A 208,238-nucleotide genomic window follows, 5' to 3' on the forward strand; every position below is an offset into this window, starting at 1 on the left:
GCAAGGAAGCGTCATCAGCCATGCACCATTAATATTCATAAACCTTCCCAATAGTAGGATTTGTATTTTGACATGTTAATTTTTACGCATATGCTTCTATACTTTATAACGAGACAGCGCTTCAAACGATAAATGAGTGTGTCAACACAGTCATTTTTTAATATAGAATACATCTGGTTGGACAAGTTTAATTTATAGTTTTCTCTAGATGGGACTGGTGATGCAGCTCCTCTCTGCTGCTGAGAGTGAGGCAGAATGCTAAACTGCTGACCTCAGTGTTGTAAGAGAAACAGTGTTTCGCGATGACACGGGACTTTTCTCTAATACCTCACAGCATCACTCACTACTACACAGAAGAGAATCTCTTTTGCACTATTATGCAGATTCATTTGATCAGTTACATTTACCTAACATCTTCAGAAAAAAACAACTCTGAAAATAAAGAAGTAATGGAACCTAATCATCCCAGCTGTGCAGTTCCATTGTTTTCAATTTAACAAAGCCAACTTAATCCAGTTCACTATTGGCGCAGTGACTCCAGTTGACCTTCTTTTTACTTCATTGGAATTCCATAAGAACAGCATGGGGTGGCTCCAAGGGCTTCTTTGTCTTGTATTATGTCACAAAACCCCTTTTAAAGACAAAGTTTGCAAAACAAGACAATATAGTACTTCAGCCATTGCACAATAGGGCTTTTACGCATTATGCAAATTGTTGAACAGTGATAAGAATAGTTAAATGTTCATAACATTAATACAGAATGGTATTCAGTCTTTGTGCTCCAAGCTGCAATTTTTCAATGGCTCTAGTTAGGGATGCACACTTGGTGATTGAAAGATCCTAATCGATGCATTTTTTTTTTTTTTTTTTTTTCATATTACTGTCCATCAGACAAATCTCTTTCTTATTTAAAAAAAAAATACAGTTTTAGGTGAAAACATTTTGGTAGCCTACAGAATCAAATTTCTAGTAGCTACTTTGGAAAAATACACATTCCATCAGTGAATAAAGCATTACTGCTCTATGTTTCTCTTTCCCCTGTAATAATATGATTTGAAGGATTGGTGAATAGTGTTTTTCATACAAAGGTCTATATATATATAGACATTGCAGGGGTAAAGCAATATCCATTCAAACATTTGGGTTTAAAAAAAAAAAAAAAGTCTCACCTAGGCTGCATTCATCTGATCAAAAATACAGTAAAACAGTAATATTGTGAAATATTATTACAATTTAAAATAACTGTTTTCTATTTTAACATTTCAAAAATTAAAATTCAGTTGAATCAAATAAAATATTTCTTTCTGAAGCTACTTTTTATAATGTCTATTTGATGCTTTACACAATAATGACTTCAAATGATCTTTTGGGGATAATTTCTTTAATTAATCGCCACATCATTGAAGGCGGTGGATTCTGGAAACAACTGCCGCTTCAATATATATATTTTAAGTTCTTAATCAACATTTATCTTTCTGTTAAATTATTTGAATGACTTCTTCAACATATGTTAAAGCATTTATTTTCCTTTTCAAACACTAGAAAATAATTTTGAATATTGTCTGTACCACTCACTGAGAGAAAAGAACATGTTATCAGTATGTTTTGGGAAAGTTTCCTGCTCAGAGCTGAGCTCAGATCAACTTCAACCTTGACGAAGTTACGAATCACGTGTATCTGTGTATGTGCGCTAAGTGTTCTGTGCAGGTCCTTTGTACTGGTGGACAACTGGCACTCTGCTTAAGACCAGCAGACGCCATATCATGACCCCAAAAGGACATCCAGTACATAAATCCAGGGTCTCCTCGTCAGCATCCTGACGAATGGAGATACGGACTCTGACTATCTGTCCATGTGTGGAAGATTACCAAATTTGTCTATTTTTCTTAGCCAGTCAGAATCATTTTTACCTTGGTAATGACACAGTTAGTTGACTCTGTTAGAGTATAATTGCTGTGAAAATGTGAATGTACGCAGAGTGGCCTACAAACACCTTGTGAGACTTGAAGCTGGCTTCTGCTGATGAAACTGCAAACTATTCTTCAGTAAAATTTTCTTCAATTTATTGACTCCGGATCTTTATTAATCATATCTGGTCTTTTGGGTCTTTAACTGTAGAATTCCCCTACATCAGTCTTTACTGTCATTTTTGATCAATTTAATTCATCCTTGCCGATTAAAGTATTAATTTCTTTAAAAAAATCTTACTGACCCCAAACGTTTGAATGGTAGTGTAGGCTACTTTTATATTCAAAGCACTGTGCATTGTAAAAAATGTGTCATAAGATGCTTAATTTATATGTGTTGCAAGTTTAAAAATGTTAATACTTCTTGTTCATGACATGATTTCACGCTCAGTTTCTCCTGTTCTTTTTTCTATTCTCATGTGGACATACAGGTTCATCTAGATAAGGAGTGTCCAACCTTGTTCATGGTGATCTAGTTTGCATTTTAGATCTAGCTCTAGTCAAACACCTGTCTGAACCAGCCAATCAAGGACAGAGTTCACTCAAATTACACACAGGTGTTTTAGAGCAGGTTGGTCATTGCTGCAGTTTGGAATCCTGATCAAGTTCTTTGCTCCTGCTAGACCAAGTCTAAAAATGTTACTTGGTGCTTTATAAAAGGAGTACTTAACTTTCTGTAATGCTAAAATTGATTTATACTTCGCAGTGTCGATGTTGAACAAAGTACACTTTGTTCAACAAAGTGCATACTTATAGTTGTACTGACAATTAACATTATACTGTAATTTACAGTAACATCAGTCATGGAAATACATTTGCAAATAGAATATCTAAATAATCAATAATGCTCAGAACTAAATGAAAGGATTAGTTCAATTAAAACTGAAAATTACCCAAGATTTACTCATCCTCGAACCATAGGTGTATATGACTTTCTTCTTTCTGATGAACACAATCGGAGTTATATTAATAAATATCCTGACGCATCCAAGCTTTATAATAGCAGTGAACGTGACCAACAAGTATGAAGCTCAAGAAAGTGCATCCATCCATCATAAATGTACTCCACACAGCTCTGGGGGGTTAATAAAGGCCTTCTGAAATCATGTCGTTCATAGCGATGCATTTGTGTGAGAAAAATATCCATATTTAACAAGTTATAAAGTAAAATATATAGCTTCTGCCAGACAGCCTTCCGTATTCAACTTACGAAGAAAGTGTAATGCCTCTTGTAGTTCAAAATGCTTACACTATATGTTCTACGCCTTCTGTATTCAACTTACGGAAAAAGTTGTCATAATTTGATTGACTTTTTTTCTTGAAATTTAACGACTTTTTTTTCTCATAATTTAATGAGTTTTTTCTCAACATTTTATCTCAACTTTTTTCTCGAAATTTAACAAGTTTATTCTCAACATTTTATCTTGACTTTTTTTCTTGAAATTTAACGACTTTTTCTCGTAATTTAATGACTTTATTCTCAACATTTTATCTCGACTTTTTTTCTTGAAATTTAACGACTTTTTTTTCTCATAATTTAACAAGTTTATTCTCAACATTTTATCTTGACTTTTTTTCTTGAAATTTAACAACTTTTTCTCGTAATTTAATGACTTTATTCTCAACATTTTATCTCAACTTTTTTTCTTGAAATTTAATGAATTTTTCTCGTAATTTTATGACTTTATTCTCAACATTTTATCCCGACTTTTTTCTTGAACTTTAACAAGTTTTTTTTCTCGTAATTTAACAAGTTTATTCTCAAAATTTTATCTCGACTTTTTTCGTGAAATTTAATTATTTTTTTCTCATAATTTAACGAGTTTATTCTCAACATTTTATCTCAACTTTTTTCTTGAAATTTAACAAGTTTTTTTTCTCGTAATTTAACGAGTTTATTCTCAACATTTTATCTCAACTTTTTTTTTCTTGAAATTTAACAAGTTTTTTTCTCGTAATTTAACGACTTTATTCTCAACATTTTATCTCGACTTTTTTTCTGGAAATTTAACGACATTTTTCTCATAATTTAGTTTATTCTCAACATTTTATATCAACATTTTTTCTTGAAATTTAACTTTTTCTCGTAATTTAATGACTTTATTCTCAACATTTTATCTCAATTTTTTTTCTTGAAATTTAACGACTTTTTCTCGTAATTTAATGACTTTATTCTCAACATTTTATCTCGACTTTTTTTGTGAAATTTAAAGAGTTTTTTCTCGTAATTTAATGAGTTTATTCTCAACATTTTATCTCGACCTTTTTCTCAAAATTTAACAACTTTAATCTCGAGATAGTTTTATTTTTTTATTATTGCTTGGCCCTAATCCTCTTCTGTACTTGAGAGTGAGTAAATCTTGGGGTAATTTTCATTTTAAAGTGAACTAATCCTTTAAAATTTTACAGCTCTCTCAACGCTGAGGGTCCAGTGTTTTTTATTTCCACAATAAATCTGACGGTTTGTTATCCCTTACCAGTAAAAGCTGAAGAACTGTGTTTCTTTTACTTGCTATGATTTATATTTCTTTCTCAACAGAGTGAGTGCTGTGCTGGTTTAACACTGGAGTCAAACTCAGCTTTTTCTTCGAATGATCAATAAGCCTTAGGCAGCATTGAAATCCTGCTGTAGCAGCTAACACAGCAGCCGCTCAACCAAAATAATCAGTTGGGTCTTAAGATAACCTGGTTAAGCTTCAAAAGAACATCAGATGACAGTGGAGCTCATCATTATTGAGCTATATCAATATTTAAGTGAAATGGAAATGTCTCTGCGCAGCAATAGTGAATGATCCACTAATCTGCTTAAACTGAAGCAAGTTAAGCATAATGGACACCATCTGATGACTCAAATGTGGCACAATTATGAGGGTATGACATATTAAAAATCAAGGATTTTAACTGTTCTGCATTCATCAGATCACCAGAAAGCACATCTTATGACTAAACCCCTTCAGAATGTAAACGATTCACTCATTATTGTGTTCTCTCATTGTGTTAGTTGACAGCAGGAGGCAGGTACAGCCTGAGGAATCACCAGAGTGCAGAAACTGTGGTTTCTGGAGCGAAGAAAATGATTAAAACTATGGAGAACACTTCCATTTGGACTGGCCAGAGGGCTCCTCGAGAAGAATGAGGTTGAAGGAAAATGACAGACTAATTACTGCTTTAGAGCTTTACATCAACATGACTTGTAACTTCACAATTTGAAGTGGCGGATGCACACTACTGTTTAAAATTTGGTGTCGCTAAATCTCTTATGCTCACAAACGCTGCATTTATTTGATCAAAAATACAAAATACAGTGAAATATTACAACTTTAAATAACTGTTTTCAATATTCATATATTTTAAATGTAATTTATTCTTGCGACGGCAATGCATTATTTTCAGCAGCCATTACTCCCGTCTTCAGTGTCATTCTAATATGCTGATAATAATGCTTTTCAATAAACATTATTATCAACATTATATTCTCTTTTTATCATCAACAAGAGTTGTGCAGCTTAATATTGTTGTGGAAACCGGGAGTAGAAAGTTCAAATAAAACAGGATTTATTTGAAATCTTTAGTAACATTATAAATAGCATTACTGTCACTTTTGATCAATTTAATCAGTACTTAGTGAATAAAAGTCTTTAAAAATATTTTAATATAACCTCTGGAGAACCAATTTTTTTATTGAATTTAGTTTTTTGTCAATACATTGTTTCAAGCATAAGAAACAAATTGATTTTTTTTTTTTTTTGTTGAAAAAAGTTATTTATATTTTATGCTTAGTAGAGAACACCAGGACTAAGTTATAGAGAAAATGTAAAGACATGTATAAGCAAAAACTGTTTTTTTGGGTTTTTTTTTTTTTTTCATTTACCAATCAATTTTAGGTTTCAGGCTAATTTTTAACCAAACTTTGTATAAAGATGATTTTCAACTATGTTATGAAATATATAAAGATTTCATACACTATTTTACTTTATACAATATGTGTAAACATTGCCATAAATTGTACACGTTGTATTTAATTTGCATAATGTGTTCTCAGGGGGAATGTGTAATAAAAAAAGAAGTGTAATAACTTGGCTCATATTTCCTAGGAATATTGATATACAATTTCTTTCCCTATTCACTTGTTGTCTCCCCAAAAAACATACTGTGAGTCTGATATCTTGAGAGGTCATGTATGAAATCACTGTTTCATAAGAAAAAAAATCATATTCTCATTTAAAATCCCATAACGTTTAAAGTTTATGACAATTTGAAAATTAGTCTGATTCAAGTGATAATTACAAAAAGAGTGCTAAATTTGATAATTCAGTCAATGTCAGTCATTTTTTTAAAGGAGAAGGAGTTACGGTGAAACCTCCAAACATTTGGTATCTCTGAAAAGCCCTGAAAGTGCAGGGCATCCAGGCTTAAAACTGTCACATGTATGGTCTCAGAGAAATTTGCTAAAATATGTCCTCTACAGAGGACAAAATCTGTGCCTGCTTCTGAGGAGATATCTGCATTTTTTGTAATTAATACTAAGAGCCCAGTTTATTTGACTGACTTGGATACACATATGCTTTTATGCCAAAACATGTGTTATTTTTCTTGTGCTAAAACACTCACTACATCTCAAGCACATAAAAATCCATTCTCACTTTATTACAGGCCATTTTTATGGTCTTTTGAAAACATAAGAAAGGGTTTGGTGCTAAGAAGTGACAGAAAATGGATGAGGAAAAAAAAAAAAAAAAAAGAACATTAAAGGTTTGACATCTTTTCACACACACTCTGAAGACAGATGGAAAACCATTTCAGTTGCACACAAACACTTTCTTTTCTAACTCAAGCATGGCTATTCTAACATTAACAAAGAAGTGAAAACAACTAAAAGCAAGAGGAAGAGAGACCAAAAAGAACAGAAAAAGGCGGCAAAAAAAGTCCGGCCAGACAAACAGATCCTCAGAACAATCATGATTTGTCAGATTAGAGTTCTTAAGTCTTTATTTATTTGCATAAGCATATCAGTAAGAAAGTATGATAATGTTTCAGTACGTGGAAAGCATCAGAATGTGCTCCACATCTTAACACAAACTACTATGTACAGTCAAAAAACGGAGGTTCCTTTATGTACAGAAACACTGCTTCACGGCCCATAAAACCTACTCTACACATGCTCTCATCATGTATGAGTCCAAGTGCAGCTGCAGCAGAAACACTATGGCTGGGTAGAGAGACACAGTGATATATATCAGTCCCAAAAATAGACCAATCTGCACTTCTGCAATCAGCCAGCAAGGATATTTTGGCACACCGCACTAAAATCCAATCGGCTGATCCTCAACAGAGGAAAACAGAATCTGGCACTTCTAATTACCGCTGAAGAACTAGGGTAATTTGTGGCAGTAGATTTGAGATGCTTTTGAAGATTGTCACCTTTGCACTGATGTCCTAGAGCCAAAAGACAGTTTTGCTCGGCTGGCTGACTTGACATAGTCCCCAGCTGGACCTCTCTGGTTTTGCCCCCTCCCTCCCTTCCGGCACTTCCCTTTAACTTCGGACTCAGAGTCACTGAGCTCTGCGTCTGGGCAGTAGCCATCGCTCTCCTGGCATGCTCTGCTGCCCCCTAGAGGCTGGTCGTTGGAAACCGGTTTGGAGAATGCTGAAGTCTTGCGTGCGTTCTTCTCAAAGGCCCGAAGGTCCTCAGTTCGTACTAAACTAACAGTGGCCTCCTTAAGAGATCGACTGAAGTGCTCAAGAGAGGTTTTGTGGAATCCACCTGACTGACCTTTCCCTGAAATCTTGTTACATGTGTCCTTCTCAGTGGGCGTCTGGCAGGAAGTGTCTCTTTGGAGTACGGGCTTGTCCATAATGCCGTTGGATTTCAATGGGCGGGTTTTCTCTGGTTCAATCTTGCTCTTCCCATTGGATGATTGACCGTGGAGGGCAGCATGTAGCGCTAGGGGTTTGCCCGATTGCTTTATGGCCAATGGGGGAGTCCCACCATCTCGCCGTATGTAGATGGAGGCGGGCAAGAGACCGTTGGCGCGCTCCTCTATCCGTGCCCGTCCGAGATGGAGTTGCGGTTTGCCCTGTCCGATGCCTCCCTCACTAGTGTCATATACGTTTCCGCTGTTATCCGGGCACAGGGGTCCATTACCAGATTTGGAACTGGTTTTGCCATTGCCAAGCGACACTTTGGGCATTTTGAGTTTTAGGGTTATCCTGGGAGGAGGGTGGAACAATAGGTTCTCTAAAGAAGAGGACACTGGAAGCCCTGTCAATAAAAGTAGGAGTCAGTAAGTCAGTGGTGCTGGACAGTCAAAAGACAGGTTACGCAAGATTACGGTTATCTTTACAGGGTTAGTTCACCCAAAAATGAATTTCTGTCATTAAGTACTCACCCTCATGTAATTTCACACCTGTAAGACCTTCATTCATCTTTGGAACACAAATTAAGATATTTTGATGAAATCCGAGAGGTTTTTTAATTCTCCATTGAAAGCTACAGTGGTCCAACTGTTATGAAGTGACGAGAATACATTTTGTGTGCAAAAACAAAAAAATAATTACATTATTCAACAAATTCGTCTCTCCCCTGTCATATGCTGTTTATGTTTCAGCACTTCCAGGTTAAATGTCAGAACGCCAGCTTAGTATTGGCCACTAAAGAGCTGGAGCTCTGCAGCGTAAATAGCGTAGCAGAATGACACGTAGTTATTTTTGTTTTGGCACTGCACATAAAAAGTATTCTTGTCGCTTCATAACATTAAGGTTGAACCACTGTAGTCACATTGACTTTTTTAACCATGTTTTTACTACTTTTCTGGACCTTAAATATGGTAATTTTGTTGCTTTCAATGAAAAAAAAGAAAAAAAAAACCTCTCAGATTTCATCAAAATATCTTAATTTGTGTTCCGAGGATGAACAATTTTCATTTTTGGGTGAACTAACCCTTTAATTCACTGGATCTTTATGGCTGCATGAATTTAAATCTAGAATCTAAGGATAAACATGTAAACAAATTATTTAACCATTTAAGCGCTGCTTCTTCCGGTCAAGTGTATGAGGTAACACAGCGCTGTTTATCATATTAGATACATTTGAGTGTGTTGAAAATGATGTTGTAACATTACTCTGTGTTCACTCTGTGGCTGCTGCGAGACACTTGTTGCACACTGCAGTAAGCTAGATTGATTTTAGAATATCATAATAAATGGTGGGTGGCTAGTGTTGATAAATGGCATGCAATTAATTTTAAAATGTATTGTATGATGAAGAAAATGCTGTATTACTTAGCTACTTGACAAGTTTTTCTCTGAGGCATGGTAAAAGAATTGTACTCTTGGAAAATAAAGAACTAGATTTAAACAATAAAACTAAACGTGTTGAGCTATATAACAAGTTTTCTGTCTATAAATGTAACCAAACAGTTGTTCCACTGTCTAATAAAACATGTAATATATTAAAGCGTCTTTGGTGTTTTCATGGTTTCTACAAAATAAAACCTGAAACTGAGGGTAACGGGGGTATGACGCCATTGATAGGCAACTCCCAGACATGTCCCAGATCCTTGGTTAAAAATCGCGATTTTCTCACGATTTACAAATAGTTTCAAACATTTGGGATAGTACTCAACTGAACAAAATATATAACACTTGCCTAGTGGTTTTTGGATATTTTACTGCAAAACTGTTACATATTGTGCCTTTAACTAAAAAAAACAACAACAACAACAAAAACAATTAAAATTACCTGCAGTTAGCTCTTGGTTAATGAGCTTGACATGTAGATTGAAAATCTGCTCCTGTGCTTTACTCTGGGACAGCTTCAGCTTCTCTCTTCGACTCACCATGTAGCACAAGTTTCTCACCTGACAAAATGACACACAAACACATATATGCATATAAGAATCATAAAATCAAAAATTCACAACATGATACTGATGATTTAAGCATGCATTTGCACTACCATTCAAAAGTTTATGATCAGTAATACTTTTTTTCTGAAAGAACGCATTAAATTAATCAAATGTAAACAGTAAATACATTTAAAATCTTAAAAAAGATTTTTATTTCAAATAAATGCGTTTTTTTAACTTTCTATTTATCAAAGAATCTTGAATTTTTTTTTTTTTTTTTTTTTTTTTTTTTAAAGTACTCAACATTGATTTAAATTTATATTCAAATACAAAGAAAAAGATTTTTTTCAGCCTTGGAAAGAGACTTAAAAAATCATATTGACCCTAAACTTTTGAATGGTAGTGTACATAAACCAACTGAACTGTGCATTTATTAATTCAAGAATCAAATAAAATAAGATATGGATTGTCTTTAAAACTACTTGATTTTGAGGAAGCCCAATCAGACACCAATCAAAAGCAATTCATTAACACTAAATTCAAACCGAAACTAAAAGGTCTTCACAAAAAGAAAAGAAAGAAAGAAAGAAACATGGATAATAATGGGAAAATTGCTCACAGCAAGAAAAAGACTACCAAGTTGTTGCAGATCCACACCTATGCCTAAAAAAAAAAAAAAAAAAAGTACATCTCATCCATTATGGCATGAGTACCCACCCTCTCCAGGTCTTGCCGCAGGTGCATGAACATGCGCATTCGTGTGTGGATGCTGTCCTCTTGTGGCTGCTGCAGCAGGTTCTCTTCATCTTCTTTAGGTGGCAGCAGGGCCTTATTAAAGTTGCTTTTCCTCTTTATTTTCCAGTACTGAAAGATGAAATCCAGCAGGTGGCTTGGCAGTCCAAGGTCTTGGGCCACTTCCTCAGGATGAACGAGTGTGTAGAACTCCTCCTCCAACTCCTGAAGCTTCTGCGCCCTCAAGCCCAGTTTCTCAGTCTCAGTCGGAGGTTTATGACGGGCCGGACTCAAACCCGCTTCGCCTGCTTTAGGTTTGCTGTGCTTCAGGCAGTAGGATTTGAACTTGACCTCGTCACCTTCATCCAGGATGGTCTTCATCTCCAGGTTGTGCTCAAAAGCACAAGTGACATGGAAAGGGATGGTGCAGTTCTTAACCGAACACTAGAAGACAAGAGACAGTGTTAAAAAACATGGACAGCCTGGAAGACAAAACTAGAACCATTATTTTAATAATTAATAATTATCATAATAATATCATAATTTAATAATCAATAATTGTGAGAAAAAAAAATCTTGCTCAATGTTCTTAAAAACAATATGCAAATTGAAGGCTATTAAAAAAAAAAACCTAAATGAAAGATTTTATGCTACACATTGCGTATATTTAAAAAATATATTAATGGTACAATATAAACAGATTTTAATACATTACTGTTCTCATAAAATTATCATTACTTGCTGAATAATTTAAATTAAATACAATTAAAATTAGACTACCATTTTGCATCCATGATTTCATCCTATTGCACTCGATTTGTAAAAATGACATCACTGAAGGACGTTTTCTGTGCTTAATTTCACATATCCAACTAAGCAATAATTCACTAACTATAATTTATTACTTCTTTGCCCTATACAGCATTACCTGTATGCAGGCTCCAGTCTTGAGTTTACAGAGACTGCAGATGAGCGACCAGCGACTGGGGGGAATATGAGACACTTTGGTGATGGGTTCCATCCTCTCCGGGCATGCAATGCTCACCTAAAACAAACAAATTCTTAATACTTATTTTCTTTAAAGATGATCAAAAGTGGAGTTTTGTGTCTGTTAACTCCGAGACTATCTATATAATATACTTAAGTAAACTAACAAATAGCAAATATGCTGACAGGAGCGAAAGCTCAATTTCATAATATTATTATTTATGAAACAACATTAAGATCATACAAGCATGATGATAAAGAAGGTGTAATTCCATTTTTGTGACACAAAACTTACCTCCGGTATCCAGAGGGCACAGCTTACATGAGCCCATTTAGTGCCCGCCCTGGTAGCCTTCATTGCACCCCCTCTTTTAGGACACAGAAGGCACTGAGGGTTGATACCAAGCACACAAGTTCTGCACAGCCAGTTTCCATCTGGCACTTTCACAATGCCATAGCAGGCCTGCAACAAAATACAAGCATGAGTTTTGCTATAAACTTATCTACTTCTAGTTCACAACACTTAATAAAATCATATACTATAGAAATATTACAAACATGTATTTATTTTTTTCTTATATTAATCAGCATCAAAGGCTATATTCATGGCAAAAAAATACAATATACAATTAAACTTTACAACATTACAACCAAAACTACACTTTTTCAAACGTTTGGGGTCAGTCAGATTTTTTTTTTTTGTTCATTAAGGCTATACAGTAAAACTATAATATTGTGAAATATTATTACTGCTTTCTAATGCCTTTTTAAAATATTTTAAAATGTAATTTTTTATTCCTGTTTTGGTAAAGCTGAATTTTCAGCATCATTACTCTAGTCTTCAGTGTCACATGATCCTTCAGAAATAATTCTAATTTGGTGTTAAAGAAACATTTATTATAATGTTATTATAAACTTGTGCTCAAATTTTTGATGAATAAGTATTAAAAAAAAACAACAACAGTAAGATTGATCTCAAGATGAAAATCAACTTTACAATTTCATTCATCAACAACAACAACAAAAATCTTACTGACCTCAAACTTTTTGACAGTAGTTTATATATCTGCAATATTACAAAAATGTAAATACATTTAAAAAAAAAAAATAATGACAGGATAGTTAAAATTAAGACTTTTTTTTGTCTTTCTTGACAAAATATCCTGCAGATTCTTAGCAATTTACTGATAATATCAAATGTCTCACCTGGTGCACACAAATGTTGCACTTATCGCAAAAGACCATGTCATTCCCTTCCTCGCTGTCAGGTGAGCGACATACATCACAGATGACGTCCTCATCGTACTCTATTCCCAACCCTTCCTCCGTCTCGATGGCGTGGTTCATGTTGTCGTGGCATTGCCTCTCCAGTGCCTCCATCACCCGCTCCATCGTCAGCTCATCCACCGGCCCGTCACCTACATGTAACATACAAATCGTACTTTATTCTTTGAAGCAAGTCATGACACCAAATCTTACAGGGAAAACACCAGACCAGGCCTAGCTTTTACAGGCATCCTCTCTCTTACCCATCGTCCCAAGCTCTGCATTAAGCTTCTGGAGCCAGTATAGATCCATATCATCTAGGTCATATCTGCACATAGCCTCTGCCAGCTCCTTGATATTGACATAACCCGTCTCCGTAGAGTCCTGACTCCAGCACTGAATATATTTCCTCGGTTTTGTGAAGAGGACCTCCTTTGGCTTCTCTGCTATTATCCTACACATACACACAAAAACATAGCCACCATGAATTTTTTTTTTTAAATGGAATATTGCCGTTTTTATAATAAATGATTTATTATAAAAGACCTGTACTACCAGTACCAGTCGGTAGTAAAACAAAAAAGCAAAAAAAGTTGACAGTATCAGCATTTCTGCAGTACCAGTAGTAGAGTAGAGTAGGGTGTATTCAGTACTCGCTGATAGACGCTGCTTTCAAATGCTCTTGTTCATGTTTGAGTGTCATAGGCTCCTTTTTACAGTGTGTTTTTACAGCTGTTGAGCATTGTAGCCAATCACAATCATATCTCTTGAGCTTGTGAATGCAATGGCCTATCAGAGGTGCTAGTTTTAATTAAGTTGAAAACGCACAAGGTTTTGTTTTGTTCAACGAATCCTTTTTATTATAACCAACAAAGTGTAAACATGATGTAAATAAGAGATTCATTGTATAGTTAAGACACCTTTTTATTATAACAGAAAAATTAAGTAACAGTAATTTTTATTATCTATTCACAATCTGAATACAAGTTTAGTTTTTCATGCTGCTAAGAACAACCATATCTAAATGCATGATTGAATAGGAAACTGCGATAACTGACAGCGATGACCAAGTACTTAATTTAACTGTTTTTGCTCTGCTACCCAAAATTTATTTTACTAGAATTTTTTTCTTCTGCTAAACACAAAACAAGATATTTTGAAGAATAAGGGTAACCAAGCAATTGATGGGCCCCATTGACTTCCATAGTATGAAAAAAAAATAATAATATGCTATACATTGAGGTCCATACACTGTTTGGTTACCGACATTCTTCAAAATATATTTTTTGGGGTTCAGCAGAATTAAGAAATTCATAAAGGTTTTAAACAACTTCAGGGTGAGTTAATGATGACAGAATTTTCCTTTTTGGGTGAACTATCCCTTTAAGTCACATGCAAGATGGTACATGTCCAAAAACCTTTTTTTTACTGGCTTTTATTCAAAGTGGCATACCTCACAGAGGGCTGAGGGATAGTGTCTGGACTGGCCAGTACTTGGACGCCTTTTTCCCATTCCTGCTTCCATGTGTCCGCCAACAGGTAATAATCCTCTGGAGAAATATGGTGAGAGTCCGGCAGCTTCATGGCACTGATCAAGTCTTTTCTGAACACCTACAAGGGAGAAATAAGACCAAATATCAACCTGAATGAGTGATATGCCTAGTTTTACTTTAAAAATTAATTCATAAGTCTGCTGAAAAAAAAAAAAAAAAAATCAAGGTTCTTAAAACAGGTTAAGGTAATATTCTTCTGTTTTTACCTCTGCTGGTTTCTTCTGAGCAGAGGCGGGGGTGCCCGGTTTGCTTCCATACTTGTTAGAGGAAAAGGACGTCGAGGGACCTTTATGATACAACAACGGAGTGTGTCAAGAATAAATATATATTTTTGTTCTCTATAAAACTTACACATAGACTCCGAATTCTGTAAAGCTCATTTTGACTCACTCTCATTGTCTGAACTGTCACTGCTGCTTGAAGTCCTGAGTCGTTTCATCCTGACGTATCCTGCAATGAAAGAGAAGTCCAGCTCAAACATCTTCAATTCAACCATATTCCACTAAACAATTTAGGCACAGTGATTTCACTTAGTACTCGTTTTACAAGTACTGGTATTTTTGTTATTTTTTATTTCTGTGATGGCAAAGTAGAATTTTCAGCAGCCATTACTCCAGTCTTTAGGGTCACATGATCCTTCAGAAATAATTCTAATATGCTGATTATTATTATTATTTGATAGTTGTTGAAATTAATTACTTGATTATTAATTTTGAGGGGGGATTTTTACATTTACCATTGTATAGGTTTCCTACACATTTTCTATTTCAAAATTCCATACTTTTCCAGACTCAAATTTCCAAACCTTTTCGGTTGTTTTTAGATCATATTTAACAAATGGTTAATACATCATTATTTTCCGCATTATATTTGGTATACAGTAGTCATCTGCAAATATTTTTGCACTTACATGATACAAATTTAATAAACCTAAACTGTTTTATTCTTTTTTCCATACTGATCCAGACCTTGAAATTACTCAAATCAAATTACATACTTTTCAAACTGCGTAGGAACCCTGATGGTAATACCATAGTATTCTTTTAAGTGCCAAATATATGTAAATAAATGACACATGCACATGTTAATAATTCAGTATCATAGTATATTTGTCCCATCAAATGATATAACCATAGAGGGCATCTTTAATGGTTTTCCTTTCCTTGAGCTGTTTTTTACTTACCATAAATTCAAAGAGCATGCTACTGTTTTCCTCTGCTGTGCTTCCGCCTCTCGCTCATGCCTGAAAAAGAGAATAAGACATGAGGCGAGAACACAAACTACAGTCTAAATGAAAATGTGGAGTAGTAAAATAGGCACTGGAGGGTAACAGGACTGATAGACACTCAGCAAAGCACAGCCTGTACTGTGATTTATTAGTCTCCAATACCTGACTGAGGGGCCTCCTTAAATAAATATTAACCTGGTTCACTAGGAGCAATTGCAGCCAAACCACACGTATGAAACTATGTACAGACACACCTTGAAAGGACAGCTTATATTAAGCAAGGCAAATTATTTAAAGAACTGACTCTTCTGATTAGATTAATATACTTTTTTTCCCCCTAACATATTGTTTTGATATTTTTCAAAAAGCTTTAGCTGTCACTTAGCATAATAAACATCTGGGAGAAGTTGCATTTTAAAAACTGCTATAGTCATAAAAATGTAGACGGACGTCTCTGACCATTGTGTAGCGACTTTTGAAAACATTGTGCTATCGTTTGAGTTGGTTATTTCTGTGGTTGGTGAGGCAGTTGCCTGGCAGAGCGGACACTATAAATACCACAGACAGGATGAGAAGAGTCGAGAAGGAATCTGCATATTTAGCAGCATATTGTGAATTAAAGCCTTGGAGCTCCCTGATGCCTGCTACAGACTGTGCGATTTCGGCAATCCTGTAAAATCATTCACTGCACAAACAAAACAACAGGAATTTACAAGATTTCAAGTCATTTCACCATCATACCAACCCGAAAACCTCCAAGAGAGGGAATTTGTGTGACTGTGTTATGTAACAGTTTAGCATACAGGATAGTACTAGTGCTGTCTGCCCAGACCCCCTACAGTCTAGAAACTTCAGATAGAGCAACAGAGTGTAATGACCTGCTTGAACAGGTACACCCAATGACTTACATTCTCAATATTATAACATTATAAAATATAAAATAAGTTGTAACTATGGTGTGTGTGACCAAAACTACTGTTGTCCTGTTTGTTCTGACATGGTAGTCTATAGGAAAAATATTCACTGTCACCCAGTTAAAGGTAGGTTAGGAAATGTTTTTCATAAACACTTTTTGTTAAAAATTCTCTTTACATCCTGATAGCAATCAATAATAGAAGTTGTTTAAAAGTATTTAAAAAAATGTATCTGAAAAATGTATATAGAGCTCTTTATATCATTAATGTTCAATATTATTGGAATGTTATGTGTTTTAAGACATGAGGTAATTTAACAGCATCTCTCGTGACGCTTTGCAGAATTTGATCTGGCTGTGTGCGTTCATGTGTTTTGGAGGAGGGCGTGGCTTTGGAGATGCTCTGAAGGGAGGATGAGATTATGCTTTAAAAAATAGCTTGTTATTGCTAGCCTCTCCAAAATAAACTCTGCAATATATTGCATACTCATTATACATTGAATTTGCAGACCACAAAATTTTGCAAAATAGTATATTTGCTGCTTATATAAACAAACAATAAACTTGATGTGTGTAATTACTATAAAGAGACAACTACTAGACAACTTCTGACTTAACCAATGGCTTGCATGAGGAGAGGTTGCATAGCGCTATGAATCAGCGTGTCGAATCATGAATCACGTGACTTTGGCGCTCCGAACCGCAGATTCGACATGCTGATTCATAACGCTCCAAAGCTTCATGAAGCATTGTTTTGAAATCGACAATCACTATATAAAAGTCGTTATTTTGTTTTTTTTTTGGCGCACCAAAAATATTCTCATTGCTTTATAATATTAATATTGAACCACTGTACTCACATGAACTGATTTAAATATGTTTTTAGTACATTAATGGATCTTGAGAGAGGAAATGTCATTGCTGGCTATGAAGGCCTGACGGAGCCATCGGATTTCAACAAAAATATCTTAATTTGCATTCCGGAGATTAACGAAGATCTTACGGGTGTGGAATGTCACGAGGGCGAGTAATAAATGACATTATTTTCATTTCTTGGTGAACTAACCCTTTAACAAAATTCTAGCATGATCCTTATTAATATCATTATCAAGCTAGTATGGATTGCTACTACTGTACTAAACAAGCATTTATTAATTAGATCAAATGTATAAGATGTTAGACTGCACTCATATATTGCAATGTCTCTAGACTAATTAAATGGAAAAAGCACTCTGTGCACCTCTTCACTGCTCCATGAAGGACTTGATGTCGATCTAAAGCCACATTTGTGACAGTAACAGACCAGCTTTCAAGCGCAGAGAAGAACATCTGCTTCTGACGCACACACTCCCCCATTCGCACAGTGCAAATGTTTTAAAAAGGAAACACTAATGAGACTGAATGGGTGAAGAACTGTGGCTCTGCATTTAAGAAGGAATGAGAGAGGTAAACTGAAACAGTCTATGATGAAAAGCAGAAACAATGGCTGTGACTAGCTCACCACATTGATAATTAGGAATTGGATCATATCTATCGGCTCTATTTGAAACCTAGTCTTAAATCCACCTATAATAAATCAGTTTTCTGCGGTTGTGTAAATAAGACCAATTCAATCGAGACCAATTAGGAGGGTTGTCGATGTCAATCAAGACCAATTTGGAAAGGTAAATTGACATTATTTCTCAAATTTGCAAGGTTTTAAGGCAAACATGAATTTGTTGCAAGGGGAGGCTATCTAATCTGGGTGGCCTTGCATTGTAGTTCAGAATGGCAAGACAAAATGACAGAGTCCTAAAACCAACCCCCACTCCTACTGCACCATAAAGCACAATGCTCTGCCCGGACAGACCACCCCACACCCCAACACTAACAGATCAGAGGCTGCTGAGTTACTTCACCCCCACACCCACCACATCGACACACACACTAAGTGTTTTTAAATGCAAACTTAAGGAATACCTCCTCACATTAGCATTTAATGGGGTATAGGAATTTATTTTGCTGTTATTTTATTTGTGGTTTTATTGTTGTGTTTTATGGTTGTGATTGTCTTTGCATATTTGTACAGCATTTGGGTCAGTTGTGTAAAAGTGCTTAATAAATAAAATAAACGAAAGGAAACCTCAGACTGACCTAGTCTGCCAACAAACTGTCCCATTTACTGGCTCTTTTAGAAATGCACTTTAAAAATGATAACTGAAATTTAAATCTCTCTCCTATGCATCTTTTTAAATTTGCCGTTGATTTTTTGTGTTGAACTGACCCTTAAGAAGAACTATATTTAAGTAATGGTGTTTTGCTAGTAAACAAAATGTTTTGCACAAATCCTTTAGAATGTTCTTGTTTACTTCCATGCACTGACTATTTTTACTCCAATTCCTGCTTTCGAAGATAGTAGACCAAAAGTATTTAAGTGGAGCCGGAGCAATATTTGGTGGACCTGTTGAAAGCATACACCTCTTCACTGAACGAACAACGAGTATGAACGACACTGGAAGTAGCGTTAAATGAAAAATTAATGAAATTAAGAAGGACAGGGGTTTTCAATCTGGGGTCCAGGGAACCACAGGAGGCCACAAGGGAGTGCTAGTGTGTCTGTGGAAAAGTTTAGAGGAAAATGTGTAAAAACAAATAAATAAATAAAGGAGAAAAAAAACATTTTCTTAAAAAAAGAAGAATGTATTAAAATAAAATATACATTTAATTTAAATAAATAATTACTTGAACAGTACAGTGCTATAGTGAGTAGATTTTTTCAATGATGTAACAATGGTAACAATCTTTTCACATTTATTTTACATATATTTAAATATATTTAATTTTTCACTGTATAAATTTGGTCTTTATACATGAATTTTGGGTTCCCCAAAAAACTTTTAGCAATCAGCTCTTAAAAGAACCTTTTTTTTTTTTTTTTTGGTGTTTAGTTACAAGCGAAATTTTGTGGGTAAAAGGGTCCCTTGTCTATTAGTGATTTATGAAGCACACAGAAAACACTGCAAATCCAGTTGGCCAACTTGAATCTGTTGTTAAATCTGTGTGGGGAGCAGTGTTACCAAGTCTGCGGTCTTCCCGTAGAATTGGGCTACTTTTACACTGGGTTGTTTTTCATGTCAGCGGGTTGAATCGACCCAAATAACGTGATATTTAGTCGCTGGAATGCAAATTTTACCAGGGGAGCCCCACCAAAAGTGAGAATTTTACCCCCCGGAACACGATTTTTACCGTGGGACTCCCCTGAAATGCCTTTGGTCTAGTTTTGAGGAGCAATTGGGCGGGTTTTGTTGTGAAAACCTGGCAACCATGGTGGGGAGTTCTTCCACCATCACACGAAATTCCAGAACACATTCTTAAAAATTGTTGATTCCTATTGAAATGATTGGATTTCAAAAACTGGCCGAACAACAGTAAATGTGACTGCACCTTTAAGTGTTTGGAGAACATTTTAATAATCTAAAGACAATTTATGAAGAACATTTTGTGCAATGGAAAAGTTCCATGGATGTTAAAGTTTCTTCATGGAATCATAGATGTCAATATGGAATCATAGATGTCAATATAGAACCTTTGGTTTTAAGAGCGAATGTTACTTAAACTCAATTTATTTTGGCTTTAATTTTTGTTATATTTTTCTATAACTTGATAAAAGTCAAACTCAAAAGTTGACAATATGGAGAGAAAAAACCTTTGCTGTCATTTGTAAGGGGTTTCAGCATAAAGACAGCGTTAGATGCCCCCTACAAATGACAACAAATCTCTATTGAACAAATATTTTAGTGAAATGATTCAGAAGATTCGACTCACTAAAAGTAAATTCCCTCCACCTAGTGCCCGGACTACTTCACCTCAACACGTACCTCACACAAGACTAGTAACTTACACCAACAAACGTTCGTTTACGGACTATCAGAAGTACTATAAAACTGACCTTACTCACATAACTTACTTTCAGCAAAAATATAAATAAGCATTTTAAATGCATATAGTTCATTATGTAATGCTGAATTAACACTCGACGAGAAGCATAGGATTTCGCGGGAAGCAGTGGGGGGAAACGGAAGCTCGAGGAGGGTATTCCCGCATTCCAACAACGATACTTCCGCTCCAAACTTTGTTGCACCGCTTCAGAATTAAAACTTAATTTTGATTTCATGTCATTTTTTGAATTAAAATGTACAGGGTGCACGTAATTTCTATACAATTATTCGTTTTATCGGTTTAATAATTCATTGCGCTGATGATTTGGAATTTTCAAGAGTGTTCTGCACCGAACGAGAAAAAAAAAAAAAACATTTCAAAATAAAAACAAAAGTTGTCTGATTACACTATTTATATGCAGAACACGAAAAGTGGGCGACAAAATTCCAGCGAAAATTATAGTAGAGTAATTATGCAAAAACCTACTGTGCATTCACACAATGCACGAGACTTAAATCAACTCAAACACCTCTTTGTAAATCTCCAGCATGATGCAACGAGGAGAAATACATTTAGCGAACCCTTGTGTTGTTATGACTATTTGTCACTAATATTCAGCTATGTCCATGCTGGGAGTATGTCCATGTAAGTTCGCACTGCTAAATAAACAATGGGAAGGTAAACACAGAAATGCTTTACTGTAAAGTCCCACTAAACAGTGTCTGTGTGGGAGCATTATGTGCTGCCGTCCACCATTGCTGTACCCGCGAGGGTTTCTGGCGGCCTTGGCGCCAAACTCGAGCCGCCCTACATGACGAACCCTCTCCAGTCACTACAGTCCCTTCTACTGCCATAATAACACTTCCTGTATGTGTTTAACATCATTCAAAGCGTGGTCGCAAACTTTAACGGAAGCATAATGGTATCGCTGCTATCAACACTGTCCCGGTTGTCTAATGTGGACGTAAAACCATGCTCGTGAAGGATTTGTAGGAAGCAGCAGGCCCCGCTGCCTGGATAACTGGCACACTGAACCCTGTGTGAAGACACGAGCAGTATTGTTCATGCTGCACCCTTACCTCACATCCAAAAATCCAGTGTTTCGGGACGATCGCACACGGCGATAGACTCCACAAAGCTGTATTCAAGTCAGCAATCCAGAGGTGCGGCAAATACTCGTATTTTCCTTATTTTTTTCTTTCTTGTCCCACTGTCAATATCCCAAAAGCAGAAATCACCCTCTCACCACGACACAACAGCTCTATTGTACTACCCGACCGCTGGGTCCTAAACTCCGCCCAATTCATGGCCCTACTGACTGAGAGCGCCAGTGCAAAATGCAAAATTCCTTTTTCAGGGGTAGTTAAATGTCCCATAGTAGCCATTATGCAGGGCTGTGAGGTAGTTAATGTTAGGATACAAAATAAAGTAGCAATAATAATTTAGCTACTTATAAGCAGTTATCATAGTATATATCTGTAGTCTGCATGCATGAACAATTTGCTTGAACTTTATAACCTTTCTTACTATTATCACAGTTGAAAACAGTTGCTAATATTTTATACAATTAATATTTTGTGTAAAACATTTTTGTGGTTACATTTCTTTCTTGAATTTTTGATGAATAGGTCAACATTTTTGTATAAATGTCTTTAATGTCACTTTTGATCAACATTATGCATCCTTGCTGAATAAAAGTATTAGTTTCCAGACTTTTTAACAGTAGTATTATATATGTATATGTGTTATATATATATATATATATATATGTGTGTGTGTGTGTTTTGAGCTTGACAATTCAGATAACCTTTGTAATTTTTATTTAGCAACTTAATTATGTTGTAGAACATAACAAAGTCTCTTCAAGTAATGTGCACCACATAACCTTCCAGGTTGGCCTACAAATTGTTGTTGTGACATTACGCAACAATACTGAATCAGACTTTTAGAGTAAACCTGACAAAACTATTTACACCAACTGACATTTGTATTAATATATTCAAGGCTAGTTTAGCTTTGTGTCTGTTTGTAGATGAAAAGAGATGAGATACAACTTTAGACCAAAATGAATGTATTGACAAATCACAGCTTATATTCAGCTCTACAAAACTGTCTCATACAAATAAGAACCTTTTGAAAATAATAATTTAAAAAAATGGTACACTGTGATTCTATCTTGTACAATTGTTTTTTTTGGTCACAGGAAAGTTGTGCTCTCTAAAACGTTCCTACAAAAATAGAGCAGTGTGAAGGAGAAAACTCCTTTTAGTAGTACATTCAAAGTATCAGTTTGAATTTTTACATTCTTTTCAGAACAGTGTTACCTTAAAAACTTTCATGGAGGACGAATGTCATTTGTTTACAATAAAATAAAATAAAAAATACTGAACCCCCAGAAAATATAATTTGGAGGCAAATGAAAAGTCATGCTAAATGGAAAAGAAATAAAATACATGGTATATATCTGTTGTATAAAAAAACCTGATTCAACACAATTCATGTTTTCTGGCAATCGACATATTTTAACAGTAATTTTTTACAGCTATCCAGTATACACAAATTAAGTGACTATACAATATGTAATGGAAATATGTATCCAAGCAAAAGAGAATAAAACACGATTCCCAGCTATACATTTATGGAAAAAAATTAAATAAATATCTATATAATCAGATTCATTATTTTCAGCATATACGTGATATAATTGTCCACAGCAATGTTTGATTAGACTAAAGTTCCAGTTCTCTTTGATTTTTTTCTCTATCTAAAGGCACTTGCCTTCCTGATTGGATCCAAATAACCTGACTGTCTAATCTGACTATTTGTCTGTTTTATAGGCATGAAAATGTAAAATTGTCAGATCACAGAGCAAAATGGTCTAGTAAGAATAAATAGTGGTTATAAACCCCTCAAAATGTTGAGATATCAGTGGCTTCACAATAAGTAATTTCAATTCACTAATATGACAAAATTGACAAAATCAAACAAATATAAACCCACATTAAGGAAAGGTGCCGCTCTGTGCCAGTTTCACAGTCCCATCTGCATGTCGGCAAAGTTGAAAAAGTTGTCGACATCACGTGAGGACGTTTGTTTGCTCTCAGAAACAAACACCTGCAAGAAAAGTAGCAGATAGCATGAAAAATGTTAGATGATCAGAGCACATACTCGATAAATGGACATAAGAAGTAGTGTAGGGGAAAGTTACTATTAAAAGTAATGTGTTGCATATTTGTGTTACTCCCTAAAAGTAACTAATTGCGGTACTTAGTTACTTTTTAAGGTAAGCAATGTGTTTTATTTACAACAACAAAATAAAAGTTCAATTTTTGGCAAATGTAAAGTCCTTTTCACCCCAAAAGTGAAATGATCCTTCGACGATACAGTGCACACAACGCCTCTGCACTTTACTCCCAATTATGGGGAGGTGTCAGTCAGTAAATTGGAAAACAAAGTAACTTGCATTTCCTATTAGAAACAGTAGCTCAAATATTTTGTTGTAAGCTTAAATGTAATGCGTTACTTTACTTTAAAGTAATCTGATTACTAACTTACTACGTAACTTAAGTGTTACTTGTAATGCGTTACCCCCAACACTGATGAGAAGTAACAGCTTATTTACCTTAGTCCCATTAAACACTTCATTGGCAATGGATTGACACGCCTCCACCACGCCATCTCCGTTCAGCTCAAGGGCTACCACTGGACCTGCAGGAACACAGATGATTGTGCTATAACACTTATATTTGCAAACAAACAATTTTTTTCCTGTGCATGTTCCTTTGTGGTATAACACAATACGTTATGGCACCTTTAGTGACCCACTCAGTGAGGCTCTCTGCATTATTCTGGAACACTCGGTTCACATCCTCAGGGCGCATGGAAACTTCTTTGGTCTGAATGAGGACAAAGCCTTTGGTGGTCACCTGCATTTATGTGAATACAGGGAAAAATTATGTTAGAAAATTAAAGGTTTTTGCAAATTAGCTTGATTATTCATTTGTGGACATGCTGGGATTTGTTTTTTTTGTATTGAGAATCATAAAAATAAATCTAAATGATCACTACTATAAAGTGGTAGATTTCTAAATGAAGCCAGTGACAAAAAGGTCACATGATGGCAAATATTTAGTCTATTTCTGTCTCTTCCTCATATAATCGCTTTAGTACAGCTAGATGTTATCTAAAAGTTTGCTGCTAATTCTGAGAATTTCTTTTCAGCTTGATTAAATAATACAAATCCTTTTAATGCAGAGTGCAAGGTTAGTTTTAGTGAAAACTACATTAACTTGCGATATTGCTCTAGTTGATATCTGCATAAAATCAACCCAATTTAATTCTTAATGTGAATGACTAACTTTTAATAATGGGTTGATAAATTATGATGTCAAAAACAAATGTGTTGTTCTTTTAAGTGCATTATAATTGTGATAATTTAACTGCTTGATTCATGGCATGAAGCTAACTATGAAGCAAAACGTACCCTTCCTGTTTAGCCCATTCTGTATTTCGTAAAAAAATACTAGATCAGACATTACAGGTGCAGACAACCAAAGATATTTTCAGACAGTCAGTCATTTCCTTTACGCAATTATTAAACTAAAAAGCACACTAGAACTGATATGGAGCCTGTTAAATTGTACACACTTTTACAAGCAACATCTTCAGCAGACAAAGATGGATAAAAGTTACAAATATAAGTGAAGTGGGAATAGTATACATCCCCTTTTCAAGATATAGGTGGGGTGACTGAAGAAAGCTGATTTAATTTCCCCATTAACATGAAAAACTTGCTATGAACTCACTATTTTTCAACTAGACGTTAAACTGAGGGCATAAACACAAAGCTTTTCTATAGAAATGCCACATTAGGAAATTTTGATTCATTCTGATTAACTTCCAGCTTGAATTTAATTCAAAGATCAAATATGCTGCACATGATGTCAGTTTGTAGACCGCCCACTGTCGCAACCATAAATGAAAATCAAAAGCATCAAACTAGTTCTAACCTCATCAATAAGCTTGCGGGCATTAGCAGTTGTGTAGTCCCCGGAAAAGAAGACAAACAGGCAGGACTCTTCACTTTCTGTACGCCGGCCTCCTTTGGTCAGGGGCACGATGCTCCGACTTGCTTCAGAAGAGATTCTCACTGACTTGAATTCTGACTCAGGATCTGGTAGAGGCACATGCTCCAGGACAACAGTATCCTCCGTTAGGAGACTCCAGTTGGTCTCTCCAGAAACAGGTGTGAAGTCATGAATATTGCTCCAGTTGTTGTTAAAGATGCTGAGGCCCGCATCTTTAAAGTGGAAAGCCAGCTCAGGGTAGTAATACTGGTAGCAGCCAAACTTCATGCCCGTAGAAGACTCAATGATTGGCTGGGTGGCGCAGCACAAAAAGACGTCCATTTTCTTGCAGTCTCTGGTGCGGAACTGCTGGCAGGCCACCACACACTTGATATCTTTGCAGTCTCTGAAGAACACACTGCCTTTGACCGGACCTAAAATAATGCGGCAGTTCACACAATCGTCAATGGTAATAGTCGCTGAATGGTCGAATACGTAGATGTTACAGTTCTCACAGTCCTGAATGACAAACTGCTGGCCATTGAGTTTGCCTGGCAACCGACCCACAGTCTCATTCTTGAGGCCTGTCAGCATGAAGTCTTTTGGATCAACCTGAAACAAAAGTGCAAACATGTCAAGGTCAATAGAAGGAGAACTTTAAAAAAAGGTGATGAAACCATTATCACTTCTTTGCTTTCTGGTTCCCTTCACAACAGGATGTAACAGGACATGTGTTTATAAGTTAGACACGTTTTTTCTTTGAATTGCATTATATGTTTTGCCCCCAAAGTTAAAACTATAGAGCTTTCCTAAAACTAAGCATTGAAATGCAGTACTAAGATTATTGGGAGATATAGAGTGACAACTGATATTTATACAGTATGTATTTTTTGTAGGTAGTCTGTGTTATTTATATTACAAGCGATCAGAACTTCAGCTAACATTTTGCTATATAAATAAATAACAACATCTGCACCCAATTGCATATTTTTGCTAAGTTTGAAGCTCTGAATGAAACTTATTTTTTTTCCTCCTCAAGTGTGAGCTCCATATTCTCACTATATCATACTATATAGGCCATAAAAGCCTGATGTATCAAATATGATAGCTACAAAAATAATGTTTAGATTTTCCTTTTATAATTCGTTTCATTAAAAACAAAATGTTTTTTTCATACGTCAGGCTTTACAGGGTTGAAATTCAACTAATTCTGCATTGTTTGTGACACAAATGACACCTCAGATCATGCATTTTTTTTGAGGTAGTGTGCAAACCAGTTTTACACTGGTGGATGATAAAATAGAAAATAGATAAAAACATAGATTTAAACTGAAGGATCTTTGCCGTATCTAGGGGACCAGAACACCATAGAAACTTTAAGAGCTCTTTTGACTTGGGCCAGTAAGTAACCACCTAGCAACCACTCAGAACACCCTAACAATCACATAGCAACACCCTTGCTAAATAGTACTCTTGAGTTCATAGACTGTCCCTGCCAACCAGGGATCAAACCTGAGCTATTTGGGTTATTAGGCCAGATATTTACTTAAAACATTTACTTAACATGTTGCTAACCCATTGATATATAAGGACTACAGGTCAGATTCATTGAGTATTTAAACTTGTATCTTTTTGGTAGATTTAATCCTTAATTAGCAACATACTACCAGTTTATGTATTTAAAAAAAACTTGTATGACAGTGAATGATTTATGTTGTGAAAGTCTCTCCAAGTAATGTTCAAGTCATGATGGAGCAAAATATATTTTCTACCATACTGTGACATATATCCGAGTGTAAAAGATTATAAAAAAATAAAAAATATAAAGTCGGGGCTTAGTTCTATGCATCGGTTGTTGGTTGGATTTTGAGATGTTGTCGTTGGACTCAAAAATGAATGAGATCTTGCAGCTGATTGTGGGTGTGGGGTTTAAGTTGATTCGATGAGTCTTGCAAACATCACTACTAGAGTATGACATTTTAATTAAAAATTGCAATGGAAGAAAGAACATAGTACATGAATCATTCACAATGAGATGCATTTACACAATAGATAGGGTGAATTTTCATTCAATGCTGATTTTAACCACAGACATTACTCATAATTCTAAAATAGCCAAGCTAAAAATTCATAGGAAACTCCAATAGGATTGAAATTGTTAGTTCCCATCCAGATTTAGGACTATAAAATGAAAAGTGCTATATTATATATTTATATATATACTTTACATTAATACATCTTGTGGGGCCCCTTGGAAGTTTGCTGAGGCCCTCTAGTGGGCCTTGACCCCATATGTGAATTACTGGTCTAATCCATAAGATCAGACACTGCCATTGACGGACCATATGAGAAAACTAACAAACTTTTGGACTTGTCTCTTGTATTTATTGCCTTTCAATCTACACTTGAGTGCATCGACCAGGGCAATATTAAAACATAGCAGAATCATACTTCAAAAGCTCTCAAAGCTTTGTATGATTTTGTAGTGGAAGGCGCAGACCAGGTCAGACGGACACTCCCACCCTCCCTCTGATATAGTGTCATGCATGTTGATGGCGACACCACTTATGTGCTAATCCCTAACACAACGCTATCTGGGCAAGCGCCAGGCAAACAAGTTACGTGCCCTGACTTTAAGCCGATAATAAGCTCTGTCTATAATTTACCATAGCACGTGAAAACATATAACCGCCGAGAGACTCTCGTATTGATGGTTAATCGAAAGCAACAGTGGCAGTCACAAACACTGAACAAGAGGGGCCAAACCCTTCGCTAGCGTTATTACGCATATAGTGAACGGCGTAAAATGGGCTTTAAAAAGAAGAATTGAGCTAACGCATATGATAATAGCTATTTCCGACGGACCTTAATTCCATTCTGTATGATTCCTAAAGAAATTATGCAACATATAATACCCTGTCTGCGTATAGTCTAGACTCTAGTGAACAAAAAACAGATTATGATAACGCAGCGTCGTACCTTTTCTCGTTTGTCCCAGCTGTATTGCTTTGGAGCCTCCTGGTTGCTGTTGCTGCCCAGCGCAGTGTTGTTGGTTTCGGGGAGGTCATTGCCCGTAGCGCTCTCGTCTCCAGTGGGCAAATCAGAGTCTTTTTTAGGAGATTTTCTCCTAGATTTTTTGGAGAAGAAGCACCCCATTTATGGACTATCAATCGTGCGATATGTCAGTGCGCCCCTCCTGTTGTAAATGCCACGCGTTTCTGAAATACTCTCGATCAGTCGCAGTAGGGCTCCGTCTCACTCTCCCTCCCCAGAAAGTAGTCAAGAACACGCAACCTGTGCGCTTCCCGTTTCCTTGACCCTCGAATGAGCCAATCACTACAGCGGAACGCGTTACTAGGTAACAGCGAATCAAAGCTGAGCCGTATCTGCGAAAGGGGGGAGGGGTTAGGTGGGGGGTTATAACGATATTTGACCACTGCCTTATTTATGCACAAAAGGGAACTTTTTGTTCGTGCGTTGTGTAAACTCATCTTTGCACAGTAATTAATGTCAATCATACTGGTGCATATGGATTTCATTTTTGGTTGTCTGGTTTGTTTTATATATATATATATTTGAAGACTTAAAGGTGATGATACACGGGGCAACTTTTTAAGCAATGTTGCCGGGCAATTTGATGCCTGGGCACTTTCCCATTGAGAATAGGCAACAATTTTCTATCTGGATACTTTAGATCAAAATTTGTTGCCAATTCTCAATGGGGAAGTGCCCAAGCAACATTACTCGGCAAAATTGCCCGGCAACATTGCTCAAAAAGTTGCCCCGTGTATCATCACCTTAAGATGAAAAAAGCCTCTAAGTGCCATCTGAAATTTTCTTCTAAAATTAGTGTTTTTTTTTGTTTGTTTTTTTATCAAGCTCTTATGTTTAGGTTCAGTTATTTCACTTTAATGGCAATGAATAGGACCTATTAATTGCCATTCTAGTGAAATTACTGAACCTAAACATGAGCTTGATAAAAATGCTAATTTTAGAAGAAAATTTCAAGAAACAAGAAAACAAAAAAGATGTCAGTTTTTTACTTTTATGTGAACTCATAAGGATTTCAGTCAATTAACAATTACCCTCACATACCCGCAGGTAATAGATAGGTGCGTAGGAGAAAAGACCAAAAAAAAATCAACATTTTAAAAAAAGTCCCACACACTATCAGTAGCCTACTTGCAAAAAAAAAGAGAAGCTTTTTTCGGCACAACGTTTCGTTTTCACGAACTTCATATGCTTGATGAAAGCTATTTTGATACTTTTTTGCAAGTGTCACGCCCCATCTAGGGGAAAGAGTGCAACATGAAAGACTCTGAAAAATGCAGTGAATTATAATATACATATATATATATATATATATATATATATATATATATATATATATATATATATATATATATATATATATATATATATATATATATATATATATACATATATATATATATATATATATATATATATATATATATATATATATATATATATATATATATATATATATGGGGGGGTGAAACCCTTTTTGGGGGGGTGAAAATATTGACGTGTCTAAGACTTTTGCACAGTACTATATATATACACATATAGTACTGTAATATATAGTACTGTGCAAAAGTCTTAGGCACATCAGTATCTCCCCCCCACAAAAAAAAAGGTTTTAAGCCAGTTATTCATATCTTTTGCTGTAGTGTGTCAATAGGAAATATCCGTTCACATTTCCAAATATTCATTTTGCCATTAATTGTAATAATCCAGTGAAATTTTTGAATACACAATAAGACTGATAACAGCCGGTGCTCCACATGGAGATCAGAGCTCACCTTCATCAAATCCATCTGTGATTACATGAAGAAACATATGAAACTGAGACAAACCAAATCCAAAAGAACTGTGGCCGTGTCTCCAAGAGATTTTAAGAAACCTGCCTCCAAAGCTACTTGAAAAATGATGTCCAAGTGTACCTGGACAAGAGCTGTTTTAAATGCAAAGGGTGGTCACACAAAATATTGTTTTGATTTAGTTAATATAAGTTAATTGATAAATAAAATCTATTTATATTTTTTAAAAACATCCTCACTTTACAGCATTTTTACACAAGTGCCTAAAACTCTTCACAGTACTGTATCTTTGCAGGCAGGTTTCTTCAAGCATCTTAGAGACACGGCCACGTTCTCCTGGATTTGGTTTGTCTCAGTTTCATCTGTTTCTTCATGTAATCACATGTATAATACACTTAACACTTTCAAACTCTCCTAACACACAAAAACTCTGCACTATACAATCAAAAACTCTCTCTGCTCAAAATAAAAGATTTCTCAGTAGAGGAAGTGATTATGTGTTTTTTTTTAAGTAATGTGCACCAATCAGGACATGGCATCAGAAAAGAAAGTATATTTTTAAACACAAAGTGATTTTTTTTTCTTTGTATATGACGCATCACTCACATTTGAATTAAATATATAACATACAGGAAACACAAGTATTGCACTTGGCTCTTCAGCTGCTCAGCAACTTACATAAAATGTTCTCCGGTAAATTACATGCACTCATCTGTGTGATCAAAAACACTAACTAATAAAAATAAAATACAGACTAGTCTTTACCAATAATACATTTTTCAGGAACCACAGAAAGTTGTTTTCAGACCTGACTGGCAAAATGTTGATGTCTACAGCATTGTAACCAAATTCTGGCAACTTTTTCTGAGCTGACCTATAGGTGTGAAGTCAATTGTGGACTCTGCATAAGTGTAAACTAAATATGAATCATTTTTGGGTTATACAAAACTCTCAAAAACAGTTTAGTCATTACTATACTACAAAGTTAGTTTTAAACAGAGTACTCAGAACAAGAAAATGATGACTTTGCATTTTTCATATAGCAAAGGAAATGTGATAGTACACAGAAGAGAAAAAAGGAAATCTAAAATTCCTGTTGTTTCAATCATTGTGACAGCTATAGTCCTCAGAGGACAGGAGGTCATATTAAGAGTTTTACATTCTTCAAAACCACTCAATTTTCAGTGATTTAGAAAGAAGTACTTTGCTTCAAATGTTTGTATCTTCCACTGAAACTTAAAACAATATTTGCATCACCTCTTAAAATTGCCTGTTCTCAATCACCAAGCCCAAACTTCAACCCTAGTTACCCAAGTTTTTGTAAAGATTTTTAAATTAAATATTTTTCTTTAATTGAAGCATATCATTAACTACAAACCAGATTATAGCCCATATACTAAGTGACATAATGTCACATTATTTGCTTAAGTTTACAGCTAGACAGCTGTGAAACCACAACAAATCTGTGTTTTAAACGGTATTTAGACAGGACTGCAAACAATTCAAAGCTTTTATAAAATACATAGAAACTAAACAGCTTATAAAGCCTATCATATTAAAGGGTTAGTTCACCCCAAAATGAAAATGTATTAATTAATTACTCACTCTCATGTCGTTCCACACCCGTAAGACCTTTGTTCATCTTTGGAACACAAATTAAGATATTTTTGATGAAATCCATAAGCTTTCTGACCTCTGACAGACTGCAACATTATTACCACTTCCAAGGACCAGAAATGTAGTAAAGATATTGTTTATGGTGGTTCAACCTTAAAGGGTTAGTTCACCCAAAAATGAAAATTCTGTCATTTATTACTCACACTCATGCCGTTCCACACCCGTAAGACCTCCGTTAATCTTCGGAACACAAATTAAGATATTTTTGTTAAAATCCAATGGCTCCGTGAGGCCTGCATAGCCAGCAATGACATTTCCTCTCTCAAGATCCATAAAGGTAATAAAAACATATTTAAATCGGTTCATGTGAGTACAGTGGTTCAATATTAATATTATAAAGTGACGACAATATTTTTGCTGTGCCAAAACAGCAAAATAACGATTTATATAGTGATGGCCGATTGCGCCAAAGTCACCTGATTTCAGCAATTTGGTGGTTTGACATGCGATCCGAATCATGATTCGACACGCTGATACATTGTGCTCTGAACCTTCCTGAAGCGCTGTTTTGAAATCGGCCATCACTAAATAAGTCATTATTTAGTTTTTTTGGCACACCAAAAATATTCTTGTCGCTTTATAATATTAATATTGAACCACTGTACTAACATGAACTGATTTAAATATGTTTTTAGTACATTAATGGATCTTGAGAGAGGAAATGTCATTGCTGGCTATGCAGGCCTCACTGAGCCATCAGATTTCAACAAAAATATCTTAATTTGTGTTCTGAAGATGGACAGGGTGAGTAATTAATGACAGAATTTTTATTTTTGGGTGAACTAACTCTTTAAATAAGGCCTATCATATTTAATTTGACCTCTTTTGTTGACAAATGACAGTCAACATCTTCTGAAGATTAAGAACAATCTTTTCTGATCATCTGTTGAAAAATTAAAAAACAAAATATTTTATTTAAGAGTTTCAAGCCCAATTTTGTATAATGTTCGCGCTAAGTACAGAAAGAGAGTAGGAGTAGAGTAGCTGTGTGCGTGTGTCTTTAAGAGCTTGAGCTGCGGTCTGCTCTGATATACATCATTATTGCCTTTGACTCTACCTGACGCAGCTGAGGCAGTGAGTGAGGGAACCCGCCACAAGCATCCTGCACCATGGAGGCGGTCACAGCACCAAAGCCATGGACATTATATGCTTTAGGACACAGATCACGGTTTCCTATTTTAATGTTAATTTTAAGCCAATGTTATTATCGGATAAGAGCAGATGACGGCGGCATGGAGGAACTTGCCACGGAGAAAGAGGCAGAGGAAAGTCACAGGCAGGACAGCGTGAATTTACTTACATTTATTTTGCTTTTGACACTCACTATCCTCACAATATGGCTCTTCAAACACAGAAGAGTGCGCTTCCTGCACGAAACCGGACTGGCTATGATATACGGTGAGAATGAGTCTTTTTTTACATTGCGAAAGGCGTTAGACATCGTCTGCGTCTCAAAACCGAATGAGCCGCCGAGCTAGACAGCATTTTTGGCCGTTATTGTACCGAGTCATCATGGCTGAATCATTTTAGTTCGTGTGTTTTTGCGCATTTTTTGTCAAGATAGGCAGCTCGCTAGGTTTTGAAACACAGCCATCGTGTAAAACCCTTAGCTAAGCCTCAAATGAATGAGCCCGTGTAGCCTGCTAGCCTCTGGGAGTGCTAATACAACAAACCGTGTGGATCTAATGTCATGTCATTTCAGTGTGGTGTTGAAGTATTATGTTCTCCTGTTGGTTTCGTTAATGTTGTTGAATGTACCATAATAGCTGACACATGTGTTTGCCTTTATGCAACCCACAGTTTTGATATTGCATAATATTTTATGTGTATAGCCCGCTTTTCATGGTCTCTGACGCTGTTGTTTCGTTTCTTATTTTGCTTGTCATAACTCCTGTTGAGTTCCTCATACTAGCTTTGAATGGTGTGACAGCTATTGTATTTCAGGTTGTATTGCATTTATTTCATGTTGCTTCAAACCTTTTTTTTCTGCTGTGAGGAGAATTTTTGAAGAATTGTGATGGTTGCTTTTCCATGAATTTGCAATAAATGGCAACTGAAGCTTTAAAAAGTAAAAAAAAACCGATGCGAATCGTTCACTATTTTCTAGGCCTTTTGAAGCCATATCACAGTTTGATATGGGGTAAATGTCAAAATTTAAGTCATTATTCACTGGAAAACCTTTCATTCTGCCCTAGTATTCATGAGAAAAGGAGTGATGTCTGATATGTCCATAAATTGCTCTTTGGAGTTGAATCTTTAATCAGATTATCCAGTACACAAACCCAGTTGCAGTGTTTAAAAGCTAGTTATAGGGAATAGATTAGGAATGCACAAAGTCTATTTATCACTCAAGACAATTTTTGTGAGACTTATATGATATTTTTGTGGTGCTGCTTATACATTGAAGCTTGTATGTCTTTCTCTCTCCTTTCATTGTAATTGCATGGACAAAATTAGCAGGACAATCTCCTTTTGTGTTCCTAGAAGAAAGAACATCATATGGGTTTGGAATGATACAAGGGCGATTAAATGATGACACAGTGTTAATTTATTTATTTTTTTTTGGGGGGGGGGGGGGGGGGGGCGTTTAAAAATGCCTTAGGCAAGGTCGGCAAACACCTGTCTTCACATGTGTCTTGTCTTCAGTGAACACGAGATCTCTCATCAGTCTGAAGTACAAAAGAGTTGCTTGGGCATGAGAGAAAGGCTGGGTTAAATATCATTTACCTAATGGCTTATGGTTGTTGTTTTTGCTGGTTAGACTTATGCCACACTTATTTGGTGTGCTTAGTTTGTCTGATTTGGTTAAACCAAGGTGCTTTAGACAGTAGTGTTCTGACTAAGTTTACCATAGACAGTAAAAAATGGAGGATAATTTTCAGACCTATGTAATGATTTTAATATTTTAGTCAGATGCCACTTGAAGTCACCATGAAATCAAAATCAACAATTTTTATTTCTTACAGAATGTTGCAGTTTTTATTATAAATGATTTTTCTGTGCACATTATTTTTTTTAAATATGCCCTTTCTCATGACGTCACGCAACTTCTGTTTTGCCTCGAAGTGGCATATTCTTCTTCCGTAAGCATGGTGGAATACAAATGCCGCTTGAATGAAATAAACCAAATGTTTGTGTATGTGCCACAAATATGGGGGAGTAGTTAAAAATGGAGTACTGAAGTCATACACTTTCTGCCTCCCATAGTGACTCTTACACAGTGTTTTTGCTGTTTTTATTGCAGATGCATTTGTCAAATAAATTCCTTGCAATATTCGAAATAAAGCTTAGCTTTATTCTTGAGCTGGATAATATTGGGTTTTCTTTCAGACCACTTGCATCAATGGGTGTGAAATTTGACAATAGGGAAGAAAAGACTACCGCAACTTCTGTTTCATGCTGACTTAAAAGGGATAATTCACCCCAAAATAAATTTCTGTCATTAATTACTCAAGTTTTTTTTATCCCCCAATAGAAAACAGCATAATTATCATCATTCATGGTCCAGAAAAGTTGACGCAGTGCAGCGCTTCCATCTTTACGTTAGAACGGCGGTTCATTATTGGCCAACTCCTGTGTCAGCATCACACACATGCATTGTGGCGCTCACCTGAACAGCGTCGGCCAATACTGAGCCGGCGTTCGGACGCACACACGGAAGCGCTGCACTGCGTCAACTGTGTACGAGACTGACAGGATTGAGAAGAAATTTTTGAATAAAGTCATTATTTTTGTTTTGTTTTTGCGCACAAATAGTATTCTTGTCACTTCATAACATGAAGGTTGAACCACTGTATTCACGTTGACTATTTTAATGATGTCTTTACTACATTTCTGGACTTTGAATGATGGTAATTACATTGCTTTCTATTGGGGGATAAAACCTTGGATTTCATCGAAAATATCTTAATTTGTGTTCCGAAGATGAACAAAGGTTTTACGGGTTTGGAACAACACAAGGGTGTGTACTTAATGACAGAAATTTTTTGGGTGAACTAACCCTTTAAGGGACATTTTATCCTCTTGAACCAGTTGTAAGCAAGATTCTCTTGTTTTGCTTTGGCCATCTGTTATTCCGTTTGGTTTCATTAAAGTCAAACCTTTGCTGTAAATATTGTTTAGATAAATTTGACAAATGTTCATGCATCTGAATTGTGTAAATGGTGACCGGAGAGTCTACTTGCATGTCTAATGTACTGAAAAACAGGTATAGTATCATGTCTTATCTGCTTACAATGGGATCTTGGGGAAGAACCGCATTCAGCAAATTTACTTTTGCTATTAAATAACAGCAGTTACAGCAGTCCAGAAAGTCTTGGGGACTTCCAGTTCACTTTGCAGTACATTTGAAACTCATCATAGGTGATTTTATGCTAATTAAGGCATTTTATGTGACTGAAAGATATATATATATATATATATTTTTTTTTTTAAGAAATTAATACTTTTATTCAGCATAAATACATTATATTGATCAAAACATTACAGGCTTTTGTTACAAATCTAGACAAATCAGAATCTATGTCAAATAAATGCCGCTCTTTTGAACTTTGTTCATTAAAGAATGCTGAAAAAAAGTATCATGGTTTCCACAAAAATATTAAGCAGCACAGCTCTTTTCAGCATTGATAATAATGTTTCTTGATCACCTCAACTAATCATATGATGGTATCAAATTTTCATGTTTCAATAATTGCTGAAGCTTCACTCTTAAAAATAAAGGTTCTTTATTAGCATTGATGGTTCCATGAAAAACCTGTAACATTCATGGAATCTTTCCATTCCACAAAAGGTTCTTTAGATTTTTAAAATGTTATTTTACACTAAGAAAAATTGGTTCTTTTAAGAACTCTTCACTGAAAACTTTTTTGGGGAACTAAAAATGGTTCTTCTATGAAAAAACCCTTTTCCAATCTTTATTTTTAAGACTGTAGAAACATTTTTGTTTCCCCAAAGAAACTTTCGATGGAAAATTCTTAAAAGAACCATTTTTTTCTTCTTGTGAAAAATATTTAAATCCATATATCCTTTTCCACTATGAAGAACCTTTTATGCAATGGAAAGGTTCATGGAATTTTAACCGGTTGATGGAAAAGTATTAAGTGCTGAAAATCGGAATAATTCATAATAATTTCACTGTATTTTGAAATGCCCACAATAACAATACCATGAATGTTCATTATTGTGATATATCCTATTACCATATATTGGCACATGTCTAACCTCAGCATATTAAAATGATTTTTGATGGCTTATGTGAAGACTGGAGTATTGGCTGCTGGAAATTCAGCATTGCCATTACAAAAATAAATAACATTCCCAATGAAAAAGCATTATTGATCAAATAAATGCAGTCTTGGTGAGCATCAAACAGCATTCCCTGAATTCAAACACTACATAGGCCTATACGTCATTGCAGTTCTATTCATATAGAAAATGCCTCCTTGATTCTAGATCTGGCTATTTTTAATTTCCCATTCCCTGTATAACTTGTATTTTAAACTGCTCTGTCTCTTTCCTCACCCTCAAATAGGATCTTTCATATTCCTATCCATCAAATGCTCCATCAGAGCTTTCTCTAGTGTGTAATTAGCTTTCATATTATGCTCTTCCTCCTTATTAATCTGCCCCATTCTACTCATTGCACGTCTTTTTAAGATGAATTGCCTGCAAATACAAAGCAGGTTTAACTTCAGCTGTTGCAGTGAACCTGTTCGGCTCAGGTAGTTTTTTTTATTCCCATGTGGAATCAAGGTTGCAATACTATGGCTCACACAATGGAGACACCTGCTCACGGCTAGACAGATGGTAATGTTACAGTTGTGTCTACTTGGGTGTGTTGTATTTTCTTTCTATTTGTATTTTCTCCTGTATATATCACATCACTTGGACTGGGCTGTCAGGGACTTTCTGCTCTACCACCCCTTCTGTCCCTGAAGAACAAGAGATTCTGCCAGTAAAGTGTTGTAATTGTGTTTTGTTTTGGTGTACTGTGTCTGACATATTCAACGGTGCAGGGGAAGACAAACACTAAGCTGCATTACCTGGATTCTGATTGGATGGGGGTTATCCGAGGTCACTCATTGTCGTTGCTCGGTTGTAATTGTAATGCTAACACAATTACTAATGCCTCACACATGCTCATTTAAGCCTTGCTGCACACAGCATGTGTGTGTGTCTTTTTTGTCCTTCAACTCTAAACTAGCTTCCGTATGTTGATTTCAGTGCTGGAAGTCGTATCCTGGCCTGTCTACATGCCAATGATCACTGTAGTTCTCGGGATTTGTGTGTTGTTACACGTACACACGTACATGTGTACACACACACACACACAAACACAAACACACAAACACAGGCTTGCTGCTATACTGAAATGGGAGATGCTTTAAGAAAACATGTTTAATGTAACATCTTGCACAATTTTTGATTTCTTCTTACAATCACCTTAGCTGTGAATAGCATGTGATGTATGACTCTCAAACCACAGAAATATTATGTCATGATGCAGACAGCACCGCAAGAACCAAATACACGGCTGCCTTTGTGAGGTTATTATAACTAAACATTTTTTAAATACTTCTGATAAAATTCTAAGAATAAGGACAACTGATATTTGATAGACAGCATAGCTTTCTTAGTACAGAAGTTGTCATGGTTTCCACAATTTAGCACTGGACATGTGAACTCTTCCTCTCATAAGCACACACAACTAGGGATGCACCGATTTTGGCCGATACCGATAACTGATAATTCTTTATATTTGATAGCTGATAACCGATATATTGGTTGTAAATCTACATCAAAATTCTTATATAATTTTTGAGAGATTACAAAAACAAAATCTGAAGTGTCTCAGCTGAAGGAAATAATCCATTAATTATCAGCTTTAATATATCGGCCAAATTTTCTTTTTTGGGTTGATAACGATAACATTAAAAATGAACATATATCAGCCGATACCGATATGGTGGCAGATATCGTGCATCCCTACACACAAGCAAATAAACCAAATTCCAAAAGGTTAGTGTGAAAAATTCTGTTGTTTCATGTAAAAATGTTAAGAAACAATGTAGCTTTATTAACTGATTAGCAGCATTTAATAACATCACTCTGGACCAATTAAAAAGGATTTTTCCCCTGTTCCCTATAATGTGTTTGTTTTTGTTTCCTTGAACTATTTGTGGTGTAGTTCTGGTATTTACCAGCCCCGGATCCTGCTCTGGATTGTTAATGTGTTTACATGCAGATTGTATTTTCGAAAAATTCCAGATTACGCAATTGGACACAGAATTAATTTTGCATATCACTACTTGTGTTAATTTATTACATTTTGGCCAATTTGATTATGCTTTTGGGGACCATGCACTGTCAGAAAACACTAAAAAATGAGATCTGTTGGGGTACAACAGATTGTCACTGGGGCAGTGCCCTTAAAGAGACATCTTTGTATTTTATCTACCTTTAAAGGTGCCATAGAATTGAAAATTGAATTTACCTTGGCATAGTTGAATAACAAGAGTTCAGTACATGGAAATGACATACAGTGAGTCTCAAACACCATTGTTTCCTCCTCCTTTATCTCATTTGTTTAAACGACCACCGAAGAGGCGAATCTCAACACCGACTATGACGCAACAGTCGGGATCATTAATATGTACGCCCCAATATTTGCATATGCCAGCCCATATTCAAGCCAAGGCATTAGACAAGGGCAGGCAGTAACATCTGGATCTGTGCACAGCTGAATCATCAGACTAGCAAGGACAACAGTGAAAAATGGCAGATGGAGCAATAATAACTGACCTGATCCATGATGTCATAATTAATTTTTAGTGATATTTGTAAATTGTCTTTCTAAATGTTTCGTTAGCATGTTGCTAATGTACTGTTAAATGGGGTTAAATTACCATTGTTTCTTACTGTATTCTTGGAGACGAGCCGTCGCTATTTTCATTTTTAAATACTTAAAGTCTGTATAATTCATAAACACAACTTCATTCTTTATAAATCTCTCCAACAGTGTGTAATGTTAGCTTTAGCCACTGAGCACTATCAAACTCATTCAGAATCAAATGTAAACATCCAAATTAATACCATACTTACATGATCTGAGGCTGCATGACGAACACTTTGTAAAGATCCATTTTGATGGTTATATTAGCTGTGTGAACTTTATTTATGCAATGTATTATAGAGTCGCAAGCTCAGGGGCGGGGAGCACAAACATTTAAAGGGAAGCACGCTGAATCGGCGCATTTATAATGATGCCCCAAAATTGGCAGTTAAAAAAATTTATAAAAAATAAATCTGTGGGGTATTTTGAGCTGAAACTTCTCAGACACATTCAGGGGACACCTTAGACTTGTATTAAATCTTGTAAAAAAGCATTCTATGGCACCTTTAAAGGTACACATCAGTTCCTTAGAGTAGTAATATCTAACCTAAGGTACTACATACTGAACTACCTTTTAGGAGTAGTTAAGGTATGAAGTAGTCTCTTTAAGGGTACTGCCCCAGTGACGGTCAATTGTACCCTTAAAAGTAAAGTTTTTGCATTTATTCTGAGAGTGAGGTAGACTGCAGTGCATTTAACACATTTCATTGTATTCAAATTAATTCAACAGCAATCAGCAGAGTTTCCCACCAAATCACTTCTGTCTAGACCTAGCTTTTATTTAATGTAGTGTATTTTTCATGCTTTTTGCAGGGGGTTTTGCTATATTGTGTTTTTTGCCTCTCTTGTTCTTGTTTCTGTAGTCCATGCTGTGTGTGCTGTTGACTTCCTCTGACGCTTCATTAGTATGGAAATACCCTCCAACAGATTTAACACAGCAGGCTCTCATCTCTACTCCCTGTCATCACACAGAAACAAATCTGCTCACACTGAGCTTTTAAGGAGAAGAGTGTAATTTCAGTGCCACTGCAAAAATTTGTTGTTTCCAAACAAGTTTCCCTTTCAGAATGCCTTCATCACCCCCCCCCCCCCCCCCCCCCCACAGTGTATGAATTAAATGTGTATGTGAGTGATTTATCTTCTGTGTGTTGGACAGGTCTGTTGGTGGGAGTTATTTTGCGGTATGGCATTCCCTCCACCAGCTACCATAATAAAACTCCTCCGAGTTGCACCCTGAAGGAAGGTCCCGTCAGCACGGTGCTCCTCAACGTTAGCGGAAAGTTCTTTGAGTACACTCTCAAGGGGGAGATCAACCTTAGAGAAATCCACAGCGTGGAGCAGAACGACATGTTGCGCAAGGTACAACAGCAATACTATACATACGTATAAAATCTCCTCTGAAAAATCTGCAGCAGAGGTTTGTCAGAGGATGAAATTTCATTTGGAAGTTTAATTTCTGTCTCCTGTTCAGCACTATTATTGAAAACTAAAGCTATCAAAGTAGAAATAATAAAATATAAATATTAGATGAAACTCTTAAAAAAGGTAAAGGAAAATTAGAAAAATTGCTTTGGTAACTAGCTGAAATAAAATAAGTTGAGTTGAAGTACTGAAATTACTGAAACTGAAATAAAAATAAATGAAAGCTAAATAGAAATATTAAAAAGTCAAATGACAAAAGCACATTACAAAATGACTAAAACTTAAACTAAAATTGAAATAAACTGAATGTAACGATAAATGCTGAATCAAAATATTAATAATAGTAAATAATACTAACACTGCTGTGTAGAAGTTAAGACTTTAGTTAAGGCAATAGGAAGGTCCAGCCATTCTTCAAGACCGAGTCATATATGCTAGTATATTCTAAGTTAATAAAATTTATTTAAATTATAAATACCTCCTGCTATTGATCTGATAGGACAACAGCCAACAAACAGCAGCTCATAAATAAAAATGGTAAATTAATCATTTCAAAACCTACCATTATGACACACCAGCATCCTCCTGATGATGAATTAAGCAAGGGCATGTCCCAACAATGTCTCATCTCAACTTCCTGTTTTAATAGAAAATACATAAACACAGGATTGGCAATTGCAATGTCAAGTTATTCATGAGGTCTTTAACAAGATTAATAATAACATTTATTGTAAAAGTGTTTATAATAAATATTTGTTTAACAAATTAACTATTAAATATTTTTTATTGCAGGTGACCTTTGACCCAGAGGTGTTCTTCAACATTCTGTTACCTCCCATCATATTCCATGCCGGATATAGCCTCAAAAAGGTATGAGTGATGTTGTGAGCAGGGAATTTATGTTTTATTGTTTTAGCTTTTATTTTGCTTGTTTAGTAAAGCATTCATCGGTTAAGGTGCTTCTTTACCTCTTTACATTATGAAATTTTGAAATATGATCTATTCTAAGGCATCCTGATCTCTGTTCTTTTTCCGTTTTGCCTCGGACTAGATGAGAGCTGGTCTCTTTAATCACACTGGCACCTTTTAAATTGTGTGGTCACACTTTATATTAAATGTCCTTATCTACTATGTACTTAAATAAAAAATAAGTACAATGTACTTATTGTCTTCATATTGTATTGCAAAACACTTCTGCTGCTATTGAGGTGGGATACAGGTAAGATTAGCGACTGGTTTGGTGGTATGGGTAGGTTTATGGGTGGGTTAAAAGGTAAGGGAAGGGTCAACCATGTAATTGTAGATGTAATTACAGTTAAAGACACCTAATATAAAGTGGGACTTACTGATTTATGCTTTAATTTATATTTAACATGGAAAGTCAGATTGTGACCTTTGTATAATTTGTGAAGCCAGGTTGGGTTTTAGTGTTTAACGTTATTATTCCCCATGACCTATTATTCAGTGGCTTACAGTGTTAATTTGGCTTATTTATAGAAGTATTACAGAGCTTTTTGGCAGTAAACAATACTGGCACAAATACCAACACACAGACATAGTGTACAGAGGCATTGCTTATTATTCTGCTTATTGTTTTTTTTTTCACTTTCATGAAATACTTTAAAGGCATAGTTCATCCAAAAAAGTTTTGTTGTAAATAAAATACAAATAAACTAGTGCCTGTTTTGACTTTCCATGTGATAAGGGCTCTTAGTCAAAGACATTTGTAAAGCACTCTCTACTAGGGCTGATGATAATCGATTATTTTTACTCCGAAATGATAATTGTGATTATTAATCACGATTGCTCTCATTTGAGAAATTGCTTATTACATTTCATAAGAATTATTGCGCTTTCACGTAAGCACAAATAAAGAGGACGTCAACTCATACGCAGGGTTTTTTACCTCATTGAGTTTCCTGATTTATTGTATTTATCATATACATTTACATTATAAAAAAGTTATAAACTGTTAAAACCTTAAGAAGCTTCTCTCAAATGCTAAAACAGCGAAATTCCTAATATTAATTCCAATCATTTCAAATTGTTAACTTTTTACTTTGTGCTGTAGCACAGAGTTGCGTAAGTGCATTTATTCAGCAACCACAATTACAAATGAAATTAATCGAGATTCATGTTTAGATTCATTATTAGTCACTGAGAGGGTTTGCTCACAGATTTAATAGCAGCAAAAAGCACAAGCGGCTCGTGAAGCAGCACAGGCTAACTGTATATGACACTTTAATATGAGCAGAATATCACAATGGAGATCGCTGAACTGTCCCAACATACATGTTTGTCTGTGTTTTCAGATCATATATCACCAATATTGCAACGATTATATTTAATGAATCAGGATCACGATTAAAATATGATTAATCATGTAGCCCCACTCTGTAACAGACTGCATTGCGTAATTTTACCAGTTGCACAGAACAAAATGTAATGAAACCGGATGTATATACAGTATCGGTTCATGTATTTTACTGCAGTGTTTATCAGATGGATATCATGTTTTTGACTTCTGGATTCCAGATTTTAATGTGATGGTTTAGATTGTGCTGAGTGAGCAGGGAGGCCCTGAGGAAATGAGAGGAACTGGCTTCTGCCAGCTGTGTGTGTTTGAGACAGAAGCACAAGGCATTGTTTCCTCTCTTTGTAACACATTTGACTTTTTTGATGATCCTTACAGAATGGAGGAAAAATGAGGAGCTCAGAGATTGTATGACCTTTGGCTATAATTGAAATTAAGATGTTTAGCACCTCAAATTTTCACACTTGGTATGAACAGTCCATAAAGGGATTCTTTATCCAAAAAAAAAAAAAAAAGAAAAAAAGTCATAGTGTTCCAAACCTGTCACTTTCTTTCTTCTGTGGAACATAAAAGAAGATATTCAGAGAAATGTCTGTTTGGTTACCAACCTTCTTCAAAATATCTTCTTTTGTGTTTCGCAAGAGAATGAAAGTCATACAGACTTGTAAATGATGTGAGGGTGCGTAAATGATGACAAATACAATTTTTTGCTGATCTATCCCTTTGAAGCCACCACAAAATCTGCTCCTGCAGAAAACTCCCCTTATTTTCAATGTCTACGGTATAGAAGTAACTGATGGGCTTGTGTTAGATTTAAGACCATTTACTCTGAGACACTCCTGTAAAAATGTTTGCTCTCTGATCCTCTTCTTTACCTTTCTAAGTTTCATTCAGCTCACCGACTTACTCTCTCGCTATGAAAAGGTTTCATTTCCTGTGAAGAACTGCTGCTTTCAAGAACGATTTTATATTTGCTCTCGGAAGCTGTTTGTTTTAATTAGTTTAGCAGGCTGAAATTTAGTTTGTGTGGTTACATGGTTTCAATTTAAACTTCAATTTAGACTATATTTTCTGTATTTGTGTCTCCATGATTACTATTAGTTGCCATCTGCTCACTGCACCTTGATCAGAAAGAGCAGTGCAGGAGCTGCAACAGAGGCTCTTTTGACAGTGAAAGAGAAAGGTTTAACATCAAATTATTTTGTAGTTGCTGTGCTTTGTAGCAACCGAGTGACTCAGCATCTTGTGACTGATACTCACACAGGAAATTTCTGCCCTGTAAACAAGCAAGGATCGAAAAATAAAAGATAAGATGTATCTATCTATCTGTCCATCTGTCTATATTTCGGTCTGTCTGTCAGCAAAGACATATTGTATTGATAAGAAGTGACAGTAAACATTTATGCAAAAGATTTCTATTTCATATAAATGCTGTTTTTTTTTTGAAGGTTCTATTAATCAAAGAATCCTGAAAAAAAAAAAAAAAAAAAATGTATTACAGATTCCACAAAAATATTAAGCAGCGCAACTGTTTTCAACATTGATAGGAAATGTTTCTTGAGCGCCAAATCAGTATCATGTGACAATGAAGTCTGGAGTATTGGCTGCTGAAAATTCAGCTTTGCCATCAGGAATGAAATGCATTTTAAAAAAATATTACAATGGAAAACAGGTATTTTAAACTGTAAAAATAATTATTACTATACTAAACTGTAAAAATAATTATTACTATACTATTACTATTACTACTATACTGTATTATAAAACAATATTACTGGTTTATTGTATTTGCGATCAAATAAATACAGCCTTTATGATTATATAATATAGTATTTATTTTATAAATAATACATATAACAGGTTGAACCGTTTTCTCAGGGCAAGGATATTTTTCATACCATTTTTCTCTTCCTTTTTTCTCTAGAGACACTTCTTCAGAAACCTAGGATCCATTATAACCTATGCTTTCCTGGGCACTGCCATTTCCTGTTTTGTCATTGGGTAAGTCACTAAAGTTCATAGCCTGTGTCTCAATGTGCATACTATCCATCCTAAATAGTATGTGACATTAGTAACATTCAGCGCTATTTAGGGCGGATGTATGCACATTGAAACACAGGGACTGTATTCCCACTGACCATGAAATTGTATTTACCGACAGACAGTGGGAGCAGCCTTGACATGCCTCAGAAACTCATTTTATAGATGTAACAGAACTATGCTAAGGAGTGAACTGTTGTCTACTTTTGATTTCTTGTCACAGACTGGGATGATTTAAGCAAACTTAACAAAAGCAGAAGGTGATAATGGCCAGTTTATAGCATGTAATTATAACGCTTTCTTGTATAGATTCACATAAATTTCAACCTAAACTCTTAAAATAGTATTATTTGTGTGCTAACCAATGACATAATGCAAGAGCCAGGTTCAGGCATGTAATGGAATTTGTGGCAGCAGTACTCAGTCATCGTCAGATGCATTTTGTCATTTGCTGCCGATTGAGCTCCATCTTTGTGCTTAATACCTTGAGCATTTTGCCCTGCCATTCTGAGAGAAAAATGTTTCTCAGTGTTAAAAATCAATGTGTCAAAAGATGTTTAAAATAGAATTTAATATGTAGTTGGATATGTGTATTTCATGCATATAGAACATTTCCATTATGTTGCAATAGTTTGATTAGTACACAAAAAATGCTGGGTTAAAAACAACACAAGTTTGGTTGAAGACGGACAAATCCAGTGATTGGTTTGCTTTTACCCAGCGGTTAGGCTAAATGTTTGCCCAGTTTTATTTAACTCAAATATTGTTTAAAATGAAATGAATGCAAAACTTAAAATGAACCAAAAATATGTCAGAAATGAACATTTATTAATGTTTAATAAATTTACATTTAATAATACATTTAATGAATAATGATTAAACCGTAAACATTTATTAATAAATGTTCACCTTTTGATGATTATTGTTGCCTCTAGTAATTATGTGTCTGATTTTTGATTTCCAACCTATTTTAGGTTCATTTTAAGCCAGCCATATAGTATTTTTTTTAAGCAATAGTTGGGTTAAATAAAACTGCCCAGCATGTTAGGCAAACATTTAACCCAACTACTGGGTTAAAACAACCCAGTCACTAGGTTTGTTGATTTTCAATGCATCTTTGGTTGTTTTTAATCCAGCACTTTTTTAGAGTGTATTGTAAGATGCTATTCTAAACATACCTTTTTTATTTATTTGAAAGAAACCTCATGTATGGGGTGGTGAAACTGATGCATGTTTTCGGTCAACTCACTGACAAGTTCTACTACACAGACTGCCTCTTTTTCGGTGCCATCATATCTGCCACAGATCCAGGTATGTCATCTCTCTCTTTGTCCATTTTAATTTCGCTGTCGCTTTGTTCTCTTTTCTAATAGTATAAACATGCTGTTGTTGTTAAATGTTAAAATTTACCATCAGTTATATGCACTGCTAAAATTTTTTTTTTAACTGACCAGCAAGTGGAGCAACAACATGTCAGGATTTTAATACATAATCTCTTTGCTGATTTATGTGTGTATTTTTAGTCACAGTGCTTGCGATCTTTAATGAGCTCCATGCTGATGGTGATCTCTATGCACTGCTGTTCGGAGAGAGTGTCATGAACGACGCAGTCTCCATAGTGCTTTCATCGTAAGTCCCCCTTCAAACAGTATCAGTTTCTTGTTCCCTTTCTGTTGCTACAAAAAAAATGAGGGTAAAATCACGTTTTGTCTGTGGAATTTGGCGGGATTTCCCAGGCTGGCAGCACAGAAGGTGTGCTAGGGACATTTTTCACTGTAGTGTTCAATAGTAAAAACTAATGATGCTGTAACTCCAATTGGTATTTCAGGATGGCGCTCTGGCTCCCCCTTTTGGACACAATGAGCTAGAGCTTACTGTTTCTCATTTCTTGCTTCAGCACCTTTTACACAATTTGTCCCTGTAGTCAGAAAATCACAGCAATACAGTGTTGCATTTAGCTGGAAAAAATAACATGCATATAAAATAAAAATAATTTAAAAATGAAATGGCATTGGGTTCACATTATGCTTCAGGTCAGGTCAAAGAATTATTTAAAAATGTTATCTTAAATATGTTGTTTTCATTGGCTGCATTGGTCATAGATAAGCACAGTCAGTTAATTTGGATTGTTTTGTCTTTGGTATGAAGGTCAATTGTGGCGTATCAGCCTGCAGGAGCCAACACACACACATTTGATGCCTCTGCCTTCTTCAAATCAGTGGGCGTCTTCTTGGGCATCTTCAGTGGCTCTTTCGCCATGGGAGCAGTCACTGGAGTAGTCACTGCCCTCATATCCTTTTGCATAGTGTCGTGAAATTATATTTCTAAATATATCTAGGTTTATCTGAATGTGTTACATTCATGCCCTTTGAATGCATTGTGATGTTTATTCTTTTATTAATTTGCAAACTTAGTAGCACTGTAGCAGTATCCTCCTAAAGAGCATTAGATTTCTTTCAAGAGTACCTATTAAATACAGTTTGTACACATCGTTCAAAATTTTGGGGTCAGTAAGATTATTTATTTTTTAAGAAATTAAGAAATTAATACTTTTTATTCACCTTGGATGCATTAAATTGATCAAAAGTGACAGTAAAGATATTTAAAATGTTTCTCCAAATAAATGCTGTTCTTTATAACTTTATTTATCCAGAAGTTGTATCACGGTTTCCATAAAAATGTTAAGCAGTTGAACATTGATGATGATAAGAAATGTTTCTTGAGCACCAAATCAGCATATTAGAATGATTTCTGAAGGATCATGTGACACTGAAGACTACAGTAATGTTCCTAAAAATATAGCTTTGCCATCACAGGAATAAATTACATTTCAAAATATATTAAATTAGAATAAAATTTTATTTTAAATTGTAAAAATACTTCTCACTATTATTTTTACTTTGTTTTTGATCAAATAAATGCAGCCTTGATGAGCATAAGATACTTATTTTCAAAAACATTAAAACCCCCAAACTTTTTAATGGTAGTGTATATTTTAATGCACTGATTATTTTTATGCAATCTTTTTTTGCACTGATTAGCTAATCAGTGGGTGGTTTAAATTCTTAACTTTATCCACGTGACAAAATTCACAAAGCTGCACTGTTTCCCTCTACTGGAGACGGCTCTGTTCTTCCTCATGTCTTGGAGTACTTTTCTACTGGCTGAAGCATGTGGATTCACAGGTGGGTGTTTATGTGGGTAGATAATGAAAGCATAGTGGTTAATCAGCTAGGTTACCCAGAGATCAACCTATAGTATATATGCAACCCCTCTAGGAACAGCACAACATTTACTGTTGTTAAGTATCAACTGGAAAAATAGTGTCATAATCTGAAGTTTAAAAGATAATCTGTTCAATTTTAATGTGCTTTATTAGCATGAAAAATATTTAATGTTCATGGTTCAGAGCCGATAGCCTCGTGGGCAGCACTCCAACGTGTGGCGCAGTTGTGCTTCAGATTACCCGAGTTCGAGTCCCGGCTTGTGGTCCTTTCCTGATCTTATCTCCTCTCACTTCACTTTCTGTCTTCTCTCCAGCTGTACTGTCTAAATGCAAAAATAGCAAAAATAAATCTTGAAAACAAAAAAACAACACAATTCTTTGCGTGAAATAAAATCCAAAAACTTAAAACTCTGTGTTGCTGTACCTGGGAGGGTCAAGTGGTTGAATGTTGACATCCTTGATGTGTAAATGTGTGCAGTTATTTGCCCTTGTCATTTGATTGTTTTATTGGTCACCTCCAGCTGGGAGGTTGAAATTTCATCCCATCCTCCACTTGGAAAAAAAAGCCATATATAATGCTGATTTCCTTTACTATTCCAGGTGTTGTCGCTGTGCTGTTTTGTGGAATCACACAGGCTCATTATACCTACAACAATCTCTCGGAGGAGTCGACCAAACGTACTAAACAGGTAAAATATTTGGGCTGTTTTCAGGGGAAAATACATGAACATTGGATTCTGGTTTTCTGCTGTTAGAGCAGCTGGTATAAAACCAGAGTGATATGAACTGTGTCAAAGTTGAAAAAGTAAGGTATGTAGGAAAGAAGAAAGGGGTGATGGGAGCCCTGCGTATTCTACTTCAAAAGATGCTTTGATACAAGGGGGCAGCAAGTCGAGGGATAGTGCTAAATGAATTCCCAGCACCCCTGTTGTGTTGTCAGAGCAGTGCAATGTGATGAAGCAAGGTGGGGTGCATGCAGTAATTACGACACCCCTGTGGCACTGGATTTCTCTCCAGGGGCCAGACTCACTATTATCAAAGCTCCAGTTTGTGGAGAAGTTATAGCCTGGAGTAACAAAAATTGAAGATATCGGCCTCAGCTTTATATCTAACATATGTTATAAAAGCCAGTGTTGAGTGTAGAGAAGAGGAGCAGGAAGAGTTTGAGCCTGATTTTGCTAATTTTTTTTTTTTTTGTTGTTGTGTGTGTTAATGTTGTTTCAGCTGTTTTGTTGAACAACTGTGTGATTGTAAGGTGCAGACCGCTTCATGTGTGGTATGTTTCTTTGCTGTTGCAGTTGTTTGAAGTGCTGCACTTCCTGGCAGAGAATTTCATCTTCTCGTACATGGGCCTGGCACTCTTCACCTTCCAGAATCACGTCTTCAGCCCCATTTTCATTGTTGGAGCCTTTGTATCCTTGGGTCTGCTTACAACTGGTCACGTCATGCCTTTTTTACTGATCGGATAGCTGTCAGATTTGTTAAAACTGTTCCATTTACACTTGGCCACATAAATGTGTCTCAACAAAACGAATATAAATCCATTTACTATATGCAAATTTGGAGTTCAAGTCAGCAGAAGAGATCGTGCATTGAGCCTCAGGGTGCGATGCCAAATACAGTTTGGACATCTGCTTGATGAAGAGATGTTCAGCTATTCATCGGCGGTGGACCGTGTCTGTGGCAGTGTGTGTTGCAGTAGTGCTATCATATTTCTCTGGGAGCTGGTTTAACACTCTCTCATGTTTGTTTTTTTTACCATTTTGGAAGTAAAATTTAAATATGTGGCTTCAACAACCACATGCATTAAAATTGTCCGATTTCATTCGGAATATGCCTCAAACCACTTCCTAAAGTGGTTTAAGTGATCAAGTTTAAATATTAAACCCAAAACGTTTCGGAGGGCATTTACACCTGGTCTTTTTACGATTGGATAGCTATCCAATCAGAGAAATTGCATGAAGTGACCCTTGTCTTTCAGTTGAAATTAAAGTTTCACATAATTTTTTTCACATGAGTAGGTGGTAATATATATGAAATGAAGCTTGTTAACTCCTAGAATTTAACTTCAGTTAACAATTTTGAGAGTTTGACAGTATGTTACAGATATTTACCTGTGAACTAAACAATTTTAAAGACTCAAGAACATCTGGGTAAATTCAAGGCTGTTTTATCACCTCTTTTATTTATGTGATTTATGACCACTAGGAGGCATTGTGTACAGGTTTGAAAGATACAGCTAGTTACTTTACTTTTGTTTTAGAAATCTCTGTAATAATGTCACCATGTTTGTCAAGCTCCAAAAAGGACAAAAAGCATCATAGAAGTGGTTCGTAAGATTCCATATGGTTCTTATGTGTGCTATAAGGATTGAATACAATACAGTACTTGTTTTTAAATCTGATCTTGAATCTGGACAATATGCCAGTTTACATAATTGATCTTCAGCATTATCTTTGTTTTTATACTTTTAACTATCAATTTAAATTATATAATCTATAATACAGTTAAAAAGTTTGAGGTTGGTAATTTTTTTTAATGCCTCTTATGCTCACCAGTGCTGCATTGTTTTTTTGATTTTTGACTAAAATGGAGCAAACAAACTTTTTTTTTTAAGGATTCTTTGATTTAATAGATAAAGTTCAAAAGAATAGCATTTATGTTTAATGCATCCTTGCTGAATAAAAGTATTAATTTCTTACTTTTGGATGGTAGTATATGTCTTGATTTCCTTTAAAATTTAATTCATTTTGTGTGAGAAGAAATTTCCTTAACTTTTGGACTACCAGATAGCCATCTTTATCGGCCGGGCCTTGAACATCTACCCCTTGTCTTTCCTGATTAACCTTGGCCGAAGACACAAAATCAGTGGAAACTTTCAGCACATGATGATGTTTGCAGGTATGGTGACCACACCTGGCTTACTTCCACTTCTCTCATGCTTTCATGACATTAAATATGTGGAACTATTTAATAAAAACAACAAAGTGGAATATAAATCAATGGAATCAGTTTTCTAGTGTCCTTTAGTGTCAGACTCTTTGATATGAACTCTCAATAGATTTCAGCACCCTGCTGAAGGTTATCGAGATCTAAATTAAGAGTGAAATGAGGCATCAGAATCAGAACATCTCTAATAACGGCTCTTGATGTGGAGCAGCTCCCTCTAGATCAGCAACATCACCCTGCTAAAAGGGCAGCAAAGTGCAGTACCCTTAAAACATCTGATCGAGTGTGATGGCTCTGTTTGCCTGTTTAAGTTTACTGGCATTCTATTAGTAGCAGCGCTGTCATCCTTACTAAAATCTGTTGTGACTGCTGTGTGTGTGTTTGTGCTCTACAGGGCTGCGAGGGGCAATGGCATTCGCTCTGGCGATCCGCGACACTGCCACATACGCGCGGCAGATGATGTTCACCACGACCCTGCTCATTGTGTTCTTCACAGTTTGGGTGTTTGGAGGAGGCACCACGCCAATGCTGTCCTGGCTACATATCAGGTCAGAATTCAGGAGACCTTGATCAGTGCCTTATTTGACCCTTTTTTTTTTTTTTTTTAGAGTGAGATGGATTCAGGAGCATTTTTCATGCATAAGAAGCTTTTTAAATTGTTTGTAGGAACATTTTAGGATTTTTTTTTAATGGTTTACAAATGTAAAGACCTAGAACATCATACAGACTTTGGGTGGGCTCTTTTGACCTGGACCAGTAAGCTACCACATAGAAATGTACCAACAACTAATCAGAATACCTTAGCAACAGCATGGCAACACCCTGGAAATCACAATGAACAGCGAGGTGTCCATATTTAAATGAACAAGCAACACGTATACAATGTAAAATCGAGTTTTTCAAATAGTACAGTGGATCGACTCAGAGAACATTGAGAAAAACTCACACAGACTGTCCAGCAGGTGGCAGAAAAGCTCACCATAAGCATGTTTATTCATTTTATTAATCAAGCAGATTTTAACTAATGAAGTGTCATGTGATTTTCCTTCGTCTCATGACCATTTTGCGGTGTGATATATAGGGTATAACAAGCTTCAAGTTGAGAGACTGTGGCTAGTTTCACAATGTGCTTGTCAACTGCACCCTCTTCCATTTTGGTTTGGTAAAATTTGCGCAGAAAAATGAACCAGAGTTCTGCACTCAAGCAGATGGGGAAAAAGCTGGAGTTGTTTATGTCGCTGAGAGCTGGTGTTTGTCTGGCTGTCCTCAGCAGGGGCTTGCTGGTACGGTGCCATTAAGTGCTGCTAGTTTGTCAGAATAAAGAGGATTATTGAGGACCAGTGCTGATGGCAGCTGATGTAGAATGGGATTGAGAAGCTCACATTATTATCTGCAAAACTGCTGTGCACTCATTGAGTCGCAGATATGTGCAAGATGGCCACGGCGAGGTGAATCTAAGCTACGTTAACAACAGTATTTCTGTAAACAAATTGCTTTTGTCCTTTAATGCCAACAAATCAGGGGGATATGGGTTTAAATTCTTTTCAAACACCAACTAAATATCTTTGTGTAACTGAGAGCTAATGCACTGGCCTTATTTCGGCTGACTGGAATTAAGACCAGACAGGAGTAAGAACAGACAGACAGCGTTCATAACTGTAATTGTCTTGAGTCTCCTGCTGCTACATAATACTCTTAATGGAGGCTTTTGTTTAGCTTGCACTGCATCCCATGGATCATGATCACAATGCACTGATGCTTCTTCAGAGATTTTTGCATGTCCAGTGACTATTTAGCAAACATGACAATAACAGATGTCAGCTGCATGACGAAGTATTCATAAAAGGATTAAATGGGATATTTCAGCCCAATATTTAGATATCTTTATTGTTTACTCACCCTCATGTTGCTTGAACATTGAATGGTTGTTTTCTTGCACTCGAACCACTGTTGGTATTGTTAAAGGATTAGTTCACTTTCAAATGAAAATTGCCCCAAGCTTTACTCACCCTCAAGCCATCCTAGGTGTATATGACTTTCTTCTTTCTGATGAACACAATCAGAGAAATATCAATAAATATCTTGAGGCATCCAAGCTTTATGATGGCAGTGAGCGGTCATGGCTTCAGGGGGTTAATAAAGGCCTTCTGAAGATAAGCAATGCATTTGTGTAAAAGAAAATCCATATTTACAAGTTATGTGAAGTTTACTTAATTATATGTTTATTACGTAAGGTGAGCACATTAATTGACTTAATTTACCTTATTAAATTAACTATTTGCTCTACAAAATGCACTCCAAACCCCAGTACAGTGGGTACGGAAAGTATTCAGACCCCCTTAAGTTTTTCACTCTTTGTTATATTGCTGCCATTTGCTAAAATCATTTAAGTTAATTTTTTTTTCCTCAATGTACACACAGCACCCCATATTGACAGAAAAACACAGAATTGTTGACATTTTTGCAGATTTATTAAAAAAGAAAAATATCACATGGTCCTAAGTATTCAGACCCTTTGCTGTGACACTCATATATTTAACTCAGGTGCTGTCCATTTCTTCTGATCATCCTTGAGATGGTTCTATACCTTCATTTGAGTCCAGCTGTGTTTGATTATACTGATTGGACTTGATTAGGAAAGCCACACACCAGTCTATATAAGACCTTACAGCTCACAGTGCATGTCAGAGCAAATGAGAATCATGAGGTCAAAGGAACTGCCTGAAGAGCTCAGAGACAGAATTGTGGCAAGGCACAGATCTGGCCAAGGTTATAAAAAAAATTCTGCTGCACTTAAGGTTCCTAAGAGCACAGTGGCCTCCATAATCCTTAAATGGAAGATGTTTGGGATGACCAGAACCCTTCCTAGAGCTGGCCGTCCAGCCAAACTGAGCTATCGGGGGAGAAGAGCCTTGGTGAGAGAGGTAAAGAAGAACCCAAAGATCACTGTGGCTGAGTTCCAGAGATGCAGTCGGGAGATGGGAGAAAGTTGTAGAAAGTCAACCATCACTGCAGCCCTCCACCAGTCGGGGCTTTATGGCAGAGTGGCCCGACGGAAGCCTCTCCTCAGTGCAAGACACATGAAAGCCCGCATGGAGTTTGCCAAGATGGTGAGAATAAGATTCTCTGGTCTGATGAGACCAAGATAGAACTTTTTGGCCTTAATTCTAAGTGGTATGTGTGGAGAAAACCAGGCACTGCTCATCACCTGTCCAATACAGTCCCAACAGTGAAGCATGGGAACCTTTTCCAGAGTGCTCAGGACCACAGACTGGGCCGAAGGTTTACAACAAGACATTGACCCTAAGCACACAGCTAAAATAACTGTTGCATGCTGACTTAAACCCATTTGAGCATCTCTGGAGAAACCTAAAAATGGCTGTCCACCAACGTTTACCATCCAACATGACAGAACTGGAGAGGATCTGTAAGGAGGAATGGCAGAGGATCCCCAAATCCAGGTGTGAAAAACTTGTTGCATCTTTCCCAAAAAGACTCATGGCTGTATTAGATCAAAAGGGTGCTTCTACTAAATACTGAGCAAAGGGTCTGAATACTTAGGACCATGTGATATTTCAGTTTTTCTTTTTTAATAAATCTGCAAAAATGTCAATTCTGTGTTTTTCTGTCAATATGGAGTGCTGTGTGTACATTGAGGAAAAAAAATGAACTTAAATGATTTTAGCAAATGTCTGCAATATAACAAAGAGTGAAAAATTTAAGGGGGTCTGAATACTTTCCGTACCCACTGTATGTGTCCGTTCAGGCACAAATAGACGCGGAAGAGAACGGCATTCGGTGTCACGTGGATCTGCGCGGCTCTGTGCGTGCGTATGTGCACACATAAAACAGCTGCACATTCAGAATTGAGTTCTCTTTAGCGGCTTCGTGCACTCAAATGGTTTAAAATCACTTGAATGTTTAAACTGACAGGATCTAAAACATGTTCAAATGACAAACTTTAATTTTATGATTGTCAAACTTTGCAATTAATCAGAGAATCACCTGCGTATTGAACCGTGGTGTCTGGTCCGTACGGATTAACGATTCCTATACTAGACATCGCACACCCTGCGATGTGACTATCGCGGATGCGCACATTGCGATTTCGAGACTAAAACGATATATCATGCAGCCCTACTTTAATCCCTAAATTTACTCTCCTAAAGCAGTCCCTTGCAAAGCATGCTGGGAACTACGGATCCTGCCCAATTAGTTGTGACAACATTAATTTGTGCGTTTCACTCAGCAATGTTAAGTTGACTGAACAAACACTTAAGTAGATCTGACAATACTTATTTTTAGTAGAAACAACTCAGTTAACTTAAGTTCATGTAGTTACGTGAGTTCAAGTAATGTGAACAAGGATGGTTTGAGTGAAACTAACAACAGTGAAAGTTCATTTTTTTGAGTGTGAGCGGTTTCTACAATTTGCTATTGCAATTGATTTAGGTAAGGAATTTGAATAAACCCTAACTTTTCACATAACTTGCAATTCTACTTAGGAGTTTCACCTTGAAGATGATAAAATGGGTGAAAAAATTCCAGATTCTTACAGTGAAGAAAGGACTTGTGCCAGTAAGCAGTCATATAATAAGTAACACCTCATTATGCTAAAAATCAGTAACTGCATAGAACACCCTGAGTGTGAAAATGAGTTTTGAGTTTTAATGGTAAAAAAAAAAAACACTTAATCATTACTCATCAATGTGACGCATTTTTTTGTAAGTACCACAGCATGCAAGTGCAAATGTACTGTATGCAAAGCAGAGAAGAGGGAAAATATAATGAATGCTGATATTGATAATTTCCTGTTTCTTTCTGAGGGGCCTTTAATTTCCCTTTTGTATGCAGAAACCCTCTAAATATAGATTCATATATTTATTTAGTGTAACAGCACTTTTCTGTGTGGACTTGAGTTTGCACGTTCTCCCGTGTCTGCGTGGGTTTCCTGCAGGTGCTCAATTTCCTCTACACAGTTCAAAGACATGCCAGTTAGGTGGATTGGATAAGTCAAATTGGCTGTGTGTGAGTGTGAGTGCACTCTCAGTGATGGGCTGCGTCAGGAAGTGCATCCAGCGTAAAACCTGTGCCAAATCCAATATTTATGTGTGTGTGTGTGTGGATAATTCCGACCCTGCAGATGAGTGGAACTAATGCTAGGAAAATATATATAATTGTCAGAGAACAATAATCAGACAATACACCGGCAGATCAAAGAGACATTTAGTGTTTCTCTTATTTTAAATTCTGCACAGTAAGAGTAACAGTCCTCTGATCTCACAGTGCATTAATGTATTAACAGTAGTGATTTTTCTGCCAGCTGTGTTTCCTGATTATTTAGGGATTCCACTGCTGGCTTTTTGTTGTTCTACTTTTCAACTTAATTTGATGGATGTAATGCTCTTTCATTCTCCAAAGGGTTTCCATTTCCACAAAAGCACTACAATTGACCCCTGGACTAGCTCACACTACATTTTCCATGTTGAGTGAGGGCTACTCTCCAATACTCACACATACAGACTATTCTTAACTCGACTGTGGTTGTCTCCTGCTTTGGGCAACTGCAGGCTAATCAATGTGCAATTAAAATAAGCAATCAGTCATTCGTTGAAAACATTTTGCAAAGCTACTGTACTTAAGTGGGGATGAGAGAAGAGAGTCATGTCTAGCTCAGATAAACGGATGGAATGCCACTGCTATTTATTTTTTATTTTTTTGCCACTGCTGACCAGGCCACCTGAGATTCAAGAGAGGCTTTTGCATAGCTCCCTGTTGAAACTGGAATCGATGGCGTATTTTTAGGCATTTGTCAATGTAATGTCTGAATGCTGGGGGAAAAAGACATTAGAATGCAAAGCATGACTTTCACATTTATATTAAGTGCTGTTTTCCATAAAGGTATTCATGTGTCAATTGTATTTACTATTTTTATTTTTATTTTAATCTAACATTTATTATTTATAAAAAAAAAATTTCAAGAAAAGCCTATATACAGTATTGACACTTTTGAAATGGCCTGACAGTGGTTGAAGGCTGTCTGTTGCTCAAGATCTAAGCCATATGACTGTCTTCTACATTGGTTTAGATTTTCTTCCTCTGTGTTGGCTAGTTCTCCCTTTTCTAGAACAGTCCCGGGAGGTTCCACTTACTCTATAAACATTGAGCTCAGAGCACAGAGAGCCAATTCAGAGCAGGAATGTGAAGCCCCAAACACTTTTTATGTATCGGATAGGAAATGTCTGTTTTGCAGAGGAGTTTAAATGTATTTCGAACTACATGATTTGGTTTCTTCTGTCTCAGTGTGCCAAAAAAAGGCCATTTAACTATTGTATCCCTTTTTGGGAATGTTATTTTCCTCAACATTTTAATTTTGTTACATTTTTCATGTGACACGAATAGCAATACAAAGACACAAAGACCAACATTTGGAGTCTAAGAAACACCGGAGTGTGAAGTTTTTCTCACTTTTCTGAGTAGAAGCTGTTAGGATGTTTGTTTGCAGGGCTGGTCTCAAGAGTTGTGTGTTGTGCTCAGGGTTGGAGAGTCTTCTGCTGCCGAGAAGGAGAGGCTGCGTAGACTGAGGAATTACATCAGGTGATGATGGACTTTGCAATCTTGTACAGGTGGCGGTGACCTTTTGACCTCACTTTGTACAATGCACAATAAAAGCAGTCTTTTGTGTGGGTGCTTGATACTGTAATGTCTGGGCTTCTGCTTTAATCAAGCACTTATGTCTTTTTTGCTTAAGACTCTATTGCACAGTGTTCCTGCTAAATCTGCTCTACGCCTGTTTTGTTTTATAGTGATGCACTGAAATGAAGAATCCTGTCTGAAACATCCATTTAGGACACACTGGGCTGAAAATACCTATACAAATAGCTGTTAAAAAATAACATCAAGAATTTGTTAGATGACATTAATACCATGACATTTTAACAAACATTTAATAAAATATTATGCACAATAACCTTTTATCTAATTTAAACATATTTACCATATAAAGTGCTTAAAGTGCCTGAAAAATTATGCTTTTTCAGATATTACCTTTCATGTATGTCATGTATGTAAATAGTTTTGTCGATGTAAAAGTTCACTATAAATGGAGAAATAACCAAACCTAAAAGAAATAACCAATTCTGAACTGCCTGTAATAAGTCGTCAGTATTTCCAGTGTAACTTCCTGCACTAACCTACGCAAGTTGGTTATAAATTTGCATAATGGTCTTCATTTGCTGCCTGCAAACGGCATCTACTTTGCCCTTAAACACTGTAGTTGTACCTGAGGCCTGGAAGAGTGTGGTTGCTGCGAAAGCTGAGGAGGCTTCCGAAGCTGAAATTCAGATAAGGTAATAGCCATTATTTTACCAAAAAGTACTGTAAGCAGTAGACCAATCACAACAGACTTGGCCATCTGACTAGTCAGAGATTAGGCGCTCAGAAAGAAGTCGTTTAGAGAGAGCGAATCCTTTATCAAACTTCAGACTTCAGACACTGTGAGAAGTAAGGTGATGCTGCAGTGTATATTATGAGAAAATTAAAGTGTTTTTTGAACTTGGATGCATGTAAATAGATTGTAGGAGAACATTTAAAATAGCATAATAGGGCACGTTAAGAATACACAACTAAGGGCAAATGAAAACCATTCATTTGTTGCTCTTTTGTCCGGATTTCTTTACAAGAATCTCTCAGTTGCTGTTTACATTAAATGTAATTACCAAGAAAAACCAAGATATTTTTTCACTTGAATGTTGCTTTGTCAGTGTTTCTCTGTCTAGTATCAGTTCTATTCTGTTGTATTATCTGTAAAAATCTTCTTCTTCTTCTCTGCTCAGTATAGCACCCCTTTATATGCATTTAACTTCCTCAGCACACTCAAATGTTTGTTCTTAGTGGTTAGTCTCCATATTGTGCCAGTGCATTTCTTCCAGGGCTGTTTTTAAAACTGGTGGGAGTCACTTTGAAAGAATGTGTGTGTGCTGTCGCTCCTGTTTTCACATTGATGTGCTAAAGGAAATCTGTACACAAAGCTCACTGGCAAAGACTCGACACTGGCTTAAGACTGCAGATGAGTAATACCAAGGCATCAAAAGAAACCAGATTAGGCATTCAAAATTAATATGCTTCCACTTATACCTGCATTAAAATCCAACAATCTGCTGTCCTTGGCCTCAGTACATCTGCAACCGCACACAGACAGCTCGGCTGACAACGAGAGCTGCTCTGACCGTCTTACAGGAAGGATATGTTCAGCATCCACCATGTTGATATTCTTTCTGCAGCCGTGTGCAGACTGTGTAGAATGTGGTTAGGGGAGGCACGTGATACTCTCCCTTGATCTTTACTTTCCCCTTTTGTTATAACTGGCCCCTCTGACCTCCTTGTGACCCATTAATGTAGCCCATCCTCCATCTGCAGACGTAGTCATTACAGTAGTCTGTTTATATTGTTTTTACTTTCATTGATTTCCTTGTATTCCATTTCCTGATTTGTTTTGTCTCTTACTCTTTTCCTCCATTTTTTCAAGTCTTTAGCGTCCTGATTTTCCTTCTATAAAGTTCGAGCTTCCCCTTCCCCAATGTAACTTGCATATGAGCAAATCAACTCCTGTTTGGACAACTCTCTAAACCATTGGGGAGGGAAACTCTATTTTGTTTTACAGACAGTTCTCTTCCAGACGTGGTTGAAAAAAAACAGCAGCTTGTTAAGAGTTTGTCGCAGATATGTGTCACTGGCTTTGGCAGAAGCATGTTAACTCTTTTTTTCACTTCTCTATTTTAATTAAATTCGCCCACATTTTGGGAAACAAATCTTCCTTGCTGATTGTGATAAGAGATAAGACATTCAGTAAAGGCAAACTTTAACTACTTGTGAGAGCAAAGACAGATAAGTCAGCTCTTTGTTTTCACTGGCACTTGTCCACATGGGTGGAGAATGTCTGAGTATCTGCTAACCCACAAGCTCTGCCTAACATCACAATGAAGTCTCTGTTGATCCTTGGGGGTCAAAAGCCAGTAGCTACATCATAGCCACAGCTTTAATTGAGAGGGAGAATGAATTATAAGACATAGAATCAAAGATCAGTGAATGTGCTTGAAGGCCAAAGGGAAAGTTCACCTATTGTGTCACTTATCTCAGCAGAATCTCACCCTCTGAGCTCTTAAGGTCTGCTGGGTTCTCCTCGTGTTTCAACCAGTCAAGTAAATGGCAGAGCATGTGTGGCTGTTCACACAAGTTTGGCCTCCACTACAGACAGAAGTCTGGTGCACTTTGCAGCTTATTCTGTTCAAGAACCATCCTCATAAACAGGAAAAGACTGTCTGACCGACATAGACAGGACCACAGATGTTTTAGGGATGATTATCTGGCTGATAACGATAAGCCAATAATTATTGTCATGTTATGGCCAATAACCAATGAGTTATTTATGTACTCTTATAGCATTTATTAATATTTTGAAGCTTTTATTTTTATATCTTCAATTTTAATTTAAAAGTTTTTGTCATTAAAAAAAAATTATATTTAGATTTTATTTCAGTTTTAATAATTTTAGTACTTTGACTTAAATGAAAAGTAGAAATGTTTTTTCATCTAATATTCATTTTATTTTATTTTATTTCAGCTTTATTTCAATTAACAAAAATAATTTTAAACTAGTTAACAACACTAACCAATAAATGGTCCATATGGTTGATATTAAAATTTTATAGTTTTAAAAATGTAAAATAAAACATTAAAAAACTATAATAAATCATAAAGTGTATTTAGGTATCACAATGTTTTATGTACAGTATGAAAAAAATATTTTCGGATTATATTTAAGTGTTATTAAATTAGTATTTAGATTCAGTGAAAGTTAGATGATGGCAAAGTAATCTAAATGTAAAAATAGGTGAAATGAGCATGTACAGTTTTATATATTGAATATGAATTGATACTGATAAATAAAAATATCTGACAATGAACTATGGCAGGGCCGTAACCCCCATAGACACTGAGGGGCTGAGGGCTGTTCACAGAAGATGAGTGTGAATTCCAATGCGATGCTTTTCGTTTTAGCAGTGAAAGAGTTTGTGGCGAGTAAGTAGCTAAACATTTAATATTTTACAACTTATAATTGAAATATTCAGCAAACAACTCAATTATTATTATTATTTTTTTTTTATTTCACCATTTTGAATTGAAAACATGCTATTATTTGATTAATATGATTAATGTAATTCATAATTAATTGTGATGACAAGAAACATTTAGTGTTTTTGACATATTAGACATACAAATAAGAGTGAATATATATTTTTATAAAAAGCTTAAATTAATGACTTAACTACAATAGACCTTGAACTTTTACTATTCCTACTTCTTTTTCATTATTTCCTTAATTAATCTTTTTTATTATTTAATTCCTTTTAATTAAAAAAAATTACCCCAGTACCCCCATGGCACTGATATTTTTTTAAAACTTTGTTTTAACTAGATGTTTAGGCCTGTGACCAACCAAAGAAAACAAATGAGTGGAATTGTCTGTAGACCTTATAGTTAATTTCTCTAACTACTTCCCAGTGGAAACCTTGCCTTGCTGCAGTAGGTGTGTTGTGTGAAATAAGATCATAACATGATCAATATCTCTCTGCTTGAATCCACTGCACCTTTTATCTTTTCACCGTTCTGCTGCTGGTTGTTGGCTTTGCTAAAAAAGGTCGCGGCACATATGTGGCTGCATTTTGCACTGTGCTTTAAATGTCACATATGCACACTCACAGACTGACGTTCAGTTTCTGTCTCTTTCAGAGTTGGAGTGGACCCTGATCAGGATCTTCAGCCATGTGGGGACAGCTTCCAGGTCCTTCAGGGAGTAAGTCTCAATATGTTTTTGTCCTCCTGCCAATGAAGCTTTTACCTTCAATATATTTCAGGTATTAAACTATTGCTATGGACATAAGTGATGCTTTAAATTGTGCAAGAAAGGAGACATGTGCTAGCACTTTTTAAACTAACATAATGTTCCATAGACTGAAGGAAGAACTTAGCAACACCACCCAGAACACCCTAGTTTTATGGATTTGCACTCTTGCATTTATTTTGTACAATGTGCAACTCTCATTCTGAATTGCCGCCACCGACATCATACTGTTCCTTTTGCACTTTAATGTGAAACCTCATATATAGGTACTCCAAAACCACACGTAATTTCATTCTTCCGGTTTCCTGCCTCTAAAAAAGCATGCAGCGTTTTTTAAGATAAAGAATTGTGGACCCCTTCAAAAGTGGCCATGCAAACAACCTTGATGCCTCTTAGCTGTTGGCAATGTGTGTCAGCACTGCTTTCCGTGTCGTGTTTAAAACCCGTGGGTGTTTTTGAAGAAGTGCAAATTCATGCACCAATGTAGACACACAAGTTGCTTTTTATATCATGAATTGTTACTCAAATTAGAATGGCAAAGCTAATTAGGAGTGGACACCTTGGAAACTAATGACATTTCTCCTCTGTTCATCCTGGTTTAAACTGGTGCCATTATAGGGCAATCGCAGAAATCAGATCAGTTGAAGCCAGTCATTTTCTGCAAAAGCAGAAGCACACTCTCATTTAGAAGAAAATGCAGTTAACAGTAGAAGATAATGAATTATAAGTAGTCAAAGAGTTGACATGCTCTTTGAAGAGTGCTTGTGCTTGCGACTGACCATAAGAGGTCAAACGCACTTATTGATAAACATAGTGGGATGATAAATGTAAACAGTTAGAACTAACAATCTGGGCTAAATTCATGAAAACCTTTTTTAAAGGAATACTTCACCCAGAAATGAATTTCGGTCATGTGTTCTAAACCTGTATGACTTACTTTCTTCTGTGGAACATAAAAGATGAGGTTGAATTAAATGATGACAGAAATTTCATTTTTGGGTGAACTATAATTTAAGACGTTTGTATGTTCTCTACAGTTCTTAAGAAATGCTTTAAATAATAAAATAAACTTTTTGTTTTGCACTGTAAATTATTTCTCTACATTACTGTTAGATAGTAAACAGTTAAACAGACATAAGTGAGTTTCTTGGAAGTCTATATATTGCCTAAGCAGGACATGGTCAGAGGGTGAGAGGAACTGCTTGGTCTTAGAGCCCTTTATTTCCCTCTGTCTCACTTTGACAACCCTTAGTATTTCAGTCTGGAACACAAACATTTGATACAAGTATGTTGAGTTACAATTATGGAAGAGTAATAAAATATAATAGAAGTAATACATTTTTTATGTAACTAGTATTGTAATGTTGTAATGCTTATTATTTGAAATGGCTCATTAAATTATTTCATAATTTTACTCCATACCCTCTAGTAAATATAAAATTTATAGAAAAAAATAAAATAATAAAGATTTTATTCTTAAGAACGTGTCAAACCCAGCCCCTGGTTTGTGTCAAAATCAAGGTTTGTGCATGGAGTGTTAATAAAAATTAGATAATAATATTAATCAAACAACAGTATTGAAAAGAGGAACTTACTGCTCTTAATTTAAGAGTTTATTTCTACATGCATGCCATTATTTTATTTGGTTAATATTAATGTTAATATTAAACTTTTTTTTTAAATAAAGTATTTTGTTTGGGAGCTTAATAGTTATTTTTTTGCTTTGGTATTGTACAGGTTTACTTATACTAGGATGAACTATTGAATTTTTAGTTTTATGACAACCCTGATGAGCATGCGTACAGATTTACTTTTGTTGATGAACACTTTCTGTATTTGTCACACATCTTATCTTATTAACAGTGGTCTTCACTATAGTATTAACACTAAAGGAATATGGTAAGCTTAAGGTAGGTTGCAGTATAGTGTTACTTTGAGCTTGTTTGTGATCGTGTTAATCTGTAATCTCTTTAACTGCGATGAAGTTGAAGCTGAACTTGTGAGATTAGGTGAATTTGGATAAACGTACTGGCAATTGAAAGAACAGCGAGACTTAATATTTCACTACATATACAGAGTCAACTGATAAATATGGATATATATTGTGTGTTAACTGTAGGTCAGGATTACTGGTTAAGTATCAGATTTCATTCCACTCATTCGAAAGTCTGCTGAATTTTTCTGTATGGCCTGGTATTATGTTGCCAGTAGTCATATAATTAAATGACAGACTTTACATTTTAAATATAACAGTTTAATGACAGGAAATTAGATTTATATGCAGTCAGTTTTTAAAGGTGCCCTAGAATTAAAAATTTAATTTATATTGGCATAGTTAAATGACAAGAGTTCAGTACATGGAAATGACATACAGTGAGTTTCAAACTCCATTGTTTCCTCCTTATATAAATCTCATTTGTTTAAAAGACCTCCGAAGAACAGGCGAATCTCAACATAATACCGACTGTTACGTAACAGTCAGGGTGTACGCCCCCAATATTTGCATATGCCAGCCCATGTTCCCAACATTATGAAAGGCATTAGACAAGGGCAGTATTTAACGTCTGGATGTGCACAGCCGAATCATCAGACTGGGTAAGCAAGCAATAACAACAGCGAAAAATGGCAGATGGAGCAATAATAACTGACATGATCCATGATCACATGATATTTTTAGTGATATTTGTAATTGTCTTTCTAAATGTTTCGTTAGCATGTTGCTAATGTACTGTTAAATGTGGTTAAAGTTACCATCGTTTATTACTGTATTCACGGAGACAAGAGCCGTCGCTATTTTCATTTTTAAACACTTGCAGTCTGTATAATTCATAAACACAACTTCATTCCTTATAAATCTCTCCAACAGTGTAGCATTAGCCGTTAGCCACGGAGCATAGCCTCAAACGCATTCAGAATCAAATGTAAACATCCAAATAAATACTATACTCACATGACCCGAAGCATGCATGCAGCATACATGACGAACATCTTGTAAAGATCCATTTGAGGGTTATATTAGCTGTGTGAACTTTGTAAATGCACTGTATTATAGAGTCGCGAGCTCGATGGGCAGGGAGCATGAGATTTAAAGGGCCAGCAGCCCTGAATCGGTGCATATTTAAAATGCCTCAAAATAGGCAGTTAAAAAAATGTATTTAAAAAAATCTATGGGGTATTTTGAGCTGACACTTCACAGACACATTCAGGGGACACCTTAGACTTATATTACATCTTGTAAAAAAACATTCGATGGCACTTTTAATTTGTAATGTTAGACAAGTGGCTTGTAAGTAGATGGAAAATATATTTTCACTTCAATTATTTTTTTTGGTACAGAAAATACACACTGCATTTTTAAGCCTTTATTACTTAAAAGGCAGACTTGAGCTAACATTTAAAGTGTCCGCATTCTAAACCTTTGATTTACTACTTCTAAATATCTTCATTAGGGCCTTTTGCACCTAATGAAGTCCTGGTGCAAATGCCACAGGAACATGGCTGGGGGGAGAAATTAGTTCTCTGGGAACTATCCTAGGGGCTAGTTCCTAGAACTGAGTTCATAGAACTATTCGGTGCGAAAGCCACTAATATGCAGATAGGCCAATCACAGGCTTGATTGAATAGATGTTACAAAAACTGACTTTAGAAGTCAATATTATGGTTTTATTTCCATGATTTTCTTGTCTGCCTCAATAATGAATTGTACTGTGAGGTTATTTTAATTTAGGGCTTTTCTATATTTCAATATTTACTTAAGGTATAGTATATTATAATATATGTGAAAAGGTTTTCCTAGGTTGTACAAATGAGAATTGCTTCCTCTTTCTCCTCAGGATGGAACCCAGTCAGAAGGGCAGAGCAAGACCAAGCAGGAGAGCGCCTGGCTCTTTAGACTTTGGTATACTTTTGACCACAAGTATCCTTTCAGCATGCTATTCACAACAACACACACTTACACGCTTTTGTGGTCCTGTCATTAAGAACTCAAGCACGGCTGAGCATTACTTCTTGCATTCACCGTTCTATTCTCTGCTCTTCAGTGAGCATTGCCAGTGAGATTACTTTGGCTCCATGCAACTGACTAGCAAAAAACATCTGCTCCCACACCACAACAAACAATAGATACACATATTGATGAAACTCACTAAAGCAGATCTGGATGAATATAAATGCGGAGTGAGAGTTTGCAAGATTTCTTAGGATAGCTGTTTTGATCAATGATGTACTTCCTCTGAGGCCTTAACTGAGCCTCTAAAGCCCCAAACCGGCAGGCCTCAACCTTCTTGCGTAACTCCCCCTCCAAAAAAAACTCCAGTCTGAGCTCTGCACCTCAATGCGAGCTGCTGGAAATGTCATTGCGTACATTTTTTTGTGTGTGTGTGTGTGTGTGTGTGTGTGTGTGTGTGTATGGAAAATCAAATGACTGCAGTCCAGTTTCACAAAGTCTTTAAGTCCTGAATGAAGCAATCAGTGATTCTTGAGCTCTCAGCAGGGCCCATCCACTGCAATTATTTTGTGCTGAGTGGTGTACTGTCGCCGTACCTTTTCAGTGAGATGATTGTGTGTGGTGAAAGGAGTAAAATGGCAAAAGAAAGGGTTTTATTTAGCTCACAGTTGCTAGAAATAATGCTTAAAGGTGAACACACACACACATTTTCTCACATACTTCTCAATCCGCTTCCTGCACAGCTGTGGCTAGGAGCTCCACATGTGGTGACTCACAGGTCCTCAGAGCTTATGTCAGATGTTTATTAGGAGACTTAGTTTGCAATTTTCTGTGCGCCCACAGCCAAGCATTTGAGCTTACATGCGTATTGTCTTTTTGTCACAACAACCTACCTAATAACATTCGGTTCCTTTTTCACAAGCCCTCGGGAGTGAAGTAAAGTGTGTTTGTGTGCTTTCCAAAAGGCCACTGCAATTGAAATGTTCCAGCAGCCTATTTTATTTCTCTTTGGGTACCAGACCATGCTGTTGGACATCCTACAGAGATATTTTCCAGAGTCTTTACCTGGCAACCTCTCTCTAGCTCTGCAGGGGACATTCAGCTCCCCCCTCAAAGATATTATACACTTCCAATCCATCACAGAGTGTTCTTGGTTTCAAGCCATCAACACTTTACCACCGCCTTCTCTATTTTTATCCTCGTCTGTCAAAAATAAGAAACCCAGAATTGCTGCCAACCGCGTACTGGCTGTCCTGCTTAGATCTGTGTGTGCTAGACTCTGAGTGAACTATTTAAGGGGATGATGATCTGTTACTCTGCGATTTATGATGCTGGAACACGGACATATCTGTTCTGAGATGAGTACTTGCTGCTGCCATGCTGAATTTGGAAGCTTCCATTGTAAGCAGTGCTATTTTTGAATTGGTTGATTGTTTTGTTGGACAAATGTTGGAAGTAAAAGTCTTGTGGTTGATTCATGGCATGTATGAATTAACTAGTTCACCCAAAAAACATTTTTTCATTATTTATTCGTCCTCGTCTCTACGGATCACAAAAAGCTACTCTTTTGCGTACGAAATTCCTCAAACTTGCGTGTACATTTTGAGGTAATCATTCCTCATAGTCACACAACTCGTTTTATTAAGTTAGGTGCTATAAATACTATTAAAGTGTGAGATTTTAACCTGTGCTAGCTCACAGATCTGACAATCCATTCGTGCAACCAAAGGTGCACGCTTCTGTGACAATCCCACATGGTTGCCGACCACTGGTCTACATCCACCAGAGTCTTGTAGCCACATGTGACAGAACAGATCCCTGGTTCACATCTGCTTGACATTGACACTTCAGCAGATTTATTCCCCTTAACCAGATTACAGTTACCTGAAGCCTATCCTGACCCATAGCGGCCCCCCTCTGACCTCCACCCTGCCAGCCTGCTGCGGTCCGCTGGCTCGATGTCTGACCAGCCCCCAGGCCTATGAGGTAAGACCACATACACACACTCATGTATTAAAATCATTCAATTTGGTAGATGTATTAATTAAAATATTAGATTTTTTGGGGGGGGAATTAACCCAATGCCAATATTTTCAAAACTGCCCATTATCTGCCAGTTTATTGGTCATTACTTCACACTGCACTTTGCCTTGTTTCTAGAGAAGTAGCTTTTTCTGAGTTCCTCAACAGCATGCTTTGGTTTCCATAGCTTGCTTTCCAGTGTTGTTGCTGCTCTGTGAAACCCTTTTTGAAAAGAAAAGAGAGAAAGACAGACAGATGCACAAAAGCACTGGGGCTTTTAGACTGGACACAGACCCGAAGGAAGACGCATTCAGTGTGCGCCCGGTCACAAAAGAGCCTTTCATGATGCCACTCTGATGATGGTGAGCCCGAGAGGCTTTCCAATATCTCAAGCATGGAGAACACAGTTATTCACAGCGGTCACAGCCTCATTCACTCCCTCAAATTCCCCTATTCATCACAATGCTCATACTGTGGCTCGGGCTGCTTAGCTTAGCTCACAAACGTCTTATATTCTTACTTTGTGCTGTTGGGTCACAATGAGCTAAATGTCCTGCAGAACTGCTTGATCGCCCACCTCTCTCCCATGTAACATAATTATGCCCCTCATATCTGCAGTGGATGGAATGATGTGAATACTGGCAAAGAGTTATCTGTTTTCAGACCTATAATGACAATGGTTCTTCCCTTATTGCATGAGTCATAATGATTGTGTCATGTAGTTCCTTTGGCTCAGGCCATCTAAATGCTCCAGTTTGTCTGTCTATATATATTTCTATTCCTCTTTTCTTGTTTCGATTGTTCTATCTAGACCCTCCTAAAGCCTGTCATTTATTTAAGGGGTTAGAAAGAGACTGTCATTCATCTTCGGAACAAAAATGAAGATATTTTCATGAAATATGAGTTCTGTTCCTCCATTAACCGCTACACAACTACCACTTTGACACTTCAAAAAGTTCATAAAGAGATGGTAAAACTAATCCATATGAATTGAGGGGTTTTAGTTCAAATTTCTGAAGAGGCATGGTCGCTTTATATGAACAGATTGAATTTAAGCTTTTATTCACATATAATAAAAGATTCACCAACACACACATCATTTATGGTAAAAGGAAGCTTGAGGATGTCTGCTTTTGAGCTTCTGCAAGAACCAATGAGGTTTGTTCTCACGCATCATGCAGGTTCGGTTGAGCTTCTGTTTATGTTCACTGATTAATGTTAATATGTGAATAAACTCTTAAATTCAAACTGTTCATCATTTAAAGCGAGAAAATTTGAGCTAAACCCCTCAATTCATATGGATTAGTTTAACAAACTTTTTGAAAGTGGTTGTTGTGTAGCTGTCAATGGAAGGACAGAAATCTCTCATATTTAATTAAAATATCTTCATTTGTGTTCTGAAAATGAATGAAAGTCTTTGGAATGAAATGAGTGTGAGTACTAAATGACAGAATTTTCTTTGTTGGGTGAACTAAGGTTCATGGCCTCTTTCACTATTTAGTTGAATTGTATTTTCTTGCTTTGCATGTTCATCCTCTCATTTCATTCTGACTCTCCCTCTCTGTTTGGCTGTCTGGGTTAAAAGCAAAACTTTTATTTCCATTTTTACTTCTTCCATCTGTGTTTATTAGTTGCTTGCTCATTAATTCTGAGAAAAAAGGAAACATTTCTCCTAATGTATTCCTCTTTTTTTTTATTGATGCCAATGTTTTTATATACTTTTTTAGTTCCTCTAGTTAAATTGTTTTGTAGTGTTTCAAAATTGAAGAACAGGCTTTTTCATTCTTGAAATGAATTCTTTGTTTATAGATCTTTCATATTGAAAGTGTTTTTTGTTTCTATATCACTAAAGGGCACTCAGACAGAACAGTTCTCTTAATGAGAAGCGTTCATTTATGCAGGTAATGTACAGTCAGCCAGTCATTGTAGTAAAATATGCAACACCTCTATTTTGATTGGACATGCACTGTTTCCAATAGTGATTTTTATGGTTTTGATTTGTCTTCTAATGGAACAGTGGCAAAGCAAAAATAAACTCACCATATTGTGTCAAATATGTACATTATAAGCTGTGGGTTAAATATTAAGAGAGGATTATTATTATTTTGCTATAATGACTGATTTAACTGTACAGTATTCCTCTTATTACATGGCTACTTTGCAAATAAATAAATAAACAACATATCATATTACATGAAAAAAGATACCACCGAGCCACTTTCTTTTTCACTCCATTCTTGCCTGATTAATTATTCAGTTGAGTGGTCATTATACAATATTTGTTTGCAGAATGCCACAATTGAAATCTAAAACATAATCATCCTTAAGAGCCATGTAATAGGAGATAAGAAGGACTTTCCTCAACTCTGCTGATACACTGAGCTCAGGTCTAGTTCCCAGTCTTTGAGAGCTTTAACAGACTAAATCACACCACCCCAAACCATTAACATGGAACAGGCATTATTTAGATCCTTCTCAAAGGATTTAACAGCAGCTATATGTGAAGCTAACTGTTACATAACAGTGTTTAGTTTGTTTGATCTGTTGGCACACAGTGTAATCCCCTGGTATAATTGTGCTTCTGTGACAACCCCCTTCAATAGAACACAGTGACTGCGTGAAGTACCATTAAACACAGTGATCTGTGAATGGCAAGTCTTTAAACTGTGGGAGATTGTTCTATTGCAGAATGTTTATTACATGTACATAATGTGAAGGAAGTTGTGTAAATTTGCTGCTTTGCCATCAATGTTTATGCTGCCTTCAAGTCCAGCTGGGAAGCTCCTACATTCGAGTTTTTTGTTGTTGCGAAGGCACATGATCAAACGGGAAACAAAATATGAAAGTAGTGTAAATGAAACACACAATGAATGATAATACAGTGGATACTGTGGATAAACATAAATGAATACGTCTGTGTCAATTTTACACAACCTATATAATCATTTTATGCGTTGTCTTATAAATAACTAATGACTGTGACGTATTTAAACTAAACTGTGATATGAAATTTATAAGCTGTATTTCACACAGGTAGGTCTGTGATTTTTCTCTTGCATAAGGACATCTAAGTGTATTTCTCTTTTTATCCTGTCTTCTTGTGACTCCACAGTGTCCCTCATGAACCTTTGTGTTGCGCTTGAATAGTGTGTGTGAGTGTGTGTGCACCGTCCTCCTCCCTTCATGTCCGACTTGTCACTGTGCTCCACAGAACCACGAGCCGCTGCGAGACAGTGACTCAGACCTCATCCTGAACGAAGGAGACCTGACGCTGACCTACGGTGACACAGCCATCACAGCCAACGGAGCCTCGTCCTCCTCCGGCCCCGAAGGATCGGCCGGGAGCTGGGGATTGAACGGCAAACGCAGCGACAGCACATCGGAAGACGCTCTGGAACGAGAACTGGATACACGTGAACATGAGCTCTTGAGCCGTGGCACACGTTTAGTTTTCCCCATCGAGGACCACGCTTGACCCAGTCCCCAAACTTCAAACCACACCTCCCTGTGCTTCATACCTTAACTTTTCTTGCACATAACTCCATCTGACCATTCATGACCCCTCCAAAGATTTCATGCAGTGGGTCTGAAAAATCAAGGAAACAGAAAGATGGAGAGCAGGAGGGTTTGTGCTCGGGATGTATTTACCAGAATGGAGGTGGCGTAATTGATGGTATGGCAGACTTTGTGATTCAGTGTCTCCTCATGAAAATGTGACTTGTAGGAGGAAAAAAAATAAAATAAAACTGCTGTTGAGAATGCATTTTGAATAGCTTTGGACACTAAATGTCCTTATTGCTGTTTTCTATGATAATGGACTGACGCAGAACGGTCTCTGCCGCCCTTAACATTCACTTTCATACGATCACCACCTGCCACATATTAACATTTTAGGTCATTAATTCTTTGTTTTCTGTTAGCAATGCTGCCATAAGTTTTTCTTGATGGGAAGTCAGTTTTTACATATAAACAGCCAGTATTACATTAGATGATGTTGTTTTGCATTAAAATGCTCACCCCTACCTTCATGCAAATGAGTGAGAAGATCATAATGTTTGTAAATACTGCAGGCCATACTTTGTTTTACATGAGTGCATGTTTATCTCATGACTGCATACAGGAACCTTGTAATACTCAACTTTAGTCAGTTGGAGTTTACATTTTCTGCAATATCTTGGTTGTATGAAAGCCAGGTTTACATACTGGTTGTTGTTAATATGAATGTTGTTCTGCACAGACGTGGGACTTTTTTTAATTTTTAACAGCTGGATGCAACCAGAGTGTATGAGCCATGCACTTTAGCTGCAGCTGAGCTGCAGTCCTTGCATGTATTGCTGTATTATATTAGAATATTAACCACTTGCACACTCTCAGCCAGAATTTATGTGATGCGGGATGATGTAATCATGAAGGAGACTTCATATCAGAATCAAACAGGTTTGCGTGTGTGGCGTTCATTTTGCGCCTCCTCGAGTTAGAATGTTCTTGTAGGTGGATCTTTACATTATGTATGGGTTGCTGCTATATGGCAGTCAGCGATTCTGAAATTAGGAATCTGGAATGTTCGGCATTATGTTGACCCAGCTGTTTGACTGTTCATACAGCATATGGATGGCCCCATGCTATCAACCACCAACGTGCATTCCTTCTGTCCTCCGTGTCTAGAAATGAATTCTTGATAATGAATACAAGTCTGAAGTCCAAGTGTTTAGTTAATAACTAACTTGCAGATATTTGAAATACGTTAACATTCATTCCAATTTATATTGAACTTCATAATAAACTAACCTTGCACTCTTTCCATGAAATAACCTTTACAGCTGCCTCAATTGTCTGCACTTGAGTCTGTCCGTCGTTTGCTTTTAACAAGGCTGTTTGAGCTGTGCGAGGAAATGCATCTCCAGACAACTTCAACAGAATCCATTTCAGAACCTAAATGTGAATTAAGGAGAACTGCACTATGTATGTGGAGTTTTGGCTAGAAAATGAGCCTCATGGGCTTCGTGGCAATCTTAGTGTTGAGGTGCAGAACCTTAAAGCGGCTGTAGCAAAAGACTGAATTCACATGTAATCCTGCAACATGTGGGCTATGAAATCACTCCTCTGCTGAATGACTCTTACAACGTGTTTGATAGCTTTTTTCCTGACTGTAATATTGGTGGATTTGTATGTACCTTCAGGATATGTAACTCCCTCCTGTAGCATTCATCTTTTACTTGCTGTTCTGCATGTCAATATATGCTATAAACAAAAAAAATAAACATAAGCTGCCATTTTTATGTCTGTGATATGTGCTATTTTTGTTCCCCATTTAAATTCCCAATATTATTATTATACATAAAGATGCCTGTCAAATAATTTGACAAAACTGTGGTATGCATTTAAGTTGAACAATTGTACGTTTATGAAAATAACCAATATATCAAAGTGAGATACAGTAGCAATACCTAAATAAGGTATTTGATTTATTTTATATGTCTCTTAATAATAATAAAAAACAAAACAAAACTAGTGGTTTACTACAAAATGTATGTACAAGTTTTATTTATAAATAACGGATTTGTTCATTTAGTAAGTCTGATGGTTCACATAGCTTTAGAGTAAATGTTGTTTAAAGGTGACAAAACAACGTTAACAAAATGATAATACCGTCAAATTTTTTTTTGACCAGTAAAAGGATTTCTATTAGAGCACAATAACACACGTGTCCTCAAAATATGATTGTGTGTTTTAGTTTGATTAGAAGTTCCGCCCATTTAACTATTCAAATTGCAATCCTATCATCTTTATACATTGACTATGCAGACTGTTGTGTTCATCTAACAGCCTGATGCAGACTTCACACAAAAAGAACAAACTGGTGATGTCCAGGGGGAATTGGGAAACTTCACACCAGTGGGAGTGTTGTGAGTTGTTGTAGAGAAGTCAGAATTTTCTTTGGGAAAATTCTTTCTACACCCTTTTCTATAGCTCTTTAGTTTATTGCACTTTGTGCTTCAGTTTTTTGGGTGGTACCACAGATATTGGCGTGTTAGTGATGCATAATCCCTTTTAACATTTGTGGTTGACGAATACAATACGAATGCCAAGGAATGTTTTCATTATGATATCCACCCAACGGGATATCTGTCTCCAGGCCTAGTGCATGTGCAATGACCCAAGCGTCTGTCTCGTGTGGCTGATTATGGGCTGCTGGGGATTGGGCAGGGATTATTGCGGATGAAATCTGGCTGTCAGGACACAGCCGGGACTGAGCCTTTGGTAGCCGTTTCATTTTGAACTGGATTCCTCTTTGTTATTGTTAGTCTTTTTCTTACAGGATTCTTGTCAGTATCATTTGAGGTCGGTGGGTTTATAAGTGTCTCTCTTATCAAGCTCTTCTGTCGTCTACCCCATGACGGCTCTGTGAAGGAGATCCTGAGGTGTTGCTCCTCAGCTCCGTCAGTACCTCCTGGTTTAGCTTTATATCAGGCTGTTCCCCTTCTGTCCTCCTGTTCCAACAGCACATCAGGCTCCTACAGCAAAGAGAGAAACATCATAACTTGAGCTGTGTTACTGTGGACAGGGGATATTGGGACATTTACTAAAAACACTGATTTTGTGTAGAATGTCAACAAAGTTTGTCATACAGTGCGTAATTTGACACTGCTAGAATTTGTCACAGATATTCAGCGTGAAACAATGTATTCCTATAGGCCTATTCTTAATGGAAATTACTAATAGAATAAGATACTATTAATAGAAAATTATATTTTATTATTATTACTACATTTAAATCTAATATTAAGATTAATTATCTAATATATTAATAGTTTTTGTTGTTTCTTTTGGCATTTTTATTAACCACCCTCCAAGACAGATCATTATCAGGCTTCCTATTCCTTCTGGGGTTCCTCTTTTTCATAAATCATTTTCCAGGAAATTTTCAGTTTCACTACGGCAGAAATAAAAGACAAGGATCATGCCCTAAAGTAATATATTCCTCTCTCCAAGTCTTTAAAATATGTGCAGTTTATGGCCATGAATTAACTATAAATTGTTTTTTTTTTTTTTTTTTTTTAATATGAGCTCTTAATTATACATTATGACAACTGGTTCTTGGTTCCAATTTCCATACCATAGCAAAAAATATTGGAACTATTTAAATACTTTGTTTAAATATTTCAAAATATTAAAGCTGCAGTCCGTAACTTTTGGCTCTCTTTAGCGTTTAATAAAACTGCATGCGCATTAAATAAAGTCAATTAATTATTAATGCTAATAATAATTTTAAGTAAATACATTAAAACAACATGTAGCCTTTAAATATTTTTAAATTAAGTAAACAGATCAAGTGAACGGAAACGCATTACATGTAATAGTGGCAGCTCTGTTAGTCTGCATTTACGCTTAATACAAAGATTTATTTTGACATATCAGACTTTTTTGTCCTATATGTTGTCCTATTGGTTACCACTGTGTCAGTCAACACAATTTTGGATTCAAAAATGGTTTATGAACAGATAAACAAATAGCACCTTTATAATCAATGAACCGGTCAATCACTTCAGATTAGTGCTAGATCACAGACTTCTGCGCTCTTGTGAAAACTCCCATTATAATCAATGACGCTGACTACTCTGTACAATAAATCTCGTTTACATTGTGTTTACACTGTTCGTTATAAGGAAAGCATTCACGAGCATGTAGAACTCTGGTGCACTGAACAAATGTTTTGAGCGGATTCTGACTAATTTAAACATCTCTGATTGGCCATTGCATTCATGTGCTCAACATTAACTACAATGCTCAATGCAGTAAAAAGCAGCCCCCTATCAGTGGGTACCAGATTGACCCGTTGCTATGGACTACTGGTACAGCAAAAAAGCAGGCAGCGTTACTTTTTTTAAATATTTCAGTAACAACTTAGTACCAAAGAATGGGTATTTTTGCCAACAGCCAGAACTAAAATAAAACAGGGTGTATGACAGTTGCTGCAAATACTTGAGCAGTTCATAACATTCGCTAAATGTGTCGAAATAACATTCTCATGTGACGAAAATCGGCGTCCCTGTACATAGCACTCTCTGCTACTAAACGTTAATTGTTTCAGAGAGTGAAACAATTAAAGCCTAAAGGAAAAAGCAAACATTTTAAAAATAATTTCCCAGGACATTTTTCATTTACCTGGACTGGAAAAATAGTAATCGGTTTTCCAGGAAGCGTGGGAACCCTGAATTATTGTTGTTATTAGTAATATATATTTTTGTTACAATAATAATGATAATAATAATGTTAAAATATTATGTAATTACTCTATTATTTGTATAGTTAGATTAATAATACAATTAATATATTACTTTTTTTCTTTAGTTTTTTTAACCATCCAAGATAGGCATGCCCAAACAGTAAACCTAAAAGAAATCCAAAACATCTCAAAAATATGTTATACAAGCCCGTAATGAACTCTGGTACCAAGAGACAGTTAGAGGTCTGTACTGGTCAGGGATGTATGCCTGGTGCCAGCATGTCTAAGTTAGTCATGGCAGAGTCCTCACAGATTGAGCTGGTGACAGGCTCAGCTCAGGGAGCACTGGTCCCTCCAGGGACTAACCAGCACAAAGCAGTCCCTATATTTCAGCCTGTTCCAACCACGTGTGGTCAGTCTGTTAGGTCATACCAGCCCCCATCACATGCCTCTGATAGCGATAACAAAGAAGCCTGTATCATGATCCATCGGTCTGTTATAGAGCACCATTTACATGCTTCGCCATGAAATTAGACTCGAGCATAATGGATAATTGATTTGACATACCTCTGTTGGATATTTGTACCGGTCACAATGCTGAGAAGATATTTATGGTAAATTTGTTTTCCCCATTATATTGAATAAAAATGGTCATTTTGCTGATCCAGGGCTGTTCTGGAAGTGACAAAAATTACACCACCATAGAACATCGCAGAGTTCAAGAGGATCGTATTAACCCCATGACTCCACTGGCACCATGTGCTGTCGGTTTCAGACTGGATCAATGACCTCGGTTAAACTCTGCTCTTCTTTTGTCTCTTTTTAAAAGGTTTGGTTCACCCAAAAGTGACATTTCTGTCATTAATTACTCAAAAAAATTACACCATAATGCACTCACAGAAACATATTAAAATATGCCATCAAGTGCCAAACATGCTAGACATGTTAAATCATGCAACACTTGGCTAAGTGCTAAAGTATGCAATTAACGCAACGAAACAGGAATTTGTTGTAACTCAGACATACAATGTCCAATCTGCCCCAAACTTCACATTTAACAACAGTCCTGACCTAAAGACATCCACATGGCAATATTCAGTTATAGTCAAAGCGCCACCTGCTGACAGCAGGAAGTGTGGCACATCAAAATGACTTTGCTATTTTTCTCCTATATTTACCCGCTTAAATGCATGTCGCCCACTATTCACTGTTTTCCTAAGACCACCAGGTGCGAGGGCCCTTTCAACACTCCTTGTAGCTTTAATTATTTTTGTAATAATGTTTATGTGCTATGAAGACATGAGGTAATTTAACGCCATTTAGTGACGCTTTGCAGACTCTGCTCTGGAGAAGGCGTGGCTTTGGAGAGCACTCTGAAGGGAGGGTGGGATCTTACGCTTTCAAAGCTAGCTTGCTATTGCTAGCCTCTCCAAAGATGCCTACCCTTCCTTTAAAGGGATAGTTCACCCAAAAATAAAAATTCTGTCATCATTGACTAACCCTCAGGTTGTTCCAAACCTATATATACATTTCTTTGTTCATTTTTCTATTTTCATTTTTGGGTGAACTATCCCTTTAAGTTACTTTCAAAAGGTGATTTACAGTGATCTTTTAACGATTAATCATGCAGCTCTAATTTTAATACAAGGTTCTGTATGTTAGCATTAGTTTGTGAAATAGCTAACATAAAATAACAATAAACAATACTTTTACAGCATTTATGCATTTTCAACATTAATATATAAGTTCACAAACATTAACAATAAACAAATCTTTAAAAAAAACTTAATAAAGCATCATGTTTCGTCTCCCCAAGGGGTTGCTAAGCATTATAAAATCAAATTGAGTGCTCTAAAAGACAGAACTCATTATCTATAGATCAGAACTGACACCGGAAGTGTGCTTAAACCCTTGCTATAAGGCTGTCTGTCCCTTAGCGTATGTGCATGGCATACAGATATGCTGCATAACAGCAGACTGCCAATAAAATCAATTTACATCTTTACAACTACACTGGTTACAGTGTTGCGTAATCAATCCGGGACTGACACTCTTGTCATGTAACGGATGGAAGCATCAATGTGTATAGTTGTGCTAGATGAATTTAACCAACCCATTTAACCACTATAAACTCTGTGCTAATCTAAAGCAGTAGAAAACATGCCCCTTCTTACCATGGATGCCACATTTTGCATCTAGTTATAGAACATCATGCAGTGACACCATTACACATATTATATGTAAATATAATTCAATTACAATAGTAATAATATTAAATAAAGGGCATTTTGCTTACAAAAATATACTATGGATGTGCGAGATATTACTATAATATTGTCCCAAAATCTATACTACTTTTTTTTGTATTTATAATCAGATTTAAAAAATAAATACATGTACCTGCTTGAATATTAATTCTCTACTTATTGTAATACCACTGCATTTCCCTTTAATAAAATGCTAGTACCATGATACAGTGATGGTATCAGATGTAATAGCATGGTACTTTAATATATATGATGGTTTGTTTATATGGTATTCCAAGAATACTGTGATACCGAATGGTACTAATTCAGTTAGTTTCCATATGCTTGTAAAAATGTACAGTGACCAACTGTACCATGGTAAATTTTAAAAGTTTGAAGTTGGTAAGATCTTTTTTTTTGGTGCTGTTATCTCGGTATTGAAATTCATGAAGCATGTCATTTAAGTTGCTTTCAGGAACATAATGGTACTACCATGGTGCATGTCCAAAAAACAAACAAACATGCTTTTACCATGGTATCTTTGCCAAAAATTGTAGAACTCTGTACAATACTGTAAAATGCACACTAATGCAAAGATAATCATTTTTGTTGAGTCTCAAAAACTAGTGTTTCGTAATAGTGCCCAAATAATGCTGTCAGCTCACCACATACCCTGACCTTTTAGACATGTAACATACCATATACTCATGTTTTGGTGGTTTTAGGTATTGTCCATGTTCCTCTTACGATAATCCAGCCGTCTCATGACCTCACTGCAGTAGGCTTCAACCTGGTTCACCTGCTCCACGTTCAGCCTTTCCCTCCAGGCGTAAATTGCCTCTTTGGCGTCTCTGGATGATATGAGGAAGGGTTTATCTGAAGAGTAGCCCTGTCCGTGGGTCATGTTCATGACAAACTTCTCCATGTTCTTAGAAAGGGTGAGGTTGGCGAAACGATAGAGCCTCTGGAGCTCGTCCACAGGTCTGAGCACCAGGTCTTCGTATTTCAAATGCATGTAGTTCCTCCTCACCCACGGCGGAGCGTTCATAACGAGCAACATGTCGCTGAGCCAGTTGTCGCATATTAACTCCATGGCGCTCGAGACGTAGTTATCGGCTCGGTGGACCCTATTGCTAGGCACCAGAAGGCGCTTGTATTTGTCGCTCTGCTTCTTGCTCCTCAGCACCTGTATGCTCTCCTTCACCAGAGCCAGCTTGGACTTCAGTCGAGAGTTGTGCACAGCCCTGGGGTCGCGAAACAACTGTATTATCTGGAGGTTGATGGCGGGATCTCGCATGAGAGGCACCAACACCGCCAAGTCTAAAACCCGCACGTCTTTGATGACCATCACCGGGTACTTTTTGCACTCTTTCTCCAGCTCTTTGATATCTCTGGGCTGGCATTTGCTACAGACGTCTCCTTGGACTAACCCAATTTCGTGTTTTTTATACGCTTTGCAGAGAGGCTCAGAGCAAATGACCTTGTTTGTTTTCCAGCCGAAAATAAAAGAGGTACTTATGTTGGACGAGCCTGCGTAGAGTTTTAACACTGAGAAATCGCACCTAAACAGAGAGTTCATCATGTCTCTCACTGCTCCTTGTAAGCTGCCCGCGTCTCCTGGATAAAGCGCCTGCCACATATTCCACATGGGCTCGTATAAATAAAACACATCAGGGTGCTGATTAAATAATTCCCCTAAGAATGAGGAACCTGTCCTCCAGGTTGCGTGGAGGTATATGTGCGTTCTGGACTGACTCCTGTTGCCATAGTCCTCCACCTCTGTTGAATTGCCCGTCCTGGTGCTACTCCACAGGGCGATGGTGCTCTCCAGATCGGGACACTTTTGTTGCTGATATCCATCCTTAATGTGGGACGATTTGCTCCGGTAATCTAGTACGTAGGGAATTAAAAGCAGCGCCACGGAGTATCCTAGAATCAAGATGATGTATTTTTTCTGAAGCCTTCTCTTCATGGCCTCAGCGGATCTCGGCGAACTGCTCGACCCCTACCTGTGTGAATACTGTTAGATTACAGCAGTAAAGTTAGAGGGTGGAATCTTTTTTCTTACCCGTAATGTGACAAGTCCCGCCCCCTACGCCAGGATTGGCTAGTGGGAGCTGCGCATAAGAAGATTGTTATTGGATAGTTAAGATGTCACTCATAAAGCCGAGCGAATCGTATCGACTACCTACCAAAACACGAGCATTTAAATATTTGTATTTAATATAAATTGACCTATACGAGGAATAATTAAATAAATTAACATCCCCATGCAATATATATTTATAACTTTATAATATAAATATTTTCCATGATTGAGAACAATCGTAAGTTATGTAAAAGGTAACATACAGAAATATCAAAACCATTGTTTTGGCCAGCACTAGGTCGGAAAAGTACGGTACAGTTTAGATGCGTAACACATCGATTATTAACAAACTGTCCATTACTTTGTCTCTTCAGAACTCTAACAAAATAATAAAATACTGTATGATTGAAATTCAGATACAAATGTGCACGAAATATTTTTGTATACTGAATGGATTCTTTCTTTCTTTCTTTCTTTCTTTCTTTCTTTCTTTCTTTCTTTCTTTCTTTCTTTCTTTCTTTCTTTCTTTCTTTCTTTCTTTCTTTCTTTCGATGTTTTTGTCTGGCGTTGTTTTGTTGTGTCTCGCCCATAGACTGTAAAAAAAAAAAAAAAAGGGTCTCGCCTTTTTACTGTCTATGGTCTCGCCATGTTCTCTCCTGGTCGATAGGTGGCAGTAAAGCTCCGCTCAGTGTTATTATTGTTCACACAGAATCACAGAAGAAGCGCCTGAAGTCATGGAGGCGGCAACGGAGGAAACATGTAATATGATAATAAAATAAATAGAATTAAACTCAGCCCTCGGTTCGACTTTCGCTATTGGATTATAATCGGGAGAGAGAAGGCATATTTTCCCTTTATCTGTGACATGTAGCGAATATTCTTGTTATGGGTTTCATGTTTTGCTAGCCGCAGCTGTTGATAACGGCTCGTCTCAGTCAGCATCACAACCAAAAAGCAGGTATCTATCTATCTATCTATCTATATATCTATCTATCTATCTATCTATCTATCTATCTATCTATCTATCTATCTATCTATCTATCTATCTATCTATCTATCTATCTATCTATCTGTCTATCTGTCTGTCTGTCTGTCTGTCTGTCTGTCTGTCTGTCTATCTGTCTGTCTGTCTGTCTGTATGTATCTTTATGTATCTTTATGTATCTTGTGTTTCAGTTGATCATTGAATCATAAGAATGGCTCACTGGAGCAGGTTTGAGAAGGAGCTGGAGCTGGAGACCCGGAGACTCATCTCACATTTTACTGCCATCCAGGATGAGGAAGATCAAAACTTTCAAATGGCTCTGAAGTTTACTTGGTCTAATTTCAAGTAAGTACTTGGTGCATTTATCTTTCCATTTGTTAATTACTGTAATAGCTTGAATGTATTTAGGGAAAGGAAACTAAGGAAGAAATGGACAAAACTACCAAACAAACCAAAACCAATAATTGTTTCCATTTGCACTTAACATTTCATTTCTTTTTGTACATAAATCAATATGAAGCTCTTATCATGCCCCCCCCCCCCCCCCTTTTTTTTTTGTTGATAGGTTTCACCATTTCCTTGATGTCAACAGACATAATGTGCAGAGATCCATTAATGGGTATGAAGTCTGAAATCTTGCACATTTATGTGTACTTTATTTTTTGTTATGCTTATATTTTGATTATTAAAATTAATTGAGTTTTCTTTTTCTCCCAGGATTCATGAGAAACTCATGGTCCACTCTGACTTAAGTAAAGCAGAGAGCTGGATACGGCTAACTGAAGAATTTCTCAGTTCTCCTCTTCCTAATACTGAAGGAACCAAGGTGGGATAACACTGACATCATTCAGAGAGTGCTTGGAACAATAGATATGCTGAATATCTCTATTACTGTCTTCAGACTGATGCCCACTACAGTATGCTGGCTTTATTACTCCATCTGTCTGACTCTCCATCCAACACAAACTACTGCGAAAGACCCAGACTGAAAGAAACAGGTTCGATTTTTATGTTCTTTTGTGTCAACACATGCATACTGTTGGACAACACTACACCTAATATTGCTACAAAATAATGTTTATTTCTACAGAGAAAGAAGACAAGTTTGATTGGGCAAAATACCTCATGGAAGGAGAAGATATTGATACTGGGCCCTTTCCAGACACTCCAGTGAGTGAACTCTATTAGTTTATTAGATCACTACTTGTCTAGTATCCTATACTAAAAGGCTGGTCAATATGTCTTATAAATGATTTGTCAGCTTATTAATATTAATATTTATGAATTTGCTCTAAAAAGAAAGATTTAAAAGATTTTGAAGAAATTTAAAAATAGATTTAAAATATTAAAAGCATTGACCCCTCAGTGCTATTGTATACTAAACTGACTAGCAGTAGCAGAGCACAACAGATCATTTGATCTTTTGGCAGGACTGGTCTGAGGAAGAGAGTGAAGAAGAAGATAGCCAGCAGCCCCTGAGCAGAGAGGATTCTGGTATACAGGTAGACAGAACGCCACAGGAGGACCACGAGCAGAATGACAAGACCGTTCAAGTCACCTGGACTGGTAGGGGACAGTATTATCATATTTTCTCAAAGTAATCTTTAGTTCATGAAGATTGTTATCAGGACTCCTAGTTGCTACGGTCTTGTTTTTGTAGTGGGTGAGCCGGACTCCAGGGCATGGTTGGAGCAGCATATTGTCACTTCATATTGGGTTCCCAACTCTCCCCGCTTTCCACACAGCCTCCACCTGCACTCCAACCTTTACAATGTCTGGTAAGGCATTTTTTGTGATATCTTATTCGCTTTCAGCATCACATGGCCATTAAGTTTGACTTTCTGCCATGATTTAATAAGGTTTTTGAAGCAAATGCTCTTCAAGCTTTAAATTGCATTTATTTAAGATTTCATGTTGTCATTTTGCATACTTTATCTCCAGGGATCAGCACCTGTATAACACTGGGCCTCTGTACCTGCCTGAGGAGAAGTCTTTTGTTACAGAGACACAAGTGATTCGGGAAACTCTTTGGTATGATATCTGTAAGATTGCCATGATTGCATTTAACAAACTGGCTAGACTTGCGCTTACCAAAGGAAATTTGTGGAGATTGCATATGTGGATAAGTATTAGGATACAAGTTTAAACCTGCAGGGAATGAGCAGTTCTGGAATGAAGTTCTTCTTCTCTTTTTTTTTTTAAGATTACATTGCATCGATTGCTGACACTTGAATGTTTACTTACCTGGAGGATGACTCATTGCTCATATCACATTTTTTTTTCACAGGAATGATCATGTGTTCTTTTCTACCTCTCCTCAGGCTCTTCTCTGGTGTAAAAAAACTTTTCATTTTCCAGCACAATGATGGCAAGGTGACTGTAAGGAATGATGTGGTGGTCACTCATCTAACTAATGTGAGTGGAGACAGTTTTTCACCATTCCCCATTCCCTGTCAAGTTTTTGGGATTTGTTGGAAGTTGACCATGCTCATGTGAAGTAGGGAAGGTGCCAGTCAGATTGTATTTAATTAAATTTATTTATTGATTGGGATAAACCTCTTGAGATCTACCATTTCATTTTTAGAGGGTCCCAACATATAGCATATCACAATTCACATTGAAGGAGATCACCTAATAATTTCATATAGATTTACAGTAGAAACAATAAATTATATTTTATTATACAATATAATATCATTTTTAAATATGATTGTTTCATTATAAATATGGTAATTATCTCTAAGGTGGATACCCAACTTAATATGATATTTACCATCTGAATATAACCTTGTCAAGTCAATAAATGGAAATGTCAGCCAGCTATTTATTATCATGTTAAATAATTTGCCTTGTGCCCTAACAGCAGTGGCACCTTTTACCCCAAATTCCACACTTTTACATATTTTTCTGTTAGTGAAAATCTGTTACTTTAATTACCTTAAAGAAAACTGAAAATCATTTAGAAGACCTTTTGTCTCGAAATATATTCCATAATTTTAGCAATTCTCCTTTGCTACTTAAATCTACAACATTTAAAAAAAATATCTAATATCAGATCAAATTAGCACAGAATCAACTTTGCACTGCCTGCCCATGATTGCGTCAAGGATCAGTAAAATTTGCACATGCAACTTGAAAAGCGGATGTTTTGGAATGAGTTTTGGTGCCATCTAGTGGTTTAGAGGAAAATAAAATCAAAGGTGCCTTTTACCCCAGAACACTTTAGCCCCTTTACCTACTTAAATGTATAATTACACTGTAAGAAATGTATAGTTACATTGTAACTAAAGAACTTCTGTACTTTCTGTAATTGTGTAAGATAGAACAATATGATTTAATGGTTCAAAGTGCGTTCCTTCATGTATTCCTATTTATGTGTTCAGAACTGTCTTCACTCTGTACTGGAGCACATAGCGGCCTATGGGCAGGCTGTTTCCCGTCTGCAAAAGTTTATTGATGAAGTGACAGGCCACAGCGCAGAGCCCTGTCCTCCAGGTCTTAACTCTTCCTCCTCATCCTCCAAGAAGAGCTCTGAGCCTCCCTTCCGGACCTATCAAGCATTCGTGTGGGCCCTGTATAAATACTTCACCAGCTTTAAAGAAGAGCTCAATGCTATCGAAAAAGACATTATTGCCAAAGGTTGTTTTTTCTGTGTCTGTAAATGTCTTCACAGTTATTTTTGTTTAATTATTGTATTAATTCTATAGTGATTCTTCATAGATGAGACAGTGACTCTGTCATCTGTGCTGGAACGGTTAAGTCCTCATCTGGCTCAGATCACGATGCTGCACAGGGTTTTCTGCACAGGAGTGGCTGAAGTGCCGGCCGAAACGCCCAACGTTTTGCGAGCCTCACACTTACTCAACACCCTTTACAAGGCCATCATAGAATATGACAGCGTGGGCGAGGCCTCTGAGCAGTCTGTAAGTGTGCCTGTTTTTTCAAGCATAAATACTTGAATTTGTCCATTTATCTCATGTTTTTTGCTTATAAAAAGTTTAACATCACAATTCCCCCCCCCCTTCCTATCAGGTGGCACTTCTTTTCTCTCTCTGGGTAGAAACGGTCCGGCCATACCTTGAGATTGTAGATGAATGGATCGTTCATGGTCACTTATTTGACCCCGCCAAAGAGTTTATAATTCAGAGGTATAAAAAAACTTGTTTGTTTATGTACACTACCCTTCAAAAGTTTGTAAAAAAAATTATTACGATTTTTTTTTTAAAGATATTTTTTTAATTCAGCAAGAACGCATTAAATGATCAAATGTGACAGTAAAGACTTTTATGTTGTTACAAAAGATTTCTTTTTCAAATAAACTTTTTTTTTTTTTTTTTACTTTTTATTCATCAAATATCCTGAAAAACATCTCAATTTCCACAAAAAAAAGTATTTGACCTATGTGAATTATGACGTTTTCTAATATAATTTTTTTTTCATCCACGGATTGCTTCTGATAGCACTGCGCAAGCTTGCGGCGCCATCTGCAGGACACCCTTAGCATGTTATCTAGGGTTCTGGCAGTAAAATATGGCGTATTTTCGACCAAATAAATGTAGCCTTGGTGAACAAAAGAGACTTCTTTCAAAAATCTTAATGTCCTCAAACTTTTGAACTGTACTCTATGTAAGGAATTACATATGGTCAGCCAGTCATTATCCATTCAGGCCAGGGTGACACAAGTCCCCTCAGTGTCATGTTGGGGTGCTGATCACTCTTTTGGGGTTCATTTGCACTAATCACATTATGCTACTTAATACAAAATTGCCTGCCAAATAAAGAAATATATGGACATGTTTACTAGGAACAAGGATGTACCAGTAAACCACAGGGACTTCTGGTATGCCACTTACACGCTGTATAGCGTCTCTGAGACAGTGGAGAGCGAGGAGAGGCTCAGCGACGCTGCCAGTGGAAGCTCTGGTGGGGAGCAGGCGTCCAGCAGTAGACAGCACACCATGGTGTCCTTCCTCAAGCCTGTACTCAAGCAGATCATCATGGCTGGCAAATCCATGCAGCTGCTGAAAAACCTGGACTGCAAGGAGACCGAACAGCCAGATGGCTCCTCCAGAGGTCAGTGTCTCCAGAGTTTTGTATTTCTGCGCTTTTTCTGTTTCAATTTAGTTTATTATCTATATTTGAATGTTTATTTTTTTTTATTTCATTTCAGTATATTTCAGTGCCCGTCCCATATGATATAATACATTTGTTCCCCCTGTCTATGACACACGCAAAATAATACAAATTTGTCAAATATAACAATACAACTCTGCAGCATTTACTGACAATGACGTGCTATAAATGGGTCATTGATGCTACATTTAGCAGTAACTTGGCATCGATGAACACTTGTGATTCATCATAATTCGACTGCATCTACGTAGATCTAGCATCAGCCGGAGATTGCATCTGAGAACAACTAGTCACCGGTTTGTTTAGATATAAATTCAAGGCTTTTGTTTGTGGGTGTTTGTGTCAATTAAGTCAATGGTTAACCAGGGGACTGGGACCAGCTAGGGGCCCTCAGCACGCTTTTATAAAGTCTGATGGTCTAAAAGGTTTTAAAGTAAGACAAAACAAGCTTTTAAATAAGCTAAAACAGCTAAATATCAAGATGAAAAGTATCTGACATTATATTACATATTTTAATTTGTTTCCTTAACAAATGTCATTTTTTATTTAAGAACCATTCCAACAGACTTGTGACTCCGGAAATATGTGGACATTTTAAATAGGGCTGCACGATTAATCGCATGCTATTCTCACGCGCATCAGGGAACCGGCTTTACTGACGAAATGCGCGTGAGAATAGCATGCGATTAATCGTGCAGCCCTAATTTTAAACGTAAGATTTCTGGACCTGGTAAAATTATGGAAATTAAAACAAAAATCTTTAAGTAATGGACATTTCTAAAATGAATATACATTATTAGCAAACTCTGAAATGTATTTTGAGTAAAAATTGCTGAGAAAACGACATTTGAGTTCAAAATATTTTAGAAAACATTTGTGTTTTTGTGATATTCTCATAATCAAGTCAAGTCACCTTTATTTATATAGCACTTTTTACAATGCAGATTGTGTCAAAGCAGCAAATCACAAACAAGTGGGAAAGTCACATATATTTGTGATTGAATCCTGAAGAACAAAATAGTTCTTGAATCTACTGAAATTACAGAATGTAACTATTTTAATTTGAATATATTTGTTGTATATTATGTGCTTAATTTCTGTAAATCGAAAAGTTAAAACACAATCAGATTTGTAATTACAGCAGAAGTATAAGAAGTATCTTAGCTTACATGGGGGATTTGAATTTTGTCTTGGACAAAGGGAGTCAAAAAGGTTGAACCACTGGATTAAATGAAAAGCGAATTTAATTTGGAATGTCTTATGTTTTATGCTGTTATTTGCATGACCTACTACTTTGCCGCATGCTGGTTTATTAATGCAGTGTCACTGATGTCAGTTATACTCATTACATGAATATGTCACATGTTACAGGTAATTTTCTCTGTAATTCTGTTTATTTATCTGTATTGTTTTATAGTTTCAACTTGCAGTTTTCATTTTGTTGCACACTCACATTTTTATATTTCTCTATATATCTCACATGTCTCGGCAGATGCCGAAAGAAAGAGTCTGTACACGCTTTTCTTGGAGTCAGTGCAGACACGTCTTCGGTATGGAGAAGAATCACCTACGAATATGGTTACCGAGCAACAGGCCACTAAGAAGAGCCTGATCAAGATGCAGTCCATTGTGGCACGTCATCTGGAGCTGGATGACATCCATGACCCCCTGCTGGCCATTAATTTTGCAAGGTAACAGCAGAATATAGAATAAATTATCTGACTGAAGAACACACAAAAGAGCACAAAAATGTGGTCCCCATTTATATAGTGTCTTTAAATACTACATAATAAATTAATCATTTGATATAATACACTGATTGTGTACAAAAATATTTTTACATTGTACATACAGTATATATAAAAAATACCTGCTTGTAATTACAGCTGTAGTTAATTTCTGTAATAATTACATTTATAATTACACTGTTGACCCTTTCCTTAAACCTTAACCCACCCTTTAATCTAACTTAACAATTTCTTTGATGGAAGTACATAGAAGCTAAAGACACAACACCTAATATAAAGTGTGACCAAGGACGTTAAATATAGAGTTTGTTCTCAAAGATTCAAACTTCTGTCTTAATACAACTTAGAGCGGCACATTTAATCGTTGAAAGATCGTGAAATTGATTCAAACACCTACATGATCTTATTCTTTAATGACAATGGTTTGCCTATGTGTATTAAACCTTTGACAAGTACGATCACAGTGAACATTCCATTGACCCAGATAGATCAGTTACCATGTATGAATCAGCTTCACAAACAGTCTTTTCAACCACACAGTATCATTATTTCTGTTACAAACATTCAAATTATCACAGAATTACCGGAATAAAAGTTTATAGGTTGCATATAAACACTGATGTCTATGGTAGTGATCAAAATAACGGTATATTAGTGATCAAAATAAGAGTATATCAAAAAAAGAGTAACTTTATGTCAAGTAACTTGACAAAGTTTGTATCAATTACATTGTTACATGTATGAATCAGCTTCACAAACAGTGAAGTTACTGATAAAAATGTATTTGTCATTGAATGAGTCATTTAAGAGATTTGTTCAAAAACGCTGATTCATTCAGTAATGAAACAAGTCTTTGAGTCATTGAATTGTTCAATTAAACCTATTTAAAAAAAATAAAAATAATTCAAATTAAGTAAATTTTTTTTTTTAAATGGACTGTAGCAATTAACATTTTTCAGAACCTCTAGTTAATTACATGTTATTTTGTTTAGTTGTCTATTCTGAATTTTGTGAGAATCGTGATATCTTTTTTAAAACAAAAAAATTGTGATTCTTTGTTTATTCAGAATCGTGTAGCTCCAATATAACTATATAAAGACACTATGTTTGGTCCTTCACTATTTCATTAGCTTGTTTTCCATTGAGGTAATGCGTGTTATCTTTTGCAGGCTTTATTTAGAGCAGAATGACTTCCATGAGAAATTCTCGGGCGGCAGTGTAATTCTGGACCGCTCCTCTGAGTCTGTGACATGTCAGACGTTTGAGCTTACGCTCCGTTCCTGTCTGTATCCACATATCGAGAGGAGATACATCGAATGCTGTGGGAACCTCATGAGAACCCTGAAGAAAGACTACAGGTGAGATCCTGCAGGAAAATCCTTTGTGCATAAACCTCACAATATAGTTTTGTAGAACATTTATGCCTAAATCTCTCTCTTTTTTTAATCTTAGGCTTCTGGGGTACTTGCAGGCCATGAGAAACTACTTCCTGTTGGAAGCTGGGGATACTATGTATGATTTCTACACAGCCATCTTTGACAAAGTTCTGGAGAAGGAGAGCTGGCAGCAGCTGGCATTCCTCAATGTGCAGCTGCAAGAGGCTGTTGGACAGCGCCACCCAGAGGACAGCAGCCGGTACTGCACATGGAGCTGTAGAGATCCTGTGGTTTACCATTCAAGACTATCTGTCACCACTCAGTATCCTGTGGTTCACTTATGTTTCTCTCACATCTTTCTCATGATTCTAGGTTGTCCATATTTCTTGAAACTATTGATCCTGCGAGAAAAAAACAGCCAGTGAATAACCTTGATGGTCTTACTCTGAGTTATAAGGTTAGAAACTAACTTTAATTTCGGCTTTGAAAAATTCTAATTTAGCTTTTTTGCTTTGAATATTGTATTAACATGTTTATAATAAATTAAAATAATTTATTTTTAATGTAATAATAATGATAATTCATATTTTTATAAATTTTGCATTTTGTTTTTTTAAATTGTGCATAATTTCTCTCACCAGGTTCCATGGCCTGTAGATATTGTTATTAGTTCAGAGTGTCAGAAAATCTACAATCAAGTCTTTCTACTGCTGCTTCAGATCAAATGGGCCAAATATAGTCTGGACACATTACGATTCAGTGGTGAGATATGATTTCATTTCTAAAGTTTTCATTACTTCTGTTTATATGTAATGAAACAAGAGGGAAGTAAAGCTAGTTCATGTTTTTATAAAAAGGATACACGATTAAAAGCACATGCCAGTAAGAGATCTACATGCTTCATATTTATGTAACTTCATAGTTCCACGATCGCAGGTCTTTTGTCCCTGTGAAATAAGAACTATCTTAATTCACAGTATTCTCAGATCAGGATGGTTTCAGTTTACTTGCTGTTATTGGAACTTAAAATAGAGTCTTCCTACAGATTTGACAGTTGCCGCTAAGAGGCAAGAAGGAGGTCAATCGGAGGAAAGCACAGCCAAAGAGCCCATAAACCAGCAGATTCACAGGATGTTTCTCCTGAGGGTCAAACTCATGCACTTTGTCAACAGCCTGCACAACTACATTATGACTAGGGTAAGTTTGACATATGGAAAATATGCTTTATTTATTTGCAGTAGAGTTTTGAAAATGTTGATTTTAACTTTTTTTTTTTTTTTATCATCATTTGGACATTTACCATGCATGCATTCATTCACAGATCCTACATAGTACAGGACTAGAATTTCAGCACCAAGTACAGGAGGCAAAGGACCTGGACCAACTCATTAAAATCCACTACAGATACTTGTCCACCATTCATGACCGATGTCTGCTCAGAGAGAAAGTAAGCTAAAATTATACAGGCCAAATAATGTGTCTGTCAGGAAACACATAGTACATTTTGGCTCATACTTGCATGTCACATTTGCAGTTTTTCTTATTAATTCAGTAAGCTGTCTTCCCCATGGAGGTTGACCTAATTTTTACTTTTAAACCGTTATAGACATTTCATCAATTTGGGTTACTGTGTCTTTGCAGGTCAGTTTTGTCAAGGAGGCCATCATGAAAGTGCTGAATTTAGTTCTCATCTTCTCAGACAGATGGCAGGCTGGTTTTGGGGCCTGGAAGTAAGTTCAAAACTCTGAGATCTTTTTAGAAGTTTCAGTCTAGCCACATGCTCTCGTCTTGCAGCTTTCACTTCAGCTTGATGAGGATGAGGTTTTACTTCCCTTTAGCTATTTCTACATGGCTTTTAACATTCTTCAAATGTTTCATTTCTTCCTCAGAATCGAGTCGATTGACAAAATGGAGTCTGATTTTAAAAACTGTCACATGTTTCTTGTGACCATTTTGAACAAGGCTGTGTGCAGAGGCTCGTTTCCTCATTGTAAGTCCTCCACTGCTCCTGATTATGATTCAGAAATATTTTGTTTTACGCAACATATGTTTTTCCGTTTTCTTTTACAGTGGAGTCCTTGGCGCTGTCGCTAATGGCTGGATTTGAACAGTGTTAACAGATTGAACATGGTTCCAATCCAGAGCATTGGATGAACACAAGACTGCTGTGCTATTGTACTGCTGCATGACGGCTGCTGTACTGTACCAGGATATCTGACATCATAGCACATGAGACAGACAAAATCACAATAGCACTTCATTGGTACAGAAGTAGCACTTTGTGTCTGTAAACAGTGAAACTTGTGTTAAATTGTCTACTTTGTCTGCAGCAAATTTGCTGCATCAAGATACATAATGTAATGTTTTGTGGACATTCTGGCTGTTTGTTTTTCAGCGTTGTTGGCCATATGTCAGATGTAAAACTTAATTGTTCTCTACATGCAGTGGATATGTGAATTGCTCATGCCAAAAGCTATTTAATTTACAGCTAAAGTTCTGTACATAGTATAAACTAACAATGAAAATTGTAGAGTACCTTTGTATGCAGTTTAAGCCTAAATTTGTATGTTTTGTGGTTGCTTAAAGCTGTTTTTAATTGTGCTGAATGGATTGCATATATTAAAATAATTGCCCTGGCTTTGAGATACAGTATAATGTTGCATTATACTTTTTTTCATATACACTGCCATTCAAAAGTTTTGGATTTGTTTAAGAAGGAAATTATGTTTATTCTTTAAAAGACTTTAGTTACACTTTTACAATGTTTTTTTCTTTGGAACTTTCTATTTATCAAAAAATCCTGATAAAATTTTTCCACAGAAATATTAAGTAGCACATCTGTTTTCAACATTGATAACATGAAACGTTTCTTGAGCAACAGGTCAGCATATTAAAATGTTTTCTAAAGGATTATGTGACACTTAGGACTGGAGTAATGGCTGCAAAAAATAATATTATTCATAATATTGCATAAAATTCACAATATTAATGTCACAGTCACTATTGATCAAATTAATGTAGCCTTCTGACTTTTTTTCAGTAACCTTAAAAAATTGTTTTGCCCCCTAACTTTTGAACTGTAGTGTATACGCATCTCACACTTCAGGTAACTCTACCTTTAGAGTTTGTCTCAGTAATAACAACAACAAAAGCTTCAATGGCTCGATATTATTATATTTAGCACTGAAATACACAATACAGGAAAATAAGATGTGGTAAACAAATATATGAAATGGAGGAATATAAGAAAATAAAAGCAAAGTAAGAATATGTAATAAAACAAAATTGAATAGGATGGGGATGAATATACATATAAGTATTAGCATCTCTTAAATTTTAATATTTATTTTAAATATTTACTTTTCACATTTTCTTAATCCTACTGCACTCACGGACTTAAATTCCTGAACGCCCCCTGCTGGCAGTGCGCTTGTACTGCGGCGCTGGAGTTTCCTGTTGAATGTCCATGTTAGAGCGCAACAGGAACTTCCAGCCTGAGCTGCGCTTTCGACAACACACCGCGAGCAGGATTTCTCCGCAAACTCCCTCAACCACACCAAACCAAACCACCGCAGATCAACCACCGAAAACTTCATCCTCTCAGCCACCTTAGAACTGGAAATCACAACGGAAAATGCATGAATGAATGGTCGAAGCACAGCGGATAGTTTGTCCTGGAAATCTCACGTAAGGGTGGGTAGAGCGGAGCTTTGCCTTACTTTCATTCTGGGTGTTGTCTTTTTTTCCAAACACTTTATATGTAGTTAATTAGGCAGTCAAATAGTTGGCGTTCGCGTAGTTTTGTTCTAATATATGTTCATGTTTCAGCATGTGTAAGGCAGAATGGAAAGGTATTGTCGGGTTGAATTCCTTTGAGTTGTTTGAAGTTTTACGTCGTGGATAAAGTGGGCCTGTTCACGAGACTGCGAAGAGCTACAGTCGACGCGACGCGACCTTACAGTCTATGGACGCGACTAATAGAACTCTCATTAAAATAAACGAAGTTGAAAACGCAAGAGAGCGCTTCGTAGTTTATAATGAATGCGTTGTAGTTTGTCGCGTAATTTGGGTGAACAGCTTTCTGTACAACTTTACTGAAATGAATAGTAGTGTTTCTGTATGTTAAGTAATGGAACAGTAAGTAATGTAGTTTTTTTTTTTCTTTTTTCGTATGTTAGTAGATAAATTTCCATGCTTCCCTGTCAGATACACCCACTGATAAGATTATCTATCTATCTATCTATCTATCTATCTATCTATCTATCTATCTATCTATCTATCTATCTATCTATCTATCTATCTATCTATCTATCTATCTATCTATCTATCTATCATATATATATACAGCTCTGGAAAAAATTAAGAGACCACTTAACATTGATTTCTGAACTTGGAGTGATCTCTTAATTTTTTTCCAGAGCTATATATATATAAGAACTCCAAGGGGACAAAAATATTGTCCCTTTATAAAAAAAAAATAATAAAAAAAAATCAACTAATTTCCTCCACTGTTCTACATGTATAATATATTCATTATATATGTTTAATGTTGTTTTTCTACTTGACATTCTAAGATTAAGGTTTACAGAAACTGAAAGTTAATGAGAGATTTGTATTGGTTTTCTTGCTTTTTGAGCAACCTCCAATCAGCGGTCTACTTGAGTTGAATAATAGCACTGTAAACTTTTATTTTGTCTCCTAAAACCTTGTCAATTTGTTTTCTGGATACAGATTAAGACTAGACATGGATTAAACTGCTCTGTCAGGGGTGATTCTCTTTGAAAATCCCTTTAGTCGAGAACTAGGCTTAGTCTATCTCTGTAAACCAATTCTGTGGTGTCAGTCCCCCTCTCCTTATCTTTAATCCAGTTCTTTTCTGGATTGAAAATGACTTAAAGACAGAAAAGGAAGGGAAATATCTTTATTGGCTGGAGGTCAGCAGGGCTGTTGAAAGTTCAGGCATGTGGTTCTTCGGCCCACACCCTTGTTGAGATGCTGATAATGATGCTTTAGGAAGTTATTTGTTCCACTGTGGCAGCCTGAGTGGGTTTTATGATTCAGCAGATTATTTAGAACAAATTAATCCACCATTTCACCATCTTTGACAAACAACAGATCGGATGTCTTTCATTTCTAATGGAGAGATCTGTGCTGAGTATCGACCATATGTGTATGTGAAAATTTTGATTCGTTTTGAGCTTTGCGAAATATTCAAACTTTTGCGTCTGTGCGACCGCCTGGCAAGATGTGATGTGTTTTAATCAAAACTGTGAGTGTAAAATAAGAATTACCAATATTTTTGCAGTAAAATGTTAATCTTTAAACACCGTTTCTGTAAAATGGGTGAGTAATTGTGTTCGAAAAATAATAATGTTGATTAGCCCTAGAAAACCTACTATGATTTTCTTTCAGATGGTATTGGTATTCATTTGATTTGTGTGAATATGTATTCTTACATTCATTATTCATTCATTTTACCATGGCGAATAAGTGAAGGGCTGCATCACAACCCGTTTGAAAGTTCTGTGCAACTGCCTCTAAGAGGGACAATCATACGTCAGAATGTCGGAGATAGTGGAAAGGCATCTTTGGGCTTAAAAGATCCAACCAAACACAGTTGGTGGCAGGTAATCACAAGTTTACTTTAATGTATACATATGCTTTTTTGTGTAATGCAGCAAGACATGATGATCTTTAATATGACATTCAAAGTTAGTGTGATATAAAGCGTGAAAAAAGGCAGTATGTGTCAAAGCGTACTTTCACTTCGAACGTGCACACCAGTGCGTTCTGCACTGAAGTTATTGGTCGTGTGCCACCTCCTCTGCTGCCACGAGAGGAAAATGTGTGTGTGTGAAGATGTGAACATTTCAGAGAGGAAGGCACCGTGTGCAGTAGGTGTTGAATATGCACAGCACCCGTGGTGCAAAAAAGGCCTTTTTCATGCTGCGTGCAGCTGGAGTTGAGGTCATGTTTTGGCACGGTCAGCTGATATCCATCAACACAGGTGGAAATCTTCTCAGTGTGTTGGAGAGCTGCTGTACTTTGTTTAATACTTACTTAGTGGATTTCCAGGAGTAAAAGAGCTCAGGGCACACGGCCAGAGTGAGGCATATGGGATGTCGCACGACTCGCACTGAAGATGGCAGTGTCAGCCTCAGGGAATATTTGGTCTGGACTGTTTATTGCGGTTTTGATATTTTTAGATATTCCTACTAGAGTTTTCATAGGTTTGTCTGACTTTAGAGAGTAGTTTAAGTGTTTTTTATTGCATTTGAGATTGTGATTTATGTACATGCTCAGAATCAGTGACTTATCTCCACCCTGGCTGTAGGACTGGAGACAGTCCAACGTCAAGTGACGTCCAAGTTCAACGCCCAATATAGTTATTCTTGAATAGGCTTAGCAGTCTCCAGTCTTGTGTATTGGCAATTAGCATGAAGTCAGGTTCTCTTTACAGCTTATTGTGATCAAGAAGCTCCCACTTCAAGGCTCCAGACTGTGACCAGATGGTTGCATTTTGTCACCTCTTTTTCTTGCCGGTGTGACTACATTTAGTTAGAGGTTGCACTGGTGTGACCTCCACATTGCCCAACTGATAAGCACTGCCATTTCCGTTGCATATGAAAAACAACAAACGGCAAACAAAACAGTTTATCTGCTCGGACCAATGTTAGACAGCGCAGAGCGAGCTCAGAACAGATTTACTTGCGGGCCAATCTCGATGACGCGACACCTTGGGAGATCCAGTGAGAAAGTGTTTGGATTTGCAGCATTATTAATAACATCACTGTGATATCTAGTGAGAAGCATTCAAATGTTGTGCAGAATTCTCTTGTTATTATAAACTATAGATATCAGATGAAATAGCGCTGACAGGGAAACCAGGAGAAACATTTTACCATGAACAAACAAATTATTGAAGGCTTTACAGTCCATAAATCACCAACATCCACCATGGATTTAATGTAGTAACGCTAACTGTAACCATGGTATTGTGGCAGAAATAGTCAAATTGTTTTACATTATTCACTTCAGGGTTTGTACAACCTTTTGAGAGTGAAATTCAAGCACTTTTCATATGCTTTACAGCAAAGCCCAATTTAAATGTTATTTTTAATGTGATGACCAAAAATATTTAACTTTTCCCCTATAAAAGGTTAGGTTTTTACATGTTACTGAACATGTTAAAGGGTTAGTTCACCCAAAAATGAAAGTTATGCCATTTATCGTTCCACACCCGTAAGACCTTCTTTCATCTTTGGAACACAAATAAAGATATTTTTGATGAAATATGATGGCTCAGTGAGGCCTCTATTGCCAGCAGTGTCACCAAACCTCTCAAGATCCAGAAAGATACTCAAAATATATTTAAAACAGTTCATGTGAGTACAGTGGTTCTTCCTTTATATTATAAAATGACGAGAATACTTTTTGTGCGCCAAAAAAAAACATAACTTTTCAACAATATTTAGTGATGGCCGATTTCAAAACACTGTTTCAAATCTTTACGAATCTTTTTTTCAAATCAGTTGTTCGGAGTGCCAAAGTCACGTGATTTCAGCAGTTTGTCAGTTTGAGAAGCGATGCGAACAACAGATTCGAAACAAAAGATTTGTAAAGCTTCAAAGCAGTGTTTATGATTTAAATGATTCATTTTCCAGGAGCTCATTACTTCTACCTTCAGTTAAACTGCTAACAGTGATTGTAATTACCTAAAGTATATTATTTGCTAACTACATTCTTTAAATTGTAATGTTGACATCCATTTTCTGTAAAGCTGCTTTGAAATATGTATCGTGAAAAGCGCTATACAAATAAATTTGAATTGAATTGAATTGAAATGACCTTTATGATTAACCCCCCCCATCACCACCTCCAGTGCTACCAAATCAGGTGCTGGTCCTTCTTAAAAAAATTTTCTTAAAGTTTGGTCGGCTTAAAGGATATGTTTGCCAATTTTCAGCCAGTGTGCACGTTTGTATTCCTGCCCACGGACAGTCAGCTCCACAGAGAGTGGTGCCAAAATCAGAAGTGCATTATGGTAAAGAGAATACCAGAGCCATTTTTCACATTTCATTTCACGTTTCTATGGCATAGGCAGCTAAGTTATTAAATTCCCATCTTGTTCCCTCTAAGGTTCCCCTTTTAAAGTTCTATAAACTTGCATCAGTATCATTACTGACTGATTAGAATTTGTAATCTAAATCTGGGCATCCAAAATTCCCTTTTATCTGACTGTGCTTGATCATGACCTGCCCCGTGGAGAAATATTCAGGCGTGTAGAACTTCAGGGACATGATAAGGCTTGTAAAGCCTGTGGAATGATTGTGGTCTCTCTAAACAACATTGCACTGCTTTTAACTGCAGTGGTATGATGGACCAAAATGCATCGTTCTCTATGATGGGGCCACTTTGGGTTAATGATCTGGTTTACTGCCAGTGAGTAATGAGAAAAGACAAGATTTCTGATTGCATGTCAGCATTTTTTTCAAAGACATGTCATTTGAAAAGAGGGAACTACTGCAGCATTAAATGGGAACGATGTTCAGCTCACTCAAGACAACTTCCCTTTTTACCTAACAGCAATATATAAAAAATGATAAAAAATGATTTATGATTTGAATTTAATTGTGATCATTCAGGTCTTCATTATATTCGAGGCAAGTGAGTTTACAGTGAAAAGTGCTAGACTTCATCAGCAACTGTTTGTTCATTTTTTTGACAGATAAAACCCACAGTTGAAATGTCATTTCTTGTTGTCCACAGCCTCTAACCCACTTCCTTTTCAACAAAAGATGCTGACCTGCATGCTCTCAAGCAAGCTTTCAAAAAAATAAAAATAAACCTTTTTTGAATATTTAAAGGACAGTAGTTTGTTTGCATCCTGCATGGATTAGCTGCACACTTATAAATATTCATTATGTTGGGTTTAAATAATGGAGCTCCTAGAAGTGGGTGTAACCAGCTGTAATGCCTCAGGAAATAATACCAGCTACAATTACAGCATCAGCTCAAACTGTACATTCCTAAACACCAACTCAGCTCATGACATGAGAAGAGTGCAGTAATCGTGTTATGTCAGTTCTGAGTTGCGTCACCCTTTTTTGTGCTGATCTCAGATCATTGTCAGAGATCAGATTGTTGAGATTTACATGTGTGAACTATACATTTATACTTTTTTAAAAATTATTATTATTTTGTTCCATTCGCTTTAAGGAAAATGGTGTCACTGGGGCGGTACCCTTTCAAAAGGTACTCTTTTGGACTGTATATACCCCTAAAGTGTTAGTTCACCCAAAAATGAAATTTCTGTCATTACTTACTCACGCTCATGTCGTTTGAAACCTGTAAGACCTTTGTTCATCTTCACACAACAAATTAAGATATATTTGATGAAATCCACACATAACGTAAAAATATTAGTATCTTAATTGTACTTTGCATCATTAGATTTCATAGATTTTAATTCAGTCTAACATCTGTGTTCAATCTCAGATCCCTTTAATTTTCCAAAATTTAAAGTAGAAGTTTGCAATTTCAAATTTCACCACTAGTGACTTAACTTAATTGCAAAAAGAATAATGTCCAAACAGATTTCCAAAATGCCAAACAAGTAGTCCTGCCCTGTTTACATTCTTCAGGAAGTCATACAAGTGCTTACTTATTGTTGTCTGTGCACATTATACAGTGCTAGAAGACTGTATTTTAACAGCAAAACAAATGACACTCTTCAGCTTTAATTCAATGTTTGATTAACATTTTAGAGGACAGTTGCACAGTCAAAAGCACTTGGCAGAAGCAGCTGTCAGTGTCAACCACAGCAGTGTGTGTCTAATAACATCACCGTTTCTCTAGAGACAGCCTGTTCTTCATGACAGACTCTCTTCCTTATCACATATCTCCTTCTGCTTTTTTCTCTAAGTTCCTTTCTGTTTTAACTCTCTAGATGTGCCTCACCATGATCAGATACACAAGGGCCTTCCTAAAGCTAAATTTAGATGTGTGCTAGTAATGTCCACAGCACACTAAGTTTGTCTGTCTGTATTTATCTGACTTAACAGTTTAGCTCTACAAGACCCAGAAGCCCTTCTCCATTTCCTCAGGCCTGCATTGTGTTTCCTCTTCTGATGTCCTTTGATTGTCTTGTCAGCAACTGCTGTACATTTGTTGTGGCCATCAGGCAAACAACAAGCAATTTGGCTGTCCATGTGAAATGTGAATCTGCTGCTGAACATGACATACAATCACAGCCAATCAGATGTTTGTTTAATGTACAGGTTCTGGGCCAGATGCAGATATAAAAAAACAAGTGATCAGCAAAATGTTCTTGCACTGTTTCACAGCGATTTGCATTGACAAACCAATTTATTTTATTAAATTTCAATTTTCAGTGAGAGTTGGGAATTTGTAGCAAATAAATCACTGTCAGCATGAACTCCATTTTACAGGAGAGATTTATTGCATTGTTCCAGATTATGACACGAATATGAGGTTTTGCCCCATGAGAGGAAGTGGGTGGAGGAGGGGGCACTTTCATTCTGGCAGGCGATGCTGTGAGGTGTGAAAAGTTGCCTAGTTGCCTAGTTGCCTTGGATGTTTTTTTGAATGTTTTGAGGTTTTATTTTTTCCTGTCAGCTATTAAACCTCTTGCTTGCCCTATTGTCATGGTTTCCAAATCCAAACATTTCCTTTATTTATGTTAATGCTTAAGATCTGTGATATCAAAGCCATATAGACTAGCAGGAGTGTTTTGTACAGCCTTCTGGAGCAGAACGATGCAGGATTAACATTTTTATTAATTTAGTCTTGAAGACTTTACTAATCTAACTATTTAATGTGAATATCATTATTACTATGACCTGGACCACAAAACATAAGGGTCTGCAAATTGAGATTTATACATCATCTGAAAGTTGAATAAATAAGCTTTCCATTGATGTATAGTTTGTTAGGATATGACAATATTTGGCCGAGATGGAACTATTATATCTGAGGGTGCAAAAAACATCAAAACATTGAGAAAATCACCTTTAAAGTTGTCCAAATGAAGTTCTTAGCAATGCATATTACTTAGAAAAATACATTTTTGGTATATTTATGTTAGGAAATTTACAAAATATCTTCATGGAACATCTTTACTTAATATCCTAATGATTTTTGGCATTAAAGAAAATCTATCATTTTTACCCATACAATGTATTGTTGGCTATTGCTACAAATTTACCCATGTGACTTATGACTAGTTTTGTGACTAGACTTATGTTTATTTTATTTACATAAAATAAAATGTTGAAAATAGTCACAATGAGTGTATACTATTGTTAATTTTTTTTTTTGAAAAGCCTATTATGCTCACTAAGATTTATATATAACATTTCATCACAAAAACAGTAATATTATAAAATATTTTAAATTGTAATAATAACTGTTTTATTTGCCTGTGATGGCAAAGCTTAAAACTGTATGCGATGTGTAAAAGTAAGTGCTTCAAACCAAGCAGTGTCCTGTTGTCATCTCGGCTTTAGAATGTCTTTGTGTGAAAATCTTTGGCAGTATGATCAAATACTGATTCAAGATAAAGACTGCAGTTGATATTATTCTGATTCATCACTTTTGAAGTGGAAGGTCAAGTCAAGTGTGCTGCTTCTGAGATAGGCACAGTATTCTTGTCAAACGATAATACTGCACTTTTTGACACGTGCAGTAGTCTGCTTGCATAAAATATGCATAACTTGTTTATAGCAGTAGTAGTACGTTATCCTGAACATACCCAATTTTCATGTCTCATACGTGTTTTATGTTTCGTTTTAGAGTGATGGCATCCACAGTGACTCTGGAAGATGCTCTGTCCAACGTGGACCTGCTGGAGGAGCTGCCGCTCCCAGATCAGCAGCCATGCATCGAGCCTCTGCCCTCATCCCTCATTTACCAGGTAAAAACTGACCCTAGAGCAGCCCTTCATCTGGATCATAGACTGTAAAAAAAAAGAAAAAAAAAAAAAAGTATGACGTGTCTCCACTTTGTTCCACCAAAACCAAAATATCCCAGAAACTTACATTACTGATTACGTTACTTGGAGGCTGAGCCTGCGCAATAGTGATTCTGAGGTGGAGCTGCGGTATCAAGGTCCCGCCCATTCCCCCGTTCCCACAGACTCAACTGCAAACCCAGCTGTTAATCATGACGTTACACCCTGTTTTACAGCATCAAATAACTTAATGATGCAATAATTATTGGAGAAACACTTGAAAATACATTTGCATGAAAATAACTACCTAAAATGACAGAAATCATCTTTGGAAAAAAGGGATTTGAAGTGTAAATGATTATTATTATTATTATTATTTTTTTTTTTTATTTGACTTGTCTCATTCGATTACATGGAGAGGGTGCGATTTATGATCTGTACTGCAGCCAGCCACCAGGGGGTGATCCAAATGCTTTGGCTTTCCTTTTTCAGGACGTGTTGCACACTTGATCTAGATCTTCAGTATATTTTAGAATATATAAACCCAAATGACCTAAACATAAACACTGCTTGCATAACCACACTGCTTCTTTTTGCCACCCTCAGCCCAACTTTAACACCAACTTTGAGGACCGCAACGCCTTCGTGACAGGCATCGCCCGTTACATCGAGCAAGCCACCGTCCACTCCAACATGGTAAGATCCTCTCAGCATTTCCACAGAAACAGTTTGGCTTGTTCGACTACACCGTCATGGGTTGCTCTTCTTTAATTCACTAAACCTCGACTCACAGCTCTGTAAGGCTAACCTTGGCTGACTGAACCAGTCTATCAAGCAAGTTCTATGGAAGCCCTGCTAAAGTAGTCTGTCAGGGGCTTGAAAGGGTTCAAGAGGGCCCATTAGAGTCTCTCATTGTCCGTGTTCACCGCACTCATTTGAGGAGCCTGGCCAAGCGAAGTGGGCCGCTCTGAATGATTTTTGTATTGAATGTGAACTGCTGTATGCTCTATTAGTAATAGGTAATAGCTGCCAGGGACTGTTTGGCAGTGAGGAATTGAAGAGTGTGTGTGTGTGTGTGGAAGTAGTTTAGTCCTATACACACAGAATGAAAGGTTTTTTGTTACTCTAGGGGAGATTTTCTGAGTTGTTAAGATCTTAAGATTAAGTGGGTTAATCTGTTTTTTGGGAATATGTTCAACATGAGATAAAGGTTCATTGTAGAACCTGTATTTGATGTACACTGCCGTTCAAAAGTTTGGGTTTGGTAAGATTTTTAATGTTTTTAAATGAAGTCTCTTATGCTCACCAAGTCTGAATTCTTCAACATCATTACTCCAGTCTTCAATATCACATGATGTTGAAATCAGTTTTTTTCAGGATTCTTTGAATAAAAAGTTCAAAAGAACAGCGTTTAGAATCTTTTGTAACATTATAAATGTCTTTACTGTCACTTTTGATGAATGAAAGTATACATTTCTTGATGAATCCAAAATGGTTTATATTCATTTATGCATATAAATTTCTTTAATATATATAAATTCTTACTGACCCCAAACTTTTGAACAGTAGTGTATAATGTTACAAAAGCTTTCTATTTCAGATAATTGCTGTTCTTTTGGACTTTCTATTCATAAAAGAATGAAAAAAAAATGTACAAAACTGTTTTCAACATTGATAATAATAATAAATGTTTCTTGAGCAGCAGATCAGCATATTAGAATGATTTCTGAAGGATCGCACAGAAGACTGGAGTAACGATGCTGAAAATTCAGCTTTACATCACAGGAATAAATTATATTTTAACTTGTTTTCTATGTGAATATATTTTATTTTAAATTGTAATAATAATATTTCACAATATTACTGTTTTTTTTTGTTTTTTTTTTAATTAAGTAAATGCAGCCTTGGTGAGCAGAAGAGACTTCTTTTAAAAACAGTAAAAATATTACAGATCCCAAACCTTTGAATTGCAGTGTGTATATATTGGTCTTCAAAATTCTGAGATCACTAGTCCAGAAATCCTTTTTTTTTCATTAGTAGTAGTAGTAGTCGTAGTAGTCGTATGTAATAAAAAATCTTATTATTAATTATAAATCAAATTATTTTCATCACAATTTGAGTTTAATTGTAAAAATGTACTATTAAAACATTGATTTATGAATTATTTTATTGAAGTAATACTAGTAATACTAATCTAGAAATAATGTAGAATCTTAAATGTTTGCTTTTGTTTTAGATTTTTCAGTATCCTAATGCTTTATTTTTTTGAGGGAGGAAGAAAGGAAGGATGGGAAAGTTTTTATCCAACTGCATTTAGTTACTCGAGTGAATTTTAATTTTGTAATAATTTTGCTGTGTTGCAGAATGAGATGTTAGAGGAAGGACAGGAGTATGCTGTAATGCTGTATACATGGAGAAGCTGTTCAAGAGCTATCCCTCAGGTAAATGAGTGACGCTCAAAGCATCTAAAAAAAACTCACATCACCACCAACACATACTGGTTGTCTGTTTATTTGACCCTCTCCATCTGTCCCTCTTTCAGGTGAAGTGTAATGAGCAGCCTAACAGAGTGGAGATCTATGAGAAGACAGTGGAGGTGCTCGAGCCCGAGGTCACCAAACTAATGAACTTCATGTATTTTCAGGTAAAGCTTAACGCTATTTTCTGAATTTGAGTACAGGATGTTAAAGGATACACTAATGCTTCGCTTTCATTTTACTTCTCTCTCAGAGGACAGCAATAGATCGCTTCTGTGGGGAAGTGCGCCGTCTTTGTCATGCCGAGCGGAGGAAGGACTTTGTGTCTGAAGCCTATCTTCTCACGCTGGGGAAGTTCATTAACATGTTTGCGGTGCTGGACGAACTTAAGAACATGAAGTGCAGCGTCAAAAATGATCACTCCGCCTACAAGAGGTAACCACAGACTGCTTTCTGTGAGCCTCAGTTCTGCATCTAGCCTCATCATTAATACATGCGGCCTCTAGATGGCAGTCATGCTGCATCTTCTAGTCTGTAGTTATTGCTGATCCATACATACTTTTTTGATACTTCAATGGCATTAAACAGACATTTCAAACCAAGAAAATATTTACACATACAAACTACTGTTCAAGAATTTAAGAATTTTGTAATGTATTTGCATTAATTTGATCAAAAATACAATAAAACAGTAATATTGTGAAATATTATTACAATTTAAAATGAACTCTCTTCTATTTTTATATATTTTACAATGTAATTTATTCCTGTAATGGCAAAGCTGAATTTTCAGCATCATTACTCCAGTCTTCAGTGTCACATGGTCCTTCAGAAATCATTCTAATATGCTGATTTGCTGCTTAAGAAACATTTCTTCTTATAATCAATGTTGAACAGAGTTGTTCTGCTTAATATTTTTTTTTTTTTTTGTGAAAACCATGATGCATTGTTCTCAGGATTCTTTGATGGATAGAAATGTCAAAAGTGCAGCCTTTATTTAGTGTCTTTATACAGCCAATATAAAATTCAGAACAGAGATGCTGCACAGAATCTGCGTACCATCATATCCCTGAAGAGACTAGAGCGATCTAGTTTTGTTATCCCTGCTCTTTCAGAGTGTTTGTGTGGATTTAAATTTATTTTTAGCATGACCACCCGCTGAACACACTTTATGAAATGTCAAATTTGTCAACCTCCCATTCAGTTTTCCACCTCATGTCATCTAACTTTTCTCATCAGTCTTTTGCTGTCTTTCTCTATGTCTCTATCATTGTCTTCTTTTTTTTATTCTGTTTGTTTGTCTTTCTAGGGCTCAGTAGATATGGCAAAACTCAGTAGTCTACTCTGTAGTAGAACAAAAAACTAAATGAACATATTTTTATGTGTTAGACAATATTTGTATTTTTCATTAAATGTTTGTTTTTTCTTTCAAATTAATCCAACAATTTATTATATGTGGCCTGAATTACATGTAATTGTTTGTTGTACTAGTGACACATAACGCTTGAACTGGCCTCATTGTGATATGTCCTCCATCAGCCTTTCTCTTCTGTACTTATATTGTCATCTGTGTCCATTAGAGCTGCCCAGTTCCTTAGGAAAATGTCCGAGCCATCCTCCATTCAGGAATCTCAGAACTTATCCATGTTTCTGGCCAATCACAACAAGATCACTCAGGTACCACACCATCTTCTGTGAACTAATGATTAATAAAGAGAAAATACATTGAATATAAAGTGTTGATTTGTTTTTGCAACTGTGATGAAAACATTTGAGTGTTTTCTGAATACTGAAAATCATTAAATTGACTCCAAGTCTCTGTGTACAGCAGCATAATGAACACAAATGCATGTGGCAGAGCTTCAGACATGTTCTTTGTACGAGTAACTGATATTGACGGGCAACTCTGTTTCAGTCCCTACAGCAGCAGCTTGAGGTGATTAACGGGTATGATGAGCTGTTGGCAGACATTGTTAACCTGTGTGTCGACTACTACGAAAACAAGATGTACCTCACCCCCAGTGAGAAACACATGCTACTCAAAGTAAGCATGAACACACTGACATTTACACACTATCCTCTAGCATCTGGTAAAATGCACCTTTACTATATAGTTTGAATAATTGAACAGTCTACATTATAGTTCAATAGTTTGGGGTCAATAAGATTTTATTAATGATTTGAAACAAGTCTCTTATGCTTACCAAGGCTGCATTTATTTGATCAAAAATACAATAAAAACAGTTAAATTATTAAATATAAATTTTCTATTTTAATATATTTTAAAATGTAATTTATTCCTGTCACTGTCATCATGCCAGTCTTCAGTGTCACATGATCCTTCAGAAATCATTCTAATATGGTGATTTGGTACTCAAGGAAAAAAACAAAACAAAAACATTATCAGTGCTGAAAATGGTTGTGCTGCTTAATCTTTTTTTCAGATTAATAGAAAGGAATAGAAATTTTTGATACCTTTTTGAAATAGAAATTTTGTAACATCATAAATGTCTTTACTGTTACTTTTAGGATCTTTTAGGATAATTTTAATGCAGTCCTAGCTGAATAAAAAGTAGAAAATCTTAGTGACTCCAAACTTTTGAGAGGTAGTGTCATTGTATTTTTAGTTAAGGACCATGTTTTTGATGATATTTCTCAGACTTTTGACAGTATTAAAATTGAATCTTGATATTTATGTATCACCATCTTGACCAAACAGTCATTGCTGCCAAGCAGATTCAAAAAGTGTAATGTAAAAACTAAAAAACTACTAAAAATCTAGATATTATTAAGGCATTGCTCCACATAATTTGTTGTCTTGTAGGTGATGGGCTTTGGTCTCTATCTCATGGATGGAAACAGTAGCAACATCTACAAACTGGATGCCAAGAAGAGAATCAACCTCACGAAGATTGACAAGTTTTTCAAGGTGTGTGTTTATGTGCTTTTGATGAAGTGCATGAAATCTCAGACCTTTACAAATGAGAACGCATTTGAGATGCATGTTTATTCCTGATGTAAACAGCGGACTGTCTCGTCTGACCACTTGTGTTAGGGTCACCTGAGACAGATTTTGTTGTGATTTGACATTCTGCTCTACTCCTACAGCAATTGCAGGTAGTACCTCTGTTTGGTGACATGCAGATTGAACTGGCCCGCTATATCAAAACCAGCGCCCACTATGAGGAAAACAAGTCTAGGTGAGTGCCTTAACAGACGATACTTGAATAGGAATGCTGTTGCTTGCAGATGTGTTTAAGCTTACTTTAATTAAAGGAATAGATTACCCAAGACGAAAATCTGCCCTTCCAATCTCATATAACTTTTATCTTTTGTGGAGAACAGAAGAAGATATGTTTAACAATGTACTGGTAGTAGTCTATGTCCACATGGCTGTTTTTTTTGTTGTTTTTGTTAACTATAATTCTGAATTTCTGCCTTTTGTGAAAGAGTAACAATTGTAGTATTTACTAACAAAAGTATTTACTAGATCTTTGCATGTTTTTTAATTGCCTGGCTTCTTCCATTCTCTAGGTGGTCATGCACATCTGCAGGCAGTAGTCCGCAGTATAATATCTGCGAGCAGATGATTCAAATCCGTGAAGACCATATGCGCTTCATTTCTGAGCTGGCTCGCTACAGCAACAGTGAGGTGAGGTTTTTTTTTTTGTTGTTCTTTTTTCTTTTTTCTTCACTGTCTTTTTAAACAAATGCAGTGTAGACTCTAGTCACCATGCACTGACTCATATTCCCGTGACGTTGGCGAGGGACAAAATGTCTCTTACTTAATCTGCCAAATGATTTGCTTTTTCTAAACATAAGACCTCTGACGAAGTTAGTTCTCTGAGTCGTTCTTTGATTCAGAAACTGGCAAAACCAAATGAGTCGTTTAGCATCACATGAAACCAGTTATTCTTTTTTTGGGTTGGATTGAAAACAAATTTCTGCCTGCAGTATCGTCCTCGATATTAACAAGATGGATTTAATCTCCCACTGCTACAGACTTTTTGTTAAACATCCAGCCTGGATTTGATTTACTTATAAATTATAGAAACGTAAAACAAAAACAATATATTTCATATGTCAATGCAATGCTTCACTTGAACTATCAAATCAAACTTTCTGAAAAGTAGCATTGTTAGGAAAACGTTACTGTTACACACTACCGTTCAAAAGATTGTGGTCAGTAAGATTTTTACTTGATTACCAAGGATGCATTAAATCGATCAAAAGTGACACCAAGTACTTCGCTACAAATGAATTCTATTTCAAATTAATGCTGTTCTTTTGAACTTTCTATTTATCAAAGAATTCTGAAAAAAATATATCATGGTTTCCAAAAAAAATTTGAAACGGCACAACTGTTTTCAACACTGATGTTAATACGATTTTTTGTATTTTTTTTGATTACCAAATTAGCATATTAGAATGACACTGAAGACTGGAGTAATGGCTGCAGAATATTCAGCTTTGCAATTAAAGGAATAAATTACATTATATAACTTATACTCAGTATACGCTAGTATATACGGTATACTCTAGTACTCATGGTAAATCTGATTTTCCTTAGCTGAAAATTTGCTAATTAGACTGAATTAAGCCTCAGCATATGTGATGCTGAAAAATCTCTTTCAGATATGCACTAATGGTTGTTATCATACGGCTTAAGGAGAATCAGAAGCTACAGTAGATTACATTGCTCTTGTTGAGTTTGATTTTGCACATGTGAGTAGATTTCAGGAATATTCATTAGCAGTGGGAGGGCGAGCAGCTCTCGCTTCATACACTATTCCCTTTTTCATGGCTGAATAATTTCAAGGCTCAATCTCCGCAACTCAAAGTTTGCATTCAGAACCACTGGGGTTGGTAGTCTTGCAGATGAATATGGAAATGTGAGGGGAGGAGGTCATCCTGGGTTTGAATTAAGACATGGTAGCAGCACTGTAATGAGAACACATTGGCAGCCAGAGGACAGCCGGGGTCCACTATCAGTGACAGCAGCCCAGTGATGAGGAGAAGCGGGGAGGAATTTGTTTGTTCGTTCCACAGCTATGGTTGTCAGATGTCAGGAGTTTTGACACAGTGCTTGTGTCATGTGCTGTCTTGGACTGCTAAAACGAATGCAGAGATGCAGGGTTTCGGCATTTCCTCCTCTGTTTGTTTGCTCGTTTTGCCCTGCTCCTGTAGGATGCGGCAGGTATCCTGGTGTTTTGTCATTAGCTTGTGTGATGAGATTTCAGTGGTTCATTAATTTGCTCAGTTTCTCTCTAATGACAGTAGTTGTGTTAGATGTTATGTTATCTTGTTTACTTGCTGTTTATTATCTCATCCTTTTCTCATTTTCACAGGTGGTGACCGGCTCAGGGCGTCAAGAGTCTCAGAAGACTGACTCTGAATACAGGAAATTGTTTGATCTGGCTCTGCAGGGCCTTCAGCTGCTCTCTCAGTGGAGTGCTCAGGTCATGGAAGTGGTGAGTGGACTTGTCACACTCATATTTGTGCATGTGAACAACACCACCCAGAGAAACTTGCCCCATGATGATTATGTGGGTGATGCTTGGCTGGGTTCATGCTGCTTTTCAATATACCTGCATAGTTAAAGCTATTTCATCAGATTGGTAAGGTAAATCATTTATAAACCTCTTCCAACACAGGATAATACATTAATGTGTTTCTAAATATGCAAACTGCATGTTTTGATGTCCACATATACTTGTTCAAGAAATTACAGTGACTGTAGCATTTCTTTCATAAAGAAGTGGCCAAATATTAAATTATATGTTGTTTGGCTGATATTAAACAAGGATTTGATGTGCTATAAAGTGGGACAACAGCAATCACCAGGCCGTTGGCGCCTTCTGTGGGCATTTGTTATAATACATAACGTACATAAGTTGATTGTTTGTATTATGCATATTATATTCATTTACAGTTCAATTACATTTTCATTTACATTTACAATTCAATTACAGTATTTATATCATTGTAGTATTGGAGTGACCACCAGAGCGTCTCTCTCTCTCTCTCTCTCACACACACATGCAATCCATCCCTTTATATGCCTAAAATGATGCCTTTGGAGGGCACTGAAGTGTTTAATCATTATCAACTTATATTTTTAATAAAAATAACTCTATAAATGAGTTCCAAATGACACACATTTTTGAGCCCCATACTTTTCAGTGCTCCAGAGCTCTAACATTGGATAGTTTGGACAAAAGAATAGAGTTAGAGTTCTTGAGTTTTTATATCGAACAATACAGTCTTTGTTAGCTGTGTCTTGAATGGATGGTTCATGCAGTTTTAAACAGTGGAGTATGAACAGAGCCCATAGTTTTTTATTAAATAAAGTAAACAAACACACATACATGTATCTAACATACCCTATGCATGTGTCCATTATCCCCTCAGTGATGACATTCACTGTCACTAATTCATCTTGACAACGACCCCTTATAGCATCAGTGCACTTTAGATATGTTTATTCATTCTATTGTGTCAGGGGAATGTTCTTAAAACACTAATCAAACTAATATCATACCTTCTGTTCTCCTTTTTTAAGAACATTAAAAGATGAATCAGAGCTCTGGCGTGACTGATTACTGAATGATTACTTGATTTTAATTCTTTATTTGAACCAAAGATTATCGCCTCATTGTTATGTTTTTTTAAAGTCATTTTAAAGGCTATTGTTTGCTTAGGTCTATTTTATTACCACCCAAAAAATAAATAAATAATCGACCGATTAATTGATTACCAAATTAGTCAAATTATTGTAAAACTGTCTTGAAATTTAATCTCGAATGAAGTTTTGTTTTAATTTTAAATTTTGAGTTTCACATATGCTGTAGATACATGTACTTACAGTACAGATTTGCATTCCCCCTAGAAACTTTTGTGAGCGGATGCAAAAGCATTGAAATATATTTTTTCCTACCATCTCATATTTTTGACTGAGAGAGAAGTGTTCAGCTGCTTAACTGAGTTACTCAAAAAGCAAATATTTTCTCAAATGTTTTTGCTTAAGTCTTGCTCTGTGTCTGAGGACAGTCATTCACACCACGCACTTCCACAAGGCCATCGACGTTTTCACCTTTGATTTGAATCATTAATTTCACTTTAATAGTCAGGTTCCAGCTATTCTTCTTTTTTTTTCTTAGAACAGACATTCCAAACAAAACACTCCATACTGGCAGTCTTATGAAATATTGTTGCCATGGAAACAGCCTGACACAAGTCCATTCTTGGCAATTAGTAAAATGGATTTTGATATTTGTAGCTAATTAGGATGGAGATGGAGATGATGAACCATAGTTTCAGGAAATTTGTGAAATTTGATTTTTTTTTTTTTTTTTTAAGCAGCATTGAAGGTATATTGCAGAATAATCATCGTAAGCAATTATACATGAAAGATTGTAAAATGTTTTCCTTTTTGCAGTATTCTTGGAAATTGGTGCACCCTACAGACAAATACTCCAACAAAGAATGCCCAGACAATGCTGAGGAGTATGAACGTGCCACCAGATACAACTACACCAGCGAGGAGAAGTTTGCTCTGGTGGAGGTCAGTACACCTGCAGGTCCAAAGCTCAGATGCATAGCATTGTATTATAATTTTCAGCACAAAATACATTCACAACTATTTTAAAGGTCATTGCATCTCTATGATCTCCACACTTAGTCTGAAAATGAACAATTAATTCAGGTGTCCTTTAATATTTTTTATAATTAATTATAAAAATTATTGTATTTCAGTTTTATTCCAAATGAATTATTTTTGTCTTTAATTATATTTATTATGTCTTTCGAATGCCTAAAATTCAGTATCAAACTCTGTGTAGGCCTGTGTTTTGAATCAGCCTGATGAATCCTCTGAATTAACTAAATGAATCAGATCAATGACTGAACTGACATCAGTGTTGAACTGTTGTGAATTAAAAGTTAATCAGTGTCAATTGTTTAGTGTATCCAAAGTAACTCTGAGGTATCCATGTTCGTTTTCCAGTTCTTTGTCTGAATGTCCTTCTATCTTCTTGTTTAGGTCATTGCGATGATAAAGGGCTTGCAAGTGCTGATGGGCCGAATGGAAAGCGTGTTCAACCACGCCATCCGTCACACCATCTATTCAGCTCTGCAAGACTTTGCCCAGGTCACGCTCAGAGAACCACTGCGTCAGGCTATCAAGAGGAAGAAGAATGTTGTCCAGAGGTACAACAGAGCACCAAACCAAATGATCTTTCTGTCTTATGCTCTAGTGGTTTAAGTCCGTGTAAGCTGACATTGATGTTGTTCCAGTGTCCTCCAGGCCATCCGTAAGACCATCTGTGATTGGGAGACGGGCAGAGAGCCACATAATGACCCAGCGCTGCGGGGCGAGAAGGACCCTAAAGGGGGGTTTGATATCAAAGTTCCTCGTCGTGCCGTAGGACCCTCCAGCACTCAAGTATGCGGCTCTCCAATTTCCAGTTTCTATACCATATAAAAGGCAGAAACATACTCTACATAAATGCAGACAATATAGGAACCCCATTGTACATGCATAATGTTTTTTATTACCATGAAGGTAACAAATCTCAGAGCTCAAGGGGGCAACAGAGTTACCTGTAGTTTATTATTTTCATTCTGAATGCAACGGCACGTAAAATTTGTAATGCGTAGCTAGATATATATCGACATCGAGTCCTTTGGGGTCATGTATTTGCGTAGAGTATGTTTCAGGCTGAGGAAATCTATTTCTGAGGAAAATCTTTTTCTGCTGCTGATACCTTTTTCAAACATGGTCCAAAAGCTGTACTTACTGATTTCAGATTAGCTACATATCGTCACCTGATCTCATTCTCACCTTATACAATTCCTTATCTGAAACAACCTAACATCATAAGTCATATTGCTATCTGCTTTTTCAACCTGTCATTCTCTCTCTCTCTCACACACACACAAATACGCGGTCACACAGTTACACGCTCCCCCAGTGTCATTCAGAAGAGCTTGTAATCTTCCACTCGCTTCTGCTGCAGATGTTGCATGAAGCACAGTGGGATCCGGTGTGCCGTGGAAGGGTGTTGTATTGAATGTCAATAGCGCCTCAGGGATTTGAGCTGTAATCTGTGCTGCCTCTCAACATGATCTCGTTGCTTTGCTATTGGAATTTTTTGAGAGAGATTCATAAACGTGTCCTGATTCAACAGTCAGTTGAATTTGATAGAGTGCACGGTGAAGGATTGTTTCCATGTCCTATGTTTTTATTTTTTCATCAATGTTCTATATGATCATGCTTGATTTTTCACCACAGTTTCTGTGAAAAGTATCATGTCTCTGATGCAAAATGTATACTTTGCTGATGTCTTGGTATTAAATTAATACATTGTGATGAAAAGTGGGGAGATTCCTGTCCTGCTCCAACCAAACAACATCCATTGAGAGGAATGGGAATGCAAATAAATAGTTTACTATTATCGACCTCCTTGGTCCATACAGACAGAATTCAATCCGGTCATGTCTCATATTGAATGGTTTTACTTTTTATTATTATCTTTTATTATTATGACTTATAATATTATAATATTTTGTTATACTTCTAATAACTGGTCATAAATCATGAGATTAATTGCAATAACTGGTAACACTTCAGTATAGTCTACACATATCCACTATTAACTACAACTTTTGCCTCAATTAACTCCTAATTACTGCTTATTAATAGTAAGGTAGTTTTTGTAGCGTTCAAATTTAAGTATTGGGTAAGATTAAGGGATGTAGAATAAGGTCATGCAGAATAAGGCATTAATATGTGCTTTATATGCACTAATAAAAAAAAACAATATACTAGCTATACTACAATATACTAATATGCAAGCTAATAAGCAACTAGCTAAAAGTGAGAATTGAACCCTAAAATAAAGTGTTACCCAATACTTGTATTCCATTGGAAACACTATTATGGAATAAATCTGCATATAGTTTTGTGGGGAAACAAAAGAAATCTTAAATTCGGATACACTCCAAGCTTTATATTTTTCTTTAGTACTATCCAACTATTTATTTTTTGGAAGCAATTTGTTGTTTTTAAAATATCACATTTTATTTTTATGTAGCTGCCTATATATTTTAGGAAGGTTGCCTCTCACAAGGGGATCATATTTTAGGGACCTGCATCAAAAAGTTTGAAAACCACTGTCTTATATTATGTACAGGACAATTTGACCCAAACAATGAGTGTAGCCTCTCAGTATTTGAATACAGTGACACACATACACACAATTCCAGATGGAATCCAAGGGCAGAGATACAGACAAGTCTTTTGATGCCTGTCTGACATGTCCAGTAAGGCTTTGACACCTGTATGCCCTCCATCAGCACATTAATGCACTCCAGATTTGCAGACCAGAATGCAAAGGAGAACCCCCACCTGTGTTGAGATGATGAGAGCAGAATGGTGATATGAATCTGTCTGTCGTGGAGTGGCCGAACGTGTGGAGAGTAAAGATGTCCAACTTTGCATCAAAGACTTAATGTCCTTTCATCTGCTTCTTCCATCTGTTCTTCTGTATAGCTGTATATGGTCAGGACTATGCTGGAGTCTTTGGTCGCTGATAAGAGCGGCTCAAAGAAGACTCTGCGCAGTAGTCTTGAAGGACCGACCATCCTGGACATCGAGAAGTTCCATCGTGAATCATTCTTCTACACTCATCTGCTCAACTTCAGTGGTAAGGAACATGCTAAATGCCTGTCTTCCCTAGTCTAGACATTTGCTTGTTCACCATTTTATGAACAGTAAAACTGATATGCATTACCAAGTTTTAAGTGTCATACCACTATGTACCAATACACATTATCTGCATCTGCAGCGGCCTTTTAAAGAAAGATAACACACACACTTTCAAGCTGTAGTGAACAGCAAAAGTATTTTACAATTTTTCTATTTGGACAAACTAAAAAAAAAAATAACCTGAGAAGTTCTAGCATGATTTGTTTGCACATGCCACTTGGTTTCATAGTTTATTTAATGCAAATAAATGTGCACATTTTAAGTAAGGCTTGAAACTGGAATTGAGACAATCTTTTCTTCTGTATGGATGTGTGTCCAAGTGCATAGACTTCTGAAACTTGAAAAAAAATGTAGGATGGATCTTCCATCAGGAATCGATTGGATCGTATAAAATGTTTTTTCTTTTGCTAATTGCTGCAATTTGTTTAATTTGAGTGACTGAAGGGGTTGAAACTTGGCTGGCCATTGGAGATCCTTATTTCACAGCTAGTCAATCAGAGAAGAGATGTCATAGCAAGGGGGAGGGGTCCATTAATATTTTAATGGGTTTACAAGGGCACATGTTTTTTATGTGAGCTGATAATCATTTATAATCATTATTATCATTTATACATAGTTCCATTAAAAATAAGAATTGTTCATTTTGATATCATGGTGACGAAATAGTTTTTGGGGACAGTCTGATTAGTTGAGACAGTGTTAATGTTTGTCTCTTATGCATGCTTGTTGTGTTGCAGAGACACTGCAGCAGTGCTGTGATTTGTCCCAGCTCTGGTTCCGTGAGTTCTTTCTGGAGCTCACAATGGGTCGCCGCATCCAGTTCCCCATTGAGATGTCTATGCCCTGGATCCTCACTGACCACATCCTTGAGATTAAAGAGGCCTCTATGATGGAGTGAGAACAAACAAAATACATTTTACAGTGTCCTTGTTACAAATGTTACATGTACTTACTATAGTAATAACAGTAAGTTATGCATAATTACATGCAACAAACCCTAAACCAAACCCTACCGCTATAGTAAGTACTTGTTGTTAATTAATATTACTCAGTTCTTTAATGTATAATCTGTAACTGTAACAAGACCACCTTAAAAATAAAGTTTACCCAATTTTTTAGTATATGAATTGCCATGGTACATGTGCAAAAAAAAATATGCTTCTAAGTCTGTCTAATCTATACAGGTATGTGTTGTATTCACTGGATCTGTACAACGACAGTGCACACTATGCTCTCACAAAGTTTAAAAAGCAGTTCCTTTACGATGAGATTGAAGCTGAGGTAAAACTCTCTTGATCTTCTACACTCTAAAAAAAAAAAAATTGCATTTGCATTTAATTTCCATTACTGTTCTTTTAAGTTATTGTGCATCTGGATTTTTGTTTTTTCTCCCAGGTGAATCTCTGCTTTGACCAGTTTGTCTACAAACTTGCTGATCAAATTTTTGCCTACTACAAGATTCTTGCTGGAAGGTAAGTCTGTCTGTTTAAATCCTTATTTAATATGTAGCAATTTTTAATGTTTTAATATGTAACAAGATAAATATGTAATAATTCTTCTAATGCAAGTAATTTTCTGTAACATGATTTCTTTCTGTAGTCTCCTCCTGGATAAGAGACTAAGAGCTGAATGTAAGAATCAAGGTGCCAACATCTCGTGGCCTTCCTCCAATCGTTATGAGACGCTGCTCAAACAGAGACATGTACAGGTAAGAGTGGCCACTCTTCTGTACGATTACGTATTAATTTCTGTTTATTAGTGCTGATCTTAATTCCACTCATCTTGTTTTGTCCTTTTCTCTTGAAGCTCCTTGGACGATCAATCGACTTGAACCGCCTGATCACCCAGCGAGTGTCCTCAGCGCTTTACAAATCTCTAGAGCTAGCCATCAACCGCTTTGAGAGCGAGGACCTTACTTCCATCATGGTACTTTATCCTTCAAAATCTCTGTTTTAAGGAAACATGCATTTTTTTCATTTTTCTCTTACAGAGACCTTGAATTTGCTCAGTTTGTTTTAGCTGTGTAAATTTGCTGGGTATTTGCCCATTTAGGATTTTTAATGAAAGAAAGGTTGCTCTCATAGCAGAATTGAAATTCAGTGCATCAGAAATAATTTATCGCAGCCTGGCTCTGCCAGAGAGTGAATCGTTTTATTAATATTTGCTTCCTGTATATGTGTGTGTGTGCCTGTGAACGTATAGACATTGGACGTCTGACTGTGACAGATGCATTTCAAAATGCCAAGGCTCATTATCTGTTTTCATACAAATTGTTGTCAGAAGTGTGTGTACATCTGTAAACATCATTTTTGTGTCAGAAAATGAGAGGGCTTATTTTGTCTCAATTGCTCCTCTCTCTTTGTCTATGATCAGGAGTTGGAGGGTTTGCTGGAGATAAACCGGATGACCCACAAGCTCCTCAGTAAGTATTTGACACTGGACAGTATCGACGCAATGTTTCGCGAGGCAAACCACAACGTATCCGCACCCTATGGCAGAATTACACTCCATGTCTTCTGGGAACTCAACTATGACTTCTTGCCCAACTACTGTTACAACGGCTCCACGAACAGGTGGGTCAGCTCATCACTCATCACTAAGTTAATATAAATATTAACACAATTTTTTTTTTTTTGTTACATATAAATATTTAAATATGATATTTTAATGGTTGTTTTTAAAATCCCTATTCGAACAGGATTACTTTTCATTACATTTTTCTGTGACATTTTTCTGTATTAATTTAATTTAGCAAGTTACTTTGGGGACTTGATCACGCAGGATCTACTAATCTTTTCTGGTAGGATTGTGCAATAATATAATTTTATAATGTCATAAATGGATGGCACATTAACAGCTATATTCATGTACTTTCAGGCTTCAGCTGTTGCAATATGTATTAATTCATCCATATTTCAGTTAAAGTGGAGTGATTGAGATTAAAAGTTAAATTGCAAAGAACATTTCTTTCATCACTTGTCAAAAAGCCAGATTCCCAAGACACCTAAATCAAGATGGAGCATTGGTTTTTATTTTTATTTTTAGATAATGATTAATTGAGTTAATTAATTAGTTATTTATAGTCTATGCTTAAGTGTGAGTAATCAAAAGATATGTTTGAAATGTCTGTTTTATTTCAACCAGGAAAGGGATGTTATGTTTCAGAAGTGTTTTCCACACTTGAGACATACTCTTGTACACAGATTTTTGTTTGCAGCTTTTGATAAGTGTGTAATCTGCAGCAATTTAAGGCAAATCAATTACCTTTTTATTAATATTTTTTTTTTTCTGTGAATTGAGTGTTTGTCTACCTTTTGCTGTTATATCCATCACTTTTTCTTTTTTTTTTTTTTTTATCTCTCTTACTGTTGAATAGTTCTAGCACAATAATTTTTCAAGGTACAGTCTGACCCAAATATCAAATATGACAGCAGGTGAGAAAAAAAGAGCTTTATAAGGAACCATAGTGAGGTAGGAAATATTTCAATGACCAAATTGTGAGGTCTTCAAGATGGAGTATATGGAAGTGATGTGCAGGTAGGCTGAATGTGGGATAAAAAGAAGACTAAAATCATCTTTTCACTGTCATGTTTGTGGCTTCCAACATTTTGTGGGCTTTCAGGGGATAAAGACCTGTTGATATCTGACAAATTCATCATAAATGTAACCATATAGAGCCATATAGTATCAAAATGAACTGACACCATCAGGGTTCAGCTGTGGTCTCAATACTGCTTATAACTGGTAGAAAGGATGCCATCCTTGTGGGTTACGCCTCTTTTTTTTAAGATTTCAGAAACTGAGACACAATATTAGCTTCAGCTCGGGCAGTAAGTAAGGTTCCAGCTCACCTCTGAGAAGACCTTCTTTATTTATTTATTTATTTATCTATTTATTTTTGATAAAGGGTGAATGACATTCAGTCATTGTGTCTAGTTGATTCTCAGGTGACTCTTAGAGTGATGGGTAGATACACAGAGCACGCTGATGCTACTTCTCACCTACTCCTTTTATACAAACTCAAATTACTTTAACCAGCACAGAATTTTGCAATCTTTTTTTGGCATTTTTTTTCCTTAGAAACATGTTACTCTGAAAGCTGTGATTTGACTTGTGTGATGAGTTTTTCCACTGTATTGTTACCTGTGAATGGGGCTAGAGTGGACATGCTGAGCGCTGCCTGATTGAACAGATGACAATAACTGGGTGACAAACCCAATAATACAAAAATCTAATTTTTTTTTAACCTTTTCTTTTAGATTTGTTCGCACTGTACTGCCGTTTTCACAAGAGTTTCAAAGAGACAAGCCTCCCAATGCCCAGCCACAATACCTGTATGGCTCAAAGGTAGGTTTGAATGAGTTTAAATATCACACCTAGATCAGTTACATCTCCATCGTTCACATGCAGTTACAATATGCCTCTCATAAACCATAACATACAGGGAAATGTTTTTTATTAAGCAAGATACATTTCAAGCAGAGGATATCAATGAATGCACAGAGACTATCTACTCACAGAGACATTAAATGCAAAAAAAACCCTCAAAAAACACTTGTATATACATTACACACATATATCTTAATCACACAGGAATCTTAATCTTGTGTGTATTTGGTACTATTTAAGCGTAAAATTATAATTTTCAAAGTGGGGGGAATTTTTTTTATAACAAATTAATAAAAAAATAGTAATAATGGGCGATAGATAGATAGATAGATAGATAGATAGATAGATAGATAGATAGATAGATAGATAGATAGATAGATAGATAGATAGATAGATAGATAGATAGATAGATAGATAGATAGATAGATAGATAGATAGATAGATAGATAGATAGATATTACTCTTTGCGTACCTTAAAGTCTATAGAATTACAGTGTAACCTCAGGGGCCTCCTTCAGTTGATTCTGTTCAGTCTGGTTGATTAGTTAAAGATGTTTTTATCTGACATTTAAATGCTAATTAAACCTGGTCAGCCTAGCCCAGCTGCCTGAGCCTCATTCCCTCAAAATTGTTTCCCCCCAGTTATTGTCCTCATTGTGTAGGTTCTAATAGTTTTAATTTCGAGGGTCTGTATGTCACAGTGACAATTTGGCAGCCTGGTTATTCTGACTCGGGGCCAAATTTTTGTTTATTACTCGATGTTTGAAGTTCACGACTTCCGTTTGCCATTTCTCTGCCATGCTCGACTCGAAAAGGATTCTCGATTACTGTTGCGTTGTGAAAGTCCTCCTCGCTGCAACCGGGCATGTATAGACTTTTTCTTCCTTCACTTCCCATCTTCCCACCCATGGGGGTCAGAGCCAGGTGTGGAGGGTTCGGACCTGGCTGGCTACCTCTTTTTGGGTTCCTCTTTGCTGGACACATGGTATGGAGACATCCCCAAAGCAGAGCCACAGCAATGATCAGCAAGAGAATGCTGCTGGCCAGCCAGACTCCCATTGCTAGCTCCCTGCTGCTCTCCCCGAGCTCAGTGCCCTCATCTAGGGTACTAAAGACTTGGCACTGCTCTCTGGTGGGATTTGCAGACTGGCAGGTGACGCAGAGGATGTATGTGGTCTGAGGACTAAGGTTGCCCAGACTGGTAGAAGTCTGGCTCACGGGAACCCTGTCCTCGCGCAGAAAACTCTTGCGTGTGTAACCCATCAGAAGGCTGTTCCAGTTAGGGTGATACATGACGCTGTAGAACGTGTCCACACAGCCTGGAGAAGACGGCCAGCTGACGATGGCAGAGGTAGCGGTGATGTTCTGAATGGCGATAGTCATGTTGAGTTTGTCTTTTAGGTCAAGACTTTCTTATGCACGCACAGTTTGATGATGAAGACTGGTTTGAGATGTCATGCAATGATTTTGAAGAATCTGGAAGAATAGATGGGAATGAAAACATGTATTCTGATTTCAGATAATTTCTAACCTTGAATGTGGCACAACAAGGCATGATAATACATTGGTAGGCATGGTAATACATTAATAATACATTACAAATAGGCTTGCTTCTGGCATAAAAACATGTTTTTAAAGAATTGGAAAACTTCAATCATTGGTTTCAGAACTGAAATTGATTTTGAATTGAAGGTCTTTGTCAAAGGAATTAATCAGTAATACTGATGGTTGAGTGAGTATATCAAAAACCTGCAGCTTTTCTATAGACAGCAGATGTTTTAGCCATTTACTGTAGTCTATACAGACTAACATTTGTATCTTTTTTCTGTACTTTTTGTTATTTTCTGTCTAATTCGTTTTTCAAATTGTGATAATTAACATTGAAATGGTTGAGTATGTAACACAAGATAGATTTTTCATGGTTATATCCTCTTTTGTCATTTCAATTTTCTTCTCCATTCAAGTACATTTGCCCTGCTCTAGCATGGTGTTAGCTAAAGCAGATTTATCTACTGGGGAAAAGCACCAGGTTATTGAGTACAAGGACAGATTTTTTTATTTATCTGCCTTGATTACTTTGTATCTAATTTTTTTTTTTCCCTCCAAAACTAGGTGAAGGTATCTAAAGCAGGATTATGTGAATTTCCAATTGACATTACATCCATATATCCCCTTGCCAAGAGAGAAGTTCTTAAGGGATTCTCTCGAGTCACTGAATGGCATTACAGCACAATAAATATAGTTTTGAGGTTAAAATTATATAAATGTCATGGAATAACAAATTATTATTTATTCACTGTTCACTGTTTTAAGATCGACCATCGATTATGCATGGTCAAACACTGATACATGATGATTTTATTTTAATTTTTAATTTCTATATTTGTAAACTTTTATTTATTTCTGATATCCTCTGCTTCAACTCTTAGAGAGCAGAAAGAGATTTCTGGATATTTATCTTTGGCTTAAAATGTGTATTATTTTGTTCTTAATAGTTGCCATACTTTGGTTTGTTTGAAGCCCATCAACTCAATCAATAAATCACCACATTGGTGTGGATGAGTGGTGAACCTTTACGCTACACACTTGCACTGTAATTACTTGACAGTCAGGACCGTGTGAGAGCTTGAACACTAATCATTTTGCATCTTCCAGAAGCACAGTGTCAATAACACTCAGACAAGTCTCTCATGTCTGAGGAAAACAGAATGTGTATCCTCTCACTCTACACACCTGTCAGTCTTTCCAATCTGTTTCAGATCTGCTTAGCTGCTAAAGATTTCTCTTTAGTAGTATTTTCAGACAGTGCTTGCCTAAATTGGTCTTTTACCATTCTTTACAGGTAATTCACACCCATTTAAAAAAAAAAAAAATAAATCTTTGGGAGTCTAACAGAGACACAGGTGTCTCTGGCAAAACTGAAATCGAGAGGTAAAGGAGCAAAAACCTTACCGTAAGAAATGAGAAGGGTCACTTCATAGATCGTCTCGTTGTTGCTGACAGAATCCCTCTGAAGCGTTCAGAGAGTGTGACCTGTGGCTTTCTCTGTTTGGCATGGCTCAAGTCTGCTTCAGAAAGAGCTCCACATCCACACCGCTGCACAGAAAAGCTCTTCTATCTGATTAGAACAGCAGACGGCACATAAAGCAGAGAGAGAGTGCTATGGGGAGGAGGGAGACGACACATCAATGTTTTGCGTAGAGTGCATTTTAAACAGAATTACAGCTGGGAGAGCTTGAACTCTCTTGCTTGTCCTCTGTCTCTTACGCATCCTTTCTCACTCAATCATTGGAGGAACACATGGCATTTTTCCTCCCCCACTGTGATCTCAATTACTCCCTCAGACTGGTGACCTGTCTCCCCTGAGTCACTGCCACAACACCTACGGACATGTATGCTCATGCATTTATGATTAATCTTTAATCGGTCAACTTGCAAGTACTGCTAGCTAATTTGAAAAACAGAAGGAAACTTGTTTCTTTCCAGTTTCGTTACTACTCATTGTTTGCTGTTTAAAAACTATATTTTAATTTGGCTTATTAACGTGACACCAATAAACAAAGGAAGCTTATAAGAAAATCATTGGCACTTTGTAAAGTGTTTAGTCCTTCTAGTCCTTGAGAGCCAGAGCAGCGTGTCTGTGTATCTATTGTACTGACAAGCCCATACTTGCTCTGCAGCAGCAGTAATAAACAACAACAGTAGAACATTGCCATATTTATTAACATGTTAAAATTATTTCAAAAGATGTCATGATTGAAATATATATATATATTACACACCCTTTGTTACATTGTGACAGCATTTGGGTAATGTTTACATTTTATCTTTTTGATGAATATCTTGATTGTTTTTCCCTGTAATGAACTAAGGGAGGAGACTTTATTTAATTTTGTAACATTTACTGTTCTGCTATTATTTTAATTACATATAGACATACAAAGAGTAGTAACTAACAAATCAAACTATGCCTTAACATCAACTATTCAGCTTTGCTCCATGCATTTCTTAACATGCTCTCTTTTCTTTTTCATGATGATTCAGGCCTTGAATTTGGCATACAGTAGCATATATGGCCTCTACCGGAACTTCCTGGGACCTCCGCATATTAAGGCTATTTGCAGACTTCTGGGATACCAGGGAATCGCTGTTGTGATGGAAGAGCTGTTAAAGGTCGTCAAAAGCCTGGTACGTGCACGAGCATGCAAATTGAAGTTTGTGTATGGAGATCTGGGGGCTTTTGCAAGATACTAGACATTAATCTATTTTTTTAATCAACGGATCTCAAACATGTGAGAGGAAATGCATGTTTTATTTTGTATTTATGTCAGACCATGTTCCTACTAGAGCTTCTCAAGTGATGCCTTTAATTTTAGTGGTTTAAAACATGTTGCTAGCAACAAGCAAGGTCATAGGTTCGATTCCCAGGAATGCATGCAATGATACGGTGTATACCAAATTTCTGATTTCACGATGCATCACATCATTTATAAAGAATCTTAATTGATCAGATCATTGTTGGAGCAAACGTTTTGAACCACTAATCTTTCTTTAAAGGATAAAGAATGTCATTTTCAGGATGTGTCCGTATCACCAAACATTTTTGCTGAAATCTCCTCATCGTCTTGTTCTTTCCGGTGCAGCTTCAGGGCACCATCCTGCAGTATGTGAAGACCCTCATGGAAGTGATGCCCAAAATATGCCGTTTGCCTCGCCATGAGTATGGCTCACCAGGTGAAAACCACACTCCTATATAAGCCTTTTATTTTCTGACCCAAGAGAGGAACTCTAACCCTGTGTAAATATCACCCAATAGAAGATAAGCACTAAATTATTAAGCTTTGGTAAGTCCAACTGTGCTGCTGGGCAGATTGTCAGTCTGCAGTGTCATTCACACATTGATGCTTTAAGCAGAGCTTATGCAGCAGATGCTGGGTGTTTTATAAGACTTAATCAGACCCCCTTGACTTGAGAAGGTTTGGTAATTGCCTCTCACCATCTTTCCCTCTCTCTTTGTTTGTTATTACATTCTGGGTGACCATACTGAGAGGGTGCACTCCATGCTGAAATCATGACTGTGTCTGATTATGTGGGCTTCAGACAGATTGGAGAAAAAAAAAAATGAAAGAAAGAATGAAATTAAGTGGGTGGAATAGAGAGGGAGAGAGAAAAAAGCAGAGGGTAGAAAATGGCAAAGGGTCGGTGTATGTAGTTAAAAGCTTTTGCTTGTAAGATTAATACGTATTCTTGGAGTCTTGGCAGTCACAGACATAACAAAAGAAAAGTAAACTTAAAAAGTCACTATAGATACATGTCTCTTCATACATTTTGAAGATTGAATATATGGGGATGAAACAACAAAATGTGGATGCAGAAATCAGTATTGAATATACACACACAAATATATATATTATGGCTGTCAATAGATTAACATTTTTAATCGTACCCTTTTTGTGTGATTATTCGCACACTTACGGAATTGAGCTTACACTATTTATCTTAACACGTACTTTGTCATTTGCTATATACAGCAAATGAAATTAGACAGATTGGACAATTTCAGTCATTTCCTTTGATTGCCAAATCTAAGACACAGCACAACTTATTCTGACATTTATGGTCAGCTTATCTTTCTAGTCAACAAAACACTGTACAACACTGCATTATCTTCACTCTATATTAAATATAGGCCTACACTAATTCTAAAGTTATTCAGTCAAGAGCAGTGGGTAATTTTTTTTTCTTTTGTTGTTTAACATTAATGACACACACACAGAAATATTAGGCTGCTTTCACTTTATGAGCAAATGCAAAGATCTAATATACTGACATGCATCCGATTTCTTTCCTACTTGTTTGTTCACTTAAGATGTAACTGACGGTTTATGAGAATATCTGGCATATTTTTGTGTGTATTTGATTTTTGCCCAAAGTAGGTAGCCTAAATGTTGCTTGCCCGTGTTTTGCTCTGTCTTGGAGCGCGTGCACAGAAATCCACCTGAGGAAGAGCGCGAGTACTCTTTCATAAGTTAATGCGCAGCTTCATAATTCTTTTTAATATCAAGCATGTCCCACAGTTGACTACGTTTTATGACACTCACGTTACAGGATTTAACTGATTTGGATATCAAAGAGGGCAATAAATGCACCACTTTAAATGGAAGGACAGAATATGGCAATTCGCCTTCATTAAAGATTTTGAATTAATTGCATGCGTTAATGTTGACGGCCCTAACAAAATAAATAAATATATATATATATATATTCATATTCGCACATTGCAAAGTAGGTGTCTAGAGGAATACTTTGTAAGATACTTAAACATTTCCTAAAACAAAATGAAGCTGTCATTACTGTAATGCATGATTTTGTGTCCTGGATGCAGGAATTCTGGAGTTCTTTCACCACCAGTTGAAAGACATTGTGGAGTATGCTGAACTGAAGACCGTGTGCTTCCAGAACCTGAGGGAAGTTGGAAATGCGGTGCTCTTCTGCCTTCTGAGTGAACAGAGCTTGGTATGATACAACTCTGCTGTCAACATCATCTCTAACCACTCGCACCATACTACCTTGAAAATGTTACTGACTAATCCTACTTTGCCATCAACTTTTCTTTAAACAAAGAAATTCTAACCCAAGTAAGAATATCCTTTTTTTTTTTTTTTTTTTACCCCTTTCAGCACATAAGCTAAGCAAAGTGTCGGTTAACATGCACGTGCCACCACCAAACATCTTTTTCAGTAGACTGATAATGTGGTTTTGACACATTTTTCTTACAGTAAAGAGTGTGGTGTGGGTAGTAAGCTTAACTTATTAACATCATCTTTTGTTATTTTTTTTTTTTTTTTTTTTTTTTTTTTGATTTTTTTTTGTTGCTTCTTTTATGTTCTTTTCTTTGTGCTGAGATGAGTGACACATGAAACATAGCTTCACTAAAGTCTTCAATCATGAATGAATTTCTACGTTTTTACTTGGGAATTATTCATGAACCCATGACAGGAAAAAGGAATATATTATACACAGAACAGGTGACTTCCATTTAGTCTGCAACCTGCTCAGTGTTAACAATGTCTGACTTTGACACACTGTTGTCATGGGAACACATCTTCAATTGTGTTGTATGTGGCAGCACTGTCATTTTTCAACCATTTTAAGAAGCAGATCAGCTTCACCTTTTTTTTTCCCCCTCTTTTTTTTTTTTTGAACATCCAGCCCCTAAAACAATGCTCAGTGTAAAGTAATGAATGGTCGTACATAGTAGAGTTTATTTCATACTGTACATGAAAGTAGTGCACATTTGATTAAATGTCTATTATTAACAGGTTACAGATCACACCAGCTGCATGAGCGTGGCCTTTTTTGGTGTAGAGATGTTGTTTCTGTTGCGCAACACTGTCACTTTAAAAGCACAACCAATGAGATCTTGCTGTTATAGTTATGCTGTCGCATCGCTTATACAACGCTTGACAAATAAGCATTGACTTTGCTGCTTATTTTTTGTACTTTTCAATGTCTGAATGGTAACAATTAACTTTAATCAAAAGTGATGAATTATCACATACTTTTGACACCTTTTTTATATCTAAAAGACAGGCCGTTTGGCTGCTTGCAAACTTTGAATGTGATTTAGGGTTGATTTGTAAATTGTTAATGAGTTTATCCCCTTTAGGGCACAAATAAATCCAAAGTACAGCTTGCTGCACAAAGTAATGCTGCCTTCACGTGCAATCGGAATTATCATAAATATGAGTTTCCTCATTAAAGTTTGGACATGAACGCCATCTCAAGTCGTATTTACCACTGGGAAGTTTGGGGATAATTTAGATACCCAAGTTCCCGAGTTATAACTGGGTCATAACTTTAAACACGGCGGTGATAAGAACGAGATTGTTATTCTATATTAGTTTTCTCCATAACAACTACATTGCTTGGTCTTATTGTTAAAGTAATGCATATTTACATATATAATTTGAAGCGTATTGTATGTTTTACACAAAGCGAAAAATAGCCTATATTTGACCAAAATTCCATAATCTTCAGCAAGCTGACTATCTAAATAGCGCAGTGAATATTTATATGGTTGTAAATTAATTGGACGCTAAATATCATTTTTGGCTTTAATAAGATTTTCCCTAACAACAACAACAACAACAACAAAAAAAGCCAAGAAAAATCCAGGTGTCCTTCATGATTCCTGTTCTTCCCAACAACAAAGCACTTGAATACAACAAGCTCATAATCGCAACTTCAGAAGTGGGAAGTAGGAAATTTCCGATAGCATATGAAGACAGCATAAATAAAATTTGGCAAAGACTGAAATCTGCTAGACTTCAGCCACATATTTTCTTTTTACTAGGGTAGTTGGCATCTCCAACTTTAGTTTAAAATTAATTTATGTATGAGGAAAACTATATTTAGGTGATATTTTAGTATACGAGTTCCCCCACGTCTAAAGTCCCAATTTAACACCTAGATATATTTCAATAATGTGAGATCCAAAACAGTATGTTGTTATTATAATTATACAATAATTCAATGGCTTTTAAGTGGAGTATAACATGTTTTGTCCATGTGTGCCTTTTCGATTCTACATTTTATTATCAAAAATTAATGATGATCATAAACCAATAAATCTGAAAGACGTTTGTTGGGTTTTCACTGCATAATGGCTGAAACATCACTGCAGCACGGTTGAGAATATCTGCCGTTCATCCAGACACTCAGGAGGCTCTTCACAGATGTGATAAGCTGCTGTTTAATTATGCCAGCCATTAGTCACAATTATGAAAGTTACCCAGAGAGATTCTGTCTTCCACCACCATTAAACTACAAATTTTATAGTGTCAACAATCAAGGGTTGTCTTTTAAAATGTAGACATTGCCAGAGAAAATCTCTGTGTCTGTGTGAAAGTACCTGCTCTGCCTGATGGCAAGGTCAGACTCGGTGCAATCAGGTCTGTCAGATGTAATTCTCTGCATTTTAATTTAAATGTCAACAGCCTCATCCATAATAGCTCCTGTCAGTGGTGTATGTGACTGCATGGCTCCATCTACTGGAACCGCACCTGATTACCATAGAAATCTGAGCCAAGTCTTAAAGGGTTAGTTCACCCAAAAATTAAAATTATGTCATTTATTACTCACCCTCATGCCGTTCCACACCCGTAAGACCTTCGTTAATCTTCAGAACACAAATTAAGATATTTTAGTTGAAATCCGATGGCTCCTTGAGGCCTTCATAGGGAGCAATGACATTTCCTCTCTCAAGATCCATAAAGGTACTAAAAAAGACATCTAAATCAGTTCATGTGAGTACAGCGGCTCAATATTAATATTATAATGTGACAAGAATATTTTTGGAGTGCCAAAAAAACAAAATAACGACTTATTTAGTGATGGCCGATTTCAAAACACTGCTTCATGAAGCATCAGAGCATAATGAATTAGTGTATTGAATCATGATTCAGATCGCGTGTCAAACTGCCAACGGCTGAAATCACGTGACTTTGGCGCTCCGAACAGCAGATTCGACACGCTGATTCATTGTGCTCCGTAGCTTCCTGAAGCAGTGTTTTGAAATCAGCCATCACTAAATAAGTTATTTTGTTTTTTTTGGCGCTCCAAAAATATTCTCGTCGCTTTATAATATTAATATTGAACCACTGTACTCCCATGAACCGATTTAAATATGTTTTTAGTACCTTTTTGGATTTTGAGAGATGAAATGTCATTGCTCCCTATTCAGGCCTCATAGAGCCATCGGATTTCAACTAAAATATCTTAATTTGTGTTCCGAAGATTAACGAAGGTCTTACGGGTGTGGAACGGCATGAGGGCGAGTAATAAATGACAGAATTTACATTTTTTGGTGAACTAATCCTTTAATCGGACATGCTTTGAAAACACCTTTTTGACTTGGTGCCATTTTTTTTTGTTAGGGTATTTAGCATTTTTTGTACAGTTAAATAGAAGAATATTTATCTAAATGCATAATATTATTTATATGAAATATTAATCTCTCTTGCCTATATCACTCATTTACTAATGGTTACTCCTTCAGCATGCTCACCTATGATTGCTTTAAAGTACCTTTTGTTTATTTTTAGAGATGCATATCATAAAAACAATGTATATAACATAAAAAACATGTACTATGCATTAACATTACAATAGCTAACATGAAATGTTAATGAACAATACTTTTACAGCATGTGTTAATGTTAGCTTTTTTCTGTTAATTAAACTCCTACAGTTGTATAAATCATCAACATTATCATTAGTGCATGTATCATGAACAGTAAACATTAATCAAGATTAATAAATGTTGTAAAAAATGTTAGTTGTTAGTTCATCTATTGCATTAAGTAACGTTAAGAAATTGAACATTATTGTAAAGTGTTACAAGAAAAAAAAAAGAACCACGAACACTGAGCAAGGGATTAATGGTTTCAGTGCTTCACCAATTTATCCTGGTCATGTTGAGAGCTAAATTAATGCACAAAAACTCTGCGATTATGCATGTGCGTGTCAAAGCAGCACTGGAAGCTTGTCTCAGACTGCTTATTTGAATTTAACTCAGGCTTTCAAACCACCGTTTCTGAAATGAGTTTTTCTCTTTTCATGTAGTCTCAAGAGGAGGTGTGTGACTTGTTGCATGCAGCGCCCTTCCAGAACATCTTGCCAAGAGTTCACGTTAAAGGTAAGCTCATGTTTATGTATGTTTGCTGAGGATCTTCAGTATTTTTAGCATGCTTTATGTGATCAATTCCTCAAACATATCAATAAACCCTCTACATCCCACACTTGTGCAGAAGGTGAACGTCTGGATGCAAAGATGAAACGTTTGGAGGCTAAATACACAGCACTGCATTTGGTGCCTCTAATTGAGCGTCTGGGAACCCCTCAGGTGGGTGAAACATCACTGCTCTGGCAGCCGCTTTAGTTGTGCTCTGCTGCTTTACCGCCTGCAGCACACACATCTACTTATTGTCATTAGCATCTTCAATTACACACTTAACTGCTGCTTTGATCTCATCCCAGAGCCTTCCAGATTAATTTTTTATTGATGAGTTGTGTCAGTGGTAATGGGCAAATTAATTATTTTCAAATAAAAATCGTGATTTCTGGCTAAAGTTTACTTGAGGAAATTACTTTATCCTGGTAACGCTGTTATTATTGGTCACTTTTCATTACATTAATTGTTATTTCTACAAAGTCATTAGTAACTGAACTCTTGCTTTCTTTTTATGCTGCTTCTGTGCCAAGGTCTTTTCAAAGTCCAAAACCTGTTTCTACCACATAAAAAATAAACATGCTTTGGTAATAAAAAAACTGAAGATGACACAATTATAACATACATTTGAAATTGACAGTTGAAATTTTGACTGTGTCATTGACTTTTCTTCAATTTTAACTTACTATCTAATTCTTTTGACTCATTTTTGACTTTTTGTCACAATTGACATTTAATCTCATAATGATGACTAGTGGTTCAATGAATCCCAAAACTCATGGTTTGGATCATATTACGGTTACGGTCATATTACACTTTCAAATTAAAATTTCCTGATAATTTACTCACCCTTATGTCATTCAAGATGTCCATGTCCTTCTCTCTTCAGTCAAAAAGAAATTAAAGTTTTTGATGAAAACATTCCAGGATTTTTCTCCATATAGTGGACTTCAATGGCCTCCAAACGGTTGAATGTCAAAATTACAGTTTCATTACAGCTTCAAAGCGTTCTACGCGATCCCAGATGAGAAATAAGGGTCTTATCTAGAGAAACCATCACTCATTTTCTTAAAAAACTTTTACATTTTATACATTTTAACCATAAATGCTCATCTTCAACTAGCTCTCTTGTTCTTCTTCTCTTAGAATTCCGGCAGTGTAGACACTGCTAAGCGTATTACTGCCCTCCACAGGTCAAAATTTGAACGAATTCTCTAGATAAGACCCTTATTTCTCGTCTGGGATTGTGTAGAACAAATCCTGAGAGAAAAAAATCCTGGAATATTTTCATCAAAAACCTTAATTTCTTTTCGACTGAAGAAAGAAAGACATGAACATCTTGGATGACATGGGGGTGAGTAAATTATCAGGAAATTTTAATTTGAAAGTGAACTAATCCTTTAAATCACACTTCAAGTACTCTGATACCACAGCAAAAACTACTAGACTAATAAAGTTAAAACATTTAAAGGCAAGTGAACAGTCAGTAAAAATAAGAAAAATACACAAATTTCAAGCATAGATAAATGCAATATAGCCTAACAAAGTTGCAAATAAAGTAAGGTCTTAGCTGTAGGATTTATTTCAGGTACAGAGATGTAATAATTAAATGTAAAATAAATGTAATATAGATTAATCTTTGATAAAGCCGTGTTTTGTAGTTTGATTAACATTAATGACATATTGACCAATTCGGAGCAGACGTCAGTTACGTCACTTGCAGCTGCATGCATAGTGGTGGCAGAAAAATAGTGGTAGCAAGTGGAAGAAAATGTGCAAAATCCACAGAATAAGAGAAAAAATGTTTTGTTGTGCCATTGGATGTCAGAATCAGAATGCAAAAAATCTTTTTTATAGAATACCGTCGTTGAAGATGCCCTTTGAAGCTAAATGGAGACAAGTTTATGTTGCAAGTCACAGACTGGACTGATGAATCCTGCAATGATTAGGCAATTAAAGCATAAATTTGATGTAAACAGCAAGTCTACATAATATTCACATATGCAGGGGACATGCATACATAGCATGTAGGTACAGCATGAAATAATATTTAAACCTATATTTTACATAGATAACTTTTAAACAAAACCTATTACATTTTTTTTTCACAATTTATGACTTTTTTTGACAGAATTTTTTCTTGCATTTGCGTGTTTATATCTCCCAGTTCGGACTTTAGAATTCGCAATTGTGAGTTTATATCACAATTCTGATGGGGTGAAAGTCAGAATTGCAGGATATAAACTTCCAATTCTGAGGAAAATAGACAGAGTAATGAGTAAATCTCACAATTCTGTTTTTCCTTGAGATATAAAAGTCAGAATTGTGAGAGAGAAACTTGAAATAATTTTTTAAATTCTTTTATTCTGTGACTTCCATAGACTGCTACTGCAGAACTCTCATTTTCTGCAACCAGGTAGGCTCGGCCCACAAAAACGTCATTGCTGTTTGCAAACACAAAATTGGTCTATAGACAACAGCAAGTATTTATAGGCTGCTGTCACTTTAAGACAAAATGCAATTTTTGGGTGTTTGACTCCAGACCACCTTAATTGTTCCTGTCAAAGACATACCAAACAGGAAGTGAGGCAGTATCTCAGAAACATTTTGTATGTTAACATAAATGAGTCAGAATTGTCACAATACCACTTAAATGTTATGACAGTGCCATCTACTGGCCAAAATGTATAAATAATGGTAAATATTTGTGGTTTGCAGCTATATTTTACTTTTTTATTAGTAGTAGTAAAGTCTTTGTAGTCAATAACCACAATGTCTTGATGCGGACTTAAAGGAGCCATACTAGTCTGATTTTAATCAATAACCCTGTACAATCTCTCATTAGCAAATTGCCATCGCCCGTGAGGGTGACCTGCTGACTAAAGAACGGCTGTGCTGCGGTCTCTCCATGTTCGAGGTCATTCTGACTCGCATCCGTGGTTATCTGGACGACCCGATCTGGCGCGGCCCATTGCCCAGCAATGGCGTGATGCACGTGGATGAGTGCGTGGAGTTTCACAGGTTGTGGAGTGCCATGCAGTTTGTGTACTGCATCCCGGTGGGAGCTCACGAGTTCACCGTTGAGTGAGTGGCGACTAATCACCTGTTTTTTTCTCATCATGTAGAATGGCTGTTTACAATGAAATTAGGATTTTTAAAGCATTTTGATCCCCTTCCAGGCAATGTTTTGGAGATGGTCTGAACTGGGCCGGTTGCATGATTATCACATTACTCGGTCAGCACAGACGCTTTGATATCCTGGACTTCAGCTACCATCTCCTGAAGGTGCAGAAACATGACGGCAAAGATGAAGTCATCAAGAGTGTGGTGAGTTTTTCTAAGTGAGTTTGGTGTATTTTTCTTGTAACTTGTGCAATCAAGACACAAACAAATCTATTTGTTTCCTTCCTGTTTTAGCCTCTAAAGAAAATGGGTGAACGAATTCGCAAGTTCCAGATTCTGAATGATGAAATCTTCGCCATTTTAAACAAGTACCTGAAGTCTGGGGATGGAGAGAACATGCCAGTAGAACATGTCCGTTGCTTTCAGCCTCCGATCCATCAGTCATTGGCCAGTAATTGAGACTGCCGTACATTTGTACCAATTAGAAGTGGAAGAGGGGAACATATTTAGCGACAAGTTTAGGACCAGTTTCACTGTCACATTCTACTTAAAGAAGCCTTTCTTATGCCTGCCTGTAGTGTTCACAGAGCCAGTAATTTGCCTTGCGATTAGTGATTTGGAATGCACCAATCAATTGTACCATTATTGGTTTTGCACATGTCTCGGGCTTAGGTAAATTAGGCTAATATGTTTTAAGATGATGTAGACAAACAGTTTTACTTAGTGTATTTCAGGTTGATTTTTTTTTTTTTTTTTTTTTGTACACACACACTCGTGCCTTATTATAGATAAATGACTTATCTTTTATATGTTAATGATAGCACAGCACTACTCATTTTCATGTTTTATACTTGGGGAAAGCAATGGGAAAGGGTTGGAAAATGGCCAAGTGGGTTTTATCAACTGATTATTTAAGCTTCTGCTGAGGTGAGAGACCCGTGGTATTTTTTTTCTATTTGGTGGTGTTGAATGATTGCATGCAAAAAAATTCTTCTATTATCCTGAATAAAACTTTAAGCATAACCAAGTTTTTACTCTCAATAAATGTGCCTTTTAGTATTTGAATTATGTAATCAGATTAATTCAATAAATATGTATCAAACATGGTTTCCCTGGCTCTTTCTTTACTAAAAAAGTAAATGTTATAGTTCACAACATACAAATGTTCATTGTTTACGCACTCCGAGGGCTCCACAAAAAAAAAAGTCTCTACCGGAGGCCTTTAACCCTAATCGAACTCACCTAAACCAGCTAATCAAGATCTTCAGGATGTGTGTTGAAATAGGTTGGAAATTCTCTCTCTCTCTCTCATTTGTATGTGTGTGTGTATATATATATATATATATATATAAAAATGTAAAATTAAAGCTTGCATATGCACAAAATGACGTGAATGAAATTAACTTGGACTAAGTTGCGTGCTAGTAAGATTGTGTAAGTGACATTGTGAATATGCTCTTTCCATAACACCGCACTGAACACAACTAATGCATAAAGAATTCACAAAATTGTATTAAAACTGTATTCATTACAATGTTATTCCAGGGGCTCATTTTTACAAGGACTTATGTTTTGTAAAATGTTGACCTATATTTAAATGTGTGGATTGTTTTAATATTTGGTTAGTGAACTAGTTGAATGAAATTAGATGTCAAGTCACAGTATAATGGACTAAACTTTGCCAAAATATTATGCAATTGTTTTTTTAACAAACTTTTACAAAAAAAAAGGCTGCTTGTGAGAAACATGCCTTCAGAAGATTTTATGCTTTTTTTATGACAAAACACACTTGGAAAAATCAAATTTTTCTGTCAACTATCCTTTAAATTACATTTAGACGGGGATAAATTGAGAAGGTCTCCTCATGATTCCGCTTGGATGTCTTTATTACAAAGTCAAAGCAACTACTGATTTTGTAGAAAGGAACTCTGTGCATGTAAATACAGATATCTGTACATAAAATATAACAAAAATCTCTTAAAAACGTACAGTTGTATATTTACAGTGCTACATGAGGAATGAGATGAATCTTACCATGTTGTCTAGTTGGAATAAAACAAAAAACAAAACGAGGCAAACAAAAACCCTTAGTACAATCGATTGGTCCATCTTTTTTTACTGCTTTGAGAGTTGATTGTCTTAGGTTTTATCTCATTTGAAAAGAAAAGAAAAATGCTAAAAGTCCATAGAGCAGCCAAACATTTTCATAGATCAACTGCTGCATGTCGGTCCCTCCTTGAACCTAAGACACAGTCATAGTGCCGTTTCTTCTGGAGACGCTGTCGAAAGGCAACCCGGACTCTCTGTCGTCAAAGTCCTCCGTGACATCATTATGTAGCAGCTCATAATTGGAGTGGTTGTGAGTGGCCATGCCGTTTAATACTGGCCCGTTCCGTTCGTCCTTCCTGATGGACACAGCCAGTGTCGCCAAGCTAATGCTAACGTCCTTAAAGGCGTGCAGAAGAAAGATGCCTACGATAATCGTAGTGAAACCGCTCATCGTGCCGATGATGTCATCGGCCCCCATGTGTTCCCATTCTTTGAACAATATGGCAGAGCAGGAGAGCACAGAGGTGGTGAAGAACACATAGTAGATGGGCGTCACCAGGGATGTGTTAAAGATGTCCAGTGCTTTGTTCAGGTAGTTGATCTGTGTGCTGACACATGCGATCAGGCTGAACAGCAGCAGCCAGGCCAAAGGGTTTCGCAACACTGGCTTCCCAGCGATGGCCTCCTTAATGGTGATGCCCAATCCCTTCACGCAGGAGACGGACAGTGCACCAATCACAGAGCAGATAGTGATGTAGACCAGGATGTTGGTCTGCCCGTGGCGTGGGCCCAATACGAAGATGAAGATGAGAGCTGTGATGATGACAGCTGTTGCAAAGACCACAAAGCCTAAGGAAAAGACAAATATGATTTGTTTTATTTTTTTTAAATCACTTTCAAAAGAATACCGGAAGACACAAATCGAATCACGATTTCGAGATGAATGTCGGTGTACGTATAAGCCAGCTTTCTATGTAGTGATGGGCGATTTCAAAACGCTGCTTCAAAGCTTTACAAATCTTTTGTTTCGAATCAACTGCCAAAGTCACATGATTTCAGTAAAGGAGGCTTCGTCACTAGATACTGTTGAATAAAGTCGTTATTTTGGGGTTTTTTTGGCACGCAAAAAGTATTGTAGTCGCTTTATAATGTTAAGGTTGAACCATTGTAGTCACATGGGCACTGAAAGTGTAAATTATCTTGCTGTCAATGGAGGCCTCACTGAGCCGTTGGATTTTATCAAAAAATATCTTAATTTGTGTTCTGAAGATGAACTAAGGTCTTATGGGTGTAGAACAACAACATTTTCATTTTTGGGTGAACTAACCCTTTAAATTCTAATAGTATTTAACAATATTACCATTTGTATATTTGATCAAATAAATACAGCCCTGGTGTGCATAAGAGACTTCTTTTTTCAATATTTTTAGCTGCAATTTAAGTCTTTCACTAATCAAGACTACAACAATGCATATTAATATTACAATAGCTGAATTCAGCTCCTCTATGAGCGGTTTCTATCTGCACTGCTGAGTCACATTTCAGGAGTGCCTTCATTGTCTATACATGTCACAATTTACCTGGATCAACCAGTTTTTTGGCCATGTCTTCCAGGCTGTCGATCTCTTCCTCTTGAGGTGCATGTATCACCATGGTAGTGGAGCCCAGGATACTGAGCAGACAGCCAAGCTTTCCGTGCAGGTTCAACCTCTCTGTCAGGAAGTACGAGGACAGTACCGCACTGCGAAAACAGCCAAACATTAACTTAATCATCTTAAAGGGATAGTTCACCCAAAAATGAACATTCTGCCTTCATTTACTCACCCTCATGTCATTGTGAGTAAATAAAATTTTTATTTTTCGTGAACTATTCCTGAACTAAAGCCCAAAATGCAAGAGATGACCTATTACTGACTATATGCTTTTATAATATTTTTTTAGAATTCATAAGTACTAAGTAGGGATATTAAAAGAACCCTGTGCTTTGGAACAAAACAAAGTTGATTATGGCAATTACTATTATATATTGGTCATATTTTTCTATTCTTATTTAATACATAATAAAAAAGTGTTTTAATGATAATAAAAAAAGCTTTTGCATGTTTACCACCTTTCAGTTGTTCACAACTGAGATTCTTACTTCTTAATTCTTACTATATAAGGATTTTAAAAGGTACCCAAGAACATGTTTTCAAAAGATGTAATATAAGTATTAGGTGTCCCCTGAATGTGTCTGTGAAGTTTCAGCTCAAAATACCCCATAGTTTTTTTTATTAATTTTTTTAACTGCCTATTTTGGGGCATCATTATAAACACGCCGATTTATGCCTTTAAATCTCGTGCTTTCCGCCAACGGAGCTCGCGCTTGCCTTAAACAGCTATAAACAAAGTTCACACAGCTAATATAACCCTCAAAATGGATCTTTACAAAGTGTTCGTCATGCAGCATGTCTAATCACGTAAGTAGAGTATTTATTTGGATGTTTACTTTTGATTCTGAATGAGTTTGATGTTTTGCTCCGTGGCTAACGGGCTAATGCTACACTGTTGGAGAGATTTATAAAGAATGAAGTTGTGTTTATGAATTATACAGACTGCAAGTGTTTAAAAAATGAAAATAACGACAGTCTTGTCTCCGTGAATACAGTAAGAAACGATGGTAACTTTAACCAAATTTAACAGTACATTAGCGACATGCTAACAAAACATTTAGAAAGACAATTTACAAATATCACTAAAAATATCATGTTATCATGGATCATGTCAGTTATTATTGCTCCATCTGCCATTTTTCGCTGTTGTCCTTGTTTGCTTACCTAGTCAGTGCACAGATCCAGACATTTATACTGGCTGCCCTTGTCTAATGCCTTTCATAATGTTGGGAACATGGGCTGGCATGTGCAAAAATTGGGAGCGTACACACCGACTGTTACGTAACAGTCTGTGTTATGTTGAGATTCGCCTGTTCTTCAGAGGTCTTTTAAACAAATGAGATTTATATAAGAAGGAGGAAACAATGGAGTTTGAGACTCACTGTATGTCTTTTCCATGTACTGAACTCTTGTTATTTGACTATGCCGAGGTAAATTCAATTTTTGAATCTAGGGCACCTTTAAAACAATTTTTTACTATAAAAGTAAAATATTTAAGATCTTAGCATTCCAAGAAAAAAAAAAGACTTTTCCTGGTCTAGAAATCTCATGCTTAAAATTATGCAAATATCCAGAAGGTTGGAACCCTGGTTCTTCCAAGAAAAAAAAATCTGGTATTAAAGGGATAGTTCACCCAAAAATTCTGTCATTTACTCACACCCTCAAGTTGTTCCAAACCTGTATGAATTTCTTTGTTCTGCTGAACACAATAGAAGACATTCTGAAAAATTTCAGTAACCAAACAGTTGCTGGGCCCACATATTCTTCAAAATATCTTATTTTGTGTTCAGCAGAACAAAGAAATTCATAGCTTTGTTGCTTGTTTTTGTGCATTTGAGATGACAATACCTTTAACAATAAACATTAAGAGATGTAGTAATTTGAAAAGTTGATGCTTCTTGCAAAAACTAAGATTAAGTTTATACGTGGTTTTACAAAACAGAAAAAGGTAACCACAAAAAAAAAAAAAAAAAACATTACAGCTAAACCACTGATATGAATCAGTTCTCAGTGCAACAGTGAATCATGCTACTATAGTTCTCAGTGTGAACATCCTGCATAAAAACATGCATTTTTACAATACTTTCCAACCATTAACATTTATTTGAACATGACCAATAAACAGGATGTCATCAACATGAGAAATTCATTGAAGGTTGACAAACCTGACTAGCACACTGAGAGCCCCGAGAGGTGTGACGAGGGTGGCAGGAGCAAAGGCATATGCTGCGAAATTGGCAGCTTCACCAGCCCCCACTGTCAAAACAGACAGAAATAAAATAGTTACTTTCAAGTAGCTGAGCCACAAACATGATAAATATATGCTGTATGTGAACAGCTGCTTTAAGTTTGTGTTTAAGATGAATATTAGTTGTTTACTCCATGTCACTTACTTGATAACAGGCCAGCCCACCAAAGCCATTCTTTTAAGTATGCATGACCTCCTTGCCCTGGTAAGCAAGATGATTAATGTTTCAAAATTATTCAATGTATTTACTGTCAGCAATTTGGTGGGTGTCATATTTTCTATAATTGAATTGCATCGAACATCATATATCGGCCATCCTACTTTCTAGATATCAACATTGAAAAAAAATTTGTTGACGACTACATGGTTCAAACTTTATAATCCCTCAGACATTTATGTAAATGTCAACAGTCAAACACCTAAAATGCTACAACAAGGGAAAAGGTAAATGACATCACATTTTGCCAACACTGAACTTTGTATTGACATTAAACAGAGAATCAGTATTCCATTAACCCTCTATGGCCCACATTATAAAATACACTAACATTTGCGTTCGCTAAGGTGTTTTTTTTTTTGTTTTAGAAAAAAAAGTCTCTTATGCTCATGTATTTCTTTATTTTATAACCAGTAATATTGAGAAATATTAGTACAAATAAAAATATATTTCATATGTTTTTTATTTCTATTTTAATATATTTTAAGATGTCATTTATTCCTGTGATGGCAAAGCTGAATTTTCAGCAACCATTATTCCAGTCTTCAGTGTCACATGATCCTTCAGAAATCATTCTAATATGCTGATTTGGTGCTCAAAAAACATTTCTTATTATTATCAATGTTAAAAACTGTAGTGCTACTTAATGTTTTTTTTTTTTTAATATTTGAAGTTCAAAAGATTAGCACTTACTTGCTGAATAAAAGTATTAATTTATTAACTTTTGAATGCTACTTTGTTAAAAACAAAATCAACTATATCCACAAATCAGTTTTATAAATAAAATATAAAAATTTAGTGTAATATAGACCTTTGGTCTAATAACATCATACGATATACACAGTGTTACAGTTCATGAAATCTGACTAAAAAGGGTGAAATATGAAAAAAGGGGATACTTTAAAAGACCTATTTATGTGTAATTTTCAGAAATGTAAGAAACATCTTTAAAGTTGATTGTTCTTTTGTAATCACCCTTTAATAATTCATTTATTAGGTTCATTTAAATAAGATACATTATTTAAAATGTTTTTATACTGAAAGAAAAAAAAACCACTATAATAATTTGTTTCATTTCTTTATGAAAACAAAATACCATTACACAAAATAACTTATTAATACCGTGCAATGGAACCTAGACGACTCTATGCACTGAATATGTAATCCATGAGAGGAAAGTAAACTATAACTCAATACACCTTATTTGAAATCAACATGAGGTATTAAAATGCTTAAAAGAGTTCAAATGCTTATATTTGTTGTCTAGCAAACAAATAATGCTATCATATTACAGAATACAAAACTGAAATAAATAAAACTTTATAAAAGTGATTGGATATAGTTTTCTTTTTAACAATACACCTTATTTTTGTTGTCATTATAAATGACATGAGTCCACACAGGGTTAAATATCTCAGTATGGTGAAGTCAATGACATGGAAACAGAGTTAATGATTTATAAAAAGTGATCTGTACTGAGCTGCACCTTTAAATTTATACAATGACAGATACTGAACAGGTGTGTCTGAATGAAACATCTCAAAAATGTTTCCCACCCATACCAGTTAAACCTCTCTAGAAAGGTGTATGTTTTTCTGACACCATTAGATTAAGAGCTTACAGAAAAAAACATACCTGCTCGCATCGAACCCTTCCTGGCCAGTCGAAGGAGTCCTTTCTTCTTTAAGATGAAACTACCGCCAATAAATATACTAGAGCTTATTGCCAAAGCAAGGCCTATATAGAAGTCGTACTTTCCTCTGTCTTGACCCATAGTGTTGTCGGTAGAGTTTCCTCTCGTCACATTGACATACACGCACCTAAGATTCAGTCCAGAGGAGCAATCCTGGCCAACTGCTGAGCCTGGAAAGAAAGAAATAAAAATGTATCATAATTATGGACATAAGTTCCAATAAATTCCAAGTTGGATAAAAAAAATTGTATCATACCATTTTTATAAGAAACATTACACACATTACAGCTCATAAGAGCTGAGGTTACATTCATGTCAACACACACACTGCTCTGAGGGAGAATGAAGAATGACAGTGTGTGTAATGGTTTTTTTCTTTTTTTTTCTTTTGTGTGTAATGTGGACAGGAAATGACTCTTTAAACCACGCGGGCTCAAAGTCCTATTACACATGTTGAATTAAAGAAAATATTATCAGCATAGATCAATAGGTTTCACCCTAGTTAGGTGTTATTCCGTCAGTTCCTTAAAATGAAAGTGAATGGTAACTGACTGAGATTGTCATGGTGCATCTCTATGCGTGTTCACGGATGAAGTCATTCAGGTTTGTTTCAACATAATGACAGAATTGGATTTTTGAGTGAACTATCTCTTTAAGGCGCGAGACATGAGCATACAGCTGATCCAGCAAACTTTGCAGCGGTACACCATCCCATGTTCATTTTAACCAAGTGTAAACCAGCAGGGTCAACGGTTGGTTGTCGCGACATTAGGCGAGATCTTCTTCATATGTCAACATGATGACAATTACCTTATTCATACAGCCAAACCCAGTCGGATAGCCTAGCCAATTAGCTTCATAATTCACAGCAAAACACACGCGTGGCTAACGGAGGTTATGAAGTCATTCACAGTACCTACTTAAATTCCAGCGATCAGCTCGACATCGTGTCCGGTCACAGATATTTCACGGTTTTGACTTTCACATTTTCTCGCGACCATGAAATTCAGACGCGATGTTGACGTGAACCCATACAGATCCACCTACACAGAGAGTAACGATGCCCGATTCGTGAGCGAATCGTTCTTTTGAGTCGAATCAATTGAACCGGTTCACAAAACTCGGTCTGAATTTTTCTTCCATAAATTAGACGTAAATTCGACTGAATTCATCCATCAACTGCTAATATAGTACATATAACTAGAAATTAAATAATGCACTAATTATTAGAAGATGAATACTATAATATATAGTATTTATCTTAAAAGTATAATAGTAATAGTATATATATATATATATATATATATATATATATATATATATATATATATATATATATATATATATATATAAATTATAGATTAATAATGAATATATTAATAATAATAAAATGCTCATTCAATTAGTCTGATTCGGTCCGTGCGTTTCTCTAGCCACCGACTGTTACAAATTTTGTGTTTTTGAATTTATTGTATGATTTTATCAACACTGTAAATGATTAACAATGTTTCATATACATTTTTACAAATCTAAATGGATTAGATTTCCCAATGAGCATATGATGCAGCAAAACTTCATGACGTAAAAGAATCACTGAATGCATTCTTTAAACAGGTTCTTTGAAATTAACTGTTCGAAAGAGCCGATTAGAGGCAGGTCGGATCCCCATCAGTACAGGGAAAGAGGAAACGTGTGCGCTTGCGCGGAACCTCTCTTTTGATTGGTCTTTTGTCGACCTACGTCCTGCGCTAAAGTCTTCCTATCATGCGTTTAAACATTGTAACCAAATGTAAAGTGCCTTTTAATCATTAAGGTTGAAAACTTGTTTTTGTTATAAATATATTAAATCTTAGAAAAATTCGTTCCTCTCTTTATATCAAAGTGTATGAGTGCTTATGTTGAGCTAGTGACGTACAGTAGTTGCACATAGGTAAACGTTAAAACAGGTGGAGCAAGTTAACCGGACATAAACTAAAGGAATCTCTTTTGACACTAAAAACAGCGTATCAAAACAAATTACAATGTAACGTTGTAAGTATAAAATAGGTAAAATATGTTATGAAAATATATAAACATTGATAGATTGTACAAGCACACAGTAACTCTTTCGGTTCTGGTTTTCAAACATTCGCAACCACAGAAAAAACGATAAAATAGATTCAAATAAAACGTTGATAAAAGGGTAAACTGCAAATACAAACAAAAATGTCCCCACTGGAATACATGCATATAACGCACAACTTACTCTGGGATTGAAATTATTTCCGTTCTCTGATGGGACTGGATCAGGATGCAGGTAGGAAAGTCCATAGACTAGGAAGACAACTGTTGTCTACAAAGGTAAGAAAAGCAGCCCCTGCTGGCGGTTATCTTGCCATGCTTACAATTACATTAAATTATTGATGGTAGACTGACCGAAACTGTTGCCATAGAGTTATTCCAGACGGAAATCCTGCCAGTGTTTATTTTTTATACAAACATAAAAAGCGTTAATATATTATTTTATATTTACCTGGTTAAATATTTATTTACAAATCTAAAAAAAAAAAAAAAAAAAAATCATTGACACCAAGAGAACCATTTCTTATAATGGAGAAATTGTGATTATAAGCAATTAAATGTATTATATATTATAATTAAATTAAATGATTATATATTCATGAAATCATTATATTATTAAGAGTCAATTAATAATTTATTAAAAAAAGTATTTATTAGTGACTGAGTTAAAACTAATGCATAATAATCAGTAAATTCCATATTAAAATACATTACATTTTTTTTATATTAATTAATATAATCTAGTCTATAAAATGCTATAGGAAATCTCCCTTATTTGGTGAATTACTAGTAACACATCATCATATCCCATCTGTGTTTGTGAAACCAACTCTGTCAAGTATTGATTAAAAAACATTCAGTACTCATAAGTTAGTCTTCTTTAGCTTTGGTTTGGCTCCAAGCAAGTTTAGCTTCTTGAGAGATGCGTAATAAGGCAACACCCACAGATACTGTGATAAAACCACACAGAATACCCAAACAGTCCACAATACCGAGTGCTGTCCATTCCCTGAAAAGAACTGCGGAGGCCAGGATGACACATGAGGTGAAAGTCACATAGTAAATGGCCTCAAACATGTTAGAGCTAAAGCTCTCCAAGGCTTTGTTGATAAAGGTGAACTGGATCAAAATACTGACTACGAGAATTCCCAGCAACCCCAGGAAGAGGTAAAGTGCTCTGCTATCACTTGTAGGTGTTCCACCGAAGGCCTCCTGAGCAGCCAGTCCCAGGCCTTTGCTGCTTGGCACAGTGAAACTCCCAAGGAGAGAACAGATGCCCACGTACACCATAATGTTGGATTTTCCGTGAACTGGAGATAGCCAACCGATCAGTATGATCAGTAACAAGACCACCAGTGAGATGTACACCAGGAACACTGAAACATAAATGGAAAGATCAGAAATATGGTATGGTACAATGTATGACAGTGAGTTAAGGTTGTTTCTCCACACATAATTTAAAATAATGATGATGAAGCAGGGCTCATTCCATATATAGTGTGTTCCAGTTCCTGCCAATATCCAGCAAACTTCGCATAGCCATTGAAGAGGAGTGGACCAACATTCCACAGGCCACAATCAACAGCCTGATCAACTCTATGTGAAGGAAATGTGTTGCACTGTGTGAGGCAAATGTTGGTCACACCAGATGGACCCCCCAATACATTTTAGTGACCTTTTATTGTGGCACACCTGTGCAAAAATCATGCTAATCATCAATAATCATCAATCTAATCAGCATCTTGATATGCCACACTTGTGAGATGGATGAATTATCTCGGCAAAGGATATATATATATATATATATATATTATATTTTGTTAGGCAAGTATCTATGTATTGTTATGCAAAAATAGACCAGAAAACAAAAAGAGTAGCAAATGATCATATCCAAAGCAACCTACTAGGCACTATTTGCATCAAATCCCACTTGAAAAAAATATGCTGTTAAGCGATTTGCACAAAAGTAAAATAGATGTTTTCCATAACTTTGCAATTCATGTCAGGTATCCTTTGTATCAGTTTTGTGTTTTCTTTCCTTTTTCTTAAAGGGATAGTTCACCCAAAAATGAAAATTCTGTCATCATTTACTCACCCTCATGTTGTCCTAAACCTTTATGACTTTATCTTTAGAACACAATATTTTGAATAATTCTATTAAAGGTCCCGTTCTTCGTGATCCCATGTTTCAAACTTTAGTTAGTGTGTAATGTTGTTGTTAGAGTATAAATAAAATCTGTAAAATTTTAAAGCTCAAAGTTAAATGCCAAGCGAGATATTTTATTTAACAGAAGTCACCTACATTGAACGGCCAGTTTGGACTGCATCCCTCTACTTCCTTCTTTAATGACGTCACTAAAACAGTTTTTTGACTAACCTCCGCCCACAGGAATACACAAGACTTGCGTTTGTAGAGTGTGTTTGTCGCCATGTCGTCGAAATGCTGTTATTTTCATCCCGCAGTCCAATCACCGGGTCTGATTCCGGCTCAAATTGATAGGGTAAAATTAAAGACATGTTTACAATAACACTGAGCGTGTGCATCTCCATGTTATGGTAAGAGGCGTGACTTTTCCGGGCACGGTGCGCTCAGAGCTGTCGAATCACAAAATGGGAACCGCTGGCATTCTCGTTAAGTATTTCTGAAGGAGGGACTTCATAGAACAAGAAAGTCATCAGCCCGTTTTTATGACAGTGGAAACAGCGGTATACGGATAAGTAAATTATTTGAAAAATACTGTGTTTTTTTAAATGTGAAACATGAACACATGTTATATTGCACACTATAAACACAATCAAAGCTTCAAAAAAAAACACACATAAAACTGAACCTTTAAGAAAACCGAAACCAACAATCTTCATAATGTCTTCTTGGTAACACTTTAGTATAGGGAACACATATAAACTATTAACTATGCATTTTCCCTCAATAAACTCCTAATTAATAGTTAGTAAGGTAGGTTTAGATATTGGGTCGGATTAAGAATGTAGAATAAGGTCAAGCAGAATAAGGTATTAATAAGTACTACTAAATAGCTAATACTCTAGTACTATGGATGCTATAAGCAACTAGTTAAAAGACCCTAAAATAAAGTGTTACCGTCTTCATTTTAGTTCCACAGAAGAAACAAAGTCACACAGCTTTGGAATGACATGAGGGTGAGTAAATGATGACAGAATTTTCATTTTCAGGTTAACTATCACTTTAACCACAAGACTACAATTAATAATACAGATGAATTATGGCTCCACCAGACATGTTTCTCATACCTGGACCCATCAGTCTTTCCTCTAGTTCTGCTCTTGATGTTACATTTTCCGACTTGGGCGAGTGAATGATGAGCACAACTGAACCACAACAGCACAAAGCGCAGCCAAGTTTCCCTATGAGATTGAGATGTTCCTGAAGCAGCCAGGATGCCAGAATGGCCCTGATTAATGACGAAAAGACAAAATCACACAGTAAAGTTCTCAGATGTGGTGATTTAAATGTGAAATTAATGTCAAATGTTGTTGCTGCTGTCTTTAATTAATGAAAAATATCTTAATATAATAAAGAAATTCACCCAAACAGGACACCCAGGGCTCCAAGGGGAGTGACCACAACTGCCGGGGCAACATTGTATGCCAGAAAATTCCCTATTTGTCCCACAATCACTGAAAAAAAGCATAAACACACGATTTTAAACTACCATTATTAACATTAGTTTAATTTTATTTGCATATATAGAGGTATTACTCACTTGCAAGTGTACCACACCACCACACACAGTCAGCCAGGTAAGTTCCACCTGTAATGACATTATATCCTTTAAATATTACACCTGGGCAGTTTTATCTGGACAAGAGTTGTAACTTTTCTTTGGTCTTCTGATGTGAAATACCTGATTTGCGGGCTCGCAGTATCCCCTTTTTCTGTAGTACAAACGTGGATCCATTTATAAAACTGGACACAACAGCTATCACAACACCAGCGACTGGGAATGAAGTGTCGTCCATAAATGTATGCGAGTTTATGAGCGGTCAGTGTGAGTCTTTGGATCACTTTTTGACTGGTGATGATGAAGCCCACATATGCTTGTTATGTTGTGGACTTTGTTATTCGCCTAGAAATGCACAAAAACATATCAATAGGCGTACATTACATCCCGGAAGTTCATTCACAGAAGTTCCTTGTCAAACTAACGACCTCTACTGGTTAAAGCAGAGGACTAACGAATAAAGAGTAATCTAACAGATAAAGTTATGCGCTTATAACGCAAATAAAACATTATAATTAAATGTAAAAGTCTTCCTTGCATTACTTGATTTTCATAATACGTTTAGTACAAATATGAGGTGGCTGCGCAGATCTTCAAGCTTTTAACAGCAGGTGGCGTTGTAATAATAATAAAAAATAAGTTTACATAGATAAAACTCAGTCTATGGTGCAAACTGACAATCTCTGCCACCATTCACTTTCATTGTATGAAAAAAAAAAAATAAAAAAAAATTGAGTAGTCACTTTTTGGCTGTCAGTCAAATGAGGGTGAGTAAATGACCACAGAATTTTCATAAAAAAGACACTGGAGTATTTATTTTATTCATGCAAATTTTCTAAAATAATTTGGGACAACCTTTGTGTTTGGTTAAGTTTATAAGTGTGTTGTTTTTTCTATGGATTGTTATATTGAATTTATGGTTAATAATGTTCTGTTTTGGGACAATTATTTTATACATATTCAGTATTTGCAGAAGAAATCTTCTTTAAATTCTTAAAACCTATGCATGAATAAAAGCCCTTAAGCTGTGCAATGTATTTTTAGGATGAATATTTTTTAATGATTAATATTTTGATTGAAATATTTTTTGATCTTTATGTTTATTTATTTGAGGCATGGTTTGTAATTCATTTAAGCAATATTAAAACATTTTTCATTAAAAAATATTTATTTAATTCAGAACAAGGACATTTTCAATACAGAGGATTTCATTAGTTAGTCCCACATTTATACTTTGTACATGCTAAATAAATAAATACACTTAAAATAAATAAAATCAAATAAATAAAGAAAAACCAGTGCTGTGATGTTACATGCTATATTCAATCTTCTTTTATAATTACGCATGCAATTTTATGACCTCTTATTAATTTTGAAACTACTCTGAATATTTGTACTTTAACTCATGAGCAATTAAAGGAACCTATGAAATAGAAAAAAAAAAAAAATTGAAATTGTCAAAGAATATGACATACATTCTCCCCTATACATTAATATAATTTTTAGCTTAAAAAATTTGTATATTATAGTTTATGCGGTAAAACTACATTTACGTCATTTTATAAATTCTCATTGCCATGTGTGTCTATCCCAGCCTGTGATTGGCCCTCGCGTCGTCCCGCCCTCCGATTGATGTACGTCATCTGATTCGTCTACATTTGTTTGGCTGCAGATACTGTCAGTCAACGCACGACATGGCCGACATTAAAGTGCAGAGAAGCTGGTGGTAGGACCGAAGCAGCAAGGATTCAATAAGACAACCGAACAGGTAAACGATGCGTTGATTCCGTTATGACTTTTAGGATAGGAAAAGATATCTGGGTTGCGGTATCAATAGGCTGTGGTGTGTTCAAGAATAGCAGGTCACAGCGCTGTATTTGGGAACGTCCTGTCTTGTAGCTGCTAGCGGCTGACAGCCTGAGTTCCATCAACAACACACGATCACAGATAGCAACCTGCAGCATTACAGCAACATCTGTTGATTAAAACAACAACAACAACAACAATATTTTATACACATCTAGATGTTGACATACGAGATTAGATACGGATAGAAGAATGTGACCAAGCCAACACCCAGTTTATTTTAATAAATTATTTCAGTGATGCTCTCCTGTCCGATGAGGTCTGTATGCTTTAACACACTTCCACAGTCATATTATAATATATTTTTAATAATGTTATTTTCATCTTTTACTGCTTGTATGCTAAATATTGCTCATTTGTCCGTTTTTATGCATTGCGGGAAGAGGTGGGAGACACATTATAACATTTCAAGGTTGATTAGGCTTGAAGTTAAAGGGACAGTTCACACAAAAATTAAACGTTTGTCAACATTTGCTGATCCTTATGTCATTTAAAAGCCATTTTGAAGAATATGACAGTGAAGGATGACTAAATAATATCTCATAATGAATACAAAATCCCTTATAAAATTCCAAGTATTGCTTGGTCTTTTTCACAGAAGCAGTCTGGGTGATTCTTGAGTTCATTTGATTTGATCTCAGTGGTTAAAGGAATAGTTCACCCAAAAATGAAAATTAGCCCATTTACTCACCCTTAAGCCATCCTAGCTGTAGCTGCTTCTTCCTGTATATCCTGCTTCTTCCCAGCTTTATAATGGCATTGAATAGTGTCTGAGATTTTGAAGCTCCAAAAAGCGCATCCATCCAATCCAATGGGTTAATAAATCCCTTCTGAAGCAAAGCGATGGGTTTTTGTGAGAAAAATATCCATATTTAAATTATAATCACTGGCTTCCAGCAAGGGCTGTATGCACGTTCACGAGGGAATAGAGTTCTTCTGTAGGAAGGGTGACCTCTGACCTGACATAATTTTGGTGTGTTTCACAAAGATATCATGCTAGAAGACTTGAAATATAGCCTAGTGCTTGAGTAGTGTGGTCCATTTTGTCCCCAATTTTCAATGTGGGATAACCTATCCCTTTAAAATGACTTGCTATGATTTTCTAAGCCTATTTTAATGTTTTTGTAATGCATTAGATGTTTGTTATGATGAATGTTTAACACCAAATATTATACTGAATGAAGAATTAATATAGTTTAGAATTTGGCAATGAAGTTGGTTCCCAATTATCTAAAACTGCCAGGTTGTATCGTCAACTACACGCTGTACTGCACTGACTGAACTACTGTGCCTTTGGGAAAATCTATATGCAAATAATCAATATTAACTGGGGTGGGATAGTTGTTTTAATGAGAAATAGATAGCATGAGGTGATCTGATTTGCTTGTCAGAGCTTCACGCCACAGTGTTAACTTGTTGTTTGATTTGTGAATGTGTCTCTTTAAGGAAGGCTGCATCTGCAGCCTGGAGAGTCGAGGGAAGGATGCCGTCTACATCTTTTTCCCTTGATGCCCAGCTGCGGTTCCATGACAAATGGCTGAAGATAGACTTGCAGGTAAATTTTGTCATGAATGAATTTTGTCATCGGTCCAAATTTTGTCGTCTAGGATGTCCCAGCCTTGATGCTAAGTATAGAGTGTTGATGGTTTTTTTAGGGGGGCAAGGATTTATTAAAGTCCTTATCCGAAAGCTACTTGGTTGCACTGTTGGTCAACATTTAGCAACGTGGGTACTAAGTCTCAGCAGATACAGAAAGTGTTAGTTGACACTGAAAATCTTTTGTATCTTGTCTCTCGGTGAGTACTTATGCTGAATGGCAGTAGATAAATCATTTCTGGTCAGTTGCATATTAAAAGTATCGCTTGAGGTCCTAAACTGTTGAAAAGCTTGTATTGTGTGTGTTTTAAAAACTGTTCCCTTAGCAATGGGGTAACAGCATTTCAGTCAATGTGCCTTGCTGTCAGAGCTCTCAAAGCAAACAGAAGTCTCTTTATGTTTATTTTTCTAACCTCCTGTTGGTGTTTACAGGGAGACTTTTCATTCAGCCTGATTTTTATATTGTGAATGTATTCTTTTTTTAGTTTCTGATATATATATATATATATATGTATGAAGAATTATTTATTTTGGATGACTAGTGCTTGAAACAAGACATGTTAACTTGTCAATTTTGTTTTTGAAAGTTTGCTTAACTTTTGTTGTTTAGTTTTGTTTCAGTGATTTCAGTGTTAGAAGCTGAATCATTTTGTTTTCCCAAATTTGGACATGATATGTTATTAATAGCACTGCATGAAAAAGTGTAATTGTGATTCTTCTGATAAAAATCAGATATTCACACTAAGCCATATCACGATTTTGGTTTTACTTCAGTTAATTGTGTAGCCATTGTTATTAACCATCTTGTTGCCATGTCATCATGGTCTCCTCCCCTTTAATCAATTTGAATTTTTTGGTTAATTAAAGGCATGTTTGGTTCGATTAAGACAAACCTTGGTGTGATTGCTCTGTTAGTGCAGTTCATTTGAATAAGTATGAATGCTACCATGCTAAATATGTGCACCAAACATGCAGACAAAGCCTGCTGAGACGTTGGGTCTTGGTCCACTTCCAAACGAACTCTGGTGCGGTTCAAATTAAATATAAAGACAACACCGACCAAAGACATGTAAACAAACCAAAAACAGAACATGATGTCACAAGATTTGAGCTCAAGAATGCTCAAGCGTACCTGTTTTATCTCATCATAGTCATGTTGTTGCACATCAGAGTTCAGTAAAGGCATCAGAACCGCATCTCCTTGCAGCAGATCTTCATTTGTGTGTGTGACAGAGGGATTCCTGCCTCTGTTTTGACACCTTTACACATTTTATAAGCTCTTCACGTTTTGTCAGCTCCGTCTTATACCATTATATGTATGCACATGCATTTTCACCCAGCGCACAGCATTGAGGTTCAACAAGTTCTGTCACAAAATATGTTATAAATGTTTTTTGTTCTTTTTGTAGGTTTGGTGTTAAAAAGGATTGTGGAAATGTGAACACAAACTAAAAGTTAGGTTGACCAAAACGTACATTTAACCAAAATTAGAGCTGGTCTTGCATTTCTACTAAATGATACATAAGTCTTCTAAAAAGTACCATGTAGCTAATGCCATTGTTCTTTTGAATATAAAGTAGTACTAAATGATTACCATATTCATATACTCTTAATATTCCTATTCGTTTAGATATTACATGGTACTTTTAAAGAGTACATTTTGTACTGCTATTTTGTACATGTCCCAAAACCATGGTAGTACTGCTTTGCAGTAGCTTTTTGTTAGTGTTGGTTGATATGACCACCAAATATGATAGGTTAATGTTAACTTCCATTTATATTTTTACACACATAAATGGGTTTTAACTGCTTTAAAATAAGTTTGTGCTGTTTAGTGTATTAGTAGATTATACCGCAATCTTTTTCTCTCTACACTGTCCAATTCTGTGAGGACTATGGTTTTTGATTATATGTCTATTTTAGGTTTTTCGGTTGTCACACTAAACGGTTTGGCTTATAAAAATGTGTCATTTTCTAAATTAAGAAGCGTGTAAATGTGCTATATTATTGACATCTTGTTTGCAGAGATGTCCCCTCCTGTTTTGAAGGGAAAATACATCTGCTGTGAATAATTGTTCAACACAGATACAGTTTCAAAACACTGGATGAATTTAGTACTGATTCTTGGTAGTAGTGCAGTGATGACTTATGAAATCAACACCCCAAAATGGTGTTTATGTGTGTGTCTGTATGTTTGAGTCTCTGTGACATTTGTTTGGAGTATTGCTCAAGGTGCTGTAGCTGTTATTAGCATCAACTTGGTTGTGAAAGTCTCTCTGCTTTTTACAGTTGGTTTAATTTTTTGACATTTGAAACTTGAGTCTGGGCTCTGAGTTTCAGTAATTATTGCTTAAGTACTCGGTGAGCCTTTGGTAGTATTATAAGGTGACGGTGCTGACTAGTTGGCCGAAACAGAAATGTTATAGATGCTAATGGTCACCAAAAGAACTCTGCCATTTTTGTTGACATTTATAATGTTACAAAATATTTCTATTTAAAGTAAATTCTGTTCATTTGAGCTTTCTAATTGATCAAAGAATATTGAGAAAAATTGTTTCATGGATTCCACAAAAATAATAGTAATAAGAAGAAATCCTTCTTGAGCACCAAAGCAGCATATTAAAATGATTCCTGATGGACCATGTGTGTAATTGCTCCTGAAATTCAACTTTGATAATACACAAACAAATATATTACAGTTAAAAACAGTTAATTTACAATGTTTCTGTTTTTACTGTATTTTTGATAAAATAAATGCAGTCTTAGGGTAAGCATAAGTGACTTAACAAAAAAATCTTACTGACCCCAAACGTTTAAACGGCTGTGTATGTGTGTGTGTGTGTGTAGTTTTACTTTTATCAACATATTTAAATATCATATTTTATGTGTTATTAAACTGAAAATATATTTTGGTCTTGTTTCCTCAATTTATAATAAATTAATTGGTAAAATTTTGATACTATAACAAAATCTCCTCTGTGTTACAGCGAGCCTTCTCTCCTGAAGGACTGAGCGAGATGTGGAACGAGATGGTGAAGGATGAAGAAATTGTCTTTGACAGAGAAGAGTCTGCCCATCCAGGTAAAAGACACATTACCCTTGAATCCTATTGGATTATTATATATTTCTAAAGTAGTCTTCTTTTTATGATGTTTTTTAGTCTTCTAATTTTTTTTTAAAACTTCTTAATTTCTCAGAGGACTGTGCTGATTGCACCCAAAAGAAAGATGATACAAACGATAAGGAAAAGAAGGAAGAGGAGGAGGCAGTGGCGGCTTCATCTTTCCATCACTCCATCATTGAGATGTGGGACTGGGGGAGGCAGCCAGGTGGGTGGTGATACTTAATGACATGCTCTGGGTTCAAATAGAGAGTGCTGAACTCAACATGCTGATTACTGCATCCTCTGACTGCCATCTTGCAATGTCATCCCACTCATACGTCATTGGCTCAATCTGCATAGGATTTCCCGCACACTAAAAAAACTTATCTAAAAATACTTTCTGAAACACATTTCAAGATCTTGCACTTTGTTTTGTTCAGTTGCACGTGTCTAGCACGCTGTGTTTTGGGTGCTGTTGCTGCCCACCATGCTGCTGTAATCAACCACATTAAAAATGATGCTCATTTTCAACATGCTTGTGTATAATTTAGTGAAAGCCATGTCGCACGTTGATCGTTGTTTTCACAGTCCGTCAGAGCATCACTATTACTATTGCTCATGCATGGCCTGCAAGGTTTATAATGGTTGTGAATGGGGGTGCCATGTTTTGAAGCCAAAAATTTAGTAATACAAAAAAGTAATACATATGACTCCATGGGGTTAATCAAGGTTTTCTGAAGCAAAGCTATGTGTTTTTGTAAGAAAAATATCCATATTTAAAACTTTATAATTCCAGCGGACGACCATACGCAGAATACACAAGTCGATTTGCGGCGGAAGAGTATCCTTTGACCTGACGCACAACGTAATGATGAACGCCAAAGTGCGGAGGAGAGAGCAAAACAAATCACGGTCACGAATTAGAAGTCTAAAACGCTAATTTTTAAAGGGCAATATCAGAGGCTTTCGATATAAGAGGAGCTTAAATTTGTTGCACAGCCCTATTTGTTTGAACCGCGAGAGGCGTCTAAGCTTACGATACTCCTACGTCCTGCGTCATACATCGCGTCAGAGGATTACTTGTTTGTCGCAAGTCAACTTGCGCATTCTGTGTACGGTCGTCTGCCGGAAGCTAGTTATTTGAATTTAAAAAGTTTTAAATATGGATATTTTTCTTACAAAAACGTTTTGCTTCAGAAGGCCTTTATTAACCCTCTGGAGTTGTATGGATTACTTTTTTTAAATGGATGGATGCATTATTTTTGGTTTCAAGACGTGGCCCCCCCATTCACAACCATTGTAAACCTTGGAGGACTAAGGATATTTTTGAGTATATCTCTGATTGTGTTCATCTGAAAGAAATAGTCATATACACCTAGGATGGCTTGAGGGTGAGTAAATCATGGGATAATTTTCATTTTTGGGTGACCTAACGGTAACCCTTTAAAATCACCATGAAATCAAATTTGACAATCAACATTTTTTTTTTTACACAATATTGCAGTATTTATTAAAAATTATTTACCTGTGCACATCTTTTTTTTTTTTTTTTTTTTTTATTCATGTGCCATTGTAATCGTTAATCTAAATAACTTCCCCTCCCTCTTGCAATGACATCTCTTCTGTCACTCACATGAGATCGCAGCAATAGCAAATAACAATGATCCAATCAACTCCCATTGGTATGGAAGCTAGTTTTCACCACTAAATAAAAAATTTAAAAAGTTAATCGCGACTATTGATCTCACAATTCTGACTTTTTTTTTCCTCAGAATTGCGATTATTTTTAAGTCGCAATTTTTTTTCTCACAATTGCAAGTTTTTATCACGCAATTCTGACTTTTTTTCTCAAGAAAAGTTTACATCTCACAATTCTGACTTTTTACTCGCTATTGCATGTTTATAAAGTCAGAATTGTGAGATACAAACTTGCAATTCTGAGAAAAGTTAGAATTGTGAGAAACTTTTCTTGAGGGGAAAAAAAAAAAAACCGAATTGTGCGATAACTTGCAATTGCGAGAAAAAAGTTAGAATTGCGACTATCTCACAATTCTGACTTTATAAGATATATGGGATATAAACTTGCAATTCTGAGAAACGACATTAAGGCAGGAACACACCAAGTCGACCGACGGGCAGTTTTTCTTCGTCGGCCGACTAAGTTTTCTCGGTGTGTTCCGCACCGTCGGCTGAAGTTGGTCCTCGTCGGCCTTTTTCCGGCCGATTCGACATGTTAGCTTGTCGGTCCGTCGGGCCATTGGATCATTCTAATTGGCTGTTCAGCTACTGCCGCCTGCTGTTTCGGAAAGGCATTTCATCTCACGCAGGCGCAGAATTGACGTGCTGCTTGGCCGTCGGCTGTTTAGCGTCGGTTTGGTGTGTCAGGGCAACTTTGGGCACAGGCGCTGCCGACGTGAGCACACCCCGCAGTCTGCTTTCGTCGCCACTAGTTCGTCGGCGTCGGCTTGGTGTGTTCTGGCCTTTAGTCTTTTTTCCCTCACAATTGGACATTATAATACGCAACTGCAGTTGAATCAAAGTCAGAAAAAGTCATAGCTGTGAGATATAAACTTGCAATTCTGGCTTTTTTCCCTCGCAATAAGTTTATAAAACAAAATTCTGACGGGAAAAAAATCAGAACTGTCAGATATAAACTCAGAATCGTGAGATAAAAAGTCGCAATTATCTTTTTATTTTTTATTTCATAGCGGAAATCAAACTTCCATATGATGGACAAAACCCAGAGTGCCACCCTTTTTTTCTTTTTTGATAATCTTTTACACACGGATATACATCACAATGCAGTAGAAAAGATCCGTTTCTACATCCTGCATCTAATCACCTGCAATGGCCCCAACTTCACACACTGTTCTCCCTCCTCAGCACATGACATCTAAGTGCAAACCCTTGAGTTTCCATTGGCCATGTTTCCCCATCAGCACAGTAATGTAATGTAGGATAGCAGATGGATTTGCCACATCTAAATGTGGCCCAGTTATTCAGCCCTGTCACCACATAGGTGACCTACTCCCTCTCTGGCAGTGTGTGTTACCCTCCATGTGTCTCGGTTTTTTGTGTGTGTGTTTTCTGGTTCCCCTTGGCGCGTGAGGTGTTTGAGGCTCGGGTAACTGTACATACTGTCTGCGAGGTTATTTTTACCCTATGTGTGGTTGTAGGCCATGTGTGTTTACAGACAGGTCTAGGTGGAGCAGCTTTCTGGTGGGTGATGATAAGAATATTTTCATGGGGGGCCTACATGGCATTCCATCAGCATCACATGGTAGTAACCCCTCTGATTAAGGATGTGTCCCACCCAAATACACTGTCACTCATAAGAGTAAAACTAGCATGATATATGAAATGGGTCTCTTTAGTCTATAACTGAATTTCTTTAACATCCCATTGCAAAAATATTATGTCCATACCAGTGTTTCCAACAGAACTTTGTTCATTTACTGGGGAAGCCCATCCACCATACAATTTTTAAAAATATTTTATTATAACGAAAACAATTTGCTTCAAAATGAAGCATTCCAGAAAGCCAGATTTGTTATATAAAAAGCATATATAATTTTTTTTTTTTTTTTTCCCCTCTCTATGGCACTGTATATTCAGGATCACAGGATAAACACTGGGCTGTATCATTGTATGTTAAGAGATTTTATGTTGCTTTAAAGTTAATTACAATAATTACTATCAGTAATAATTACAATCTATTTAAAGAAATTAATACTTTTATTCGTTAAGAATGCACTAACACAGTTTTTTTTTTTTTTTTTAAACATCAAAATATTCGTAAAGACCCAAAACTTTTGGTTTCATCATGGTTTTTGCTTGATATTGTTCAAATAATAACATGCAGGATAAAGAAAGGTTTAATTTTGCTTGCTAAATGGGAAAATAATAGAGAAACGGGCTGTTTTATTTTCTTCGGTTTTAAATGTATTCCTCATGTAAAATTACAACTTTCTCAAATTACCATTTTTGACCAATAAAGATATGGATTGTGGAATCTGTTTCCCTTCTGTAAAATAGCCTGCGTGTTTTGATCTAGATAATCTGGCCTCTGAAAGAGAGCAGTTGAAGGGCACTATCGTTTCCCGTCATCTCTCCATTGTTCTAGTAATAAAATTGGTAAGGAAAAAAAAGGAACATTTACTGATAACAGCACAAACTACTACTATACTAGAATCAAAATATTGATTTGCAGGAAATGAATGGATGCTGGTGCTTTTTAGCTTCTGCGAGAACCCCTTTTAAAGCGATACAAATTTTCAAACAGCTATGTGGAAAGTAAAGGCATTTCCTTATCTTTATGTGATGTGCTCAAACCTTTTCTTTTTCACACTCAGACTCACACTTCCATGCACTATAACCTCTTATTGGTGCTGTATAGACTGCTGCTCCAGGGCCTGTGAGGGTTAGGCAGCTTGGCTTACATAAGGCTTAAGTGGATTTAAAATCAGCTATTTTAATTCACCCTGTCTGCTTGTATGAGGCTTTTATCCAGAGGCTATGCAGAGAAGAATGCATGCACATCCTTAACAACAGTCCACTGGAGCCAGGCAGACAGTTTCAGGCAAGCATAATGAAGGCTTTAGATTGGAATGCACTTCAAGTGCTCATGTTGCATCAGACATTGTTATAAGACATCATTATTACTAGATTCAATTATATATATATATATAATATATATAATATAAATAATATACAGCTATGGAAAAAATTAAGAGACCACTCCAAGTTCAGAAATCAATGTTAAGTGGTCTCTTAATTTTTTCCATAGCTGTGTATATATAGCGTTTTTGTGCTTTTTGACTTAAGGTTGTATTTCAAATTAGCAAAAGATTTTTCTTAGTTAATTGGTACAACAGTAAAAATAAGTGAGATAAAAATAAGTACTGTCACGACATCCAAAACTGCAATAAAATGCAAATTCCTTATGGCGTTCATCACACAGAGACTGTTTATAACTTTTGTCTTGTCAGGGATTAAAAGTTAAAAGCCCTCTTGAGCAGGTCTTTTAATACTATATTATGTTTTGTAACATTTAAAATATTTTAAATAGTAGACCAAAATAAATATTATATAATAGGGCTCAGAAAATACCCCCAAAAGATAATAAAGTCATTATTGTGTTAAATGAGAAAAGTATTAAATAGAGATTACAAAAAGTAGCTTTAGAAAGAAATATTTTATTTCAGTAATTTGATTGAACAAACTTAATGAATTGATTAAACAAACTTTTAGGCTACAACAGAGATGTGTTTTTTTTTTTTTTTTTTTTCCTTCACTCCCAGAAGTTGCATCTGAATTTGTATTTAGATATATTTACATATAATGGAAAAAATTCTTATCTTATTTGTACAGAAACTGGAGAGCTAAAGGACTGTCTGATGGCACTGGTAGATGACCAACAGAAGCTGTCTTCACAAACAGCTAAGAGCACGCTCTCTGCCCTGCGTCTGAGCCAGAGATTGGTGATCCTGGAGCGCTACCTTATCTCACTCACCCACAGCATGATGGAGGAAAAGTACAAGGTGCGCTGGAAGAGTCCCCCCAGCCCTCCGCTCTCTTCCATTGATAATAAAAGGTATGAGAAAAATAACTTTGATTGCAGTTCAGGATTAACCTTTAAACTGCTCTTGTTAGAAGCAATAATAATAATGGTCTGAAATGTTTTGCCTGTTTTTTTTTTTTTTTTTAAGTACTCGGCCAGTCAGTAAAGGAGTGGAGGGTTTGGCCAGGGTGGGATCAAGAGCAGCTCTTTCCTTTGCCTTTGCCTTCCTCCGCCGAGCCTGGAGATCAGGTAAGCAGTGTCCAGCATGGTATGGCTGACCATCAGGGTTACTTGCAGATTACCCAGGATCCATTTCCCAAAACAGACTTTGATTATAACAGCACTTCTGTTGACAAAATGATTCAGGCATCTGTTTTTATAGTCCGATGCTTAAAAAGAGTGGTTTAACAAAATCAGAGGATTTGCTGCTATTTGCTGCTACTTTACTGCTTCCTCCTGTGTTACATCAATCCCCAGTTGTTCTTATGAAGTTATAAAGGATCACCTGTTCAGAAATCTTTCCATTTAATGTGAAGGATACAGAAGCTTTGACACTGTATTTTACTCCATGACCCCCTTGTAGGATTCCTGTATCATACCGATCCGCTTGAGAAATGACATGCAAAGACAGAATATTGTGTCCAAAAACCAGAATCCATTTCTTCAAAACCAGGTTCTTGGAAATATTGACATAAGCATTACTGAACATGAAGCATATGAAAGCATCCCATGATATTATTATTATTATTATTAATGTATCGATCAAGTATAACATTAGTGAGTACTTGTCAACTTATATGTGGCCTACATTTACTAAAGTTGTTGTGTCAAATACGTGCTCAGCTTTTAGATTTTATGAGCTTAATGTGAAGCACATGAAATTGTTTTTCTGTTTGGCCGGGCATTAATCTCCACTTCAGATAGGTGCTACAAAAGGTCGACTTTGCAGCTTAACTCAGAGTTGAGGGCAAACGTGAGCAGAATTTTCTTTTCTGCTTGTAGCTGAAACCCTGAGTCTGGGCAGAGGTTCACAGACTGGTGGGAGATCTGGTTGTGATCTGTTTAGATGTTGAAAGCAGTGCAGCACAGTGTCCACAGGGAATGGGTGGATACAGCCTCTCTGGCCCAGGAAATAAAGCCGCCCTGAAACCTGAGCCATATGCACATTCCAATGAACGACTGAGAGCTGCTATAGTTGTGAGAATATGAGAGAAAAAATAAGGATAGGAAAGGGAGGAGGCAGATGTGTGAAAGGAAGGCTAAATGTTTATCCGGTGTTAAAGTTTATAGTGTTCATGTTTTCCTGTTTTTGGTGAAAAAGAGACATCATAAGAGATTGTACATAGCGCTGGATGGTATCATGGTCTATAGAAGGCCTGCTTTATGATATTACACTCCACATCCAGAGGTTCATTTAAGAATAAAGCAGTGAGGGCATAAAGGCTGTGGAACTTATTGATTTGTGTAAATTATGTGTTTTACTGTATAATGTTAGTTTTATAGTTTTGAGACTTGTTTTTAACTCCGTTGTTACTATATTATTGCCATATTTTGCCATTGATTTATAATGGATAATTCTATCTTTGGGTTAGTGTCCATGAAATTCCTAATAGAAAGTATAGAATTTAAAGATGCAACTTCTCTGAGTGCAGACTGTCTAAAATATCTAGTAGGTAAAGCACAGCATGGTAATGACAGCCGTTAAAGCATGTGCCATATTAAGAAGTCTTATATTCACACTCATTAACTGGTGTGTTTTTGCCATCTCAGGTGATGATGCGGACCTGTGCAGTGAGTTACTGCAGGAGTCTTTGGACGCTCTTCGGGCTCTTCCAGAAGCTACTCTGTTTGATGAGGGTACAGTGTCTCCTGTCTGGCTGGAGGTCGTCGAGAGGGCTACCAAATTCCTCAGGTTTACTACTAGTCATCTTCATTATTCCCAAATGCAGAAGTTGTAATATTTTTTCCTATGTAGTGAGTTTTTGTCTAGAAAAAGTTTAAGGTCAATAAGATTTTGAAAGAAGTCTCTTATGCTCACCAAGGCTGTTTATTTGATCAAAAATACATTAATTGTGAAATATTTAAAATTACTGTTTTACATTTTAATATATTTAAAAATGTAATTTATTCTTGTGATGGTAAGTCTTCAATTTCACAAAATTCTGTCATTAATTACTTGCCTTCTTGTCGTTCCAAACCCGTAAGCCTTTTGTTCACAAATGAATTGAACGTATATTTGAAGAAATCTGAGAGAGATTTTTTTTAATGACAGAATTTTTGGGTGAACTAACCCTTTAAATGTCTTTTTTAATCAATTTAATGCATCCTTGAATAAAAGTATTGAAAAAAATCTTTCTGACCCCACTTTTAAATGTTAGTCTATATATAGAATTTCAACATAAAGTGATCATAAATTCACTTCAATTTATATTTTGATTTTCAGTGACATCCATGGAAGTGCCAGTGGAAAAGCATCCAGTAACATTCCCCTGCAGGATCAGCACTTGGCCCTGGCTATCCTGCTGGAGCTCGCAGTGCAACGAGGAACTCTCAGGTACTCACAATTCTGTTACATATTTCCAAGGTCCAAAATGCATTTTGCTGATATTCCTAAAAATCTGTAACTGAAAGAGTTTTTCTTTTACTCTCAGTTGGCCCTTGGCGAATGTTCATTTTGGACTTTGCATGTGACACTTCTGAGACTTTTGGTAGGACTAAAGGGTCTCATTCATAAATACTATTTTGTGCTGTAGTCAGCTGCTGTCTGCAGTTCTGCTGCTGCTGAGGCTCTGGGACAGTGGAACCAGAGAGATGGATAATGAGCGGTCAACCCAGGGTACCAGCGCCCCTTTACTGCCCCTCCTGCAGCGCTTCCAGAACATCCACAGCAGTAAGGAAGAGCCTGTTCCCGAAGAAGAGATCGAGGTGAGATTGAATCACTGAATCATTTTTCTGACTGCGCTGTTCTCCAGGTTTTATATCTTACTACTTTTGTTCTCAGATCCTTTCGGCCCCTCTCAGCCCAAATGAGAGTTTTCTGCGCTACCTTACACTGCCTCAAGATAATGACCTGGCAATTGATTTGCGCCAGACAGCTGTAGTTGTCATGGCACACTTGGACCGCCTGGCAGCCCCATGCAGCCCCCCGCAGTGCAGCTCACCCACTTCTAACAAGGTACTGCATGCAACACACTCAGTCATGTTTTGACATTTTATTTGCAGTGTCATACAGGAAGTAACGGTAGCTTAGCATTATGTCATCTACTACCTGGTTGCCTAGATTCCCTCTATTCGTTGTTTGTGCTGAAGCAACTTCTTGGCTCTAGAGCACAGTGATTCTCCAGGAAGCCCCAGGGAACCCTCATTTAAATGTGATTATGTCCTTGTGCTGTCAGTATACTGTGCAATAATCCCTCTATGTGAAAAACAAAATCATTCTTAATAGAGCTCAATCTCTTTATATCATTCCACTTCCAGGGCACACTGCAGGAGGTGATCGGTTGGGGTCTGCTTGGATGGAAGCCTTACGCTAATGTGAATGGACCAATTCAGTGCAAGGCACTGTCAAACCTGGGCGTCACACAGATTGTCTGCTCAGAAAAGGGTTTTTTCATTCTGACCATCACTGGTGCTGTCTACACACAAAATTATAAAAGTACCACTCTAGTGAGTCCCTCATTTTGTTAGTTAATGTTTTTGTTTGTTTGTTTCACTTCCCTGTACTTCACAAATGAATGTGACTGTGCATATTGCTATTATGAACACTAAACCAATAAACCTGTGATTTCCCCTCAGGCCCCTATGTTAGTCCACGCATTGTCATCTAGGAAAATACTGAAGCTTGCAGCTCATCCTGATGGGCAGCACTACTTGGCTCTTTCAGTTAATGGGGAGGTGTTCTCCTGGGGTTGTGGAGATGGAGGCAGGCTGGGACATGGAGACACCACGTAAGAGCGCACCATTGTCATCACACTTTCAGTAATATCTCAAAGATTTGGGGTTGGTTTTTTTTAATGTCTAATGCTTTCCAAGCCTGCATTTGTTTGCTCAAATATACAGTAAAACAGAAATATTGTACAATTTAAAATAGCTGTTTTTAACATATAAAATTTTAATATTTTATAATTTAATTTATTCCTGTGATGGCAAAGCTGATTTTTGATCAATTAGAAATCATTCTAATACACTGATTTAATGCTCAAGAATTTTTTTTATTTTTTATTATTATTAATCATTTTTTGGAATGGAAATCTTTTTGTAACATCATGAATGCCTTTTATTCTGAATTTTGGTCCATTTAAAGGGTTAGTTCACCCAAAATTGAAAATTATCCCATGATTTACTCAACCTCAAGCTGTCCTTGGTGTATATGGCCGTCTTCTTTTTGACGTACACAATTGAAGATCTATTTAAAAATGTCCTTGCTCTTCCAAGCTTTATAATGGTTGTGAAGGGGGGCCAGATTTTGAAGCCAAAAAAATGCATCCATCCATCCTAAAAGTAATCCATACGGTGTCTAAGCCTGCGCTACTCCTACATCCTGCATATATCTCCAATTGTGTTCGTTTGAAAGAAGACATTTACACATAAGATAGCTTGAGGGATATATATATATATATATATATTTTTTTTTGGTTGAACTATCCCTTTAATGCATCTTTGCTGAATAAAAGTATTAAAAGAAAATCTGACCACAAACTTGAGTGTTAGCTTGAAAAAGCATGTAATGGTTAAAGGAAAAATAAACTAGAAAGGCCTCTAAGGCCAAGCATGTCACCATGGACAGTGAATTGTACAGTTTAGCATTAATTATAAATATATTTCTCCAATTAGTGTTGTGATTTGTCCAATCAAAATGAAGCATTCCAGATAGCCAGATTTGTTATATAAAAAGCATATATAATTTTTTTTTTTTTTCTTTTTTTTTTTTTTCACAAAATTTGTTGGATATTTTTACAGGTATTTAGAGGAACCCACCATGATTTCAGTGTTCTCAGGGAGGCCAACAGGAAAGCAAGTCATACACATTGCATGTGGCAGCACGTACAGTGCAGCGATCACAGCAGATGGAGAGCTGTACACATGGGGCCGGGGAAACTATGGCAGGCTGGGCCATGGTAATATCTACAGTATACCCAGCTAAAATCAACTGCTGTTTATAGCAAGATATGTAGAATCTTATCTCAGGACAAAGTGAAATGACATCTGTACTTTGTTTCTGAAGGCTCTAGTGAGGACCAGACCACTCCCATGCTGGTAACTGCTTTAAAGGGGATTAAGGTGATTGATGTGGCTTGTGGAAGTGGAGATGCTCAGACCCTTGCTGTGACTGAGAATGGTATGACATCTGAAAAGAAAACTTTTAGAAGTAGTTTTAAGAGAATGAGTGGATGATATGATCATATTTCTCTTGCTTACTCTTTACAGGTCAGGTATGGTCGTGGGGTGATGGGGACTATGGTAAACTCGGCCGTGGGGGTAGTGATGGATGCAAGACACCAAAACTCGTGGAGAAGCTGCAGGATTTGGATATCGTGAAGGTGTGCTGCGGGAGCCAGTTCTCTGTAGCTCTTACTAAAGATGGACAGGTGTACACCTGGGGCAAAGGAGACAATCAAAGACTCGGCCACGGCACTGACGAACACGTCCGCTATCCCAAACTGCTTGACAGTCTACAAGGTTCAGATCTTTTCTTTTGTTTTCAACCATTTTGTCAACATGACAATTTTTTTTTCTATACATTTTCCTGATCTTATTGGAAACAATTCCTCATTTTGAAATGTTTAATTTGCATATTATTTCAAAGGGGAAAAAAAGTTTGTTTTTTTGCAGTCTTTCATCAAAATATAGCAGTGTTGTTATTGTTAACTAAACTATTCTAACCATTAGCTAAATATTTATGCATTACTGTAGTTAAAGAAAATTTGAAATCAACCCAAACAAACACACCCCTCCCTTCGTTGCTTTGCCTCCAAAATGCACGAACACATAATGTAAGAGTATTTAATGTAAAGTCTGCTCTTAACATTCATTCTTTGTCAATTTAGGTAAGAGGGTGGTGGACGTAGCGGTTGGCTCTACACACTGCCTGGCACTCACAGAAGAAGGGGAGGTGCACAGTTGGGGAAGTAATGATAAACTACAGCACTTTGACACGCTCTTCTCCAATAAGAAGCAACCTAAAGCCCTGCCGGGGCTCAACTCCAAACACATAGTGGGCATCTCCTGCGGCCCTGGCCAGGTATAACCTGTCAGTCACCAAGATGTGATGCGTTGTATACTACTTTAGACTGTGTGCGCTTATTATCTTTCATGTATTCGGTTTCTCAGAGTTTTGCATGGTCGTCATGCTCTGAGTGGTCCGTGGGGCTCCGTGTGCCATTTGTGGTGGACGTATGCACTATGACCTTCGACCAGCTGGACCTGCTGCTGCGGCAGGTCAGCGAGGGTATGGACGGCAGTTCTGATTGGCCACCGCCACAAGAGAAAGAATGCATGGTTGTGGCCGCTCTCAACCTGCTTAGACTACAGGTCAGTCATCTAAACTTTTATCATTCTTCCATTTAAATGAGTGAATGTGCATTAAGTTATTCTGAAATAACAGTTTGAATGGAAGATCATGTATCCACTTAAAGTTATAGAAATGAAAATCATCATTGTATTTAATCTATTTCAGCTCCATGCAGCCATCAGTAACCAGGTAGATCCTGAGGAGCTGGGTCTGGGCCTGGGCAGTGGGCTGCTTAACAACCTCAAGCAGACGGTGGTGACGCTGGCCAGCAACGCCGGGGTGCTAAACACTGTGCAGGCGGCCGCCCAGGCCGTGCTCCAGAGTGGCTGGTCAGTGCTACTGCCCACTGCGGAGGAAAGAGCAAGAGCCCTGTCCTCACTGCTGCCCAATGCAGGTCAGTGCATGAATTCTGTCCTTGGAAAACTGCTAGATAACACTCTGTACTATATGCATCTCTCCTTTATCATATCTATCATATTGGCTGGCTGTCTTAGCATTTTTGGATATGTAAATAAATAAATAGATAAAAAGGTGATAATTGTTTCCAGCACAACTCTCATGGTCAAAAGCATTTTTGTGTTTTTTTTTTAGCATCTGCTAATGAGATGAGTGTAAGTCCTGGCCGCCGCTTCATGATCGACCTCTTGGTTAGTAGTCTGATGGCGGATGGAGGGCTGGAGTCTGCTTTGAACGCTGCCATCACGGCCGAGATCCAGGTCAGCATGTTTTATTCATTAGTCACTTCATCATTTATTCACCCTTTATGCCTTATATCTGCAACACTCAACAGAGCACTGCCAAAAAACAGACAGGAGGAAACGGATTCATGACCCCTGAGGGGAAAAGTGTCAAAAATTATTTAAATTTTAAATAATGGTGTAATCTTTTGTCCGAAACCTATATACACAAGATTTATTTTTATTCTATTCGATTTTTTTTGTTTTGTTTTTTTTGTGTTTTGACTTTCGAGTTAATTAATTTCTCTGTTTATCTTCTATTAGGATATTGAGGCAAAGAAGGAGGCACAAAAAGAGAAGGAGATCGATGAGCAGGAAGCCAGTGCTTCTTCTCTGCATCGTTGTCGCACCACACTGGACAAAGACCTGATCAACACCGGCATCTATGAGTCTGCCAACAAACAGAGCCTCCCGTTGGTCCAGCTGGTCCAACAGCTGCTCAGGTACTGCAGAATCGCTTTGCTCTATTCATCAATCAATCGTTTGGAATCTTACAGAGGGTTTCAACAAAAGTGTCATTTTCTTAATTAATTGTATTTGATACATCTGGTGTATAGCCTGTTGTAACTTTTCCTTTGTGCTGTAGGAACATTGCTTCTCAGACTATAGCTCGTCTTAAGGATGTGGCACGACGGATCTCAAACTGCCAAGACACGGAGCAGGTCAGCAAAGAGCGCTCGGCCTCTCTGGACCTACTGCTGCGCTTTCAGAGGCTGTTGGTCTGCAAGTTGTACGTGGGTGTCAATGGCACTGTGGGTGTGGGAGGATACAGTAAGTAGAAGAACTTAATTTTTTTTGTGCATGGCCTTGGGATTTTGTTATGGAAGCCACCATTTGAGCATCAAGTCAACAGTCTCTCTCGTTGTCACAGCTTTGAGTCACTCAGAGATTCTGGGAGTTGGGTCTCTTTTGAAGAAGTACATGGCTTTGCTGTGCACACACATTGGGGATATCCTTCCTGTGGCCACCAGCATCGCCCTCAACAGCCATCGTCACTTTGCAGAGGTGGCACGTGTCCTTGAGGGAGACCTCACAGGTGAATATGCCATTTCATGTTAACATATAAGATTCATCATGACTAAAGCGTTAGAACAATTCTGACATTAAAGGAAAATTTTAAAATTCTGTTTAAGTTCTGAAAATGATTAACTGACCTTCATGTAATTCCAAACCTGTCTGCTGTTAGTTTCTTTTCTTCATATGTTTTCTTAAATGTCATGATGTCAAACCCTTTTAGAAGGAAGAGATTTTATTTGATTTGAGGGGTACAGTGGTGTAGAGATTTTTTTTCATTGGAAAATGTCTTCAATCTCTTCCATCTAAAGGGTTTGACATCATGTCAGTTGTTTGCACTTTATTTGGTTTGAGAGTTATTAGAATTTGTACCCCAAAAATGTTGTCAAGACTTACTCACCCTCATGTTGTTCCAAACCTGTATGAGTTTCTTTCTGTTGAACACAAAAGAAGATATTTTAAAGAATTTTGAGAGCCAGACAGTTGATGGCACCCATTGAATTCCATAGTATTTTTTTCCTAATATGGATGTCAATGGGTGCCATCAACTGTCTGGCTACCAACATTTTTTTAAATATCTTCTTTTGTGTTCAGCAGAAGAAAGAAACTCATACAGGTTTGGAACAACATGAGGGTGAGTTAATTATAGAAACAGAAACAGAAGTTTAATTTTTTGGTGAACTATGCCTTTAATGGCAGATTTGGAAAAATACATTAAATAATGATAGTTTTTCTATTTTAAAGAGAATTTTAGTAGTAGTAATAATAGTAGTAGTAAATGATATTCATATTAATTTGCCAACCATCCTGTTCCTTCATCCTCCAGGTGTTTTGCTACCAGAGTTGATCGTGTCCATTGTGCTGCTGCTGACCCATGATGCTGGCCTGATGCAGGAGACTGGATCCATTCCTCTGCTCGCTGCTCTACTGGAGCACCTGGACCGTTTTAACCATCTCGCCCCTGGTACAGAGCGAGATGATAATGAGGATCTTGCATGGCCTGGACTCATGGGTATGTGAGAAATCCACCCATGTGCTTCTTTCTTAACCTAGAGAGTCTGATTGCACAGTTGAGTTATGCTTTAATCCAATCCAATCCTATATTAAAAAAAAAAAAAGAAATGTAAAGGAACATTTATTTTACACAATATTTAGTTCATTTATTATAGATATTAGAATGCAGAAATGCACAGTAGAGTAAATAAAGAGCAGTGATGTACAATTAGCTGTGACCTCTTTCTTTTCAGGTTTCTTTTTCAATGGGCCGAGCTCAAAGAACAACGAGGAAGTGTCACTTATCCGCAAAGCTGACCTTGAGAATCATAATAAAGATGGAGGCTTCTGGACTGTCATTGATGGGAAGGTCTATGACATTAAAGATTTCCAAGCTCAGACTCTAACTGGGAACAGCATCCTCGGTATAGTGAACATGCTACTAAAATGCCCGAAACCGTTTACTTGAAATTCATTTTCAAATAAATAGTTTTGTAAATTCATTTGTCGTCTGGTTTTCCTCCACAGCCCAGTTTGCTGGAGACGATCCTGTGGTAGCTTTAGAGGCCGCTCTCCAGTTTGAAGACACCAGAGAGTCCATGCAAGCTTTCTGTGTGGGCCAGTACATGGAGGTCTGTCTGACTTTGCATTCACCAGTTTCAACCTGCTTTATTCCAAAAATGTTCAGACTTAATTTTTCTTGTTGTTTCTCTGTTTGTCCAGCCCAACCAGGAAATGGTGACAACGCCTGACCTGAGCAGTCTGTCCTCGCCTCTTATAGATGCTGAGAGGAACCTGGGTCTGCTGCTGGGGCTGCATGCCTCGTATTTGGCTATGAGCACCCCTCTCTCCCGCATAGAGTTAGAATGTGCCAGTGAGTCTCTTTAATTATGTGTAGTAATGCATAAAAATTCAAGGTGCAAATAAAAGAAACAAATATAAAAATGTAAAACACATTATTTATACTAGATAAAAAAATATGTATACAAATTAAACATAAAATAAAAAATTAAATATGAAATACAATAAATATAACACATTTTATATACAATTAAAACATAAATAAATAAATGCAAAAAAAAAAAAAGATTAAAAGAGAATTTTATTCACATTTTAAGTCAACTTTCTTCTACCTTCCAGAATGGCTCCAGTCATCTATTTTCTTTGGTGGTCTTCAGACGAGTCAGATCCACTATAATTATAATGAGGAGAAGGATGAGGACCACTGCAGCTCTCCAGGGACCACCACACCAGACAAAGCCAAACTCTACTGCCGCAGAATCACCCTGAGTGATCACGCCCAGCCCTTCCTGCAGGCCATCGCTGACAACAACACCCAGGACCACACCGTTAAGGTTATACACAGTGAAAGACTATCATTTTACAGCCCATTCACTAAGATTTCACTGTCAAAGTGATTATCAGAACAGATACTGCATCATTTGTTCTGATGGTTAATGTTGGATTCTTTCTTATTTGCTGCAGGACTTCTTATGCCAAATCGAACGGTGCTGTAAACAGTACCATCTCATCACTCCCATCACTTTTCCACCAGAACATCCTGTAGAGGAAGTGGGCCGCCTGCTGCTCTGCTGCCTTCTCAAGCACCAGGACCTTGGTAACTTAGAAAGTGTTTGTTGTATTGAATGTTTGTAGTTTTAGTTTCTGAAATTCTGCTCACTGAACTAACCAAAAACACTTTATAAGTTTCATTGTTACTGATGGTCGTATTTTGTTATTCTTTGAATATTCCTTTTTATTCATTAATAGTAAAATCTGTTTCCTTATACAGGTCATGTTGCCCTCTCTCTTGTTGATCAATATGCATTGGGTGTAGACCAGGGGAAACAGAGGTCCCTCCCCAAATCTGTGATAGATGTGTGTCGAATGGTGTATCAGGCCAAGTGTTCTCTGATAAAAGTGAGCAAAGACAATCTAAATAATCCGAATAAATAATCTTTTTTTCCTCTGAATATTCAGCTTGAGCTGTCACATTTGGTATGAAATTTAAATTAATAATTACAGGACATCAATTTTTAGTACTTTTTACAGTAGCTTTACATTTTAATGTGTTAATACCAGGTGTTTGTGTATCGTGGTATGTCACATTGTCGTTTACACCATGATGACCTTTTTGACCCCATCTTCTCTGATCTTTCCTGTGTGGTAAAGACTCACCAGGAGCAGGGCCGCTCTTATAAGGAGGTGTGTGCCCCAGTGATCGAGAGGCTGCGTTTCCTGTTTAATGAGCTCAGGCCTGCCGTCAGTAATGACCTGTCCATTGTGTCCAAACTGAAGCTGCTGAGCTCTCAGCCTCGCTGGAAGAGGATCACGCAGAAACTGATCAGAGACCGCCGCAAAAAAAGAGGTAGTTAGTCTAACTGTTCATTTAAAATGTTCAATGTAAAATGTTCTATAATTATAGCGTGTTTCGCTTAATTTCTCAGCGCCTAAGAAGTCAGAGTCTGCTGATCTGGAGGAGTGTAAGATGGAGAGGGAAGGGACCAATGAGGAACCACCTGCTCCTATCAATCCCACCCCTGTGGACAAGAAACAAACAACTGTAAAATCTGCAAAGGTTTGTCTCTCTCTCTTTCTTTCTCACTCTCTCTAATTGAATCATGCATATCTCAGTCAGAGATTATCACAGCTGTCTATAAATATCTCTTGCATCTCTGCAGCTCTGACAGCTAGTTGTTATTTCCATGCGTTATATCTACAATCACTGTCCTTCCAGAGTTACTTGAAATACCTTCCTCTTCAACAGCCTCTTGTTCAGTTGTAGTTAATTATTTATTATCATTTAATGTGTTGTTTTGGTAGCTTTAAAGGCACAATATGTAAGATTTTTGGATTAAAATATCCAAAAACCTCTAGAACAGTGTTAAATATTTTGTTGACTTGTGTACTTACATTATCCCAAATGTTCCCAAGAGAAATATACAATTTTAACCAGGATACAGAACGTGTCTGTGCATCGCCTATCAATGACATCATACCCGCGTTATCCTTGGTTTCTGGTTTTATTTTGTAAAATCCATGGAAACACCAAAGATGCTTCAATATATTATGTGTTTTATTGGACAGGTGAGCAACTGTTTGTATACATTAATTGACATTTAAGATCTTGTTTTCTTGATTTTCCATGAAAACCATGACTAATATTGATGTATCTCATAGCACCCGTGAATGCCCAGAGTAGCATTATGACAACTTTCAACACATAAATGTATCTAATATGATAAAACAGCGCTGCATTACCCCACATACTCATGACAGAAAGAAGCAGAAGCTCTCATCTCAGCTCATTTCATAATAAAAGCTCCACTGCTCTCAAACCCTGTCGTGTGTCTCGCTTGTCTCTCATTAGCAATCGCTCCAGCGGCCTTGTTCCGCTCCAACGGCTTTCAGCCACATCCTGCTTCATACTACAGTAATGTTAATAAATCTTTAATACATTAGCTCATCCATGAATATGATTTCCACCTGAGTCTCGTTGGATTCTTTTCTACCGGCTGTAGACGTGAAGACAACACCTCCCATGATTCCGCTAAATCATCAAGCTATGCCTTTGTTTTGAATAAGCCACCTCTAGGGGCGAAAAACTACATGGTGTGCCATTTAATGTTTTTTTTTCTTTTTTTCTCTTTGTGTTTATAAATGTTTTAAACATTTTTATTTAGCTTTACTTTACAAATATTATTATATTGATTAGATTAAAAAAAGCTTATCATGTAATTAAAAATGTAATTGATTGTTAGTCCTATTTATTAATTTTTTTTTTTTTTTTTGCTTCCTTTTAACTTGTAGCAGGATAAGTGGCAGCCTCTGCTAAACACCATAGGCAGCGTTCAGAAGTACCGCTGGTTTAGGCACAGCGTTCAGGGCTCCTTTTCTCAGTCCAGCCTCATGAGCACCATTGTTGAGTTTGCTCTGAAAGAGGAGCCGCTGGATGTGGAGAAGATGAGGAAATGCCTCCTTAAACAGCTGGAGCGAGCTGAGGTCCGGCTGGAGGGTATAGACACTATGCTTAAGCTGGCATCCAAAAACTTCCTCCTGCCCTCTGTACAGTATGCTATGCTCTGTGGCTGGCAGAGAGTTATACCTGAAGGGACCAATATTGGGTAAGTGCAAAATATAAACTATGTATAGCACTTCAAGCATGCTTGTGTTTACATTAATATCTGCTTTGCTTAAATAGGGAGCCTCTGGCTGACTGTCTAAAGGACGTAGATCTCATTCCTCCCTTTAATCGCATGCTGCTGGAGGTGACGTTCGGTAAACTCTATGCCTGGGCCATCCAAAACATTCGCAACATCTTGTTAGAGGCCAGTGTCAAGTTCAAGGAGCTGGGTAAGATTAAAGATCAAAAACTGCATTATCATTATACACAATAAAAGTTTGTGGTCTGTAAGATTTAAATAAAACAGTAATATTGTGAAATTTTATTACAATGTTGAATAACTGTTTTATATTTTTAAAAATGTAATTTATTCCTGTGATGGCAAATCTGAATTTTCAGCAGTCTTTACTCCAGCCTTTAGTGTCACATGATTTTTCAGAAATCATAAAAATATTCTGATTTGGTGTTCAAGAAACATTTCTTTTTATTATCAATGTTGAAAACCATTATGCTGCTTGATATGTTTGAAAACCATAATACATTTTTTTTTTTTTTAGGAATCTTTGAATGGAAAAGAACGGCTTTTTATTTGAAATAGGAATCTTTTGTAACATCATAAAAGTCTTTGCTCTTACTTTTGATCGGTTTTATGTGTCCTTTCCTTGAAATAAATAAATCTTACTTTTATATGGTAGAGTATTTACTCTTTTCATTTTATTTATTGTTGTTTCCTTTCCTTTAGGTGTGCAGCCAGTGCCTCTGCAGACTATTACTAATGAAAACCCAGCAGGCCCCAGTCTGGGTACCATCCCTCAAGCACGCTTCCTGCTGGCCATGCTCCATATGCTCACTCTTAAACACGGAGCCAACAGTCTTAGCCTCCTGCTGAACTCTGGCATCCTCGCCCTCACCCAGAGTGTTCTCCGACTCATTGGTTAGCACCTTCTCTTTGTTTTATAGTGCAGTTGGACTCTCTTGTCATATGGGTTCTGTTCTGTAGGGTTAGATGGGGTTCTATTTCTATTTGGTTTGTTTTGTATTTCTTTGTATGAATGTTTCAGCATTGTATTTTACAGGTCCCAGCTCTGACAGCAGTGAGGAGGAGCTGAGCTCTGTAGCTCATGGAGACTCTGCTACAGTTCTTGAAGAGTCCAGGAAGGAGACGACCCCCACCCCTCTCCCCGCCTCTGGCCCTGAGTTGGCAGCTATGATGAAGATTGGCACTAGGGTGATGAGAGGACCTGACTGGAAGTGGGGAGACCAGGTGAGTTAAATCTGATGTGTTTGCATTTGTGTTCACTTGAATTATGAATTATGCATTTTAAAGGTGCCCTAGATTGTTTTTCAGAAGATGTAATATAAGAATGAATGTTTCTGTGAAGTTTCAGCTCAAAATACCCCATAGATTTTTTTTATTTTTTTTTATTTCGGGGCATCATTAAATATGCGCCGATTTAGGCTGCGGCCCCTATAAATCCTTGCGCTCCCTGCCGCCGTTACTATAAAACAGTGCATAAACAAAGTTCGCACAGCTAATATAACCCTCAAATGGATCTTTACAAAATGTCCGTCATGCATACTGCATGCATGCTTCAGATCATGTGAGTATAGTATTTATTTGGATGTTTACATTTGAATCTGAATGAGTTTAAGGCTATGCTCTGTGGCTAATGGGCTAATGCTACACTGTTGGAGAGATTTATAAAGAATGAAGTTGTGTTTATGAATTATACAGACTGCAAGCGTTTAAAAATGAAAATAGCGACGGCTCTCTTGTCTCTGTGAATACTGTAATAAACGATGGTAACTTTAACCACATTTAACAGTACATTAGCAACATGCTAACGAAACATTTAGAAAGACAATTTACAAATATCACTAAAAATATCATGTAATCATGGATCATGTCAGTTATTATTGCTCCATCTGCCATTTTTAACTATTGTTCTTGCTTGCTTACCTAGTCTGATGATTCAGCTCTGCACATCCAGAAATAAATACTGGCTTGTGTAATGCCTTAAACATAGACTGGCATATGCAAATATTGGGGGCGTACATATTAATGATCCCGTGTTATGTTGAGATTCGCCTGTTTTTCGAGGTCTTTTAAACAAGTGAGATTTACAAAAGGAGGAAACAACAGAGTTTGAGACTCACTGTATGTCATTTTCATGTACTGAACTCTTGTTATTCAACTATGCCAAGGTAAATTCAATTTTACATTCAACGGCACCTTTAAGTGTGGATAAGACAATGGCGGGTCAGTTCATTTAAGTTCCTGTATGGTGTGTTTTAGGATGGCCCACCTCCAGGCCTAGGGCGTGTGATTGGGGAGTTAGGAGAAGATGGCTGGATTCGTGTCCAGTGGGATACCAGCAGCACTAATTCCTACAGAATGGGCAAAGAGGGCAAGTATGACCTTAAACTGGCCGAGCCACCACCTGCCACCCAACCTGCCACAGAAGACTCTGACACAGAGGATGACACAGGTTCGTGCTGCACTCTGCTGTGGCATTGAGCCATTCCAGAGAACATAAGAATTACGTCCCAATCTTGGTGTTTTATTGTATCCGACCTTGCCATGTTGATTTATACAACCGCTCTCTCTTTCTCTCAGAAGGGGAGGTAATGGAGAAGAGTGTTCACCCTACTGCGATCATGTTGACCAGTACAGTTAATCTGTTGAAGACACTGTCCCTGTCTTCTGGGATTCATGCTGAGGTCATGCAGGTCGACGCCATTAGCACTCTGTGTGGTCAACTTAGGATACTGGTGGAGAGCGGAGCCAATGACAAGACTGGTATTTTATTTAATTTATTTTTTTAATTGTATCAAATGATAAAATGTCACATAGTAGTGTAGTTTCTAAATATAAAATTTAAACCATATTCCTCCTTCTCTTCTTTAGGTTGTTCATCTCACAAGCTAGTATCCCGTGAGCAGCACAGGAGCTGGTGCACGCTGGGATTTATTCGCAGTATAGCTCTCATGCCCCAGATGTGCAGTACCTTGAGCACCTCTGCCTGGATAAATCTGCTCATACGCATTGTGGAGGGCCACCAGTCCTTCACTGCAGTCACGCTACAAAGACAGGTGCCAGCACTATGTTCTGGTTTTATTCAACACTTATCATGAGTTTTGTTTTGGTTTAACAAGAGAGGGAGAGCTTTCCTTGTCTTATTACCCTATAATTGTCATTCTAAAACTTTCATGAGTACAACAGGGTTAATATGAGTGCAGCTGAGTGGTACACATTAGTGCTGTTGACGGGATCCATTTAGTGCCATGTTTTCATCAATCTCTCCTCGCTCCCTGGCAGATTCTTGCCCTGCGGCTTCTACAGGCAGTATTACCATCCTGGGATAAGACTGAGCGCTCACAGGATATGAAGTTCCTGGTGGAGAAACTCTTTGGGTTTCTCGGAAGCCTGCTCAGCACTTGTTCTTCAGATCTGCCCCTTCTCAGGGGTACTGTACATTTATTTCCTTTTCTCACTGTGATATTTTTCCATTTTGTGCTTTAAAGTCTTTGATTTATAGGTAGTGCAAAGGTTAATATCAGGATGTCATCTTAATTTTTTGATTTACAGAAGGTTTGATGCGTAGGAGGAAGTCCCGCCCTCAAGCCTCTCTGACAGCCACTCACAGCAGTACCTTAGCTGAGGAAATAGTGGCCGTACTGCGCATACTTCATTCCCTTGGCCAATGGAATGGCCTCATTAATGAATACATTAACTCTCAGCTGAGTGGCATCACTGACGTCATGGCAGGCAGACACACTGAAGCGGTATGATTCAAATTGATCATATTCATTAGTCAACCAATAAGTGTTGTAAATGATGACTTAAGGTGCCATAAGTTGATATTGAGCCCTGGCTAGAGGATTTTGAAAGTTTTCTACACTGTGTTTGTATCAGGCTGTGCTTGAAGACTACCTCCCCAATGCAGAAGCCCCAGCTGTGGGCAGTCTGATGGCTGTTTTGGCAGTCATTGGTGGGATTGATGGCCGTCTGCGCCTGGGTGGACCTGTGGTTCATGAGGAATATGGGGAGGGCACTGTGACTCGCATCACACCTAAAGGACGAATCACTGTTCAGTTCCACGAGATGAGAAACTGCAAAGTTTGCCTGCTCAGTCAGCTTAAGCCGGTACATATTCGCTAATATGCAGTATTACTCCCTGTTCATTCATCTTGCTGGATGGTAAAGCGCATTGCATTGTGGGATACAGTATTCCACTCTGTTCTCTGTTGTAAATTGCACATGTACTCTATGATTCAAAACTTTGGGGTCAGGTCACTATGATTTTATTTTTTTCAAAGAAATCAATACTTTAATTCAGCAGCTAAATTGGTCAAAGGTAAATGTATTTTTATTGTTAAAAAGAATTATATTTCAAATAAATGCTGTTCTTCTGAACTTTCTATAATGAATCCTTTAAAAAAAAAATCTATCACAGTTTCCACAAAAAATATTAAGAAACACAACTCTTTCATAAGCACCAAATCAGCATATTAGAATGATTTCTGATGGGTCATGTGACACTGAAAACTCCAGTAATGGCTGCAGACCCCAAATCCTACAGACCCTAAAACTTTGAATGGTAGTGTAAAATATGGACATTAAACAATACAGTACTATATATTGAAGATCTATTAAGAGCAGTGCGTTTTTACAAATGCAGCTACTGTTTATCTCTGTGGTTGATTGTCTTTTTTATATCTTTGCAGATTGACATGGTTCCATTCAGTGTTCAAAACCTGCCCTTCACTGAGCCCATGCTGACTGTGTGGGCACAGCTAGTCAACTTGGCAGGAAGCAAGCTGGAAAAACAACGCATGAAGAAATCCCTTAGCAGAGGACTTACAGGTACAGCACATCATGAATCAAATATTATTCTCATGCGATGAAATAGACTGCTAGACCTACAAAAAATATATTTTCTTCGGTGTCAGTGTCACTGCTTGTACGAACGACGCACGTGATATGCTTACATAAGGGCTCTAGCATTGCGCATTCTCATATTACATTTTGCCTTTTTTTCCGACTGTACTATCAAGTTTATCCCGAATATCAAGGTAAGAATGAAATGGTCTGTTCTTCACTCCAGTTGTTTTCTGTCCCTGTTTGACATTTTTCCACTCAATTACTAAAACTGCAGTTTATACAATGTGCTGTTTCCATGACTGTATAAAGCACGTGAATATGAGGCATATGATTGGTTGTCTGTTGCTAAGCCTCTAGGTGTAACGTTCTAACACTGCATCATTTGACACTGTACAAGTTTGGAACTGCAATGCAGGGTTAACACAACAAAAGTAGATATTATTCATAACACTGGGTAAAAAGCTGTGCTAACCCGCTTCTAAATTATATAAAAGGGTAAAACATTCCTTTACCCGGGGTTAAAAACAGTGTTTAGAACAACAACAACAACCTGGAGTTAAGTGCAGTGTGAAAAGCCCTTATGTGAATTTGCTAATCATTATCCAGAGCTAAGATGTACTGTATATCACAGTACAATTGATATCAACAGTGTATTAATACACCCACAGTACTTCTTTGCATTGGTGGGACATGCAGAATCATCTGTTCCACCCAAACTAACCTATGTCTAAAAATATATATTTTGGTTTATGCTTGTCATTGCAGCGGATCAGGTGGATTTGCATTTGCTGCGGTGTCAGCAGCTCAGGCTATACGTCCTGAAGGCAGCACGTGCTCTGCTCTCCCACCAAGACAAACTCCGACAGATCCTTTCTCAGCCAGCCGTCATAGACGTCTGCCCCAATCCTACAGGTGCAATGATCTTTACATGCTGTGGTGCCATAAGTGTTTACATTTTTATCATTCTAAGCTGGCACAGTTGCAATGAAGATTAAATATCTGTAAGTGTAGACTGACTGTAATGTACTGGCAATGATTTGAACAGAATTGTGTCTGGTTGTATCACATCACTACCCCCTGGTGGTCATGTGTAGATTTTTTTGGTGTTTGCTTTTAAATATGGTGCCTATAGAGTGGTGCAGGGATGATGTCAAAACCTGGAAGACTAATTTGCCAGTGGTTCCATTGAGATAATCCTATGGGTTTTTATAATAGGTTTTTTCAATTTATGAGTAAAATTGAAAACATTACTTGATGATACTTGGACATTTTGTTATATAGCGTAGACTGCACACACTCACACCCCAAATGTTTTTTTTTTTTTATATAAATAAAAGTAACAGCTTCAAAATTTGCATTTTCGATTTGGGTGTGTAATTTAACATTGTAGAGAAAAAAAAACATTATAAAAACCCATCTTGAGCGAACCACTGGCAAAATATTCTTCCAGGTTTTGATGTCATCCCTGCACCACTCTCTGTTCTGACTATTTTCTTTGGGAATGACAATTGTGTAATGTGCTTCTGTTATGATTTTGTGTGTTTGTGATCAGAGGATCAGTGTGTGTCATCTCCTGATGTGGGAGATTTGTCTCCTGAGGGTCCTCAGCCTCCCCTCATCCTCCTCCAGCAGCTGCTGTCAGCTTCCACTCAACCTTCCCCCATCAAAGCCATATTCCACCGCCAGGAGCTGGAGGTCAGAGACCACATTTACACTTCCTTGACATTTTTATTGAATGTATGTTAAATGACATGCTTTTAACATGCTTTTGCTATAATAGCTATATAATAGCTGTGTTATTTGTTAACCATGACTTTTGCTATATAATATTATAATATAATTATTGTAAAATATTTTATTCAGCATTGCATTGATAAAATGACAGTATTTTTTTATAATTTTTTTTTATTATTATTGATTTTCAGATTATTTGTATTTTATAATATATAAAATAAATATACATTTTGGTAACAATTTTTTTTACTACAATGTATAAAACAGTTATTTGAAATAATATTTCACAATATTACTGTTTTTACTGTATTTTGGATCAACAAAATGCAGCTTTGATGAGCATAAGATACTTTTTTTTTTTTTTAAAGCATTAAAAATCATATAAAATAATGTTACTCTTTTATTAAATATTTTTTGTGATAATATTATATTTTATATGTTGTTGACAGAACATACATTGTATGTGAATGTGAACTTAAAGGGTTAGTTCACCCAAAAATGAAAATGATGTCATTAATGACGCACCCTCATGTCGTTCCAAACCCGTAAGACCTCTGTTCATCTTCGGAACACAGTTTAAGATATTTTAGATTTAGTCCGAGGGCTTTCTGTCCCTCCATTGAAAATGTTTGTACGGTAGACTGTCCATGTCCAGAAAGGTAATAAAAACATCATCAAAGTAGTCCATGTGACATCAGTGGGTTAGTTAGAATTTTTTGAAGCATCAAAAATACATTTTGGTCCAAAAATAACAAAAAATACAACTTTACGACAGCATTGTATTCTCTTCCGGGTCTGTTCCATGTTCACGACTATGCAGTGACGCTGCTGACGTGTTATCTGGTATATATAAAAATATAGCATTACCAAAATACAAACAATGTAGAATAGCCTGAATACAGCGTGCGTCTCCCTCAGACTGTAAACGAAGCTTGGGCGCACCAGATAACACCTCAGCAGCGTCTTACGTCAGCAGCGTCACTGCAGAGTTGTGAACGCGGATTGACAACAGACCCGGAAGAGAAGACAATGCTGAATAAAGTCGTAGTTTTTGTTATTTTTGGACCAAAATGTATTTTCAATGCTTCAAAAAATTCTAACTAACCCACTGATGTCACATGGACTACTTTGATGATGTTTTTATTACCTTTCTGGACATGGACAGTATACCGTACATACATTTTCAATGGAGGGACAGAAAGCTCTCGGACTAAATCTAAAATATCTTAAACTGTGTTCTGAAGATGAACGGAGGTCTTACGGGTTTGGGACGACAAGAGGGTGAGTCATTAATGACATAATTTTCATTTTTGGGTGAACTAACCCTTTAAATGTTCGGTTACCAGCTCTCTCGGTTACATCGGTTACATCACCCCATTCCTCCATACTTTTTTTTTCAAATGTTTTCACTCAGTTTTTGTGTGTGTGTGTTTAGGCAGCAGCTCTGGCTGTGTGTCAGTACCTGGCGGTTGAATCCACACACCCGTCCTCCCCTCTGTTTGAGGACAGCAGCTCTAGTGAGGCCACAACACCGGTCACTGTGCAGCATATGCGCCCACCCAAGCAGAAGAAACACAAGACCTCACCTGTGCCCCCTGCTCCCATCGTCCTGCAGCTGATGGAGATGGGCTTTCAAAGGAAAAACATTGAGTTTGCCCTTAAATCACTGTCTGGAACCACAGGCGCGTCTGGAGTGCCTGGTAATGCACCAATAGCTTTTGAAATGTTAAATTGTCATATATTGTATTCTGTGTTGGCACTACATGCTTGGGTACTCAAAGTTCCTACCCTTGCATTGCTTACATGGTACAATAAAAATACCATGGTCACTTGTACACTAGCATGTTGGTTATACTGTTGTTTTTCAAATATCTTGGAGTAAATACCATGTTATATGAATATAGTGTACCATGTATCTGTTTCATGCTATCCCCACAGTATTTTTTTGTAAGAATACATTGCTTGTGTTTCAGGTGTAGAGGCATTGGTGGGCTGGTTGTTGGACCATCCAGATGTTCACATTACAGATCTGTCAGATGCAGATACTGTATCAGATGAATACTCTGATGAAGAGGTGCTGGAAGAGCTAGAGGAGCCTGAGCCAGCCTTCCCTGTGGTGTGTATAATACCATGTACACACAAACTGATCCGTCACACACCAGATATGAGGTGAAGATTCTCTTGAAGTAATTTAATGTGTGACTAATGCTCTTTCTTTTGCATGTCAGCCTCCTGGGGTTGTGGTGACTGAGAGTCAGACGTTTAAAAAGAGGTCGGATTTTCAGAGCAACGATGATTATGCTGTGTATGTTAGAGAGAACATTCAGGTGAGGAGCTACACTTCTTTACTTACTGGTTTGCATATTTACTTAAAAATTTGTATTCTGGGTTACCTGTAAAGGTATTGAAACATCCTTAAAATGAGATTAATGTACTTAAGAAGCAACCTAAATATATGTTTAAAATGAGAAAAGGCTATTATTCTTCTGGAAAAATGTTATGCAATTTTTCTTTAGTAAATATCTGACATTTTCCTGGAAAATGAGAAAATACTAATTAAGAACTGATTGAACTGTGTGTGTGTTGCAGGTGGGCATGATGGTGCGTTGCTGTAGGACGTATGAGGAAGTATATGAGGGAGATGTGGGGAAAGTGATCAAGCTGGATAGAGACGGCCTGCATGATCTAAATGTGCAGTGTGACTGGCAGCAAAAAGGAGGAACTTACTGGGTCCGTTACATCCACACTGAGCTCCTGGGTAATACTCTTTTTGATCTGCTCTTAAACTGTTTATAAGGACTGTAGAAGTCCTAATTGCATTTTTATTGTATCAATAATATAAATTCATTCTTAAATGTTTATTTATTTATTTATTTATTTATTGGCATTCTGTATTTCCCAGGATTTCCTCCTCAGAGTTCTCCTTCTCATATAAAGATTGGTGATAAAGTGCGAGTGAAGCCCTCGGTCACAACACCAAAGTACAAGTGGGGATCTGTCACTCATAGGAGTGTGGGTGTGGTCAAAGGTAACATGATTATGTTAAAACAGTTTTTCTGTCACAGGTTTAGAGGAATAGTTCACCTCTAAAATGAGTGGCTTATCCTCATATTATTCAAAACTGGTATGTTTTCCATTTTTGGGTGAACAATCCCTTTTTGTATATAGCAGTTTGTTTTGCTATACATCTCAAACCTGCAGAACAGGGCTGTCTATTGTGCTATAAATAAAAACTGTTGTATTTGGGTTTCATCATTGTGTGTAAATGTGAACATTTGTGTCCAGCCTTCAGTGCCAATGGGAAAGATGTGATAGTGGACTTTCCTCAGCAGTCACACTGGACTGGACTGCTGTCAGAGATGGAGCTTGTGCCCAGCATACATCCTGGTGTCAGGTACACACAGTACAAGTGCAAATAACATCAAGACAATGAATAAATAAACAACTAACAAACATTTTCTCACCTTTCACTTTATTTAGGTGTGATGGATGTCAGATGTTTCCTATAAACGGCCCCAGGTTTAAGTGTCGGAGCTGTGATGACTTTGACTTTTGTGAGAGCTGCTTCAAGACCCGTAAACACAACCCTAGACATTCGTTCGGACGAATAAATGAACCAGGTCTGAGAAATTTCTGTGCATAATTTAATAGCTACTTTATGTAGTTTGGCATTACAGCAGAGTAAACTTCTTCATGGGATGTAACCAGTCCTTTTTGACCTAATCATTTCTCTTTAGGTCAGTCACAAACCTTCAGTGGGCGCTCAGGAAAGCAGCTGAAGAGACATCACAGCAGTCAGCGTGGCATGCTGATTGACGAGTGGTCCAGAGTGGTAAAGAACCTCAGCGTGTCGTCCTCTGTTAACCAGGCGTCTCGGCTCATTGACTGTGGAGAGCAGTGCTGGCAGTCCTCAGGCTCTCAGGGCAAGGTCTGTCTCATTATAGGCATACACTAGCATTCAAAAGTTTGGGGTCAGTAAGATATTTTTGAAATAATATATACTTACAATAAGGTTACAGTTTAGTAAAACAGCAATTTAGTGTTCATTTGCTTGTTCACATATCAAAGATCAAAAAAACAATTATGTGTTTTATTTTGCTGGTTTCCAATAGCACTGGATCAGGTTGGAGCTTTTCCCAGATATCTTAGTCCACAGACTGAAAATGATTGTAGATCCAGCCGACAGCAGCTACATGCCTTCACTGGTCGTGGTGTCAGGTAAAAAAACAAAAACATAAGGCCTTTCAGGTCATTCATATTCTAACCTTTAATGAGTGAACTAATAAACTATGTTTGTCCTCCAGGTGGAAGCTCGCTCAATAACTTGATTGAGCTGAAGACCATCAACATCAATCCCACAGACACTGCAGTCTCTCTACTCAATGACTGCACAGATGTTGGTTTGAATTTCCTCACAGACATCTGTTCTTTTGGGCTGTATCTTTAGGAAGATGCTGACCTCTCTTGTATTTGCGTGTTCAGTATCACAGGTACATCGAGATTGCCATAAAACAGTGCCGGAGTTCAGGGATTGACTGTAAGATCCATGGCTTGAGCATTGTGGGTCGTGTCCGTGCAGAGGATGAAGATCTGGCTACTGTGCCTTTCCTGGCATCTGACAATGAGGAAGAGGAGGATGAGAAGACAGCGACTGGAAGGTGTGTGATTTGAGGATTTATTATAGAAGAAAATGCATTATCTGGTATGTCATTGAGGTTCTTTTTTTCGATCTCTCTTTGCAGTCTGTCTCGAAAGAGGTTGTCAGGGCTGGAGTCTGCTGCCACCATCAGAACTAAAGTCTTTGTTTGGGGTCTCAACGATAAAGACCAACTTGGAGGACTTAAGGGGTCCAAGGTCAGTAATATGAAAAAACGCTCTTTTATTTTATTTTATTTTATTTATTTATTTATTTATTTATTTATTTATTTATTTATTTATTTTACTTTTTAAAAATGTATTTATTTAATATAAAACAATATTTCTGTAAAGGCCTTGAATGTTTGATAGTATAACTTTTTTAGCTATAGCTTGCAAAGACAAATCTATATTTTTGGTAAAGACCTTGAAGTTTTGATAGCATAATTTTTTTTTTTTTTTTTTTTTTTTTTTTTTTTTTTAGCTATAGCTTACAATGATAAATCTTGGTGTTTTGTTTTCTCTCTCAGATCAAAGTCCCATCATTCTCAGAGACGCTGTCTGCTCTGAATGTAGTGCAGGTGGCTGGAGGCTCTAAAAGTCTTTTTGCTGGTGAGTTGTTTAAAAATAGCAAAAGCAGGCCTTTTATCCTTTTCTGGCTGCTTAATGCCATGCATTACAGTGATTTATACCACTAGTTAAGGGATGTATGAAATTTCCAACCCTGGGTGTATGACACAAGGCTGTAAAATGCAAAATGACAACAGCAGTATGATACAAGATACCAATGTGTCTTTCTAGTTGTATTTTAAATCTGAAATTACTTTATTTGCCATGGCATTATTATAGTATTACATTTTACTCATTAATCAAATGAATCATTGATACTCTGTCTTTACAGTGACTGCTGAAGGTAAAGTATATGCCTGTGGAGAGGCCACTAACGGAAGACTTGGTTTAGGACTGTCTAGTGGAACCATCCCCATACCAAGACAGATATCTGCCCTCAGCAACTATGTGGTTAAAAAGGTTGCTGTACATTCAGGTATGCCCTTTTTCCATTTTAAGGAAAGCATCTCATGTTGTCAGAACTTGTTCTTTAAAGTTGACACACTGTTTGTGTGCAGGTGGAAGGCATGCCATGGCATTGACTGTGGATGGGAAAGTGTTCTCTTGGGGTGAAGGAGATGATGGCAAGCTCGGGCACTTCAGCCGAATGTAGGTTATTTGCAACTTTAACAGTAATGTAGAACATGTAGAAGATATCTAGAGGGATCTGATGAGAATTCCTTTTTTTTTTAACCAGGAACTGTGATAAGCCACGGCTAATCGAGGCGTTGAAAACCAAGCGCATTCGAGATATCGCCTGTGGAAGCTCTCACAGTGCTGCCATCACCTCCAGTGGAGAATTGTACAGCTGGGGTCTGGGTGAATATGGTCGCCTGGGCCACGGGGACAACACCACTCAGCTCAGACCCAAAATGGTATTTGTTTTACTTATCTCAGTAAACTTAAGACTTCTCAGTTCAGAACTACAGGGTTCTAGTATTTTTTTTGCGGAGCAATCCCTAAAAGGTAGAGGTGATGTACAACTTTTTGAAAAATCAATGGGAGAAATTCAGAGTAATGCTCAATTTGGCAGTAATGCTCAATTATTTGAGTTAAGAGCCAACTGCCCTTTAATAATTTTTTACAAAGTCCTTTAACTAGACCAGACTGAAAAATAGTTTTAAAGGGATAGTTCACCCAAAAATGAAAATTTGATGTTTATCTGTTTACCCCCAGGGCATCCAAGATGTAGGTGACTTTTTCTTTAGTAGAACACAAATGATGATTTTTAACTGCAACCGTTGCCGTCCTGTCAGTCTTATAATGGGAGTGAATGGGAACACAATCAATAAGAGTCGAAAAAACTTGCTTAGACAAATCCAAATTAAACCCTGCGGCTTGTGACGACACATTGATGTCCTAAGACACGAAACGATCGGTTTGTGTGAGAAATCGAACAGTATTTATATAATTTTTTACCTCTAATACACCACTATGTCCAATTGCGTTCAGCACTTGGTTAGTGAGGTCTGATCACGCTCTGACAGCGAAAGTGATGTCTAGCACTCATTGAAGTATAAGCGCAAGACATCACTGCCGTTGTCAGAGTGCGATCAGACCTCACTAAACGAGTGCTGAATGCAGTTGGACATAGTGGCATATTAGAGGTAAAAAATTATATACTGTTTGGTTTCTCGCATTGTGTTCCCATTCACTCCCATTATTTGACTGACAGACGGCAACGGTTGGAGTTAAAAATCATCATTTGTGTTCTACTGACGAAACAAAGTCACCTACATATTGGATGCGCTGGTAGTAAGCAGATAAACATCAAATTTTCATTTTGGGTGAACTATTCCTTTAAGTGCGATTTGAGCTAAAGAAACACATTTTATAATGTCATTTTTGTCAGATTTTTTTAATATGTACTTGAAATTGAATCTTAACCGTTATGGAGATTTCAGTCTTCCCCCATTCATGTAAATAGGAGCAGTACCTGTATGCTTGTTGCATACATAGAAAACATCTGTCAAACTGCCAAGATGACTGCAGAGTGAACTGACATGTTTTAAAGAAACTTTGCTTATGCTCTTTGCACAACAGTTTAAATAAACTGGATTTTGTTTAGTACAGTGTGTCCCTCATTGCACTGGATCAAACTTGTTTGTATCTGGTTTGCAGGTCAAGGTGCTTATAGGCCATCGTGTTGTCCAGGTAGCTTGTGGAAGTCGAGATGCCCAGACTCTTGCCCTTACAGATGAAGGTATGTTCCTGCATTTTGTTTTGTAGATTTAATTTGAGGTGTTTTGTTTTGGTTTGGTGTTTGTGTTTTTTGTTTTTTTTTATATACATTGCTGAAGGTATATGAATGTATGTTTATGTATGTTTTGTAGGACTAGTGTTCTCATGGGGAGATGGAGACTTTGGGAAGCTGGGCCGTGGCGGCAGTGAAGGCTGTAACATTCCTCAGAACATTGAGCGTCTGAATGGACAGGGGGTGTGTCAGATCGAATGTGGAGCTCAATTCTCCCTCGCCCTCACCAAATCTGGAGTTGTCTGGACCTGGTATGATTTTAAGAGGAGATTTGGATTTTTCAGAGGCATTAAAATACAATTCATGATTGTGTTACTTTTTTTTTTTCTCTGAGTAATCCCTAACATGATTGAAATGTCATGTTGTTGCATTGTGCAGGGGTAAGGGCGATTACTTCAGACTGGGTCACGGCACAGACGTTCATGTGCGCAAACCCCAGATGGTTGAAGGACTGAGGGGGAAGAAGATTGTTCATGTGGCTGTGGGGGCTCTGCACTGCCTGGCTGTCACAGACACTGGACAGGTGGGCTATGAGTTTTTTTTTCTTTTGCATTTATCTGCATACTTTGCTTTTTTATTTTGGCACATTAAACAACTGATGATGCATGGTAAACACAACTCGCCTTTTGTTGATGAAAATCTATTCGCTTTAGTGCTTGTGTAAGATGAAGTATTGTTTCGGTAGGTGTACGCATGGGGGGATAATGACCATGGGCAGCAGGGGAATGGCACAACCACGGTCAACAGGAAGCCTACTCTGGTGCAGGGTCTAGAGGGGCAGAAAATTACCCGTGTGGCCTGCGGCTCCTCTCACAGCGTGGCCTGGACCACTGTAGATGTCACCACACCCTCTGTCCATGAGCCTGTCCTCTTCCAGACTGCCAGAGACTCTCTTGGAGCCTCTTATCTTGGTAAAATCTAACCCTTTTCCATTCCTTTGGTGTCTCTGTGGGTTTCTCAAAGTTGAAGTTTTGTGTTGTTGTTGTTTTTTTATATATATATATTTATAATATAGGTGTGCCATCAGATAGTGACCCATCTTTACTGAGTAATAAGCTGAATGGTGTGAGCAATGTGAAGCCCAATAGGCCGTCTCTGGCAAAGATCCTGCTCTCTCTGGATGGTAATCTGGCCAAACAGCAGGCCCTGTCCCATGTGCTCTCTGCCCTGCAGATCATGTATGCCAGGTATGCTTTAGAACTACTTTTCATCCCAGGTTGATTTGTTTTTCTGTTCCATAAAATTTAAATAAAAGCTCTGGTATCACTTAATCACCCTCATGTCATTTGAAATCCATAGGGATGCAGTGGTGGGAGCATTGATGCCTGCCTGTATGATTCCTTTGGAATGTCCTTCGAGCTCTCCGGTGCCACCTTCAGATTGTTCATCAGCTTCCAGCCCCTGTGAGGCTGAGGGTCCAGCCCTGCCCTCAGAGACAGAGGAGAGGGTCAGTCCGCACCCCTGGATGGACAGCAAGCGAGGAGAGGTGAAGAATGCTGCCTCATTCCCATTTGCTGTACTTTATTTCATGATTAATTTTCAGTATCCCATAATGTTCAACTCTTTCCTCCTTTTTTTTTTCTTTCCCTTTCACGAAACAATCATCCAAATGTCCAAACCCCCCCAAAAAAAACAACAAAACAGTACATGCTCTGCATTTTAAATGCTCATTCTGTCAAATGTTATTATGTGGTCTAGGTGACCACATCTGAGGATGCCACTACTCCGTCTTCAGCGGTAACCCCTTCTGCTGCCTCTGCCTCATCTCGGCCATTCATCCCAGTTACAGATGACCCTGGTGCTGCCAGCATCATTGCTGAGACCATGACCAAAACCAAGGAGGTCGGTCACAAATGCTTTCTTGCAATAGCGTTTATAAATATATTTATTTGTTTGTTTTTATTTGTTTTATGTATTGATTGATTTTAATTTATTTATTGATTTGGTTTTAATTTAATTGATTTTAAAAATGTTTTTTTTTTTTTAATAAATAAATGTTTGATTCATCAGCTTGAAAATTTGAAATAAGTTTTCTAAAACTGCGATAATTAATTTAATAATCATGGATGCATGTCACAATTTAGTGTTTCTTTTTTTGTTTACCAAATTTTTTGTTTACAAAATCCCAAAAGGGATTTATTGTCCTATTGTTTGTCAAAGCCAGCTATTTTCATTTATTTATTTATTGATTGATTGATTGATTAGGAATACTATAAATGTGCAGCTTTTTCTTGAGAATTATAGAGGGAAAATAGCAGACTGACCTAAGTGAATTCTTGTCTACCGGTCATAGAAATGTTCCTGTTGATCATACTTTGTAAATGTTTGTTCCTGATCATTAAAATGGAATGCATGCAATTTAAGCCTGTTTAAAAAAATAAAATAAAAATAAATTTGTATGTTGTGCCATAATCCCATATACAGTAGTCAACATTTGAAGTGGATCAAAATTTCATCAAAGTTGTCCTAAGAATAAGGTTTTAGCACAACTTTGATGAAAGGCTTTGATCCACTTCAAATGTTGACTACTGTATAAATAAACTGAAGTGCTATTTATAGTGGCTTGGTTTGATTTATTGGAACAGGACTCTGAGAGCCAGAATAAAGCAGTGGGCCCAGAGCCACAATATCTGGATGAGTTCACCAGTCTGCTGGTTCCCGATGACACACGTGTGATGGTGGACCTGTTGAAACTGGCTGTGTCTCTGCGCTCAGGTGATAAAGGCAGGGAAGTGCTGTCTGCTGTACTATCTGGCATGGGTACAGCCTTCCCACAGGTAAAAACCAAAAAACAGCTCCTCTGTTACTAACTATATGTTTTCTTAACTAAAATGGAATGTCATCTTTTAAATCTTTGTGTGCTCATATCTGAATGTATTTGTTTGCATGCAGGTGGCAGATATGCTACTGGAGCTTTGTGTGACTGAGTTAGAGGATGTGGCCACAGACTCTCAAAGTGGACGACTGTCCTCGCAGCCTGTGGTGGTGGAGAGCAGTCACCCGTACACTGACGACACTTCTACCAGCGGAACTGTGAAAATACCAGGTAACCTTGTGTTTTTCTGTCTATCTCAGCAGCTTTCACAACCTCATTAGTGGTGCTTGCCAAATGGTTGTTATTGCTAAATTGAACAAATCCCCTAAACTTTGGCACAATTAAGCAAAGCAAAGTTCTTTAGAAAATGTACAGCTATAGTATTTTAATGATGATGGGAATGAACCAACCCATTATTATGTGATGATAAATCAGTAAAAACAATAATATTATGAATAGTATTACCATTAATTTTTTTTTTTCCCATTTAAATATGTTTGTGTAATGGGAAAAGCTGAATTTTCAGCCGTTACTTCATTACTCCAGTCTACAGTGTCACAGGATCCTTCAGAAATACTTCAGAAATCATTCTAATAAGCTAATTTGATGCTCAAGAAACATTTCTTATTATTATCATCAAAGTTTAAAAAACAGTTATGCTGCATAATATATTTGTGGAAACCATGATTCATTTTTTTCAGGATCCTTTGAATAGAAAGTTCAAAAGAACAGCATTTGTACATGCTCTGTGGAAAATAATGAATAAAATTTAGGAGGTTTGAATATTTTAAATCATTGAAATGATTTCAGGTGCTGAAGGGTTGAGGGTAGAGTTTGATCGCCAGTGTTCAACAGAAAGGAGGCATGACCCACTTACCATTATGGATGGAGCCAATAGGATTGTGTCTGTTCGATCAGGTGACATTATTTTGCTTTTTTATTTAAACACCAGTCAAAAAGTTGGTAGAACTATTGGGAATAACTTTACTTGTCTCCGCCCTTTCAGGTCGTGAGTGGTCCGATTGGTCCAGTGAATTGAGGATTCCAGGAGATGAGCTCAAATGGAAGTTCACCAGTGACGGCTCTGTTAATGGCTGGGGCTGGCGCTTCACTGTCTATCCCATCATGCCTGCTGCTGGTACATCAGTTTAATATGACATCACTTCATTTTTCATGCTTCATATATAATATGATATTCTGAAGTGTTTGACCTTTTATTGAATTACTCGCAGGTCCTAAAGACCTCCTGTCAGACCGTTGCATTCTGTCTTGCCCTTCGATGGATCTAGTAACATGTCTGCTAGACTTTCGCCTGAACTTTGCTTCAAATCGCAGCATCGTGCCGAGGTTGGCAGCCTCACTTGCTGCTTGTGCCCAACTCAGCGCGTTGGGTAAGAGAAGAATCTTTTGAAAGAAGGTTTTACAGTTTTTATATTATACCCACAAACCTCAAAGTCTCATTTTGGTGAAATGTTCCTTTCTGACACTTAAATAGGCCATTCATCATGGAAAAGTTTTTTTTTTTTTTTAAATGAAATATAAAGATAGTTTAAAAAAAAAATGTTTTTTAGCATGTTATCATAGACCTCTGAATTGTTTCAAAACCACAATGCTACCTAGTTCTATTCTAATATCAGAACAGTAGAATTTTCAGAATAATTTAAAAACAATTTAATTGCTTTATTAGATACAAAAAGTCACACAAATAATTATTAGTATTAATAACATTTGCATATTTATTTTATTGTATTATTTGTAATTTCTAATATTACACAAGTCTAGTTTTTAAATTTAAATGTCTATGTAATGTATATATTACAATGTTATTTTATGCTATCCTGAAATCTCAAATTTGAGGTTTTATAATCAGTATTTTTTGGGTCTCTGTGCATGGTCAGCGGCTGGTCATCGTATGTGGGCCCTGCAGAGGCTACGCAAGCTCCTTACCACCGAATATGGGCAATCCATAAACATCAACCGCCTCTTAGGAGACAGCGAAGGAGAGGCTCGCTCAATGGTTAGACAATGTACATTTTTGTAATGAATTGAATGGTTAGACAATATGTATGTGTGTATTTTTAATTGTACAATTAACTTTTTCTGCATGTTGTGTAGAGTTTTACAGGAAGTGCATTAGCTGCTCTTGTGAAAGGACTTCCTGAGGCTTTACAGAGACAGTATGAGTATGAGGAACCTATAGTCAGGGGTGGCAAACAGCTACTCCACAGCCCGTTTTTCAAGGTGTGTTTGTCTGCCTAATAGAAGTTCTTAGTAAGTTTGAGAGATGAGTTTTCCAGAAATAATGTTTTATTTTTGTCTTCTTTAGGTGTTGGTGGCACTTGCATGTGATCTAGAGTTGGACACTCTTCCATGCTGTGCTGAGACCCACAAATGGGCGTGGTTCCGACGCTATTGTACCGCCTCCAGAGTGGCAGTGGCTCTGGACAAGAGGACCCCTTTACCCCGCCCTTTCCTGGATGAGGTTGGGATTTCTAATATTGGTTTGAAATTAGAGAACTTCTTTCTTTATGGTTGAGATTCTTGACAGTCGAGACAAAAAAAACGTTATCTTAACATCAATTTGATGATGCTATTAACTTGATTACCCAAGTGAAGCGTTTTGTAAGCTATTTTATACATTTATACCTTCTTTTATGTACATGTATGCATCTGAGCCAATGAAATATCTTTGATTTTCCTGTATAAAAAATTATGTACATAAAGCATTTTTTATTGTAATATTTATGTAATGTAAAAACACTTTCTAGTTTATATTACCATGTATAATATCAGCAACTGTGGGGTCTGACTGTGGGGTGATACTGATCCTAAAATCTCTTCATTTTGACCAGGTGGCAAAGAAAATCCGCGAGCTGATGGCAGACCATGAGAACATGAACACGCTTCATGAGAGTCATGACCTGTTTAAAAGGGAGCAGGATGAGCAGTTAGTTCAGTGGATGAACAGGTAATGTGTTGTTTCACCTAATGAAACAGGTTAGACTTTATTTTAAGGTGATGTAGTTACATTGTACTTACTCAAATCAGTACTGAGTAATATTAATTAACTACATGTACCTACTATAGAGTTACGGTTAGGTTTAGGGTTAGTTACTGTACTGTAATTACTATAGTACATACAGTAACATGTAACTATGTCTATGACTTTATGTATAAAGTCATTTGTTAAATTTTGTTATTTGTTCTGGTTTACTGCTATATAGACGGCCAGATGATTGGACACTCTCAGCGGGCGGCAGTGGGACCATCTATGGCTGGGGACACAATCACCGGGGTCAGTTAGGTGGTATTGAAGGAGCAAAAGTCAAGGTTCCCACACCAACAGAAGCTTTAGCCACACTGCGACCTGTTCAGCTGATTGGTGGAGAGCAGACCCTGTTTGCGGTCACTGCTGATGGGAAAGTAAGGTTTTATCTGCTTTTACATTTTAAAAGATTTATTTCCAACCAGCAAGGTTGCTTTACATTTGTAACTACAGTTATGTTGTATTGGACATCTGTTGTAGCAGTTGCTCTAGTCTCTAGTGTCATTCACTATGTCAGCTGAATAATGTCCTTTAGTAACTTGTCTTTGCTGCCCTCAGCTGTACGCTACAGGATATGGTGCCGGCGGTCGGCTGGGAATAGGAGGCACAGAGTCCGTTTCAACTCCGACCCTGCTGGAGTCAATTCAGCATGTTTTTATCCGGAAGGTGGCTGTGAACTCTGGGGGCAAGCACTGTTTGGCTCTCTCCTCTGAAGGAGAACTGTACTCCTGGGGAGAGGCTGAAGATGGGAAACTGGGTCATGGAAACAGAAGGTCAGCCCCATACTGTGGTTACTACTGTTGTCTTTTCACATTTGGTTAATCTCATGCAGTGATTTTGCATACTTTCATTATTCAACTGTTTTCCGTCTTCACAGTGAAGATAAATGCTTACAGAATAGTATATTATTGAACATGGTATCATAGTTGTACCATGAATTTTAGAACCCATACATTCGAACCCATACATTTGAAGTGTCTTTGACAACACTTTATTTCGATAGTCAACTTTAGACATTCTGATAACTACAAGTAACTTTGCAACTACATGTCATCATCAGTCAGACTTTGCAACTACATGTCAACTAGCAGTCATTTGAGTATAAGTAGACTGTCTGCTTAATATCTGCTAACACTTTTTTTTTTTTTTGATGGTTCCCCAACATACATTCTTAAGTAACTTTGTAAGTGCATCAACTTATTCTAACCCTAACCTAACTGTCTACTAATACTCTAATGAGAGTTAGTTGACATGTAGTTGCAAAATTACTTGTAGTTAGTTGAATGTCTAAAGTGGATTATGAAATTTTAACCGTGTCTTTGATTACCATGTAAATTCTGAATTCTATGTGTCAGAATACCATCGTATAACTACATCACTGTATGGTACCACAGTACTTCCTTAAAAAATCAAAAGTCATTACTCACTCAAATATGTGTGCTAGACTATCGCTGATTTGTTATAGCAGCTTATATTAAGCAGTACAGTATGTGTGGTCTTTTCCCCAGCCCTTGTGACCGTCCACGCGTGATTGAGTCTCTCAGAGGTGTGGAAGTGGTGGACATTGCAGCCGGTGGGGCCCATAGCGCCTGCATTACAGCCAGTGGGGAGCTCTACACATGGGGCAAAGGTCGCTATGGTCGCCTGGGTCATGGAGACAGTGAAGACCAGCTTAAACCAAAACTGGTACGTTCATTATGCATTTTTATACATATCTAGCACGAAAACAATGAATATTTTTTTATTAGGGCATAACATAAATTAACACCTCACAAAGAAAATAAATATTTTCTAATAATATTAGAATTTTGTAATATAGTTTATTATATTTATTTTATACTAAATTTTATAAAGTTTATTATATAATTTCACTCTCCTCAGTTTTTTATTAGTTCATCAGAAATTGCTAACTAAAATCTTTATAATTAAAAAAAAAATCTTCATTTAACTATCTTAATTTATAACATAATAATTAATAATAATAATAATAATAATAATATAATAGTTTAAATCCTGTTTTTATTATTATTATTATTATTATTATTATTAAAATGCATAAATAACTGAACCAAGCAACCAAGCTGATTCACTAAAATTAGTCAGGCTTTTCAATTGTAGTTGATATATTTTTTTTTTTTTTTTTTTTAGTGGTATAATATATAATGTATAATGCGTGCATTGCCTTTGCATAGGTGGAGGCTCTGCAGGGTCACCGGGTGATAGACGTTGCATGCGGCAGCGGGGATGCCCAGACTCTGTGTCTGACTGATGATGACATGGTGTGGTCATGGGGGGATGGAGACTATGGCAAATTGGGCCGAGGTGGTAGTGACGGATGTAAAGTGCCTATGAAGGTGAGACTGCTTGTGCAGTTACTCGAGTATCAAAGCTTTTCTTGTTAGTGATTTCTGTATGATTCATCACATCTCATTCTCTCTTTCTCTGCTTAGATTGACTCATTAACTGGATTGGGTGTTGTGAAAGTGGAATGCGGCTCTCAGTTCTCTGTGGCTCTCACTAAGTCTGGAGCAGTTTACACATGGTAATCAATCCCACAATACCGTTGTACCATAAACTGATCTTTTATTTAGTGAGGACACGTATAGAGTTGTTTACATGTTCATGTGCGATTTAGGGGGAAGGGTGACTACCACAGGCTGGGACACGGCTCAGATGATCATGTTCGCAGACCCCGGCAGGTCCAGGGTTTGCAAGGCAAGAAGGTCATCGCCATAGCAACTGGTTCTCTTCACTGTGTGTGCTGCACAGAGGATGGTAGGATTTTTTAACCTTTGTTTTTTTTGTGTGTGTGTTAAGCAGGTCTTTGTACACCTTATCATAATCTTGTTTAAGATCTGTAGGTTCTTTATGGCATTTATAATATTTTATATATAGGGTCCCTGCAGGTCCTTGATGTCTTAAATTTAGTTAATTTTAATTTAAGGCCATAAAAAGCCTTAAGTATCTTAAATGGTATAATAAAAGTCTTAATTAGAACAAGAAGTCTTAAATTTAGGGACAGTAAAACAGGAATTGTGAAATGGCTTACTATTAAACTTCAGAAGGCGTTGATTTAATGGAATAAATGTAATTGATGCACAGACTGTTCTACAGATTCACGGTTTCAGGGCAGTTTACAGTCTATGAATACTGTGCATTTATACCAATCTATTGCTCATGATGTACTGTTAAAGAATTATGATCATGTTTAACTTATGGTGTTTATATCATTACTACAAACTCGTCACATTTCTAAGTGCAGCTGCATTGTATACAGGGATTACCAGGGTAACCGCTATATTTTCTGCTGTTCTAACTATAATATTCTTAAAATTAGGATATATATCATATTTTAAATTTTAAAATAAATATACTAATTTATAATTTTGACTCAACCCTTTTCTTAAAAATGGTTTAAAGGCTGAAATGTGAGGTTTATCATTTTATAAAACGTTTAGTTTTTATCAAATCCTTTATTATTTGAATGCTAAAGTTAATAATTTTATGGTTTGGATTCTAGCATAAATTTTGCTCCCCAACCATATGGTACTAATTTTGTCTGTGCAGGTCTTAAAAAACCTTACATTTGATTTTAATAACCCCGCAGATACCCTGTATATAGATATTTGGTATTTTCTTTCACAGGTTGGCACAGTCTGTATACTTAGTCATTTTTTTTCATTTGTGGAGGATTAGCTAAATACATGAATGTAAATGCACAGGTGAAGTGTACACGTGGGGTGACAATGATGAGGGTCAGCTCGGTGATGGGACCACCAATGCTATTCAGCGGCCCAGGCTGGTGGCAGCACTGCAGGGCAAGAAGATAAACCGTGTGGCTTGTGGCTCAGCACACACACTTGCCTGGTCCACTAGTAAACCTACCAATGCTGGAAAACTGCCTGCTCAGGTACCGTGCCACCAAAAATTGATCAATCACATAAGACTACAATAAAAAAATGTCAAAGAACTAAATATTTAACCATTCATCATTTTAAATGTGCTAAATGGTGAGTGTTTGTCTGTAGGTTCCTATGGAGTACAACCACTTGCAAGAGATTGCCATCATAGGCCTGAGAAACCGATTACTGCTACTGCACCACATCTCTGAGCTCTTCTGCCCCTGCATCCCAATGTTTGACCTAGAAGGACGACTGGGCGAGACTGGACACGGTGTCTCCGTTGGCTTTGACACACTCCGTGGAATCCTCATATCACAGGGCAAGGTGAGGATATTTTAAAGGAGTATTATTTATTTTAATACCAATTCCTAAGTATATTTATTTACAGTTTTGTTTTCAATATCTATAGGAGGCAGCATTCCGTAAGGTGGTGCAGGCCACCATGGTTAGAGACCGACAGCATGGCCCAGTGGTGGAGCTGAACAGGATACAGGTACACTTGTGTAAAAAATGTGGTTTGAGATCTGCATTCAACCGCAATGCAGTAAATCTCACCATCGGGTCCAAAATGAATGTTTTTGCGTGAATGAATAAATGAGTGAATGAATTCATTTAGTTATGTATTTTTAACATTTAAAATGTGTTGCATATTTGTGCATATCTGACTTAAGTCAGTATGTTAAATAGTTACCCGTTTGAAAGAATCAGACAATCATTATTTGTTGCAATTTTAAATTTTATTTAATTGTATTTGTTTTAATTTTGAAAAACGTTGACCAAAACTGCATGTTATTTCCACACCAAAGCTAATTTTTACTTGCATTTCCCACTTGGTTTGGGAGTTTATTAGGATGGTAAGCAGAATCCAAAATGAACAATTACTTTTAATGGGCCAAAATAGCTTACGGGTTCTCCGTAAAATTGTCTCCATTTCCCTAATCACCGTAATTACTGTTGCATTTCCTACTCCATCCTGTCAGCATGGACGCACAAGTACTGTGTACACCTTGTGATTATTTTCATCCATTTTATTTTAGCTTCCATTTTGAGTAAGAGTTAGCAGCACTAAATCCTAATATTTTGAGAGATGTGTTCATTAAACAGCATATGAATGTGTGATTTATTTTTGGATCTGCTCATCATGAGATTTACCCCCAAATATGTATCTTCATGGGCCAGTGGCCCTCTAATAGGGCCCATTGAGTCTGGCTGGGATCTGCAAAGTCTTAGAGCTGGAAAGCATAAGAGTGGAATTTATACAGTGCTTCAGAGCAGAAGTGCTATATATGGAGAACCCTGCAATAATTCATACTCTCTCATTCTTTCTATCAGGTCAAGCGTTCCCGCAGTAAAGGAGGACTGGCAGGGCCAGATGGCACCAAGTCAGTGTTTGGGCAGATGTGTGCAAAGATGAGCTCTTTCAGCCCTGACAGTCTGCTGCTGCCACACCGGGTCTGGAAGGTCAAGTTTGTGGGTGAGTTTATATTTAGAGAGGGATGCTTCTACATGAAAGAGGGGATTTGCAGAAATGCTCTTAGATCATGGCCCATCTACACCATGTTTCTAACCTTGTGTGTGTTTGTAGGCGAGTCGGTCGATGACTGTGGTGGTGGATATAGTGAATCTATTGCTGAAATGTGTGAGGAACTACAGAACGGTCTCACTCCTCTCCTCATCGTCACTCCTAATGGGCGAGACGAGTCAGGAGCAAACAGAGATTGCTTCCTGCTCAACCCAGCTGCCAAGTCCCCTCTGCACATCAGCATGTTCCGCTTCCTAGGTACCACCTGCTTGTGTTTCCTACGCTGAAAAGACTTGATGGGAAAAGTCTATAATTTCACAGCTGTGGTATTTCTTTTATTAGATTTGTTGGTAAACTATTCTGTTTTTATTTGTGTACAGGGGTGCTCCTAGGCATAGCAATCCGTACAGGAAGTCCTCTAAGTCTGTACCTGGCTGAACCTGTGTGGAAACAGCTGGCAGGCATGAACCTGACCATTGCTGATCTCAGTGAGGTAGGACTGTGTGTGTGTGTGTGTGTGTGTGTCCAAGGTTATTATAATTAACTAAAATTTTTAAATTAACCTAGATTTTTTTTTTATTATTATTAAGTAGTAGTAGTATTTAAGTTATTTTTTATTATCTTTTTTATTGTTTTGTTTCCTTTTTTTGTGTTTTTTTTTGTTTGTTTGTTTTGGGGCTTTTTTGATGTTTTGGTGTTTTGTTTTGGGGTTTTTGTTTTGTTTTGTGGCTTTTTGGTGTTGTTTTGGGGCTTTTTTGATGTTTTGTTTTGTTTTGGTATTTTTGTTTTGTTTTGTGGCTTTTTGGTGGTGTTTTGGGGCTTTTTTGATGTTTTGTTTTGTTTTTGGTGTTTTGTTTTGGGGTTTTTGTTTTGTTTTTACTGCTTTTTGGTGATTTGTTGTGTGGCTTTTTGATGTTTTTTTTTATTTTGTTTTTAGCATTTTTTGTTTTGGGTTTTTTGTTTTTGCTGTTTTTCTGGTGGTGGTTTGTCTTGGGGCGCTATTTTGGCGTGTTTTTTTTTTTTTTTGTTAGTTTTTTTTGTTTGTTTTTTTCAATCAGCACATCAGAATTATACATGACATAATAAGTATGTCTGTAGTTACAGCTTATGGCAAAGCCTCTTGAATCCATTATATAAATGAATATAATGAGAGCACATACCTCTTGTGCATTTTGTTCCTTTGTCCTGATTGTGGTCAGCTGATATAGATGACAGTCATAAAACCTACCCCCTATAATGCATATGTACTGTAAGAAGCTTTCTCTAAATCTATGTGGTATGTTTATGCTACAGTAATACTGCATTTCTCAGCAGTTGCTTACATAAAATTACAGGAATGTTTTACACTTATACAAATATAGCTTTTTTTTTTTTTTAATTGAATGATCTTTGAGGTATAAAGCGTGAGACAGTGTGCGCACATGCACGTGTGATGTGTAAAAATGAATGTGAGTGTACGCATCTCCTGCATTCACGCTGAGATCATGTGTTGCTGAGACGTCTGCAGTGATGGCGTTTCTCAGCACAGGATGTCTCTTGCTCACAGAGCAGCTGTTGTTTGTTGTTTTTGCCTGGAGATATCAGAAAGGTTAAAGAGAAAGATTACCAGGCACAAGACAACAGTGAGACGCTGACTGTGATGCACTCACTGACACCCACACATTCCTTTTAATTCCTTTACTATGGTCATTTGCACAGGTTTAGATTATATTTAGTCATCTTTGTTGAATGGATCTTGAAAAAAACCTATGTCATGGAAACTGCTAGATTACTCACATCATCCAACTACAACTTGAAGGTTCGCTAGTACCTGAATCTGAAAAGTGGCAAACTTTTATTTAAATTCACTGTAGTTTAAATGTTTGGAAGAAGTCTGCTGTAAAAATGATTGTATTTATCAAAAATACAGTAAAAAGAGTAATATTGTTAAATACTGTTACATTTTAAAGGGTTAGTTCACCCAAAAATGAAAATTGTAATTTATTACCCTCATGCCGTTCCACACCCGTAGGACCTTCGTTAATCTTTGGAACACAAATTAAGATATTTTAGTTGAAATCCAATAGCTCCGTGAGGCCTCCATAGGGAGCAATGACACTTCCTCTGTCAAGATCCAGAAAGGTACTAAAAACATATTTAAATCAGTTCATGTGAGTACAGTGGTTCAATATTAATATTATAAAGTGACGAGAATATTTTTGGTGCGCCAAAAAACAAAATAACGACTTATTTAGTGATAGCCGATTTCAAAACACTGCTTCAGGAAGCATCGGATACACTGATTCATTTATGATCCGATGCTTCCTGAAGTAGTGTTTTGAAATCATGTATTTAGCAAATCCTCCACAAAATAAAAAATGTTTTTTGGCACACCAAAAATATTCTCGTCACTTTATAATAATATTGAACCACTGTACTCACATGAACCAATTTAAATATGTTTTTAGTACCTTTTTTGGATCTTCGGAGAGGAAGTGTCATTGCTCCCTATGGAGGCCTCACAGAGCCATCGGATTTCAACTAAAATATCTTAATTTGTGCTCCGAAGATTAACGAAGGTCTTATGGGTGTGGAACGACATGAGGGTAAGTAATAAATGACAGAATTTTCATTTTTGGGTGAACTAACCCTTTAAAATACAGTTTTCTATTTTAATGCATTTTAAAAATTTAATTTAATCTTGTGATGTCAAAGATGAATTTTCAGCAGCCATTACTCCAGTCTTCAGTGTCATATAATCCTTCAGAAATCATTCTACAAAATTATAATATGCTGATTTGGTGCTTAAGAAACATTTCCTATTATTATCAATGTTGAAAACAGTTGTGCTGCTTATTTTTGTGGAAATTGTTATATATTTGTGTTTTAATCAGGATTTTTTTGGTGAATGGAAAGTTCAAAAGAACCATTTTTATTTGAAATAGAAATATTTTACTGTCATATTTGATCAATTTGATCACATTTTTCATTTGATCAAAGGCTAAATTAAAGTATTAATTTTTTTATTTAAAAAATTGAACCCTAAATTTTGAAGAATGTGTATTTATAAAAATAAAGGCTTGCTTGCTTTCCACAATATTTTACCTCACCATTTTATTTTGTGTTAGGTGGACAAGGACTTCATCCCCGGTCTGATGTATATCAGAGATAACGAGGCATCTGCGGAGGAGTTTGAGGCTATGCCTCTACCCTTCACTGTGCCCAGTGCCTGTGGACAGGAAGTCCAGCTCAGCTCCAAACATTCCCACATCACCTTAGAGAACCGTAGCGAATATGTGCGGCTAGCAATAAACTACAGGTGTGACTAATTTGATTTTTTTGAAAAAAAAAAAAAAAAAAAGTGTTACCAACGAATCCTGAGGAAAGAACCACTTCATGAATAAAATAAATATTGCTGGTTTGTTGTTGTTTTGTTCTTCCAGGCTGCATGAATTCGATGAGCAAGTGTCTGCAGTAAGGGAAGGTATGGCTCGTGTGGTACCGGTGCCTCTCCTCTCTCTCTTTACCGGCTATGAGCTGGAGACCATGGTGAGTGCTTCTTCAACATAAACACACCGAGCAAACATGTCGTCAGGAATCCTTATTAGACTTCATGTCACTTGTTTGTGTTTGTCTAGGTGTGTGGAAGCCCTGACATCCCCCTGCACCTGCTCAAATCAGTGGCCACGTATAAGGGGGTGGAGCCCACTGCTCCTCTCATCCAGTGGTTCTGGGAGGTGATGGAGTCTTTCTCTAACACGGAACGCTCACTCTTTCTCCGGTTCGTCTGGGGTCGCACACGCCTTCCCAGGACCATTGCAGACTTCCGTGGAAGAGACTTTGTGGTGCAGGTAACTTGTAACTCTGGAAAGCGTCACTTGAATGGATGGTTTCACCCAAAATTAAAATCAGTCACAAGGAGAATTGCACCAAGATGTAAACATGCAAATACATTTGGTTAGGAGCAGAAATAAAATGAAATAAAACTATAAAAACCGTCTAAAGTGCTGGGTACATTATCAACTCTCCTCTTCATCATTTATGGACGGGAGTTTCAGTGTGCTCAAGCAGCGCTTTAATAACCTTGTTCAAATTCACTTAAACCATAATCCGTCATCCATTCCTCCCTTCAACTAGTGACAGTGTAGTGACAAATTGGGTCCCCCCTGAAATCGGCTCTCCATTAGGACCCTGCTCGATCCCATTGGTTCATATTGCTTTTAATATGTACTCTCTTTAGTGTCTGTTTACAAGTCCTACAAAATCATGTTATAATAAATGTTGTTTCAGCTATGTTATAATGATCTTATGTACTAGCATAGCAAACGGATACATGATTAGCCTGATTGCTCAGTTTATACATGCATTTTCACTTACCCTACATTTATTTACAATCATCTTTAATCTAATTGTGTTGAAGTGAAGAGTTCATTTGCAAAAACGGATAACTCAGTTTTTATTAATTCTCATGAATCATGATTTTGATTGTGCATTCCAAATAATATCAATCAAACGCTGTTGGGTTGTTTTGATTTAGTAATAACTAAAACAATACAGGTAACTTAAAAAATTAAAGTTCATGGAAAGTATGTTTTTTCATATATTAATAGTTAGTTTTTCAGCAAAAGTCATTTTTTCGTGTCTTTTCGAAGGGACTAGCAGCCTTGTCACCTGACCTGAATACTGCGCACTGATTAGCTAAAACAGACTTATCGGGTTTTATACATAAACAACAAGGGCACTTGTTGTTTTTGTGCCGTTTATCGGTTTTTGCAAATAAACTCTTCAAGTGTTAAATGTCCAAATATTTCAGTTATAAATAAAACGAATTAATTATGCTCAATTATTCACTTAATAGGCTTTTATAATTATTATTTATAAATTAACAGTTAACTTACACTTGAATTGACAATCAAGTGTAAGAAATTACATTCAGTTGGTTTTATTATGCACTATATTGTTTTCTTGCGCATAATACGTATTTATTACATACAGTATATGGGTATTTTAAATCAATATAATTCATATATACTTAGGATAATCATTAACTGAGTTTGGAGAAACCCAATTTCGAGGGAGACCCAATTTGTCATGACAATGGCTACCCTAAATACTCAAATTTTCCCGCTTACTATTTGGAGCATACCATTTTTTTTTTTTTTTTTTTTTTTTTTTTTTAATTAACTCTTGCTTCATCTTGATTAAATTAATAAACACAAGATGATTACGAACAAGAGTTAAAACGAGTCGATAAATATGAATAGGATGGATAAAACCAACACACATGTGCACAAACATTTCCCCCCCACACAGTTCATGCTTTCTTTATATACATATGTATGTGTGCATGTTGCTCATTTTTAGAGTTTTTGCCTTGTTTGCCCAGGTTCTGGATAAATACAACCCACCCGACCATTTCCTCCCAGAGTCCTACACCTGCTTCTTCCTGCTCAAACTGCCTCGCTACTCCTGTAAGCTAGTCTTGGAGGAGAAACTCAAATACGCCATTCACTTCTGCAAGTCCATTGACACGGATGACTACGCACGGATTGCTTTGAGCGGTGAGCCTGCCGCAGATGACAGCAGTGACGACTCTGACAATGAGGATGCGGACTCGTTTGCTTCCGACTCCACACAGGATTACCTGACAGGACACTGAACTCTTAACCGCTGGTTAAACTCCGTCTCACGAACATGAACACGCACACACACACAAACACACACGCACAGACATATGGTGTGTTAAGTTGTAATAAGTCTTGAAAATAAGCTGACAAGAAGAAAAAAGTTTAAATGAAAACTGAAGATGTTTGTTTTAACCTCACTTATTAATATGTGCATAGACACAAATACAACTAAATGAAGAGAAATAAGTGTATATCATGTGCAATTAGCTTTAAAGCACTATAAGCTGATGAAAAGCAAGATAGAGAGTTTTTTTTTTTTTTACTTTGTCGTGAAGAGAACCAGGAAGACGGGAGAAACTACACATCTCTTTGTGTTAAACGTTGTGTTCATGTTTTACTACAGAGGACAGACCGCTTAGCCTAGCACTGTGGTAGACGACTCCTGACAGGCGTTTATGTGAAGATCTTCACTTCGATTTTGTGTTAAATAGCTAGTATTATGAACTTTAGCTTCGCCTCTTTATTTGAAAACAGCAGTGTTTCTTTAAGAACCTTTTTAACTTGGAGCAGGACATTTTGTGTTCTCATTTGGTCGGTGGATGCCTGATCAGGGGTTGTTTTTAGGTTGTCGGTCACTATCCTCTCCTCCCATATGTGTCTGCACTGTTCTCCTTATGGAATGTATATAATTTGATTGTGCCATGTGTTTATGAGAAATCTCATTCCCATGTTATAAATAAATGTTAATTTCTGTTAATAAATTTAAACCAAATTTCTCTTGAAAGTTTATTATTATTAATGTTGTTTTTTTTTTTTTCAATTTTGAATTTATATAATTGTATATTTTTGAGTGTTTGTACAGAATATAAAATTTGATACAGCCTTTAAAAACAACTAGCTGATACTGATATTTATGTCAAAATATTGGTCAATATATTATTTGAAATGCATAGAATCTTTTTTTTTTTCTTCTAAATTACATAATTATACTTTTTTGTAGACTGTATGTTAGCATAGCATTTTGAGAATACCGACAGCTAATATTATGTTCAATAACCAATATGATGGCCAATAATATTATAAATCCATATTCACTGTCCAATAGAAAAGATTGGTAATGGTTGAATATTTTTGTGAGATTGAACCACACCCCCAAATTTTGAAATGTAAGCCCTACCTTCTAATACTTACTTCCAGTGTTGATAGTGGATGATAATAATATTAATAATTAATAACGATGAAGTCATACTCCTTGTAAAACTAAATTTTTGTTTATTTAATATTTAATAATCCCCAAATATGCAAGCACTTTGCCATTGTTTCGAGTTAACACGCTTTAGATTCAGTCTACTTTGGCTTTGGTCTTGTGTGGGATTTCCAGACCTTTTTAAGGCACATTCCTCTGAAACGTAAACGGTTTAATAAAATCCCCATAATGACTTGCACAACTCATACTGGCTTACGTGGTAGAGAGTGACCACTTCCACCCCCTTACAGTTCCCACGTGCAGCCAAAGGAAAGTCAAGTGATGTTTATCCGTGAATTGGCTGAGCCTTCAAGCTCTGCATACATTACTTTTGGTTCACAGGCTGTGTTGTTAATGGGCCACAGTAGTAAGCTCAGGGGTCAAAGGTAACATAGTAAACCTGCCGCCTCTATCCTCTGCCTACATCAAAGTGTGACGTAGTTTGAGGAGATGAAAGGATATTAGGGGTGCATGACAGAGGAAAAATGGGAGTGTTGGCTTAATTTGGCTTAGAAATCAGGAGCATTCTTCACTGTATTAATGCCTTTTTCTTTCTTTCATAAGCAGAAATCACAGAGCGCATTATGCTGGAATGTGTCAGGTGCTCTACTCATGTCGGGTTGGCTCCAGGCAGGCAGAAGAAATGAACCAGGGATGTAAAACTGTACTTCATTTAGAATGCAGCAGCAAGGTCTGACTTTACTGTACATTCTCTCATAAATCGTTCAAACAGCCTGAGAAAAGCAAAACACCTGTGGTAAACAAATTGTGGTTTGGTTTGTGAAAAGCATTATTTGGCAAATACATGCCAAATAATATTATGGTCATATTTTATTTTATTTTATTTTGCACAATAACCAAAATGATGGCCAATATTATAAATCTATATTCTTAAACTAAATTTAGTTATTTTGCAAAATACTTAAATTTACTGTCATATAGTATTAATACTATGTGATACTCTCAAATTATACTCTCAATATTTTTAGTGGACCTCAATGAATATTTTCTGAAATGCAGCTTTAATTCCTGTTAAAATTGAGGTGTTCCTGTATTCTTCTTGCTCTTCCTGTCTATTCAGTAAATGAAATGTTATGCAAGAAGTGTTGAATTCATTCAGTAGCGTTGCATAAGTACCCACCGCTGTAGGAGGGCATGTGTGTGGGCAATTTTTTCATAACTGACTTTAGAGGAATTTTGCGATTAGGAGAGCTCAGACGGATTGGATCCTTTGATGGCTGGGTCTGTTGGATGTTTTCTGGGATCTCAATAGTCATATACTGGGTACTTTACCTGTGTGTCTCTTTTCCTCATTATCTGAGGACTCCATTTGACCTTACAAAGTCCAATTATGCACTTCAGTGGGTTTCACAGTCTCTTCCGATTCTGATGTACACTAAATGGGCTCCCAGGCACAGGATCACTCTTACTGGTACATCATATCCAGGGTTTATTCTTTTAGGACTATGCAGGAAGTGCTTAGGAAATATACATTAATCAAAACAGCTGATTGATTGAAGGAATAGTTTATCTTACTGATTACTCTCAAATCAGTCCCCTATCATCAGTATCATGCCTTCATCAGTGCATATTAAAATGAGAAAAAAGCCCCCCGTTTACCTTAATGACAGCACCACTTGAGCATGATCTCTACAAGTTATGATCCAATGAGTTAATATCACAGATTTTCTTGTTTCGTTAGTGACCTAGAAAAATCTATATTTCATATCCATTTTATACCAGAACATGGTTTGTTGTTTTTTTCTCTCTCTGTTTTGGTTAGTTTTTTGTTTGTTTTTTGCTTAGTTTTTCGTTTTTGTTTTGTTGTTCTTAGTTTTTGTTGTTTTGTTTAGCTTAGTTTTTGTTTGATTTTGCTTAGCTTTTTTGTTTTGTTTTTTGCTTAGTCTATTGTTTTGCTTAGTTTTTGTTTCATTTTGTTGAGTTTTTTTGTTTTTAGTTTTTGTTAGCTTTAATTTGCGTAGTTTTTGTTTTTTGTTTCATTCTGCTAAGTTTTTGTTTTATTTTGCTTGATTTTTGTTTTGATTAGTTTTGTCTTTTTGTTTGGTTTTGCTTAGTCTTTTGTTTTTATTTGTTTTATTTTGCTTAGTTTTTGTTTTTTGTTTCATTTTATTTTTTATTTTAGTTATTATTTATTTTGCTGAGTTTTTGTTTTGTTTCATTTTGCTTAGTTTTTTTAATTTGCTTAATTTTTCTTTTGCTTAGTTTGTTTTGTATTTTTGTTTCATTTTGCTTAGTATTTTGTTTTTGTTTCATTTAGCTTTTTTTTTTTTTGCTCTTTTATTTTACTTTTTTTTTGTTTGCATTGCTTTTTTTGTATTTTCCCAATGTGACTCTCAGTGATTTCATTAAGGTACATTTAATGTATGTGTGCATGAAAATCTGTATTGTATGAAAATTCTGTGTTGTTATATTGGCCATAACCCTCAGAGAAAAGTGCAGATGAGTGAAGACCTCAGACTCTGCGCACTGGGCCAAAATCCAGAAACTACTAGAAGTCACATGAAAGTCTCTCTCTCTTTCCTCTTCCCCACAGCGATCAACAGCACTCTTTCCGACCCGTGTGATACACCACATCACCTCCATGATCATTCAGCTCTCTTCTGCTTTTATTCTGGCTGCTTCATAACATTTTCACATTCATTTTATTCTGAAATGTGATGCACAGAGGCATGTAAGAAAGTGTATCATTTTAGGTGCAATGCACCCCATCAATGAGTGCCTGCATAGAACTGTGTGTAAAAAGTTTGCCACCCCACTTCTGGATAGTTTAGGTCTTTTCTGCTAAATGCATAAAGATGATG

At 36.7% G+C, this 208,238-nt stretch overlaps 10 protein-coding genes across 23 annotated transcripts; 4 read left to right on the forward strand and 6 right to left on the reverse strand.

Annotated features, from left to right (window-relative positions):
• Positions 1 to 6,510: 6,510 nt before the first annotated feature.
• jade3 (jade family PHD finger 3) lies at positions 6,511 to 21,644 on the reverse strand. The gene is made up of 12 exons (XM_067373281.1): positions 21,491 to 21,644; positions 15,536 to 15,595; positions 14,743 to 14,802; positions 14,559 to 14,638; positions 14,253 to 14,410; positions 13,063 to 13,253; positions 12,740 to 12,951; positions 11,829 to 11,996; positions 11,475 to 11,591; positions 10,532 to 10,990; positions 9,709 to 9,826; positions 6,511 to 8,229 (listed from the first exon to the last, which is right to left on the reverse strand). The coding sequence occupies exons 3-12, from the start codon at positions 14,789 to 14,791 to the stop codon at positions 7,385 to 7,387; spliced, it is 2,397 nt and encodes a 798-aa protein (XP_067229382.1). The 5' UTR covers positions 14,792 to 14,802; positions 15,536 to 15,595; positions 21,491 to 21,644; the 3' UTR covers positions 6,511 to 7,384.
• Positions 21,645 to 22,252: 608 nt separating this feature from the next.
• On the reverse strand, positions 22,253 to 28,767 carry rp2 (RP2 activator of ARL3 GTPase). The gene is made up of 5 exons (XM_067373442.1): positions 28,457 to 28,767; positions 25,421 to 26,089; positions 24,223 to 24,337; positions 24,034 to 24,119; positions 22,253 to 23,525 (listed from the first exon to the last, which is right to left on the reverse strand). The coding sequence occupies exons 1-5, from the start codon at positions 28,631 to 28,633 to the stop codon at positions 23,442 to 23,444; spliced, it is 1,131 nt and encodes a 376-aa protein (XP_067229543.1). The 5' UTR covers positions 28,634 to 28,767; the 3' UTR covers positions 22,253 to 23,441.
• A 4,298-nt stretch (positions 28,768 to 33,065) lies between these two features.
• On the forward strand, positions 33,066 to 74,018 carry slc9a7 (solute carrier family 9 member 7). Of its 2 annotated transcripts, XM_067374848.1 has the most exons (17): positions 33,066 to 33,396; positions 41,049 to 41,251; positions 42,107 to 42,184; positions 45,553 to 45,629; positions 46,867 to 46,979; positions 47,192 to 47,297; positions 47,817 to 47,958; positions 48,748 to 48,853; positions 49,495 to 49,583; positions 50,193 to 50,306; positions 51,684 to 51,795; positions 52,238 to 52,391; positions 58,381 to 58,440; positions 62,635 to 62,698; positions 66,580 to 66,662; positions 68,573 to 68,678; positions 71,926 to 74,018. In XM_067374848.1, the coding sequence occupies exons 1-17, from the start codon at positions 33,108 to 33,110 to the stop codon at positions 72,187 to 72,189; spliced, it is 2,160 nt and encodes a 719-aa protein (XP_067230949.1). In that variant the 5' UTR covers positions 33,066 to 33,107; the 3' UTR covers positions 72,190 to 74,018. The 2 variants fall into 2 exon arrangements, with proteins under 2 accessions (XP_067230949.1, XP_067230950.1); XM_067374849.1 differs by lacking the exon at positions 58,381 to 58,440 and having other exon boundaries at positions 71,926 to 74,017.
• A 184-nt stretch (positions 74,019 to 74,202) lies between these two features.
• Positions 74,203 to 81,240, reverse strand: chst7 (carbohydrate (N-acetylglucosamine 6-O) sulfotransferase 7). 2 transcript variants are annotated; one of them, XM_067374846.1, is made up of 2 exons: positions 79,866 to 81,240; positions 74,203 to 75,229 (listed from the first exon to the last, which is right to left on the reverse strand). In XM_067374846.1, the coding sequence occupies exon 1, from the start codon at positions 81,157 to 81,159 to the stop codon at positions 79,909 to 79,911; it is 1,251 nt and encodes a 416-aa protein (XP_067230947.1). In that variant the 5' UTR covers positions 81,160 to 81,240; the 3' UTR covers positions 74,203 to 75,229; positions 79,866 to 79,908. The 2 variants fall into 2 exon arrangements, with proteins under 2 accessions (XP_067230947.1, XP_067230946.1); XM_067374845.1 differs by having other exon boundaries at positions 74,207 to 75,229; positions 79,886 to 81,240.
• A 758-nt stretch (positions 81,241 to 81,998) lies between these two features.
• tubgcp5 (tubulin gamma complex component 5) lies at positions 81,999 to 93,232 on the forward strand. The gene is made up of 24 exons (XM_067374674.1): positions 81,999 to 82,234; positions 82,453 to 82,606; positions 82,827 to 82,880; positions 82,979 to 83,087; positions 83,163 to 83,259; positions 83,352 to 83,431; positions 83,692 to 83,827; positions 83,922 to 84,039; positions 84,203 to 84,292; positions 84,583 to 84,676; positions 85,645 to 85,900; positions 85,982 to 86,184; positions 86,294 to 86,409; positions 87,066 to 87,334; positions 88,887 to 89,085; positions 90,312 to 90,500; positions 90,595 to 90,777; positions 90,891 to 90,975; positions 91,160 to 91,280; positions 91,564 to 91,715; positions 91,840 to 91,965; positions 92,160 to 92,248; positions 92,408 to 92,508; positions 92,589 to 93,232. Exons 2-24 carry the CDS (start codon positions 82,473 to 82,475, stop codon positions 92,633 to 92,635), a joined length of 3,048 nt encoding a protein of 1,015 aa, XP_067230775.1. The 5' UTR covers positions 81,999 to 82,234; positions 82,453 to 82,472; the 3' UTR covers positions 92,636 to 93,232.
• A 753-nt stretch (positions 93,233 to 93,985) lies between these two features.
• Positions 93,986 to 134,741, forward strand: cyfip1 (cytoplasmic FMR1 interacting protein 1). Of its 5 annotated transcripts, none has more exons than XM_067374671.1 (32): positions 93,986 to 94,211; positions 96,010 to 96,145; positions 102,333 to 102,453; positions 103,096 to 103,185; positions 104,853 to 104,930; positions 105,032 to 105,133; positions 105,220 to 105,401; positions 106,547 to 106,643; positions 106,882 to 107,010; positions 107,791 to 107,895; positions 108,075 to 108,166; positions 108,501 to 108,618; positions 110,315 to 110,437; positions 112,405 to 112,530; positions 113,008 to 113,174; positions 113,262 to 113,409; positions 115,519 to 115,672; positions 116,472 to 116,628; positions 116,919 to 117,015; positions 117,130 to 117,206; positions 117,334 to 117,442; positions 117,541 to 117,660; positions 118,108 to 118,307; positions 119,994 to 120,081; positions 124,168 to 124,311; positions 124,767 to 124,857; positions 126,509 to 126,639; positions 130,750 to 130,822; positions 130,935 to 131,029; positions 133,701 to 133,939; positions 134,035 to 134,182; positions 134,273 to 134,741. In XM_067374671.1, exons 3-32 carry the CDS (start codon positions 102,337 to 102,339, stop codon positions 134,435 to 134,437), a joined length of 3,762 nt encoding a protein of 1,253 aa, XP_067230772.1. In that variant the 5' UTR covers positions 93,986 to 94,211; positions 96,010 to 96,145; positions 102,333 to 102,336; the 3' UTR covers positions 134,438 to 134,741. The 5 variants fall into 5 exon arrangements, with proteins under 5 accessions (XP_067230772.1, XP_067230774.1, XP_067230773.1 ...); XM_067374673.1 differs by having other exon boundaries at positions 96,015 to 96,145; XM_067374672.1 differs by having other exon boundaries at positions 93,986 to 94,205.
• LOC137011647 (fibronectin type III domain-containing protein 9) lies at positions 120,092 to 124,149 on the reverse strand. The gene is made up of 2 exons (XM_067374681.1): positions 123,076 to 124,149; positions 120,092 to 121,599 (listed from the first exon to the last, which is right to left on the reverse strand). The coding sequence occupies exon 2, from the start codon at positions 121,504 to 121,506 to the stop codon at positions 120,844 to 120,846; it is 663 nt and encodes a 220-aa protein (XP_067230782.1). The 5' UTR covers positions 121,507 to 121,599; positions 123,076 to 124,149; the 3' UTR covers positions 120,092 to 120,843.
• Positions 134,742 to 135,883: 1,142 nt separating the features above from the next.
• On the reverse strand, positions 135,884 to 144,163 carry nipa2 (NIPA magnesium transporter 2). Of its 4 annotated transcripts, none has more exons than XM_067374679.1 (6): positions 144,083 to 144,163; positions 141,780 to 142,007; positions 140,073 to 140,129; positions 139,845 to 139,935; positions 137,608 to 137,768; positions 135,884 to 136,876 (listed from the first exon to the last, which is right to left on the reverse strand). In XM_067374679.1, exons 2-6 carry the CDS (start codon positions 141,916 to 141,918, stop codon positions 136,221 to 136,223), a joined length of 1,104 nt encoding a protein of 367 aa, XP_067230780.1. In that variant the 5' UTR covers positions 141,919 to 142,007; positions 144,083 to 144,163; the 3' UTR covers positions 135,884 to 136,220. The 4 variants fall into 4 exon arrangements, with proteins under 4 accessions (XP_067230780.1, XP_067230778.1, XP_067230777.1 ...); XM_067374677.1 differs by lacking the exon at positions 144,083 to 144,163 and adding an exon at positions 142,758 to 142,896; XM_067374676.1 differs by lacking the exon at positions 144,083 to 144,163 and adding an exon at positions 142,754 to 142,881.
• A 92-nt stretch (positions 144,164 to 144,255) lies between these two features.
• On the reverse strand, positions 144,256 to 148,033 carry nipa1 (NIPA magnesium transporter 1). Its single transcript, XM_067374680.1, has 5 exons — positions 147,783 to 148,033; positions 147,642 to 147,689; positions 147,465 to 147,555; positions 147,169 to 147,329; positions 144,256 to 145,274 (listed from the first exon to the last, which is right to left on the reverse strand). The coding sequence occupies exons 1-5, from the start codon at positions 147,895 to 147,897 to the stop codon at positions 144,769 to 144,771; spliced, it is 921 nt and encodes a 306-aa protein (XP_067230781.1). The 5' UTR covers positions 147,898 to 148,033; the 3' UTR covers positions 144,256 to 144,768.
• Positions 148,034 to 149,309: 1,276 nt separating this feature from the next.
• On the forward strand, positions 149,310 to 204,968 carry herc2 (HECT and RLD domain containing E3 ubiquitin protein ligase 2). Of its 5 annotated transcripts, none has more exons than XM_067374666.1 (93): positions 149,310 to 149,427; positions 150,972 to 151,080; positions 154,109 to 154,202; positions 154,319 to 154,450; positions 159,595 to 159,817; positions 159,933 to 160,033; positions 161,555 to 161,696; positions 162,228 to 162,338; positions 162,538 to 162,709; positions 162,786 to 162,959; positions 163,262 to 163,450; positions 163,580 to 163,731; positions 164,744 to 164,901; positions 165,009 to 165,122; positions 165,212 to 165,463; positions 165,832 to 166,025; positions 166,115 to 166,315; positions 166,461 to 166,689; positions 166,887 to 167,011; positions 167,297 to 167,475; positions 167,619 to 167,803; positions 167,904 to 168,068; positions 168,873 to 169,058; positions 169,294 to 169,464; positions 169,568 to 169,671; positions 169,763 to 169,913; positions 170,180 to 170,394; positions 170,525 to 170,657; positions 170,832 to 170,959; positions 171,212 to 171,407; positions 171,487 to 171,617; positions 172,850 to 173,163; positions 173,241 to 173,392; positions 173,905 to 174,096; positions 174,239 to 174,426; positions 175,459 to 175,651; positions 175,783 to 175,962; positions 176,071 to 176,255; positions 176,482 to 176,629; positions 176,752 to 176,948; positions 177,079 to 177,309; positions 177,891 to 178,029; positions 178,221 to 178,238; positions 178,813 to 178,959; positions 179,600 to 179,742; positions 181,217 to 181,481; positions 181,755 to 181,897; positions 182,010 to 182,108; positions 182,371 to 182,539; positions 182,684 to 182,809; positions 183,067 to 183,175; positions 183,262 to 183,401; positions 183,519 to 183,709; positions 183,894 to 183,999; positions 184,086 to 184,177; positions 184,264 to 184,439; positions 184,524 to 184,635; positions 184,947 to 185,028; positions 185,318 to 185,461; positions 185,544 to 185,634; positions 185,723 to 185,900; positions 187,147 to 187,228; positions 187,359 to 187,530; positions 187,658 to 187,802; positions 187,965 to 188,190; positions 188,295 to 188,466; positions 188,579 to 188,765; positions 188,978 to 189,121; positions 189,865 to 190,056; positions 190,172 to 190,325; positions 190,905 to 191,012; positions 191,101 to 191,232; positions 191,327 to 191,485; positions 191,993 to 192,111; positions 192,210 to 192,335; positions 192,421 to 192,576; positions 192,947 to 193,062; positions 193,319 to 193,517; positions 193,699 to 193,913; positions 194,649 to 194,826; positions 195,333 to 195,494; positions 195,591 to 195,682; positions 195,776 to 195,915; positions 196,863 to 197,050; positions 197,169 to 197,366; positions 197,452 to 197,535; positions 198,375 to 198,516; positions 198,628 to 198,822; positions 198,945 to 199,057; positions 201,672 to 201,862; positions 201,987 to 202,092; positions 202,182 to 202,394; positions 203,930 to 204,968. In XM_067374666.1, the coding sequence occupies exons 2-93, from the start codon at positions 151,009 to 151,011 to the stop codon at positions 204,200 to 204,202; spliced, it is 14,508 nt and encodes a 4,835-aa protein (XP_067230767.1). In that variant the 5' UTR covers positions 149,310 to 149,427; positions 150,972 to 151,008; the 3' UTR covers positions 204,203 to 204,968. The 5 variants fall into 5 exon arrangements, with proteins under 5 accessions (XP_067230767.1, XP_067230764.1, XP_067230768.1 ...); XM_067374663.1 differs by having other exon boundaries at positions 175,780 to 175,962; positions 203,930 to 204,967; XM_067374665.1 differs by having other exon boundaries at positions 149,325 to 149,427; positions 150,976 to 151,080; positions 175,780 to 175,962; positions 203,930 to 204,967.
• Positions 204,969 to 208,238: the final 3,270 nt, after the last annotated feature.

This window comes from Chanodichthys erythropterus, chromosome 21 (assembly GCF_024489055.1).
Source record: "Chanodichthys erythropterus isolate Z2021 chromosome 21, ASM2448905v1, whole genome shotgun sequence".
In the NCBI taxonomy this organism is placed as follows: domain Eukaryota; kingdom Metazoa; phylum Chordata; class Actinopteri; order Cypriniformes; family Xenocyprididae; genus Chanodichthys; species Chanodichthys erythropterus.

Excerpts from the sequence above, each read along its gene's own strand:
- jade3 (XM_067373281.1), bottom strand. The coding sequence starts at position 14,791 with ATGAAACGACTCAGGACTTCAAGCAGCAGTGACAGTTCAGACAATGAG. Across the intron at positions 14,639-14,742 it reads TGACAGTTCAGACAATGAGA|GTCCCTCGACGTCCTTTTCC; the intron begins GTGAGTCAAAAT and ends TGTATCATAAAG. Across the intron at positions 8,230-9,708 it reads TAACCAAGAGCTAACTGCAG|GGCTTCCAGTGTCCTCTTCT; the intron begins GTAATTTTAATT and ends TTTTATTGACAG.
- rp2 (XM_067373442.1), bottom strand. The coding sequence starts at position 28,633 with ATGGGGTGCTTCTTCTCCAAAAAATCTAGGAGAAAATCTCCTAAAAAA. Across the intron at positions 24,120-24,222 it reads CACTGAGTGGGTCACTAAAG|GTCCAGTGGTAGCCCTTGAG; the intron begins GTGCCATAACGT and ends GTGTTCCTGCAG. Across the intron at positions 23,526-24,033 it reads AAGTGTTTAATGGGACTAAG|GTGTTTGTTTCTGAGAGCAA; the intron begins GTAAATAAGCTG and ends CTTTTCTTGCAG.
- slc9a7 (XM_067374848.1), top strand. The coding sequence starts at position 33,108 with ATGGAGGCGGTCACAGCACCAAAGCCATGGACATTATATGCTTTAGGA. Across the intron at positions 50,307-51,683 it reads TTTTCATTGTTGGAGCCTTT|ATAGCCATCTTTATCGGCCG; the intron begins GTATCCTTGGGT and ends TTGGACTACCAG. Across the intron at positions 62,699-66,579 it reads GCTTCCAGGTCCTTCAGGGA|GATGGAACCCAGTCAGAAGG; the intron begins GTAAGTCTCAAT and ends CTTTCTCCTCAG.
- chst7 (XM_067374846.1), bottom strand. The coding sequence starts at position 81,159 with ATGAAGAGAAGGCTTCAGAAAAAATACATCATCTTGATTCTAGGATAC.
- tubgcp5 (XM_067374674.1), top strand. The coding sequence starts at position 82,473 with ATGGCTCACTGGAGCAGGTTTGAGAAGGAGCTGGAGCTGGAGACCCGG. Across the intron at positions 83,828-83,921 it reads CGTTCAAGTCACCTGGACTG|TGGGTGAGCCGGACTCCAGG; the intron begins GTAGGGGACAGT and ends TTGTTTTTGTAG. Across the intron at positions 85,901-85,981 it reads AAAAGACATTATTGCCAAAG|ATGAGACAGTGACTCTGTCA; the intron begins GTTGTTTTTTCT and ends GATTCTTCATAG.
- cyfip1 (XM_067374669.1), top strand. The coding sequence starts at position 94,165 with ATGGTCGAAGCACAGCGGATAGTTTGTCCTGGAAATCTCAC. Across the intron at positions 113,410-115,518 it reads TAGGACCCTCCAGCACTCAA|CTGTATATGGTCAGGACTAT; the intron begins GTATGCGGCTCT and ends TCTTCTGTATAG. Across the intron at positions 120,082-124,167 it reads AATACCTGTATGGCTCAAAG|GCCTTGAATTTGGCATACAG; the intron begins GTAGGTTTGAAT and ends ATGATGATTCAG.
- LOC137011647 (XM_067374681.1), bottom strand. The coding sequence starts at position 121,506 with ATGACTATCGCCATTCAGAACATCACCGCTACCTCTGCCATCGTCAGC.
- nipa2 (XM_067374675.1), bottom strand. The coding sequence starts at position 142,151 with ATGAATGTAACCTCAGCTCTTATGAGCTGTAATGTGTGTAATGTTTCT. Across the intron at positions 140,130-141,779 it reads GAAGGGTTCGATGCGAGCAG|GGCAAGGAGGTCATGCATAC; the intron begins GTATGTTTTTTT and ends CTTGCTTACCAG. Across the intron at positions 136,877-137,607 it reads CAAAAAACTGGTTGATCCAG|GCTTTGTGGTCTTTGCAACA; the intron begins GTAAATTGTGAC and ends TCTTTTCCTTAG.
- nipa1 (XM_067374680.1), bottom strand. The coding sequence starts at position 147,897 with ATGGACGACACTTCATTCCCAGTCGCTGGTGTTGTGATAGCTGTTGTG. Across the intron at positions 147,690-147,782 it reads ACTGCGAGCCCGCAAATCAG|GTGGAACTTACCTGGCTGAC; the intron begins GTATTTCACATC and ends ATGTCATTACAG. Across the intron at positions 147,556-147,641 it reads GTGGTGTGGTACACTTGCAA|TGATTGTGGGACAAATAGGG; the intron begins GTGAGTAATACC and ends GCTTTTTTTCAG.
- herc2 (XM_067374663.1), top strand. The coding sequence starts at position 151,009 with ATGCCGTCTACATCTTTTTCCCTTGATGCCCAGCTGCGGTTCCATGAC. Across the intron at positions 169,465-169,567 it reads AACTGGGAACAGCATCCTCG|CCCAGTTTGCTGGAGACGAT; the intron begins GTATAGTGAACA and ends TTTCCTCCACAG. Across the intron at positions 184,440-184,523 it reads GAGAAGACAGCGACTGGAAG|TCTGTCTCGAAAGAGGTTGT; the intron begins GTGTGTGATTTG and ends CTCTCTTTGCAG.